General features: G+C 32.1%; 5 protein-coding genes and 3 long non-coding RNA genes across 9 annotated transcripts; 2 read left to right on the forward strand and 6 right to left on the reverse strand.

The window, feature by feature from the left end:
• Nucleotides 1–39,027: 39,027 nt before the first annotated feature.
• LOC143041886 (LON peptidase N-terminal domain and RING finger protein 1-like) lies at nt 39,028–59,348 on the reverse strand. Its single transcript, XM_076214022.1, has 11 exons — nt 58,687–59,348; nt 56,468–56,586; nt 55,037–55,159; nt 52,777–53,023; nt 49,389–49,451; nt 48,736–48,915; nt 46,644–46,840; nt 46,289–46,410; nt 45,784–45,954; nt 45,083–45,273; nt 39,028–44,530 (listed from the first exon to the last, which is right to left on the reverse strand). The coding sequence occupies exons 1-11, from the start codon at nt 59,270–59,272 to the stop codon at nt 44,241–44,243; spliced, it is 2,289 nt and encodes a 762-aa protein (XP_076070137.1). The 5' UTR covers nt 59,273–59,348; the 3' UTR covers nt 39,028–44,240.
• An 8,139-nt stretch (nt 59,349–67,487) lies between these two features.
• On the reverse strand, nt 67,488–71,526 carry LOC143041887 (uncharacterized). Its single transcript, XR_012967825.1, has 2 exons — nt 67,776–71,526; nt 67,488–67,557 (listed from the first exon to the last, which is right to left on the reverse strand). It is a non-coding gene; the product is annotated as an uncharacterized LOC143041887 (long non-coding RNA).
• A 3,324-nt stretch (nt 71,527–74,850) lies between these two features.
• On the reverse strand, nt 74,851–75,326 carry LOC143041889 (uncharacterized). Its single transcript, XR_012967826.1, has 2 exons — nt 75,139–75,326; nt 74,851–74,920 (listed from the first exon to the last, which is right to left on the reverse strand). It is a non-coding gene; the product is annotated as an uncharacterized LOC143041889 (long non-coding RNA).
• A 30,665-nt stretch (nt 75,327–105,991) lies between these two features.
• On the reverse strand, nt 105,992–159,739 carry LOC143041890 (COMM domain-containing protein 5-like). The gene is made up of 7 exons (XM_076214023.1): nt 159,423–159,739; nt 151,137–151,297; nt 119,572–119,600; nt 117,190–117,240; nt 111,249–111,344; nt 109,862–109,937; nt 105,992–106,757 (listed from the first exon to the last, which is right to left on the reverse strand). The coding sequence occupies exons 1-7, from the start codon at nt 159,568–159,570 to the stop codon at nt 106,656–106,658; spliced, it is 663 nt and encodes a 220-aa protein (XP_076070138.1). The 5' UTR covers nt 159,571–159,739; the 3' UTR covers nt 105,992–106,655.
• A 16,986-nt stretch (nt 159,740–176,725) lies between these two features.
• On the reverse strand, nt 176,726–183,531 carry LOC143041893 (uncharacterized). Its single transcript, XR_012967827.1, has 2 exons — nt 183,394–183,531; nt 176,726–178,369 (listed from the first exon to the last, which is right to left on the reverse strand). It is a non-coding gene; the product is annotated as an uncharacterized LOC143041893 (long non-coding RNA).
• On the forward strand, nt 183,465–205,452 carry LOC143041891 (N-acetylglucosamine-6-phosphate deacetylase-like). 2 transcript variants are annotated; one of them, XM_076214024.1, is made up of 10 exons: nt 183,465–183,585; nt 185,811–185,881; nt 187,369–187,580; nt 188,803–188,942; nt 189,421–189,475; nt 189,920–190,129; nt 190,828–190,916; nt 200,535–200,676; nt 201,428–201,557; nt 201,949–205,452. In XM_076214024.1, the coding sequence occupies exons 1-10, from the start codon at nt 183,499–183,501 to the stop codon at nt 202,253–202,255; spliced, it is 1,443 nt and encodes a 480-aa protein (XP_076070139.1). In that variant the 5' UTR covers nt 183,465–183,498; the 3' UTR covers nt 202,256–205,452. The 2 variants fall into 2 exon arrangements, with proteins under 2 accessions (XP_076070139.1, XP_076070140.1); XM_076214025.1 differs by lacking the exon at nt 183,465–183,585 and adding an exon at nt 183,607–183,660.
• A 7,696-nt stretch (nt 205,453–213,148) lies between these two features.
• On the reverse strand, nt 213,149–223,059 carry LOC143041894 (cysteine-rich hydrophobic domain-containing protein 2-like). Its single transcript, XM_076214027.1, has 6 exons — nt 222,901–223,059; nt 220,611–220,665; nt 220,028–220,183; nt 219,115–219,171; nt 214,622–214,681; nt 213,149–213,616 (listed from the first exon to the last, which is right to left on the reverse strand). Exons 1-6 carry the CDS (start codon nt 223,014–223,016, stop codon nt 213,566–213,568), a joined length of 495 nt encoding a protein of 164 aa, XP_076070142.1. The 5' UTR covers nt 223,017–223,059; the 3' UTR covers nt 213,149–213,565.
• A 2,345-nt stretch (nt 223,060–225,404) lies between these two features.
• Nucleotides 225,405–237,654, forward strand: LOC143041895 (polyprenol dehydrogenase-like). The gene is made up of 7 exons (XM_076214028.1): nt 225,405–225,562; nt 228,600–228,707; nt 229,184–229,252; nt 230,566–230,667; nt 231,463–231,670; nt 234,415–234,634; nt 235,415–237,654. Exons 1-7 carry the CDS (start codon nt 225,454–225,456, stop codon nt 235,613–235,615), a joined length of 1,017 nt encoding a protein of 338 aa, XP_076070143.1. The 5' UTR covers nt 225,405–225,453; the 3' UTR covers nt 235,616–237,654.
• The last annotated feature ends 5,196 nt before the right edge of the window (nt 237,655–242,850 follow it).

A 242,850-nucleotide genomic window follows, 5' to 3' on the forward strand; every position in this document is an offset into this window, starting at 1 on the left:
ACTTAGTTTGATTTTAACAAAAAATTAATCCTTGAGGTTCTTTGATATGCTGAATCTAAAAATGTACTTAGATTTTTGATTATTGGTCCAGTTTTCAAGTTGGTCCAAATCTGGGTCCAAAATTAAACTTTGTCTGATTTCATCAAAAATTGAATAATTGGGGTTCTTTGATATGCCAAATCTAACTGTGTATGTAGATTCTTAATTTTTGGTCCCGTTTTCAAATTGGTCTACATTTAAGTCCAAAGGGTCCAAAATTAAACGAAGTTTGATTTTAACAAAAATTAAATTCTTGGGCTTTTTTGATATGCTGAATCTAAACATGTACTTAGATTTTTGTTTATGGGCCCAGTTTTCAAGTTGGTTCAAATCAGGATCTAAAATTATTATATTAAGTATTGTGAAATAGCAAGAAACTTTCAATTGCATAGTATTCAGCAACAGCAAGAAATCTTCAATTGCACAGTATTGTGCAATAGCAAGAAATTTTCAATTGCACAGTATTGCACAATAGCAAGAAATCTTCAATTGCACAGTATTGTGCAATAGCAAATATTTTCAATTGCACAGTATTGTGCAATAGCAAGAAATATCTAATTGCACAATATTGTGCAATAGCAAGAAATTTTCAATTGGAGTTATCTTTCTTTGTCCAGAATAGTAGTTGAATCAACTTAAATCATTGTTTTATACAATATACAATGTATATTCACTTTACTTCCAACTGATAAATTAAAACAATCTTTACCATTCAGTGATAACAAGCACTTTATTTTACATTTTAATATTTTATGATGTATTTGAATGAGTAGTTATTGTTGCAAACTCCATTAGAAATTTGAATTGAGATCAGTTTTGGAAAAAGGGAAAGGGGAATGTGAAAAAAATGGGGGTGGGGGGTTAAATTTTTCTCATTTCAGATTTCATAAATAGAAAGAAAATTTCTTCAAACATTTTTTTGAGAGGATTAATATTCAACAGCATAGTGAATTGCTCAAAGGCAAAAAAAAATATTTTAAGTTCATTAGACCACATTCATTCTGTGTCAGAAACCTATGCTGTGTCAACTATTTAATCACAATCCAAATTTAGAGCTGAATCCAGCTTGAATGTTGTGTCCGTACTTGCCCCAACCGTTCAGGGTTCAACCTCTGCGGTCGTATAAAGCTGCACCCTGTGGAGCATCTGGTTGTTTTTGTTAAGAAAATTTATGGATTTATAGAAAAATAAATGGTCAAAGTGTTCAATACCTCATCAAAGGGGTTCAATTTAAAATTCAAAATATGAATATATATGTGCAGCCTGAGTTTAACATTGATTTGCATATATATTATTAAAAAAATGATTTTACACTGTTTACTCAAAATAGAAGTTATTATTATTTTTAGCTACTCGTTTATCAAATGTTTGATATATGAAGTATAATTCATCATGCGTTGTAGATTGCTCGGATTCTATGTTATAAATACTATGAAGTGCACAAACACCCAATGACATTTATTTATGATTTAATTTATCAAAATAATTTGCATATAACAGAACTTTAGATAATGACAGATAAAGTATGTCATGAGGTCAATACAGAAAAAAAAATTAACAGATGATGACACATATGTTTCAAAAGAGGGACGAAAGATACCAAAGGGACAGTCAAACTCATAAATCTAAAACAAACTGACAATGCCATGGCTAAAAATGAAAAGGACAAGCAAACAACAGCACACAACTGTTGTAACTAACTATCCCATTGCTTTTGCCTGAATGTGATCTACCAAATTATATTTATCACCTGCTTAATTCTTAAATGAACAACACATAGGATGCCACATGTGGAGCAGGATATGCTTACCCTTCAGGTGCACCCGGGATCACCACAATTTTTGGTAGGGGTAGTGTTGCTCAATCAAATTGTTTATGTGTTTAGTGTGCTGCCACAATTTTTTGTAGGGTTTTTATGGGTTTTTTATGCTTTGTGTTTTGTGCTCTGGTGGTTCTTTTCTTTTTTTATGCTTTGTGTTTTGTGCTCTGGTGGTTCTTTTCTTTTTTTTTATCCCAGTTGTTGTCAATTTATTTTCGACTTAAGAGTTTGAATGTCGCTTAAGTATTGTTCACCTCTCTTTTATTTTAATTTAGTTTCACAGAACTGGGAAACGGACATTGCTATATTGCATCCTTTTCATCTCCACTGACAGGTTTTGGATCCTGTTAAAGGTTTTTGACAACCTTTTTACTGGTTGTACAACTGTTCATGCAAAAATATTTACAGAGGGAGATGTAGTAGGATTTATTTCTCAAATGTTGGAGATTATGCATCCCTGTAGGAAAACTTTTCTTCAGACAGAGATTTACATTTGTTTTATATTTTGAGGATTCCATCGCTATTTAGGGAGTTGAAATGTGTCTCAAAATGAACAAGAACAGTATCACTAGTCCTTTTGGATAATTTGATATCGGAGTAGTACTCATGTTGCCCTGAGTTTAGTTTTTATGTAAGTTTGTATTTCGCTGGGTTTCATTTTTGCCATGAATGTTTTTTTTTTCACTCTTTAACTTTTGCATTTTGATCTCCCTTTGGTAACTGCTTTAGCTAATTTGTTTTCATTAAATATTGTAGTTGCAGTTTTACTTCAATTAAGTAAAGCATTTTTTTTTTTTTTTTTTATTATAAGGAGATATTTTTTTCACACATCTGTCTCATGATGACATGTAGAGGCTGAAACAAAATCATTGTTCTTCCCATTTGTGAAAATCTGTTAATTATATGCATAATTTAAATTGCCTTATTCATGCTACATTGTATTATGTTGTCTTTTACAATTTGTTTAAAATGATGCAAAACTCATTTGAACTTTTAGGTGTTCAAGTTTATCTGTGACTGTGATAGATGTTATCTTTGAACAGTTGAAATTTAGTTGAACATATACATTTTTTAAGAGTATTCTTTCGAAAAAATATGTATGCATCAATAAAAAGGGTAAAAACTACGAAAAGGCTACATAAGAAGTTATCTTCCCTAGGCAATGTTTATCGTTGATGAATTTTCCAAGTTTTATGGATTCTGTCTGGCTTTATAGCATATTGTTATACGGATTACTTATATCACTTTTGTAATAATGAAAGTATATTCAATTTTAACAAATATTTTAAATAATGAAATTATGTTTTATAGAGGTAAATAATGCAACTAGGTACATGTAGGTTTCAAAATAATGATAATTTGCATTCCGATGGTAAATATATATTCAAATGCATTTTCCCCTAAAATCCCAATAATTTCAACAATAAATGCTCGCGTAGATTGCAATAAGATAAGATAAGATAAGAATTTTATTAATCTAATGAAGAACCCATAAAGGGCATCATTGTACAACACAATATGATTGGAAAAAGCAAAACAGAAAACAAATACCATACTATAACGTTATGGACAGGATCAGAGCCTAACACAACATGTGTTTTATATAAGTATTATATTAAAATGTTATAACAATAAAATATTATATTATTTCATATATTTTGTTTACATCTGGATCTTATTTCTAAACCTTTAATAATGTAATTTCCTAGGCACATGAGAGTAGGTAAATGCTCATTTGTGAACAGCCAGAAATATTTCTTATCATTAGGTAATTCTTTAAAATTAGTACAAAAAGTGACTTTATCAAATAATAATTTCCTCTGTTCATTATATAATGGACAATTTACTGTAACATGGGTCTCAATCTTCAATAGAATTTGATCCATGTGATAAGCAGTGATGACATAGACGCTGAGTTCTCTCTATATATTTTTTACTATATCTATCTTTCTCAATTCTAAGATCATGAGCACTTATTCTCATTTTACATATAGCTCTTCTTATACTAAAATCTTTAATTGATAGATAAGCCTCCTTTACAAAGTCAGTCTTGAGGTTGAAATAATTTTCTAATTTACTATTACCTTGTGATAAGGTTTCAGACCTTTTGACCAACCAAAATGTTTTAAAACTATTACAAAGTTTACATTTTACAAATTTAATTAATTTATTGAGCTTTGTATCTAAATTTTGTATATCAAGTGATTGAAGTACATATTTCATAGATGAATACCAACAATTAATGTTTTCTGCATCTAAAATTTTATTACAAACATAAGCATCATATAGTAACCCTTTGTCCAATTTGTTAAACCTATGTACATATTTTACCATAGATATAATGACAGAAAAATAAAGAGGAAATCTTGCAACCTCTGATAACACTGCTAAATTTGAGGCTTTCTTATTTACACCAAGAATATACTTCAAATATCTGAAATGTGATTTTTCCAAATAATCATTTATGTATATTAATTCAAATAGATAATCACTGTTTTTCTTGCAAGCAGCAGAGTTAATTTTAAATGAACCCCAAATTTCACTACAATATAATAAAATTGGTTTTATTGTGTGATCATATAAATGAATTGCAGTGTCAATACTTGGATTACAAGCTGACATGGATTTTTGTAATTTAAATTTTGCCTTGAAGGATTTTTTGAATAGCAATATCAAATATAATTATGGAATTCTTTGTGATTGTTTTCAGCCTCAATAAACATTCCAACTTCCTTTTGAATAATGCATGTAGACTAAGTATAATTATTCGGTTTTGAAAGGTCGTGTTTACATTTTATATATTTCAATAACTAGATTCATAATTAGATGCAGCTAAAAACTGTTCATGCTAAGTCATTTATAGACATTGTTGAAAAGTTGGAATGAAGATGGATCTTTACAACTGTATATTTATGGAAAAACAGAGTCGTAAGGAATAAAAAGAACACACAGAATGAAAAGTCAAAAGGATAATTGACCATGCATGGCAAACAACGAAAGACGAGGGAAAGAGAAACAAATAAACAAACCACAATATAAAAAAACTGAAGATTGATCAAAATAGACTGATCAAAATCTTGAAGTGATATTGATGATCCTGAAAAATAAAAAGGATATATGTCTTATGTTTGTGCCATTACAACATTGAACAGCTTGAGAAAAATATTTCACACCAAAGGGTTAAAAACAAGACCCTTAAGTGAAAATTTAAATAGATTAAAATAAAAACAACGAAAAGACAAATAACAAAAAGTTAGACAGAAAACTAAGAACTGCTTTATATTACCCTCCACAAAAAAAGACGAAAAAAAACTTGGACACTAAGCGAGAATAAAGAGTTTTACATGCGTCATCTGTAGTGGTGCCCATGAAAGTACAGTAAGTTTATAAATCTTATTCTGTAATACTACAAACCCGGAAAAAAAGAAAGGAACTCCATGGAAAAAATCTAAATGGAAAGTCAAAAAATGAAACATATAAAAAGAACGGAGTTTATAAATCTTATTCTGTAATACTACAAACCCGAAAAAAAAAGGAACTCCATGGAAAAAATTAAAATGGAAAGTCAAAAAGTAACATTTCAAAAGAACGGAAAACATCTGTCAAATACCTGAACACGTAGAGGCGTTTCCGTATGTAGACAATGATGGATTAGACCTGGTTTTCAGACAGAGTAATATAATGCATCATAACCATTGGTATCCAAAAAATTTTATTACATCACAGGTATCGTGTTTTTACATTCGTTGAGTTATTATATATATACTTGTATATGTACTTTTATCTGATATATTCCGTGTGATATTCATTATACAATATTTATTTGGGCTTATTACGTGTAGATATCATTTACCAGGCCCGTTACACTTAGCGTAATTGCTCATTGAAGATGTGACCTTTTTTACTACTTATTTATTTTATAATACACGTTTTGTTTTATTTGAAAATTGTGAGTGCTGTTATTGGAATATACAAAGCTAATGATGAATAAATTTAATTAAATATGTTATAATTCTTAAATAGCTTAATACAGATTTGATCTTTATAATTATTTTGGAAAAAAGCATGTATCACATCGCTTTGGGGATTCCGTATATCGTCAGATTATCGGAATTCCAATGGGGACTAACTGTGCACCACTTATTGCGGACCTGTTTTTGTATTGTTATGAGTTACAATTTATGACAAAAATAAGCAAAGACCCATCGAAACAACATCTGATAAACAAATTTAATAATACTTTTAGATATTTGGATGATATTTTGGCTCTCAATAATGACGACTTCAGTATGTATAGACTGATCAACATTTTGATCAGTCTATTTTTACATTGAGGTTCTGAAAAAGGAAATCACCAATTCACCAACATTCCAACTGACTCCATTTTCAGAAAACGAAATCTGTAACAAACATAAACTTTTAGCCACCGCTTTACAAGCAGAGCCAAATACAATGAAAGTCCCAACTATGTATTGGCTTCCGAAGCTACACAAAACCCCTTACAAATATAGATTTATTTCGTCTTCAAGCCATTGTTCAACTACTAAATTGTCTATTCTTCTTACCAGCACACTTGGTACAATTAAAAACCTGATAATAAATTGTTCAAATAAGGCCTTCGAAAATAGTGGAATAAATTACTTTTGGAGTGTCAAGAACTCGTTGGAAGTACTTGATAAATTGCATGCTTATATTGGTGATTTTGAATCTGTTCAAAGTTTTGATTTTTCTACCCTGTATACCACATTGCCTCACATTCTCATTAAGAAAAAATTCACACACCTAATTAAATGGGCATTCAAAAAATCAGAATGTGAATATATATGTTCAAACTCTTTTAGGTCATTTTTTAGTAGCAATAAACAAAAAAACTATGTTAATTGGACATGCTTTGATACTATATATGCCCTTGAATTTTTACTAGATAACATTTTTGTTCGCTTTGGGGATTCCGTATATCGTCAGATTATCGGAATTCCAATGGGGACTAACTGTGCACCACTTATTGCGGACCTGTTTTTGTATTGTTATGAGTTACAATTTATGACAAAAATAAGCAAAGACCCATCGAAACAACATCTGATAAACAAATTTAATAATACTTTTAGATATTTGGATGATATTTTGGCTCTCAATAATGACGACTTCAGTATGTATATTAATGAAATTTATCCTGTTGAACTTACTTTAAATAAAGCTAATACTAACAATGACCACTGCCCTTTTCTCGATCTTGATATCTATATCACTAATGGAAAGCTGAATACTAAAATTTATGATAAAAGGGATGATTTTTCATTTCCTATCGTTAATTATCCGTTTTTAGATGGTGACGTTCCCTTGTCACCATCCTACGGTGTTTATATATCTCAACTTGTACGATTCGCTCGTGTATGTAACAATGTTTTAGATTTTAACGAGAGAAATTTATGTATTACTGAAAAATTATTACACCAGGGTTTTCGATATCACAAACTAGTCAAAACATTTACTAAATTTTATCATCGGTATAAAGACATCATTCGTAAATATAGCTCAACATGCAGACTTCTAATACGTTCAGGTATTTCACATCCAATTTTTTATGGTAATATTCTTTATAAAGCACAAAGGTGTCAGTATTCACCTCAGAAACTTACAAAACCTTTGAATAGACTTATTAAGAAGGGATATAATTACGATACTGTTGTCAAGTCATTAAAGATTGCATATTTTGGCGTTAATATTGAGTCACTGATAAGGTCTTTGCATCGGAACTAAACACATTTTTTTTTTTTTTTTTTTTTTTTTTTAAACAGTTGTTGGCATGACACGGGTTATGTTCTTCTCATATATGTTATGATGGTATGATACTAAACCCCTAACGGGAAGGATTGTGCCTGATGTTCATATGATGAAATCATAATCTTTCAGTCAGTTTAATTGAAGTCTGGAGCTGGCATGTCAGTTAACTGCTAGTAGTCTGTTGTTATTTATGTATTTTTGTCATTTTGTTTATTTTCTTTGGTTACATCTTCTGACATCAGACTCGGATTTCTCTTGAACTGAATTTTAATGTGCGTATTGTTATGCGTTTACTTTACTACATTGGTTAGAGGTATAGGGGGAGGGTTGAGATCTCACAAACATGTTTAACCCCGCCGCATTTTTGCGCCTGTCCCAAGTCAGGAGCCTCTGGCCTTTGTTAGTCTTGTATTATTTTAATTTTAGTTTCTTGTGTACAATTTGGAAATTAGTATGGCGTTCATTATCACTGGACTAGTATATATTTGTTTAGGGGCCAGCTGAAGGACGCCTCCGGGTGCGGGAATTTCTCGCTACATTGAAGACCTGTTGGTGACCCTCTGCTGTTGTTTTTTATTTGGTCGGGTTGTTGTCTCTTTGACACATTCCCCATTTCCATTCTCAATTTTATCAGTAAAGAAATAATTTAAGTACAGCTATTTGTAAGATCCAGGCAGAGGGTGATTCATGTATGTCTCAGAACTGCTTTATTCTTTTATATAATAGTAAGCTAAGATTGAAATAAAGTTTGCAAGCTTTTTTTTTTAAATTTTGTTGAACGGTTGCTATGGAAACATGCAGCCATTTTTTTGAGGAATTTATGATGAAATCAGGCATGAAAATTGGAAAATGTCTACTTTTTGGTTGCAGCAATTTCATGATAATGACAATTTCAAGAAAACAAATAATTTCAACATATAATTAGGCATTATTTGAAGTTTATATTTTGATGTTGAAGTTGTGAAATTTCTTTTGGATATTAGGCTTAAATGGTATTTAAAAAGGTGCAAAAATCTGTATTTTGACATTTTCTGAAAATAGCTTAAATATCATACTTTAAATCAAGAAAAATTGACATTGAGCAGACAAGTTCATTATAAACTATGATTGCATCTTAAAGTTCATACATTGAATTATTAAAAACAGGAAAAAAACATCTGGGTCTTTTTGAAATTTTTTGTTACCATGGCAACAAAAATTGGTAAAATTCATAAAAATGACAAAACACAATACTTGTTCATTATCAAATTGTTTGCTATTTTTTTTATATTAATGTAATTTAACAGACAATAAAACTCATGATTTGTTTTAAAATGATAAAAAATATATAAGCTTTAATTTAAGTGGCTCAAAGACCATAGCAACCAAAAAAAAAGCCCTAGCAACCGGTCTGAAATTACTGAATTAATTCAGAATCAGCATCAAATACATGGTTTTCTAGGTATTGGATACATATAAATAATGGAGTTTGAATAATATACTCAACAGTTAGATAGTTAATTTACACTTGATCTGCTTTTGGTTACCATTGGAACAAAAAAGTTCAGATTTGATACAAACCATTATGTACCTTATAATATCTGTTTTGCAGCCCTGTAAATGGACTTCTTTCAACCATAATCAACAAAAATCATATTTCTCTATATTTACAACTCATATCTCTTGATTTCATGAAAGGTCATTTGTTTATTGTATTAACGAAGTATGGCATAGAAATTTTAGATGGAGAGACAGAGTTTATAATGTAGGACTGCTGAATTTGGTGCATGGTTTCCTCAAAAATTTGTATTCCTGGATTTTTCTCAATATCTCAAAATTCAAATTTTAATTTTATTTTGGTCTAGAATCGTAAAAGTAAACGGTGCGTCTAAACACTGCTAAGGACTCATTAGTGCACTAAAGACCTATACAATGTCACTAAGGACTAGAAGGAGTGCTGTTATATATATTATTTTTACATATTATGGTAGAGATAGATATTTAATGCAAAAAATTCAAATTTTATAGAAAAAAAATCATAAATAAATAAGATCTTCAACATTATTTAAACTGTTCATTCCTCCTATTCCCACTTTTTTATAAATCTGGTAAGAAAAGTGAAAATTTCATGTGGGAATAGGAAGAAAACTTATGCAAACAAAGGATTATACTTAATCAACTTTTAATTGGCCAATGTTTTTTTGGATAGGAAATAGGTTATTTTTGTATATGTTTGAATTTTGTGTTTTTAATTCTAATAAAAATGAAAGAAATGGACTAAAATTGAGAATGGAAATTCTGAATAAGTGAAAGAGACAAAAACGTGACCATATAGCATATTAAAAACAATCGAAATAAAGAAATGTAGCAAATTATCTAATATTTCTTTTATAACACAAATTCAAAAGTAAAGTCACGCAAGCATTATAATATGAAACAAACAATACAAGTAAACAACACTAAAGTAAATCATCAGTATTTTGTTTCATAGTCAGTAAAGAGCATGCAGTCTACTTAGTTGTGTAAATTTTTTATTTGTTGTTTTGGCTTTAAATTTTCTGTATGTGTTACATTTTAACGTTGCGTCGTTTGTTTTCTCTTATTTTTGAGTGTGAATTCACATTGCGATAAGACGTGTCACGGTACTTGTCTATCCCAAATTCATGTATTTGGTTTTGATGTTATATTTGTTATTCTCGTGGGATTTTGTCTGTTGCATGGTCCGTTTCTGTGTGTGTTACATTGTAGTGTTTCGTCGTTGTTCTCCTCTTATATTTAATGCGTTTCCCTCAGTTTTAGTTTGTTAACCCGATTTTGTTTTTTGTCCATGGATTTATGAGTTTGAACATCGGTATACTACTGTTGCCTTTATTTACTACAATGCTAACTATGATTTACATATTTTCAATTTTCGGAAAAACACACGAGAAAATTTGATAATTTCACAATACTTCATGATTTCGAAAAAAATGAATGTGCTTTAGTATTTTTTAACAAAAAATCTAAAGGTCGGGGTTAAACTGCAATACTAACTAAGCTCTGAAGCTAAAACCAAGTTATATCGATGTTATACATGTATATGAAATTTCTGAAAATAAAATTGATTCTATTCATAATCATTATTCTATTCATAATCAGGCTCTCTGACCAAACGTTATCTTTTCAAGAATCTACATGTATGATTTTTTTTTTTAAATAAACCTACCCCCCCCCCCCTTTTTTCCTAATCTTCGGTTCTAACCTCAGTGTTTCATTATATATTATGTACAGACAAGACTGTGAGTGAAGCAAAGCATGCAGTCATATTCCAATTTGAATATAAACACCGTCTATATATAATATATGTATTTTTTTACATAAATTTCTATTGATACATTTTAAAATAGATGTTACTATGGGTAATATGTATTTCCATGGTAACTATTGAAGTCAGCAACTATTAACGATGGTAATTTAGAGTAAGCTTATGCTTAAATGTAATCAGTTATGGAACAATTCAGTACATTAAAGCTCTAAAACTGCAATATTCTGCAAATAATAACTCCGTTTCCAAGGAAAAAATTGGTTGCTATGGTGATAAAACTAAAGAAAATCCCAAGCTTTTTTCTATTTAATTTTGTAAAGTAGTATCCAAACTTCATAACTAAAGTGCTAACTATGCTATACACAGTTGCTCTTTTCTGAAAAACACCACAGAAAATTTGATAATTTCGCAAAAATCCCAAATTCAGAAAAGTTGAAAATATGCATTTTTTGGCCAAATTTTTCAAAAAATTTACAAATTTGGTTTACATGCAATCTGAACTAAAATGATGCTAAAACCAAGTTGTATCAATGTTACATATGAAAATTAATGATAAATGCTTGATTCTATTCCTATTCAGGCTCTGAATTTAGCTGATTTTTGGAAGATTTTACTATGCTTCACAACCAAAACATAGAGTGTCCGTTACCATGGCAACCGCTCGTATTTTCCCACTCATATTTATTTTTTGAGCAGTATTCAGTTACTGCTTCTTCTAGGCCATTTATAGATAAAATCTGAAACCTTCATAAATCACATGTATATGGCACCCTGCCTGGTTCTTACAAAGAGCTGTACTTAAATAAAAAGAGATTAGTATCCCTTTTATAGTGTACCGCATTTGGAATGACAAATTTTTAAAATTATTCTGTTAGAACTGGTTTAATTTCAAATATTAACTTTTTATAACAGATTATAATTCCAATTGTGTTTGTTACTTATAGAGATAAAACAACCTTTTAAAAATCCAAACGGTAAGAAAAAAACATGATGATGTGCCCTTATTTCTGGGTTTTGTAATTGTATATTTAGAATGAATTGTATATTTACATAAATTGGATGTTTTGCATAAATTGTATATGTTGCATAAATTGTATACTTTGCATAAATTGTATTAATTTTTGCATAGATTTTAGCAACAATATCATCTGTTTCACTCGGACCATAATTTCATGAAGTTTTACAATGTTGTGTTTTGTAGATTTTTTTTTGTGTCTTTTTGTCATTTTACGTTTTTCCCATGACATTGCCAGTTTGGTGCGAAGTTTTGTTTTATTCACTGTCCCTTTGGTATATTCATGGTATCTTTTTTAAGAGTTATTTGAAAGTTAACCATAACTGAAAGTTGCTTCCAACCTGTAGGAAATAAATAAACTCATTATATATACCAGGATTTAAATTTTATATCAACGCTAGACGCGTGTTTCGTCTACAAAAGACTCATCTGTGACGCTCGAATCCAAAAATGTTAAAAAGGCTAAATAAAGTACTAAGTTGAAGAGCATTGAGGGAAAAAAAATCCAAACCGTTTTGCCAAATACAGCTGCGGTAATCCATCCCTGAGGTAGAAAAGTCTTAGTATTTGAAACATTTTAAGGTTTTGATAACAGTTAATTTATAATTTTGAACATAACAATGATGATTCAAGTCAAATCAGAAGTGCTAACTACTAGGCTGGTGATACCCTCGGGGACATCTCAAAAAGACATTCCATATAGTATAACATGTTTATCGTTAGGCCAAGAAGAATGAGAGGTTACTAGTTATCCAAGAATTGTAACTATAAAGTTCAAAAAAATTTTAATTTGAAAAATAGGAAGCAGTTCCTGTTATTATAAATCTTCTCGTTGTATATCAAAAACAAAAACTATTGCCATCTGACAAAAGTTGACATAAATTGCAGGCATAATGGAAGCTTTAATTTCTGCACTTTATGGGAAAGGTATATTTTTCCATGGTTTATTACTTAAGGCAATGAATATAGATTTTCTATACATGTAGGTTGAAACATGAATTTTCTGAAATTTTCAAACCTAATTCAAAATCTTTCAATGAACCTTACCATTCTACTAGTAGCTTCATATAACTGACATGTAATTCTTAGTACGGTAAACTTTGTCGATAAGATAAACAACTTTGTTATAACGCTATTTTAACCAGAATTGTGTTGTATTTATCAGATCATTGCATGTCATGCAATTTGAAACAATGCCAATCAGTATCAAATATTGCAGTATATTGAATAGGAATTGAAGGTTGTTTTTATCACCATCGATGTCTGATAACTCAAATAATTTACTTTTATATGGTAATGGTAAATATGTTTTATTTCAAAACTTTTTTTATTCTTAAAATTCGAAAAACGTCGAACGTTCGTTAAATATACCAATAGGTAGAAATGTATGTTTTTCCAAGTTGCAGTTTGAATTCATCGCTTAATCTTTCAATTGTAACCAAATATCAGATCATTGAATACATTTACTAGTATAACGTTACACAAACAAAGACATGATATACTTGTATGATATACTTAAGATTCTAATTATTGAACCTATATATTAGTCCCTTTATGTTTTTAATCATTGAATTAAATTTATGTAGAATACTTGTAAGACGAACATTGTCATATTTTAACTCGTTGTTTTAATTCGTTTTTCAATTCAACATCAAGTATCTAAACTTTAAATCACCTAAGTATTTAAAGATATCGGTTAAGATCATCAAGATTAGTTAACTTATGTTATTTACAAAATATATCAAGAATGAAAAGTGCTCTATATTTGACCTGGTCACATTGACCATTTTGGGGTTTGATTCTCACAGAACTGAGCTTAGACTAAATATAATGAGTTTCTATAGTGAATTACTTTCCTCTATTACAATTGATACAGTCATACATCCATCATATGTTATTATATATTATATCCATCAAAGTTAAATGTCTGACATATAATGGATGGATGACTGTATCAATTGTAATAGAGGAAAGTAATTCATTAATAGTTATCCCACGATGACGCTTCCCAAAAAAAATTAAAATAGCCATGCCAGACGTCATAATTATTTGGACTATGCAAAAGTATAACATGCTAGATTTTAAGTTATCTTGCAGTAACTGCTTGCTACTCCGGGGAGTAACTGGAATAAGTCCTGGATTATGGTGAGGTTCGTGATGTACTGTAATGTTTAGTATCCTTCAGACTGTTTTTTTGTTAGGAGTAATCAACTTTTTGGAATTTTAGGTCCTCAATGTTCTTCAACTTTGTACTTGTTTGGCTTTATAACTATTTTGATAGACGAAACGCGCTTCTGACGAATTAAATTATATTCCTGATACCTTTAATAACTACTTACTACAATCAATAACAGCAGTCACAATTTTCAAATATAAAACAAAAAAATGTATAATAAAAAAATTAAATAGTACATAAGGTTACTGTTCCATTGCATATTGTATAATAAATATAACATGAAATATATCAGATAAAAGTACATATACAAGTGTATATATATAATAAATCAACGACTGTAAAAACACGAGACCTGTGACGTTATAAATTTGTTTTGGATGCCAATGATTATGTTGTATTATATCTCTGTCATATCGTGACACAATTTGCATTTTGGTGTAACTTTAGTTGATAAAGAAAAACTGTTAACACCAAAAATTATCAACAAAACAAGATCTACAATTGGTGTACATAGCTGAAAACTATCAGAAAACTACTTACAAGAATTACTGATATGAAATGGTATTTTTTACTATTTGAGGTATCTTTGGTGACCAGTATGGTGAATATAAAAAAGCTGGAAACAGAAAAAATGACAAGTGAGATATGATAAACAAAGCAAAAAAGATAATAGTCATTAATAACATTCTAGTTTACGATGTTGGAAAGTGGCCAGAGTAAGCCCGTTGTAACGTATTATGAATCCAATAAACTCTTATTTATATTTTGTTACTTTGCTTAACCCTTACAATTCGTTTTCACATGCAAAAAAAAGTCATTTACTGCTTTGAAATTTGAAAAAAAGCAAATTTGATATGTAATCATTTACACTTAGAATATACTCACCCCTTCTCGTCCAATGAAAAGTCAGTTTTAGCCCTCTAATTTTCATAGTACATGGTTTTCCATGCACTATGAAATGCTGTACATGAATGACTTTTCATTGTCAATTAATTTTGAAAGTGAACTCTTAATAGATGCACTAACGAAGTGAACAATCCCCAGAGGCATTTTCCATGGGAAAAGTGCCTACTAATTGAAGATGAAAGAGCAAAGATTAAATCAAAACGTTTTGAATTTTGAAAATTTTCATACATTTTCTAACGGTACACATATATAGAATAAACAAAAACAATTTGGGTAACGATGTATATAAAATAATACTTATTTAATTTATAAACCTGACATTTGAGGGATTTTTTTTTCTTTCAAGAAAACAATGCCAACCTGCTGATAAATATAAAGCAAAGATTTTTTTCGGAGAAATACAATACATGTTAATTTATCAATAAAAAGTAAGCCTTTAATGTTGAATGGTCTGAATCCAAATATTATATACAGAGTTTTATATTTACAAAAACAAGTAAAATTTCAAAAAGGGGATTTAAATAACATGAAACAATCTCAAAGCCTGAAGTAGAAGAAAAACAATTTATCCACAATTCGGACTCACAAACTATGTCCGAGCTTTTTTATTCCATAAATTGAAATGATTACCTATGTTTTACATTTAGTTCATTATAAAAAAGTGAACTCTAATTTAGGATTGAATATTACAATGGAAAAGGATAATTTTGTAAGGTCACTCGAATGTGTTAATATGTTCTAAATTGGTCAGACAAAACTTGGTCATGTTTTATGAAGATTTAAGCCCTCGGCTTCGCCTTGGGCTTAAATCTTCATAGAACATGACCAAGTATTGTCTAACCTATAAGTATACCTGCGTAGTTTTTATTAGTATTTTGATTTAGGTGTCATATTGAAATAAACAGGGTTTTTGTCAAATATAAGATATTCTTAGACCTTATATAGGTATATAGGATAACACGTTTAGAATTAATATCTTTTTTTAAAGTACAGTTTTGTCTGACAATTGTCATTGAATTATACCAAAACATCAAAACATCTTCCACTCCGTATTGCTATCAAGTTTGCTCTAAATTAATACTGGACATTTAACCAGACGATTCGGTCCGGTGATCTTGTCTCGCTCATGTGTCAATGTTGATGTTGTAAAATTGATACAATACAGATATTTTCCTAGTAAAAATATCATTCTTTGAGCAATAGCATTTATTCATAGTAGACTCACCATTTCAGGCATATTGTTTTATACCATGTTTGTTTTGTTTGTTTATTGCCTCATATTTGTTTTATCGTTTCTTTGTCAACAATATAAGTGTACCAAGTTGTCACATGCCAAGTTTTACAAAAAATCAATAATCGGCTTTTTTAAAGAGAAAATAAATCCAACTGAAATAAAAAAAAAACCAGGAAACTTTATGAATCAAGCAACACACAAAACAATCTCAAAAGTTAACTACAAGTCTAATCTACTAAAGCATAATGGGTATATTAAGCCTACATAATGACATGAAGTAAGTTAAGCATTAAAATTACCAACCAGTGTAATACCATTCCTTTCATCGAATCTATCATTCCGATTTAGATTTCTCACAAGTGTTGTACGTACATGAGTAATTTAACAAAGTTGGTGCCAAATATGTGGAATAGGGTCTCCTCAACCTTCCGGAGGCAGAGCACCTGAAATCATTCCTGGTATATGGTCGAGTTCATGTTGGTCGATTTCTTGTTTTCAATGTTGTGTTATGTTTACTTATGTTAGATTTTTTGAAATGGCATTGTGTTGTCAGTTCCATTTCGATTAATGAGTCCAATTATCCCTTTTGTATCTTTCGCCTTTCTTATATGATAACATTTTAGGTATTAGGTGTTTTTGTGATAATAAATGTCTAGACACGATAAACATAGAAACCCATCCTAGTTATTAGCTTACAATAATAATAAACATAAATATGGGGTAACATAAAACATACAGACATTTGTATATATGACACGTGGTTTAATATCGTCTCCTATTGAACGATGGACAGTCAGTGCATGAATGCTTCTTACTACCTGATTGGAAGATATTACGAGACATGAATACTCAAAGTTTATTGATTGATTAGGACAATCCCAACCTAGTAAATGTCCTTCAATCCCGTAGAGTATCGGATTTGTCCTCTTTATTTAGCAATTAGATTTTGTCTGGTCATTAATCATGCATATTCATGAAATTGGTACACAGGTAACTTTTATCTATAAATAGACGAATCTAAAGTTTCGTAAACAACAACGGTAAACGATAATATATACTACTTCATAACGTGTGACCTCACGTGTGTGGTTAGTTTGTGACCCGGATTTGATTTCTATCAATCAATTAATGACTTTTAAACAGCGGTATACTTCTGTTACCTTTGTTGAACTTATCACCATCGATGTAGTTGATTATCTATGTACGATGGTTGAAGATCTGTCCTGTTGGATAATTAAATCAATAAAAATAGAGCAAGTATTTTTATGCAGAAAAAATGTTGGAAAAGAAAAAGTGTAGCTAATTTTTAGAAAAGCAAGTATACAAATTTTTCTTTATTTATTTGTTCAATGAACTCAGTTTGATGTATGGTCAATGTCTCTGCCTGTGTATTGTTAGTCCCCGAGAATATCATTAGTCCATTAGAGAACATTTCTTTACTTTTGCTGTAGTAAAATTCTCAATTATTTTGAGTCAAGTTCTTTGTCTCCCGTATACATTTCTTGTCCGCGGGTTTTGCGTTACTTTTTGTTTTTTTGTCAGCTCCTCAACGTTTGTACTTACACATCTTCCGATTTCAAATGTTTGGTAGTGAGTGTTCCTGATGAAGGTAAATCCAGAAAAGCGCTTCGAACGATAGAAATTATCAAACGTGTTGTTTTCAATTTTTTGTATTGGGTTTTGATTTTTGAACAATTTTTGCCTCCATCATTATTTGTTGAAATGCATATCTGGTTCAGTATAATGGGTACAGCCAGGTTCAAAAATTCTAAAACCTTTTAACCTCTGTTTTCAACAATTTTAAATCTCGGTCTTTTTTCTGAAATTAGTTCTATCAAAACTTTTGATTTTTCAACCCTGTATACCCCATTCCCCATGTGAAATTGAAAAATCGCCTAAAAGAAATAATCCACAATGCCTTTCAACATAAAAATGGTAGCATACGTTAAAAATTTATTACTTTGGGATTTCATAAGGCACACTTCGTTAATAGTGACAAACAAAAAGGTAAAACGTGATACACAGAAGAACAAGTTGTCAGTATGCTGGAGTTTCTTATCGACAACATATTTGTTGAGTTTGGAGGTAGACTTTTCAAACAAATTGTCGGCATTCCTATGGGAACAAATTCTGCGCCTCTTCTTGCCGACCTCCTCTTATTTTCATATGAATCGGAGTTCCTCCAGACACTTGTCAAAAACAAGAGGATCAAAGAAGCCAGATTATCTAATTTCACTTTCAGATATGGGTCATTTTCAAAAAATGTCGAATTTTCAGTACACCCATGCTAAATTTTTATTTCTAATGGAAATTTCAGTTGTAATGGTTTAAATGAAAGCTTGTCGGATTTGTGATTCAGAACATTAATAATAAACATACTTTACATCTATTTTGATAAGATTAAACTGCATTTAAGTCCGATTTTGGGGGTATTTGTGTGCGTACATTGTCAGAAAAACACATTTCAAATGATTTTTTTCCGATTTTCTGATCGCCTTAATATCTGCAAAAGGGACTTTTAAGAACGTTAATTATAATTCTAACGAAAAATCGTAGCTTCTCTATCATTGTATGTAACAGATTATCTACAAACTAAATTCAATGAGCGTACAGGAGGTTCACGTCTATCCTGTTACCGCTACTTAAATCAGTCGTTAAATTATTCTCCCTATGCATATTGAATCAGTCAGTGTTGATTTCAAAAATGCAAAGTAATCTTTACATTTAAAACGCCTCGTTTCTTGAACAACAGTGTAGAGAAAAGAAATTTCAAGACATTCAGTGAAAAAAATAGAGCGTACTTTTTTTCATGTCTATGCTGTTACCAACCATTTTGATTAATTACACTAACAGTATGGTTGTAAAAAGTGCAATAACGTGTTAGAAACCAAATTCACAATAGAAAACCATAATCACTTCACCAAAGGGAGTAGTTATTTCACAACAGCAATCAAAAACGAAGAAATTTGTCTATCCTGTTATGTCTATCCTGTTACTATGGTTGCTATGGTTACAGTACCAGGATAGACAATTATAGACAAAAACGTCGTTAAATTTTTTTATCTTAACATGTAGGTGGAAAACGAATGAAATATTTCATTGTTTGAACTCATCTTAAGGTTATAACGTCTTAATCTTCCCAATTAAGCATTTGCAAGTACAATACTGATATCGGTAACAGGATATATATAGATAAAAAGGTAACAGGATAGACTTTTATATAGTGATATATCAGAAACGTACGTTCCTGTTACCAACCAAATAAAGAGAAAAGTAAATTAACTTATGAGGGATTTACTTGATGTTGGGTTTATTTGAAAGGGTGAAAAAAGGCCGAACAATATAAATTGCTATCTCAGACTTGCATTACTGGTGGTAATTTTTACAACCTTTGAAAACCAATTTTTAGAGCCATTTTTCAGTACAACCTAGAAAATTGGCAAATAATCTATTATTTTACAGAATGAATATATATAGAAGTTTATTCTCTTGAAAACCATCTAATTGGTAACGTAAAACAAGCTTAACATTTTATCTAAACCTTTTCTTTATAACCCAAAATTTCTTTTGAAAATGGTAACAGGATAGACAAAATATTGATCAAAAAATGTTTCAAGATATTCTTGTATGACATCATTAAGATTGCATCTTTTAATATGTTGTTCTTAAAGTACTGTTTGTTTTGATTTGCATATGTAGAGGGTTGTTTGAATAAGTAACTTTTAATAAATTTTTCAATTTCAAAATTCGACATTTTTTGAAAATGACCCATATATTGATGAACAATCCGAACTTTTCTGATTTGGTTTAAAGAAACAACAGACACGGCTTCCTCCGCCTCGTTTTTAGACTTATATCTCGAATTTGACTTACAGTCATCTCAGTACCAGAATCTATGACAAACGAGACGATTTTAATTCTGAAATTATAAATTCCCCCACCTTAGTAGCAATATACCAACTTTACCTGCATATGGGATATATATTTCCCAACTTTTTCGATATTCAAGAACATGCAGCTACTACTCAGACTTTGTAAAACGTCATCAGTGACTGATTAGAAAGTTGATGAAACAGGGGTATGTCAAAGAACGTCTCGTCCTTTTTCTAAAAAAGTTCATCGGAAGTTACCAAGGCCATGTTGATAAATATTCCTTATCAACTTCACAAATACTACATGATGGTCTTGATGTATAGATTCTGCCTACTGATGTTGTTTATTATCTTAATAACGTGTTTTATAGTTCTTTCATTTGTCTTTGTTCTATTATTAATATTACTTTTACTGTTGAATGGTTTTATGTGATATCCGTTTGACGTGTCTCGTTACTTATACATCTCGTCAATGTATTTGTATTGTCTTTCATTTTTTGGTAGTGTGTTTTGTATATATGCGACTTTTTGTATTTCTGTGGTTCTTATAACGTGACTCTGTACTTTAAAAGATCCCGTGAGTATGATATTGTTCTATTTTATGTCATTATGATGTATTTCTATTATGAATTACAAATATTACAAACGTTAAAATCATTCAATCGCGTAGTGGAATTAACTATTTGTACATTCTTATAAATTCTATATATAACTTTTGGACTAGTTTAAATCTCAGTCTATTTCTGAAATTTATTCTTACATACTTTTGATTTTTAACCCTGTATGCTAACATTGCCTATGTAAATTTTAAAATTGTATGTATGCACATTGCACGACAAATCTATGTGACGTATAAAATTTTCTGACGTCAGACACACAAATCAATGAACGTGTTTGTAGATAGATGTTTTTGTGTTCTGTTAAATTGTTCCTTTTAAAATTGTTATACGATCATGACTGATGTACCCATATTTTGACTATTCTATTTATTGTGTCTGTTTAGTTAACACATCAATGTAAATATAACGGAATTTGATGAGACTGTCATCAAAGTGAGAGGATTAGCGCTATAAAACAAGGTTTAATCCACCATTTTCTAGTTTGAAAATGCCTGTACCAAGTCAGGAATATGACAGTTCGTGTCCATTCGTTTTTGATGCGTTTTGTTATTTGATTTTGCCATGTGATTATGGACTTTCAGAATTTTTTTTCCACTAAGTTCAGTATTTTTGTGATTTTACTTTTAAAGACTAACATAAATAAATTTATACATTTGTATATCAGTCTGTCATCATTAAATTCCTACAAAACCACAAGCAATTCATTATTCTCTTCAGTTTATGAATGTTTTGACAAAAAATATTTATCGTTTTAACAACTACACATGTTTTGGTTGACAGGACAGCAATATAACATTATTTTTTAACACACCAACAAACGCTGACTGCGTTTTGTTATTTGATTTTTCCATGTGATTATGGACGTTCCGAATTGATTTTCCTCTAAGTTCAGTATTTTTGTGATTTTACTTTTTGTTGAAGTTCCATACATCATACTCTCAAAGACAAAACAGACTTGATAAAATTAGCCTATAGTATCTGAGAAACAGACAAATACAGCCACGAAAAAATTGGCATTGACCAATGGACAATGAAAATGAGATCAAGGTCAAATAAACCCTGTCGGACAGACATGTACACCTTGCTATCATTCTGTTGAACTATTGTTTATAGTATCTAAGAAACTAACAAACTTATGAATATAAATAGTGAACAAAGAAACACAAAAAAAAGTCAAGGTCTGATATACGTTGCAATAATTGCATACACCAAACATAGCTGACTTAGTGCTTATACATGTAGTAACTACAATAATAATAATAATAATAATAAAATTAACGGTACCAATTTTCTTGCACCAGATGCGCATTTACAAACTGTAAAAATCATAATATTTAAAATTGACCAAAGAACCAGGAAAATGAGATGAAGGTCAGACAAATCCTACAAACAGAAATATATACGCCTTACAATTTTTCCACACACGTTCAAATGTAATTGACCTATTGGTTAAAGTATTTGAGATGAGGTACGAACTTGACCATGAAAGTAAAATCATGACCACTGATCCATCATATGAATTAATACTGAAATGTAGACCTTGCAAAGATCCAATCATATAGCATACAAGTCGCAATAAGGGAGAATTTCTCATGACAAATACATAAAACGGATATAAGTTTCGTAATAGGCGCGACAATAATCAACGATGCAATAGTTGAGTTTTTAAAGTTGCACATATTTAATGTTTTGAAGAAAAAAGATGCAATACTTCTAGAACTTGCCATGTTTTGGTTGGCAGGATAAAAAATATAAAATACTTTTTCAGCACATTAAGAGTCACTTAATATGCAGTTCATCACTCATTTCTATTTTCACATTTGGTAAGTTTAAGTTTCGAGTGTCAACTTTGATATAAAAATAAGAAAAGGTTGTATGATTGCCAATGAATCACAATCCACCTGAGACAAAATGACAGAGACGCTTCTCTCACAAGCAAAAACAACTAAATATGAGTTTATATCTTCACCAAACAATTTTAAAATGCCGAATGTTTTGTAGACTTTTATATTATCATTACTTAATTTTTTATCCTTTCGAGTATTTAAGACAAAATTTACAAAACTTTTGAATTTTTGAAATCCGTAGGCTTTTCAGGAAAAGATTACCTTACATCCTGGATAATTCTATGTCTGTTCTATGTTCCTTTGGAATTTCAACCAAAGATGAAGAACTGGATCTTCCATCACTGTATTGGATACATAAACTAGATAAGTTTCCTTAAAAACAACGGTATATATTGCTGGGTCTTCCAAGTGCTCCACGAAACCTCTTTGTAATTATTAACATATATCTTATCAGCAATCAAAGACGGTCTTCACAGTTATTGTGCAACTGCCTATTCTAGAGGTGGCGTGAATCAGATGTGGATACTTAAAAATTCCAAAGATCTTTTAGAGTACATACAATCTAACTGTCTTTTAGTTTCATCTTGTAACAGTATTAAAACATTTGACTTTCCTACTCTTTTCACAAGTATTCCACATTCCAAACTAAAAGACAAATTGAAAGAGTTGGTATTGCTTTGCTATGGAAGCGCATATGGTACACCCCTTGGAAAGTTATTTTGTTGCTTATAAGTCGGAATTATTAGTTAAGTTGTGTGTAATAAGCTGGAATGAAATCATCATAAGGAATCAACTTGTCGGAATGATGAAGAAAAAGTTGCATTACAATGTCGACTTGCTGATATAAATATATTGACATGGTAATAAGAAGTCGACATGTTAAATTCAACTTGTTATTTGATTAAGCCGACAACTTATTTGATGATGAAATAAAACTACGTGACCATTTTGGTAAAAAAAACATGATCAATCACCGATTTTCATATGTCGTTTTTTTAATGTGCTTCGGATGAGTGTCGCTATCCATTGAGTTAAATTTCAAATTTAAGTTCGAGTTGATGTTCTGAGTTATTGGTATGATAAGGGGTAACGGCAGTCAAAGTACTAAAAACAAACCACTATTTCGGACAGAAGGGGGTATCCCCACACTAGCTAGAACAGCTGTTTTTCCATCCCTATTTCTCAAATGAAATCAGTATTATAATAAATTCGCGACGGATTGCATGAAATCTTCCGTCTCGCCTGAGATTGCTGCTGTCAGTGCAAAATTTGTAATATTGACTGTAAAATGTTAATTTTTCTGTAACATACAAAATTTAGAAAATAGTGTTTTTTCTGTAGATGATTTATCTTGATCTTAAAGATTAACTTCAATGCAAGTTTAATAACAATTCATGGAGTTTTGCAAATTTATCACGACAAAACAGTTTTATTAACTGCAATAAAAACCTAACCTTGTATAAAAATAAGAAGATGTGGTATGATAGCCTATTAAACATCTCTCGACCACATATCAAATCATGGAGGAGTAAAAAATTTTATGTCACTATATGGTCTTCAACCATGAGCAAAATTCTTACCGCATAGTAAGCTAAAAACATCCTGAAATGACACGACAACGGAATATAAAGATTTGCTGTGTCTCACTTCCGCGACATTAATGTCGAAGTCTCGACACAAATCAAATGACTCGTACTTTGTTGTCAACAAATGAATAACTTTTAATCATTTCATTAATTAACTGTTTACAAATCTTTTGAACTTTTGAAATACATTTCTACCTCAGGAATAGATTACCTAAGCTGTATTTGGCAAAACTTTTAGGAATTGTGATCCTCAATTCTCGTACTTTATTTGGTCCATTAAACTTCTTTGATTCGAGCGTCACTGATGAGTCTTTTGTAGACAAAACGCGCGTCTGGCGTAAATACAAAATTTTAATCCTGGTATCTTCACACCAAAGTTACAGTGAAACAACAGATAATTCATTTTCAATTGTTGTAACCACAATCCTGTCCTCTTTTCCTCGAAGATGACCTACTGCATTGCACCAAATCACCGGGTTTGTAATTTCACAATGACACGACAGGTGACTCACGTTGAGTAGGGTCAGCTTACTTTTCCCGGAGCATCGAGATCTACACCGGATTAGATGAATTTACAATAGCCAATAATACTGATATATTGAGTTAGACAGCTGCAATTGATTTTGATAGTTTTTGTTGTTTATTTAAACACGGACGATCAAACCAACTCGATGATCCTGATTGTTCGAATTTTCACGATCGAACGTGACAAAATTCTTGATCGGGCCTGTTTACGACTTCTACCCGACTGCTATCCGACTGTATACGAGCTTAAGTAAACCATTCACGACTCCTTGGTGATTCCATCATGACTCCAACTCGACCACTGATTGAATACAAAAGTCATATTCCATAAATCCGACCAATTCACGATCTCTACACGATCTTTAGTCGACTAGCTAGACCTAATCAACTATGCTCGATCTCAGCCTGATCTCTGCCAGAACAAATCTACCTGATCGTAATGGGGTAGTAGGGATAATCGAGCATTGCTCGGGTATATACAATTTCAATATAAAACATCTTTTTTTACATCACTCGCTGCAGCGGCGGAGGCAATAAGTGATACCTTTGTCCTTCCGTTAGTACGTATACGTACGTCCCAACAATTAGTTTCCGTTCCCTTATTTTTTTACTTTTTTTGCATAAACCATTTTGAAACGTAATACAATAAAACGCAGATCAAGTGCGAATTTGGGTGGTGTCACTTTTACCGTTCTTGGTAATGACTCTCCATAACGTTATATGCAAGCTGGGGCATTATTTGTGTCCAATGAACACGTTCCCCATTTATTTGGTTAGATTCAGTAGTTCACAGACAGTCTGAGTAATATACATTTAAAGTATCTATATGGAAATAAAGCAGTTGGTTTGTTCTGCAATGTGGTTAGAGCCCAAGCAGACAGATTAATAGATGTGACGGAGCTTGCAGAGAGCGTAGAAGGCCAGAAATAAGAGGTAGACAGCAAATTAAACATGTTAAAGGGTGCCTAGAAATTTAGGTGATGCAGTGGCTTACAAGGCGACCACTGTGTGGGTAGTATAAATTGTAATCACAAAAAAAAACGAACTCCGAGAAAATATTCAAAACGGAAAGTCCCTAATCAGATGGCAAAGTCAAAGGTATTAGAGACTTGCAGGAGCTGAACAAACAGGATTCCAATGGTTATAAAAACCAATTAAAAGTTATTAAGGACGCTGATTTGTTATGGGAGTTTTACTGCTTTTTTCTTCAAAATGTGTCACTGGATTAATACTGATGTTTGAAAGCAGTATACATAAATTGTACCACCCCCTTTTCCTTGTTTTCTTACAAATTAAGCCTATAGTTTGTGTCATACATGTGCATATGTATGCAACCAGTAATTTCAGTAGATTTGATACAAAAATTAGTTCAATGGTTCAAGATATTTCTTTTTGGTGAATCAATGGCAACAAACTGCTTGTTTTAACTAATAATGTTGGAAAAAAAGGGTAAAGATGTCACATATTTCCCCAAAATTTGGCCAAAATTAGAATTTCAATCAACCGGAGAATACCTTTTTATACCCCACCTACGATAGTAGAGGGGCATTATGCTTTCTGGTCTGTGCCTCCATTCGTCCGTCTGTTCGTCCGTCCGTTCGTTCGTCCGTTCGTTCGTCCGTCCCGCTTCAGGTTAAAGATTTTTGTCAAGGTAGTTTTTGATGAAGCTGAAGTTCAATCAACTTGAAACTTAGTACACTTGTTGCTTATGATATGATCTGTCTAATTTTTAAGCCAAATTAGACTTTTGACCCAAATTACACGGTCAACTGAACATAGAAAAGGAAAGTGGAGTTTCAGGTTAAAGTTTTTGGTCAAGGTAGTTTTAGATGAAATTGAAGACCAAACAACTTGAAACTGTGTACACATGTTCCCTATATGGTATGATCTTCCTTATTTTAAAGCCAAATTAGATTTTTTACCTAATTTCACGGTCCATTGAACATGGAAAATGAAAGGGCGAGTGGGAAATCCGTGTACTTAGGACACATTCTTGTTTTAAACTGTTTACATATATATATATATCACGAATTCAACTAAAAATCATATGTCTTTTGTATCATTAAACCGTGTAAAAAAATGTAAAAAAAGGTGTTGCTAATATTCGTCCGTATGGTGACATATAGTTGTTAATTTCTGTGTCATTTGGTGTCCTATGGAGAGTTGTCTCATTGGCAATTATGCCACATCTTCTTAGTTTTAAACTACAAAAATGTATGGACATACGGAAAATACGGACAGTCAAACAAACATAGCCCATTTAACAGCTTAAATATATTGTCACGATTTTATTTTTAATTGTACACAAATTCCTCTGCAGCAGCATCTCAGGTGAGACGGAAGGTTTCATGCAGTCCTTCACGAATTTATTATAATACTGATTCCATTTGAGAAATAGGGAGGGAAAAACAGCCGTACTAGTGTGGGGATATCCCCTTTTGTCCGAAATAGTGTATTTTAGTACTTTGACTGCCGTTACCCCTTATCATGCCAAATAACTCAGAACATCAACTCGAACTTTAATTTGAAATTTAACTCAATGGATAGCGACACTCATCCGAAGCACATTCAACAAACGACATATGAAAATCGATTTAAAGATAGAACATGTTTTTTTTTTCAAAAATGGTCACGTGGTTTTATCTCATCATCAAATAACTTGTCGGCTTAATCAAATAACAAGTTGAATTAAACATGTCGACTTCTTATTACCATGTCAATATATTTATATCAGCAAGTCGACATTGTAATGCAACTTTTTCTTCAACATTCCGACGAGTTGATTCCTCATGATGATTTCATTCCAGCTAATTACACACAACTTAACTAATAATTCCGACTTATAAGCAACAAAATAACTTTCCAAGGGGTGTACCATATAAAACCGAATGGCCAACGTCGATACGATTATCTTGTCGTAGGGAGGGATAAATCCTACTTTGTAAATGATCACTCTGATTCAAACAAAAAATTCTCTGAAACTGATATTATCAAGATGCTTGATTTCTTGATTGACTACATATTTGTTACGTTCGGAGGACGTGTTTTTCAACAGACCGTCGGCATTCCAATGGGAAGAAACTGTGTACCTCTACTTGCCGACTTGTTTCTTTATTAATATGAGGCTGACTTCATGCAGGAACTTCTTATGAAGAAAGATAAGAAGTTAGCAATATCCTTTAACTCTACTTTCCACTATATAGCTGATGTTCTTTCACTAAATAATTCAAAATTTGGTGACTATGTGGAACACATCTATCCCATCGAACTAGAGATAAAGGATACTACAAAGTCGGCCTCATATCTTGACTTACTCCTAGAAATTGACAATGACGGTCGGTTGAAAACAAAACTTTACGACAAAAGAGATGATTGCAGCTTTCCAATTGTGAACTTTCCATTTCTAAGTAGCAACATTCCAGCAGCACCTGTATACGGGGTATATATCTCCCAATTAATACAATATTCCCGTGCTTGCATTTCCTATCATGATTTTCTTGATATAGGGTTGCTTCTGACAAGGAAGCTATTAAACCAAGAGTTCCAAATGGTGAAGTTGAAATCATCCCTTTGTAAATTTTACGGACGCCATCACGAGTTCGTTGACCGTTATGGAATAACCGTTTCAAAAATGATATCGGATATGTTCCTTACGTCGTAACTACAATCTCCTTCCCTTTCATGAATGTGACCTACCGAATTAGACTATTTACCTGATTTGTTATCACATAAGCAACACGGCGGATGCCACATGTGGAGCAGGATCTGCTTACCCTTCCGGAGCACCTGAGATCACCCCTAGTTTTTGGTGGGGTTCGTGTTGTTTATTCTTTGGTTTTCTATGTTGTTTCATGTGTGCTGTTGTTTGTCTGTTTGTCTTTTTTTCATTTTTGGCCATGGCGTTGTCAGTTTGTTTTGGATTTGTGAGTTTGGCTGTCCCTTTGGTATCTTTAATCCCTATTTTACATTAGCTGTACTTGGCAAAACATTTAGGAATTTCTGTCCTCAATGCTTTTCAACTTCGTAATTTATTTGGCTTTTTTCAACTTTTTTTTATTTGATCGTCACTGCTGAGTCTTTTGTTTACGAAACGCGCGTCTGGCGTAAACATAAAATTTAACCCTGGTATCTATGATGATATTTTCTGCATTGAAATGCAGGGTTAAAGTCCTACAGCTTTCATATTCAAGGATTATTTTTCCATCCTCCTTCTAAGGAAACCAGAGTTGTTAAGGTTTAGATAATCCCCATCTGACACAGAAAAAAACATACCTGATAAAGTTGTAAACTGTGAACCTATGATAAAATACTTTATACCAAATATGTTTTACTTCTATTTTTGGAGCAGAGGGACATAGACTTTGCTGAAGTTCAACGTTATGGACTGTTTTTGCTGGGTTTTTTTTCTATGGAAATCTTAATTTTGACTCTTTAATTCAAATGTGAATCGACATTGCTATCTTGTATTTGCATGCAGTGTAGAGCGTAGTCTTAATTGTTACTTTATAGAGCATCTGATGATACTTTATGACACTTAATAGTCATAATACTCTATATTTGTAAACTGAAAATATCCAGTCATTGACAGGAAAACAGCAGAATAGTGCATGTCATTTGGTAGCGTTCTTTACATGCAACCTCTTTTGCATCTTTTTTTAGAGCTTGTCATATTGGAGACAGTTCCTTAAAGCTTTATATCGTTTATAGACAGTATAGATGATGATAGTTGGACATTATTATGGGTTTTTTTTATCAGTTGCTGTCAGAATAACGAAATATATAACATCTTCTCTTACACACATAAATAGAATGATATAACTGATATATGCTGCTTTTCTAGGTCAGGACAGGAAAGACAACTGTACATTTAACAGCATCCAACATTTAACAGTGTAGACTTTATGATGTGAATTGCATATTATTATTCTGATATGGAATTTTAATCTTACTTAATCAAATTATATAAACCATATTATAACATTCTTTTATAGATACTTTATATACTGTTTAAAATGTAAATGTTTTATAGTCTTTGGAAAATATTTGTTTTCTTAATTATCTGATATAATAGAATAAAATTTAGAATGGAAATGGGGAATGTGTCAAAGAGACAACAACCCGACCATAGAGCAGACAACAGCAGAAGGTCACCAACAGGTCTTCAATGCAACGAGAAATTCTCGCGTCCTTCAGCTGGCCCCTAAACAAATATATACTGGTTCAGTGATAATGAACACCATACTTAACTCCAAATTGTACACAAGAAACTAAAAGTTAAAATAATACAAGACAAACAAAGGCCAGAGGCTCCTGACTTGGGACAGGCACAAAAATGCGGTGAGGTTAAACATGTTTGTGAGATCTCAACCCTCCCCCTATACCTCTAGCCAATGCAGAAAAGTAAACGCATAACAGTACGCACATTAAAATTCAGTTCAAAAAAAGAATGATATAACAGATATATGCTGCTATATAAAGTCCGAGTCTGATGTCAAAAGATGTAACCAAAAACAATATACAAAATGACAATAATACATAAATAACATCAGACTACTAGCAGTTAACTGACATGCCAGCTCCGGACTTCAATTAAACTGATTAAAAAATTATGTCTTCATCATATGAATATCAGGCACAATCCTCCCCGTGAGGGTTTTGTATCATACCATCATAACATATATGAGAAGAACATAAACCGTGTCATGCCAACAACTGGTTTATTAATAATAAATGTGTTTAGTTCCGATGCAAAGACCCTATAAGTGAATCAATATTAACGCCAAAATATAAAATCTTTAATGACCTGACAACAGTATCGTAACTATATCCCTTCTTAATAAGTCTATTTAAAGGTTTTGTTAGCTTCTGAGGTGAATACTGACATTTTTGTGCTTTATAAAGAATATTTCCATAAAATATTGGATGTGAAATACCTGAATGTATAAGAAGTATGCTTATGTACAATATAACTGACTTATCAAATTGCATTTAAAGAAACAAATAAGTTTCTCTTTATGAATTGGATTTGAATATCACTTACTGATTATCAGATCAATTGGCCAAAATGTAAAAAGGGGACTATACAACTAACAAATAATACAGGTCTCAACACGTGAAAGACGTAGATTCTAGTGCAAGCGAAATGGGTTTTCCTGACAGATATCATTCCATCCATTCCCAATATTTCAGTGTAAAGGGTTTGCCTAGGTTAATGGAGAAAACTGTTTTATTCATTTTGATGTGCTTTGAATTGTAAACACCATCAATATTTTAAAAGCTTTCATGTGAAACAGAATCAAGGTAATCTGTGTTACTGGAAAACTTGGAAATACTGGAAATACATTCAAGTTACATCTTTATATACAAATTTGTTTAATAATATAACTACCTAATTTCTTAATGGATGACACTCATAAAATTGTTGTAAAAGTTACTGGTAAAAGGAGGAACTTCAATAACCAACAATTTGTAAGACAAGAAATCAGCCATAAGTTAATCTGTTTACATTTATAACTTATTATAACTTGGATATTATCTAAGCATTTAAAATAAAATTTAGGGTATTAATAGGCACCTTATCTTTTAACATTCATTTGAAAGTTTTGATTTCTTCCATAAATTTTCCAGTGTAACATTTTACAAAGCTACAAAACTTAATACATAAAATTCTATCTACATTAACTGTACAAGCAAATAAATAATACTTAAAATGTACACATATTTGTATCTTACAACATAATTAATGCAAATAACAGATCAGTTATGCAATGCAAATATTGAGGACCAGTCTGTTAATTGTTATTTTTTCACTTAAAAATTAGTTTTAAGATACATGTTTACACATTTTGATCTTCTGTATTTGCAGTAATAAATTCAAATCATTACAGAAATAAATTAGAGAGATTAACATTAGAAAATCTAACATGAAACATTAAAGCTCTAAACAAAGGTATAACGTGTTCCAATTTTTGGCTACTTACTTTTGAAAATCTAACAAGTATAAATTTATCAACCAACAGCCTTTTTCACAATATATTAGTACATCTATTTAAAGTCCACCAGCAGTGGCATCGACCCAGTGGTGTAAATAGTTATCAAAGGTACCAGGATTATAATTTAGTACGCCATACGCGCGTTTCGTCTACATAAGACTCATAATATTTATAAAGCCAAACAAGTACAAAGTTGAAGAGCATTGAGGATCCAAAATTCCAAAAAGTTGTGCCAAATACGTCTAAGGTAATCAATTTCGTTTTCACATGCAAAAAAAAGTCATTTATTGCTTTGAAATTTGAAAAAAGCAAATTTGATATGTAATCATTTACTCGTATACCTGAGTAGTTTTATTAGTATTTTGATTTAGGTGTCATATTGAAATAAACAGGGTTTTTGTCAAATAGAAGATATTCTTATACCTTATATAGAAATATAGAATAACACATTTAGAATTAATATCTTTTTTAAAAGTACAGTTTTGTCTGACAATTGTCATTAAATTATACCAAAACATCATACCTCTTCAACTATGCTTATATTGTTTTTGTGTGAATATCTTCCACTCCGTATTGCTATAAAGTTTGCTCTAAATTAATACTGGACATTTAACCAGATGATTCGGTCCGGTGATCTTGTCTCGCTCATGTGTCAATGTTGATGTTGTAAAATTGATACAATGCTGATATTTTCCTAGGAAAACAAATATCATTCTTTAAGTAATAGCATTTATTCATAGTAGACTCACCATTTCAGGCATATTGTTTTATACCATGTTTGTTTTGTTTGTTTATTGTCACATATTTTTTCTATCTTTTCTTTGTCAACAATATAAGTGTACCAAATTGTCACATGCCAAGTTTTATAAAAAAAATTATATATAACGACAATATAATGCAATCAATAATCGGCTTTTTTTAAGAGAGAAAAAATCCAACTGAAATAAAAAAAAAAAAACAGGAAACTTTATGAATCAAGCAACACACAAAACAATTTCAAAAGTCAACTAAAAGCCTACATAATGACATGAAGTAAGTTAAGCATTACAATTACCAACCAATGTAACATCATTCCTTTCATCGAATCTATCATTCCGATTTAGATTTCTCACAAGTGTTGTACGTACATGAGTAATTTAACAAAGTTGGTGCCAAATATGTGGAATAGGGTCTCCTCAACCTTCCGGAGGCGGAGCACCTGAAATCATTCCTGGTATATGGTCGAGTTCGTATTGGTCAATTTATTGTTTTCAATGTTGTGTTATGTTTACTTATGTTTGATTTTTTGAAATGGCATTGTCAGTTCCATTTCGATTAATGAGTCCAATTATCCCTTTTGTATCTTTCGCCTTTCTTATATGATAACATTTAGGAGATAACTGTATTGTATTTTAAGCTCCGACGGCATCAATTGGGGATTTGATGGTCGCAAATTAAGTTTACTGGCGACGCGTTAGCGGAGACAGTAAACGGGTATGTGCGACCATCAAATCCCAAATTGATGCCGTCGGAGCTTAAAATGCAATACTGTTATCTCCATTCTAATGAAACTGACAGAAAACAACGTTAAAACATGTATTTAAAATCTGTCATATGCCGTCTGCGCTTGCGCGGACGTCCCATAGCATCAATTGTCAATTGATTTTATGTAAGAAAGTGACGTTATCCAATCAAAATGAACGTTACAAACGTTGTTGCATTAGAATTAAGGTTTTAGGTGGTTTTTTTTGCCTCTTATTGCGATAATAAATGTCTAGACACGATAAACATAGAAACCCATCCTAGTTATTAGCTTACAATAATAATAAACATAAATATGGGGTAACATAAAACATAGACATTTGTATATATGACACGTGGTTTAATATCGTCTCCTAGCGATATTAAGAATTGAACGATGGACAGTCAGTGCGTGAATGCTTCTTACTACCTGATTGGAAGATATTATTCATTGTTCATGATAATATTATAATTAATATAATAGATTATGAATTACTATATTTACGAAAACAACATAACATTGTTATTTAAATTTTACTTGAAAAACAGCATTTCATGTGTTATAATTGTTTATTTATTTGCTACACATTAAACCCATTCAAATAAAATTTGACCGCCCGAATAAGGGAATAATTTATGAGATGGTTAATTTCAAAATATTGTTCCCGTTGACTTTTCTCTATTTATGCAACGTTAAATATTTTTTTTATATTTTTATTTGTCAATAACTGTAAGTAGAACATATAGATTCATGTGACATGCACATTTTTTTTTTATGAATTTAGTATAATTTAGTGGATACGATAAATATATTGTGTTTATCTTAATCAACATTGGTAATTTAACTGTTTTCTCTTTTGCTGTTGTTAATGAAAAATGTCCGTTGTTATTCTGCGATTTACATTTGTTTTTCTCTTATAGTTGATGTGTTTTCCTTGGTTATAGTTTGTGACTCGGATTTTATTATTCAATCAATTAATGACTTTTAAACAGCGGTATACTTCTGTTTCTTTGTTAACTATTTATGTTCATGAGTTTGTTAGTTCTTAGATACTATAAACAATAGTTCAACGGAATGATAGCAAGGTGTACATGTCTATCCGGCAGGGTTTATTTGACCTTGATCTCATTTTCATTGTCCATTGGTCAATGCCATTTTTTTCGGGGCTGTATTTGTCTATTTCTCAGATACTATATCTAATTTTATCAAGTCTGTTTTGTCTTTGAGAGTATGATGTATGGAACTTTCAACAAAGTCTGCGTTTGTTAGTGTGTTAAAAAAATAATGTTATATTGCTGTCCTGTCACCCAAAACATATGTAGTTGTTAAAAAGATAAATATTTTTTGTCAAAACATTACTATTAAATCTGAAGAGAATAATGAATTGCTTGTGGTGTGGTAGGAGTTAAACATAAATAGTTAACAAAGAAACACAAAAAAAAAGTCAAGGTCTGATATACTTTGCAAGACAGATATGTATACGTTGCAATAATTGCATACACCAAACATAGCTGACTTATTGCTTATACATGTAGTAACTGCAAAACTGTAAAAATCATAAAAAAAAAATAACAGTGACCAAAGAACGAGGAAAATGAGATGAAGGTCAAATAAATCCTACAAACAGAAATCATGGAAATATATACGCCTTACAATTATTCCACACACGTTCAAATGTAATTGGTCTATTGGTGAAAGTATTTGAGATGAGATACGGACTTGACCATGAAAGTAAAATCATGATCACTGATCCATGATATGAGTTATTTCTGAAATGTAGACCTTGCAAAAATCCCATCATATAGCATACAAGTCGTAATAAGTGAGAATTTCTCATGACAAATACATAAAACAAATAGAAGTTTCGTAATAGGCGCGACAATGATCAACGATGCAATAGTTGAGTTTTTAAAGTTGCACATATTTAATGTTTTGAAGAAAAAAAGGATGCAATACTTCTAGAACTTGTCATGTTTTGGTTAGCAGGATAAAAAATATAACATACTTTCCAGCACATTAAGGTGGTATCGGAGTCTAAAATAAAAATGATAGAATTTGTTCATAGTTTGCCAAAACGTAGTATCTATTGATACATGTTGAAAAATAAAAATGATAGGTCACCGCACATTTTCTCAAGCTACAGGACAGGACAAAATGACACATTTTGCATGGATTATACAGGAAAAAACACCATTTTGTGATTAGAAACTAAACAAAATGATAGAATTGTTAAATACTTCAGGAAAAGATAGCTTTCAGACATTGCTTGGGGAATATCAAAAGAAAAGATAGGGTCACCGTACGTTTTTTTCCCGGCTAAAATACAAAATAGGACCTTCAGAAAATGCACTGTTTTAGAGTTACCTCCCCTTAAAAATGCCAATTTAAAAAAAAAATAAAAAAAAAAAAAATAATTAACATTTGTAAAAATATTAATATTTATAAGTTATATTCTTATAAATTGGTTCTTATAAATGAAAATTCACATTAAATATCTGCATTCCTGCATCACATTTTGCTAACTTGATGGAAAATCTGGACCTTTGGTTCTCTGTTTTTTACAATCCAAGATGGAGGAAGACACCAATACCACCTTAAATGTCACTTAATATGCAGTTCATCACTCATTTTTATTTTCATATTTGGTAAGTTTAAGTTTCGAATGTCAACTTTGATATAAAAATAAGAAAAGGTTGTATGATTGCAAATGAATCACAATCCACCTGAGACAAAATGACAGAGACGCTTCTCTCACAAGCAAAAACAACTAAATATGAGTTTATATCTTCACCAAACAATTTGGTAATGCCGAATGTTTTGTAGACTTATATATTACCATCCCCCCTATTAGTTGTTAAATTGACACTGTGGAAAAAATTGCGCAAAATATATCTTTGTTCAAATAAACAAATACTTAATTTTTTATCCTTTCGAGTATTTAAGACAAAATTTACAACACTTTTGAATTTTTGAAATACGTAGGCTTTTCTACCTCAGGAAAAGATTATCTTAAATCCTGGATAATTCTAGGTCTGTTCTATGTTCCTTTGGAATTTCAACCTTAGATGAAGAACTGGATCTTCCATCACTGTATTGGATACCTAAACTACATCAGTTTCCTTACAAACAATTGTATATTGCTGGGTCTTCCAAGTGCTCCACGAAACCTCTTTGTAATTATTAACATCTATCTTATCAGCAATCAAAGACAGGCTTCAATGTTATTGTGAAACTGCCTATTCAGGAGGTGGCCTGAATCAGCTGTGGATACTTAAAAATTCAAAAGATCTTTTAGAGTACATACAATCTAACTCTCTTTCATATTGTAACAGTATTAAAACATTTGACTTTTCTACTCTTTACACAAGTATTCCACATTCCAAACTAAAAGACAAATTGAAAGAGTTGGTATTGCTTTGCTTCATAAAAAAGGATGGCCAACGTAGATATAAGTATCTTGTCTTAAGGACGGAGTAATCCTACTTTCTAAAGGATCACTCTGATTCAAACAAAAAATTCTCTGAAACTGATATTATCAAGATGCTAGATTGACAACATATTTGTTACGTTCGGAGGACGTGTTTTTCAACAGACTGTCGGCATTCCAATGGGAAGAAACTGTGCCTCTATGCTTGCCGACTTTGTTTCTTTATTATTATGAGGCTCACCTCATGCAGGAGCTTCTTATGAAGAAAAGAATATCAATATCCTTTAACTCTACTTTCCGCTATATAGAGGATGTTCTTTCACTAAATAATTCAAAATTTGGTGACTATGTGGAACGCATCTATCCCATCGAACTAGAGATTAAGGATACTAAAGATACAGTTAAGTCATACTAGTATCTTGACTTACATCTAGAAATTGACAATTAGGGTCGGTTGAAAACAAAACTTTACGACAAAAGAGATGATTTCAGCTTTCCAATTGTGAACTTTCCATTTCTAAGTAGCAACAATCCAGCAGCACCTGTATACGGGGTATATATCTCCCAATTGATACAATATTCCCGTGCTTGCATTTCCTATCATGATTTTCTTGATAGAGGGTTGCTGCTCATAAGGAAGCTATTAAACCAAGGGTTCCAAATGGTGAAGTTGAAATCATCCCTTTGTAAATTTTACGGACGCCATCACGAGTTGGTTGACCGTTATGGAATAACCGTTTCACAAATGATATCGGATATGTTCCGTACGTCGTAACTACAATCCCCTTCCCTTTCATGAATGTGACCTACCGAATTAGACCATTTACCGGATTTGTTATCACATAAGCAACAAGGCGGGTGCAACATGTGGAGCAGGATCTGTTTACCCTTCCGGAGCACCTGAGATCACCCCTAGATTTTTGTGGGGTTCGTGTTGTTTATTCTTTGGTTTTCTATGTTGTTTCATGTGTGCTGTTGTTTGTCTGTTGTCTTTTTCATTTTTGGCCATGGCGTTGTCGGTTTGTTTTGGATTTGTGAGTTTGGTATCTTTCGTCCCTGGTGCAGGAAAATTGGTACCGTTAATGTTATTTTTACCTTAGCTGCAAAACATTTAGGAATTTCTGTCCTCAATGCTTTTCAACTTCGTACTTAATTTGTCTTTTTCAACTTTTTTGGATTTGAGCGTCACTGGTGAGTCTTTTGTAGACGAAACGCGCGTCTGGCGTAAACATAAAATTTAATCCTGGTATCTATGTTGAGTTTTTTCTGCATTGAAATGCAGGGTTAATGTCCTACAACTTTCATATTCAAGGATTATTCTTTCGATCCTCCTTCTAAGGAAACCAGATGAGGCGTACTATGGTGTGTTGGTATTACAGCTGTAGTTGTTAAGGTTTAGATAATCCCCATCTGCCACAGAAAAAAACATACCTGATAAATTTGTAAACTGTGAACCTATGATAAAATACTTTATACCAAATATGTTTTACTTTTATTTTTGGAGCAGAGGGACATAGAGTTTGCTGAAGTCTAACGTTATGAACTGTTTTTGCTGTTTTTTTTTTCTATGGAAATCTTAATTTTGACTCTTTAATTCAAATGTGAATCGAAATTGCTATCTTGTATTTGCATGCAGTGTAGATCGTAGTCTTAGTTGTTACTTTATAGAGCATCTGATGATACTTTATGACACTTAATAGTCATAATACTCTATATTTGCAAACTGATAATATCCAGTCATCGAGAGGAAAACACCAGAATAGTGCATGCCATTTGGTAGCGTTCTTTACATGCAACCTCTTTTGCAATTTTTTAGAGCTTGTCATATTGGAGACATTTCCTTAATGCTTTGTATCGTCTATAGACACTATAGATGATGATAGTTGGAAATCATTTTGGTTTTTTTAATCAGTTGCTGTCTGAATAACGAAATATATAACATCTTCTTTTACTCACATAAATAGATTGATGTAGGTGGCAGTGCCAAGATAGGCAGGCAAATGTGTTCGAATTTATGCTCATAAAATCTGTGAGGAAATAATTTCAATGCTCACTATTCAGAAGAAATACCTTTGATGAAAGAAGTTAACAGTGTAAATGGACAGCAAAATATTCAACAAACCAATGGTCTGAAAGAAGCTTTATACAGAGACAACATATAAAACTATATGCAAAATAGTTATGCCTTCAACTCATAGAGTGGAAATGCAGCAAAAAATCTGCAAAACTGCTATGGACAGGAAATCAGTTGTAAACACTAGTTTTTTTATATATATGTTTTGTTAACATCCAAGTTTCTTGCAGTGGACAGGTACTGGTATTGAAACTATAACTGAAATCTCCCATTCTATCAAAATGCATATATTTTTTCTGGACAAACTAAATACTTATAAATAAAGTCTTTCTATTTTGAATTTTATTTTATTAATCATCCTTGACAATACATAGAAATTTCAAAAACTATGTGAAGTTATGTACATTATGAGGTAGATATTATATTAATACCATTTTTTTATATCTAGAAACATTAAGGCTAACATCATCTTTGTTCTTACAAATTATAATTCAAACCAATAAAACCATAGCCTCCTTTTTCTAATAAATAAACATGACATATCTATGAACAATGTTTAGACAGGGCAAAATAATTACTTTGATAAGGGGGAAACAACAAGAAAAATATCTAAATAAATTTTGAAAAACAAGATTTTTTTTGAAACTTTTAAGGGCCTTAACCCCTATATAAAAATATGTCAACTGTATAAATCTCATTCAACCATAATGAAGCTCTATATCAATGTCTTACTCCATACTGAAGAATTGGTCAATATTTCAAAACATAGTGTACAACATTCGATGATGTCAGCCATAAAGAAATCATTCAAATGCAAATAACTAATAATATATATTTAATAAAACAAAAAATGACGACATGTTTATTTACAATAGAATGTGTCGTAAAAATTCAGATGCTGCTTTTTTAGGTCAGGACAGGAAAGACAACTGTCCATTTTACAGCATCCAACATTTAACAGTGTAGACTTTATGATGTGAATCGCATATTATTATTCTGATATGGAATTTTAATTTTACTTAATCAAATTATATAAACCATATTATAACATCCTTTTATAGATACTTTATATACTGTTTAAAATGTGAATGTTCAATAGTCTTTGTAAAAACATTTGTTTTCTAAATTATCTGATACAATAGAAGTATGCTTATGTACAATATAACTGACCAAAACAACTGTATTTAAAGAAACAAATAAGTTTCTCTTTATGAATTGGATTTGAATATCACTCACTCATTATCAGATCAACTGGCCAAAATGTAATAAGGGGACTATACAACTAACAAATGATACAGGTCACAACACTTTTTTCATGTGAAAGACGTAGATTCTAGTGCAAACGAAATAGGTTTTCCTGACAGATATCATTCCATCCATTCCCAATATTTCAGTTTAAAGGGTTTGCCTAGGTTAATGGAGAAAACTTTTTTATTCATTTTGATGTGTTATGAATTGTCAACACCATCAATATTTGTAAAGCTTTCATGTGAAACAGAATCAAGGTAATCTGTGTTACTTGAAAGCTTAAAATACATTCAAGTTACATCTTAATATAAAAATTTGTTTAATAATATAACTACATAATTTCTTAATGGATGACACTCACACAAATTGTGTAAACGTTACTGGTAAAAGGAGGAAATTCAACAACCAACAATTTGTAAGACAAGAAATCAGCAATAAGTTAAACTGTTTACATTTATAACTTATTATAACTTGGATATTATCTACGCATTTAAAATAAAATTTAGGGTATTAATAGGCACCTTATCTTTTAACATTCACTTGAAAGTTTTGATTTCTTCCAAAATTTTTCCAGTGTAACATTTTACAAAGCTACAAAACTTAATACATAAAATTCTATCTACATTAACTGTACAAGCAAATAAATAATACTTAAAATGTACACATATTTGTAGCTTATCAACAACATAATTAATGCAAATAACAGATCAGTTATGCAATGCAAATATAATGAGGATCAGTCTGTTTAATTGTTATTTTTTCACTTAATAATTATTTTTAAGATACATGTTTACACATTTTGATCTTCTGTATTTGCAGTAACAAATTCAAATCATTATAGAGATAAATTAGAGAGATTAACATTAGAAAATCTAACATGAAACATTAAACCTCTAAACAAAGGTATAACGTGTTCCAATTTTTGGCTATTTACTTTTGAAAATCTAACAAGTATAAATTTATCAACCAACAGCCTTTTTCACAATATATTAGTACATCTATTTTAAAAATGTATTTATATCTTTGTATTGCATTTTTCATTTTTTCAAAATTTCTCATTTTGTGTGTCGCTTCTCTTCCTTCCACGATTTATTAATCACCATGCCTCTGTGTTCTATAGGTAACATGCAAAGTCGCATTTGTCATCCATTCTTATGATTATTCAGATTGAGTTATTTTTGGAGAAAAACGACAAAAAAGGAGTCCAGATATTGATTCCATCATCAGACTGACTTTTAGTCATAGATAAGACTTCCGGTTTAAAACAACCAATTGTATGATAGATAACAAAAATCGAAAAAAATAAATAAGCCAATCAGAGCGTTCACCATATCATGGTGCTTATATAGCAAGAACCACAACTATTATACCTCCTTACCGACCGTGCAAGGGCTGTATAGCCAGTCAAGGTCGTTAAAAACTTCCATTTGTTGTATACCTCCTTATAGAGGACAATTATTTTAAGCGTTATATCTACATGTAAACTACGATTATGCTACTTTAATATATAGATCCTCTCTGTATTCTGTCTAACTGTTTTCTTTGAAATGTTTACTATTTAAGGGGTCATACCAGTTGCATATATATTAAAATAAGTAAAACATGTGGAAACAAGAATGTGTCCATAGTACACTAATGCCAACTCGGCACTATATTTACTAAGTTTCGAGTTGATTGGACTTCAACTTCATCAAAACCTACCTCGACTTAAAACTTTAACCTGAAGCGGGACAGATGGACGGAGGTCACGAACGAAAGAACGAACGCACGAATGTACAGACTAGAACACATAATGCACATAAATGGGGCATAAAAAATTATTGTTGAAAGTGAAAGTAGGGATTTGGCAAAAATGAAAGAAGGATAGAGACTAGAGGGAGGCAAGACCTTTTTCGGGATTTCGGAATTTGTTTTTAAGCTCGGGATCTGGGGATTGATCAATACAGGATCCGGGAATATATTTTTCGATTTTGGTATTTCGGGATATGAATTTCTTTAAATTCTGCATCTCGGGATTTCATGTTTTTAAGATCCGGATTTCAGGATCAGGACCCCTCCGACCATCCCTCAAATTAGCCTTAGTCGCCCTTAGTCATTTATACAAGATTCGTATCCTACCATTGGCATGTTAATAAGGCTCTCGAAAGAAAAAGCAGTGATTGATCCGACTTTCCTAGAAGCATGCATATTTTATTAGACTAATAATGGTCTATATATAAGTAGTTACATTTATTTCATGTTTGAAGCGGTGCAAATTTTTAATTTAATTTGACTTTTACCAAAAGATGCATTGTAGCAAAGGAGAAGAATAATTGTGGTCTGAGGCCAGAAACACGAAAATAGTTGAATTTAACAGAAAGGAAACAAATATCGAACTTTGGAAAAAGGGAGAGGGCTTTTGATACCTTTTCTGAAATTCTCCAGGATACATGATTATCTTTTACAAACATCATACTACAACAGTTCACAAGCTGTATATGCCCGCGAATTCGCAGGTGTGTTCTAGGTTATATTAAAGTAAAGTACACTTAAATTGAGTTCTTGTCATAAACATTTAGATCTTAGCACTAATCAAACCAAACAAATATCTTCATACAAAATGTTTAATACAAAAATGATGAATAACATATTCTTGGGCATTGCTGTTTGTGATGTTTAATTTTTATAAAAACTGCAAGTAAAATCTAATTTCATGTAAGCTACGTCAGTTTCTATATGTTTATGATTTTCTTTTCAGAACAAAATTTTCAATTCAAAAGAAGTACATCTTTATGATTTAATGAGAAATTTTTTATGTAGATATATCTTAATTTTTGTAAAACACAATAAAAAAACATAAATGACTGCAATAAATTATGGACTATCTATCATAAGCACTGCAGTTATTATACATTTGAAGCATAAATCTTATGAGTGAGCCAGTGAGGACATTAATGGCAAGAAGATGTAAATGCTGGATCATTGAATTTTAATACATAACAGTGTAATTATAAAAAAAAATGTTATTAAATGCACATAGACATTATGAGGTACTGTTAACTCTCCTTATAGGGAGATATTTGATATATCAAAGCTTCACTTCTGTCAATAAGAGAGTGTAACTTAAATACCTGAGAAGCATTGTATGTTTTAGTTGCATAGGGAAAATTAATGGGGATGAATTTCATAATTTTTGGTCTCTTTAAATTTAAGCAATTAAATGTTTTCTTTACTTTTTCATTTTTAAGTACCATCTATTTTGGCTTAAATTGAACTTTAAAAATGTCTTGTTTAAAAATGTAAATATACATAAACTGTAAATAATCATAATCATAATTAAAACCTAATTTAGTCATAACAAACAAATATGTATTTTCTGAAGACGCCCTGGGCATAACTATGTTTTTAAATACAAGTATGAAAGTCCATAGCAGTCTATAAATTGGGATATCCTGCCAGCTTATCAGGCTTGACATAATAATTATATAAAAAGAGTTTTAATCTTATATTGTCAAATAATGTAAAAAGATATGATCATTTTTCATGTTACAAAAGATTAGATACCATACTTATAAATATATTATTCGATAAATTTACAAGGTTATATATCGCCATGATCGTGTGGATAATTTTATATCAGCATATCAATTTTTTAACTTGAACAAATATTTATATATTTTACAAGGCATAGAAAAAATTCCTGTTAATTTACATAAGTATAATAAAAATAAATGAAATATTCTCTAATATAGAGAAAAGTAGTTTTCAACACAGAAAAAATACTCTCTCTACATGTTGAACAACTAAAGTTTCTCATAAGCTTTTGATTTAAAAACAATGGTGGACATCAAACATTATGATATACAACAAATGTACAAATTTAAAGGATATGTTCATTTTCCTGGTAGCTACAAAACTATACATGTTGAACATCTTTTTAAAATTATTCTGAATTAAAAGTGGTGTTGCACAAATCTTATTCCTATCAATGATTCAAATTATTAAGAGTGTGAGCAAATAATGGAGCTTTTAACCAGCTACAATTTACAGAAACATTAACAAGAACCTGATCTAATCTTTAAACATTTACTTTCGACAGATGCAACACCAATCTCAATCTCAAGTGTGGATCATTGTATAAGCAAAAATATATGTTGTTAAAAGTAAAAATAAAACCAATATTTACATTTATATACATCCTATTATCTATAAACATTTTCTTATCAAGAATAAATATATTGCATTATAATACAAATTCCAACTATGGACAATGTAACGTATAAACCTGAGTATCTAGTAAACATGTGTCTGAGTCATTGACTTCGTCTACGGGAACTCATGTATTGTATAACTTTCTTTACGCCCTCTAGGCGCTCTTTAAGTTGTACCATAGCTAAAAGTGATAACTGAATTTGTGGATTTAAAGGTAGAACGGACACCAACCACCACAACCATCTCGGACCATTTGGATACTGTGTGAAATCTTCGTCCAGCGCTGGAAACTGTCCACAATGTTTATGAATTTGTTCTCTTTGAAGGCCAGGTAAAGCGTCAAACCAAATCTTGGCAAAATTGTAAACATCATTTTGTACTTCTTTAATTTCTGAAAAAATAAATTAATAAATCAAATTATTTGTCTGACATTGAGAGTACATATTTAATGAGATTAATGTAAAACAAACCAACATAATACGCTATCTCTTCTTAAAAATTCATTCTATTTTTGTAAAAATAATTATCAACAGAAACATATCTGAACTAAGCCTCTCTCCTACTTAATATTTTCATGTCTTCTATTTACATTTCTAATATAAATAGATAGGATTCATTGTACTTTCTATTATAGAGATAAGCTTTGGCAAAATTTTGCTTTCTAAATTAGTCAATGCTAATTACAATTGTGTGGAACTAAACCACTGTCTTACATTCAAATTTTGTGTTATATCGTATGAATGATTTTCAAACAGCTAGCAAATTTTGAATTTGAATTTGCAAGCGATTTTCAAAATTGTAACACACTGATGATATTTTGACTTAAAAATTAAATATACCAGACTTTAAGTAAAAATTTCAAACAAGACTTAGGTTAACATCAGTTTTCCATTGCAAACTTTAGAAAACACTTTAAAAATTATCCAAGCAGTATCAAATTTACCTTGAAACCTCTCTTGTGGAGGCATTTTATCAAAGATGAACTCGACTTTGGCAGTATTGTAGCCATCTCTCTTCCCTCGACTCGTTACTTTAAATCTACGTCCACCAATAGTATCCACTATAGATCTTCCATCTGGGAAAAACTGAACATCACGAATCTCCAGCATAGTACCAAAGTCAGAAAAATTATCACTGTGATAAAATTAAAAAAAATATAAAGATAAATGTGCAAAATTAGTACCTTATAAAAATAGCAAAAGAAAACGTTTTTCTTTCATATTATTGTTTTGATCTATTGTTTAATGTTTGATTCCTGAAACAACATCTGTTTTTAAACAATCATATCTTGTCGATTTGAAACAAAATTAGAGTCGAGTTGTATAATGTGATGAGTTGTAATTTATGTTTGGTGGTACAAATTCTGTATCCAGTTTAGCTTAGCATACAACCACAAATTGTTTGGCTTCTTTTTTCTTTGTTGATTTTTTTAGGATTTTAAGACGTAAACTTATCTGTTTTTATCAGTATTAGTAGTTGATTAGCAAATGGTTTATTCGTTTTTTTCAATTAACTTTTTACATGTGATACAAACAGTTAAACTGAAGCAATTAACTTGATTCAATATACAAAGTCACTATTCATGAAAAAAAAACTATTCATTATGAGACTAACAAAGTGTTGGGATAAAATGGAGTAACTTACTCGTCATCAGTGAGAGTAACTACCATTCCAAACTGTCTCGTTCCAGACTCCATACATTGTCGAATCATCAATCTATATCTTGGTTCAAAGATATGTAGGGGACAAGCGATTCCTGGGAATGCTTGGGTACATACAAAAACTGGAATCTCTGCTGTTCCCTCAACTGACATTCTGTAAATAAAAAGTAGGACATGAAGTTTGATGTAAATTTGCTTTGAAAATAGAGGGTATGAGGGGATAGCATCAATGCGACAACAACCAAGCAATTAAACAAAAAGACAGAGGTCTTCAGTCAAATCTATTTCTAATTCTCTTGAAAATTCCTTCTTCAATTGCATGTACTGTAAATGTACTCATCATATGATGATAAAGATATTGAAGATAACATATTTACTTAACTTATATATATTTTACTTTTTTTCCCTATATCTCCAAAACTGTAACTTTTTTTAAAATATGAACTTCATGCTTCTAATGCATATTTTAAAACAACCAATGCAATTACCTAGTAAACTCCACCAATTCTTCTTCATGGATTTTCTTTCTTTCTTCATAGTCCTCAGTGAAGTATGTCCGTAATATACCCTGAACCGATTCAGTAACTGACTGTCTTCTTTCTGCTAGGTACTACAAAAATGAGTTATATACATAATGAAAACAGTATTCTGACCTTAACCAATTATTCTGTATTTTAATGTGTGTATGTTTGTCACTTGAAATTGTCATGAACTTTTTATCTTAAGGTTTTTCATTATTTGAGATTTTATAGAGGTTAGTCATTCAAAAGATTAAAACAGTAAACTTAAATCTCTTCAATAAATAAGAAAAACTAATGAAAATTATGTAAAATGAAGATTTACCTCAGCTAAGGAGCTTTTACACAATGGACAGGAACTTTGGTGGTCTAAACATCTATCTAAACATCTACGGCAGAATACATGACCACATGGTGTGGTGACTGGATCATACAACAATCGGTAACACAAGCTACAGTCGAAGTCGTCACGGTTCAACAAATCTCCTGGAATCTTTCTTTCACTTTCATCTTTCAAGGAATCTAAATTTTAAAAAACAGCACATTTTCAAAAATACTTCAATTCAGACAAATTTAAAAACAAAATGCCATAAAAAGATGCAAGAAAATTTATATATAAAAATCAGTAAAACTGTTTCTAGAGCTTGTCATTTACATGATAAAATTAGGGTGATAAATTCTTAATATTTTATAGTTCTGTTCTTTTTTATAGTTGTTTCAGAACAATCTGAACTGAGAGCTTAAGTAATTCTTAAATAGAAGTTCAAGGATCAGCTTAAATTATAAGGTACTTTAGATTCTCTAAATCAAATTCTAATAAAAGATATTAGACTATTGATTAAACTACCATGATCACTAATCAAATGTTAAGTACCATATATTTTTCCCTTAAATGAACAATATGCTTTTCTATGTTTTAATCAATATAATTTATATCTCTTTCCTTTTATTTGTACAACATGCTTTTCTATGTTTTAACAAATCTAATTCACAAGTAATTATGAAAGGTACATTATTGGCAATTTGACACACTTATATACCCGCACGTCATGCTTTTCACACATATAGTTTACAAGTGATAATGTTTCAGTTATTTAGTATCAGTTCTAAACTGTTTATCCTACTATACTGTCTATAGGTTCATTAAATAGCATTCTCTATGTCTATTTATAGACAATATTATTTCATTAAACATGTTAAAAGAACCACACATACATTTCATTTTTTACATATTTTCAAATGCTTTATCTCAACATATGCTTAACCATTGTTAACAACATCACTATTTTTTAAACTATATTTCTTAATAACCAATTCAAAGTTGTGTATGTTCTTATTAGTATAATAAGAATGGGGATGGAAAATGAAAATAGCACTTTATACATGTTATAAATTCTGTATATATATATTTTTTTCAATTTCAGATGAAAATAAAACTTTTATAAATAATTTATAAATTGGGAAGATCTTTCCTTAAATTACCATTATCAATTACGTGGGATCTACAGTTATAAATTTTGAATTTTATCATTGTCTGTAGGCTATAATTTTTTCATCACACTAGTTTTAATGCCCTACATGCCCTTTATACAATGGTATATCAGACAGATATGTTTGGTGTAAACATGGTCATGTATCATTCTTTAATTGACAGAAACATTCATCAGGATTGTCTGCTTATGATATTAGAATTATTTTTCATATTTTTTATAATCTATAAAAAGAAACTTATTTTTTTCAATTCATAAAGAAACATGTCATAGTAAATATTGAAGAGGCATATTATTTGGTTGATGAATAGACAACCTATGTATCATAATAATGCCTCCTTCATAACTAGTATGTAAATATGGCATGGCCTTGTCCCTATGTATCATTATAATGCCTCCTTCATAACTAGTATGTAAATATGGCATGGCCTTGTCCCAATGTATCATTATAATGCCTCCTTCATAACTAGTATGTAAATATGGCATGGCCTTGTCCCAATGTATCATTATAATGCCTCCTTCATAACTAGTATGTAAATATGGCATGGCCTTCTCCCAATGTATCATAATAATGCCTCCTTCATAACTAGTATGTAAATATGGCATGGCCTTGTCACCAATATATAGACATAATAGACATATCACTTTCACCTTGAATATATTGGAAACCAAAATAAATCATAAATGCACTACAATAACCACAACCATGTCTACTGCACATTGATTCTCTCTCCATAATCTAAATCATAGTAGTTCCAATTTACTGAATTCATATCATATATTTTTCACTTCAACCAGTTATGTAAAACATTTAGGTTAACTGATTTACCAAGTTCACTACAACCAGCCTTATCAAACATTTAGGTATACAAACTTACCACGTTCACTACAACCAGCCATATAAAACATTTAGGTATACAAACTTACCACGTTTACTGCAACCAGTCATATCAAACATTTTAGCAGGAGGTTCTCTAGATGGACTTAATGGACATGGACCACTTGGATTTCTGGATCTCTTCAAACTGAGACTTAAATCATCCCTGAATCTTGGATTCTTTGATGGCAAGATAGGGGACGTTGATCTAGAATTTGGAGCTGATGCACCTGTAATAAAAATTATAAATGATTGAACGGAAGGTTTATTTTTTTTTTGGTATGTTTTTTTTTTTTTTAAATGACCAATAAAATAATCTTGTTTGATATGTACAACTTTCCATAAAGATTTAATTTACATAGAAATGACTGTTAAATATGTGTCCTCTTAATTAAGAAAGAATTTTGGCCTTTAAGAATTTATTGATTTAACTCAGTAGGGTTGTTTCACAATGCAACGATGGAATGAGACAGCTCATAAACTTAAGTGCTGCTGTGTTAATATCCATCATTGTCTAACATATTAAAGCTACAATATTTTACTTAAGATTGAATAACACCATTATTTTCTCAGCAATTTGTTTAAAAAAAAACCTTGGAGATAAAAAAAAATCCAATAAATAAAACTTTTGCATGTAAGTTATAGCAAAGGTCATCATGCCAGTAAAAATAGGTCAAAAGTCAAGGGTAAATAATAAACCTACATTTTGTTCTTTCATTGCCTTGTTCCATAGCTTCATGTTGGCTGTTTCTATAACAAATCTTCTCTACCTGTCAAAATATATATCATACATTTAGAAAACATTTTTCATTAAAATAAACAAAATTGAAAAAATATACATCCTGCTTATACTTAACATTGTAAAGATGCAAAAAATCATAAATTTATATATCATGTACATATACACATATATCTCCTTTTAAATGAGACTGCTTATGTCTTAAAACTAAATAATTTTTAAGAGGTTTATACTTTTATATCTCAATATTCTATCGTAACAGCACTAACTACTATATTGAAAGGGTTGACAGGGGCTCCCATTTCTCCCATTTCTCACCATACAAATACCATTCCCCCCCTCAAAAAACTTAATTACCACTTCCCTCTGACATTGCCCCCAGACAAAAATCCTTTAAATTTTTTCCTCAATAAATATCTTTTTTTTTACTCCCCCCTCTTCTCCCAGTTTCTGCCCCATAAAGAACTTCCCTGCCCTATGAAGTACACCCCCCCCCCCCCCCATTAGGTCAATTTTATCTTCAATGTTATTAATACATTTGTGGCATTGTTTTGAGGTATATACATGTACATATTTGTACACCTTGGAAGCAGGGGCATAAAAAAGTTTTTGTTTTAAATTTTTTACGCTTGATATTCTGTCCTCATCCAATATACCCTCATTTTCCAGTGGCAGTCCAAATTTCCCTGACCTTCATCCAGGGTGACCTCTATAACAAGACCTACCTATCATTTTGCCTATTGTATTTATTGTAAACTTGTTCTCGTCCTGATCATGCATGAAATATTTGCCACTGGACATTAAGCAACCAACAATCAATCAATCTACTTAAATTCACAAGAAAAAAGATATTTATAAGATGCCTTATATTTCCTAACCTTTATGCAAATTCACAGAACATTAAACTCATTGGCTGTTCTATTTTTAGTACTATTAACAAATAGTTGTATAACTGACCCAGTTTTTGACTTTTATTACATAAACATAGATCATATCACATGTATGTAACATAGATTATGTCACATTTATGTAACACGTTAAAAGTTACAGGGAAAGAATCAGTTGTGTGCCCTCTGCCATGCATATGATGAGAACAATATATTATGCTTCTGATAAATGCAAGTACATTTGCATATATTCTGCATAAAATGTTTTGGATGTGTATGGTACACATGTATACGTACTTAATAACTTTTAGATTTTGTTTTTAAATATGTGAATAATTATCTAAATAAGGGAGGAGACATATACATTGACAATGATGTTTTAAAAATAAAACTTGGTAGGGGAGTTATAAAAGTGATTGATTTCTGATTTTTTTCATCATTTTTCAAAATATATTTCATTCAATTATTTTTTTTAGTTCCTTATTCCCAGTTTTAAATTCAATTTCCTCTAAGTATATATTTTTGGTCTAGGAGTAGGAGAGAGGGGGAGGGATATGTCCCTTAATGGCCATAAGTAATTGACTATTATTAACTTTTCTAGGAATATTTAATGTTTGTCCGATTATTTATTGCATGAAACATGACATCAATAATTTCTATAAGAGGCAACAACATTATTGAAGGTCATACAGTAACCTACAATTGCTTAAGGTTATATATACAGTGACTTATAATTAACAGGCTATTATTTGAACTTGGAATTATTTTTAATTATGGAATTTGCATAATTTCTTGTGCTTGAAATTTTTAATAGATTCCATTTTTATTTGGTGTCATAATGTTTGAGCTGTTCATAACACTTTCCACACAGTGAATTTTGTATAGATAGTGTTGTGCACGGCACAGTACATTCTATTGAAAATGTACTATCTTCTTTGTAATAGAAGATGTTGTGCACAGCACAGAACATTAAAGTATAGAATAAACATGGAATTTATTAAAAAAAATTTCAAACTGGTCAAGAAATTATGTAAATTCCATAATTGATAATAGTTCCAAGTTCAAATAATAGCCTGTTAATTGCTAATATCCACTTATTTGAACAGACGGATAGTTGTCTTGTTGGCAATCATACCACATCTCCTTATTTGATTAAGAACTAGTAATTTGTCACCCATTAATCTAATTCTATTTTTTAAAATCTAAGCAAAATGGTTGAACCAAAAGTAAATTGTATTTTTTAAGTTTTCTCCATAATCATTCATGAACATCAATAAAAATTCATGACCTCTTATCAATGTATCATGTGTTTATGTAAAGTAAAAAAGGTCTGATGTTTCATAACCAGCACAATCTGGATGCATTTCAAAGAAACAAAATTGTTGAAGCAATGATTTTTTTTTTACATTTATTGTATTGGATCTATTTGCAGACTTCAAATAAAAGTTCTTCCTTATGCAATGCAAGCACAGTGTCTAGTAATGTGTTTATGTAACTTGCTTATATAACACTGCCCACTTATACATGTTATATATACCTATATCAAATTTATGTGACTGCAGGTTCATAAATGTGACTTTTCTGATTACTCAAGGCTACTTAGAGGGGATTATTTGATTATGTTATCCAAATATATGATAATTGAATATTAAGAGGATTTTTCATTATCTAATTCATGAAAAACCCAAAAATAATTTTTTCCACATTAATCTTCTAGGAATTATCTGTACAGGTAAAATAATTGGTAAATTAGAATTACCAGAAACCCCTAAATAGGGCCTCATGAAATATGTTATATAGTGAACGATATTATATTTATGGCTATCTGAAGAACAAATTATCTAATATCAATAACACATATATAATATATACTATTGGAAGCTGTGGTCATGTAATTAAATCTTTTATGTAATTCAGTGTTGGTAAATGCTGGACAATTAATCAATAACTGGACATTGACATAACAAAATGTCACTGGACATTCATTCATTATGCATGTTATGTATTTTTAAAAGTTTTTATCAGATATTTTAAAATTGGTTGCAATAAAAATTATTACGATTTCCCACAAAACTTTAGTGTATCTAAATTCTTGTATTTGTTATCTTATCAATATCCAACAAGCCTTTTACATATTACTACAGTTGAACTACTTTTCTTAATGGAATTAAAATGTTTCATACATGTAACAAATTGTTAGTGACAGGGTTGCAATTTCAATGATTCCCGTTGGGCATTAATTTGTTTTCCTCATGTAACATATATACATGCAAAATTAAAGGTATGATTATAAGTCATGTGACTTATCAAATGAAGTCAATATCTATTTTAGTAATAGCTGGTCTAATCTATCAAGATTCTACAGTACATAATTGACACAAAAGCTGAATTCCAAATATAAGATTAAGCATACTACACAAATAATTCATCCAAAATAAATAACATTAAGTACAATTGTATTTGACCTACCCTGCCTTGGTTTGGCTTCTGGTCCATGTTCGATGACCCTTCAAAATTTGTTGCAGCTTCTAAAGTGTCATTTATAATATTTTTTAACTGCATAACATGTTCCATGGTTACACATGGATGAAGCTGAGTGGTTTGGAAGTTTGACATTATAAGTTGCTGCAGGACTGAGGGATGCATCTGTTGGTGTAGAGCAGCTGCCTTTGGATCATCCGGAGGAAGAGGTGTGATTATTTTATGTAATGCCTACAATATAAACATTTGTTTTAATGAAAGAAAATTCTCTGTTTGTAGTCTATCATTATTGAGGGAGAAAAATTAAAAACTATTGCACTGTTTCATTTTGATCAGATTTTATTGGTGGAGTAAGTTTTAATGCCAGGAGAAAACCATCGACCTTTGATTGGAAAACCTCAGGTTTCCAATGATTGCCACTTTCATCACTATTGGGCTATTTCATGGTAATTAGTTTTTATTGGAGGAGGAAGTTAGAATATCAAGAGAAACACATGACCTTCGATTGGAAAACCTCAGGCAACAAGGTTACAAAATGTACTATCAAATTTCTATTTTAAATTCATTATACATATTTACATGACTAAAATTAGATATCAGTTATGTAACTGACAGCCGCCAAAAGGCACTAATAAACCAAGAGACATCTATAGAATGTACATATAGGACAACAAATGTTTTTCACCTACATACATGACCTATATACAAAACTAATTATAAAACAAAGGTCTCTATGTACTAATGAATACAAGAGGTAATTAAGTTCTCAATTATATATCCACTGTATAAGCATATTAAATATATAAACAAAAACAATCAAAAAAGTGTTGTTAGATGAACACCAAATATAAATATAAATCAGGGATTATAACAGACAAATTATAGAAGGTGGTGCTTACAAAAGTACCAAAAATAGTCTATTTCGACAGTTGAAAAATATCTAATATTCTTATCAGTTTTTTTAATCATGGTTATAAGTTTAATATTCATGTGTATCTTAATTCAAAAGACAAATCACAGATCTCATTATCATGATATAAATAGTCACTCCTACTCAGGGGTCGAAATTGGTGCTGGTCCAGTGGTCCGAGACCAGTAGAAATTGCATTGGACCAGTAGATTTTGTAAGCTGGTGGTCTGGCGGACCAGTAGAAATTTGTCGTAACAATCACTGCTTACATCGTAATCTCGGATGTTTACAAAACAAAATTACTTGCGAAATCTAGTCTTCAATAAATAGGGATAGCTGCTTGGTTAAAAATGCAGTCTTTCAATTCCACGGTACTGGGGGTACTAAGTATTACAATTGATCAAGTTAATTAATATCTCAAGTGAGCGTCCATCATAACAACAAAAAATGTGGACATTTTTTAGGAGTTAAACCGCCGGACAAAAAAAATTAAATTAGTGACAACCAGAAATAAGATCGGAAATCAACAAAAAGGAAAAGTAAATATAAAAAATCCTCGGAAAAAGATCGAGAATGGTTAAATTATATAGTCCATCGCAATGTTATGACTTGTGTAACATGTGAAAAATTTGCAGTGACAGACATAGATCAGAAATGTATTTTTGTAACATGATCTTCAAATTTTGAGTTAGATTCTCAATCTGTACTTGCTCATGAACAATCAGAACAGCCCAACAAATCTACGGGAATAAAGGAAACATATGTAAAAGAAAGTATTGTCCAAGTAAACGTCTATCACTTATATAAATAAGTGTTTGTCAAATTAATGCCATTTTTGCAGGACCAGTAGATTTGGAGCCGGAACAATTAGATTTTCAGTCCACTGGTCCGACTGGCCAGTACACTAAAAAGCTTAAATTCTACCACTGCTCCTACTATACTTATTTAGAATTATTTTTTAAACTTTTCTTAAAACAAAAAATAAAAATCTCATTCATCATGTATATTCAAGGTTACATCTTTTAAGCAAATACCAGTCTTATACCAATCTTCTCAGGTTATTCTCTGAATTTTTCTGTGAAGTAATGCATTGATTACTTTTACAAGTTGTGAATTGGATGGAAAGTTATCTCATTGGCATACATACCACATCTTCTTATATCTATAAATGTATTTTAAACCTCAACTCAAAGGTCAACTCTCTTATACATGCAAGGTCAGATTTATCTGGTCCTGAGTGTGACCTACAAACACAGTTTTCTTTGACTGTCCATACAAAATGTATACATGGTATATGAAACATAACTTTGAGAAGAAGCATGATATCATTTTACCTTAGATAGATAATCTTTAGCACTAGCTATGGAGGGATCCAGGGCAAGACATTGTAATAATGCGACAACAGCATCTTCATACTGATCCAGTCCAAACAGGGCACGTCCTTTTCTAAAGTATGCCTAATTTACATTAAAAAAATAATAAAGTATTAGTTAATAAGCATAAATTTCAGTCAGTCTTCTACATGAAGAAAGCAACTAAACAACAACAAAAACACAAAAGAAAACTGGTGGTGTTTTCAAATTCTTGATTTTCAATGTAAATGTTGTTTTATACATGTATTTGGCTGTTGTCTGCTCTATGGTCAGGTTGTTGTCGCTTTGACACATTCCCCATTTCCATTCTCAATTTTATTAAACAATGTATGAATTTTAATTCGCATATGGGATAAAATATAGAAGAGCAAACCAATTACATTTACCATGTTAATTTGTTAATCATCTACTGTGAAACACAGAAAATAGCAATTAACAGTTTTTATTTCCTTTTTGATAACAAAACTATTTATATACATTAATGTACATGAACATGTTGTCATGATTATGACACCTTGTCCAATTTTGAACAGCTATATTAAATATTATCTGGACTTTAGGAAATATGCTTAAGGTATACAAAAAAAATCTAAAATATACTGGTATTTACCTAATCAGCAATAAAAAGCGGCAATAATAACTTGTAAATACTGGCAAAAACTAGTACTTGTCATAGTCAGTTGAATATTTGATAGAACATTATAATTACTATAAAAACATTCCCTACATGAACATGGTCAACTACTAAAAGATAATTTGTTAACAGTAATTTAAATGATTTCATCAAATGAGGACAAAAAAAACAATTGTTATAAATTTTAAAAAAACCAAACTAAAATGTTAAAAAAAAAGTGTATGATCTCGATTACTTTCAAATCTGAATTGACATTTGGTCCTGTAACATTTTGCCCTACATTCTATAACAGTATTAGTCATGGGTAATATGAAAGTGTTTTGAAATGTTCTACTTTTGACATTAAAAAATACTTCTTGAACACAATATAGATGGACTGCAGCCATAAGTGATTTTAGAATAAAACAATGTAAAAATATCAACATGATCAATGTAAAAAAGGAAAACAGCAGCCATAAGAGTATATCAATTAAACTTTCTATTCCCTACATTTAAAATAATTTAATCATGCTGTTGAATAATCAGGAATTAGTTTATTGTTGTTTAAACCTTTATCATGTTTATAAAGTTACTTTTATTCATTAATATTAAGGGCTATAAATTTGGCTTAAATCCACTTAATTAATTTTAATTACTTTCCAAGAATAAGATTTCCTAGTTACAATGAATTTGAAATAATGAAGGTCAAATAGTTGATTTTTTTTTATTTTCATGAATCATTTAGTTATGTTAGTGTTTTTTTTTATAGAAATGCCTACCTTTGGCCAGTCAGGACGTATCTCAATAACTTTCTCTGCATCTTCAAGAGCTGCTTTATAATTTTCTAACAATGCGTAGGCATGTGATCTATTGCTGAGGGATAAATGATCTGTTGGCGCTGAAAAAGTGAAATTTGTTATTAATAAACCTTAGCACTATTTAGATTTCTGGACTGATTGACAAGAAAATCTGTGTCGCTTAAGCTTGATCTTTAGAAGTCATACAAAATTTACTTTTCCATTGTGATGTCAGATATTTTCTATTGTGATGTTCAGTAATTACAGAAAATTGCAATTATAATAAGGTTACTGGTATATACAGTGTTCCAGCTAGGTTTTCAAAAGGGCAGGGTGCCAATCCTGAAAAAGGGCATTTAACGCGCGATATGATAATATGAAAAGGGCATATTTTAATAAAAGATGTTAATCAAACATTTGTGTTTATTCGTTGAATCACAGGTTATACAAGAACAACATCTTTAGCCCATATAGAACTCTATCTTTCTACTTTTAAGGCTGAAAAACTTGTCAAGCAGCTTGTCACACAAGTTTTTTTATCATTGCTTGGCACAGTTGAACTTTATATGCTGTATGTTTTGAAAGGAGATCTGTTTCATACTGTTTCTATGGTCTACCACATTTTACCAGTTTCACCTTTCTACCCCTGCTGTGCTTGATGGCAATACAGCACAAAACAGCTGTGCTCAGTAAATTCACAATTTTAGGATATAAAGCAACAGTGAAAAATAGTATCAAAAATAAAGAATACAGAAAAAGATGACCAAGGCACCCTACCAACACTGCTACTAAGACCCTCTTTAACTTTTCCCATAACTCAAAATAAATACCTAAACATATATATTCTTAAGCAAGAAGTATGGAGACACATTTTAGAATATGTAAATGGGTTACTCAATGCTAGGAAAAAAATCAGATTGAGTTATCTTTCTTTATACGGGTGTGCTCCTTCTTTGGAGGATTATAAACAGTACGTAAATATGATGTAAATATGATCACAATATGGCGGCCGATTTTGTTATTTTCGTATCAAAAATGAAGGCAGTCAATGACAAATACGTCTGAATTTTCTGTTTATTTTACAGAAAACAAGTAAAACAATGTCTTCAACGAGTTTATAATGGTTTTCCAACTTTCTGTCATTACGTTTCTTCCATGAAACTACGGTAAACATCGCAAATTGTGCCCAAGTTGTTGTATGCACATTTCTTCAAATATAATTGCCGACTGACCAATTCTATTTAAACGAATTAATGTTGATGATCATTAATGACCCATCCGATAAACGGATTACCTATAACAACAGATTATGACACCAGTTGTAACCATTGATTAGCTTGGGGTGGTAAACAAAGTCATAATCTTTTCCCCAGGTAAAATTTAGTAATAGCGTATCATATCAATACGCAAATTAATATGCAATCGATCTTCAAAAAAGGCAGGGCGCCCTGGAAACTGTAAAAAGGGCACAGGGCGCCACTCGGAAAAGGGCGGGCGCCGCGCCCTCTGAAAACGGCCTAGCTGGAACACTGATATACCTCTGAAAGTAAAAGTTTTTATCTTTTACTATGATATTATGTACACATTAATCAATGTAGATCCCTGTTTGAATTTACAATAGAAGTAGAAATGAAAGCATTAAAATGATTTGAACACTTTCTATATAAATTAATTATTAATTGTAATTATAATTGACCAAGTAGATAGTGGTTTTTATAGTAATGACCACTCAAAATTTCAATCAACCAGTATTTGCCGGTATTTCCCAGTATTTCCCGGTAAATACCGGTATTTACCACTGCAGTATTTACCACTGGCATGGTCAATACCAGTATTGACCGCTTTTCTGCCAACCTTGGTTATTAATATGATAAAATGTCAAAATGTGACTAGCAACCAAACTACATAGCATCAATAGCTACATGTATACATTTAGATTGTAAACAAGAAATTTGAAGACTATTAGGTAATACATTAGATCATATATACCATTATACAATTCCGATTACAATCTGTATTATAAACACATGCACATACACTGTTTTCTCCATAAGTAGGTCAATGTCAAAAACTGGTATTTAGAGCTAATACAGAGCTAGGGTACATAAAATAAATTTTGTCGGTAACCAGGTGAAAGTTACTTCCGGGATAAATAATGTTATGAAACAAAAATGTGATGTTACACAACTAGGATTACTTACCCAATTCAAGGGCCTCAGAATATAAAACTATTGCTCTTTCAAATTTATGCCTTTCCATGAAAGTGTTTCCTTTTGATTTTAAATCGGCTGCCCTACATTCAGAGGGAAACCATTGTTGAACAACCCGTGATATCAAAAAATTGGTTTTTAAACGTGACACATTCAAATAATAATGTACTACACCACAGTTTTTACATGATTTAGACTGGCCCTTTTCTAGACAACTCCTACAATAAGTATGTCCACATGGTATTGTAACTGGTTCCTTAAGCAGGCCCCTACAGATTAAACATGTGAACAAGCACTGTGATTGTTTGAACATTTGCTCTGGAGTTTTTTCGCCTTTTACACAGTTCACTAAACTAGTCACCAAATGTTTTAATTTTTCCGGCGATATAGATCCTAAACGAGAAGCACTAGAGTATGTTTCAAATGCCTTGTTAAACTGTCCTGTTTTGGCAAAGCTATCAGCTAAACCCAAATATAAATCCACTGACGGTCCATTTTGCGATATTGTACGCTCAAATATTTCCACAGCTAAAAGAAAATTGTTAGTATTAAACGCTTGTCTTGCCAGATCAACCATTTTCTACATAGAGAAAAGCTACACGCTAGATTGACATTTTTCTCCACGTTATCTAATGGTAATATTTTTTTTACATAAGTCCACGTGACTCTGTGCGTGGTTTACGATTGGACAATAACTATATTTTATTGTCAAGGACGTATATTTATATAAACAGAAATAACGGGGTTATACAACTGTCAATATTAAGAAACGTTGTCTATTATTTATATTTTGATGCAAATCAAAGAGGTATTCGTATTTTATGAGAATTTTATACGGGTTTACAGAATATGAGAAGTAATTCCCAATACAGATCAGTACAATGTAATATCGAAATTCTAAAATCAGAGACACATAATGATATATATATATATTAAATAATTATATAAAATTGATTCCGAAATATATTTTGTCATTATATTTCATTTAGAATTAATAATAATCATTGAAACAAATTGTTTGTAATTATACTGCCCTCTAAAATCATTAAGAAAAATAGTAGTGATGAAAAAAATAGAATAAATTTTGAAACGGAACAGTTAATATATAGGCCTACATAAGATTTAAAAAGTTTAAATTGACCTGTGATGGTTTATTTTTTATAAATTGTGTTTCGGAGGGAGAGTTATCTCATTGGCACTCGTACCACATCTTATGTCTCTAAAAATCAATTTTGTGAGAATTTTGCAGAAAAAGCGTTCTATAAGGAAAAATAAAAGTGCTTTAAACTTGATTTGAAGATTATAGAAATTTAGGACCTCAATACATGCCGTAATTTAAGGTTATTGCATGAATATTGGGGAATATTGTCCCGAGTAGAATTTTATATTGCACGAGCTTGCGAGTGCAATATATGTTCTACGAGGGACAATATACCCAAATATTCATGCAATAACCCTTTTATTGTATAGCAATATAATATTTGAGAGTAAAAATTGGTTTAAACTAAGATTTTGTCGTTGATGACGTCATGAATTTTGAAGATTTATTGTACTATTGCAATATTAGAATTTATTGCACGCTAACTTTTGGTTACTTTCTGTGGGAAATATTATATTGCTATACAATAATATATATTAATTATTATATATAAATTGCCTTGATTTATATATAAAATCAAGGCAATTTACACGGTGTCATTAGACATTAATTTTTCGTTACAGTTACACATATATTATATATAAAAATTGAATGTTTGTGGCAATACACATTTAAACAAATAATAAATTACACAACAAAACAGCTATTTACAGATTTAAATATGTACTTTTTAAGCTAGAGGTTTAAATATTGAAACAGTATCGACCTTTTTTGGCCATTTTTCAGAACTATAATTCCTACTACACCACATACGGCGTCTCATTGACTCAGTGAATGACCGAGTTAGGATAAAAAGCTGACAACTCGTCACAATTTTTATACATTTTTCATTGCGTACAGGGCCAATACATTTGAAACTATCAATTAACGGGCAAAAGACAAATCTAGAAATTGAAAGAGAAGATTTGAACAATTCTAATCCATGTCACAATAGTTCAAGTTCAAGTTTAAGTTAATACTCATAACAGTTGCCAAATCAGTCACCCACATTTCAAAGTGTAACAGAATTGGGTCATGACTTATATATATATATATATATATATATATATGAGATAAACAGCCGACCGATCGCGAGTATAGCCAGATCGATGGTATTTAGATAAATATATAATTATAAGTAGATTCATGATAAAATAAGTTTTCTTTTTTGAGAACCCCAAACAAATTGAAAATATTAAATCTAACGTTCTCCTTGTCCTCAAAGAAAACCCCTTACATAAATCCCATTCTCTCTATATATAGTTTTCATTACATAAATCAACCCGCATGATACGTGAAATGCGAAAGCCCTAGGGGAGGCCAGGGTATACTTCAATCTATTTGTGATTAGGGTTGGCATCCGACCGTGAGACATCCAATACACCCGATTTTGATAATTTTTAATATAACGAAATAAATACGTATCATTTATTTTTTAAATAGCTTTAGCTATAAATATTACGCAGACTGGCCACATCACGGAGAGTTGAAATGGCTTTAACAAGCATCTGATGCACAAACGAAGCAGACTTTCATTCTAGCATCTTTGAAACATGACTTGCATATTCATATAGTAATGATATGATAATTGGCAACCTTATCATTTATTGAATACCAACCCCCTTTTTTCCAGCGTGAGCTACTTCTCATAATATAAAATCTATAGCTGTATGATCATTATATGTAGCGGTTTCTATCAGATGCGAACATAACAGTTGCTTTGATGGACACCAAATTATAGTCATCCGTGCCAAAGCTTCACAACATCGGAGACCTGTCACAGTGTAACAGATCGTGTCATGGAAATATGAGATAAACGGCATAAAGCTCGCTGCGTTAACAGCCAAATCGATAGGTTACAATAAAAAAAAAAGCATTTAAAAATAGAATAGAAATTGATTCCCAGTAAATTAAGTTATAATTTTGTGACCCCTATTATAATCATAGAGAATCCTTCATTCTCTTTGTCCTCAAATTTAAACCCTTACATAAAATCACAATTTTCTAATTATAGTTTTCATTATATAAATCAATAAAATTGAATCACGCAAATGTCTGGGTTTTTTTAAATGTAAGCAAATTAGAATTGGAAATTAAAGAGATCTGTTATAATTTATCTTCGGCGTTACTGGATTTGGTCTGATTGAAAAGTGCACTTGTAGTCATTGTACCGGGAGCAGGTAAATTACATCAATGTTCTATAAGTGTACCGTTTAGCATGTACATACTAGTATATATTTGTTTAGGGGCCAGCTGAAGGACGCCTCCGGGTGCGGGAATGTCTCGCTACATTGAAGACCTGTTAGTGACCTTCTGCTGTTGTTTTTTCTATGGTCGGGTTGTTGTCTCTTTGACACATTCCCCATTTCCATTCTCAATTTTACATGTATATTTGGCCGACACAATCAAAAAGCATAAGCAAACATTAACTGCATGCTTATGACAAAATACATAATTAATATATTTTATTTTTTTTTAAGCTGGCTATGTGACATTGTATCTGTTTTTCTGAATTTGTCTAAGCAGATTAGGTTTCATACTGACTTTTAATGAGAGTAAAATAGTCAGATTTTCGTTTACTGTTTTATGGAACATTGTTTGTCTAGTATAAAGCCTTCAATCTAGGAGTCTACCAACAAATAGGTGCCAAACATACAGTCAGACACAATGCCAATGTTGTGGAGTCTGATACCTATATGAGATGTGTGGTATGAGCAGAGCCAAGAAAACAACTCTCCACAAGAGACCAGATGACACAGAAATTAACAACTCATGATAGGCCACCGTACGGAATGCAACTATGAACAAAACCTATACTGAATAGTCTACTATAAAAGACTCCGAAATGTCAAATGTAAAACGACTCAAACTATATATAGGAATCTAACGGCCTAATTTCTTTACAAACTAATGAAATAAAAACAAATAAAAAGCAAAAAAACATCAGCTACTGAATTACACGCTCCTGAATGACCATGGCGATAGGCACATACACAATATGGCGGGTTTAAACTAGTAAATTGGCGTCAAGACCTCCCCTAACCTGGGACAGTCGTGTAACGGCACAAAACAAGAACACACTCGACAAAAGAATAAAAGAAAAGCAAATGTGATAAACAGCAACTAACAACAAACACTGAATTACTGAATTTCGGGTTCCTGACTTGGGACAGTCACATATCTTGCTGCTCGAAGATGTTCTGGTTCTAGAGATCTATGTTTTCGTCGTTTATGCATGGGTCCCAATTAGTGCGACACTATTCTTAGTATCTAATTTGTGTTTTATTAAATGTTTGGGGACCTTATATTCTTTAACTGTTGTTTATGAATTTAATGAACCCTTTAAATTTTCTTCGGAAGTTAAAAACACTCATCGTATACTCGGTGGCGGATCCAGAAATTTTCATAAAAGGAAGGAGACACGGACTGCCTTTAAGGGGACCCACTCTAGTCATTCTTCAGACAGTGATTCCCTACATGTATATAATCAACCAAACTTTTTCCAGAAAAGGGGCCCTACTTAATCCGCATCTGATACTATATATAGCTTCGTGTTGCCTTTATTTTTTCCATCATTAATTTGCCTTTGATTAAGAAAATATGAAAAAACCACATGTTTATCTTAGGTTGTAGCCTGGTACCTTTTTATCGCAAAAAGGAATTCTTTTCTCTTATGGTTGTGGTCTGTTATCTATTTCTTGCGCGAATAGATATTTCTCGTATAACACTGTATTTAGTGTGATACAAAAATCAAAGAGCTGAAAGCTGTGAGGGAAAATGACGCCACTGCCTCTAATATTGGGATGTGTTTTATGCAAGTCTTGATTTTCACATACAGTAATAAGTTTAACATTGCAACATGTCTCGTAAGCATATAATTGATATTCGTATATGTGTGTGTGAAGTGAAGATGACAACTGACTGGTTTTTTTTTAGTACAAATGAATAGGTCAAGAGTCAAGACTACATGTACCTGAATGATATACAGTATCCAATGACTACTGGCTGGTTTTTTTTTTGTACAAATAAATAGGTCAAGACTACCTGATTGACCCACAGTATCCAATGACTACTGGCTGTTTTTTTTTTTTTTGTACCAATAAATAGGTCAAGAATACTGGAATGATCTCAATATCCAATGACTACTAGCTGTTCTTTTGTACTAATAAATAGGTCAATACTATTTAAATGATCTACAATATCCAATGACTACTGGCTGTTCTTTTGTACATACTAAATAAAGAGTACCTGAATGCTCTAAAGTATTCTAAGTAATGTGTAATTTTTTTCTTGCAATTACATTTTTCTAAATCAAGAATACAAACTACTAGTATCCTTTTCAAACCAAATGATTATGAAGAGCCTGATGTAACAAGCTGTTATACCCCACTAGTTCTATAACATATGACTTCGCATTCTTATTAAATTTTTAACGTTTTTATGCTGATATTTTCATAATTTTTTTAATGCGAAGTGTGGCACATTGATTGTATTTTTTTTTATCATAACAGTAAAGAGAAATAGTAAATAATGCTCCCGAGGTCATATGTAATAGGACTAATTACCCACATACTCATTAAATAAGTTACTAGTGCCATACAATGTAGTTATTTCTGTTACTTGATGCAAATTCTATTTCTGTAGATTTACACAATATCATATTGTTATACTAATTTTATTTTACCTTGAAGATTAGACAAATAGGGATACTCCTTTGATTTTTTATGTAATGTCAGTCAGGTCGCTTTATATGAAACTTGAAACCACTTCTCTGCCATATTGATATTTTATAACAACTCTGCCCATGCCCCATATAATTGATATTCATTCTTTAACCATATATAATAGTAAGCTAATTCTTTATTTTACACTAACCCACAAGCTGTCATGTCAAATTTCTGTCTCCATTTAAGGTAATGTCATTGAACCATCATGGTAAACACAATTCCAAGTAATTATGCTGTTATAGTGGGTCACCATATATATTCTACTTGGGTTGTCTCGGAATAGCAGTTCCTTCATAACATAAGTTCCAAAAGGAAAGAAAATTCTGGAATACTATTTCCACAGGAATAAATATTACAGTATATGTTCCTAACGGAATAAATGGTATAGAATATTTGTTCCAACAGGAATAGGTATTATGGCAATGTTTATAATAAAGTTTCCATTGGAACTTCTGTTAGGCGGAACAAATATGCGTTGACAGGGTGGCATTCCAGTTATTGAAATTTGTGTCAGATTGAAATAATGAACTAGACCTTTAGGAATTGATCTCATAATTTAATATGGAGCCATAGTATGCGACCCCTGCCCGGTAGCAAAAATAAACATGTCAAGTGACAAAATTTATCACCAGAGATTACAAGTCAAGAGAGGATGGATAAGTCTCCAAAATGCTTGCCAAACTGGAACTACAACAAGATCTTCATTCAAGAACGAACAAGGCGTTGAAGTCAAAGTTATTTTTATTTATGTAAAATGTAGTTGAGGGGCTGCTTCACGCTATTGAACCAGACGAATTCCTCAAAAAAGCATGTCCGAAGAGAACTATAACTGCCGAGAAATTCAAAGAATACCACGCAACAATTATTGTGGAAAAGCAAGTGAAGAATAACTCTGACTGTGAGTGTATTGACATTCCACCAAGTAAAACACCGCACACTATTCAAACTCATCCTTTGCAGGGGCGGATGCAGGAATTTTCGAAAGGGGGGGGGGGTGCTAACCCAGGGCACCCAGGGCAAAGGGGGGGTGCAAAACATATGTCCCGATACAAATGCATTGATCGGCAAAAATAAAGGGGGGGTGTGCACCCCCGGAACCACCCCCCCCCCCTGGATCCGCCACTGCTTTGTAAGACATTGATCGCGTCGAATCAGCTAAACGACACTGTTGTTCACGCATCAAATTAGAGAGCTTCAAATCTGTTCTCACGCGTTTTTACAGTGTTCTCCAATATTTATTGTTGCTGTTAATTATCATTTTTATCAAAATTATTTTAGTATTTTTATGATTGAATGGTGTGCATGGTTTGTATTCAATCTCTGAGCAATACTAAAGCAAATCCAGCAGAACAGAACTTACAGAATTTGGGATATTACAAAGTTTACAAATCCAATGTATACCTCCATCAGAAATATAAGGATGTACATAAAATTGGCTGCATTGTTTTTTAAGTGAATTGTTCCATCATAAATCATAAACTAAAGGCTCTCAAGAGCTTGTGTCGCTCACCTGTATTTATTGACATAATTAATAGTAGTATTAGATAGAAGATGAGGACAAGTTTGGTTACATGTTAGTAGTTTCAGAAGAGAAGATTTTTGTAAAAGATTACAAAAATTTAAGAAAAATTGGTAAAATTGACTATAAAGGGAAATAACTTCTGAAGGGATCAACTGACCATTTTAAGCAATTGACTTATTTGTAGATCTTACTTTGCTGAACATTATTGCTGTTTACAGTTTATCTCTATCTATAATAATATTCAAGATAATAACCAAAAACGGCAAAATTTTCTTAAAATTACCAATAAAGGGTAGCAACCCAACAACAGGTTGTCCGATTCATCTGAAAATTTCAGGGCAGTTAGATCTTGACTTGATAAACAATCTTAACTCATGTCATATTTGCTCTTAATGCTTTGGTTTCAGAGTAATAAGCCAAAATCTATATTCTACCTCTATGTTCTATTTTTAGCTATGGCGGCCATCTTGGTTTGCTGGCCGGGTCAACGGACACATATTTAAAACTACATACCCTAATGATGATTGTGGACAAGTTTGGTTAAATTTGACTGTGTAGTTTCAAAGGAGATTTTTGTGAAAGATTACAAAAATTTACGAAAATTGTTGAAAATTGACTATAAAGGGCAATAACTCATTAAGGGGTCAATTGACCATTTTGGTCATGTTGACTTATTTGTAGATCTTACTTTACTAAACATAATTGCTGTTCACAGTTTACCTCTATCTATAATAATATTCTAGATAATAACCAAAAATGGCAAAAATTGTCTTAAAATTATTACATTATGGGCAGCAATCCAACAACGGGTCCTCCGATTTATCTGTAAAATCAGACCAGATGGATGTCAGATTTGCTCTAAATGCTTTGTTTTGAGAGATATAAGCCAAAATCTACATTTTACCCCTATGTTCTATTTTTAACCATGGCGGCCATCTTGTTTGGTTGGATGGGTCACCGGATACATTTTTAAAACTAAGTACTCCAATGATGATTGTGGCCAAGTTTACTTTAATTTGGCCCAGTAGTTTCAGAGGAGAAAATTTTTGTAAAAGTTAACGACGACGGACGCTGGACGCAAAGTGATGAGAATTTTAGCCGAGCCTGCGACATTTATGTCTCGAAAGCAAAGAATAGCGATCCTAGATTTCGTTGGAAGTGTCAACATTTAGGTTCAGTATGGTTATAAAATATTTTTTCTATTTTGTTAAACCTTCATGAAATTTTACGAAAGTTGGACAGAAGTTTTTTATTCTCAAAAGAGTATCCAGAGCATAATGATGAATTTATATATTTAATTTTCCCGTATTTTTTATTCCTGTAATATGCTGAGCCTGACTCAGCTAGTATAACCAAGGGACTGTATCGCAATCTCGGCAAATTATAAAGAATAACAACTTGTGGGTGAAGATTGTAGATTATAATTCCACCAGAAATGATACAGGAGTTTTACAGAGCGTGTATTGTTTGGTAAACTGAAAGAAATAAAAATACAATATTTACAATATGTACGAAAGAAATATATGAATGTTCAATGCAGTAATAATATCAAGTCAAAAACGAAAGTAGAATTCTCAGTTCAATTCATAGAAATAAACAATTACAGTTCGTATTTGTTGAATAAACGTGGAATCCAAGTTAACGGAATTAACGGTATATATATTTAACAGTTTATAATTGATTTGAAACGTACTTGACGGTGATTTGTCACAATATCCACAGGAGTAGTTTTGTCGTGGCATCCATTTGCAATAGACAGGTGAGGAAGAGAAAGTAAGCACTAGTGAAAATACGGACAAGTCCAGATTATTTCCGGAAAATATGGATGTCTGAAAATTTAATCCAATAGATTATACAGTTAATATAATTGCGAAAGTGATCCAGAATACTCCCCGTCTGAAATCTACCTGATATCACTATTCCATAACACATATGAATGTCAGTATATGAATCCAAAAATATATACATATAATTACACAGGGTTGTTCTCTATGAGAAGAATCATGTCCACGATAGGGCGTGTGTAGGTTGTGGCTTTTCCATTAACGATTACTCGCACTTCTGCTTTTCGGACATGTTCGTCTGAGCTTTTTAATGAGTTCACTATAATTCCAACGGGCCATTGGGTACGGCAAATGTTTTTGTCCTTTAGAAGAATGACGTCTCCTTCGATGAGATCACGGCGATCTTCGGTCCATTTTCGTCGTTGTTGTAGTAACGGCAGGTATTCCTTCCTCCAACGGGACCAGAAAACACTGGCAAGAGCCTGTACTCGTCTCCATTCGGCAAGACATAGATCTCGTTTATCGAATTCTCCAAGATGATCTGAGGTGAATATGTAGTCGGTTTTCTGTGTCAATAACATAGCCGGAGTTAATATCAACGGATTCTCTGGATCTGTTGATACCGGTACCAGAGGTCTAGAGTTCACTATTGCTGAAACTTCTGCCATTAGTGTGTTGAGCACGTCATGTGTTAGGCTTCTTCCGGCTGCGTTAAGAAGCATAGAATCAAGAATTCTCCTGGTGATACCAATCATTCTTTCCCAGGCTCCACCCATGTGGGACGAATGCGGCGGATTGAAGATCCAAGTTGTACCAGAATTGTACAGAAAGTTCTTGAAGGGTCCATCTTCAACGTTGATTGAGTCAATCTTTAAATCGTCGATTGCGCCGATAAAGTTCGTTCCACGGTCAGATCGGAAAATCTTAACTTGGCCTCTTATAGCGGCGAATCTCCTGACAGCGTTTATGAAGGCTGAAGAACTCATTTCCTCGATTAATTCGATGTGAATAGCTCTTGTCACTAAGCATGTGAATAAAATTGCCCAACGTTTTGAGTTGGCGTATCCACCACGTGTTTTACGTGAAACAATTGTCCAGGGTCCAAAGGTGTCTATTCCAACGTTAGTAAACGGAGGTGAAGGTTCAAGACGGTCCTCTGGCAAATCAGACATGATTTGATACTCGGTTTTTCCTCTGAGTTTGCGGCATGTCACACATTTGTGAATAATAGATGAGATCAAGCGTTTTGCTCCTACGATCCAATATCCTGCGGATCGAATCGCTCCATCTGTGAAATGGCGACCTTGATGTTTTATCTTGTTGTGGTAGTGTCGAACTAATAATGTCGCTATATGATGGCGTCCAGGGACGATCAATGGTTTCTTTTCACGGAGGTTTAAGTCAGATTTGGCGATACGGCCTCCTACTCGTAATAGTCCTCGTTCGTCCAAAAACGGATTAAGGTTGGCTATCGGACTCCGCTTGTGAATTTGTTCCTGACGTTTAATGCAATCTATTTCATCTCCGTAAACCTCATATTGAGCAGATATTAAGATGAAATTTTCGGCATTCGAAAAGCCTTCCAGAGACGTCACTGGTGCTGTCTGTTTTGACCCGTGTAAACGGGAGAAACGTTCCAAAAAGGCTATCGCTCGCACAAGTGATGTCCAATTGGAGAATCTGTTGAATCTATCAGTTCCGATACCTTTATGCTCAAGTGTGGCAAATGTTTTTGCAACATTAACAGTTGCACGTATTTCTCCATCTTCCTCTGGGTCTATTAGCTGATATATGTCCTCAGAATTCTTTTGTTCTGAGAAAAGAAGTTGTCTTGGTCCTAATAACCATTCGCTGCTATGAACTTCGTGAGCAGGTACGGACCTTGTTCCCGAGTCTGCGGGATTACGGTTAGTTGGTACATAATTCCATTGACTTGGAGAGCTAAATTTTCTTATTTTCTCTACTCTATTGGCGACATAGATAAAGAACCTTCTTGTCTCGTTACTGATGTAGCCTAGGACTACTTTACTGTCTGTGTAGAATTTTACGTTGTCTATATGTAAATCTAAATTATCCATGATGGTCTGTGTTATCTCGACTGCTAATACTGCAGCAGATAGTTCAAGGCGTGGAATAGTATGACCACTTGTTGGTGCAACTTTAGCTTTCCCAAGAATGAAACCTATATTTGGTTCACCACTACTGTCGGTCGTGCGTAGATATGCAACAGCTGCTATGGCTTTTTCTGATGCATCAGAGAAGACATGTAACTCCTTTGTGGTGGTTTTGCTGAGATACGGCACGTAGGTACGTGGAATGCGCAATGTTTCTAAAGCAATTAGAGTATCTCTCCAAGATTTCCACTCAGCTGCTGTCTCATCAGAGAGAGGTTGGTCCCAATCAACGGTTTCTGATACTATTTTCCTTAATAAGAGCTTGCCTTGTATAATTACTGGAGCTAAAAATCCAAGAGGATCGTAGAGACTGTTTATCGTTGATAAAATTCCTCTCCGAGTGATCGGTTTGTTTTCTGATGATAATTGAAATAAGAAGTCATCAGTGTTTACGTCCCAGCTGAGACCAAGACTACGTTGTAGGGGTTTGCTGTCGCATTCTAAGTCTAGATCTTTAAGATTTGAAGCCAAATCACTGACATGAAATGCAGACATAACTTCCGCACAATTAGAGGCAAACTTGTGAAGGCGTAAGTTTCCATATTTTGCTAATGCTTGCTGTGTGTCCTTCATGAGCTTAACAGCTTCCTCTTTAGTAGGACATGACGTTAGACCGTCGTCGACATAGAAGTTTCTTGTAACAAAGCTAGTCACGTGACTGCCAAACTCTTGTTCTGATGCTTGCGCTGCTTTTCTGAGTCCAAGCGTAGCAACGGCAGGTGACGGACTATTTCCGAAAACATGAACTCTCATGCGGTATTCGACAAGGTTCTTCTGTAGGTCATTGTCTTTATGCCATAAAAATCTCAGATAATTTCGGTGGTCTTTTCTGACAACAAAGCAGTGAAACATATGTTGAACGTCTGCAGTAACTGCGACCATTTCTTTCCTGAAACGCAGCAATACTCCCAAGAGATCATTGGTCAAGTCTGGACCTGTAAGCAGGACGCTGTTAAGTGAAACTCCGTTACATTTGGCGGAAGAATCAAACACACCTCTTATCTGATCGGGTTTCTTCGGATGATAAACACCAAACAATGGCAAATACCAGTACTCCTCATGTTCGTGCAATGGTGGAGCGAGCTCTGCATGATTATTATCTAAGATTTTACTCATAAATGTAAGAAAATGTTCCCGCTTCACTGGGTTTCTATTCAGACTGGCGTCTAACATGTTAGCACGGTGAAGAGCCTGTGGTCTGTTGCTTGGCAATGGCTGTCTTGGCACTCGGAACGGTAACGGTGCTACCCAACTTCCTTCCGAGTCTCTCACAAATTCGTTGTCCATCTGCTTCATGAACATTTTGTCCTCATATGACTGTCCAGGCTTATCATCGTCCTTTGTTTTTTCAAAGAGTGGCGATTGTAAATCTTTCGTTACAGGGTCTGTGTAATTTTCCCGGATGTCAAACTTGCTTGTGCATGGTTGAAAGGTTGAAGGTTGTCCTGTAGGTAAAATGTTGGTTATTTTAACATTTAATTCAAAGGGTACGACGTGCTGCTTGTTAATGCAAGTTTCTCCTATCACTACCCAACCAAGTTTCAATTGTTGAGCATATGGAGTTCTTGGTGGTCCTATGCGCTGGTCAAGGACGTGGTGTGCCTCTATAAGGTCTCTGCCAATTAGGAGAAGAATTTGGCAATTTTCGTCTAATGGTGGAATGCTTCCTCTGAGTTCTTTTAGATGAGGGTGATGCATTGTGACTTCCGGAGTAGGAATTTCGTCCCTATTATTTGGAATATGATCACATTCAATCAGTACAGGAAGGTCAAACTTGTCATTACAGCTGATTGATTCCATGATGAAACCTCTTCCTCTTTTCCCGGAGGTGACTACTTTGCCGGAGCATGTTGATAAAGTATAGTTCTCCGGTTTATCTTTGACGTCGAAAAGATTAAAGAATTCGGGCGATGCTAGTGACCGGTTGCTTTGGTCATCAATGATGGCGTACATGCGAATAACTTTGTCCTGGTTATCTTTGTGATAAACATTCACAGGCAGTATTTTAGCACAAGATTTCCCGCTATATGTATCTTTGCAGATCTCAGTACAGGTAGAGTTAACTGAGGTTGCCTTAGTTTCAGTCGATTCTATAGGCTCCCCGCCGTAGGCTTGCTTAGGCGAGCTAGACTGAGAACTTGCAGGTTGCTGTGGTCTAGTGATGTGAAGTGCGGTAGTGTGTTGTTTACTTCCACATTCTTTACAACTTATGCGTGCGTTGCATTCCCGGCTTCTGTGTTTGGTGGAATCACAACACTTGTAACAGACATTGTTTTCTTTCAAAAGACCTTTGCGTTCCTCTATTGATTTGGCTCGGAACGCTCGACATTCATTTAAGGAATGCTTTGTATTGTGCAGAATACAAAGACCTTGTTTGCTGGCGTCTCCGGATTGTTGCTCAACCGCTGTTTTATGAGTACCAACTTTAGTCTTGGGGTAAGACGTGAACCTTGGCGCAGCACCTTTTGTATTTGGTGTGACTTTTGACCCAAAGATTAATCCAGGATCGTTTTTAATTCTACTGATTTCACTGATGAATGCAGATAACTCTGTAAAAGGAGGAAAGGCAACGCCGTGATTAGATTTGTATCTAGACGCCCTTGTAATCCACTTTTCCTGAAGTCCATATGGTAGTTTTTCAATGACAGGGTTTATTCCGGTCGGTGAATCAAAATAAGCTAGCAGACATCCCAGCTTGGGATTTTCCTTGTGGTATTCTATTTCTGATAGAATGTCAGACAGTTCATAAAGACGTGCGTTGTCCTTATTCGTCAAGGTTGGGAATTTGTCAAGTTTACTCCTGAGAGAGGCTTCCAACATTTCTGGAGCACCATACCGCTCGTCAAGCCTCTTCCATAATCTTTGTATACCTATTGTAGGATTATTGGCGTTCGACGCTCTTATGCTTATGGCATGTTTAGCAGACTCAGGACCGAGCCACTTGATCAATAAATCAATCTGTTCCGAGTCAGATACTTGTAACTCGTCTGTCACGTTTTTAAAGCTTGCTTTCCATGTATGGAAGGATTCTGCCCGATCGTTAAAGCTTGTTAATCGGGAGAAAAGCAGGTCCTTGCGCAAGAGAAATCTAGTAATCTCCGATGTTGGGTTGATTTGTTGCTGGTGTGCAACAGGGATCTCTTCTATTACGCCTTGTTTTTGGTGTGAAACAGGGATATCTTCTATAACGTCTTGTTTTGTGCGTAAGACAGGGATCGCTTCTTTAACACCCTGTTTTTGGTGTTCAGCAGGGATCTCATCTGAAAGGCCTAGTTTTTGTATGCCGGTTACTAATCCCAGATCTGGGATAGAGGTAACTTCCGGTGACTTAGTATCGGAAGGCAAGACAGCAGATGTCTGTGACAGTAAGTTCAGTGCCACGGATGGCACGAACGCTGGTGCTTCGTGACTCAGCTCGATCTTAACAGGAATTTGTTTTTTCTTTTGAGGTCCTGTTACTTCCTTTACAACAGTTGATACAGGAAGTTTATTGACGAAATCTTGCACACGCTGGAGCGGGTCTTCCTTTTCATCAGGAAGATCGCTAAATGCTTGGCTGCCGTCGTATTCTAGGACACGGGCCTCGGCTTCTGCGGCTGCAGCTTCTCTTTGTGCTTCTAGAATGTTCATAGCAGCTTTAATTTCGGCCTTTTCCCGTGTTGCACGTGCAGCCTCTTGTTCCATTAAAGTTTTCCTGCGTATGGCCTCGCGTTTCATTTCAGCTCTCTGGTGTGCAGCCTCAGCATTTCTACGTATAGCCTCTTGCTCCGCCTCGGCTTTTCTGCGTGTGGCCTCTTGCTCCGCCTCGGCTTTTCTGCGTGTGGCCTCTTGCTCCGCCTCGGCTTTTCTGCTTGTGGCTTCTTGATCTGCTCTGATGGCTTCTTGTTCTGCTCTGATGGCTTCTTGTTCTGCCTCGGCCTTTATTTCATTTTGCTTGAAAAGAGTCTGTTCTTCTATCATTGCCTCCTGCTTTAGGAGCAAGGCCTGTTTTTCAGCAAAGGCTATCTGAGTTCTGGCAGCCTCTGCTTTAGCACGCTTCTTCCGTGCAAGACTTGAAATGTCAGAGACGTGGGAGCTCCCACTGTGTGAGGATTTCTTGCCTCTAGATGTCTTTGTTTTTGTAGATTTAGCCTTTGTAAGAGCGAGGCGATACTCGTGTAGTTTTTCCATAACTAGCTCCACTTTGGACAGACGTAAATCCAAAGAGAGTTTACATGCATCAATTTCTTTTTGACTCTCCAATGTTCGGGTCCTTTTCAGAAAGTCTAGGTATTCATCTGTGAGCCTACGATAATTATTACAGGCTTTAACAAGTTTGTCCTGGACTGTTAGGAGTTGCTGGAGATCGTTAGGAGGCGTTGTTACTTCCAATAACTGGGATTCAATGTCTGCCCAGAGAGCCTCTAGTTCCTGACAGAACTTGTCACGTTTTTCAGTGAAAGCTCCTTGTCCTTTTTCCGTGAGGTCACGTACTCGCCTAGCCTCGGGAGTTTCATCTGACTGTGATGTATTAGACGGATTTTCTAATAGTTCAAGGACATCTCCTTCTTGGGGCTGAATCTCTTCTTGTTGTTCCACATGACTGGGATCCATATTGACTCAACTTTGTTAGGTTGCTGTCGAGTTCACACAAGAGTTTACACTGTGAGTGTAAAGGTATGTACGTAAGTACGTTGCTACGTTGTCGTTCCTTGTCTGGATATGTAAAGACAGGTTGTCGTCAATTTACTATGCTGAGCCTGACTCAGCTAGTATAACCAAGGGACTGTATCGCAATCTCGGCAAATTATAAAGAATAACAACTTGTGGGTGAAGATTGTAGATTATAATTCCACCAGAAATGATACAGGAGTTTTACAGAGCGTGTATTGTTTGGTAAACTGAAAGAAATAAAAATACAATATTTACAATATGTACGAAAGAAATATATGAATGTTCAATGCAGTAATAATATCAAGTCAAAAACGAAAGTAGAATTCTCAGTTCAATTCATAGAAATAAACAATTACAGTTCGTATTTGTTGAATAAACGTGGAATCCAAGTTAACGGAATTAACGGTATATATATTTAACAGTTTATAATTGATTTGAAACGTACTTGACGGTGATTTGTCACAATATCCACAGGAGTAGTTTTGTCGTGGCATCCATTTGCAATAGACAGGTGAGGAAGAGAAAGTAAGCACTAGTGAAAATACGGACAAGTCCAGATTATTTCCGGAAAATATGGATGTCTGAAAATTTAATCCAATAGATTATACAGTTAATATAATTGCGAAAGTGATCCAGAATATGTAACATATGACCTTTGGGGCATTATTTACTATTTCTATTTACTTGTTTCTCATATATTTTGTTACTATCAATGTGCCACCCGTAAAAAAAAGAAAAATGAAAATATCGGTATAAAAACGTTAAAATTGAATAAGAATGGGAAGTCATATATGTTATAGTACAACCATATTTTACTGATAAGAGAAATTTTAAAATACAGTCTGTGGTTAAAGTTTGTTACACCTCAATTACTTTGTCAAACCTTCATCGAATTTTATGACACTTTAGCAGAAGCCTTTTTATGGATAAATGTATGACGCAAATTTTTAAAAGTATACTTTTTTTTCAATTGACATACAGACTTATCTTTTAGCAATTAACAGACAGTCTGTGGTTATTATTTTTTACATGACAAATTTGAAATAATTTTTCAGTTATTGTCATATTCCATCTCAAGATAAAAAAATCTTCAGAAAACGTTGTTGATTATTTAAACTTCTGTAATCATAAATGGACTGATGAATGGATTCAATTTTCGCGGGAAGCGGTAATCCCAGGCGAGAACCACGGTTCCACGAAACCCTTTACGAATTTTCATAATGCAACTAAACATTTGCAATCAATTCATATCCATTAACGACTTTTGTACAAAAAGGGGTATAATTATTCGAGTTACTTCTTTGACCCATGTTTCCTTTTAAACATATTTTAAAGTAACTGGTTTGGATTTTTTCTCTAACACCAATGAGCATAAGTTTCCAAATCTAAACAATGTATAAATTAAACATAAAAGATTAAATAAGATGGTCTCTAAAGTATGTTCAACTTGCTATTGATTAGTTTTTAATGTCAGAAAAAGGCCTCCCCTCGAACACACTACTAGTAGATGTTATAACCTGGATTCGATTGGGACCCTCAAACCCCTCGCCGAGGTTAGGGCGTACACTTAAAAATAGTCTAGCTACGCCACTGATTCTGATAGAATAAAAAAAATCGATTTGTCCTCATACAAACGAATACACGATTTCTAGAACAATAACATCTTTGAGCAGCAAGATATGTATATAATAGACACCACAACATTAGCGTTGTGTCTGATTATATGCGTGACACCTTCAATTGACAAACACCCAAAGTTATAAGGCTTAAAACTAGACTAATATTGTTTCGTAAAATGGTAAACAAAAGTATTGAAATTCATCAGCAAAATACAATTCTTTAAAGTCATCATAAAATGACATATTTAGGTAACCATTACGTATTGATTATAACTAATTTAATCCAAACTCAGTAAAGACAAATTTAAATTGCATTTAATTGAGAAATTCAAAAACATTTTGATGATATTTGTTTGTCAAGAATTTTCTACATATTCTGCCATAATTTTCCCAAAGGAACTTACTTTAAATAAATCAAATGTAAACGATAACAGCTGTCCTTTTATAGATGATTTCATCTGATGAGGTTATCCTTTTTCAACTGATTTTTATGCCCCACCTACGATAGTAGAGGGGCATTATGTTTTCTGGTCTGTGCGTCCGTTCGTCCGTCCGTCCGTCCGTTCGTCCGTCCGTTCGTCCGTCCGTCTGTTCGTTCGTCCGTCTGTCCCGCTTCAGGTTAAAGTTTTTGGTCAAGGTAGTTTTTGATGAAGCTGAAGTCCAATCAACTTGAAACTTAGTACATATGTTCCTTATGATATGATCTTTCTAATTTTAAAGACAAATTAAACTTTTGACCCCAATTTCACGGTAAACTGAACATAGAAAATGAAAGTTCGAGTTTCAGGTTAAAGTTTTTGGTCAAGGTAGTTTTTGATGAAGTTGAAGTCCAATCAACTTGAAACTTAGTACAAATGTTCCCTATGATATGATCTTTCTAATTTTAAAGACAAATTAAACTTTTGACCCCAATTTCACGGTCCACTGAACATAGAAAATGTAAGTGCGAGTTTCAGGTTAAAGTTTTTGGTCAAGGTAGTTTTTGATGAAGTTGAAGTCCAATCAACTTGAAACTTAGTACAAATGTTCCCTATGATATGATCTTTCTAATTTTAATGCCTAATTATACTTTTTACCCATTTTCACGGTCCATTGAACATGGAAAATGATAGTGCGAGTGGGGCATCCGTGTACTTTGGACACATTCTTGTTTATAGTTCTTTAGTTGTACTGTTACTTCTCTGTTCCAGGTTAGGAATGGGTTGAGATCCCGCTAACATGTTTAATCTCTCCAAATATTTGTTTCTTCGTTCACTTTTTTAATCATAAATTAGGACATTAGTTTTCCCGTTTAATTGTTTCACATTTTTCATTTCTGAGCCTTTTATAGCTGACTATGCTGTATGGGGTTTGCTCGGTGTTGAATGCCGTACCGTGACATACATGCAGCTGTTTATTTCTGTGTCATTTGGTCTGTTGCGAAGAGTAGTCTCATTTGCAATCATACGACATCTTCTTTTTCTAAATACATGGACTATAAATATGAAAAACGAGTTGATCACATTTTCCGATCAAACTGACTTCTGAGTAACTAACGGGCAAACCACAGAATAAACATGTTAAAATAAGAATTGAAAATTATATTAATATACGAGTTTCTTGTACTATGTTCCTAATTTTGTCATTTTTTTTAAAGACAGACGGATTTATATAAGTTTTTCTTGTTTCCGAATCCCTGTATTTATATTGTAAAGTTATATTTTGTGCACTTTTTGAAAATAAAATATTGTTTAAACTAAGAGGAAAGTCACTTATAATTTACTCCTTGACATATTGTTTTTTAATTGTTTGTTTCTGCTGAGTTAGACGAAAGAAGTCATTGATGCTCTTTATACAACGAGAAAACCCCATTCCGTTTGGTTAGCTATAAAAGGCCCCATTATGCCAAAACATGAAACAATTTGAAAGAGAAAAAGCACCTGATTTATACCATGACAATGAACGAAATATATAAATGTGACAGACAGTGACCACCGATGACCACACAGTGGTTTACAAGATCAATGAAAATGTATTGGGATTCAACATGTTTGTTGAGCGACCAACCTCACCCATCATGACCACGAACAGTGGAAAAACTATGCATAAGAAGAAATGGTGAAAATCCTCTGTACTTTTCAGTATATATGTGACCTTGACTGGGTATAAAATAATTGACCAGGTAGGTGCTTGTTTTTATAGGATCTTTTTCAGTCCAATGTCCTATTAAAATTTCAAAGCTCTGGTATTAATTTGTCAGTATTTACCGTTTTTTAAATAATATAAAAAAACTAGAACAAACATGTATTGATCTATATTTACGTGAACTTTGCTTCCCTACACTTCAACAAAATATATAATAAATCTGTTATGTCGCAATAATGTCATAATAATGAAAACCTGTTCATATATTAATGTGTTTATATATAAATGACATTAAATTAGTTGAGAAAATTGATTATTCATAAAGGTCACATTGCAATTTTATCGAGTTTTAACGAAGAAGTCAACGGAGGCTGTGTGGTTATGTCATCTCGATTTTCAAACTTATTTCGAAACACGAAATCATATATATATCTGAACTTAAACTTAAAGCATATTTAATTGTAAAAAAATGTATACTGTAAAATGTGGGGTTGGGAGGGAAAATATGTACTATAATAAAAAAAAAAGTTATGACCGTTTTATCTATGTACCCGTTCACTTTCATTGATAATCAATCGGCCATTAATTATATATATACAACTTAAGTGTGAAAGTCACGTGATGACCGATATAGTCGGATATGAAAAATCAGAACAAGAGAAACACTGAACTACAAAAAACAAACGTCAACATACACAGAAGGGGACTGTAGATAACAACTGCCATATTCCTGACTTGGTACAGGACCTTTTAAGGACCTTTTAAGAAAACATGGTGGTCAATGTTATGGATTAAACCTTGTTTTATGGCTAGTCAAACCTTCCGCTTATATGCCAATGTTGGAAATACCGCTTAAAAATGACAACACTATAGTTTGCTGGATGTGTGTGTGTGCTTTTTTAATTGAGTTCAAATGAAAGTATGATATTTAGAGTTTTTTATCATTAGGAACATATTTGAATAAGTGATCGGGCATATATATATTAGCAGGTTTTCTCTCGTATGATTGGCATAATAATACTCTGGGCATGGTTGAATGAGATACTAGAAGGCCGGTCTGAAATCCAATCGAGCCTCTGTCTTAATATAAAGTAACTAATAAACTTGCTTTTTGTTTGTTTGTTTTTTACTCTTTCATTAATGTTTTCAGTATTGGGGGAGAAAAGTTTATAAGAGAATATCTTGTACTTGTTTTTTAAATATATAAAAAGTAGAAAGCTCCGAAAACTACGGAAAAGACTGGCACATGAAAAATTCCGTAGCAAACAAACATCTGTTTCATCCGAAAATTAGGTACAATAACGAAGAGTTATTAAACGAGCATACACGAATAAGACAAATAATAAAATATCGTTGCACTGATAAGGACACACTCATTATTGACAAACGAAAACAAACGATCTTAGGAACAAGTATTTTTTTAGCAGCAATTTATGTATATAACAAAAACTACAACATTAGCATTGTGTCTGCTTATATGTCTGACACATTTTATTGACAAGCAACCAAATATATAAGGCTTAAACCTTAATAATTTGGTTCCATGAAATAGTTAACTAAAGTATTGATATTCAATAGCAAAATACACTTCTCACAAGTCAGTTTTATCTTATGGTTGAGGTCGTCACCTTATCCGAGACGAATAGATATTTCTCGATCACTGAACTGAGTATAATAGTGATAAGTGATAAACGTTTGTTTAAACACTCACATGTTCAACCTGAAACTTTTTGTTGTCAATTTTAATTACAAATGTATAAGCAAACAACGGCTGAAACACGACTGTTATATAGGTTTTTTAATACCATAATCAATCTCAAAATGAAAATGAAGTTTGCGAAAACGAAAACATTAATGATTTCACCAGGACAAAGACAACAGTTACTGTACTATTGGAGAAATAGGTTGAATAGCTGGATAAATGGAGATCACCTGATTTTACCTCCGTTATCATAGTTTCAATGAAAATAAATAAAATGAAATCGCCAAGATCTCGTTTATTAACATAATAAAATTAGACAAACCGAGTTAATATCAATTACTTGTAAACGATATCCAATTCTCGTTCGTTATGAAACATATATCAAAGTTACACAAGTCGTGAGCACGAGAAATCACTAAAATACGTTTTTCAAAGACAGTTTTAATGGAAAATTTATAATCTCGTTAGTCCATATGTCAATCTGAAGCAGTGGTTACATGGATGGATTGGAAATAAAATTTATTGATTAGTATTGAAAGATCATCATGGACTTACGTACTGACTTATAAACTCTAATGGGTTGATCTGTATCCAATAGAATAAATGTAGTGTTCAAATTAGCAAGCAATTAGTTAAACTAGCTTCAAAATGCAATGACATACAACGGTCACACGACGACATAAGTTTCCCCGTAAATTTTGTTGTTGATTGATGTATATACCTTAATTAAATCAGCTCCTGATTCACATAGTGTTGCAAATTTGCTTAGTACACGGGTGTCATTCGGTTTATCGAGAGAAATGATCGTGAAAGAATATCTAACGGCGGTCAAGTATTGAGAGGCGATCGTGAAAGTTCTGGTAACGGATCGTGAAAGACATTTAATGTACATTGTAGTTCAGAATCTTTGAAAAAATCACTTAATTTTCAAAACGCGGAAAAAATCCGAACAAAAAAATATGTCTGTCAAAATGGTTTAACTTCCTCAACATAACTGTGAAAGAAGATAAAGAAAATATGAAGTACTTTTAGAAAAAACACAAAAGGCGCAATGCGCAATGCGCAATGCGTGTCAATGAAATTAATTACAAATAACACGCTTTTTGTACCTATAATGGTCATTTCAGAATATCATGATATATTTGAAATTTGTTCTTTGGTGTATCTGATAGTACAGTAAAATTAAAGTATGTTCTTCCCTTAAAAGCGTTAATTTGTTTATCAAAAACCTTGAATTTGTTGAATTTCCATCAAACTTGATCGTGAAAGATCAGGCAACGTATTATTTTGATCGTGAAAGAAAATGCGTGACCAGACTTAATACTAGTAATCAGAAATCAGTATTTCTTTTACCATTTGATAAACCTGCAACTGGTTGAAGCCTGTAACTATTTTGATAAGGATGAACATTAAAGCTATTATTTTTTTTTCTATTCAACACTTTACCTCGAAAGTTAAAAATAAACAACAACTAAAAACGTGTCTAAATAAGTGTGAAACATTCAGCTCTGTGAATCGGTCTAGTGCAATTCAGACAGACCGACACTATTAAGCCAATAATAAGGATATGCAACGTTTAAACCAAAATGTTATCCAACAAACAAAAAATTACAGCAAAAACGGCATCTGTCATGTGTAAGTTGAGATTGAACGATAACGAACATTTTGTGCAACAGTACTTTCTTAAGTTCTTTATATACAACGCAGATGTGGATTGCTTTAACTATATACTACAGACTGTAGAATACCAGATCGCAAATGCTGTAATGTCTGCTTTACTTATGATAGTATATTTGTTTAACGTCTATAATATCAAGGGTTTTACTAGAAGTGTCAAATGCGCTTATGATGTCATTGGTTCATAAAAAGAGGTCAAGGTCAGATGAACCATGCCATACAGATCTCTACAAATATCCCGTACACCAAATAAATGTGTTCCGATCCTTACAGTGCCTTAGAAACTGACAAATGTAAAAGTTATGCTTGGCCAATTAATTCGGAACATAAGGTCAAAAGTATATAAACCCTGACCGACAGCCAGACATAAACATCTTACTATCATTCAATATATCAAATACAATTGACATCACCATTGTCATATATGAAACATGCAGATAGACATGTATACCATACACGAAATACCTTGGCGCTATAGCATTCAGGTATATATCCAAAAGGACAAACAACATAAAACAAACATTGCCGAATGATACATGATAATGAGTTCGATGTTAGTTGAAACCTTGCAGAAGTCGAAAATGTACACCTTACTCATAACAACAACACTGGATTGTTTTTTCGGCGTTTTGTCACCCATTGTCTTTTATTATTGCCGTATTGTTATTTCTTTTTCTTTTCATTTTCTGAAAATATTAATACTTTGAAATGCTTAAACCTATTGAGGATGTTGACCTATCTAGCTTTTCTCAATACCAATAACAATAACAAATATTAATTATAATTGAAGAATAATTTGAACGTCTTCGAAGCATCAGATCTTTCACGATCCTTTTCACGATCTTCAAAATTGCGGTACGTCATCTTTCACGATCCGAAAAATCAATTTTGTGTAAATAGTTCTTTATTTACCAAGTTTCAGATTATATTTATACAAAAAAACTATGAGAACCATTTGATTAATTCAAATAGAATGCCCTTACTCGGATAAAAGTAGTTTATCTTGTCGAATTTGTGAAAAAATCGTGTTTGTTTACATTTTTCATGGCATTGAAATGTCGAGAAGCAATCTGCCTTTTGTTGTTTTGTAAAAACTATGTACTTTTGAAATTGGATATTCTCACATACTGATCATAATGTTAAACCATTTTGACAGACAGTTTTATTTTGTCGTAAATTTGTCTGTGTAATTAATTAAATTAGAATATTTACTGATCTTTCATATGTCCTCTCGATTAAATGTCTTTCACGATCCGTTACCAGAACTTTCACGATCGTCTCTCAATACTTGACCGCCGTTAGATATTCTTTCACGATCATTTCTCTCGATAAACCGAATGACACCCGTGTAGTAGATAAACACCATACTGTTATGTAATTATAAAAGAAGAGCGAAAGATTCCTAACCAATAAGTCGCAGAGTAACTGACAACACGGTCGTGCACGTCAAAAACGAAATACGATTAAAATCAAATATAATCTTTGAAGATCTGGATGAATTGATTGACTTTTGTTTGTGATAACATTTAGGGCTAATGTAGTAGTTACGATGGAACTTCTACTACATAACAAGTGGAGAGGATGGAGCCGCGACTTATATGGGCAATGCAATATTTGCAACCGGCAGAAATTAACATGATTTCTAGATCACTCTCATAATTGTTTTCAGTATTATTATTTTTTTTTGGGGGGGGGGGATTCATAAGAAAATGTCTCGTACCAATCAACAGACTGTTTTCGAGCTAAGAGATCTACAGAAGAAATACACAACACTTGCAGATAGGTAAAGCTGTACAATCTATCTACGTTGGAAAATTACCATAACCGAAAAATACTCTTGTTGTTTTTAATTTTAAAGTTCATTAGCTTTTACTTTCGACAGTTTGATCTTTTTAAAAGTCCTTCAAGTGTTTACGTATATAGCCTTTACAATCCTAAATATTAGGATATATCATGTAAATACAAATGTACGAACAAGAACCTGTTGATAACGATGTTTCTAATGGAGATTTGGTAATGCAACCATAAAAAAAAAACTATACTTAAACCGCGGTAACAAAACCGCAATAATAGATCCCATGCACATACCTGATACTAGAGCATTATCAAACAACACTGTCAACTGAAAAAGAGTGACGTCATTAACGGTATAGTAAGACATGGTTTTGTGCAATGCCAAATAGAAACTATTACTACTAGTTTAGTCATTCTACCAGAAAAATCATCAAACCTTGAGCAAGTTGCAAATAAGATAAATCAATTTTCAGAAAACTATAAGAGTTGTATATCTGATGAGTTTTATAACCAGTGGGTCAATGCCTCTGCTGGTGTACGTTTCGTCCCCGCGGGTATCACCAGTAAAATAGTTAGTACTTATAAGCTGATATGAAATATCACTATTCAGACATTTTCTGTGAGTGTACTGCTATTTCGAAACATATTGATGACCTTATCAAGATTTGGCATAACCTTTTCGTTATCTTTTGTTTTTCAAATTATCGTCAGCTTTATAATTATTTGGCCTTCCAAATGTTTTGATTCGAGCGCCATTATGTATGAACATACAGTTATGTAAAAACAAAAACTTATCATATATAACATGAATATATATTGTTTGTATCTTTGGTGAATTTATGCACCGCACATTCAATATTTTATATGCACGAACACAAATGCAATATTTTGAACCTTTTATGCACATTGTAACAGTAAAAGAAAACAGAACAAAAAGATCAATTACGCCCTTGAAGTAGTCAAAAATGACCTTGCCAATGAAAGAAATCATGCCCACTTGTACATACACGATTAACTAAAAAAGAAAAACACCAATGATAGCAATATGTTATGTATGCCATAGTTGCGACATATTTCTGCTTTCATGAATACATGATTTTCCCTCTATAGTAAATCGGTCTTACCTTGAGATACTGGTATAATAATGTAGTTGAATAACAAGTTCTAACTCACATTTATTTTGCATTATTCAAGTAATTTTGATTGTAATCTGTATATTTACTTATTGAGTCCCATTCCCAATTGAAATGTGGAGTCACATGGCAGATAATGCAATGCATAGCACGAGACGACCCTGTTTTCACAACTTTTGGCGTTTGTGTAATACCCCCACTGAGGCCCCTCATGGGGGGGGGGGGGTCCTAGTAATCACATAATCACCATTTTTGTGCCAATATAATCACATAATCATTAAATATTTGCTTATCTTTAGTAATCAAATAATCATAAACTAAAAATACAGTCCTAGGTAATCAAATAATCATGAAATATTTGGCTTAATAATCAAATAATCATTAAAAAACGGCCAAGTAATCACATAATCAAAAACCCCATGAGGGCCCTCCCCACTGCATTTGATTTTAATCTTGATTTGTATTTTTTAATGGATCGTGTATGAGATTTGAACATCGATAAATAACTTTTGCCTCTTATTCATGATGAGGCTTGGATGCTGTATTCGTATAATGATTTTTTTTTAGAATTTTAAATAATGTATGATATGTTGAAAAATGTTTCAAATACAGATGTCATATAGAAATATGTTTTTAAATAAAAAATAAAAAGGAGAATTTAAAGAAAGCCTGGGCAATTCATTTTATTTGAAAAATGTGGGCCCCAGTGCATGATTTAAGCAGTTTTTGGTATTAAGAACTTCAGGCTGGATCAACACCATCAAGCCCCTCTTATAATAAAATTGAACAAACAGACTTGGTATCAAGCGACATCCCATTTAAAAATCGTTATCAAAAATAAAAGTGGCATATATATCGTGAGCAGAAATCGACATCATAATGGGTTTTTTTTTCCAAATGAATATCAAAGTAAAATCACACAGTCCCTAAAGTAGATAAAGTGAATTGAAATAAGGGACGCAAAAAATACCAAACGGATATACGAACTCATAAATCGAAAACAAACTGACAATGCCATGTCATAAACCGAAAAAGCGACAAACAACAGTACATGTACAGTTACACAAGTAAGAAGACAAACCACTGAGCAATAAGAACCCTAACAGGGTATCGCAGGTGCTCCGGTAAAGTAAGAGAATCATGCTCCACATGCGAAAAACGTCTTGTTACTCATTAAAAACGTATTAAACAGAAGTCTAGTGAAAAGGAATCACAAAATTGCGGATTGGTTATTGACCCTAAGATATCATCCAAAATAATTAACCATCCGGAAAGAAAAATTTTATCCACTGTGAAAATTTTAAATAAAAATTTGTTTTTAATGACAAAGAATAGTCAAATAAACAACACATCACAAAGAACAATACTGTTAAATGTTAAAACTAAAGCATAAATCCTCATTAAATAAAACTATGGGGTTTCTGAGTTGCTCTGGAAAGGTAGACAGATTGTGCTCCAAATATAGGTTAATGAATGGATTCATGATAAAAATTGCCTTAATAATAGATTTTGAAGGATCATTATGGAATAACTAACTGACTTCTAACTCATAAATGTACAAAAAGGAGGGAAATAACAAGTAGACATTATAGACTAGAGACAAATAAAAAGCAAATACGCCCACAAAGCAATACATAGACTACGAAAAGCTTTAAACATCTGGATGAATTGTATTAATTTCGTGTGTGAGAACAAGTCAGTAGTTTCAATGGAACTACTCTTACATAACTTGCGAAGAAGATGGCATATGCAATGCAACATGGACAGGCACCAGATTCTTAAAGTTAACATGATTTCAAGATCTCGTTCGTTGAAAGTTTTCAGTGTGGGAGAGAAAATGCATAAGCAAACAACTCAAACCCATCAACAGACATTTTCAACGTTAATGAATCGAAAGTAGAGCTGCAACACACTTGAAGTCAGGTAACAACTCAAACCCATCAACAGACATTTTCAACGTTAATGAATCGAAAGTAGAGCTGCAACACACTTGAAGTCAGGTAACAACTCAAACCCATCAACAGACATTTTCAACGTTAATGAATCGAAAGTAGAGCTGCAACACACTTGAAGTCAGGTAACAACTCAAACCCATCAACAGACATTTTCAACGTTAATGAATCGAAAGTAGAGCTGCAACACACTTGAAGTCAGGTAACAACTCAAACCCATCAACAGACATTTTCAACGTTAATGGATCGAAAGCAGAGCTGCAACACACTTGAAGTCAGGTAACAACTCAAACCCATCAACAGACATTTTCAACGTTAATGAATCGAAAGCAGAGCTGCAACACACTTGAAGTCAGGTATACAAAGAGAAGATATATGTTTGATGCTGACCGATAATAACATTAAAAAACTTTGGAGATGTTGTTTTAAGTCGAAGTTCATTAGCTTTTACTTTAAACAGTTAGATTTTCAAAGAGGTCTAGCCCTTCAAATGTTTAAGTTCATATCCTTGACAATCCTAAAAGTTACGATGGTATTTTAGAACAAACCCACGTAGCATAAAGTTTTAGCATATCCAATACAGAGATGGTATTAATCAGACACGATAGAAATTTTGAACTAAATCCACAGGGACACCTAATCAAATAATAAATCTTAAGCACAAAGCAGATACAATTTCAACATCAAACAACTCTGTCTACTTAAAAACAGAAGTGACAAAAAAAAAACGAACATAAAGATCAATTGTGCATCTATGGAGATCAATCTTATCAAAGAAACCAAAGAAGAATCGCAAGAATGTGCAAAAAATCTTTTGTAGAATATAATTTACCACTGTGCCCGATTTAGCCCTCGAAGAGTCGCATATATAAAATAACCTTTGGTTTGTGATAATATGTTATGTAGCGTTAGTAGTCAAGTAAACTGTAACTTCTAAACTAACCCCAAAAGAGGATGTTCCATTAAATTTGCAATGCAAGTCGAGTTGTCAAGATAAACATACTTATTTTATCTATTGTCTTTATCTTTGCGATATCGGCATTAGGGGATATAACAAATATGTTAACTTTTCGTTCCTGGAAACAGTCAATATCAAATCACGGAATCGGCCGAAGCACTGATGGTTGGTTGAAGGTTGACATTTAAGGCAATATATATATATGTCTATAAGGCAGCAACCATTTGATTTCCTGGGGGGCTATGGATTTTTTTTCTGGACAATTTTTTTTTTCGCCTGCGGCGAAAAACAATCAATTTTTTCCGCGACAAGTTGAAAACAATTTTTTTCTTTCAATTTTAGCATTACATATAGTGGCAGCTGAGGGGTAAACAAACATCTTTTTTCTCAGAATCAAAAACAAATTATTTTTCTCTACAAAAGCTGGAAACAAACTTTTTTTTCCAAAAAAATCCAAATTGGAATGGTTCTTTTAGTTTTCAATGATCGTCAAATCCTCTTTGGAATTCATTTGCCTATATGGGCTAATTTCTGTTTTATTTATGCGTTATTGTTGAGTCTTATATAGACGAAACGCGTGTCTGGTATGCTAAATTATAATCCTGGTATCTCTGAGGTGTTTTTGCAACTAAGTGGTCGATGTCACTGTTGCAGGGATGGGGTAATTGAAAATGTAGTGGTAATTAAGTGTAATGCATTACAATTTTCCATGTAATTGAATGTAATGTGTAATTGGGCATTTTTTAAATTACATGTAATGGTAATTTAATTAATTACATTGAAAAAAGCATGTAATGGTGAAAAACTTTTGAATTACATTTCAATTACATGTACTTTTCTGGTGTTAACGATAAGGATTTGTGTTTGATAATATAAATTTTGAAATTATATTTCTTTTTTAAATATTGATTTTCACATACTTTGTTACTATATGAAGTCTGTAATTTATTCTGAAGTTTATATATTATTTATTTGACCTACATAATTTTTTTTGAATAGTCTTTTAATTTAAAAAATGTGATAATCATAGATTATTGTTGTTCAGTTTTTAAGAAAGATTTTTTAACTAAATAGATTGGTAATTAATTAATCACCTTGTCAAAAAAAAAAAAATGTGTCACTGTGAAAAATCTTTCTTAGACAGTTCACTTAGAATTTAAAATCACTGCACACATTCATTTTGTCAAATTAGTATACACAAAAGGATTATAGAAATAAAAAATAACAGCTGTAAAAACAAACAGCAATTAATCAGATTAAAATGACCAGGGGCAATGCCACTATTACATGTATTTTATCTAATTAGCAAAATATTGCAAGTATTTAGACATTATATACATTGTTTGTACTGAAAATTATTTTCAATATTGTGACAAGCACACTTTTGATATTTTTAAAGTAAAAAAAACTATTTTGAATTTATTTATAATTTCTTTAATTATGTTTAATTTAAATAACTTCATTTCTGAGATGTCAAAATACCCCTTGATGTATTGGCAAGTTAATAGGAACAAATTCACTCTCCTATCAATATGATGATCTCCTGATCATGGAACTTCCATGTTCTGATCAAGCAATATCTGCAACATTAGCTCCTGGCGAAAGACTATTTAGAATTGCTGTTAAAGTGTTCAGACAAGAGAGATTCAGACTAAATGACAAAACATTAAAATAACTAATGATTATCAAATGCAACGCTTAAACTATGCTTACATGATGTATTTATTAATTATCGATAACACATGGGTTTGTTGTTATATTGGGAACATGTGTTTATGTTTACAATTATATTTTAATTATTTTAGCATAACAATAAGTCACCTTAACAAAGTTAAGAGTTTAAAGTTCTTTGTATGATAGCACGGACTGGTCATTCGCGGTAAAAGTTAACATTGAAAATACATTTTCATAGCTTGACCATTTGAAGCTCAGTCTTAGTGCAGTGAAGTTGGCTTAATAGTAAGCTATGTCGGATATTGATACGGACCACGCCGCAACTAATGCCCAACCTAGAGGTGAGTCACAGCCCCCTGCACCACATTCTGATATAGCAGATGCTTTTCATTTGTTCCGTGATTACCTAGATTACAAACTTGTAGATTTAAAAGCAGACCTGGCTCCCGAGCAAGACAATTTGTCACGTAAATTTAAAGAAGAAGTCGGTATTAAATTCAAGAAAGAAGGGAACAGTATTCAATATCATTTCAGTGATGAAATTCTGACCGGGCTCCTTAAAATTCAAAAGAAGGGCTCCTCTTTAGATTCTCCCACTAACAGTATTGTGTCTGAGCTTATTACTAAAGTTAAAGCTAGGAATAAGTCGATAAGGATCGCCGACAGCTCTGCAGGGGGCTGGACTACAGTGCGCGAATATGAGTCAAATACCATCACTGATAACTCTGACGATGAAAAGAAGATTAGACAAGCTGAAAGTCGTGCAGTTAAGTCAATTAAAGAGAGAACCAAACCCCGCCCTTCTCCATACAACATTAGCAACAGAGCAAACCAAAATGCAAGACCAGCTGAAACTGTGCCGTATCCTGCTTATTCTCAGTCTTACAGTCGTTATTCTCAACCTCCACAGCCCTTTCGTGCAGGCTACGGTCGACGTGAGCCGGCCCAGTATGACATGTGTCACCAGTGTAAACAGTTTGGACATTGGCGCAAGAACTGCCCACTTAACAGGGTCCAGACATTTCAACACAACGTTCAAGGACAAGGCGCGCAACGATCTTAAACCGGTATTTAATGATAAGTATTTAAATTGTGAATCACATTTTTCTAAATGGGGTAATGAAAACTATGTTAATGACTATTCTGTTTTTCTTGAACAAGTAAAGTTTTTTGAAAATGCAGAACATTATAGTACTTTTCACGGTGTAAAATATAACATATCGTATTTTGGAAAAATATTGGCGCTAGTGATTTTGTCATAAACACTATAAAAGGCGGTTACATTATACCTTTTTTAGAAACGCCTAAACAGATGCACAGTAAGAACAACAAATCTGCATTTATGAATGAGAAATTTGTTGATGAAGCTATTTCTGAATTAGTAGATACTGGGTGTGCTAAGTTGGTCCCTTTTAAGCCCTTCGTCGTGAATCCTTTGAGTGTAGCGCTAAATTCATCTTCAAAGCCTAGGTTAATATTAGATCTTAGTATTTTGAATCAAAGTGTCAGAAAAGACAAGTTCAAGTTTGAAGACTGGAAAGTTGCAATACAATATTTTGCGAATGATTACTCACTTTATAAGTTTGATTTAAAATGGGGTTATCATCATTTTGATATTTGTCCCCAACAGCACACCTTTTTAGGGTTATCGTGGAAACAGCAGTTTTACTGTTTTACAGTCTTACTTTTTGGCTTATCCACAGCTCCTTTTTATTTTTTCAAAATGTCTACGTGAAATGGTGAAATACTGGAGAAGAAATTCTATAAAGATAGTTTTATACCTAGACGATGGTTTTGGCATGGCTCCTACTTTTGAAGAATGTAATAAAGATGCTATTTTTGTTAGAAAAAGCCTTTTGTCAGCCGGTTTTTTGATAAACGAGAAAAAATCTATTTTTACTCCTGTTCAGGAGCTAGAATGGCTCGGAATCATTTGGAATTCAATTGAATTTTGTGTAACTATTCCTGATAGGCGTATTAATGATTTGATACGTTCCTTGTCAGATGCTTTGACTAATTTTAACACATTGTCAGCCAGACGATTATCCCAGGTAGTGGGAAAAATTATATCTATGTCTCCTGTAATTGGCAATATCTCTAGACTTAAAACTAGATATAGTTACATGTGTATTGAAAGCAGGGTATCTTGGGATACGGTATTGAATGTGGAAATACCAATCCAAGTTAAGGACGAATTACTGTTTTGGCTTGATAACATTAAGAGAGTTAATGTAAAAAAGCTAGATTTTTATAGCAAATCTACGGTAATGGTGTATTCAGATGCAAGTAATGTTGCTTGTGGTGCTTATACAGTTGAAGTAAATAGTAAGATTTTCATCAAATGTGGAATCGTTCAGAAATGCAACTGAGCTCTACTTGAAGAGAAATGAAGGCAATTGAGCAGTCCCTGATTTCTTTTAAAAATGTTTTCAAAGGGTGAACATTGAAATGGTTCACAGACAACCAAAATTGTGTAAAAATTGTTAGATCTGGAAGCATGAAATTTGAGTTACAAAATTTGGCAAATTCTATATTTTCTGTTTGTTCTCAACAAGGCATATCGATCCATGTACAATGGATTCCACGTTCTGAAAACACTTTGGCTGATTATGTTAGCAAAATGGTTGATCATGAAGATTGGGGTGTCTCCTCCCATTTTTTCAATTTTATAGATGAAATGTGGGGTCCACATACGATCGATCGCTTTACTAGTCATTTAAATGCAAAGTTACCTCGTTACAATTCCTTGTTTTGGAATGCAACTGCTGAAGCTATTGATGCGTTTACACAAGACTGGTCTCAAGAGAACAATTGGCTTATTCCGCAGTGGCGGATCCAGAACTTTCCCTAAGGGGGGGGCCGCTGACTGACCTAAGGGGGGGGGCCGCTCCAGTCATGCTTCAATGATTCCCTATATAATCAACCAAATTTTTCCCACGAAAGGGGGGGCCCGGGCCCCCCAGGCCCCCCTGGATCCGCCTATGAGTTCCTCCAATTTATTTGGTTCTAAGAGTTAGCAAACATGTCATAGCTTGCAAGGCAAGTGGTACATTGATTGTGTCTAAATGGACGTCTACAGTGTTTTGGCCATACATTTTTAAGAAAGATATGATATATCTGGATTATGTCGTTGATGTTTTAGAATTTCAAAAAACAGAAGGCATTTTTATGCAAGGTTTGAATGAAAAGTCTATTTTCGGTTCGGAACGGTTTAATTCGTCAGTGTTGGCAATTAGAATGAAAGCTTGATGCTATACTGTATAACATAGATTTTTGTTTTAATGATCATTTCGTTGATATTTGTGTATCCATTGTATATTCTGACATGATTGATTGCTGTCATGGTAAGGGAAAAGCATGGTCCTACAGAAGTATAGTTGACATGGCTAAAATATTGTTATGGTCTCAGAAGAGCATGGTCCTATAGCATTATAGTTGACAAGGCTTTCAGATTGATTAAAAATTATTTGTGTATCCATTGTTAATTCTGACATGAACGGTTGCTGTCATGGTCAGGGAAAAGCATGGTCCTACAGAAGTATAGTTGACATGGATTGAAGATTGTTATCTATTTTATGTGTTTTAACTAAGCTGACATAGCCACTTGTTGGCATGATTAAGGAAAGCATGGTCCTATATAAATTATAGTAGACAGGGCTTATTGATTATCATCATACATCAGTATTCTCATTTTAATATGTATTACAATGTATACGTTTTTCAGCTATCTTTCATACTGGTAGATGGGAAGCATTACCAAAGGATTCTTTCAACAGTCACCTTTCACAGTTGTCAACTAAGTTGCCACAGTTTTGCCTTTCTTCTAGATCATTGAATACAACAAAAAACTACAAATATGCTTTTGAAGCTTGGACTAAATGGTGTGTATTTAATGGAATTTGCTATTTACCGGGTTCTGACACTCATGTTTCATTGTATTTAATAGATTTAACCAAATCTGCTAAGTCACATAGCAAGATTAATGAAATGTTTTACGCTATTAGTTGGGCTCACCGGCTCGTCGGGTTACCTGATCCATGTAAATCAGATTTAGTTTTATCTGTCAAAGAAGGTTCTTTAAGATTAATAGGTCACACTGTAAATAAAAAAGAGCCAATTACTCCGGAAATTTTGAAACATATTGTATTGTTATATGGCAATGAAAAGTCCTCTTTAAAAGATTTGAGAATAGCATGTATGTGCTTATTGTGTTTTTCTGTTTTTTTTACGTTTTTCAGAATTGTCAATTTGAAAAGAAACAACATAACTTTTTATGATTCATATGTGAAACTTTTTCTTGAAAAGAGTAAAACATGTATACAGAGAGGGTAATGATGTTCTTATTTCTAAGACTTATAACATCACTTGTCCAGTCAATATGCTTCACAGGTATTTAAGTTTGGCAAATATTTCTTCCAGTAGCACGGAATATATATTCCGAGGTTTAAGCTATTGTAAAAGTAACAATAGTTATGTACTTCGTAAGTCAGGAAAAATATCGTATTCCTCCGCTAGAGACATTTCATTGTCCGCTCTTCATAAGTTAGGTTTAGACAAGACAAAATTTGGTCTTCATAGTTTGAGATCTGACGGAGCTACGGCAGCTGCCGCATCAAAAATTGAAGATAGAATTTTCAAAAAACACGGTAGATGGAAAAGTGATCGTGCTAAAGATGGCTATGTTAAAGAAAATTTAGAAGAAAGGTTGTCAGTTACAAAAAATCTTGGTGTTTGATATATAATCAATGAGTCCATTTTTGGCCCGTCCTTTGTTTTGTTCGAAACTTTGCTGCACTCGTCTAGGCGAGCTGTTTCCCATAGATATGTGTTTGAGTTTTTGTTCATAAATACTTTATTTGCGTTTGAGGGCACGAATAAGACAATAAATGTATTTATTAACTATCGATAGCACATGGGTTTGTTGTTATATTGGGAACATGTGTTTATGTTTACAATTATATTTAAATTATTTTAGCATAACAATAAGTCACCTTAACAAAGTTAAGAGTTTAAAGTTCTTTGTATGATAGCACGGACTGGTCATTCGCGGTAAAAGTTAACATTGAAAATACATTTTCATAGCTTGATCATTCGAAGCTCAGTCGTAGTACAGTGAAGTTTCCCCCACCCCTCCCCCTGTGTACATGTTTTGTATAAGCTTATAATATTGTAAATGCATTATGCTTTTTCTGCAGATGTTAAAAAGAACATTATGAAGTTATGGTTTTGTGATATGAAAGATTCTATTTCATTATCTCTCATTGTAGATATGTTTGTAAGACATGTATGCTGCAGCGGTCTTAGTGTGTTGGCAAAGTGATTTGAGGACAGTTGAATTATTTGATAATAAAACTTTGCTGCACTCATCTAGGCGAGCTGTTTCCCATAGATATGTGTTTCAGTTTTTATTCATAAATACTTTATTTGCGTTTGAGGGCACGAATAAGAAAATAAAATATTTTACACATGGATTATATATATATGTATAATATTGTTAAAAAATTATGAAATGTAATGTGTAATTTAATTAATTACTTTAGTACAGTAATTGTAATTTAATTAATTACATTTCAAAAACTGTGAAATGTGTAATTAGTGTATTGATCATTTTTGCAATGTAATGTGTAATTTAATTAAAAACATTCCAAGGTAATTGACCCCAAGTATGCACTGTTGGTAAATGTTTCGTCCCCGAGAGTGTCACAAATTAAGTATTCAGCACGTCTATGTTGACATCATATGTCATTCATGCGTCAATTTCTTGGGTAAAATGTTTATAAAAGGTAAATATACTTCGAAAATCTTTTTTTTTTTACTTGTTCTTTTCAAAGCTCTTCAACTTTGCACTTGATTAGGCAATTCACCGTGAAGAAATCAAATTAAGAAGAGCACGGAGAACCCAAAATTGCAAATGGATTTAACAAATGTTAAGGTTCCAATAAAGAATGATTTATTATACAAACAATATTCAGATATAATATAAACATGTGGGCTGCGTCAGATAGAAATCGACCTTATGCAAACGAATATCGATACATCTATTAACCTATTCCGGATTAAAATAATCGCTACGGAAAGTGTAACTATTTGAAAAGTGAGTTGTTATACGAACCTTACTAATCAGGGCCGTAGCGTAATGGAGGCAAATGAGGCAAATGCCTCACTTTTGAAACGACGATCAAACTTTAGAAGTGTCATTTTTTTTAATTTCATGTATTTTACATTATCAATATGCGAGTTTCGAGTTTCAAACTATCTACCGGCACACTACATACAGTGTTTCCAATCTGCAGCAGCTATTTTGAATATAATTATTTTACCATAGCGGTGACGGTAAAACAAAATAAGTGTCCCGATTACAAATCAAAATACAAAAATTGAAACAAATCTTATTTATGTCGTTACAAAACTGGTTGAAGACGGGTTCTTTAAGAGAAAAAAAAAGTTGAAACACCCCCCAATAAGTATGCTGGCTTATAACTTTCTTGGTTTATTTTTGAATCTACCAATGTTTACACACTGAAAAACAAACATGCCGCAAATGCAAATCGATAAAATAATTCATTGACCAAAAAATATAAGGATTATTTATAATTGATTTAAACAAAATCATGAAGCGCCTTTTATATGGAAGTCTTTAACGTATAAAGCAATTCATGATTTTTATTTATCTTTAATAAAAGCAAGGATTTGTATTTCTATACAAATCCTTGATAAAAGTATGAACTATATTTTTGGTATTGTTTGAAAATATTTTTTTCGTGTTTCTTTTTTATTATTATTATTATTAGCATTGTTTGGTTGTATGCTAGCGTGTTCCATTGATTCTATTGTGGTAGGCCGTGGGTTCGAACCCCGAACGGTGGGTTAGACCAATGACTTAAAAATTGGTAGAATAATGTGTCCAAATAGGTGGACATGTCTTCCAGCGGAATGTTTACATGTTTACAGATAACTTGTGACATTAGAACGTCAAACATCTGGTTAAGTAACAATGTTGGTCTAGTCTTCTCTGTACATATTCTTATGGTTAATGATTATGTTTAATAAATGTATCTTAATTGATGCTTATAATATGTTCTGGTCTTTTAGAAGCTTATAACTTGCTGTTGGAGATAAATATATATATATATATACATCAGAACGTGTGTTGAAGCTTTTTAATAGTATGGGTTACAGGAGAATCGGAAAGTTTTGGTTTACCAACAGAGATTAACTTTAATATTGAAACTCGTTTTCTTACTTACTAGGCTAGCTAATAAAAAAAACGCATTTCTGTTATATTTTTTTTTTATTATAGATATTAATGCTGAAATAAGCTTCTTCCGTTTCATGCATCCGAACCCCCCTAAAAAAAAGGGCCCAAAAATTTTTCGCCTCGCTCCGCTCGGCGAAATGCCTCACTTTAAAAAGACATGCGCTACGGCCTTGCTAATACACAAATGTTCAGTTTTCATTTCTCGTGTGAATGTTAAAAAAAACCAACCAAATAAGTATTGATGTACATGTATACTTGAATTTGCACAAGGTCGATTTCTATCCGACGCAGCTCATGTGTTGTTAAACAGAAGTATGAAGGTGAAAATATCTAGTAAGTCTGGGCAATTTTTTTTTTTTTGAAAAATGTGGGATATATTTTCATGGCAAAAGTGCCTTTAGGTCTTGAGTACTTTAGGCTAGATCAAAGTACACAAATATATTATACCTGAAAATGTTCTTCATGACAGAACAAAATCAGCTTGGTATAAGAATGGTGCGGATGAAGTCACTAGGAACGAACCAATTCATGCTAAATTTGACTATTTAGGCATTTTTCAGCACAGAAAATTAACTTGTTGATATACTTTTACAGAGTTTTCATCCACATAGATATAGGAAGATGTGGTGTGAGTGCCAATGAGACAACTCTCCATCCAAATAACAATTTAAAAAAATAAACCCTTATAGGTCAATGTACGGCCTTCAACACGGAGCCTTGGCTCACATCGAACAACAAGCTATAAAGAGCCACAAAATTACTAGTGTAAAACCATTCAAACGGGAAAACCAACGGTCTAATCTATATAAAATTAAAAAAAAACGAGAAACGAGAAACACGTATAAATTACATACAAACGACAACTACTGTACATCAGATTCCTGACTTAGGACAAGTGCAAACATTTGTAGTGGGATTAGCCTATAAAAATACATCCAGGTGGCTTAAAAGTTTGTTTTTTGTCGGATGGGTAAGTTTGGCATGGTAGAAGGCTTATATATAGGCCATGTAATATTATTGAATATCACACAAAATGAGACATGGTTAAAATCAATTCGACCAAAGTAGTGGTAACATGCTTCGGCAAGACTGGAAACAAAACAGCTAACAAAGACAATTATGGAGGAAAAATTCACTAAACAAACATGTTTAAGATGCAAGGCTGTCTTAAAACAAGGTGTGCGCTTGCATTAAAACCGAAAATTCCGAAATATTGTATCAAATACGTCTAGGATTAACTTTATTTGGGAATAAAGTAAAAAAAAACTTATGTGTTCTGAATAATTCAAAATTTATAAACGGTAAATTTTAATTCCCCTTTCCCACCTTTTTTTATTTTAAAGATCTAATTCTCCTATATTCTTTATGAAGTAAAAAAATTGTTTGCTGAAGACGGCATGAAGACGCATCTTATGTCACAAAATGGCCTAAAATATCAACTTTATCGTAAAACACTAAAAAGGTCACTATTTGGTCCGTAAATGGTTCTATATCAAAAGCCTTAATGTTAAATAAATCAGTTCTTTTTATTAAAGTACAAAATATTCTCCAAGGTAAGCCTATTTTAGACATTTTGTCAAAATATGATGATTTTGCTAAATTTTCAGATCCAACAGCTTTAGTTAAACCTTGGCCGCCATCTACGATCCGAAATGTTTTGTAACCTAACGATTCCAATTTCATATGGAATTCATCGATACAAAATTGTTTATTATCGTGGATTGCGGCCAAGGTTATGCCAAAAACAATTAAAATTATGGAAACAAATCTACTAAAATTGACGATTCCAATTTCATATGGAATTCATCGATACAAAATTGTTTATTATCGTGGATTGCGGCCAAGGTTATGCCAAAAACAATTAAAATTATGGAAACAAATCTACTAAAATTGACCTTAAACTACAAATTATGTTTATTCAAGCGGTCATAGCTTCATAAATTTAAAAGGAATGTGTCAAAAAAATATATTTTTGTCCCGATTTAAAAAAACATCAAAAATAAAGGGTCAATTTCAACCATTTGTGAACCTTTTCCAAATTTACATTAACCCAATTAATGTTTAGAATGCTGCCAGAGCATCCTTTCAAGAAATTACTATTTGAGGTTTGTTTCCCCTCACTACTAGTATACTATTAAATGTATTTTAGGTGGAAAGTGTTGTCAACACAACTCGTCACCAACTACATAGAACCATCCATTCATCAACTTGAACGCAAAGTACATGTTCTTCATTTTTGGAAAAGCTACCAAACCAAAGTAGGACTAAACATCACGAAGGGTGGCACGACGGCATGAAGAAGATGATCCAAGAACATTTGTACAATGCCAAACATATAGACTAGCAGCATCTACTTTAAGGAGAGTAGACAACAAACACAGTGACCATCTTCTCGTGCTAAGCCTGAAGAATACGACCAACAAAATAACATACAGCTCAACCAACGACTACACGAACACAATGAACGTCTTAATCATGTTGAAATGTGAACCAGTATGCTGGCATTGTCTTTTGTTTGTTACCTATGGACTGTATTTGTAAAACAAATATGTGATTGTTTTTGTTTGTGTTCTGTGTGTAATATTGATGTACGTTATGTACTTTGTGTGCATTATTTCTGTACTGTAGGCTCATTGTGTTGTGTTCTTTATTGTTTTACCGTATGCATTTTGTGTGCTATTACTGTGGCACCATATGTACGTGTCCTTTCTTGTTATACATTATTTATTGTGTGTGCTTTTATTATTGTACCATACTTATGTATTGTGTGCGCTCTATTGTTGTACTTTGTGTACATTGTTTTGTCCTTTTTTGTTGTACATTATCATTATGCATTGGTGTTATTATTTTTGCACCATATGACGATGATATGTATTGTGTACTCTATTGTTGTACTATATTTACATTGTATTGTGTTCTTTATATTGTACACAATGCACTTTTATTTTTGTACCTTTTGTACATTGACTGAGTTATTCCTTTATTGTTGTACCTTGTGATTTAATACTGTACCAAATGTGTTGTGTGTGCTTAATTGTTGTACATTTTGTATTGTGTGAGCTTTATAGTAGTACCTTATGCATTGTGTGTGCTTTAATGCAGGTATTTATTACTCAGCTCCAGTATGTGATTAACATTTATGTTTACTATAGAAAATTAAGTAGTGATTGATATGTATTCAAAATATGTTGTTCGTGGCAAAGCAATCTTATATTATATATTTGATGAAACCTTAAATTACATATTTATATGTGCTAAATCAAATATGAATTGTAGTGTTGACAAAGTTTAACAAATAAACAGGTTAACCGTCGGAAGCTCCATATACATCTGGAATACAAAAAACTGTAACTAAATCTAACTTTTTCATTCTTAAAATATTTGATGGAAATGTGTATTGTAATCATACTGGCAGTCCCGTATTCGAAAATGACAAAAGAGGGACGAAAGATACCAGAGGGATAGTCATACTCATAAATCGAAAATAGACTGACAACACCATGACTAAAAAATAAAAAGACAAACAGACAAATAAAAGTACAAAAGACATAACATAGATCACTAAAGACTAAGCAACACGAACCCAAACAAAAACTGGTGGTGATCTCAGGTGCTCCGGAAGGGTAAGCAGATACTGCTCCACATGTGGCACAAACGAGGAAGTAAATAAAGTTAATTGTTCAGTATATTGATTACTTGATCAACAATGAAAGCATTCCATTTTATATAATTTATTAACACCAAGACGTATGGTCTATCACCTTTCAGTAACATATAAAATAAACATAATTTACATGGGGCATAGGTGTGGAAAATAAATATATTTTGAACAGTTGCAAGTGGATCAAACTGAAAATCATTTCACATTAACATGTATTGTATGACGTAAATGTGAAAATGACAATGCATATTTCAAACAACTGATTTATAAGTTCTGTAACCCAAATTAAGTGTTTACTGACCACAGTAAGAAACTCCTATACAGTATCATATACCAATACATGTGTAAGGTACCGAAGAAATGTCTTTGATATTCACTCCAATACTGGTTGACCAATTAAATATCGAATATAGGTAATAAAATTATCAAAGAGAGATGAAACTATCTTCCAACCAAAGATACTAAATAGAAATGGAAGCAATTTCTACAAAAGATTGTAATATTAAGTCTTATCTCAAATACATACATTTTTCATATGAATCGGAGTTCCTTCAGACACTTGTCAAAAAACAAGAGCATCAAAGAAGCCAGATTATTTAATTTCATTATCAGATATATTGATGATGTTCTTTCCATAAAAAATCCGAATTTTCTGATTGGGTTCCATTAATATATATCCCAGAACTCGAAATTCAAGAAACAACAGACACGGCTTCCTCCGCCTCATTTTTAGACATGTCTCGAACTTGACTTACAGAATCATCTCAGTACCAGAATCTATGACAAACGAGACGATTTCCCCCACCTTAGTAGCAATATACCAACTTCACCTGCAAATGGGATATATATTTCCAAACTTATTCGATATTCAAGATCTTGCAGCTCCTACTCAGAATTTTTAAAACGTCATCAGTGTTTGAGCAGAAAGTTGATGAACCAGGGGTATGTCAAGTAATGTCTCGTCCTTTTTCTAAAAAAAGTTCATCGGAAGGTACCAAGACCTTGTTGATAAATATTCCGTATCAACTTCACAAATAATACATGAAGGTCTTGATGTTTCGATTCTGCGTACTGATGTTGTTTATCATCTTAACAATGTGTTATATTGTTCTTTCGTTTGTCTTTGTTCTGATATCAATATTACTTTTACTGTTTAATGTGATATCCATTTAACGTGGCTCGGTACTTAAAGATCCCGTTGATGTGTTTGTATTATGTTTCATGGTTTGCTGGTCTTTTTTGTATATGCCACTTTTTGTTTTTCTTTGGTTCTTATAACGTGACTCTGTACTTTGAAAGATCCTGTCAGTATTATTGTTCTATAATATGTCATTATGATATATTTCTATCATGAATTAGAAAATACGTTGAACAACAAACGTCAAAATTATTCAATTGCGTAGTGGAATGAACCTTTTGTGAATTCTTATAAATTTTTGTACTATTTTAAATCTGGGTCTATTTCTGAAATAATTTCTTACATACTTTTGATTTTTTAACCCTGTATGCTAAGAGTGTCCATGTGAAATTTTAAAATTGTTTGTATAAATATTGAACGACAAAAATATATGACGTATAAAATTTTCTGAAGTCAGACTCGCGAATCAGTGAATGTGTTTGTAGACAGATGTTTTTTTCTTCTGTTAAATTGTTCCTTTTAAAATTGATACACGATGATGACTGCTTGACCCGTATTTTGACTATAATTTTATTTATTATGTCTGTTTAGTTCACGCATCATTGTAAATATAACGGAATTTGATGAGACTGTCAACAAAGTGAGAGGTTTAGCGCAATACAACCAGGTTTAATCCACCATTTTCTACATTTGAAAATGCCTGTACGAAGTCAGGAATATGACAGTTCTTTTCCATTCGTTTTTGATATGATTTGTCATTTGATTTTGCCATGTGATTATGGACTTTCTGTTTTGATTTTCCTCTTAGTTCAATATTTATTTGATTTTACTTTTTACATGATAATATAATAAGGTTATGGAAAAAAGGAAAATCACAAAAATCGTGAACTCCGAGGATAATTCAAAAAGGAAAGTCCCTAATTAAAAGACAAACTCAAACGCTCAATCACTTCAAACGAATTGATATTCCTGACTTGGTACAGGTATTTTCTTATGTAGAAAATGATGGATTAAACAAGGTTTTATAGCAAGCTAAACCTCTCACTATGACAGTCGCATCAAATTCCGTTATATTGACAACAATATATGAACAAAACAAACAGACATAAAAGGTAAAAATGTCAAAAATACAGCAGTCAACATAGTGCTATAATCCTAATATGGGAAAGTGCTAAAAACTCACAATTTGATACGTAAAACGTCAGAACCTATAGGCTGGTAACTTCCACCTTCTTGCTTTGGATTACTATAGTAAAATTCAGTATAACCTTGTAGTCTTCATGCTTTCAAAAATAATAGTAATATACCGGTTTATAGTTTTAGACATAAGCCTGTATATGGAAAAGGTGTTGCACAAAGATGAGCTGCCTATATCTGTTTGGACGTTTCTATAGTAGGTTGCAGAAAATCACTGGGCCGATGCCACTGCTGAGCAAGCGCCCGTGGAAGTTCCCGCCCCGAGGGTATCAGCAGCCCAGTATTCCTCACATCTGAGAATACATGAACTATCACAGATATGGTCATAATTACAACTCAACGGTTACAGAACTTTTGAATTTTTCGAAATAATAAGGACTTTCTACCATAGGCAAAATGATAGGAATAGATTACCATATAAAATGTCAATCCTGGTATCTTTCTATGATGACTATATTTACTAAATCTTTCGAAATTTTGGTCCATAATGCTCTTCAACTTCGTACTTCAGGCCTTTTTTTTTTTTATTCGAGCGTCACTATTGAAACTTTTGTAGAACAAACTTGCGTCTGGCATTTAAAATTTTGATTCTGGTTTCTATGATAAGTGTTTTTGCTACATAATTTGCATTAAGACAATAAATTTTATATTGAAAAAAAATCAACTAAAAAAACATATATTTCCATTTCCAAATATTGTACTTCAAAGTGAAGGTACAAAGTGTTGATCTTTAAGAATTTCATTACCTATCTAGCTTATCTGCTTATGTATAACACTTTCTTGTGTACTATTATTTGTCCGTTTGTCTTTTTCTTTTTTAGCCATGGCGTTGTCAGTTTATGTTCGATCTATAGGTTTGAATGTTCGCCCCTCTTTCATTTATGTCAGTGCAAATTTATAAAGTGTTTTTAATTTAATCAAAGTGGGAGTGTTCCTTCAATATCCAGAGGTTCATAATATTCAACAAGAGCTGTCAAAATGACAGTAAACCGGATACTTTAACATTTATTTGTGTTCTGGCATTTATCAATATTACAAGGACCAAAACTCCTAATAGGAAATTTTAAAAGGTTTGGTTGAACGGTTCATGAGTAAATGCACGGACACAACATTTTTTAAACTTTCAAGAACCGTAACTCCTGCACGGTAAAAGTCAAAATCGTCATTATTGAACTTGACCTCCATTTTGTTGTCAGTAACAACATATTAAAATTTTAAAAGGTTTGGTTGACTGGTTCACGAGTAAATGCACACGACATTTTTTAAACTTTCAAGAACCGTAACTCCTGAACGGTAAAAGTAAAAATCGTCATTATTGAACTTGACTTCCGTTATGTTGTCAGTAACAACATATTAAAATTTTAAAAGGTTTAGTTGAACGGTTCATGAGTAAATGCACGGACACAACATTTTTTAAACTTTCAAGAACCGTAACTCCTGAACGGTAAAAGTCAAAATCGTCATTATTGAACTTGACCTCCATTTTGTTGTCAGTAACAACATATTAAAATTTTAAAAGGTTTGGTTGAACGCTTCATGAGTAAATGCACGGACAACATTTGGTTGCCGTCCGCCCGCCCGGCCGCCCGCCGTACATCCCCAAATCAATAACCGACATTTTTGACACAAAAATCCGGTTAAAAACTTGTTAGTTCAGATTCTAGCTCTGTAATCCAATTTTTAGTCAATGTCATGTTACCCATGTATGTTCAGTGTCTTTTTGACTTATAATTGTACTGTTCCTTTAGTATCTTTTTACTTTTATTTTATATTGCTTCTAATTTCATTGGAGAAATTACTGCATCCTTAAAAAAAATAATACTTCGGATTTTTAAAATATGGTCAAATATTTTGAAGGCAAATCTGACATGTTTTGCATTGGAAAAAACCCTTATTAGAATAAAAAATTATTTAAAAATAAATTCTACATTATTGTTCCATAAACTGCTCAATACATGAACAATGTTATCTAAGTTCAAAGCTATTCCATTATATTATTATATTCAATTTAATATAAGTTAGAAAAAAACTTCTTATCATTTATCAAAATGTCAACCAACAAGTTTTCACTTGACTGGTTGAAAATATATTTGACAGTTATTCCTTAATAATTGTATTGTAGCTTTTGGGTTTGCCTTTAAGAATAATGAAATTACACAATAAATTTGGCAGATAATATTTTTTTACATGCCTTAAATCTTTAATCGTTTAAATTTACAATATAAAATTACATTCTATTATTTTAAAGTGTACACAAAGACATTCATATAATGAAAGTTCAAATCACAATATAAACAAGATAAGACCAGATGCTCCACAGGGCGCAGCTTTATACGACCGCAGAGGTCTAACCCTGAACAGTTGGGCAAGTATGGACACAACATTCAAGCTTGATACAGCTCTGTATTTGGATTGTGATAAAATTGTTGAAACAAAATAGGTTTCTGACACAGAATGAATGTGGTCTAAGAACTTAAACTTAAAAACTTACAAAAATTTAAACTGGACATTTACCTATTATGGTTAGATTCAGCATATATAAAAGAACCCCATATATTCAATTTTTGTTGAAATCAAACAATTTTAATTTTGGACCCCGATTTGGACGAACTTGAAACTGGGCCTATAAGCAAAAATCTTAATACATGTTAACCCAAACCCAAGCTTCAGCATATCAAAGAACCCTAAGAATTCGATTTTTGTTGAAATCAAACAAAGTTTAATTTTAAGACCCCGATTTGGACCAACTTGAAAACTCGGCCCATAATCAAAAATCTAAGTACATGTTTAGATTCAGCATATCAAAGAACCCCAAGAATTTAATTTTTATTAAAATCAAACTAAGTTTAATTTTGGACCCCTTTAAATTAATGTAGACCAATTTGAAAACGGGACCAAAAATCAAGAATTTACATATACGGTTAGATTTTTGATGAAATCGAACAAAGTTTAATTTTGGACCCTTTGGGCTCCTAATTCCTAAACTATTGGGACCAAAACTCCCAAAAATCAATCCCAACCTTCCTTTTGTGTTCATAAACCTAGTGTTTAAATTTCATAGATTTCTATTTACTATACTAAAGTTATTGTGCGAAAACCAAGAAAAATGCTTATTTGGGCCCCTTTTTGGTCCCTAATTCCTAAACTGTTGGGACCAAAACTCCCAAAATCAATCTCAACCTTCCTTTTGTGGTCATAAACCTTGTATTTAAATTGCAAAGATTTCTATTTACTTAAACTAAAGATATAGTGAGAAAACCAATGTGTCTTCAGATGAAGACGACGCCAACGTCATACCAATATAAATTTTTTCCGGTCGTATAAAAAGGAATGAAAATATTGAAACAGATGTATCTCTAACCCAAGTTCAATTTTGATAGCATAAAGCAAATGTTACAATTAAAAAAGAAACACTGTATGATAATCTCTATATTTTACAAAACGATAGGATAAACATTCAAAATACAGTACATTCAAGTGACAGGGGCAAATAATCTACCAAGAAATAAGATGTGCTGCTTACAACAAAATACCCTAATAGGTGGTACCTCTTAAACTTATCAAATCACACATTATTTTTATGAAAAACTTTATAATTAAAAGAACAACAAATGGAGAAGTGAAAAACTGTAGGGTTGGGTCTTAAAATCTCTATGGAGATGTATCAATACTAATACAACTGCCTTTGAATTATCGTCAACTTCTTATGAGTGGTTCTTCTTACTTAGGCTGTTACATGTCGCCTTAAATTGCTTACTACCATTTCACTTTTAACTATTGTGGATAGTTGTCTCATTGGCAATCATACCACTCTTCTCATTTTTATATTATCACAAACTTTAACAACTTTAACAACCTACAATCGCACTTCTGCTTTTCAATGATTAAACAGATTTTCAAATTTCAAAACATTGTTAAGATCATGCACCAATATAGTAATCATTAATACATTAGTCAATATATATGTTTAACACAGTGGTATCTAAAAAGTATCCAAAACAGGAATGTTTCATTTTATTGCAATTGACGTTCTTGATCCTGAGTATTGTGCAGTACATTATGGCATATTAGTTTGTTAATCTTGAATTTTTAATATGTTTCTTTGTTCAATGTCCTCCATTTCTTTAAGAACAAATGCAACATTATATCGAAGTTCATGAAACTTTGATGTTGGTACCTGAAACAGAAAAAAAAACATATTTTTGAAATATCAGAAAATGTCAAAATAATATTATAAGTGGATCAATAGACACGTAATAAAGAGGACAAGCAGTCTGTTTGTCACGCTTTTCTAAGAAAGGGTAGGTATTTACAACCAAATAAATCAAAATTAACGAGTTTGGTGAAAGCTGACAAGATCATCTGGATGTTAGCTATATTAAGGCTTGCCAAACATAAAGGCAGGGTTCAACAAATTTAATATTAAAATTGGATAAGTGATTTGATATATCAGACTTAATGTTAAAAGATCTTTTTATTATCATATACATTAAGTTTCTTATCCTAAAAAATCAACTGTGTCTAAATCAATATGCTCGAATTATGCATATTGAAACTTAATTAAGAATAAAATGATATATTTAGAACAACAATCATGTGAAGTTTCCAGTAAATTATTTATAGCACACTGAAGTAATGGCACAACATATTGCTTTTATAAAAAAAATCGGATAGTTAAATTCCTGTGCCTATGGAATGATAAATCAATAAATTTAAATATTTTAAGAGAGCTTCTTTTTATCAATTACCAAATAAAATGTTTGGTTTTAAGGAAACCAATCTCAACATGTTGGAGATATGTCCAGTCTACAACGGATGTACAAAACATGAGAAATTGGCCAGTTTTCATTAAATGTTATGGAAAATCAATTATCATGCTACTTGTGACATCGTCAAAAGAACACTAATACCTAACTTTTAGATAAAAAGGCTGTTCCTATCTAGTTATTGATTACGCTATGGTTCATTGTGATAATGGTAAAAAATTACTTATCTAAAATTCAAGCTACAACACCATACTGTGGCTTTATCAAACCAACTGCTATTAACACCTAACACATTGCAAGTACGCAAACATTTTTGATTTGCACTGCATAAACAGGACTTGAGTTCATAAAAATATCGAGCACAATTATCATACTCAGATACAAAAATAAACCAATCAAAACACTTTATTTTGTACTCCGAGTACTAAGTAAAGTTTTATGAGCAAGAGCTCTGGTGATATTCATTAAGAAATCAAACTATAAATCAGAAACATAAATTCATAAAACAACTTTGACTCTCATCTTGGGATATAAAGTTTATTGACCCAAAAATACTCAATACTATATATTTATCTCTGTAAACATAATATTCTGGAATATTTTAGTACACCTAAAATGATATTTAAGAGATGATAAATAAATATATATTTATGTACTTTCACCCATTTGTTATTTAATAAGACAAGTGTGAGATCAAAGATTTAAAATAATTGTGGGAGAGTATGGTATAGAAATAGAGCAATCCCAAGCAATTAATTTGACAATAAGAGCTTTATTATTGCCAGGGGATAAAGAAATATTTATACAAAATTAATCATTTCGTCTGCAATTTGTTAAAGTTCTTCTGCACCTGAACAGGCTCCTTCTAATTGTCACATTGCTTCTTTTTTAGCTTTATGTTGCGTAATTTCAATCCTTGAGTTTGTTTCATTTTTTTCTTGCTAATCCACATGTTTAAGTTATGTAATATGGCATATAACATATATAAAACGTATAATATTGTCCTTGATATATCATGGGTTATACAACCAAAGCTTTTAGTAATTGAGGCATATATTGATGAAAACATATTATATAGTATCTCTCGAGACAGGAAATAATACATGTAACTTTAATATCAGACCTCTAATGTTAATTCATATATGTTATGAAATGATTTCTTCCTTTAATTATCTTAGCAACAATCAATATCAAACGAAACAGGATAGGTATGAAATCTGGATGCAGACTTTTAAATAATGTAATTAGTTACATAAAAATACCAATAACACATGGCCATTATAATAAAAAAAAATGGGTCTGTCACGATTTCTTGGCATTTGATTTTTTTCATGTTTCGTTTTAAATTAATAGATTTTTTTTTTAACTTCAGGCAATATCATTATTTTCTATTTCAAAACATACTAAATAGGAAATCTCCCTCTTATGAAAAGATTTTTTTGTGACATTTACCATACAATCCTTTTTTTTATAAAAAATAATTTAGTGATATTGTAGTTTTACCTATAAGGAAAATTATAAATCTTTAGAAATAAATTCATAATGGGTGGAAACAATTTGAAAGCCTTTTAGAGAACATAAAACAGACCTACTATAATAAACCATTTATTTTAACCTGCATTGGCTAGAGGTATAGGGGGAGGGTTGAGATCTCACATACATGTTTAACCCCGCTGCATTTTTGCGCCTATCCCAAGTCAGGATCTTGTATTATTTAACTTTTAGTTTCTTGTGTACAATTTGGAGTTTAGTATGGTGTTCATTATCACTGAACCAGTATATATTTGTTTAGGGGCCAGCTGAAAGACGCCTCCGGATGCGAGAATTTCTCGTTGCATTGAAGACCTGTTGGTGACCTTCTGCTGTTGTCTGCTCTATGGTCGGGTTGTTGTCTCTTTGGCACATTCCCCATTTCCTTTCCCAATTTTATGTATCACAAATTTAGTATAAAGAACGGTATATTTTGATCCTTTTCCTCATTTTCACTACAACAGCTATAATGAATGATACATTAGTAATTAGACTTCCTACATTTAGGTATAAGTACAATATGGTAATCAAATCTACTAATCTACTTCAGAAATAGATAACCTTTGCTGTATTTGGCAAAACTTTTAGGGATTTTTGGTCTCCAATGCTCTTTTACTTCGTACTTTATTTGGCCTTTTAACCATTTTTTGGTTCGAGTGTCACTGAAGAGTCTTTTGTAGACGTAACACGCCTATGGCGTGAATATAAAATTTTAATCCTGGTATATATGATGAGCTTATTTACTTGATTCAAATATACCAATTAAACTACTTTGATATATTGATAAATTCAACCATAATGAGGTAATTAAGCTTTTAATCGACTCATTCAACCAGTTGTTTGTTATATGATATATAATTGAGGTTTCCAATTCAAAAAAAACAGTCAAAGATTGCTCTTAGCACGAAATGAACTCACACAACTCCAGTTATCTTGGATTTTTGTAAAATAGCAAAATTCCTTTTGATATTTTAAAAGTGCTCACCTCAAATTTATGAATGTTTCCATTACTTAAAGTCATTTCCATAAGTACTGTAGGTTCTAATGCTCTGTTTAATACACTGAAATCGAAAATAGTTAATTAAAATAGTTTTATTCAAAGAATATACTTCTCCTAGGAGTTAGGAGGAGCTATGACTTATATGTAGGTTACATGTTGATGCTTTCAATGTCAGAATTTTTTTAACCATGACCCAAAAGGGACTGAATGATTTTATTCACTTAATAACAGTTTTGATTCTTTTTGCATTCATGGATCAAGTTTCTTTCTCTCTGATCATGCTGATAGCATACATGTATAAGTACTTGACTAACAATTGATATTAAAATAAACTGTAATAAAAAACTTAAGTTATTACAGACAGACAGATAAATGAAATGAGACAACAATAAAATGTCAAACTTGGAAAAAAACAGATAGCAATAGTGTACACTGACAATGATTGATTTAATGTTGAAAGTTTTAAAAATATTAGGTTTTACTACAATTATCAAATACACTTAATATTTTCAATAGTTGATGACAATCAAGACTAGGTCAGATAGATACTGACAGACAGATATGTATATAAGTATCCGAGAAATAGACCTAACTATGAAAACTTGACCTTGACCAATGAACCATGAAATTAAGGTTCAATGACACATGATAGACATGCACACCTTTTAGGTGTTATACCACCAAATCATGGTACGTCACATCCAGTTGTATACGAAAGTAGGTCTAAAAAAATATTCCCTTGAATTTGACAGTTGTAGGTAATTAATCCTACATTTTATTGCAGTAAAAACATTTCTGTGTCAAAAACATATGTCTTGGGGTATTTCAAAACACCATTATTTTTTATTTAGAATTTCTATAGAAAATTTTGTCATCTTGAGGTTACATGGTGACTAAACCTTGTACACAGATAAAATAAGGGGAGACATTTGATTGGTTAACTTCCAATGATGGTTATTTTCTTATATGCAATGAAATGTTATGTGAATTTTTTTTTTCTATAGTACTGGACAGGATAAAACTTTACTCGTGCCAAGTTTTTCTTTATTTGAAACATAGATAAATTCTGCACATTTTTTTGAAAAGTGCAAATTTAACAAAGACTAATAGGGGAAAATCAATGGTGGTGTTACACCTACAATCACACTTAAGCAGTCTCTGAATGATGAAAAGAACAATAGACATAAAACAGACAGAAACTTAACATGGGATCACAATCTTCTAGGTTCTAATATTTAAACCTTTAAACAGACAGTTTATGCTGCTGTGGCCATGTAATCACTATGTTTCCCATTCTGTGACTTTCTTTGCATGGCAGACAAAAATCATGAATGCTTGAAAATCTTTATTATTATATAAGAATTAAACCAACCTTGTAGATATTGCAACATCTGCTCTCCATTTAAAAGAATCAAGTCTAGGCAATCTTGGTCTGCTCTCCAAGGCATAGGTATCTATGTGTGGTCGCCTGTTAAATTTAATATTATTTTGATTTGATTTAATATTACATAAGGTGTATATTGTACTTTTGAGCAAATTAAAAGGTATTTATAGTATATCATGTATACAGATGGAAATATATGCTTAATCATAAGTGTTGACAAATTGAAATGTCTTCATTATTAGGATTATTTTAAAGGATAATGACCATTCAAACTTAGTGCTTTCTTCATTTTGTTTTCAACTAGCACTATGGAATTTGAAATAGCATTGATTCCTTAAAAATGCATCTTCGATAGCCAAGGGTTATGGCTTGCGAAGATGCTAAAAATGCAGCACCATGGTCAAATATAGAGTTTTGTTATACTATTTTGATATTTGCAAATAATGAGTAAACATTCATTGAACTAGGTGGATGAAAACAAATGTCTTCCCTTTTATCAATAACAAGAAGCCACTCCTATAAATAAAGGCAACAGCAGTATAACGCTGTTCTTAAGTCATAAATCGATTGAGAGAAAACAAATCTTGGTGAAAAAAATAAAACCGAGGGAGACACATCAACTATAAGAGGTAAACAACTAAACAACAGAAACACTAAAGTAAAACCAAAAAAAAAAACGACAATGTAACACACACAGAAATGAACAAGTTGTTAATTTGTCATATTTTCGTCTCTTGTGCACGGGGGGGTCTCTTCCTATATAAAGGTATATACATATGTGCCGCTGGAATGGGTCCTTTTTTTGATCCGTCAAATATATCAATGGGGTGCAATTTTACCGAGGAAATATATCAATAGGTAGTAATTGACCGATTGTGATATATCAATGAGTCATAAATTTCATAAAATATATGAATGGGTTATGATTTCGCTGTGAAATATATGTATAGGTAGGGATTTCACAATTATTCAATATATGAATGGGGGGTGTTTTTAAAATCCCAGCTGCACACCTGTAGCCAAAATCCCATGTTGAGACCCCCCCCGTGCTCTTGTGGAGAGTTGTCTTATTGGCAATCATACCACATCTTCTTTTTTATATATAATATAGCAATTGCCATTTTCCTGACTTGGTATAGGACATTTTACGAAAAAATGGCGGAAAAGCAAGTTTGCTGTCACTCTGACAGCCACTTGTATTATCTACATCAATTTTCACATGATTTAGAAAACAAGAATATGTGTCCATAGAACACTATGCCCTGCTTTCTCCATCACATTTCAACTCATCAATTAAACCAATAAATATGCAAATACTAGAATGGGAAAGTCTTATCATGACAAATAAGAATATACATTGGTTGCGAGTCAGAGTGGGGATATAAAACTTTTGTATTAAATTATTTATAGGCATGGCAGACTATACCCTAAACAACCTTCAAAATCTCAGGACAATTGTCAATCTTCCTGAGAAGATCTGTTGGTTTGATTTTTCTTATAATATGGGAAAATTTAAAGTGTTGTGTTTCTATTGCTATTGTGCAAGTTAATCAGCCATGTTTTACTCATCATTATCTGAACTTTCAAGAAATAATTCAGTAAGAAGTAAACATATAGACTATTAGTTAGTTTTCCTTTTTTATCAGTTCATTCACAGTATGTTACATCAAATTCAAAGGTATAAATGACATTAGATGTTTTTACAATATTCCTGTTGTTTTGTTTGACCTTAGTGATATCAACGTTATACAATTTGTTTTGATGATCAGAGATTTATACATGTAATTGAACACTTATATATTGATAAAATAAAGGTAGATCAACACTCTAACAATGATCTTATGATATAAACACTGCAGTCGTGCTGTGAAAATTATTGACATGAATATGAAGTGATAATTTAATTTTAACTATATATATATATAGCCTAACTTTTCAGAGGATTTTTTCATCCAATACTGTGGATACATTCTTATTGGTTGGATATCAATCTTCGTGGATGTCTTGAGTGCAGGTGCATCACAAAATTAAATGTTCATCGAATAACAAACCTTCTATAAGCGTGTATGTAGACTTCGGCAAAACCAAGAATCTAAATATCTACGATCATATTAGTTTTTCTTAATCCACGAAAATTGGTTCCCAAGAAAATAAATGAATCCACAGTATCTTACTTTTGAGAAGAAAAAAAATCATAAATCCAATTTTTGAAAATCATAAACATTCATAATTGGTTTTTTTTATTGATTGTGTACTGCAACTACTCATGTATGGTATAAATATCAGAATATATTACTTTAATATCTATTGTAAACTTATGCTTTTAAACTAGTAGGAAAAACCTATTGGAATGTTGATAGTCTTTTCATAGTTTTATATTTGTTACCAAGGAAGGAAAAGTAACAGAAATATTAAAACCCTTTATCATGAAATATATTAAAAATACTTGCTCCTTTATAAAAACAGTCATAAGAACTGAGGGTAGGAGTCTTAAACCTATTTTTCTATGTATTCATTAATTATAAAATTGTTATTACTTTGCTGTAATGTGTTTGCTTTAAAGAAAATTCTGTCACAAAACAATTATGTTTATATGACAAAAACGATTTTTAAATCTGGAAACCCAACTTAAAATTATTGTCATACACATAAGTACATTCATCAAATATTGGACCATAATAGGTAAATGTCTAATTTCAATTTTTGCAGTTCTTTGACCAAATTCATTTTGTTAACCTATGCTGTGTAAAATATTCAATAATGGAATCCAAATTCAGAGTAGTTTTAAGCTTAAATGTTGTGTCCATACTTGCTCAACGGTTTAGTATTCAACCTCTGTGGGAAAATCCAGTTTGCTATCACTCTGACAGCCCCTTATACAATGTATTATCTACATCAATTTTCACATGATTTAGAAAACAAGAATATGTGTCCATTGAACACGATGCCCTGCTTTCTCAGTCACATTTCATATCATCAATCAAACCAATACAGGAGTAATTGTCCTTGAAGGAGGATGTTACCTGTTTTTTTTTTATGTCAAGGTCTAAATGTTCAAAATCATTAAAATGTAGGCGAAAAAAGTGATTAATAGTGCTTGTAAATGTTCTACACATAAAAATGATTTACACTGTTTTTATTTGTAGCATTTGTCTCTTAATGTTTTTTGTTTATAGGTTTATTTATTGTTATACTGTTAACAATTTCTTTTCAACAAAGTTTTCCTGTTGGTACATACACACTGACAATAAACTACATAACATATATTACTGTTTGTTGTATTATCAGCGCTTGGTAAGAATGTTTTGCAAGAAATTTGACACCTCTTGGTGCTTACACAATAAAATACATTATATATATAATATCTTAATATACATATAAATATAATCTGTGCATGTGAAGTAACTTTTATACTTACATAATTATGTATATATATGTTATATATCTCTGTTTTCGATTGAGACATTGACATTAACAAAGGCTATGTGTTGTGGCAAACTATTTATCAATACCATTTCATAACATATTCTTCGTAAATAACAATTTTATATCAGTATTTTTGTGCAAATCTTCAAACTTATGCTTATATATGTTGTGTACAAATTGTTATGTTCATTATTTTTGTAAAAGTTAACAGCTTTTTGTGAATCTCGATAACATAATTAATCAAAATCAGCCCAGTGTCTTGGTTAAACGAATCGCTGTTTTATTTCCACAACTTCATGATACAGTCTTGTACATAGTACTTTCACAAAGTTTATATAAAAACACTCAAAATATATTTTGTGGACATAGAATTATAAAATAGTTAGATTTTTTTTATCTAAACCAATCAGGTGTCCTTATTGTTGTTTTATGACATAGAGGACAGTGCTTACTTTTAGGTTAAGGAATATGAGTTTGTGAGTAGATTATAAACTGGATATTTATTGAAGATAAACTTGTATAACCTGGTAAAAGTAGGTGTTTCAAAATACTATTAGCTTGTACAAAACAACTGTACAAATTATAATTACTACGAAATTACAACTTGGACACAACATTTATAAATATACATTAATAAATGTGTATGTTATGTATTGATATTTATAGGTGCTAACATTAAAAATTGATATTGTTGTTAATTATTTTCCTTAAATTGTCTTTACTGACTTATTATTATATTTGTAAGAACAAATATGACCTTTGGCTGCCTTTTATATGATAAACAACATTAATTACTTTTTTTATAACAGTTGTTAACCTTCTACATCATTTGGTTTTTGGTGTTAAGTATTTTTATTGTATAACATCAGGATCATTAAAATACTGAACAGTAAAAAAACCTACATCACGAACCATCAAATCCTCAAACAAAGGCAAGTAATATTGAAGTACATAATATATATGTGACTCGCCATAACATTTCCAGACTGTTTGGTGTAAGCATCATGATGAGAAAGTGTTGAACTATTTGTTTTTTAACAAAGTTTCCTGTTGGTACATACACAATAAACTACATAACCTATAATACTGTTAATTTGTTGTACATGTATTATAAACATGATCAACACTTGTATTTTGTTTACAGCTTTGTATTAATGGTAAGAATGTTTTGTAACAAATTTGACACCTTCTGATGCTTTACACAATAAATTACATTATATATATAATATAAGATACAGATATATATATAATCTGTGCATGTGAATTATTTTTTTTACCTACACAATTATGTATATATGTTATATATCTCTATAGTCATGATAGTTGATAGAGACAATGACACTGATAAAGACTATTTGTTGAGGCAAAATATTTGTCAATACTTCTTAGTATATTACCATCTTATATCAGTATTGTTGTGCAAATCTTCAAACTTATGTCTATATATATGTTGTGTACAAATTGTTAATGTTATGTTCATTATTTTTGTACAAGTTATCAGTGTTTTGTGAATCTCGTTTACATAATAAGATAAAATCAGCACAGTGTCTTTGGTTTAAGATTGTCACTGTTTTATTTCCACATCTACATGCTACAGTCTTGTACATAATACTGACACAAAATTTATATAAATTACTCAAAATATATTTTGTGTGCATAAAATGTGGTATTAGTAAAAAAAATGATAATATAATCTAAACCAATCAGAAATCTTATTTGTACTATTATGACAGAGGAAAGTGCTTAATGTTAGGTTGAAGTATATAAAATGTGTGAGTATAACATCAACTAGATAATTATTGAAAATAGACTTGTATCACCATGTGAAAGAAGGTGTGTGTCGAAATATTGATACCTTATACAAAAACCCTGTACAGGTTATAATTTGTAGGAAATTACAACTTGTTCACAAAATATATAAATATATTTTTTGAAATTTGATAGTTATGTGTTGCTTTTTTTAGGCCCTAACTTTATATATTCATAATGTTGTTTATTATTTTCCTTGAATTTGTTTACTCATTGTATCTTTTGTAAAAACAATTTGTAACAAATTTGACCTTTTGATGCCTTTACAATAAATAACATTGATTAATTTTACATAAATATGATAAAAGTTGCTAACCTTCTACATCCTATGGTTTTTGGTGTTAATCATTTCTATTTTCATAATAAAAGAAATCAATAAATACTGAACAGTAAAACAAAACACTGCATTAAACACCAACTCCCCTGGAAAATATAGACCACAAACAAAGGCAACCTACATTGAAGTACATAAATGTTCCTTTTTTAAACAATATACCAAAGTTTCAGGGAATGATGCATACATGATAACTGCTTCCAAGAGTTTTAACTTTTACAACTCATCCCTATTGCATTTTTCCAACAAAAACAGACTAACCAAAAAAATCTGAAATTACACTATGCAACTATGTAGATGTCATGAAAGATACAATCACTAGTTTACTCAACAATTGTATCATATGTATAATGATCTCACCTTGATCCAAAAATAACACTGGATAAGTCTTCATGGTATGCTTCTGGTATTCTAGGCAAGAAAAAAAATTATACCTATGTTAAAAATGTCCATTGTCAATTAATTGTTTATAATAGTTCTGAGTGAAAATAAGTATACAATTATTCAAACACCTATAACATTGGTCATTATTACAATTCATTAATGTCAAACTGGTATATATGTAAATTAATGATCTATCAAATGTACATTGTACTACTTTGAAAGTGACCTCCTGAACTAGACTTATCACATGATGGTTTGACAAATCCGGTGTACTAACATCAGCAATACAACAGGTGCCACAACTTAATCTAGTGGAGCAGGATCTGTATACCCTTTTGACCACCTGAGTTCACCAATGATTTTTGGTGAATTTTGTGTTACTCAGTCTTTAATTTTCTATTTTGTGGTTTATATATGGTTGGGTTTTTTTTCTGTATATATTTGTTTATGCCATGGTGCTATCATTTTTTTACTTATAAGTTATTGCTTTGGTGTCTTTTGCATCTCTCTATAAACATTCCGGTTCAATTTTCATTAATGTCTAAAGAATTATTAAGTTTCAGAACAGTATATAAATATATGGGATGTGACATTAAATCAGACAGCTTCAGCAATCTTGTGTGTCATCTATGATTTATAGGTTGCATGCCTGGCATGCAATATCATATTGACTTTATTTCATAATTGAATATTACATAAGCTTCTGTAAAAGATAAGGAAATGTTCTCAACAATGTGCAACAACAGATTTTTTTTAATTAACTTCAAAAAAGAGGAATTACATGATATGAAAAAAACAAAGTACATTTGTATTGTACAACAGGAAGTATAAACTGCCCTGTATGTTTTGAAAATAACTTAAACCAATATTGAATTTTGAGTCCAATTATCAAATCTTTCCCAGTAGAGAAATTTTCATAAGGGGGCTGGGCCCACTGACTGACCTAAGAGGGACCCGCTCCTGTCATGCTTCAGTGATCCCATATGTTATTGGCCAAATTTTCCCACAAAAGGGTAGGGGAGGGGGCTGAATTCACATATATTTCCTAATGTAACAGCTGGTTAATCTGTATGGAAAGTCTTGATGCTCAGTTGCTAAAATTAATGTTTTTGGTCTGAAAAAAACAGGAATTGAAGACCCGTAGATAAGTACAAGGCTCTCAGTATAATATTTGTGACCTATATTTCAATTTGATTTATTGTACAGAAATGGAGTAATTTGGACTGACAAACATGCAAGGCGATTGTAGTATATCAAATACTCTAGGAATGGGGCTATAAAGTTATAAGAATACCATGTTATTTCATATCGGTTGAGAATAAGATTCTCTTATTGGTTAAAAAGGGGCCACATGACTTTCACTATTCTTCAGTAATAAATTCAATCGGTCATTAACAGAAAAAACGGACCAGAAAACCAGTCGTTAACGAACTTTTACATGATAATGACCGGTGGGGCGTGGTTTCCGTCTGATAATGACCGTTGGGGCGTGTTGTCCGTCTGATAATGACCGCTGGGGCGTGATTTATCTGTTAATGACCGGTGGGGCGTGGTTTCTCTGTTTAGTGAGATGTACCTTTTATAAAATATGTTCCTGTTTTTAATATTATATTTATGTTGTTGAATTGTTTATTATATGTTTTCGTTAATTATAAAATTAAAGATAACTTGATTAAGTGTTTATATACTGAACAATTTCACTAAAATGAATGGCAGTATTACTACGACTGGTCTTCACTCTTTGCCATAGAAATCGTACAACTACTCGAGTTCGCTTTAGACATTTTGAAGTTATGAGAATTTTCCAAAACATGGTTTCTCAATGAAATAAACATAATAGTTCTTGAAAAACTGGTCATTATCGTGATATATGGACTGCCCGTAGGACAGTGGTATTGACTGCGACGGCGATAATGACCTCGCCTTCGGGTCAGTCATTATCACTATCCTAGTCAATACCACTGTCCTGTGGGCAGTCCATATATCACGATAATAACCAGTTTTTCAAGAACTATTATATAAGTAATGTATGCAACTGTCATACCAGTGAGAGGAATAGTTGGCCATAAAACCAGATTTAATCCACCATTTTCTCGTAAGAAAATGACTGTACCAAGTTAGGAATATGACAGTTGTTATCCATTCCTTTAATGTGTTTTAGCTTTGATTTTGCCATTTGCTTGTGGACTTGCCAATAAGAATTTTCCTCAGAGTTTGGTATTTTTGTTGTTTAATTTTTTAATTCTTTAACTTTCAGCATAGGCTCTACTGTGTACCATACCATTTAATATCTAACATTGACTTTTGGTTAAGTTGTGTGCATGGATAATTATACAGCTACATAATAATAAAACTTACTGTAGTTCAACTAAATCATCTTTAAACATCTGAAATGAAAAGTAGAATAAACTATTAACATGGCTTTCAATAAAATTGTAAACTGATATGATGAAATATACAAAACATTAAAACAAGTCAGAACTAGAAAAAAGTAAACTATTTCTTGTAATATTGATTTTTTTAGAGAACAATTTTCAAAATCAAAATACACTGATACCTAAGTAGAGTAATGGTATACTTATAGTATGTTACTAGTATATACAATTATTTTATTTTGATCACTTTTTGCTTTTTTTTATCTTTTTTTTCCATTCATCAAATTTCTGGTTTTGATTCAACCTGTTTTTTAATTCATTGAACATTAATTAAAAAAGACAATTCTATTTTTGATGTACTTGCAGTTTATGCAAAAAGAAAGACTGTCATTCTTCAAGAAACTAGAATTAGATTACAGACAAATTGGTAAAAGGAAATGCAGTAATTCTTACAATTGTTATTAAATAATTAGTTCCTAAAGGAATTTCAATATTAAGTTTTCATACAGGTTTATTTTGTAAATACTAATTAGAATAGAAAACCAAGTTCGATCCTTCAACTGTATTCTTATCCCACCTTGAATGGTAACACAAATATAGTAATAGTGTACATGTTGTATCGTAATTCTGAGATCAATCAGCATACATGTATAGTTGTAGATGTTCCTGATGTTTTAGTGTTCATAGTGTACTGCAAGTAACTTCTCAATGTAAACTCTGTAGAGTTTGACAATAAACCAAGTGCATATACATATGCCTAGAAGCAAGAAACAACCTAAGACAAAACTCTATAAAGATGAACAAAGTGTGTGCACAGCTCAAAAATGATGCCATATAATCTACTATAAGGCATAACAGGTTACTGAGTACTGTAAAGACTCTGCTTAGTATCATCCTATGCATTGACATATACCCCATATGTGCAAGGGAGTGCAGATTCTCATATACCAATTTCTACCTTTACATGTATGGATAGTTTGACGACGGATCTTACCACTAGTATAGTAATAAGAAAAGTGATGTCGACTTACTATTATTCTCTAATTATATCGCTCCCTAATGTAATAATTAGACAGAACTAAAGTAGTTAATAATTTCTATTAATAAAACACATAATATCAAAATATTTACATACAAAATAAATCACTCAAAATTACTCTAGTCAAAAAGATCATACTATATTACATAACTTCTTAATACAAAATAACTAAAAACTTATACTTGATTTGGGTTTGGGGCAGACTCAGCATTTTCTAAATTACTGACATAGTTAAACTCGGTGTAGCAGCTATTGGAAAGCTTTTAGAGCATAAGAGTAGGTGTTTACTCATTGTAGCTTAGGCTACAAGAGCCGGAATAACAATGTCAGTAATGCACATGGAAGTAATGCTCAACTCGGTGTAGCGGTCAACTCGGTGTAGTTAGCTACAAGAGCCGGAAGCAATGTTAGATGCTACTCGGTGTACCCAGAACTACAAGAGCCGGAAGACAAGTGTGCTACAAGAGCCGGAAGAGCATTACTTCAAATTGATGTGGATGAAGATAGCAAAACTGCTAGACAAATTTAATAGCCCATTCAAATATTAATGTACATGGAAACAAATGAACACTACAGAATTTTGGGGAATTAATGAATTATGTATTCCCATTACCAGATTAATTAATTAATACGGCCATAAATCAGATTGAATACATGAAATGTATGCGGTCTGAGTGCCCCAAAATTAAGTAAAAGTTATAACAACAAAAAAATATAAATCAAAACAATACATTGTATATACATGTAATCTTATCATTGTTATCACATGTATCATACTACACTACATAAATCCTAATTATTTCCTAAACCTAAATGACAAAAGGTGTACAAGTGATCCTAAATAGATCTGCAATATAGCATACTGTAAAACTAGTACAATGTATCTTCATATAATAATATATAGTTATATAATGATTGACAAATTTGCCAAATTTATCAATTCTTTGCTAAAGAATTTTGAGCTCTTTTCAGGTCAGACTCTGAAATTTTTATATATCTACAGTAAGCATCTGAAGACCATCTGCCCATAACTTTTATCAAGTGATCTTCAACCTGAACTGAACCGGCAGTTGTGGCTGGCCCTATGCGAAAAGAATGGCCACTGTAATAGGTAGAGTCAATACCTAAACTATCTAAAGCATGTTTGAATAAAGAGAGAAATTTAGCTCTGGTGACAGCGGCCCCACTTAAATCAACTAACAATGGAGTTTCAGGAGACGGATTCCTTTGAAAGCGATTATTCATATACAAACAACATATCCTATATGGGCAAATCTCGGTACCTGTCTCAAAAAGTTTAATAGTCACACCCTGTCTAAAATGATCTGTTTTAGAAATTTTAAGCTTAAGATGTATGCTGTCGTTTAGAATAGTAATATCTGAAATACATAAATTAAAGCTGGATCAAAATTTCCACAACTATCAACTGTGAATTCACCACATCTTTAAAAACCAAAAAATGCAACTGTACACATAGTTTCTAATAATAAATTCTCATAACTACTGTTCTGGCGCAGCCAGAGACAGACTTTCTGTAAAATATCAAAAGTTATAGGGTACCTTGGTTTAGGTTTGGTTTTATAAGTACGCTTTACTCCATTCAGTATAGCTTTGAGTCGTCTTAACTTAGTTAGTCAGGATAATTTATGTTAAGTTCTAAACATTTGAACCTAATACCACACAAATACAGTTTAATATTACTATAACTTATATGTGGTCTACTTGTACAATAAGCAACAAAAAGTAATAATAACTGTTCATTGACTGGTACACAGCCAGGCAATATGAAAGTAACAACACCAGTTAATAATAAAAAAGACGTGTATGATCTAAAACCAGTTTCATAAGTTTTTTTTTGTGCCTGTAGATATTGCTGTCTCCCACAACTGGCTAACTACGGTGTCGAGCTCCATAACACAAGTTGAGGAGGAGGAACTATGCATGGAAACTCCTGTGCTTCTTTCGCAAGGCGACGAAATTTGTTTATCTGCAAACGAGACAAGGCATCAGCTTTAGAATTAAATTTTCCTGGTACATGTTTAGACAAAAACACAAAATTTTGTTGTGCAGCAATTAATGTAAGTCTCCTTACTAAAGGCATTATATAAGCTGATTTGGAACGTCCTTTTTTCAAGATGGCTACCGTAGCCTCATTATCACACATAAAAATTATTCGTTGCTTTTTCCACATGTGTCCCCACAAAACTGCTGATACCACTATAGGGTACAATTCTCTAAAAGCTATAGATACTTCTTTCTCATCAACTACTAAATTTGAAAACATTGATGGCCATGATTCAGCAAACCACAGTCCTTTATAATAGCCACCAAAACCGATAGAACCAGAGGCATCTGTATATAAACACAAATCATCAGAAGTTATATTTTCTTTGTTATAAAACATGCTGACACCATTCCAATTTGAAAGAAAAAAGAGCCATATTCGAATGTCTTCCCTGCATTCACATGTTAGTTTGATATAGTGGTGTAACGCCTTAACTGTTGTTGACACTAAGATCAGATGGGATACAAATGTTCTCCCTGGGATGACGACTCTAGATGCAAAATTTAAATGGCCTAGTAATTGTAACACCTCCCTCTTTGTGCAGGATTTTTTAATCAGAAACTCTTTCAAGAAAGTTGAAATTCGAATAAGTTTATCGTTTGGCAGTCTTGCCTCCATTAAATTTGAATCCAGAATAATTCCAAGATATTCAATAACTGTGTCTGGACCTGAAGTTTTATGTTTAGCCATTAGAATCTTTAGAGTGTCAAAAATGTAGTATAATAAATCCATATTTCTCTGTCCACATTTATGTGGATGTTCAAAAGTTATGAAGTCATCAAGAAGGTGCAAAATGAATTCTATGCCAAAATTATTCTTTGCTATCCAACATACTGCTTGTGACAAGTTATCAAAAATTCTTGGGCTCGATCGACAGCCAAATGCAAGTTTGGTATAGAAATAATAATTTGTACGCCATTTAATACAAAACATGTGGCACTGTAAGGGTAATACTGGAATTCATTTGATCGCATCGGAAATATCGGTTTTACACATGGTTGTGTATCTTCCTAAATTCTGTATAATTTGAATTGCATCGTCAATGCGAACATATGATAAAGAGCAACTATCTTTGTCAATCATGTCATTAACACTTTGATGCACAATATTTTGATGTGGGGAAGATAAGTCTACTACTATAAGTCTTGGCTTTCCTGAATATTTTCCTATTGCAACACCTATTGGGCTTACTCTGTATTGCTGAAAATGCAATTCCTCGAATGGCCCTTCTAAAAACCCTTTATTAACTTCACTTTCAATAAGTTTATCAACAATATCTGGTTGAGTAATAGCTGATCTTAGATTTCGACATTCTTTAGTAGGAACATCTGTATTAGAAATTAAGGTATCAAAACCAAAAGCAAGGCCATGGCATAAATAGTTTACAAATTGTTTATCCGGATGATTATGTAACTGTTGCTTTAACTCATCTACATTAATTGGAGTATCAACTTTTTCTCTTTGGTTAAAATCTAGTCATTTATTAATATTGTCTGTGTTGTTTTGTTTTGGATTTTTCTTTCCTGAACACCTGAATGCTGCATGGTTATTAGAATAGCAAATAGAACAAATATGCGCATATTGACACGGTTGCCTATTACACCTCCTATCTTTAAAGTTATTACAGATTTCAGTTTCATTATGAGAAACTCTTTTCCTACCATAACGGTCCAAATCCTTCACAGCAAAATTTGAACTCTTAGAATAATTAGCTGTGTTGGCCACTTTGTTTGTTACTGTATTTTGAATATGTGGACAAAATGATGATAAATGCATGGTAAATGTGCAATTAGAGCATGAATTAACCTTAGCATTCCCCCGCAACCATACTGAGCATAGTGGTATCTTTGATTGACCAATCAACTTTAATGTTGCAGTCTCTCAATGCTGCTGCTGCCCTGGCTGAAAATTGACAATGGTAGTCATAAAACTTAGCCCCATATACATTGTATATATCAATAATATTGGCCTCGTATCTGTCTAACTCAATTCTCCTATTACTGTGGATTCATTATTATTCGTTGGATACCAATTTTCGTGGATTTCGTGGAAACAGGAGAACCACGAATTCAAATGTTCAACGAATAACAAATTTTCTAAAGGAATGAGTGTAGACTTTGCCAAAACCACGAAATTAAATATCCACGAATATGTAATTTTTCCTCAAACCACGAAAATTGGTACCCACGAAAATAAATGAATCCACAGTAGTGAATTTTGAACACATCACTCTCTTGTATTTTCCAAAGGCAGTTATGAATTCACTAATGGTCAAAGATTTGAGAAGCCTTGTGTCTTCGTGGTTAGACAAGTTGACTGTAATAGAACCTTGTTGTTGAACTATGTTCTTGTCTACTTCATGTTTAGGAATTAACAGGGTCGCTAAGTTAACATCTTTCCCCTCCCAAATACGTTTCTTTATATCATCAGAAACAATGTCAACATGGGGGATGCATTCTGATGGAACCCCGAATTCTGATATAGGAAAACGATACCCACCATTTATTGGAAAAGTCTGGCTACATGTAGATCAAGCTCCTGAACTGGTGCTTGGCCTTGGACCGAGATCGTTGTTTCTCATCGCTGCGTATGCAGTGCTCAGGTTGTTATCATCAACGCCAACGGTTACTGGTTTATCATTGATATTAATTAATTTAATAACTGTCTGCTGTAAACCAAGCATCGTTCCTTGCATGGACTGCATTGAATTCAACATCCCTGTAATAACTTCATTGTTGACATTACTGGCACTGGGCGCCGCCATATTGGATGACGTAGTTCCGGTCATTCCACTTTGAAAATCCATCCGCGGTTCTGTCACGGCGCTGCTTCTAGCCGAATTACTTCTGCTGTCCGAAGTTGAATCTCTTTGGACTTAGGGAGCTTGATTAGAGCTGGCAATTGTGTCTGTGTTCAAATTAGCACTTGCATCAGAAGAATTTGTATTTGGTGCATTGTCTGATGATGCTGATGTCTGTGGGGTGTTGCCTGTCATCTGTTGGTCGGCTGGGGCGATGTTCCTACGCGCGATATTAACCATGTAAATTTTCTTGAGCATGTTTTTTTCCAGAGAAACAGGAACAAAAATGTTGATACTGTCCAATTCACCTTTCAATTTATTAGCAGTCCAGTTGGCTCAGCTGGGTCGGAACTGTCCCACTGATTAGACCTCTGTCTAAAACGAGGTGCACGGCGATCGGCCATGATCACTGATAAATGAAAAGGTCAATGTCCGAGTGTTTATGTTTAAATTCCACTTCGTAAATAATCTGAGAACAGTTACATTCTTGGAAAACGTATTTATACCGAATGATGATAATAATGTCAATAGTATAAATAAGTAATAAAATATAGAATGATGTATAAACATTGATAAGACACAAGACCTGGCAGTAACAATGTTAAACGATCAATGATGTCATAATTAATTAACAGCCAATCAAAAGCCTTGAAAATCAGAACTAAAAATAACTGTCTTATAGCTAAGTCTATAGCAACAATCTAACAACATAAACATGACTTATACTTATAAGTCTTAATTACTAAGCTTTTGAACTAAAAAAAGATTCAATCATCACAAATTTCTGATAGTTTTATTGTGTAACAGCCCTACAGGAATTTAACAATTGTCATATTTAATAAAAAATAGTTTTATTTCAGAACTACTCTTGCATTCTATAATACATCATAGAACACAGTGAAATCAGAGAAAATCAAAAAACACAAAAAAGACCCTCATAAAATCTCATTCTACATCAAGACATATTCTTGATTATCATTTTTGCAATAAAAGTCCAAACTGTCTCGTAAGAGTTTTTCAAGATAATAGTTTTTGACGAAAATTTAATTCAAATCTTATTGAAGGGGAGTAATTCCTATATGAAGTCTGAAAGTTTTGGTTAAAATGGGTAGTAGGTTTAGATTCTGAGCATTTTTTTGCTTGTGCCCAATATTCTTCTTTATGGTTTTATTAGACAATATTTGAATTATTATTCCCAGTTTCATTTTAGCCATGGTTGTCATGTTGTTAGGCAGGTGAGATTATCAGGCATATTTTGTTGAATAGATAATCCAAGAATGTTTGTGACTAAGTTTGATTCAAATGACCCAGAAATTACAGAGAAATAATTTTGAAAATGTTAGCACACCACAATGGACACCAAGAAAATTGATGAGAATCACTCACATTCCCAATTTGTCAAAAATATTTGCATAAAGTTTTTACTTTGATCTCCAATGCAAAAAGCTGAACAAAGGAAAAAAAAAGAACATTTCAACAACAAAATAATGAACATGAATGAATAATTAGTACTTCTAAGTGTAAGTATTAGATGTTTTAAATGTAGGGTGTAATCATAATAGTTTAAAAATAAATTTAAGAAAGTCAAATGTTATACATTTTAGAAATACTTCTGTAGCCAGATCAGATTTTCAGTTTAGTTTAAATGATGAAAATATTGAGTATGTTTCAAATTATCAATACTTAGGTTTATTGTTAACAGAGTTTTTAGACTACCAATTAATGGCAAAAGCTGTAGACAGGTCAGCAAGTAGGGCATTGGGTTTACTTATTGTTAAATGTAAAGCACATGGTGGTTTTCAGCACAGTATCTACACAAAGCTATTTGTTACGATGGTTTGGTCAGTCATAACTTATGGCTCATTTATTTGGGGCACGAGAGATTTCTCGTGCATCACTGCAGTACAGAATCGTGCCATGCGTTTCTACATGGGTGTGGGTAAATATACCCCACACGATGCTGTGTCAGGTGATATGGGCTGGAAACCACCATGTGTTAAACAGTTGACAAATATTTTTAGACACTGGTCCAAATGTACAACTAGAGGCTCTAAAGAGCCTGTGTCGCTCACCTTGGTCTTGTGCATATTAAGTGCCAGTCTTTGTAAGAATCCGGCAATTTAGGTAAAAATCAAAACATAATCAGAAAAAACCCACTGAGCTTATCATGATATTTAATACTAATCATCATCCTGAGTTAAAAATAATTGGTCTTTCGTTTGTGTGAGTCTGGTAATATCAAATAACTTGGTTAGAAAATTGGTAAGAATGATAGCAAATTACAGAGTTATCTCCCCTTATTCGTTAATTTCTAGTGCATTTCAACCAAAGTGTATCTTCTATTACCAGAACGGAAAACAGAAATGAATGTTACTTTTGTGCATAACTACATTTTATGAACTGAAATCAATGTCAAATTGGGTGGGTTTTTTTTGGTCATGTTTTCACCACTGCATGATTCTTAGGCAGACTGGCACTTAAACAATGGACACAGATAAATTCATGACATAATTGTGTTTTGGTGATGGTGGTGTGTTTGTAGATCTTACTTTACTGAACATTCTTGTTGCTACAATTATCTCTATCTATAATGAACTTGGCCCAGTAATTACGGTGGAAAATATTTTCTAAAAATTTACAAAAATTTATGAAAAATGTTAAAAATTAACTATAAAGGGCAATAACTCCTTAAGGGGTCAATTGACTATTTTGGTCATGTAAACTTATTTGTAGATCTTATTTTGCTGAACGTTATTGCTGTATACAGTTTATCTCTATCTATAATAATATTCAAGATAATAACAAAAAACAGCAAAATTTCCTTAAAATTACCAATTCAGGACAGTAACCTAACAACGGGTTGTCCGATCCACGTGAAAATATCAGGGCAGATAGATCTTGACCTGATAAACAATCAAAACATGTCAGATTTTCTCTTAATGCTTCGGTTTTTGAGTTATAAGCCAAAAACTCCATTTTACTCCTATGTTCTATTATTAGCCGTGGCAGCCATTTTGGTTGGATGGCCGGATGACCGGACACATTTTTTAAACTAGATACCCCAAAGATGATTGTGGCCAAGTTTGGAATAATTTTGCCCAGTAGTTTCAGAGGAGAAGATTTTTGTAAAAGATTATTAAAATTTACGAAAAATGGTTAAAAATTGACTATAAAGGGCAATAACTCCTAAAGGGGTCCACTGACCATTTCGGTCGTGCTGACTTATTTGTAAATCTTACTTTGCTGAACATTATTGCTGTTTACAGTTTATCTCTATCTATTATTATATTCAAGATAATAACCAAAAACAGCAAAATTTCCTTAAAATTACCAATTCAGGGGCAGCAACCCAACAACAGGTTGTCCGATTCATCTGAAAATTTCAGGACAGATAGATCTTTACCTTATGAACTTCTTTAACCACATGTCAGATTTGCTCTAAATGCTTTGGTTTTTGAGTTATAAGCCAAAAACTGCATTTTACCCCTATGTTCTATTTTTAGCCATGGCGGCCATCTTGGTTTGTTGACCAGGTCACGCCACACATTTTTAAAACTAGATACCCAAAAGATGATTGTGGCCAAGTTTAGATTAATTTGGGCCAGTAGTTTCAGAGGAGAAGATTTTTGTAAAAGATTACTAAGATTTAGGAAAAATGGTTAAAAATTTACTATAAAGGTCAATAACTCCTAAAGGGGTCAACTGACCATTTTGGTCATGTTGACTTATTTGTAAATCTTACTTTGCTGAACATTATTGCTGTTTACAGTTTATCTTTATCTATAATAATATTCAAGATAATAACCAAAAACAGTATAATTTCCTTAAAATTACCAATTCAGGGACAGCAACCCAACAACCGGTTGTCCGATTCATCTGAAAATTGTAGGCAGATAGATCTTGACCTGATAAACAATTTTACTCCTGTCAGATTTGCTCTAAATGCTTTGGTTTTTGAGTTATAAGCCAAAAGCTGCATTTTACCCCTATGTTCTATTTTTAGCCACGGCGGTCATCTTGGTTGGTTGGCCGGGTCACGCCACACATTTTTTAAACTAGATACCCCAATGATGATTGTGGCCAAATTTGGTTTAATTTGGCCCAGTAGTTTCAGTGGAGAAGATTTTTGTAAAAGTTAACGACGACGGACGACGACGACGACGGACGCCGGACGCCAAGTGATGGGTAAAGCTCACTTGGCCCTTCGGGCCAGGTGAGCTAAAAAATGATCTACAAGAGTTTGAATATTCTGACTTTTTCTAAATGACCATTTGATGAGGTGTGTGAATTTTTCTTAATAAGACTATGAGGCAAAATGGTATATAGGGTAGCAAAATCAAAAGCACCAATTATAAGCATGCAATTTATCAAGTACTTCGAACGAATTTTGACACTCCAAAAGCAATTCATTCCACTATTTTCAAAGGCCTTATTTGAACAAATTTTTATCAGCTGAGGTTTTTGATTGTACCAAGTGTACTAGTAAGTAGAATACATAGTTTAGTAGGGAAACAATGGCTTGAAACGAAAGAAATCTTTGTTTGTAATGAGTTATGTGCAGCTTCGGACCCAAGTACATGGTTGGAACTTTAATGCATTTGGTTCTGCTTTATAAAGAATCACAGAGCTGAGTCTATGTACCATATTATATTAAAGGTTAACTAGTTGTTAGGACCTAGTCCTTAAGGAAGTCCGCTACTTAGTTTCAAAATAAATAGCTTTCCATAAAACTATTATATATTGATAGGGGATTAATTAAGGAAGCAAAAAAGCAAAAAAAATATAGGGGTCAATGTGCTTGTTTTCGAGATATTAGCCATTGGAATTTTGGCGGGAAAATGTTCTCTCTTGATTTTTCTTAGTTTTCTCATTGACCAATTAATTAAGTTCTCAAAAACTTTAAAAAGATAAATAAGATTTGATAAGACTTTTACAAATAGTTTATAATTATACATGTATTAGATTTATAAAAAGAAAATTGGGGGTCAATGGGCAAAATATTTTAAGGCATTCAAATGGATAAAACCAGAGGATTTCGAAAACCTGACTAAAATTCCAAAAACATGACAAGCAAACATCCTTAATTGAGATCCTTGTCAGATATTCCTGGCAATATGTTTTCCTTTTTGTCATATTAAGAATTGTTTTAATTTAATATGTTCCTACGGGAAACAAGGAACATTATTCTCATACAAAAAATTAAGATAATTCTCAATACACATTCATAAAAAAATAGAATTTATTACAAAGGATAATCATAAGATATACTTGAATTGTCCTGGACCTCACTTCTGTGATGGGTAAATGTTATGCATAATGGAATCCTTCTCTGAATACGGGACAAACATATTAGTAGTGGTAAACCCAATGTCCAATGATCTTCAATTTATACCGAATATTGACTGTCAAAAAAAAAATGCTAACATTCCAATTTTCAATAACACTTAACAACAAATACATTATCACAATAACAGATAACAAAAAAACTAATAGCCCAATAACAGCTAACAAAGAATAAGACAATAACAGCTAACAGCAAACATATTTTCAAAATAACAGATAACAAAGAATTAAATTGCCCCATAAGGCCAACTAAAATTAATTAGTAGATTTTCATCCAAATTTAAAAAAAAAAATGGGGCGGGTGGGAGGATTTTGTTTTTTAAATTTTATTTCATATGAAACCTTCTTGTCACGTGTTATTCAATATATGCAAGTGTAATAATAAGCTTATATCATGTAAATACATGCATAAGGTATTTTGTATGATTTTTCAAATGCTTAATATAAAAAAGAAGATGTGGTATGATTGCCAATGAGACAACTGTCCACAAGAAACCAAAAATGACACATACATTAACAACTATAGGTCACTGTACGGCCTTCAACAATGAGCAAAGCCCATACCGCATAGTCAGCTTTAAAAGGCCCCGATATGACAATGTAAAACAATTCAAAAGAGAAAACTAACGGTCTCATTTATGATCCCGATAACAAAAAGACACTCAGAACAGATCTGAGAGTACTCGCAGTTATCTGACAGCTAGTTCAAAGCCACTAACAACTAATAAAAAAAATCATGCATCTAACACTAAACTATCAATCTGTACACTTTAAATACATATCTTTGATTGGCCACCACTGTTCTACATGTAATTGCGGCTTTAGAAACCTATTTTATAGTAAACAGCAGAAACATGGAGAAATGCTCTCTTCAGTTGGACTACCTACACCAACTTTATTTTGCTTTCTAAGCAATCGTTTGTTGTCCTAATAAAATGAAGCAAATGCATTGGTATGCAACACAAGTATTATAAGTACAGAATAAAATGAAAACTCAAACAGTGTTGAAAAATAAGATTGGTCCTTTTAAATATGCAGGATGCGAATATAATTACAATGTAGAACACAAAGTTGTTTAATGACTATTGTGGGTATTGGGACAGATGATGTTTGCTGTTTGTCTACAAAAATAGAAAGGCATGGCTAAATCTAAATCTAAGGGCTTGCAATAAATTGATAAATTAAAAATGCGTATGTTTGTCGACTTTCTGAACTCAATATACGGTCACCAATCTAACAAGTTCATGTTTGTGTCAATTCCTTTATTCCAGTCATGATTTTTTGTACCAATGTGTTCCACGATTCTTACGCTTTTTGGTTTCATTCACAGTCCAAATTTCTTAACACAAAGTTATTGTATAAATATAATAAAATCCAAGGTGTTCTATTAAATCACAACGTGACATTTGTGACATACGGCGATTTGCGTTCATGGACACAGCGTATTACTCGTAATCCGAATATTTCATGCCTTTCTCGTAATCAATCTCTATTCTCGATAAATGATGTTGTCATCATAGATCAGCAGAATATATCGACTTAATAATTTAGTAAGAATACTCTAAGAAATACGAAAACCGAAATTGTGAAACAGGAAGTTTGATTGAAACGAAGTTATAGACGGTTACCGGTAACGGAAATGAACAAAATCCGGAAATCGTAATTTTTTAAAAAATCGAGGCGGGAAGATTTCAGAGGGGCGGGCGGGGATGAAAATCTATCAATTAATTTTAATTGGCCTAACAGCATAACAGTTAAACCCCTTGCCCCCCTCATAAAACAAAAGAAGCAGATAGATTCATGACAAAATTGTGTTTTGGTGATGGTGATGTGTTTGTACATCTTACTTTACTGAACATTCTTGCTGCTTACAATTATCTCTATCTAAAATGAACTTGGCCCAGTAGTTTCAGAGGAAAATGTTAGTAAAAATTTACAAATTTTATGAAAATTGTTAAAAATTGACTATAAAGGACAATAACTCCTTAGGGGGTCAATTGACCATTTCAGTCATGTTGACTTATTTGTAAATCTTACTTTTCTGAACATTATTGCTGTTTTACAGGTTATCTCTATCTATAATAGTATTCAAGATAATAACCAAAAACAGCAAAATTTCCATAAACTTACCAATTCAGGGGCAGCAACGGGTTGTCCGATTCATCTGAAAATTTAAGGGCTAATAGATCTTGACCTGATTAACATTTTTACCCCAGTCAGATTTGCTCTAAATGCTTTGGTTTTTGAGTTATAAGCCAAAAACTGCATTTTACCCCTATGTTCTATTTTTAGCCATGGCGGCCATCTTGGTTGGATGGCCGGGTCATCGGACACATTTTTTAAACTAAATACCCCAAAAATGATTGTGGCCAAGTTTGGATTAATTTAACCCAGTAGTTTCAGAGGAGAAGATTTTTTGTAAAAGATTACTAAGATTTACGAAAAATGTTTAAAAATGGACTATAAAGGGCAATAACTCCTAAAGGGGTCAACTGACCATTTCAGTCATGTTGACTTATTTGTAAATCTTACTTTGCTGAACATTATTGCTGTTTACTGTTTATCTCTATCTATAATAATATTCAAGATAATAACCAAAAGCAGCAAAATTTCCTTAAAATTACTAATTCAGGGGCAGCAACCCAACAACGGGTTATCCGATTCATCTGAAAATTTCAGGGCAGATGGATCTTCAGCTGTTTAACAATTCTACCCCTGTCAGATTTGCTCTAAATGCTTTGGTTTTTGAGTTATAAGCCAAAAACTGCATTTTACCCCTATGTTCTATTTTTAGCCATGGCGGTCATCTTGGATGGTTAGCCGGGTCACCGGACACATTTTTTTAAACTAGATACCACAATGATGACTGTTGCCAAGTTTGGTTTAATTTGGCCCAGTAGTTTCAGAGGAGAAGATTTTTGTAAAAGTTAACGACGACGACGGACGACGACGACGGACGCCGGACGCCAAGTGATGAGAAAAGCTCACTTGGCCTTTTATATATATGTTTAAAAATACCAATATTTGTAATATTGTTGCCAAAACCTGCAATAACATTTTAACAAGAGGAAACAGTATTTTATATCATTAACTACAGTGTATTTGTAGTATTTTATAAAATGAATAAGTATTATATGTATTTTAATAGTCTCTCATAATTCTTTTAAGAATGGCACATCCATATATTTAATTGTTTGAACCATGTTTACTGTATAATTAATTTTATAATTGTATCTTGTTTTAATCATGTTGTATGTGGTGAGACTTTAATAAACTATTGAATCTTGAATCTTGAATCTGTAAACAATTGTCACTTTTCATTCATAAATACTATCATTTCCTTTATTATCATGGATAAATTATTGTCTCATTAGCAACTAATTATTTATGCAAACAATATTCATTGAATTAATCATGGCTTGGTCTTTTTTTTTATACATATGTCAAAATGATAATAAGCATCTCTCTTTAATAACAGTACTTTACTTCCGTAAGCAAAATCCTACGAGAAAGATATATGTCAATGAAATCTAATATTTAAGAAATATTTGATGTAAGCTATACTTTATTGTAGTTTTAACATGGGTTTATCATTATATTCGTGATCATTTTTGCCATAGTGATAGTGAGGGCTAAAATAAAACGAATATAATGCCTTAACCAATATTAAAACTACAATAAAGTATAGCTTGCATCAATTATTTCGATTCAGATAAAACAATTAAGGGAATTTCTTTGTCAGATTTGTATAATTGTAGAGCGTTTTAGAAGGCTCTTCCATGAACTTCCCCTTTTTGTTTATAAAGAAACGAACTACTGGCACTGTGATTTTTCAGAGGGAGAAGTTTTGAACAGCCAGCAAGAACGGTTATTGTATCTAGGTCAAATATGTCAATTTCGAAATGCAACACATTACAGTGATAATGAATGAAATAGTAACAACATTTGCATCATTTAAGAGTTTGAAAGTCTTTTCAGTTAATGAAATATATTAAATGCATGCCAATTTGATAAAATTCATTATTCTGCTGTAGTCAATACAAGCATGCACAAACAAATCCTATTGAATTTAGAGCATGGCCGGGTTTATTCACAAAGCGAAAGAAGCATGTCATATTAGAATGATGGTTCATCTATACCTACAAAATCCATGCAAATAGGTACACATCCAATAATAATTAATCCACAGTAACTGATAGCCAAAATCACAAAAAAGCCAATACAAGTTGAATGTATCTATTACAGTTTTTTAAAGATAAAATCTTAAGGGCAGTAATTCCTATAAGGAGTCTTAACGTTTGGGTCAAAATGAGCAGTTATGTTGAAATTATAAACATTGTTGCCTTTAGTCAAGATTTTCTCTTTCATGGTTTTATTAGACTTAGATTCTAAATATTCTATTCTTAGCAATGATTACCATGTTGGTTAGCAGATGAGATTGTCAGACATATTTTGTTAAAAAGATATTGCTTTTTTTTTCAACTTCAGATACTTTATTTCACTATAATATTTGTTAACAAAGCCCCTTAATGTTACAACAATGGCACTAAGGTTCTGCCCTGTATGGTTAATTACCAATAAAACCAGTGGATTTCATTGGCAAACTTTTTATAAGTCTACATAGTATTGCATGTTAGTTACAATTTACAGAGTAATAGCTGTCTACAACATGTGTGCATTACTTTAATTAACAATGAAAAGAAAACGGAAAATTGACCGTTTTTTGTTTGTATTTTAGTTTCGGATTAATCGAAAGTGAAAGAGCATGGTTTCTGATCGGATCAAGAGGTCAGTATAATGCGAATTATGATTGTTTTTTTGATAGTATCTTAGCATTTAAATACACTAAACATTGAATAATATACTATATCTGATATTCAAACAAAAAATTAAAGACCAATTTTGTTTAGATATTTTTCTTCTTTTTATTTCAATGAAATTTTGGTGCTGGATTCTAGGTCATTCAAATATAAACAAGACAGACAGAGAATCAAATTTCAAAAATTTTTCTTTGAAATTTTCTCAAAAAGGAATTTTCCGGATGATATAAAATTTGTGTATCAATTTCGTTTTTTAAGACTGACATCATATTCACATATTTGGTTCTCTTTTCTGATAAAGCATTTATAAATCACAAAGCAAACAATTGTTATAATATGATTAAGTACATAATATTCCACATCTTCAATTTTGTACCCTATTACAAGATTTTTCAGACAAAAAACTTGTTGACCAATATTAAGATACACAAATATTTGGTGTAGTAATTTCCAATAATTTTTTATCCATGTGCTTTCAAAGAATCAAAGCCTTAAAGGCTGTAAAAGCAATTGCTGCCATGTTAATGTTTGGGGACTTTTATTTTTCATCCACATATATACAAGAATTAAACCTGACATGAGTGTTGTCTAGTTAAAAGTAAGAAGGTTTTAACTTTATATAAATAAAAGACTTTAGCAGAAAGTCATTTTTAATATGTTTTATATTTCACAAGGAGACAACACGTTTACCAGGCTAAAGTTGGGGTCAAATATACATGTGCTGAAACATATAACTCAAAAAGAAATCATCATGGATTATCCCCTGGTAGTGTTTGTAACTTAGTTGGCAATAATTTCCTTTATTGATTTAATTTTAACAATTTTCATTATTAATTTATATTTAACCATTAACACAAATGATTAAGTTAAAACATTTCAACTTTCCAGACGCAAATGTTAAAAAACGGGAAAGAAATAAAATATCTTACAAGACATAAACATGTAAAGAATAAATGTATATTTCAGCTTAATAAAAATATTTTCATAATGTTACTTTGTCATCATTTTTAAAACTAAGTTCCAAACATTATTGCTCAGTTGATATGTGTCCTTCTGATGCGGTACGAGCACAGTGCATGTGGGTACGAGATAACTACAATTCTCATGCAATCCCGAAAAGGGGGATCATCACAGACAAACATGACATTAAATCGTTATCACTGAACTAGTATATATATTGTATAGGGGCCAGCTGAAGGACGCCTCCGGGTGCGGGAATTTTTCGCTGCATTGAAGACCTGTTGGTGACCTTAATTCTGCTGTTGTATGTTTTTCTATGGTCGGGTTGTTGTCTCTTTGACAAATTCCCCATTTCCATTCTCAATTTTATTATACGAACAAGAACAAACAGCTCTACGTTGCTTTGATATTTATCAATTTTCAGGAAACATTGCGAAACATGATCTTCAATATTTCGAAAACATGTGAAATAAAATTGCTAACACGGTGGACCGTCGAGTGTCAACAAACGTAGTAGACTTGTTCACTGAAAAGACGAGGATAATGGTTTCATCTGACATTTGTTATGCAAACCCAGTTTTGATCATGATATTTAAAAAGACGTACTTTTTTTCAATCTATGTATAATTAATAAACTAGAAAATCAGTCCAAATTGTAAATATCTCTTCATCTGGACCGACTTGGCATCTACTACGTTTGGACGGGTCCATTTCATTAGTAAGGTGATCGATAAATATTACGGAGTTTTGACAGAAAAGGAAAACGAACTTATTGTTATGTGTTTTCAACAAGGGTTTCGTTCCGCTAAATTATTTGCGCAAATAAAGTTTGTCTATTTTTAGATTACAGGTAATAATTTGACACTACGCATTAACCTGTGTAGTGATTTTGATTTTACGATAAATGTTTGAATGAACGATAATTTTATGAATGAACAAGAGCACCTGACCTCTTAAAGAAACACAAATTAAACATAAAAAAACGTATTTATTAGGAGATAATTCAGTTAAATTTTCCATACTAAATCAACAACTGAAATGAATCCATATTTTGTTGAAACATCGTACGAACGGCGGAAAACGGAATCGCATTTATAAAAATGTACTTTTTTTCACTCGGACTTCTATGTTATTTGATAGTCAAACGGTTGACCCTTTAAATACAAAAATACATCTACAAGAACATATTCTGAAACTTCTTAAATCCACTAACTTTTTTTTAAAGTTTCAAGCTATGTATTGCATTAGAAAACATACATAGGTGTTAAAGAATGACTGACCAGGAGCCTGTTTAACAAAATACTATGGCTTGATCTGGGCGGAGTCTCTGATCTGGGTCACAAAGATGGCCATACGCGACGGCATAAAAGCAATTGCTTTAAAAAATGATTATAGCTATCAGATTTGAAACATAGTTCAGAGTTTTCACTATTAACTACCTTCCAGCGATACAGATTATGGTTAATAGCTAAAATATTATGCAGTAGTTTCCATCTAAACATTTTTAATCTATTATCTTTTAAAAAAAGAAAGGTAAAAGATAGATTTTTCTTAATGAAATATATAACATTTTCGCCTGATAGTTGGTTTTTGCGGTTTTTCCATGAGCAAAAACCTACTGGGAGCTTTTTATTTGACCTGATTATAATATTATAAATTTCTTTAAACTTAATTTTGTCTAGATTGTAATACAATCCATTACAAAACATTTTAATGTCTTGTGTTATGTTGATTTTAGTATGTTTTGATATATTGCTCTTTAGTTTTTGGATCAAACTTTTGGGTAAAGCTTTACGAAGAGAAAATAATTCAGCGATCCAACTTTATTTCTTTTTAAGTTTATCTAATATTTTATGAGAAATTTCTCCTTTATCATCAATTACATCATTGACAAAAATTATGTTTTCCTTTACCCAATGACTATATTATAAACTTTTGCCACATGTTTTTATATATTGGTTTCCCCATATAACTTGCTTTCTAATATCCCTATAATTATCAGGTACTTTTGTCTCCCTGACCTCCATTTTTATTCCAACATTTCAAAATTTTAAAGTAAAATGTAGGTGTATAGAAGATGTTAGTTCTTCTAAGGTTAGTTTATCATCCACTTTCACAAGGATTTAAAGAATGATCAATGGGGGTATTTTCTATGTATGTCTTTAAAATTTCAGTTTCGGGACATGTACTTTTGTACAGAGATTTATAATACTCTTTACTTACATCTAAAATTTCACTTTGATCAACAGTAACTTAACCGGTTTTGGTCATTAATTTATTAATAGATTTTTTAGCCTGTCTATTCTTTTCTTAAGGGATAAAAAGTACTTAGTATTTTTCCCCTTTCTCTACCCATTTTATTCTTGATCTAACTTGGGCTCCTTTGGCTTTAATAGAGTATATCTCTTCTAAGTCTTTTTCTAAATTTTTTATTTGATTAAAAAGTTCATTATTTTTCCTATCAGGTAATTTGTCTAATCTTTCATTTAAAAGATTTAGTTTGTTTTCCATTTATTAAAATATAATTTTTCCTTTCTTTGGCTTTTGACTTACAGTATTGGATAGTAGACTCTCTTATGTCAGTTTTTAGCAGGTCCCACTGATTTAGGACATTTGTAAGATTAAACTTTTGCTCATACTTTTCAATTAAATTATTTATTAGTTTATTATACTGAGTATCAGTCAAGTTACAATTGTTCATTTTAAAATATCCTTTACCCCGATTGTTTGCATAAATGTCTAATATAATCGAAATAGCCAGGTGGTCTGTGAATGAAATTTGTGTAGGCCTGATATCAGCAGATACAAAAAGATATATAAAAATATATTGCAAGGAAGTGTGTTGCTAAGTTAGGACCAGAAATTACAGAGGAGCAAGTTGTTGAAGTGATGTGATTACCTCACATTGTCATTTGCAAAAATATTTACAGAATAATTTTTATATTTTTTTTATCTCCATTGTAAAAAGGTGAACACTGGAAAAATGAAAACATCCAAATGAATACCAATTAAGTACTTTGTCACTTTTCATTCATAAATACAATCATTTCCTATCTCATCATAGATAAATCATTTTCTCATTAGCAACTACTTATTTATGCAAAAAATCTCTCATCAAATTAGTCATGCCTTGGTCTATTTTGAACATTTTTTAAATACATTTATGTCAAAATGATAATTGGTGTCCAACTGTCGCTCTTAATTATTTATAACAAAATCAAATGCAACCAGATGCTCCGCAGGGCGTAGCTTTATACCCAGGTTGAACCCTGAACGGTTGGGGCAAGTATGGACACAACATTCAAGCTGGATTCAGCTCTAAATTTGGATTGTGATTAAACAGCATAGGTTTCTGACACAGAATGAATGTGTTCTAATGAACTTAAAATTTTTGTTTTCTCTTAGAGCAATTCACTATGCTGTTGAATATTAATCCTCTCAAAAAAATGTTTGAAGAAATTTTCTTTTTTATTTATGAAATTTCAAATGAGAACCAGATGCTCCGCAGGGCGTAGCTTTATACGACCGCAGAGGTTGAACCCTGAACGGTTGGGGCAAGTATGGACACAACATTCAAGCTGGATTCAGCTCTAAATTTGGATTGTGATTAAATAGTTGACACAGCATAGGTTTCTGACACAGAAGGAATGTGTTCTAATGAACTTAAAATTTTTGTTTTCTCTTAGAGCAATTCACTATGCTGTTGAATATTAATCCTCTCAAAACAAGTATGTGTCCTCAGTACACGAATGCCCCACTCGCACTATCATTTTCCATGTTCAGTGGACCGTGAAATTGGGGTAAAAACTCTAATTTGGCATTAAAATTAGAAAGATCATATCATAGGGGACATGTGTACTAAGTTTGAAGTCGATTGGACTTAAACTTCATCAAAAACTACCTTGACCAAAAACTTTAACCTGAAGCGGGACAGACGGACGGACGAACGAACGGACAGACGGACGGACGGACGCACAGACCAGAAAACATAATGCCCCTCTACTATCGTAGGTGGGGCATAAAAATGTTTGAAGAAATTTTCTTTTTTATTTATGAAATTTCAAATGAGAAAAATTGAACCCAAATTTTTTAATCACATCCCCCTTTCCCTTATTCCAAAACTAATCTCAATTAAAATTTCTAATGGAGTTTGCAACAATAACTACTCATTTAAATACATCATAAAATATTAAGATGTAAAAAAAACTGCTTGTTATCACTGAATGTTATTTATTATAATTTATCAGTTGGTAGTAAAAAGTGAATATACATTGTATATTGTATATAACAAAGATTTAAGTTGATTCTGGACAAAGAAAGATAACTCCAATTAAAAAAAAAATCTTGCTATTGCACAATATTTTGCAATTAGATATTTCTTGCTTACTATTCTGGACAAAGAAAGATAACTCTAATTAAAAAAAATTTGCTATTTCACAATATTGTGCAATTAGATATTTCTTGCCATTGCGCAATACTGTGCAATTGAAAAGACTTGCTATTGCACAATACTTAATATAATAATTTTAGATCCTGATTTGGACCAACTTGAAAACTGGGCCCATAATAAAAAAATCTAAGTACATTTTTGGATTCAGCATATCAAAGAACCCCAAGATTTCAATTTTTGTTGAAATCAGACTAAGTTTAATTTTGGACCCTTTGGACTTTAGTGTAGACCAATTTGAAAACAGGACCAAAAATGAAGAATCTACATACACAGTTAGATTTGATATATCAAAGAACCCCATTTATTCAATTTTTGATGAAATCAAACAAAGTTTAATTTTGGACCCCGATTTGGACCAACTTGAAAACTGGGCCAATAATCAAGAATCTAAGTACATTTTTAGATTCAGCATATCAAAAAACCTAACTGATTCATTTTTTGTCAAAATCAAACTAAGTTTAATTTTGGACCCTTTGGACCTTAATGTAGACCAATTTGAAAACGGGACCAAAAGTTAAGAATCTACATACACAGTCATGACAGTTAGATTCGGCATATCAAAGAACCCCAATTATTCAATTTTGATGAAATCAAACAAAGTTTAATTTTGGACCCTTTGGGCCCCTTATTCTGTTGGGACCAAAACTCCCAAAATCAATACCAACCTTCCTTTTATGGTCATAAACCTTGTGTTTAAATTTCATAGATTTCTATTAACTTATACTAACGTTATGGTGCGAAAACCAAGAAAAATGCTTATTTGGGTCCCTTTTTGGCCCCTAATTCCTAAATTGTTGGGACCTAAACTCCCAAAATCAATACCAACCTTCCTTTTGTAGTCATTAACATTGTGTTTAAATTTCATTGATTTCTATTTACTTAAACTAAAGTTATTGTGCGAAAACCAAGAAAATGCTTATTTGGGCCCTTTTTTGGCCCCTAATTCCTAAACTGTTAAAACCAAAACTCCCAAAATCAATCCCAACCGTTCTTTTGTGGTCATAAACCTTGTGTCAAAATTTCATAGATTTCTATTAACCTAAACTAAAGTTATAGTGCGAAAACCAAGAAAATGCTTATTTGGGCCCTTTTTGGCCCCTAATTCCTAAAATGTTGGGACCAAAACTCCCAAAAACAATACCAACCTTCCTTTTGTGGTCATAAACCTTGTGTTAAAATTTCATAGATTTCCATTCACTTTTACTAAAGTTAGAGTGCGAAAACTAAAAGTATTCGGACGACGACGACGACGACGCCAACGTGATAGCAATATACGACGAAAAATTTTTCAAATTTTGCGGTCGTATAAAAATGTATAAAAGTAGTAAGATACATTTGTACTTTAAAATTGCTCACCAATGCAAACAAGATGTTATGTAAGCTACTGCTCCCTTATAAATATTCCGGTTTTTACATGTACAAGAGATATAAGAATAATCATCATATCAAAAGCATCAGAATACCTGTATCTACCAATTTATAAATATAACGAGGTAAGGTATGATTGCAAATGAGATTGTTTATTGTCCAAATGATGTGAAAAGACATTTTTCATGTCACAGCCTTTTATAGCAGACTATACAGTAAGGGTTTTTCTCATTGTTGAACACTGTACGGTTGCCTATAATTGCCTACGCCCACTTAGTTTGAACTTTGGTGGATAGTTGAGGACCATTCAATGACCTATAATTGTTAACGAGTTTTACCTTTGAACTCAGGTAAATAACTGTCTCATTGGCAATCATACCACATCTAATTTTTATATATGCTTAGGGCATCAGCCCACTTCCTCTGGACTCTAGTGAACAGTCTTAATGGTAATAATGATTTTTCATGTATCTCTTATAGTTTTTAGATGTAAACCAAATAGTAAAATTGAGAATGGAAATGGGGAATGTGCCAAAGAGACAATAACCCGACCATAGAGCAGACAACAGCAGAAGGTCACCAACAGGTCTTCAATGCAATGAGAAATTCCCGCACCTGGAGGCGTCCTTCTGCTGACCCCTAAACAAATATATACTAGTTCAGTGATAATGAACGCCATACTAAACTCCAAATTGTACACAAGAAACTAAAAGTTAAAATAATACAAGACTAACAAAGGCCAGAGGCTCCTGACTTGGGACAGGCGCAAAAATGCGGCGGGGTTAAACATGTTTGCGAGATCTCAACCCTCCCCCTATACCTCTAGCCAATGCAGAAATGTAAACGCATAACAATACGCACATTAAAGTTTAGTTCAGTATATGTTGTTCTCTCTTACTTAAATCAATTGTGGCAATAAAATTGAGAATGGAAATGGGGAATGTGCCAAAGAGACAACAACCCGACCATAGAGCAGACAACAGCAGAAGGTCACCAACAGGTCTTCAATGCAACGAGAAATTCTCAGTCTGTTAAATGATTAAATCCCCATATAAAACACATGTATATGAACTACTGCAAAAGACAGGAATATTTAGGTAATTATACAATCATACTAAAAGATAGATCCTGTGAAAACCCTCAGAGGCTGATTTAAGTGTGACAGGAGCAGACCCCCTCTAAGGCAGTCAGTGGGCCCACACTTACGAAAATTTCTGGATCTGCCACTAACCCAAATAGTCCAGTCCTCATATTAACTGATCTATGATCAATACCTGGCAAGTAAGAGAGATCGATTACAGGGAGGGACTGAATCACTCCAGTTAATCTTGTAATGACGCTTTGCTTACAAGGATCTGTCAACACTCTTTCCAAAATTCTTTTTAAAGACCTCTCCAAATCCAGGCATAAAGCAAATAAAAATTATGATTTCATAGACATTATTTTTTAGCTCAACTGGCCCGAAGGGCCAAGTGAGCTTTTCTCATCACTTGGCGTCCGGCGTCCGTCGTCGTCCGTCGTCCTGCGTCCGTCGTCGTTAACTTTTACAAAAATCTTCTCCTCTGAAACTGCAGGGCCAAATTTAATCAAACATGGCCAAAATCATTATTGGGGTATTTAGTTTAAAAATTGTGTCCGGTGACCCAGCCAACCAACCAAGATGGCCGCCATGGCTAAAAATAGAACATAGGGGGTAAAATGCAGTTTTTGGCTTATAACTCAAAAACCAAAGCATTTAGAGCAAATCTGACATGGGTAAAATAGTTAATCAGGTCAAGATCTATCTGCTCTACAATTTTCAGATGAATCGGACAACCCGTTGATAGGTTACTGTCCCTGAATTGGAAATTTTAAGGAAATTTTGCTGTTTTTGGTTATTATCTTGAATATTATCATAGATAGAGATAAATTGTAAACAGCAAAAATGTTCAGTAAAGTAAGATCTACAAATATGTCAGCAAGACCAAAATGGTCTGTTGACCCCTTTAGGAGTTATTGCCCTTTATAGTCAATTTTTTACCATTTTTCGTAAATCTTAGTCATCTTTAACAAAAATCTTCTCCTCTGAAACTACTGAGCCAAATTAAACCAAACTTGGCCACAATCATCATTGGGGTATCTAGTTTAAAAATTGTGTCCGGTGACCCAGCCAACCAACCAAGATGGCCGCCATGGCTAAAAATAGAACATAGGGGTAAAATGCAGTTTTTGGCTTATCACTCAAAAACCAAAGCATTTAGAGCAAATCTGACATGTGGTAAAATTGTTTATCAGGTCAAGATCTATCTGCCCTGAAATTTTGAGATCAATTGGACAACTTGTTGATAGGTTACTGCCCCTGAATTGGAAATTTTAAGGAAATTTTGCTGTTTTTGGTTATTATCTTGAATATTATTATAGATAGAGATAAACTGTAAACAGCAAAAATGTTCAGCAAAGTAAGATCTACAAATAAGTCAACAAGATCAAAAATGGTCTGTTGATCCCTTTAGGAGTTATTGCCCTTTATAGTCAATTTTTAACCATTTTTCGTAAATCTTAGTTATCTTTTAAAAAAATCTTCTTCTCTGAAACTACTGGGCCAAATTAAACCAAACTTGGCCACAATCATCATTGGGGTATCTAGTTTAAAAATTGTGTCCGATGACCCGACCAACCAACCAAGATGGCCGCCATGGCTAAAAATAGAACATAGGGGTGAAATGTAGATTTTGGCTTATAACTCTGAAACCGCAGCCTTTAGAGCAAATCTGACAAGGGTTAAAATTGTTTATCAGGTCAATTTCTATCTGCCCTGAAATTTTCAGACGAATCTGACAACCCGTTGTTGGGTTGCTGCCCCTGAATTGGTAATTTTAAGGAAATTTTGCTGTTTTTGGTTATTACAGTATCTTGAATATTATTATAGATAGAGATAAACTGTAAACATCAATAATGTTCAGCAAAGTAAGATCTACAAATAAGTCAACATGACGGAAATAGTCAATTGACCCCTAAGGAGTTATTGTCCTCTTTAGTCAATTTTAAAACATTTTCATAAAATTTGTAAATTTTAACTAACATTTTCCACTGAAACTACTGGGCCAAGTTCATTATAGAGATAATTGTAAGCAGCAAGAATGTTCAGTAAAGTAAGATGTACAAACATATCACCAAAACACAATTTTGTCATGAATCCATCTGCTTCCTTTGTTTAATATTCACATAGACCAAGGTGAGCGACACAAGCTCTTTAGAGCCTCTAGTTTAAAAATGCATCTGATAGAGTACATTTATTTTCGTGGATTAAGGAAATATTACATGTTTGTGGAAATTTTTCATGGTTTTACCTAAGTCTGCTTACAAGCCTATAAGAAATTTTGTTATTTGTTGAACATTTAATTTTGTGGTTTACCTATACCCATGTAATTTAGAATTGGTATCCAACAAATGATTAATTTTGAAATACCTTTGTTTCCTTTGCAAATACAAACTGTATAGAAAACATGCATTTGGAACAACCTAAATAGTTTACAGTGTTTGTTTATATGCTCACACATCTCTTAAATATCATCTATGCTGATGCATGCACTTAAATTTGTATTATTCTAAACAAAAATGTGTCAGAATTAAACAGTTATTTGTCATTGTTTAATTGACATTAAATGATACATCTTTTTACCTTAAAAATATTGATGAATATCATTAATTTTTTAATGGTTTACATCTAAAATTTTGTAACCAACTCATTTATTAAACATAAAATTCATGTGATGATAAATTTGATTTAAAAAAATTAGGACAAATTAGGTCTTCAGCTGTACATGCAACAGCAGATGGCCTATGTAATGTTGTCCTTAATTTTTGAAATCAAATTCATCATCACATGAGTCAGTGTAAAAATCTGAACTGTAAACCTAGTAAATGTTATGGATATTCATACAAGTACTAGCCACTATTAGAAGTAATAAACTTTTGATTTACTTCAATAGTTTTATTCCTTCTGTAATGAACTTAGTTCTGTTAGTCTTTTAGACCAATTTTATTTCATTCAATATGAAAATAAGAAGATGTTGAATGATTGCCAATGAGACAACCAAATGGCAAAGACATAAGCAATTTTAGGTAACAGCCTTCAACAATGACAAAAACCCATATTCTATAGTCAGCTCTTAAAGACCCTGACATGAAAATTAAGAAACAATTAAAATGAGAAACCCTAAAGGCCTAATTTATAATAAAGCAGGTTCTGAAAATCAAATATCTCAATTTTTTTATTACTTAGAGCAAACATTAAAGATCCGTGGAAACCTGTTATACAGTAGTAATACTTCTTGTTAAATATTAAACTGCGAATATTCTGAGAACTGTGTGCTAGGATTTCAAAATAGCTAAAAAAAATCAATTTTTAGTTTTTTTCATTAAAATTACAGCATTTCTTTAAGTGTACAATAAAGTGATCAATTGTTCATACGGTACTTCCCATAAAACAACAAAAGCACATTCAAAGGGAGATAATCCAACAAGCACCTGAAACAAAAGGCTCATATATTTTTATCACTTAGAACACATCAACTAGTATTGCAGATTCCTTCACCTTAGAATCAGACTTAAATATTTTTCTACAGATACAAAACTCATATCTGAATTCTAGTCTTAGGAATACTGTAAATTAAGAAATTATTGTCAGGTTTTTATTGATGCTAATGATGAGACTGGTTGGGTATAGCAATGATAAAAACCAGCATTCTAAAATTTGATATATATTTATTTGTATGCAGATTGTCCTCTAATCGCAGTAATCAATCTAACAGAATATTTATTCTTCAATAATCATAATAATAAATGCAACCTGATAAAAATCCCACATTTTGATATAGAGAGTAATTCATTTGATAAAAACTAACAGCTAATTTTTATGAGATACATGCAATAATAATTAGGCAGCAGTCCTCTAGCGCCAATTATTGTTTTTCAGGGGTATCGTTTGCACCAAATTTTGTTTTCCAAATGTATCATTTGCACCAATAATCGGAACTCATTTGTGCCAATTTACCTGTACACATATCTATCATAAATATTAAAATGATTAATATTTATTCTTATTTTTGGCCTAAAAAGTATCATATGATCGGAGATATTTCACCATGAAGATGAGCATCTGGAGATAAATGACTTGAAATACAGTACACAGTCCATGTACAGAGATAGAAGAAAACTTATTACTTTGCTGAATATTTGATACAAGATATGTCAAAAGAGAAGAAAATTTAAGCTTTTGCTGATTATGTTTTAGCCACATACGTTGATGACACAGTGCTTTGCTCCCACCATCCGTATGGGCTAAAACTCCATCTACCGCAAGATGTATTAGTAATGGAGCAGAAGCATTCCACAGGGCATTATTATGCACTGTTTTATGCATTTTATCCTTCAATGTTTGTCTTTTTGGACAATAAAGTTAAGTTACAAGCTACATTAAATTAGTAGGTAACCAAGCAGCAGCAGTTAGAAGAAAGTATGTTTCAGTACAGGAAACATTTGCCGTGTAAACTGCTGGTTCCAAGTCAGAATAAAGGTGGAGGGAAGTCATTTTTCTTCTAATTGATGCAATCGTATGTTTTATTTTTCGCGCAAATGATACCATGTTATTTTAAAACAGGTGTCGCAAACGTAGCATTTGAAAAAAAAGTTGTGGCGCAAAAGGACGAAAAGGAGTTTACAGTAATCTAAATCTATCTGTTATATTGTTCCTGTCAGTGTTCTATGTTTGGAACTGGTCACAATTAATTTCTCATCAGTATGTGATGCTTGAAGCAAAATTATTTGAAATTCTACAATCAAAAGCTAACACAGAAGAGCTGGTAAAGTAAATAAACAGCTGCCCCATGAGCACATGATACGCCCGACGTCTTGTGCGGAAGTTTTATGCAATAATCATAAATAGTTACTGAAAAGTTTTAAGCAATTACCATGATTACCATATATTCTTTTTGAGACACGGTGGGACATGTGAAACCCCCAACCTGTTTTTTTTTTTTTTTTTTTTTTTTTTTTAAAAAACCTAAATATCACTAAAATAAAATTTGGAATCAAAACCAAAAAGTATACAGATCTTAAGATTAATATAACAAAGACATGTGTTAAGTTTTAAGCAATAATCATAAATGGTTTTTGAGATATGGCGCGACATGTAAAAACCCCTCTCCCTTTTTTACAAAATACTCAATAACTCAAGAATAAAATTTTGAATCAAAACCAAAAAGTATACAGATCTTAAGATTAATATAACAAAGACATGTGTAAAGTTTTAAGCAATAATCATAAATCGTTTTTGAGATATGGCACGACATGTAAAAAACCCTTCCCCCTTTTTTACAAAATACTTAATAACTCAAAAATGAATCTTTAAATCATCACCAAAAAGTATACAGATATTAAGATTAATATAACTAAGAAGAGTTTAAAGTTTTAAGCCATAATCAAGAATTGTTTTTGAGATACAGTGCGACATGTGAAAAAAAAACACCCCCCTGTTTTAGTTTCAAAGTGCCGTAACTCAAAAAGTATTAATCTTATTTTCACCAAAAAGTATACAGATCATTTGACCATCATAAGAAACAACTATATTAAGTTTCATGAAATTTGGATAAGTCGTTCTCAAGTTACGGTGCGACATGTTTACGCCGGACGGACAGACAGACAGACAGACAGACGGACAGACAGACGGACGGACGGACACTGGACATTTGTTTACCATTATACTTCCCGTCAAAATTTTGACGGGCATATAAAAAATACCAAAGGTAAAACAAAACATGGGTTACTGTTAGAGATAATCATGAGAAAGATTCATTAATCTGAAATAATTTCAAAACTTTTACAACAGTACATTTTTATACCGTATTGCAGGTTATTCATGCAGGTGTGAAATTTTGCAATTAAGGGGCAACAAAGAAATTGAAAAAAAAATTGTTGGTTGTTATTATGGCGGAATTTTTAATCCCAATTTAAAATTTTGTGAACACTGAAAGGGTTGCAGTTAAAAAGTTGTAAAAAAATTGACAAACTGGTCCGAGGCCACAATTATTTCAATGTGCATTTTTTTAGAACATAAATGAAAATAAAAAAAATCCCACCTGCGCTTTCTCAAAGAAACTTTTACAGTGTGTTGTACTACTTTTGGGACAAATTATATCAAAATTATAGAAAACTTCATCGTCTCTAACTCAAAATATGGACAATTTTATGTTTAGGGCGTCTTGAAATCTTTTGACAGCTTCCGAAGTGCTAATTCTAAACCTTTTTCAGCTTGACCAAATCACTACTTTCCTTTAAAATTCTAGACCCAATTTTTTTTACAGTGTAATTTCAACCCCCTACTAGCAGTTTGAGGCATTAAACATGGAGAAATAAACTTGGAAGGGGTATAAAAATTAATGGCAAGTAACCCACTGTCAACACTAGGGACTATATTTGTGAACAACGAAAATCAAGGGACAACAATTGTGGTCTCGGACCAACTAGTGTTGAATGATTGTTTTACCCGCATGGCGTCTTTATTTATTGATTATATATTTTGATACAGTTGATCAATAGAATACTGGTATTTAGATATTTGTCACAAGTGTACAAACATCTTGTAAAAGTTACAGTTGATTAGTAATGAAAATTGACCGGACATTTGATGTACTAATTCGGCTACTGAAAATTCAGAAATTATTGGGTGCATTTATTATTGCGATTTTGTCATTTTAGACTTCAATGCGATTTTAATTTTTAAGATTTAGAGAAAAATCCTGTTTAATTTAATAAAATATTTCAAAATGCGAGTTTCAATTATTGTGTTTAGAACTATGTGGCAATAATTTGTGAATTTACAGTATTTAATTATCAAGAGTGACTTGCAACTCTAACATAGTTTCACACTACACATTAATAAGGGTAAATACCTGACCGAGTACCTTACACTCTTATATCATTGTACTTCACACTACACATTAATAAGGGTAAATACCTGACGAGTACCTTACACTCTTATATCATTGTACACTATTAAACTTAGGAAACACCTGGCAGCCATTTTATAAGACATATGTGAATAATGCCATTTTGGAATTTATGTTTGAGTTACTGGTACTTGCCCTGTCTACTGAAGAAAAAAATGGATTGTTTAAAAAATGCTTTCGCTATAAGAAAGTACTAAATGTATGTATAAATTTTTGCAAAAATTTTATTTTTCCACCCTTTGAAAAATAACCACCTATACTGTTATACAATATTCCTAATAAACCATGCCAGTACAGAAGTACTGTCTATCAATTAACATCTTGTTAAATCTTAACTTTTGTAAAGTTATATATACATGTATATACAGATAAGTGCATGGCCTTTTCCAAATCAAGGTGTGAATTTATTGACAAAAAAAAAAGATGTGATATTATTGCCAATATAACAACTCTCCACTAGAGACCATTAAATGACACAGAAATTAACAACTATAGTTTAGTTCCGTTCATAATAAATATATATGCAAAAACTACCATATTAATATTAAGTACATCTTCTTGTTCCTAATACAGGAGCAGACTCCTAGGTAGGAGTGTAAAACTATCTGGAACGTGTGTGCTATGTACCATACATATTGACTTAATTAAAATAATACAAACAATAAAGAAAAAAGAAAAATAGTCTGTAGAATAACATGATAAAAATTGTACCTACCTCTGGTTTAAGAGATACAAGTGGTAATCTCATTGCTAGCTTTAACAACTGGATCATCCCTGTGTATATAATACTCAGTAATTCTTCATTGAAGTCAGATGTCTCTAATTCTTTAAGTTGGGAAAATTCTACATCCTTCCCTTCCAATGAATTGACTATCACTAAAATAACCAAATTTTGATAAATTACCCTCAATATTAAGATATAAGGATTCCTTTCTTTAAGTTATATTAATCAAATATACACATTTATATTTTTATTGGATTTTTTTAACTTTGTATTTGTATTTTTTTTTATCTTTAAATCAATATTCAAAGCAAAAAACTGAAGTACTATTCTTTAATAATGGCACCTTTTATGACATGTTTTAGTTTAGCTGGAAAAAATGAAAGCATAAAAAAAGTCAAGTTCTACTGATTTTTAAATTATCTATTTCATGTATTTTTTTCACATTTAATAACAATATTTTCCATGTACTTAAAAATAAAGAGCTACATGAGTACATAGCGTATACAAGTATAAAAGTCATATTTTCTTCATTAATTCCTCTTGACTACTTTCATATTTAAGAATTGAATGTTTCTTTTTGTAACTTTATTGGGGTGTAAAAGCGTTGACAAAGTACATTTTGTATGAAGTGTGGAAGCGCTTCATTCTAAAAAATGTGTGCACGGTCAACGCTTTTACAACCCTATGAAGTTACAAAAAGAAGCATTCAATAAAAATGTACTTATAATTACATTTTTTAGCTAGGATCATTAAAACACGAATTTTATCATTTTTTTTATTTAATTCACCTGTGCACTTTATTGTGGGACCTTGTGCTATCATGAATGATAAGTTTTATTGTGTAATGCAATTGCTTAAGGAATAACATGTGATGTGCAATTAGCCAATCATAATAACTTATTATAATGAAACATACATCTAATGTAATTATTATAGAGTGCTTAATTCATTATTGTCTGTCCTTTGCACATATGGCATATTATTTTCCAAACAGGACTCATTTACAAACCTCAAGGGGACATTTTTGCATTGTTACTTCTTCACACAATTGATTTCCTTGTGGAAAAAGTGAGATGCTATCATGTAAGGCAGCAACCATTTAATTTTCTGGGGGGGGGGGGGGGGGGGGCTATGGTTTTTTTTGGAATAAAAAGTTTGTTCCCAGTTTTTGGAGAAAAAAATAATTTGTTTTTGATTCTGAGAAAAAAAATTGTTTGTTTCACCCTCAGCTGCCACTATATGTAATGCTAAAATTGAAAGAAAAAAATTGTTTTCGACTTGTCGTGAAAAAAATTAATTGTTTTTCGCCATAGGCGAAAAAAAAAGTTTGTACAGAAAAAAAACCATAGCCCCCCCCCCCCCCCCCAGAAAATCAAATGGTTGCTGCCTAAAGTTGATCTCATCTAAAAACTATTAGCAAACCAGAGAAACATTGTTTCAGGCATGTTTTTTCCTTAAAAAACATGAAAATTTAAAAAATATATTATTTGTAAATTTTTAGAGAAGATTTTGGGGAAGATAATTCAAACCTATAAAAGAAAATATAAATCTTACGAATCTACTTATAGAAGTTCATTTATGAGGGTCGCAATGCCCTTTACTGTCAGGTGTCAAACAGTCCTTTTCAGATACCATTAAAGTTATATTGGTTACAATTTTACAATGATTCGTCAAAATTTCCTTATCCTGATTCGTCAGAGGTCTCAAATAATTATCTTCACCGTTATTTTTGGAAAAGAATGTGTACATTTTATCATCATGCATACCAGTTCAATAAGCATAATCTAACATGAACAAAAAGGTTTGTGGGCAAATCTATTACTTCAATGAACAACTAAAGTTATATATTCAATGCAACACCAAGGCTATCACATGACCTGATTTTGTCAAACAAAACAAGATGAGATGGAAGGGTTTAATATAGGAAGAACTATAATAACTTATTAAAGCTGTACAGTATACATCCAATCTGAGCAGAAGCTAAACTTTGGACACTTAAACTGATTGAGTAAGCCCTGGAACTATTTGAAGTTGCCTGATGGGTGTTAGTAATTAATAACAGAAATTTATTATAAGTGTTTAAGTTAAATAAGGAAGCTTTAATTTATCATATCGTTATACAAAGTAAGTCAGATTGAAACAAGGGAAGCTCTATTATTTAAGTTTTGATGAAAAATAAAAAGTTTTATATCAAGTAAATTATCAACAGGTATAATGTAAATTGAAATAGGGAATTTGTATGTTCAATTCAACAAAGGTGAAATACCCTGATGAAATAGCAAAAACACATAAAATTAAGAAAACGCAGTCGGTCCATATCAACCAGGGAAGCCTTATTCTGCATACATAAGTGAGAATACACCTAAAATATGCTAGATTAGCATCATGAATTTGGATACCTTTTAAAAACAAGAATGCACATGCTGAAATGTCACACCTTCTTTACTAACCACTGATATTATGTTGATAGATCTAAATATAAAGCTTTTCTACAACTATAACATAAACTTAACATAGTCCAAGAAAATGAGATCAAAGGTCAGATGAAGCAAACAGGAAATACATGTACATTGTACACCTAACAACCATGCCTTACACCAAATATGCTTTAAATATACATGTAGTTGTCTTGAATTATTGGATATCTAAGAGACAAACTTAACCAGGTAAAATTAACATTGATCAATGAACCATGAAAATAAGGTCAAGGTCAGATGAACCCTGCAAGACAGACATGCCTACCTTACAATCATTCCATACACCAAATATAGTTCACTTATTGCTAAAAGTATTTGAAAATTTGACCAAAAAACAAAGACTTAACATTTAGCAATAAATCGTAAAAATCAGGTCAAAGTAAAATAAAACATGCCAGACTGACAAGTACATCATAAAATATTTTCATACACCAAAAATAGTTGATCTATTTCATACAGTATAAGAAAATCAGACCAAAACACAATAAAGGGCTGCGCTTATGCGCATGATACGCCCGTTGTTCGAAAGACGACGGGCGTATAAAAATGGCAAAAAAGACTACAATGACAATGAGGAGCAGCAAGAAGATTATGATAACAGGGAAAGTGAAGATGGTGAAAGTGACTCTACTGAAAGTTATGATCTAAATGAGGAAGTAGGTGATGAAAGTAAGGATTTCATTGACGATGGGCGTATAAAAATGGCAAAAAAGACTACAATGACAATGAGGAGCAGCAAGAAGATAACAGGGAAAGTGAAGATGGTAAAAGTGACTCTACTGAAAGTTATGATCTAAATGAGGAAGTAGGTGATGAAAGTAAGGATTTCATTGATGATGAAGATAAAGATTTCATTGATGATGAGGAGGCCTCTTCTGAGAATGAAAATGAGGATTTTTCTGATGATGAGGACAGTGATTACAGTGAAGAAGACACTGATGATTAAACCTAGTTCAGCTTTTCAATATTTAGCATAAAAAACAAATATCATTAACATTGGCATATAACATAGAAGTCTTAAATGCAATATAAGGAAAGTGATATATGATTATGGGTTTTAGTAATTCTATGGCTGATTTCGAAATTTTATAGTAGTTGGAAAGAAGGTAATTTTCTTGGGGTATATTGCTCATAGTTAGATTCTGTTGAACACAGTAAGGAATCCATACTAAATTATACAAAGATGTATGCAAAAGTTGTTCAAATGGTGCTTAATATGGTGGATAATGATTATTACCTTTTTATTGTTTAGAATATTCACAAGATGATCATATTGATAAATGTTTAGGAGACTTGATTTCCTTATTTTTTTCATAAAATGACACCCTTTAACATTTAAGGAATATTTAGTCACATGTTAGGATTTTCATGTTGTCACTTGTTCACTTATTATGTGCTATTGTAGACTAGTTATGTTTTATAACATTTTTTATTGCGCTCAACCCTTCCACCGAAACCGAACTCTATAAAAAAGCTGCAATGCTAAGGTATCATTTGTGATTTCAATTGCAACCAATTTTAACAAGAGTAAAACATCCTATATGCAAAAACAGTATTTGATTTTTATCCATAGCTTAGATAGTAAAAATGTTATCATAAAATGATATATGCCTCAGGGAACAGTTAGTATCTCAGGGACTGCTAATGTGCTTTCATCCTTGCAACCATTCAATAATAGTACAAACGTATGACATTCATGGAACCGACTTTTTACAAGAAATACTGTGTTTTAAATTGAACTAAAGATTTTACAAATTTTATGTTTTCATCAGATTTTATTAAGTATTATTTGTTACATCAATAGATATAAACAATTCACCAAAGTTTCATGGACATTGGTGAAAGCCTTTTTGAGTTATTGTCCAAAGTGTTAAAAATTCCCCTTTTTTAATGAATAAAGCCCCATTAATCCAAAACTTAAAATCTGAAATTTATAAAAATTGAAAGGGAGCTTACATCAAAAGATATAAACAATTCACCAAAGTTTCATGGACATTGGTGAAAGCCTTTTTGAGTTATTGTCCGAAGTGTTGAAAATGCCCCCTTTTTTATGAATAAAGCCCCATAAATCCAAAACTTAAAATCTGAAATTAAAAAAAAACGAAAGGGAGCTTACGTCAATAGATATAAACAATTCACTTAAGTTTCATGGAAATTGGTGAAAGTGTTTTTGAGTTATTGTCCGAAGTGTGCACGACAGACGGACAGATGGACGGACGGACAACGGTATACCATAATACGTCCCGTCTAAAAGATGGGCGTATAAAAACTTAACTTTATCCACTTAACCATGAAAATGAGGTCAAGGTCCAATGACACCCATCCATTAGATATGTAAACCTTACAGTCATTCAATATATCAAACAAAGTAGACCTATTGCATACAGTATTAGAAAAATAAAGCAAAACACAGAAAACTGAAAATGAGTTCAGGGTCAGATGACACCGATCAGTTGGACATGTACACCTTATAATCACTAGAATACACCCGCGAAATCGCGGGCATTCAGAGCGTAGTTTAAAGTATGTAAAGTGTTGTTGGAAGAATTTTGTAAAATATTGAATGACTGGAGAATTTCAGCAAAAGTATCATAAGTCATATATAGGTTATTTGGGACAGGAAAATGCTTCTTTTTTTTTTTTATCCCTCCTCCTTTATTTCCAAAATTCCCAATTTTTGGTTTTCTATCAATTTCAATATGAATATAGTTTTCATTTAGTATGTTATGAACATTTAAGTAAGGAGCCTGTAATTCAGTGGTTGTCGTTTGTTTATGTGTTACATATTTGTTTTTCGTTCACTTTTTGTACATAAATAAGGTCGCTAGTTTTCTGGTTTGAATTGTTTTACATTGTCAGTTCGGGGCCTTTTGAAGCTGAGTATGCGGTATAGGCTTTGCTCGTTGTTGAAGGTCATAGGGTGACCTATAGTTGTTAATTTCTGTGTCATATTGGTCTCTTGTGGAGAGTTGTCTCAACATGGCAATCATACCACATCTTCTTTTTTTTTTGTAATCAATGAATTTTGTAAAAGATTTAATGACTGGAGAATTTCAGAGAAGGTATCAAAATTTCACATGAATATTTTTAGCGCTTATCTGTATATTATGAACATTCATTACTATATAAATATAGTGTATTTACTTTCAATTCTAAGTTTACTAATCGATCCATGGTGGTCATTGATATAGTATACAGACCCTCTCTATTTAATAAACTCTGTGACCGCCGTGGATAGTAAACTTGAAAATGATAGCAGATAGAATTCTGAAAATACACTTTATTCTTTGTATATGTATGTTCAAAGTATACAGAAAAACGCAAACCGGAAGTCTAATCTGACTTAAAATTTTGTCCAATGACGGGACAATATCCGGATGCCTTTTTTCTCGTTTTTCTCCCAAAATAACTCAATCTGAATAATCATATGAATGGATGACAAATGCGACTATGCACTGTACCTATAGGACACAGAGGCGTGTTGATTAATTTATTGTGGAAAGGAGAGAAGCGACACCAAAAATGAGGTCTTCTCGTTTAATAGTATAGATTCCATACACCAAATATAGTAGACCTATTGCTAATAGTACCTGTGATATGGACTAAACTACCAATATTTAACCTTGTTCACTGATCAATAAAATGAGGTTGAGGTCAAGTGAAAACTGTCTAACAGGTATGAGGACCTTGAGGCACATGCCAAATATAGTTGTAACATAATTTGGATTTTTTCTTTTTATGTTTTAATGAAATAATTTGCTTAAAAAGAGTGTTGAGGGGAAAATCATGGTATATTATATGCAAATTAATGTTGTACCATACTTTGCTAATTAAATATGCAACTCAACTAGAATCCAAAGAAAAGAAGGCAGAGCTTGGCTATGGTACAACATATTCATTTTCATGTTATTCCATGGCTGAAGCTCCACCCTTTTTTTTTAAATTGTATCCGCCTCTGAAATATTTAGGAAACTGAAAAAACGGAAAAAGTCCAGATTTTCATTTGTTTTCATTTTATAACAAAAAAATTTAAAGCAATAAATCATCTGTACCACATCTGAAGAAACCTTTTTCAAACTATATAGGATTGTTACGAGTTTCCTTAACTTTGGAAAAAATACTTAAAGTTTCTTCTTTCAGTTTTGAAAAAATTAAAATGTAATACTGCAATGTAGTACCATTTCCTTTGCAAAAATTCAATTAAATTTCGATTCAAAAAACGGGGGGTAACTATTGAAAAAAGAATAAATATCGGATACAAATATTTGTGAAAAAGCATGATTCTTTTTGCGATTAAATAGGGGGATGTACACTATCTACGCTCCTGTATCCACCACTGTTTAGTGTTTTATCATTAAAATTGTGTTTAAATTTAATAAATAATCTAATAATCGGATTAATAAAACAACAGAAGAAAAGCAGTTTGTATGAAAACTTTAAATGTATAAACATGCATTTTTCAATGACATGAACAACCAGTAAAATATGATCATGATGATTAATTTGTATGATACCTTGAAAACCAACAAAAAAAACCCCAAATATTACCGTCATTAGAATAATTATTTAATCCTTGTCGCTTGAATCCGACATTTTTGTTCCCTTTCTGATGACATAATGACATTACCTGCGCATACGATCATGCACGGGGCGCAAAACTAAAAAATAGGGAAAATCCGACATTTTCTTTACTTTCTGCAAATTCTAGGGCTCTATTAAATGAAATACGCCGCAGAAGATCATACATGTAACCTAGGCGCAAAAGTGACTTGTGCGAGCTTCCATTTCATTGGATAAAACTGTAACGTGATCAATTTCAAATCATTTAGTTTAAGGTCTTCAAGCTGTCAATCATTTTATTTATATTACAAATTTTATATACAATGTGACTTACTCCTTAACACATTTAAGCAATCATCCTTCGGATTCCTTTGTTTAAATATGGTAACTCGTAAGAACCATGGTATATATAGTACTTATCATATTATTCATATTAAGAGAGAAATTAAGAAAACTAAAATTCTTAACTATTTTTTCAAGAAGTCACTGAATCAAGAATATGAGGTCAAGGACAATGGACATATAACAGTCAGGCATCTGTATACAAAGTACATGTATGAAGGATGCAGGTATTCTACCTTCTGAAATATTAAGCTTTTAAGAAGAAATCTAACACCGCACTGCCAGATCACTATCCCATATTGACCTTTCTGCAACAAAAGTTGAAGGATCTACAAAAATCAATATATAGAATTGTAATTGAGAATGTACCAGGTTTCAACAAACTATATATTTCAAGTTACCAGAAAGACCTGAAGAAACTACAAACTAAGGTAGAAGAATGATGTACAATCAGGACAATATATGAATGTAAGAAAATCCTGCCAATAACAGAGCACCCCTCATTAGCTGCAAGGGTACAATGGAGTCCATGTGGATACCCTATCAAGTTTATGGAGATGTGTCACTAACTAATATACAACCCACCACTAGTACAATCCCCAACCCAACACAGAGGGAGTATTAGTGCTTCTGTTATTATTGTGGAGGAACCAGAGTACTCAGAGAGAATCACATTGCAGCTCTTTGGAAACTGGAAACAGAATGACCGCAGAGATTAACCATGGGCACTTTGCTTCAAAGTACCTATTACATTTTAAACTCGAGTCTGGGTAGTGGTTAAAATATTTGGAATGTCAGCTTTTTTTCTAAATTTCTAAATGAGTGTAAATTATGAGGATGAGCATGATGAGTGTAATGAGGACTTTATCCTCTATGCAAATATATCCTTAAAACTCACACTGAAGCATTTTTCTGAAAGTCTGTTTGTCTAGTTTAGCCAGTGGTTTTGATAGTTTCTTAATCTCTGGTGGAACTCTTGTTCCGTAGAATGGTGTACGATCAACTGCTATCCTACCACTGCTGCCGGTTACTTGAATTATCGACATTTTGTCAAAATTTATATTGGAGAAAACTTCAATACGGAATGAGGGAATATGTGAACTTCAAATAACACTTGTGTCAAGACATGACAATAACATATAGTAAAATATATCAGTAAAATTAATCTGATCTCAGAAATTTTGGGTATCTGCCCCCATCCGGAAGCGGAAGTTTCTGTAAATTTAGCATTTGCTATAACCTTTCCGACAATCCCGGGTTACACTAATGGCTCGACCGAATAACAGGACCAAAATGAAAAATGCTTATAACTTTTTTATTTCTCAAAGGATTTATCTCAAATTGGATGGATTTAAGAAAAGAAAAAAATAGCATTTTTATTTAAAATGCTTACATTCATTAACCCACGGCTTATGTCATCTTCATATCCATTTTTCTTACTTTGCAAATACAAAATTTAAGATAAGACATGTGTTTAATATCATCACTATGAATACTGTGATATATGCAATCCATAACTTTATTAAATTATTGTTTTACAGATTTTCAGGAAAAGGTGACGAATTTGAAATATCTTTCTCATCAATATTAAAAAGTTGTAGCTGGTTATTTTTTTTAATTTTTTTTTTTTTTTAATTTTGTATTGCAAATAACGCTTTCTGTTTGTTGAATTATTCTTACTTTCTAAATAATATGAGGCAGGCATTACCTGTAAATGGGGACGAAGTCTGTATGAATTATTATTTTGTAACTTAAATTTTTGTTAAAAAAAAAAGATACGGAAATACCGTAACGTTTCCGATTTTGGTTCTGTTGTTCGGGATTTTAGTTGTGACGTTATTTAAATTATGACGTCATATGCAATGTAAGCAAAGAAACGCTATCATCAGGTAACGTTTTTTCATATCAAGGAATTATTAAAAATGAAATTTGTATTGCGTTTTCCTTCCTATTTAATACTAGACTGATAAATATATATTTTACTCAAAGTTTCATACAAACGAGACCGGAAAAAGGAAGTACATTGTACATTTCTGCGCCGGTCCGGGATTTCAAAACACGACAAAAAAAATTTGAACGATTTTGAGTTCATTAGTATATATCCTGGTTCCCGGTACTACGTTCCAGGTATTAGCTATTAGCCATACTCTCTCACGAGGTCCCGGTACGGGGTTATTATTTAAATTTCAAAATGGACCGGAAGTCGGCATTTGGGAGTCCGCCTCAGAGGCCTCAAGTAAACAAAAGCTTTAAATTTTGGCCTTAGGAGACAGGAAATAACAAAACGACTTTGCACATTTCTGCAAAAAAGTATTTTCTTTGATTTAAGATATTACTGATTTAAATTGGGACACAGACAAAAAATGTGCAAACGATTTATTCCAAGCACATCCAACGACAAGGAGTGAAGGACTTGTATTTTGGTCAGACCAATGTCAACCTAATATGAGGCAGGCATAACCTGTGAATGGGGACGAAGTCTGCATTATGTATTATTTTCTTAATAAACATATTTACACTTTTGGTATTTAGCTGTATTTTGCCTCCGAATGACCTAACATCACCTCCGAATAACCTTTTGACGTCAAGCAACAATCCCTTTTTAGTTGTGACGTCATATGTTTTGAATTATGAAGTCAAAGTTTACGGGAACCTGTGTGATGTTATGTAATGGCAGACAAATTTGCATACAAGTGTAAATACGTCTATTCAATCATGTTGATAAAAGAAACCGAAATACCGTACGTAACGTTCCCGATTTTGGTTCTGTTGTTAGGGAATTAGCTGTGACGTTCTTTAAGTTATGACGTCATATTCGATGTAAACAAAAGACAAGCTTTCATCAGGTAACGTAACGTGTTTTTTTCATATCAAACAATTATTAAAATTGAATTTGTATTGAGATCCAATCTTATGTTTTACTAGACTGATAAATATTAAAAAAAATCAAAGTCTCATGCAAACAAGACAGATTTCTGCGCAAATGCGGGAAAACCGGAACAGGAACTAGATCTGAAAAAAAACGTTAACGATTTTGAGTTCATTAGTACAATGAAAAATTCGGGAAATTTTCCCAGATTTTTTTTTTTTTTTTTTTTCATTGATTTTTCTACCGTAATTGGGGACTTCGTCCCCATATAAATTACAACACCCTGTAAGACTTAATCAGTTAATATCAGTAGATAAGTATCGGACAAGAATGAATAAAGAAAAAAATCAAATTTGTTTGGCTGAATCACCGCAATAGTTTAACAATAAATGTATGACGGCGGGCTATAATGTTTTAAAGCAGTAAATTTTGAAGCAGAATTATATCATACATTTATGACCAGATATGACATATATGTGGGGAAATGTCTATATTGTACTTTAATATACAAATGAAAAACATGAAGACCATCTGGATCTCCTGTAGTTGGTGATCGCAATACTGGTATACCAGTATTTACCAGTATTGTCCACAATACTGGTATAAAAATTTTGTACCAGTATTGTATTCCAGTATTGTGCTTTTTTTAAATAAACAATATAGGTAATTAATCTTTTGTTAAAGGTGTCACATATATGCATAATGAAATTAACATATGACATGACAATTTTATTAGGAATGATTGTGTTTAACTGATGATGCCATAGATGTGATTGTCATCAAATAAAGCTTTAAATCTTCTGATGTTTTTTTCTTAACCTTTCTGTCTCAGCATTTTAACAAACTCTGAACTTTCTTCTATGTTTTCTTTCAGCTCTCTCTTTCATGTAGTATATTTTAGTGAATTTTATATTGACATTAATGCTGTTATAGCTTCTGTACCATCAGCATTGGTATTTCTTCTTCAGATGTGATTTCTGCAACCCCTCCCCCTTCCTATATTGGTATTTAGGTATTCAGTCTCTGTGGACTTTCTCTAACGCTTACTAGATTACAAGCTATTTCAGATAGCATTTGTATAGCTCTCTAACTGTCAGAATGCTGGTCCAGTATTTGTACCAGTAGATATACATGTATCTGCTACTAATTGTATTGTCCATGGTTCTGAATCAACTGCTTCAACCCTTAACATTTATGTAGACAAACTAGTTAATTTGATTATAACAAGGTTCCCCTATAAAGCAACTTTTTATAATTAATGAATTATATTGATATCTTTTGTAGTGAAAGATTAATAAGAAAATAAAGACAAACAAATGCATATGATCTTAGTACACAAAAAATGTATACATGTATTAAAATATCTGTCAAAATATGTGATGGCATACATGTAAATGCTGAATTTACAGTGTTAGAGTCTAATAATTTGCTTGAATTTATTAAATTATTGCTCAGATAATAATAAGCTTTTATTTTATTTTATCTATATTAAATTAAATAAAATATAGAAATATGATAAAATTATTAGCAATTGTTTAAATAATAATGATGATATGAGTTAATTTCAATAAGGCAGCAACCATTTGATTTTCTGGGGGGGGCTATGGTTTTTTTTGGAAAAAAAAGTTTGTTTCCAGTTTTTGGAGAAAAAAATAATTTGTTTTTGATTCTGAGAAAAAAAAATTGTTTGTTTCACCCCCAGCTGCCACTATATGTAATGCTAAAATTGAAAGAAAAAAATTGTTTTCGACTTGTCGCGAAAAAAATAGATTGTTTTTCGCCGCAGGCGAAAAAAAAAGTTTGTACAGAAAAAAAAAACCATAGCCCCCCCCCCCCAGAAAATCAAATGGTTGCTGCCTAATCCTTTGTTTATTTGTGCAAGTATAGTAATGACTTTTAACATGTTGTTAATAGATTTCACAATTATCCTCTATAATCTTTTTGAGTTCCATTTAATCTCCCTTTGATCTTCAATATAGTCTAGTCAACAATACAACTACAATACTGGTATATCAGTAATGTACCAGTATTGCTGTTTTTTTTATAAAAAGTAACAATACTGGTACAAAATTTTTATACCAGTATTGTGGACAATACTGGTATACCAGTATTACGATCACCAACTACAGGAGATCCGACCATCTGTTTATTACAGGGAATTTACACATATGGTCACATTTCAGTCATTTGCACCTGAAAATTTACTATGGGGGTAGACAAACTGGTGCATGACTTAAACTAAAAATGTTTAAATCCATCAGGTTTAATCATGTAAAAAAAAGAGTGACATTTGATATCTCAAGAGATTTGTATCCCCCCCCCCCTCCCCCTTCTGACGGTTTCATGCACATGTAGTAAACTAAATATTTTATGTTTATCTGACCACCAATTATTTTTAATGATGAAAACAAATGCATCTGTTTATTGATGAATGATACCATTTAGATCAATCAGCTTCTGCTACAGAATTACAGAACTTATTAGTTTTAAAAAACAAAACATGAACTGAATAATTTTAATATAAATAATAATAAAAATTAGTTGTTATTTTATTTAAATTAGTTCATATTATGTTGTATTGTATACTTTTTTTTGTAATTAAATTGATTATTCTGCAAAGAAATGGGCAATAAATTAAATGCTGTATCTGGATATACATTGTAGACACAAGAGACTACAGATTTCATATTCTAAAATTTTGAAATATTTCTGGAATCACAGGTTTAAAGATGAATTGCAGTCTTCAGAGGGTTGAAAAGAAGAAAAAGGTTAATTTTTTCCAATTTTACAAAAAATAAGTATAATCGATATCTAAACCTATATGTTTAAAATTTTGGTATATTAAACTTCAAAATCACAATTTGTGACGAAACTATAAATTTGCTATTAGATAAAGTGATTTTTTTTATTACTAATTTCAGTAAGTCCCTGGGCTGGTGTTTGGATCTAGGATTTTTTAAGCTGGATCTAGCAAACCAACATTTATAATAATACAATGAACATGATGAAAGACATGCATGAACCATATATTGTTGTCGTCGTAATCCGGGGTCATATGGTATTTTGAACCCCATGGTAAATTGACCCCGGGGTCAAAATACCGCTATGGTAAATTGAACCCCCCCTGTATGGAAAATTGAACCCCCCTGTTTTTTTTTTTCATTCTGGTTGATTATTAGAACATTATACATTATTCTAAAGCTCATTCATACAAGAAGGGGAGGTACATTTTCCATGCTTGATTAAAAGAAATATCTTTGCTTGGTATAAGTGCTCTGAAGTCTTTACCAACAAAATGTCATTCAAAATACTTATTGACACATTATAACTAGACCATATGAAGCTTGAATGCTTTAATGATTTGTAATTATAACATATGTATATATATATAAGGTTAGTTTTGATTTTCCATGGTAAAAAAGGGGGAGGGGGGTCAAAATACCATGGCAAAGTAAAATTTTCAAATATCTTTTCCAGCAAGTTTAATACATACAAACTACCTATTTGTGTATTCTAACTACATAAAAGAGTGAGAATTGCCAGATTTCTGGTATCAAAGGTCTAGAGAAGGGGATTCAATATACCGCAGGGGGGTCTAAATATTATGGCAAAGTAAAATTTTCAAAATATTTTGAACTTCCTCCTATTGTCATAATACTCTAATAAGTAGTTTGACCCCCCTGTGGTATATTGAACCCCCTACTTAAGACCTCTCATTTCAAAAATTCTACCTATTATAACTCCTTAACATAGTCATAATACTCTAATAAGTAGTTTGTATGTATTAAACATGATGGAAAAGATGTTTTGAAAATTTTACTTTGCCATGGTATTTTGACCCCCCTTGCATAGTATATTGAACTTCCAACTATAGACTTTTCATTTCAAAAATTCTACCTATTATTACTCCTTAACATAGTTATGATACTTCTGGGGTTGTATGAAGCTGCGCCCTGGAGCATTTTATTAAATTTTGTTATACTTAATTTGTTTGGTTGTTTATTCTTTGAGCAAATTTTAATTCATTTAAAAATATAGGACAACATAGTTGGTGTATGTGGGTTCGATTCCCACCCTAAGCATTCATTTATATCAGCTGGTGCAAAGCGGGCAGTTTAGCTTAGTGGCCCCACACTGACTATGTTGTTCCAATGTAAAAAATAAACAAAACTAACACTTGCTATTTTTGTTTTCTTATCATTTTAGACAATGAAAAGCAAAATCATGGTATGACTTTGAAAATTATACCAAAGATAGTGAGATTTGCATTCCCATAGGTTTCATTATACAGCTATAGGAAGCTATGATAACCTATGAAAATACAATGACTTTGAATAGGTATACATGACATGTCCTCCTCTTAAATTTCAAATAGAATCCCAGTAAAATTGAACACATACATTGTACAACTCAAATTATTCAAATAACAATTGCTTCTTTTTTTTCAATGGATTTATCATCTATTATTGCATAGCAATATAATATTTCCCACAGAAAGTAACCAAAAGTTAGCGTGCAATAAATTCCAATATTGCACTAGTGCAATAAATCTTCAAAATTCATGACGTCATCAACGACAAAATCTTAGTTTAAACCAATTTTTACTTTCAAATATTATATTGCTATACAATAAAAGGAATTATTGAATTACCCTATAATATTAAGAGTTTTTGACAAGGTGTGAACTGCAGCCGACACACGTTCGTGTAATTAAACATTTCAATCGACGATTAATTTACATGCTGTATGTGGAAATTATACTACAAATGAAACAGTTGAAGACCTCTTTATATAAATACAATATAAACAGTTTAAATACATCTACCCGTGTTTATAAGGTCAATTCAAGTCTTGTCCGTTCAGGCTGAGACTACTATAACACATAGTTCAGGTCTACATTTTCAAATTCTGTCCGACTTTTTGAGCTATAAACACTTTTTTTTTATGAATATTCTTCATCATTTTAATATGTTACCTATTCTATAACAAAATTCAAATTTCAAAATGATAGCTTGCCAACTACAGCAGGTATAGAATTTGATCGGAAATATCTGGTCAATTCAGGTAAAATATTTTAATTGGCAGTGGCTATTTTGCCGGCTCTAATTAAAATATTTTGATTCAAGCCGGCAAAATGGCCTATTTCTCTAGAAATGGCTGTTTTACCAGCAATATAGTTAATTTGCTATTTTGTAGGTTCTTTGTAAAGAGTGAACTTTAATATTAACTTTTGGAAAGTACTATGAAAGTGTGCACTATACCTCCGATTTTGAAGAACGTTGTAAACAAGTTCAAGGTAACGTTAAGCTCGTCCCGGTCGTTATATTGGTATATGTGTAACATACTGAATATTCAATCGTAACTACTCGGCCATTCTCGCTACGCAGTACAATAGCCTCGTATGCACTACGGAGAAATTCTTCTTAAATTGTTGGCCGGAATTGTAGTGATCCGCGACACAAAGAAGTTCTATCCTCCAGGTGGCGCTATAATTTGGTTACATATCACAGAGTAATCAAGAACTTTAACTCTGCCAAATATTTTGGCGCGAAAGAAGGAGCAAAGTAAATAAGTAATGGTAAAAAATTTGTACCATTCCAGTCGAAAAAATATAAAATTCAATCGGATCGGAAAATTTTCCGGACAGGAGCAAGTTAAATCAGTAGTGGTAAAAAAAATGTACCAGTCCAGTCGAAAAAATATAATTTTGAATCGAATCGGAAAATTTTCCGGACAATGATTCCTCCGCCTAATGCATACGAGGTTATTTCTTCGTGCAACCAGAAAGGCCGAGTTGTTCCGATTGACTGAATATTGCGATCGGGAACCAGTCTAATTAGTATACAATGAAAAATTCGGGAAATTTTCCCGAATTTTTTTTTTTTATTGAATTTTCTACTGTTATTGGGGACTTCGTCCCCATATTAGCTAGATGTTCATATTGTGTTCCCATTTTCCTGTATCTCATATATATGTGATCAGCAAGTGAATCATTCTGATTGAGTTTGAATTTACAGTTAGCCTGTTTAGACAATAGACAATATTTTATTCGCACAAACACATTTACATTAAATGGTTATGGCATACAAAATTAAGACAATAAACTGACAATAGTTAAATTGATTATAATTATATTAGAGTGACAGTGGTATTCACAGCGAAGAAGAAAAAGGCTATAAATATCAACAGTTAACACATTGTTAATGTTCATGAACAATTAAAAAAAGAACACAAACAAAAATTCGGTTGCATATTAAAAAAAAATTATACAGATGCATATTAAAAAAAAAGTTATACAGATGTTCTTAATAAAAGACAATCATTAATATACTTTATGGTGATTTTTATAATGACTGGTAGACTGCTATTTAAAAGTACAGTCAAATGATTTAGTGTTATAGTGGACTGCAATTTAATAAAATATGAAGTTTAGAATAATGTTTTGATCAGGTTTTCATTTTGATCTAAGCCTATGGAACCATAAATAGGATTGTTAGTTGAAAATCTAAAGATTTTGCTATTTTCTAGAATGCTATTTCAAATTTGATAGAACACTACTCAGTGGTATAAATGTTTTCCTGGTCATCTTCTCTTTGTGGGTTTCTACACCAATTTCATGTACTGATTCAGAGTCAGTTTTATGTCATTTGTTGCATTTGTTTTATTAGCTACGGCAAGATAAAATTGAGAATGGTAATGGGGAACATGTCAAAATTTTGCTTTCGAGTAATGATATACCATGTCGTCGTCGTTGTCCGAATGTTTTGTATGGTACAATAAAACAAATCAAATCAAATATGGGAGAGTCCCTAGGGGTCGCACCACCCCTCCTGTTTGAAAAATTGTAAACAGTTGAGATTCCTACCCCTACATCATATGTATTCCTGTATGGAACCAAAAAATCAAATGAAAAATAGGGGAAGTCCACAGGATCATCCCACTCCTCTTCTTTTTGAAAACTTGCAAACGGTCGAGATCCCCACCGAAACCATATCTATTCTTGTATGGGACATCAAAACAAATCAAATGCAATAAAGGATCACCCCTCACCTTTTGAGAAATTGCAAACGGTCGACGGATCACCACCCCTAAACCATATATATATATATTCCTGTTCGTGATCATTTCAAGAAGATTTGAATTACATACAGGGTCAATCTCCTATGCGTCACATTGAATATGATCACTTGACTAGACCAAACCAATTTGTACTGGACTCTGTCCAATGTCAGGCTACAATGGGAATGGCGAATTATAGGAGCTTTGTTTGAGAGACTTCGTAAAAGAATCTTGTTACAATTATTCCCTGTTTATTACAAAATTTAATGGATCCAAAAAATAAGTCTAGGTTGAATTCACTATAATTATTTTTTTAGTTATTTCTGAGACTATAAAAATTTTAGATGATAGGATTGGATAGTGGAAACATTAAGGTACAAACATTTTTTGATAATTCTTCCACAATATAATTCTCAATTTCTGCCACGTTTGCCTTGGTTTATTTTTTAATTTTTTTAATTAACTGCCTATAGCACCCTTGGTGCTTTGATTATAGAGGGGGCAGGGGGCAATACCTTTTTGTGTTAACCTGTTATGGCCCTTTTCAGGGTGTTGTTAACTGTTATCTTAGATCAATTTAAGCTGTTAACTGTTTTCAACCCACTTTGTTAACTGTTATCAGCATTTTTGCATTTTTTGTTAACTGTTTTTGCCAAAATCGAGGTGTTGTTAACATGTTAACGGACCCCCTATTCCCCCCCCTCATTATAGTTCGTTCTTATGTTGTTCTGTTACACCACTGTCCTAGGTTAGTGGAGGGTTGGTATCCCGCTAACATGTTTAACCCCGTTACATTCTGTGTGAATAAGCCTGTCCCCAGTCATGAGCCTGTTCGATTCACTGGTTGTCGTTTGTTGATATTTTATATATTTGTTTTTCGTTCTTTTGTTTGTACATAAATTAGGCCGTTAGTTGACCGACCATATTGTATTTAATAGTATTGGTTATGTTAATGTCCTGTGTATGAAGATTTGCGTTGTTATTTGTTTTATCAAGCATCTCTATTCAATGTTAATTTTTATGCAATTGTCTGATGACGATAAGTTTATATTTTTATTCACAGATGAAAATATGTACTTTTATACTGCCAAAATCTGCAATGACATTTTACTGAAAAGAAAATGTATTTTACATAGCTAATTTTAGTGTAAACTAGAACACACCCGCGAAATCGCGGGCATATACAGCTTGTGAACTGTTGTAGGATGAATTTTTGTAAAAGATATTATTTATGGAGAATTCCATAAAAGGTATCAAAAGCCTTCTCCCCTTTTTCCAAAGTCCGATATTTGTTTCCTTTCTGTTAAATTCAATTATTTTCGTGCGTCTGTCCTCAGACCACAACTATTCTGCTCCTTTGCTACAATGCTTCTTTTGGTAAAAGTCAAATAAAATAAAAAAAAAATTTGCACCGTTTAAAACATGAAATAAATGTAACTGCTTATATATAGACCACTATTGGTCTAATAAAATATGCTTCCAGGACAATCCATCAGTGCTTTTTCTTAGAGAGTTTTATTAATATGCCAATGGTAGGATATGAATCATGTATAAATGACTAAGACCGACTAAGGCTAATTCGAGGGGTTGTCGGAGGGGTCCTGATCCCGAAATCCCGGGCTTAAAACCATGAAATACCGAGATACAGAATTTAAAGAAATTCATATCCCGAAATCCCAAAATCGAAAAATATATTCCCGGATCCCGTAAGGATCAATCCCCAAATCCCGAGCTTAAAACCCTCGATCCCGACGTCCGAAAAAAGGTCCTGCCTCCCTGTAATCTCTACCTTACTTTCATTTTTGCCAAATCACTATTTTCCCTTTCAACAATAAATTTTTATGTCCCATTTATGGGCATTATGTTTTCTAGTCTGTGCATCCGTGCGTTCGTTCGGTCGTCCGTCCGTCTGTCCCGCTTCAGGTTAAAGTTTTTGGTCGAGGTAGTTTTAGATGAAGACTTATTTTAAGATATATGCAAGTGGTATGACCCCTTCAATAGTAAACATTTCAAAGAGAACAGTAGACAGAATCAGGGATTTTCTATACTCACATAAAAAGTCCCTGACAGAATACAGAGATTCTCTATATATTAAAGTAGTATAAGCGTAGTTTACATGTATATAAACGCGAAAAATAATTGTCCTCTCTAAGGATGTATAATGGTTGTGGTTCTTGCGATGTAAACACCATGATTATTATGAAACGCGAAAAATAATTGTACTCTCTAAGGAGGCATACTAGTTGTGATTCTTGCGATCTAAACACCATGATATGGGGAACGCTCTGAATGGCTTATTTATTTTTCATATTTGTTATCAATCATACGATTGGTTGAGTCACATGTTTTACTTATTTTAATATATATGCAACTGATATGACCCCTTAAATAGTAAACATTTCAAAGAAAACAGTAGACAGAATACAGAGGGTCCGTGTAACACTTATCAATTCAAAGTTTTAAAAAGTTTTAAATTTTGGATTTTTGGAATTTTGATCAAAGTTTTAAAATATCAAAATTTCAAATTGTGTAAAAGTTTTGAAATTTTGAAATTTTAACCAAATTATTAAAATATTAAAATTCTAAATATTGTTTTTAAATTTGATAGTTTAGGATTTTGATCAAACTTCTAAAATATGAAACCTTCGTGCAATGTTGATTATTTCACTTTTTGAAAGTTTGATTTTTTGAATTTTTGATTAAAATATCAAAAATAGAAAAGGGACGTAACACTTTGGCTGGTTAACGTAATTTGTTTGTATAACTGTAAGCTGAAGCATTGTATTTAAGATTGACATCTGCAATCAAAATAGTACTATTAAACAAGCATATATTTAAATTTGATTGAAAGTTATCCCAACTACAATTGTCAATAAATGTAACAGGGCAAACAAGCTAACCAAAGTATTACCCTACATGCATTAGGAAATAAGCTGTAAAAGGAAATTATGTTAGATTAGATCAACAAATATTTCAGATTTTATCATATTCATTGAAGCACGATAGGAAGTATGAAATCCTGTGGATTCGTATTGGAAAAGTTAATGCAACCTTTATAAGGAAATCGGTACAGAAACGGCTTTTAAATTAGGGGAGGGGATACCACTTGCGTTGTCATTTTTTACCTATGAGTTTGAATGTCCCTCTGGTATCTTTCTCCCCTCTTTTATCTTCATTTTAACGTACAAGGAATACCATGTGTCGGGTTTTTTTTGTAAGTGTTGAAAAGCATTAACGCATTAAATAACCGCCCCCTTTTTATAAAGTTATTAATAAATAATAAGCTACTTACCAGAGTGACTTGTACTTTTCAAATATTGTGACAATACATTTATTTCTGTTTTCTGGGTTTTCAAATGCTCGGACACATTTTGGAACGACTTTTCTGTGCTTAAGGCCACCCGCGTTAGCTTTTGAAACATCCTCTTTGTACAACAGGTATCTTAATTTAGCATCCTTATCTTGAAACATCCTCTTTGTACAACAGGTATCTTAATTTAGCATCCTTATCTTGAAACGGGCCAGTTATCATTGAGGATTGGAATTAAGTCTGAGCCGTCGGTGTTCATTGCCTCCCCCGTTAATGCAAAATGTAAACCACATAAATAAAGCAATGTGTCTAGAAGTTGTTTGGGATTATCCACACCAAGGATACCCTTATCATATAATGACGTTTCTTCATCTACCGATATCACATCAGCCTGCTTGCGCGTATTTGCACCGAGACCTTCAGTTGCCCTTTCTTTCATGACAGCATCTAACACCTGTCTAGCTCTAAGAAATTCGGGATCCGCGAAGAAGTTAATACTGGACGATTTCTGGTGACGAATATAACCCTGTATTGAGGAAAACAGGTCATAAATACTGTTGGACGGATATGTACCTCCGTCTTTTTTGTTTTACCTCTGCTATGAAATATTGTAACGAAGTGGACAGTTCTGGTTTGTCCATGTGTACCAAATCCTTTTGCAAACAATTCGGAGGAATTCCTAAATTATCTGATATTGGACGTAAACGGGGCTCGGCTTGCCAACTATTGAAAGCATTGTAACCCCATTTATATTTTTGACTGAATTTTTCGGCACCGATTCCTCTATTTTGTTTTGAAGGGATTTAACTGTCTCTGATTGACCGTGTCTAAACTGATGACGGGTAATTTCCAAATCATTATCACTTGGTTTTAAATCAAAATAACTTAGAATGTCACTATCTTTTTCTTCACTTAGGGACTTATCATTATTTACCTGGGAGGGGGGGCTGGTCATTTTGAAATCAAAAGTATAAAATTTTCTTGATCCCCCCATAAAATTTATCTGTTTTTATTTGATCCCCCCCTGTAAAAAAAATTAAAAAAATGTGACCCCCCCTCTATTAAACATGCCAAAATTTTAACATGCAAAACACTTATCATGTTATTTCACAGAAATATTGCAAACATGAAATATTTTCAGTGAATTGAGTCCAAAACCATATTTGAAGGAAACTTGCCTTGACATAGCTAGGACTCTTTCATGAATATAAATGGGTAGAGCAAGCCAGTGCTTTGGGGAGCTATTATTTTTTCTAATTTCCTTTATTGGGCTATTAAAGAAACTTGTTGAGACAGTAACTGCACATTATTTACTAAGAATGATCTATTCAAAAAAAGGGAAGAAAGATACCAAAGGGATAGTCAAACTCATAAATCGAAAATAAACTGACAACGCCATGGCTAAAAATAAAAAAGACAAACAGACACACAATAGTACATGTACACATGACACAACATAGAAAACTAAAGAATAAGCAACACGAACCCCACCAAAAACTAAGGGTGATCTCAGGTGCTATTAAATTGTCCCTCTCTTATATGCTGCCTAAACTTAAGTTTTACGTGAATTTTGATACCTGTATGGATAGTTTATGCTTTCAGCTATCAGAACAATTCAATTACTCATTTGTTGTCATGTTTCATTTATAAATGTGTGATAGTAACCCCAAAATTTTGATTCATTAGCCTTAAAAGTACAAACTTTGCAATGAGAGGTATAAATGGACCCAAAGGGATCCGATAATGAAAGCAAAAAGGTGCATTAGTGGTGTTGTCATCTCAGAGTCATCTTTTGTATCAATATTCAACTGGTTTTATGCAGAATATTTGACCATTTATTGGAGAACTTATTGCTCTACACTATATTCTTTCATGATGCAGCGTGATTTTATTTGTTTGACAAAGTTTTGCACAAATCGCTGTAGATTTCATTTTAATTTTTATACTTAATTTCTCTCAAACTTTTAACTTATTATAACATAAGTTGGCACTAATGCTTGTTAATGTTGTGATCGAAGTGGGTGTAATATAACGACTGGATTAATCGGGTTATGAACATGATGAAGCACCTATGCATTCTAAATGGGACAAAATGACAGCTTACTACATCACCACAAAGTCTTGTGATGTCTTACTTAATTGTATGAATGGTGGTAAAAATATATTTCCATTCAACTGTTGTAATGTTCTTTTTGAAATTTTGTCTGTTGGAAGTATTTTAACTACTCAGTTTCATGTGCAAAAAATATTGATCCCCCCACTTTGAATTTATATAAAATTTGAACCCCCCTTTTCCACATACATAAAAAAAACTTGATCCCCCCTGTATTTTGACCAGCCCCCCTCCCAGATAAATAATGATAAGTCCCTTACTTGAGAATACGAACTTTGCGTAAGAAAAATCCGGTCCCATTCTAACAAATCTATATCATCCATGGTCGTAATGCGGATTTTCTTTTAATATAACTGGACAATGATAACACACTTTTATATCTTAATTAGTGAGTTTTATTTTAGTGAATTATTTTCACCTTATGTAGAACACACCTCGGGGTGTCAGGATTGTCCAAAGAAAGATCTTCTTCGGTCGGTCTTTCATTTGATCAATCCCGACACCCCGAGGTGTGTTCTACGACAAGAAAAACCTTAAAATATGCATTATCTATAACATAACACATATTAACTCAGTGTTGATTATGACTTATTGTTACATGCATCACGCCTCTATTGTGCCCTTTCCAATAAATATTGAATTGAATTATTTATTGTAGTATCAATCTGTTACTACTCATAAAGCTGCATCTAGAATAGTTAGTTTCACACATTGGCGAATCTAGAAATTTTCATAAGTGGGGTCCCAATGGCTGCCTTAGAGGGGGCCCATTTCCGTCACGCTTCAGTGATTCTCTATATAATCAACCATTTTTTTTTCTCAAAAAAAAGAGGGGGGTCTGGGCCCTGTCCCCTAAATCCGCCTCTGTCACAATACATGTAACTTTTAAGCCCGGTTTCAATTGCTGATGAAATTGGTGTTAATTATTTAGAAAGAAGTTTCAAGGAGCATGGAAGATCCAGCAATACAACGTTGTTTGTAAGGACACTTATGTAATTTAGATATTCAAATACAGTGTATGATGGATGATACAGTTTTTCGTCTTTGGTAGAAATTCCAAAGGAACATAGAACAGACATAGGATTATCCGGGATTTCCTCCTTGGTAAGTGTTGTGGGGCTTACGTTGAGTTTCCAAGTGAATTTTGAATACCTAATCAATTTATCAATCTGTTTGTGTAATGTGATTTACACACAAACGATGTTGTTTGGCTTTATCTGCTGGGACAACAACATATTTGTCATAGAGGAAGGAGAGGTGTTTTGCAACATTTGGGTTTTTAAAGATAGATGTAACATGGGTATTGATAGACCCATTCAGGTTTTTTTAAAATTCTAATTTGTATCAATGACCTCACAGCCTTTCAGAATGAGTACATATGTCTTCCTTTTGGCATTTAAAACATTGCCTGGTATAATAATAATGCAGAGTGACTTGCAGACTAGAAGATACTTTATAATGGGTGCCACATGTGGAGCAGGATCTGCTTACCCTTCCAGAGCACCTGAGATCACCCCTAGTTTTTTGGTTTTTTGGTGTTGTTTATTCTTTGGTTTTCTATGTTGTGTCGTGTGTACTGTTGTTTGTTTGTCTTTTTCATTTTTGGCCATGGCGTTGTCAGTTTGTTTTAGATTTATGAGTCTGACTGTCCCTTTGGTATCTTTCGTCCCTCTTTTATAACTTAATGTCTCTTTTTTGTTAGTATTTTGCAGTTGATATTCATTTCTGATTATTTTCTTTTGATCTACTATAATAGTTTTTTTTTCCAATAAACAAGAAATGTTTAAAATTCAAGGACAGTAACTCTTAAAGAGTTGAATTGACAATTGTGTTGAAGGTTAATAGATAGATAGATAATTTTATTAACCAATCATGGTGCCCAAAATTTGAGCTATACAATCAAATGATAATATGTTGTCTTGTAGACTTTAAATAAGACTTATTTGACATATCTTCTTATTACACAAACGATGGATATTTTCTTTTATATTGTTGTCTTTTTACCACAAAAGTCCCACTGGTTATTTTTGCTTGTTTGTAATTATTGTATTAGAAATTTTCTTGGTTTTATTTTTGTAGTAAGAAAGGAATGACAAGATATCTTACTATACAAATAAGATATTGTCTTGATTATTTGTAGAAAAAAACAGAAAACCCAATCAGTCATTCTTCAGATTAATGGACACATTCAATTTTAGTTGACCAATCGATAGTTCCTTTAATGCCAACACCAAATATAGTATCACATTGGCAGGGCCACCCATTTTTTCTTGGGAAATATTTGGTTGTTTATATAGGGAATTACTGAAGCATGACTGGAGTGGGCCCCAAGTTAGGTCAGTTAGAACCACCACCAACCCCCCTTTAAGAGGGGTCAACAGGGGGTTTGTTAACATGTTAAAGACACCTTGATTTGGCCAAAACAGTTAACAACAAATGCAAAAATGCTAATAACAGTTAACAAAGTGGGTTGAAAACAGTGAACAGCAGATAACAGTTAACAACATCTTGAAACAGGCCAAAACAGGTTAACATAAAAAGGTATTGCCCCCCCCCCCCCCTTTTTAAGAAAGATTCTGGATCTGCCACTGCATCATGACAACAGAATTGAATTTTCAACATGCTTGCTCACAAGGAAAAATTCCCTTAAGAAGACATATCACCCTGCTTAATTAAACAATTCTATCTCCAAGCAGACCAGTTTTACTTTTACTTCTAAATGGTGTATGATTGGAAGCAGCAAATGCCAATTATTAAAAGCTTTGGTTTGACCCAGATTCAAAACTCAAAGCATGCATGAGGGTTGTAGGACTGAATAATTTATGTAAATCATTGAAAATATAACAACAGTTTCAGAGATACTCATACCTTTTATCCAATGATTCATGCATCTTAGTGAGTAAGTGATAATTTCATTTTTACATAATCAATAATATTACAAAATGTACATTATCTTCATACTTCTTTTAATTTATACACAAGTTAATCGAGAAAAATATTACAATATACATCTTTTTTTTTGCACACAGAGCTCTATAACATGTATAAATATATCATTATTTAAATTTCATATCCCCATTCTCATATTTGAAATTTATTATTTATTTTTAACTATATGTACCTACAATTACATGTATAAACAAATTTTCAAAATATTAAATCAATTTTGTAAAGTATAATTGTTATTGGAGTTTGAGTGCCAGCCTCAGTCTTGATTTAGCAGTAAATTACCAAGAGTCACTCAATAGTAGAAATAAAAGGATCAACTCGTAGGGTTAATATTGGGAGATCATAGTCTAATAAGTTAAAATATCTATTATGTCAGATCTTCAGTAATAAACAAAAATTCCTCTTGATGGTTAATTCAATGGCACCAAGTTTAAATAAAATGAAATGCTGATTTGTATTATCAGTTCCATGCATTGTTAATTTTGTAATTTGGATATACATTATAGTATGCCATTATATTTATTTTTTTATAAATCAAATGTACATAATGTATATGAGAATTTGAGTCAAATTGTTGTACATGATTTTGACAGCTAGTGCCTCTTTGAAAAATAATTTTGAAATTTGTGTGGTTAAAACGAAGTACCTCCTAAGAAAGTTTGGTTTCAACTCCTCATACTACATGTACAAAAATGTATATGTATTTTAAACAACTCGTTATAAGATATTATACAGAACTGACCACATACATGTATAAGTAAATAGTGTACATGTAACACTTCAATGATTTCAGCTGTAAAATTATAGACTGTTACTACTGGTTAGCAGATAATCTCAAAATGTTACAGACATTGAAAATAACACTATTCAAAAAAATTAATAATGACATCACATTAGTCAATGATATTTATAACCACCTTTCTCATTTCCAGTCCTCAGAATTTGAAGATCTGTCTGAATTATTTTCAGGTTTTTTCCTCAAAGGAAGGATATTATTGTATATCTTATATGTGTAATAATATTTGAATGTCAAAAATGTTAAAATTCCTCCTAAAACAACAAATTCTTTATCAAATTTCAGTCTTAATTTTGGCATAATTAAATGAAGATAATCAGTTTCCAAACTTCTGCGACTCATTTATATTTCGGTCAGCTATCTGTTCACAGTACCAATCCAGGTTTTTATTTCGACAGGTGTGTCCTTTTCAAAATAGCTATGAAGCTGCTATATTTATAAAATCATAAAATGAGACTTTTGCTTAAAAAGCAGATATCGAACAATTGTACAAGTACTTTAATGAGTTAACACTATGAACCAATGAAGAATGTAAATTTATGACTTCACTCCAAACGGTTCCTTCTTCTTACAACAAATATTGTCAGAAGTCAACTTTTGTGCACAAAATGAATGTATGAAATAATACATGTATTAATGTGTTGCTAGTTTTCTGGTCTTTTTAAGTATTTTTCTTAGCTTTATCCTTTGGCTCAAAGTATGTATCAAGTTCTTTGTGATGTCTTCTTATATCCCACATCATTACATTCCTGAAATATATATATAAAAAAAAATAGTAAAAGATGATGAAAGAAAATCTTTAGGCTTAAAAGAGTCTGTAACATTCATCTAGATTCTATATGCTTTCAATTTAAATCTGACCATGCTGACCCAAAATGAATGCATTTTTCAATCCAATTATCATGGGATGTCATTATCCAAAATACATGCAATCTAGAATTTGTATACAAATTCCAGGCCCCGAGCAAGGAATTTCAAAAGAAGGGAGGGGGGTCTATATAAAAAAAGTCATTCATATTCAACTTAACAGTTACAATTCTAACAAAACATGGACTTTATTAGTAATAATTTGTTTTCAAGGGGGAGGGGTTCATTTAAAAATCCTAGGAACCCCCCTTGCTACAGGTGTGATTCCTTGCAGTAATATACGGAACAATAAGCACGGATTAATATTAGTTACTTTTTGATCCAAGTTAAACACCACTTTCTGTCCTCCAAATACATTTTTTTGTAACAATCAGTGAAGGATATGTTTGAAATACATTTTTCTTAAAGAACTTTCTCAAGAGATTTGTCCTCTGCTCCATTGTATGGCATATGTAGACAATGCCTTGTCTACTTGGTGACTATGTATGTTTAATAACAATGTCTGAATTGAGGTATAATCCACCAATTAGTAGTTATTTTTTACCTGTCTATGATGAGTTTATATACATATCTAGCTTTATAAGTAGTCAGAGATTGATACCATCAATAAATAATTAACACTGAGTTAATATTTGTAATAAGCAAATAATTACATTAGATGTATGTTTCATTATCATGATTATAATACTTTATTCTGATTGGCTAACTGCACATCATGTTATTCCTTCAGCAATTGCATTACTCAATAATTACATTAGATGTATGTTTCATTATAATACTTTATTCTGATTGGCTAACTGCACATCACGTGTTATTCCGTAAGCAGTTGCATTGCTCAATACAACTTTTCCTTCACGATAACAACAATAAAGTGCACAGGTGAATTAAATAAAAAAATATATAAAATTCGTGTTTTCATGATCATAGCTAAAAAATGTAATTATAAGTATTGAATGCTTCTTTTTGTAATTTTATAGGGTTGTAAAAGCGTTGACCGTGCGCGCATTTTTAGAATGAAGTGCTTCTGCGCTTCATACAAAATGTACTTCGGTCAACGCTTTTACACCCCAATAAATTTACAAAAAGCATTCAATTCTTAAATAAAACTTATCATTCATGATAACATGTGGTCCAACAATAAAGTACACAGGTGAATCAAATAATTTTTTTTATGAAATTCGTGTTTTCATGATCATAAAGTCTGGCTAAGTATTCAGTATAGTGTTGTTAGTGTGTGACAACATGTATGATTTTAAAAGTAGCTGTTTCAATCTTAATAACATGATTTTCTGAAAGGAGAATGATTCTAGTTTAGGGTTTTAAATGTAAAAAGATAGTTATTTAGTCAGAAAACATAAAATTAGACCTAAATAGCATGTTGGACAGAGGTTATGTTGGACGTAACAGGACATTGAAAAATTGAATATTTTCCTTTTATATGAAGGCCTAGTTAATAAATATATCAATTTTTCTCTGACAGTTCATAAGATCTTCAATTAAAGTATATCATTTTGTTAAATTTTTCAAAAACTAACTTATAAGTTGGAAAAATCTTAAAATATGTCGGACAAACAGGGACATTTTTGGATGAGAATTTGTTCCATTTGCATCATTGAAAGTCAAAAACAAAATCAAAACTATGCTGTTTATACTAATATCTACAGCTGGTGTTCCTCAGCAAGAGGTAAAATGGTTCATTATTAAATAAATGGATAAAACAAAACCATAAAAAAACTGTAGGACAAACATAGGACAGATTATATTCCCTGTCGGACAAACATAGGACAGAATTCATTAATTTACTGATCCTAATGGGAATTTAAAATTGGGCACCTCTTAAGAAGAGACTAGGAAGGGTCTGAGAACTATTTTTTAGTTTATGTGGACTTGCAATTGTTAGTTGTTAACAAGGTTCTTTTTACTTTTAAAAAGCTGTTACGTCCGACATTAGAAGATTTGGTCCTACGGTTCGTCCAACAGAAAATTAATGGACTCTTGTTACGTCCTAATTTTCAAAATTATGTCAAATTTAGACTGTCAACAGTTTAAAACCTCTTTATTTTTCATTTATATGGTAGTATTTAAGGTTAAGTAATTGTCAAAGTAGAAGCGAAATTGATTCTGTGACTTGTGGTAGCCATTTAGAGAATATCTTGGATGTTGGACGTAACATTTTTTTGGACAAATGTTGGATGTAACTTCCATCTCTTGGTTGGACAGAAAGAGTGTTCACCCCTTCAATGTCGTTGACCTCAAGTAAAAAGGAACAGTTGACAGCAATACCGTATGCACATCGCGATTGTCATAAAATTTGTTGTCATAAACATTAAAAAAAACTTAAACTGAGACTCAGTGAGTTGGCAACTTGCAAATGAAAATTGAAATTTTCGCCCGTAACCGTTGGACAGATTTTTCAAGAGTAAACTTTAATGACAATTCCTGAAAAAAATAAAACTTTCTGCTGTAACTTCATGATGAATTATCACATTTTAGTTAATAAGCTCAAGCCTCAAGATATTTTGTGCATTTAATTGCCCTCTATTGTTACATAACTTATATTTCATTTTCACATAGGAAGAAGACAGAAAATGTTAGTCCAACAACATGACCATTTAAAATTGTTTTTAATCCTTATTTTTCGATGATTTTTCATGTTTTAGTGTCCTTAAACTTGCCAACCCTATTGTTTTACCTGAAAATCCTTTTTACCTAGTTGCCATTCATACAAAAAGGTTAATAAAACAATTTTGATTTTGGGTCATTCGACCATGTCACAAAATAAGCATGCAAAAAATAGGGAATTCAACACTTCATTTATAAAATACTTTATTCAACAATAAACTTTTCATATGAGACTGTTTATATTATCTCTTCATCATGCAGTGAATTGATTAGCTACCTGCATTAAAACTCAAAATAATTTAAAATATGAAAAAAATGCATTTTTCTGGGACACCCATTGAAACAGCACTTTACTGAATACTTAGCCAACTAAAAAATGTAATTATAATAAAATTGAGAATGGAAATGGGGAATGTACCAAAGAGACAACAACCCGACCATAGAGCAGACAACAGCAGAAGGTCACCAACAGGTCTTCAATGCAACGAGAAATTCTCGCACCCGGAGGCGTCCTTCAGCTGGCCCCTAAACAAATATATACTGGTTCAGTGATAATGAACACCATACTTAACTCCAAATTGTACACAAGAAACTTAAAGTAAAATAATACAAGACTAACAAAGGCCAGAGGCTCCTTCCGCGCTTCAAACAAAATGTACTTAGGTCAACGCTTTTACACCCCAATGAAGTTACAAAAAGAAGCATTCAATTTCTTAACACAATGGATGCCAGTAGAAGAGCAAAGCTTCTACAAATATTCTTTCTATCCTAACTTAAATTCAGATTTTATGCTATTAAGTCGTTATTCAATATAATGCAGAAACACAATTAAGCTCTTGTGAGCTTTTCAAATCGACTGATTTCTGATTGAAATTCACTACCCTGGAATCCTTTAAAAGTGACATATCCACTCTAACATTTGAAGGACCCACAACAACTTATCAAACCTCCAAAGCCACTGTACATAATGTATATAATGTATTAAAAACTATTTTTCTTAATTATATAATTTTTATTTTGATTATTAGTACATAGATATAGGAAGATGGGGTATGAGTGCCAATGAGACAAATCTTCATCCATGTCACAAGTTAATAAAGTAATCCATTATAGGTCAAGGTTATGGTTTTCAACACAAGAGCCTTTGCTAACACTGAACAGCAAACTCTAAAGGGCCCCAAGACTTACTAGTGTGAAGCCATAAAACAGAAAAACCAACAGTCTAATCTATACAAAGGCGGATTTAGGGGGGGGGGCCTAGGGCCCCCCCTTTTTTGGAAAAAAATTGGTTGCTTATATAGGGAATCAATGAAGTGTGACTCGAGCGGGCCCCCTCTTAGGTCAGTCAGTGGGCCCCACTTATGAAAATTTCTGGATCCGCCACTGCTATATAAGAAAATGAGAAACAAGGAACACAAGTTCCAGGAAGTTTTGCATTCTTACTGTTGTGAGACTTATCCTCATTATCATGGTAATCAGAATACACCATAATGCTATTTGTCTTACATCACTCATTACTGGACATCTCACAGGTTCTTGTAAAATTTTGAAGTCATGATACAAAATATCTGACGCCACAATGGAAAAGTGATTGTTGTATGACGTTGTTGTAGACCTTGAGATTTAAAGGTAGTCTAACTAGTTGAGTTAGGGAAGATCTTCTTTGGCTCAATTGGTTAGAGCGCTGCCTTTAGATCCCGAGATTGAGGGTTCGAATCCAGCTGGTACCATCCATGGATTTTCACAACAACGTCAATAGTTTGGGCAGGGCAAATTCTCTGGTTAGCCAGGAATAGTGATAAGGTGTATAATGTTACAGGAACATAGATATCCTGTTCCCAGGTTTGAAAAACTCCTTTTTTTTTATACCAGACAGTGGAGGAAGAAACAGGACATACAGATCAACAACAACCTAACCAACTTCCGAAGCAAGGTTGTCGGCTCTCCGGACATTCCCGAAGTCCTACGTTTAACACCAATTGCTTCGGTCCTTGCTTGGAAGTTGCAACCTAACCTGAGATCCATGGATCACCCCTAATTATGGTGGGGTTCGTGTTGTTTAGTCTTTATTTTTCTATGTTGTGTCTTCTGCACTATTATTTGTTTGTTTGTATTTTTATTTTAGCAATGGCGTTGTCAGTTTATTTTCGATGTACGAGTTTGACTGTCCCTCTCGTCTCTTTCGTCCACCTTTTTTGACGACCTAGATTTTGACCTGTGTCACCTTGGCAGATAAATTTTTTTTTTACAGTTATTTATGAAAGTCTTTTTATGAGATTCTTACGTTAGAGCAACCGTAGTTATAATGATGAGCGTGAATCTTCCAGCGTGTTTTAAAATAAACTTTGGATCATATTTGTAATGTTTTTTTACTGGATTCATCGGCTTCATGTCTGTTCATTCCGTCACTGTCAGTGTCGACACTTTTGATTGGACCGAAATTCGTGCAGCCAATCATCTTGCAGTTGATATTTTGGTAAGGCAAACATGTCTGCGCCCAAGTCCTGTTATCAAAAACTTTTTTTTCATCAAGATCTTTTTATTATACATTGTAATGCATTCATTGTTTTCTTCTCATTACTTCCTGCAATATGGTGTGTGCCGCTTTGTCGCATTGCGATTCCCTTTGCCGAAGATAATTTCAGAAATTAGACATTTCGGCCACGGAGTCGGAGACAGTTCTGCCTTGGTTGTTTCGGCCATGTACAACATCGGCCTTAAATCCCAAGCTGAGCACAAGCTTTTAAAGCATATTTTCGCGATTAAAACAAGTGCCAACGTATTTTTTATCTAATCGTTTTATAAATATATACACCGATAAATTCCTTTAAAAAGGTGTTTAATCCTTATAATTTCTTTAAAATTGGAGATAAGGAATATATTTTCCCACACTCGTCTCATGACTCTATTCAACGAAAATTGCATATGTGTGTCATTGAATCATGTTGAATAGGCCTGGCGCATGAATATATTTGTTGGTTAACGCAAAAATATGTATTCCGATAAATTTGCTATCTGATCAAAAATAAACTACAAATCTCTTAATATCAATCTAACGAATGTCTAACCTATTCACAGTCACTGGCATTTTTTTACTTTTTAGCTCACCTGGCCCAAAGGGCCAAGTGAGCTTTTCTCATCACTTGGCGTCTGTCGTCGTCTGTCGTGGTCGTTAACTTTTTACATTTTGAACTTCTTCTAGAGAACCACTGAATGGAATGAAACCAAACATGGCATGAATGTTCCTTATCAGGTGCTGGCCAAGTGTTGTTACTTTGTGGCTGATCCATCATCCAAGATGGTCGCCAGCGGGGGACTTAGTTTAACATAGGACCCTATGGAAAATGCATACAAATGACTTCTTTTAGAGAACCACTGAATGGAATGAAACCAAACATGGCATGAATGTTTCTTATAAGGTGCTGGCCAAGTGTTGTTACTTTGTAGCCGATCCCTCATCCAAGATGGCTGCCAGCGGGGGACTTAGTTTAACATAGGACCCTATGGGAAATATATACAAATGTCTTCTTTTAGAGAACCACTGAATGGAATGAAACCAAACATGGCATGAATGTTCCTTATAAGGTGTTGACCAAGTGTTGTTACTTTGTAGTCGATCCATCATCCAAGATGGCTGCCAGCGGGGGACTTAGTTTAACATAGGACCCTATGAGAAATATATCCAAATGTCTTCTTTCAGAGAACCACTGAATGGAATGAAACCAAACATGGCATGAATGTTCCTTATGAGATGCTGACCAAGTGTTGTTACTTTGTAGCCGAATAAGTACTGAATAAGTAAAGAAACGATAAAAGTAGTGGTATTTCAAATGTGCCGGAGCTCCCACCTATGCTACACCTCTCATGTCTCTTCACAAAGTCCAGCATGGGGACTTAGTTCAACATAGGACCCTATGTGAAATGCATACAAATGACTTCTTTTAGAGAACCACTGAATGGAATAAAACAAAACATAGCATGCATGTTCTTTATAAGGTGCTGACCAAGTGTTGTTACTTTGTAGCCGATCCATTATCCAAGATGGCCGCCAGCGGGGGACTTAGTTTAACATAGGACCCTACGGGAATTACATACAAATGTCTTCTTTTAGTGAAACACTAAATGAAATGAAACCAAACATAGCATGGATGTTCTTAATGAGATACTGACCAAGTGTTGTTACTTTGTCGCCATTGCAACATCCAAGATGGCCGCCCGTGGGGGGACTTAGTTTAACATAGGACCCTATGGGAAATGCATACAAAAGTCTTCTTCTAAAGAACCACTGATTTGAATGAAATCAAGCATAGCATGAATGTTCCTTTCCTAATGAGGTGCTGGCCAAGTGTTGTTACTATTAGCCAAATTTTATATTTTTTTATATGATTTCAAAAACCCAAGTAAAATCAAGTGAGCGATACAGGCTCTTGAGAGCCTCTAGTTTATACATAAAAGCCGTTTATTTTTGTTTGGAATAAAGTGACAGACTTAGATTTCCAACCAATTCTGGTACATCAGGAATCATAAGATTTCTAATTTTTATGCCTTAAAATATATTACTTTCATGTTCCATAAGTTTAATATTTACAACAGTTAGTTGATATGAAAACAGGTAGATTGCTTTATTCATTTGATTGTATACTTTTAAGGCATTGATGTTGAAGATAGATTATAATTGTTGACTTTGGATTTTGATTCCAGAAAATGGGAGCAAAAAACAAAAGAAAACATGCACAAGAAGATGTTGTCAAAAAAGATGCAAAACGAACAAAGTAAGTTACTGCCTGACTGCTGGCTACAATTTTTCTCTTTAGATTTTTAAAATACATTTTTCAGTATTAAGAAATACAATATCATTTTGATTACAAGAGAACAAATTTTGTGCTAATTGGTCAATTTCAGAATTTCATCTCTATATATGAAACTACAAAATGTAAACTTATTTAAAAAAACAGTCATCTCTATATGAAACTACAAAATGTAAACTTATTTAAAAAAACAGTTACTTATTTTCAAATTTATGATTATTGTTTAATATGTCGTGTAGGTCAGTTCTTGTTTTCCATTTTTGAGATCCATTAAAAAGGAGAAGGTTCACGAAGGGTTAAAATTGGCCCTGATTTGTTTATGTTTTTTAAATTGGGGCAAAAAATTACAAATGTCACATAGAAATACTTGTGATAATACTACTAAGACAAAAATATTTTTTCTGGCACTTTTCTTTACTATTTATGGAGCAATGACCCCTTCAATGAGTACAATTTGTATTAAAAGGTAAATTTTGGTACTTTTTGTCCATAATTTTTATTGTTTTTGGCATAATTAACCTTGGCCTCCATCTACGATCCAAAAAGTGTTTATATTGATGAAATCTATATCAAAATTGGAATCTTTTGGTTACAACACATTCTGGATCGTAGGTGGCGGCCAATGTGTTTCAAAAGCTTTTAGGTCTGAAAAATGCACAAAATCATCATATTTTGACAAAATGTCCAAAATAACCTTACTTTGGCGAATATCTTGTAGTCTTATGAAAAGAACTGATATATTTAGCATTTATACTTTTGAAATAGACCCATTTACGAACCAAATTGAGACCTTTTTGGTGTTTTATGATAAAGTTGATATTTTAGGCCATTTTGTGCCATTAGTGAACCTTGTCCTTTGCACAGCCAACATTAGAATTAAAAGAAAGAAGAAACTTGTTTGCTTCTTATATTATAGTCTTAGAAAACTATGTACATTAAGGGGGAAATAATTTGACCTAAAATATGCCTTAAATAAATGAACTGAAAGATGTCTAACAATTGCTCAGTTAGGTTATATGATCATGAAAGTCCATTGAAATAAATGTAAACAATACTAATGCCTTATCTTCAATGATGATAATGACCATTGACCTTATCTTCATTATTAAATAACAAGGGTCTGACAGCTACATGGATATACATATATAAATATACGTCAGTAATCAGTATCCTATAATGGCCTTTTAAAAGTGATTTCATAGCAACAATTGTATAAAGTTTTCAAGCAAAAGAATTTCCTCAGTGGACTTGTACACATGCAAATAATGATTTGTAAAATAAGCATACAAGCAAGTAATTTTTTTTTTTTATAATAATTATATTTTTTTATGAAAAAGGTGAGGGAGTCATCAAATTTCTTTTGATATATCAACCTTGCTGATATATTATATAGAAAATAACATTCCTTATCATTTCAATGAAGAAAAAGTTGATACTGATATATATTTCAGAATGCAGGAAAAGACAAAAGGAAAGATTTACAAGTTTTACAATTGTCAGCTTTTGAGAGACCACAAATTAGTAAAAGATAATCTGTATGTACGAGATGGGGTCATTATCAACCCCGAGAAATTATTTTTTGAGGAAAAATTACCACCAGATGAACAAATCGACTGTAAAGGGGCCATTATATGCCCTGGATTTATAGATATACAAATTAATGGTAAGTTCAATGTATAAACTTTTTAGCTCACCTGACCTGAAAGGTCAAGTGAGCTTTTCTCATCACTTGGCGTCCGTCGTCCGTAAACTTTTACAAAAATCTTCTCCTCTGAAACTACTTTGCCAAATTTAACCAAACTTGGCCACAATCATCCTTGGGGTATCTAGTTTAAAAAATGTGTCCGATGACCTGGCCATCAAACCAAGATGGCCGCCATGGCTAAAAATAGAACGCAGGGGTAAAATGTATATTTTGGCTTATATCTATAAAACCAAAGCATTTAGAGCAAATCTGACATGGGATAAAATTGTTTATCAGGTCAAGATCTATCTGCCCTGAAATTTTCAGACGAATCGGACAACCTGTTGTTGGTTTGCTGCCCCTGAATTGGTAATTTTAAGGAAATTTTGCAGTTTTTGGTTATTATCTTGAATACTATTATAGATAGAGATAAACTGTAAACAGCAATAATGTTCAGCAAAGTAAGAGCTACAAATAAGTCAACATGACCAAAATTGTCAGAGAACCCCTTAAGGAGTTATTGTCCTTTATAGTCAATATTGAACAACTTTTTGTCATTTTTGTAACTTGTACAAAAATCTTCTTTTCTAAAACTATGGGCCAAATTTAACCAAACTTGGCCAATATCATTACTAGGGTATCTATTTTAAAAAAAGTGTCTAATGACCCTGCCTACCAATCAAGATTGCCGACATCAGTAAATACAGTAACAGGTGAGCGACACAGGCTCTTGAGAGCCTCTAGTTTAAATTGACATCTTCCTGGTTGTTGCAGTAGCTTACTGCAAAAAGAATTTATATTTTATACAACTTTAATTTAGGGGAACATGATTTTATATTATTTTCTAACCAGCCAAGTCTTAGATTGGAAATAGGGAATATGTCAAACAGACAATAACCTGACCAAAGAGCAGACAATAGCCGAAGGCCACCAATTGATATCCATTGCAGTGAGAAAATCCTTCACCTGGAGGCAGGCCTCATCCTACCCCCAAACAATAATGTGTACTTGTTCAGTGAAAATGGATGTTATACTACATGTAAATGTACTAAACTCCAAAACATATAAATGAACATCAACAAAACAAAAAACCACAAGACTAACAAAGGTCAGAGGTCTATGATATTTAGGAAATAAAGTTATATATTGATGTGAAATGTTTTCAGAGTAGTTCATAGTTGTATGTATTATTTATGTATAGGTGCCTTTGGTGTTGATTTTTCCTGTGACGTTGATACTATTGAGGAGGGATTGAAGATTGTTGCCAAAGGACTATTACCACATGGTGTTACATCATTCTGTCCGACAATAATCTCGTCTAAGGAAGACATATATAGGAAGGTGAAATAAAGTAATCTTGGTTTTATATATATTTTTGGGGAAGTGATAAAATTTAAAATTTGATTTTTCAAAATTTAAAGTGCCTATTTGATAATTTATGTCAACAATTTAGACCAGATTTGGCAAAATACTTTTTTTTAATGATTCCCAGAAAAATTACTAGTACATGTAATAACTTTATAGGAAAAGTAAAGTGGACACTACTGGTACTACTTAACTTTGGTTTGATTATCATTAGTATAGACACCACTTGTCTTAAGATTGTCTTAAGATTGTCATTTAGTATAAGTATTATAATTGTGGGATCTTTATTATACATACAGGTAGGCCATACTTCTATAGTGACTATTACTTGCTCTTTGAAGCCTATAGTCATGTTAGTGAGAACTTGATATTTAAAATTAAAGGGAAATAACTATGTACCAGAAATATAGTCTTTATGTTTTTTTTTGTTTTTTTTTATCTGTTTTATTTCCAGATTGTACCAAAAATAAAAAAAGTGGATGGTAATAAAGAAGGTGCAGGCATATTAGGTATTATATGTACTTTAAATTAAGATATTATTAGAAGTTTTTATTGTTGGGAAAAATTGTGGTTGGATAGGTTTTTGCCGTAATAGAAACTTCACTTTTCAGTATTTACAGAACTCATTACAAAAGAGTAATACATGACATCAGATGACCTGCATCCATTCTAATAAATAAAATGTTAGCAAAGATAAGTGACCATTAAAAATAACTGAATAAAAAGAATGATGGCAAATTGAAAAATGCTGATATAGAGCTTATTATATATTCCTTTTCCAAATCTGGACCCAGGTTAGCACATCAACATTCATAGAAAAACCAACATCTTCTGTAAAACTTGTTAATACAGTCAATTAACATCCATGATATTCACTTTTGCTTGGAAAAGTTTTACAGAAAAAAATTGTTACATGTATGAAATATTGTTATTTCAGAGTTGTATATTTTCAGGTGCTCATATAGAGGGGCCTTTTATTTCTGTTGAGAAGAAAGGGGCTCATCCTGAAGAAAACCTCAAACAGTTTCCAAATGGTTTTTCTGATTTAATAGATTTATATGGCAATCTTGATAATGTTGCTATGATTACTATTGCACCTGAATTAGACAGATCAGATGAAGTTATAAAAGAGCTTGTAAAAAAAGGCATTTCAGTTTCACTTGGTATGAATTTGTAACTAGTAGTTTTCTTGATTTCATTTTTTACAATTAAATGAAGGGAGATTTTCTTTTCGATTTTTGAATTAGAATAGTGTCAGAAATTAATGATTAATAATCTTTCATAATACCCACATATGACTTTCTATATGATAACACATTAACTCATGAATCATGATTGCAACTGTCATTACTTGATATCCTATATAGCCCTGCTTACTTTTTCAAATTTGCCTCAGGTGAATTGTTCTATGTTGCAATTCATTGTCCAAATGTGCTGGTTATGCAAAGTACGACTATAATATTAATCATCTTTGTTAGTTCTTGGGTCTAAAGGTACAAATGATAAGTTAAAGGCATTTAAAAACTATTTGTCTGGTGCAACTTAAATGTTCTCAAAAATCACTGGTCTATGTTTGAAAAATATATGACATTAAAGCTGATTAAATGAAATCTGCAGTTTTTTTCCTCATGCTTTTAAATTCCTCAAAAATATGATATACAATAAAACATAAAAAGGCACACAATTAATCAGTTTAAAGTTTTAACTATTTTAGCATAACTCTTACATAATCGGAAAATATGTTCAATTGTCACAGACCAAAAAGGGATACACAAAATAACAATAACTTTTTTTTTATTATATATGCCGACTCTTTTTTAGGCTGTACATGGAAAATCATGCAAGAAATTTATATTTCCAGGACATACCACAGCTAATCTAGTACAAGGTGAAGATGCCATTCGTGCAGGGGCCTCCTGTATCACCCATTTATTTAATGCTATGGTTTCAGTAAGTAGCATTGTAATTCTAGCATCTCAAAACAAATTTTTAAAAGAGAAGCAAACCCACTTATTGAAATCAAAGGCCAAATGTAAAATGAGCACTATTGAAGTTCATATTTAAGATAGCATGGGGTCTTGCAACATCTTGGATAAAAAAATATATCAGAAAACAGTAGACCTTAATGATTAGATGAGAGAAGCAGATTTATAAGCAGACAGGATTATATAAATTTATTAATGAAGAAAGTAATATAATGTTATCATATTACTAAAATGGATTAAATTGATTAATGCAAATAAAAGTGTTATTTGATTGATTCTAAAAATTTTGAACGTAGCCTTATTTGGGAAATTATTTAGTAAACCTAATTTTATAAAGGAATGTACAAATGTATAAGACTTTTCAATTTTTTTTAGAGCAAAAATCATTGTGACCTCATTTTTATGGCCCCTTCCTCTTAGAAAGGAGCTTTAAGTTTTCCCCTAGTCAGTACGTCCGCCAGTCCAAATCATGGAAAATGTCCCAAAATTAGTTTTTTGTATCAAACTTTAGTTTGCTCTAACCAAATGAAATGAAAGTTTTACACAATGCTAATAACAACTCAACACAAATCAAGTTTGGGTAGCATATTTTTTCTGTTCTTGAGTTAAGTCCCTTTATAGGTTGCATTTCTGTAAATATTGACAATGCAATTTCCCATAGGAACTCCTTTTACGGCTAAAACTGTACCACTTTTACTATGAAGTTTTGAAAAAAATCTTATCCTTGAATTGAAAGTTCATATGCACCACAATTTTTTTCAAAGGTCAAAATATAGGGCTGTGCGGCATATTTTCAACGTTTATATGCCCTGAACTTCTCAGAGTTTAAACTTACACTAATTTTCTTAACTACCCCTACCTCGAATGAAAGGTTACCACAGATTTCAATGTAAACAATATGCACGTGTTTATTTACTGGTAACATTCCCAAGTTCTGTCTCTGCGATATGGAACACAGAGAGCATAACTGGGAACCAGTATGTAAACAAAATGAATTTTCTATGAATATTCAATTACTCCCCAAAAGAGGCGTGTTTTGAGAAACAGCTGTATTTACAAAGTGCAACCTATACAGACATTTATTCAAATGGAAAACTCTCTAAAATCAGTTTTTCTCACATTAATACTCATTTATCAGAATTAAAGTCTTAAAGAAATCACTGTGTATACTCTAAGTTTTTCTTTACTATACATTTTATACCCCCTCCCCTGTTTCAATTTTTAAAGAATTTGAAAGCAAGACTTTAATTACTGCCAGCTTACCCTATTTGCATATTTTCTGATAAAAAAAATGCCTAGAACCTGTTAAAAACTGTTTTGATAACATATTGAAAGCATATCAGAATATCATAAATGTAATGTTTAGCAGTCAATCATTACAACATTCAAGATTATATAAAGTATCCAATCCAGCCTCTATCTCCAGTCCACATCTTACTGTATGCCTATTTGTCAATTAAAGAACACATTTTCTGCCTCAAATGGTCAATTCAGAATTCTTGTCACAACAGTATCATCTTTAACCATATATCTGACACAATTTAGCTATTATATATACTAGAAGTGTTCAAACAAAGCCATATTTGCAATAGTTGTATGTATGCAGATACCAGTCTGAGATATAAATTCACTTAAAATGTTGTAGAGATGACTGCTAACATTTGATTTTTGCATAACTTGCAAGCATAGTTATTGTTTTCTATATCAAGAACTTTAAAATCATAAAATCATAGCATTTACAAGTTAAATTATTTGTTTTATGACCCAGGGGGTAGGCAATTTTCTATGTTCCTTGCCCCTGGGGCCTCAAATTTCCTAAATAATTCTGCTGTTTCTAGCAATTTGGAATATTTAGTACATATTCAGGATAGAACACACTATTGGGCTTAAATTAAAATATTGTTTGTTTGCAGTTTACCGACCGACCCTTGAAAATCCTCCCGACTGTGAAAATTTTATTGCTTTAAATTTGAAGAAATTTTTTTTAATACTTCTATTGACGCGATCTGGAACTTTGGGTCCTTTCCGGAAATGATTTAAAGTCTGGGTCAATTACGCATTTCAAGTTCGGTTTTTCTTAGCTTCCCGTCAAGCGTTCATGTGACCATTTAATGATAAAGCACATGGAAATTGTTTACAGGTATCCATGAAGTCACGGAGGAGTACTTTACGCTGTCGTCTCGTGTCAATTTTAAGACGAATAACAAACAAAAAAGTTTATTAGTAAACTGTTTATACAGATTCAGGCACATGTAATGATGTGTGATGATATCATTGACGATGATGCAGCGGATATAATTCATAACTGACACGATAACCATTCTGTCTCAAACAAATTGGGTACAGAATCTGTGGAGCCTGACTTTATAGAACCAATTTCAGTGGTTAAATAATTCGACAGCAGCTTGAAGTATGGCATATTTTCTACAAATTGTTGTGAAGACGACAAAGATGAAACCACTCCTCCGTGACTTAAATCTTCATGGATATCTCAGTGTAAACGGTATCGGGATCGTTCGCCCTGATTACATGTTCGCCCTAGGTTCGTTCGCACTGAGTTTGTTCGCCCTGGTAATCCGTTCGCCCTGGGTTCGTTCGCCCTATTTTCATTTATGATATGTATATGTTACATTAATAAAAGAAATATATATTTATATATATTAAAATTTATGTATATCTATTAACAGTTAAATACAGTATATTAATTAAATAAAATTCTTGGCTGCATTGTTACACTTTATTTTATAATTACTTTTAATTACTGTTGATTGAATTTTTATTGCTGATTAGGTATGATTTGAAATCTTTGATATCACTGATTGCTATATGAATTGCCTTTGATGGATTAATAATGAAAATAACATTTTTCTCAAATAAAATAGTCAGCTTGGATGGGTAAAAACACTGATGTACAAATTGTTAGGCATGAACTTATAACCTAGTAGCAGCTAGCTGTAGACAACATAATACATCGTAAATATTCGGCAAAATTGTAGACCGACTTCAACATATTTAATTAAATACACACAACACAACACTATACTAAAAAATAAAAATCGTAAATATTCGGCGAAATTGTAGGCTGACTTCACCATATTCAATTTAATACACACAACACAACACTATAATAAAAAATAAAAATCAGGGCGAACAGATATCAGGGCGAACGGTCTCAGGGCGAAACGGAACTAGGGCGAACTGTAATTAGGGCGAACCGAAATCAGGGCGGACGGACCCGGATTCAGTGTAAACACGCCTGTACGGAGGAAGGGCTCATTTGAAATGTTAATGGATATAGATCATGCAAAATCAATAAGAAGCAACCATAACTACACAAAGATGTAGAGAAAATGAATGGTTAGCTTGAAAAATAAATACACTCTCTCTATATTAAATCTATCTTCGATTACAATGAGTATGCTCCTTTAGGATAAGGGGGGCTGCCCCACTCATTGGCAATTATTCTCTTTCTTACAATATTAAATATACCCAAACTGTGTGGCCTGTGTGAATTCAATTAAAACATGTCCTTAGGAGCTATGCTGCCAATTTTTTTTATGCATTAAAAACATTTCAGTACAGACCATTTACTTTTAATGGGGTGCTATGGATTTCACCCCAAACTTTAGATTTCTTTGGTTTTCATTAAAGTCTGGCAAAAATATAACCTTATCACATATAATTAAATACTGTTAGAAACAGTCGAATGCCTTAATACTTTTTTTTCGAGTTGACTTTTTTCAATTGAAGATTCAATTGTTATTTTTTTTTTTTATTAAAAATACACTCTTTAATACATTGTCTTATCTTTAATATCTACATTTTTCTGATGAAAATACTCTACTCATGAAAACATTCTAGTCAACATGGTCAAGAAGCATACATGTCTGAATATATTTCTTTAAAACAGTTCTAGTCATAATGACATTCCTTGTTTATAAGTGTTCCAGTATTTAATAATTATACCATATTTTATGTCATAAATTGGATAATGACACTATGTTAAAGTTTCAGTTTTGGTTAAAAAGTTTTTTATCTGAAAATGCCAGTTCATTTGATGTTGGTTTTCAGCATGTCCAGTGTTTGTTGTTTTAAAATGTTTTTTTTTTCTTCACAAGAAACTTGGTTTAGTGTAACTGCTTGTTTAAACTGTATTTTGGCTGATAAAATAAAATATTTTTCCTACCTACCGACCCTTCAGTCTGAAGGTACAGTCGGAAAACTGCAAACAAACATATTTTTAAGGTTGGCCTTGTAAGTTTTCTTGAGATATTTTTGTTTTTCTAGCTTGTATTTATTATGCCGTGGTGACAAAAAAGCAGATTTAGGTGTTGCGGCTTACTTTTGGGTTATCAAAAGGACACAAATACCCCATAAATAATATTCAGGAAGGATCTATGAGTTTCAATGACTGCCAAGAGTAAATATAAGCACTTCTTAACAATTTAACTTACAAATATGCAAATATTATGATTTAATTTTGTATCCAGGACTTTAAGTAAACTATGCATACTGTAAACTGTGAATTTATGCTGAGTCATCATATTTAAGGCCCAGGATTCTATCAATCTTCATTAAATATTTATAAAACTTCTTATTTGAGTTAATTTCTTTAAAATCTGTGAAATAAAGCAAATTTGGTTAAATTCTGAATGTGCCCCTTTTTCACCCTATATAGGTTGCTTTTCTGTAAATATTGACAATGCAATTTCCCATAGGAACTCCTTTTACGGCTAAAACTGTACCACTTTTACTATGAAGTTTTGAAAAAAATCTTATCCTTGAATTGAAAGTTCATATGCACCACAATTTTTTTCAAAGGTCAAAATATAGGGCTGTGCGGCATATTTTCAACGTTTATATGCCCTGAACTTCTCAGAGTTTAAACTTACACTAATTTTCTTAACTACCCCTACCTCGAATGAAAGGTTACCACAGATTTCAATGTAAACAATATGCACGTGTTTATTTACTGGTAACATTCCCAAGTTCTGTCTCTGCGATATGGAACACAGAGAGCATAACTGGGAACCAGTATGTAAACAAAATGAATTTTCTATGAATATTCAATTACTCCCCAAAAGAGGCGTGTTTTGAGAAACAGCTGTATTTACAAAGTGCAACCTATAAGGTTATATGCAAGTGAGCTCTTCATCTGTGTCCCATGGACACATTCTTCATTTATTTCTTTTAATTTTATAAAAGCATCGGATAGTAATTTTCATATTTATAATTCAAATTCTGTCATTCAGTTTTTTTTCCTTTCATATATGAGCCAGTCCATGCGAAAAGGTACAAAAACGAAAAATTTACGAAATTCTAAAAAGTGTGCATAATTATTGGTAGTAGACTTGTGATTTATAAAACACATTTACTTTCCCTCATATCATCAAGCTGTGAGCTTCACGCACCTGCGAGTATTGAGACCCCCCCCCCCTAGTTTTATCAAGATTTTTAGTGAATTATTTCATATATTTCAATCATTTTCAAAGTACAGTTTAAATGGCTTGATTTGCCAATTGATAACGTTAAACCTGGTAGCAGTGGGGATAAGGCTCTCGCTTACGATGCGGATATCAATGCAATCAAACAGGGCAACGGTTCGAATCCCGTGCAACTAAGGTTGATTTATATAATATTAAATAACTTAACTTAACTTAAATTTCAATTTCTAAAACACAAGATGTCATAGTTTTTGCATTTTCCCTCATGTTTTAATGTTGTCTTTCTTTCTTTAAACCTGTAGAACTGACGGAAATTATTGACTTTTGTCTCTGTAGTGTCATAATTTTTTGTAGTTTCTGGTCGGTATAGCATTAGTCCGGGGAACAAATGATTTTACACTTGCTCAAATACCAAAAATTCAGATATTTCTACGTCTTTTTCGGTTTTAGTTGACAAATTCGGGATAGAATTGACAATCTTATGAATGTTTACATTAATGTAATTTTTTTTCGGATAAAATCGTTTTTCAAAAATACTATAACAAACTTTGATAACGTGTCCTGTAAAGTTTACCAAAAGGACTTTTTGTACCTTTTCGCATGGACTGGCTCATATCATTTTCAAAATCCCAAAAAAACAAAAAAATCGAAATTGCCAAAAAGCAATGAAATATCGAAATACTTATAATACTTCATATCTAACGTTATAATTTAATGCAAATATTGACATATAATTATCCCTAGCAACTAAAATTCTCCCCTTAGCAACCGTACACCAATCAGCAAAAAGTCCATATTCCAAATATTTTAGCAACGATTTGAAGTTTCAAATGGATTCGGCATCTCTCAAAACATCTAGTTTGCAAAAAACACATCTAAAATATGTTGATTTTTTAAAAAGTTAGGGCGAAATCACTCTTTTACTATACATAGGCTTTGCTTGGTACTTTCGCCGATATCACCTATATGAGCCAGTCCATGCGAAAAGGTACAAAAACGAAAAATTTACGAAATTCTAAAAAGTGTGCATAATTATTGGTAGTAGACTTGTGATTTATAAAACACATTTACTTTCCCTCATATCATCAAGCTGTGAGCTTCACGCACCTGCGAGTATTGAGACCCCCCCCCCCCCCTAGTTTTATCAAGATTTTTAGTGAATTATTTCATATATTTCAATCATTTTCAAAGTACAGTTTAAATGGCTTGATTTGCCAATTGATAACGTTAAACCTGGTAGCAGTGGGGATAAGGCTCTCGCTTACGATGCGGATATCAATGCAATCAAACAGGGCAACGGTTCGAATCCCGTGCAACTAAGGTTGATTTATATAATATTAAATAACTTAAATAACTTAACTTAACTTAAATTTCAATTTCTAAAACACAAGATGTCATAGTTTTTGCATTTTCCCTCATGTTTTAATGTTGTCTTTCTTTCTTTAAACCTGTAGAACTGACGGAAATTATTGACTTTTGTCTCTGTAGTGTCATAATTTTTTGTAGTTTCTGGTCGGTATAGCATTAGTCCGGGGAACAAATGATTTTACACTTGCTCAAATACCAAAAATTCAGATATTTCTACGTCTTTTTCGGTTTTAGTTGACAAATTCGGGATAGAATTGACAATCTTATGAATGTTTACATTAATGTAATTTTTTTTCGGATAAAATCGTTTTTCAAAAATACTATAACAAACTTTGATAACGTGTCCTGTAAAGTTTACCAAAAGGACTTTTTGTACCTTTTCGCATGGACTGGCTCATATCATTTTCAAAATCCCAAAAAAACAAAAAAATCGAAATTGCCAAAAAGCAATGAAATATCGAAATACTTATAATACTTCATATCTAACGTTATAATTTAATGCAAATATTGACATATAATTATCCCTAGCAACTAAAATTCTCCCCTTAGCAACCGTACACCAATCAGCAAAAAGTCCATATTCCAAATATTTTAGCAACGATTTGAAGTTTCAAATGGATTCGGCATCTCTCAAAACATCTAGTTTGCAAAAAACACATCTAAAATATGTTGATTTTTTAAAAAGTTAGGGCGAAATCACTCTTTTACTATACATAGGCTTTGCTTGGTACTTTCGCCGATATCACCTATATGAGCCAGTCCATGCGAAAAGGTACAAAAACGAAAAATTTACGAAATTCTAAAAAGTGTGCATAATTATTGGTAGTAGACTTGTGATTTATAAAACACATTTACTTTCCCTCATATCATCAAGCTGTGAGCTTCACGCACCTGCGAGTATTGAGACCCCCCCCCCCCCTAGTTTTATCAAGATTTTTAGTGAATTATTTCATATATTTCAATCATTTTCAAAGTACAGTTTAAATGGCTTGATTTGCCAATTGATAACGTTAAACCTGGTAGCAGTGGGGATAAGGCTCTCGCTTACGATGCGGATATCAATGCAATCAAACAGGGCAACGGTTCGAATCCCGTGCAACTAAGGTTGATTTATATAATATTAAATAACTTAACTTAACTTAAATTTCAATTTCTAAAACACAAGATGTCATAGTTTTTGCATTTTCCCTCATGTTTTAATGTTGTCTTTCTTTCTTTAAACCTGTAGAACTGACGGAAATTATTGACTTTTGTCTCTGTAGTGTCATAATTTTTTGTAGTTTCTGGTCGGTATAGCATTAGTCCGGGGAACAAATGATTTTACACTTGCTCAAATACCAAAAATTCAGATATTTCTACGTCTTTTTCGGTTTTAGTTGACAAATTCGGGATAGAATTGACAATCTTATGAATGTTTACATTAATGTAATTTTTTTTCGGATAAAATCGTTTTTCAAAAATACTATAACAAACTTTGATAACGTGTCCTGTAAAGTTTACCAAAAGGACTTTTTGTACCTTTTCGCATGGACTGGCTCATATCATTTTCAAAATCCCAAAAAAACAAAAAAATCGAAATTGCCAAAAAGCAATGAAATATCGAAATACTTATAATACTTCATATCTAACGTTATAATTTAATGCAAATATTGACATATAATTATCCCTAGCAACTAAAATTCTCCCCTTAGCAACCGTACACCAATCAGCAAAAAGTCCATATTCCAAATATTTTAGCAACGATTTGAAGTTTCAAATGGATTCGGCATCTCTCAAAACATCTAGTTTGCAAAAAACACATCTAAAATATGTTGATTTTTTAAAAAGTTAGGGCGAAATCACTCTTTTACTATACATAGGCTTTGCTTGGTACTTTCGCCGATATCACCTATATGAGCCAGTCCATGCGAAAAGGTACAAAAACGAAAAATTTACGAAATTCTAAAAAGTGTGCATAATTATTGGTAGTAGACTTGTGATTTATAAAACACATTTACTTTCCCTCATATCATCAAGCTGTGAGCTTCACGCACCTGCGAGTATTGAGACCCCCCCCCCCCCTAGTTTTATCAAGATTTTTAGTGAATTATTTCATATATTTCAATCATTTTCAAAGTACAGTTTAAATGGCTTGATTTGCCAATTGATAACGTTAAACCTGGTAGCAGTGGGGATAAGGCTCTCGCTTACGATGCGGATATCAATGCAATCAAACAGGGCAACGGTTCGAATCCCGTGCAACTAAGGTTGATTTATATAATATTAAATAACTTAACTTAACTTAAATTTCAATTTCTAAAACACAAGATGTCATAGTTTTTGCATTTTCCCTCATGTTTTAATGTTGTCTTTCTTTCTTTAAACCTGTAGAACTGACGGAAATTATTGACTTTTGTCTCTGTAGTGTCATAATTTTTTGTAGTTTCTGGTCGGTATAGCATTAGTCCGGGGAACAAATGATTTTACACTTGCTCAAATACCAAAAATTCAGATATTTCTACGTCTTTTTCGGTTTTAGTTGACAAATTCGGGATAGAATTGACAATCTTATGAATGTTTACATTAATGTAATTTTTTTTCGGATAAAATCGTTTTTCAAAAATACTATAACAAACTTTGATAACGTGTCCTGTAAAGTTTACCAAAAGGACTTTTTGTACCTTTTCGCATGGACTGGCTCATATATAACAGAAGATTGCCTTTTTTTACTGTATAATCCATAAAATACATTTTATAGTTGTGTTAATTTAACATCGCTTTTGTTTTTATAGTTTCACCATCGAGACCCCCATTTAATAGGTTTGTTAACCAGTAAGTTCCTGACTGATAGACAAGTGTATTATGGACTGATCAGTGATGGAGTACACACTCATCCAGCTGCAGTCAGAATGGCTTTCAGGAGTAATCCTAGAGGTATGATTAGATATACAAGTTACTGATGCTGTGTGGGTGCAGTAAAATGTGTATCTGTGCCTATAGTGTATGCCTTTATATTTTGTGTAGTAATGGTTTTTTGCTTGTTAGAGAGCTGTCTACATATTTCATTGGTCTCTTGAAGTGAGTTGTTTTATTTGCAGTCATGCAACAACATCTTCTTTTTATTACATAATAGTTGTAATTTTTCAGTTTCTGCAGCTAAGATATGTAGAACTGTGAGCTCTTGCTCACAAATAATATCCCAAATTCAAGTATTCAATTAACAGGACTTTGAAGAGAAACTATTCTGAAAACCATTTACATGGTAAAACACATACACATGAAGCCTATTGGCAAATTTCAGGAAGGTCTGATACATCTTATAGTTAAAAAAATATTTCAATTATAGCTTGTATGTGTTAGTTTAATATATAAGTAGATATAGGAAGATGTGGTGTGAGTGCCAATGAGACATACATGTATTTGGCTAATAGGGAGTTGATGAGTGATGATACTGAGACCATGTCACACATTAAACCTTCTAACATGAAGCAATAAAACAAATTTCAGGAAGCTCTGGATTGAAGTTTCTGAAAAAAATCTGACAAAAAAAAAATCAAGGTAAAACTGTATATTATGCAAGGTTAAAACTTATGAATACTACAGGTTGGGGGTATTATTTTATACTGTCATTATCTCTAGTTTTATAAGTACAATGGAGATTGAATAACCTTTATTTATTATCTAGGATTTATAGTAGTAACAGATGCCATACCAGCCATGGGGCTCCCTATAGGGAAACATCACATGGGTTCACAGCTAGTGGAAATTCAAGACAAGAAAGCTTTCATTGCTGGAACTAACACATTGTGTGGAAGGTATGTCAGAGTTGGGTCTTTTGAAAAGCGATTATATGATTTAATTTTGCCAGTATTTATAATAATATTTCAAAGAATTCTTATGATCACACCTTAGAGACAAAATGCAGTTGTTAAATTTGAAGCTAATATGTCTAATGACAGGTACAAATGTAATTAAACAAATAAAGATATATACAAACAGGGTTAGCTTAGTAAACTGTAAATCTATTTAAATGACACTAACTTGTAATAGGGACAAACTGGGAAATTCTTTCGAATAACATGTAAAAAAGAAACACCTGTTTAATTCAAACAAAGTCTATAAAGTTCTATAATCCTGCAGGGTATTAGACATCTTTTAAAAGTACTGTTCTTATCAGTAATGATATTTATAAACTTTATTTTTCAGTATAGCTACAATACCTAAATGTGTTCAGAATTTAAAGAAAAACACAGACTGCACCACAGAACAGGCGTTAGATGCTGCTACCCTTCATCCAGCCGAAGTTCTAAAAATTACTGATCGCAAAGGGACAATGGACTTTGATACAGATGCTGATTTTCTTATGTTAGACGAAAACTTAAATGTGATGGCCACTTATATTGCTGGAGAACAAGTATGGCATCAAGACTGGCATCCTGCTGCTTCTTTATTAAGCAGACAAATGTCTAAGAGAGTAGAATGTGAAGAAAGTGCTATAAAAAATAATTTTTGATGTAACAGGAAGTAATAATAGTTGAGATATGTATCCTTACTACTGTAGATTGGTGCTAGATTATATAATGGTCAATGGTGTAATTATCATTGGATGGGATAAGGTTAAGAAAATTTAAATGGGTACATTTATTTATGCTAATCATCAAAATTTGAATGAGATGTAAAAACTCATAGAATGAATCAGAATCAGATAAATCATTTATATAATCATGATTAGAATGTTATTACTGTAAGTTCAGAAATTTGTGTGTACGTTTAGTATGTTCAATGTGGAACAAATGACAAAAATGTGATTTAATTATTGCAAATTTAGGAAATTGTACTTATAGAATAACTAATGGAAGAATTCAAATAGAGAAAAATATTCAACCAGTGACCGAACAACACATTAATTCACGAATGCCCGTAGTGCATGACTTAATTATCAGTGTTGTTCGGTCACTAGTTGAATATATTTCGATATTTGAATTCTTTAATTAGTTATTCTTTTTATTACATTGACAAATGGCTTTCTTTAAAAGAAATTAATGTAAAACATGTAAGGAACTACATTCTATATCTTTTTTTTTTCGACGCATTCATAATTTGTTTTGGTCCGCCGTTATCGACGTCTTGACAACGCCTTTTGTTGTATGACGTCAGAGATTGTGAAATTATCGGTTTTTATTTCACTGGGAAATCAATGTAATTCAATGCAACCAATGTAATAAATATATATATAATGCTATCAGTATTTGAAACCTATCCTGCCAGTTTTCACTAATAATGATTAAAACATTACAAAAATTTCTGAATTTACAATTTTCATAAAAAGAATGTTATTACACAATTTATCTTTTCAATGCAACCAATGTAATAAATATATATATAATGCTATCAGTATTTGAAACCTATCCTGCCAGTTTTCACTAATAATGATTAAAACATTACAAAAATTTCTGAATTTACAATTTTCATAAAAAGAATGTTATTACACAATTTATCTTTTGCAGTATTTTATGAATTTTTAGTAATCTCATTTATTCAGGGCTAGCATTGTTTGTTAGGTATTTATTATATTTAAGTTGTTTTAGCCATCAGTAAACAACTTTAAACTGATGCTTATGGGCTTTTCTCAACACATGTATGTTTCTAACAGGATTGTAAAAAGTATAAATGATTTTTGCTTGCCAAAAATTTATTTTCAGTGATTTCTACTGGTAAACCTTCTAATTTGCTTTTCATATATACAGTAGTCATATGAAAAGTTAGTTATAGAATCATGCTGTATTAATTATTGACTGTGACTATTGAAAGTGAGGACATATAATATGACTCAAAGGGGAGGGACTTAGACTTCACCAAGGCTACCAATTCTGTGTTAAAAAAAAAAATATTTGTATAAGATATTTTATACTTCTTTTAGAATCTGAACTGCCAAATTGATATTGTTAAAAGTTTCATAACAAATATGTATATATTTTCTATATATATTTTTTGCCATCCTCATGTGAACAGTTAGTTCACAGAAAATATATGAAGGATACCTCAATTTCGTAGTACCATTGGTTTTAAAAAAAAATCTTTAAAACTGAAATCAAATTAAACCTTTCGAAGTGTTCGAGAAAATATCTTTATTAGTTCTTCAATTTAATTTTGCTTCTTAAAAAGCACTGTAAAGTATTCTTAACAACAAAAAGGAATTAATTAAAGTAATGGTTCAAAAGTCAAACCATAAAAACCCTATTGGTAGAAATAACATTTAAGAAATGCATCGTCAGATTATGCCAGTATGTGATATTGTATTGCTATAAAGACTTGATCTGTGCAGAATCATTTGGAGTCTCACTTTTTTATTTTTGTATTTTTTGCAATATTAACTGAATGTAGTATATTATTTGTTATTATGTTTACTTTCAATGTTTTATTACTAATTATTGAGTTATAAACTAAAGGTACCTGTTATAGATATAAAACACTTGAATATATGATTCCTTGTTATTGTATTGTTTGTATTATAGTTTTATTTAGAGCCAGAATTTATAATAGACAGAATTAATTGAGTAAAAGCAGGATAGAAATTGCTTTCATGCAACTTTTTCTAGTCGTTAAGGTCATTCTTTTGTATTTTAAAAACTTGTTCTAACAGCTTCAAGAGATAATAAACATTGAAATTCCTAACCATCATCTTGTTTTGGTAGTTTGTTTTGTTAACTTCTATCAACTCTGTTTCTTCATTTGCCCTATCTATTAGACAATCCAAGACCTCCAAGTCTACATACTGTATGAGCTGACTGATGGAAGCTCATTGATTTAACATGGCCATGATCCTTTCAATTTTTTTTTGCAGACACTATGCTCAGCATCCATTTCTATGATTTTCTCTTTAAAATCACCACCAATCAAAATATCAGTCACTGGTGTAAATGCAGATGTCAACAAAATAATATTCACGATTTTCACTGGTAGAAAAATTAGGCAAATAAAAATAGTTGCAAATATATAAAATTTCATCTTCATTTTGGACTATATATCAATCAAACTTGAAAATGGCATAATTTAATTACCTTTAAGTGCGCTTGAAAGGGCTCAATGCAAAATTTAGTTTCTGCGAAAAATAAGTTGGTTAAAAGTAAATGCAGAAAACATCACCTATGTTATCTCAGGGAATTTTTAGGCTGCTGACATTAGCAGGTTAGTCATACTTTTTTGTGGGTTCTTGAATTTTTTCTTCATTTGCACTTTGTCTTATTCCCTGGTTCATAAACAGACTAGAATCGGCTGTTGTTTGCTCTATGGTCAGATTGTTGTCGCTTTGATACATTCCCCATTTCCATTCTCAATTTTAGAAAACCATAGCTTAACTTATCAACTCTAGAGATCTGTTGAAATCTGAATTGATCTGAAAAAGGGCATTATTTATATATTTAATGTGGAATCTTGAAGCTGTTCTTCTACAAACAAATATCTATGGTTTTGTAATGATAAAAAGATTACCATGTAAAACACAATATTTATTAAAAAGAATTTTCCAAAAGAAACTATAATTTGTACATTTGATATATTTGTATGCATTTATTTTAAAGTCTTCAGTTTATATTTCATCTTTATTTTACTATCTATATTAAATTATATGACTGTTTTATTTTTACAATTGGAATGTAGATAGGAGAGTGATTTTAATAAATATATACATATACATATATGACAATCAGACCACATCTTTTTATTTATATAAACTTGTTAATGTGGTAATTTATATCACAACACTTGTTTTAATAATAACCCTCAAAGAATATTAGCAATACTAAGTTTGAATGGGTTATATAAACACATCAGTCAAATGAGGCATTAGCAAACAGATCTTCTAAAAGCGACTGCTTAAATGGGATGAATCATAATTTCACTTTGTTCAGTCAATCATACCCTTATCAATTTTTTTGAATATTAATAAAAGAATGTGTTCTGTGTATGTCAATTAGACCAACAAATAAACAAAAGAAATATTTGACATGACAAAGACAGCATACCATCTTCATCTAAAGATGAGCATATAGAAAAAATGTCAAGCCCTTAATCATTTGACGTTTACAGAAGCTGTGAAGAAAACAATCAATCTTCAACGACAGACAGTTGTTTATACAATAAGTCAAACCCTGAATTGTCTCCAGTCTATAAAAGCTATGAAGAAATTTACAGAAACAATCAAAGATTTGTTATATAAATTCTCAAAATAAAGAAAAACATTCAGACATCACCCCAACAGATCATATGAAATACTCGTCAACTTCACCCTTCTGTATGTTTAAATCTTGTTCAAAGTTCCAATCTTTTTCACTGCCTTGGGATGTTGTGGTATAATGCTTGCATTACTTTAAAATCTTCATATGTCCTACAAGGAATTTACTACTTTGAACTAAAGATTGATTGATTGCTTATTAATGTTTAAATGCCACTTTGAAGTGCCACAATTGGGTGTTTTCTTAGCAGCCAATTTTTATTTGTGGAGGAAGCCGGAGTGACCAGTGAAAACCACAGACCTTCAATAGGAAAACTGACAATCCTTGTCAATTATGATTGAAGTCGAGTGCACCCTAGGGTTCGAACTCACCTCTGTGTTGACTGGCTAGTGATTACTGTAGTAGAACTACCTAAACTTGATCTAAAGAATAACTCAACAGGTGAATAGAATACTGAATAATGAGATCAGTTTTATTGTTTAATTTTAATTGCCTGGGGATTAAGAAAAAACACAAGTACATCAATATTTTAAAATTAAATGTTCTTCCTTTTTGAGAAAGAACACATTTTATTTTATCAATAATACATATTTACCACAGTTACAATTTATAAGTAGAATGTACTCAAAATGTCTCAGGTCAAGTATGAGACATAATTATAGGAAGCAAAATCTACAGGATAACTATTACACAGCATACAAATCAAGTATCAACACATTTACTAGTACTTCAGATACACATAAATAACCCATCCCTTATAGTCCATTTTCATATTACCAACTTTCGACTCCAGAATTAATATTTTTTCGACAAGTAACCTTTTCTGTGTTAGGACATCCTGGTACTCTGTCAAGCAAGAGCAAGACAAATAAGTAAATTGAAGATTTTAATCAGTACAATTTTGAGGGAAAGTTAACTGTTTAAATGATTTCTAGACGTGATAAAATCATGGTATCATAGTAAATTTCACCCCAAATTGCAATGAATGTATATTCGATTTTAATTTTTTTTGTTGCTCGTAATTGGCCAGGATGTCTTCCACAAAGTAGGTAACCAGTCAAATAATTGTCCAAAGTCAAAAGTTGGTAATATGAAAATTGTCTATTGGGGTAGTTTATTTTATTCCAGTTGAAATAGGAGTAAGTTAGAATTATGAATAAAAGTTATGATTGTGATTAAAACGAGATACATGTTAATGAGACAGCAACCTCAATGATTACCCAGTGGCGGATCCAGGGGGAGGGTTCTGGGTTGGAACCCCCCCTTTTTTTTGGATGATCAATGCATTTGAATTGGGACATATAGTTGGAACCCCCCTTTGTCCTGGGTTGGGAACCCCCTTTTTAAAATGGCTGGATCCGCCCCTGTTACCAATTGGACAAAGACATCTACAGGTCTTTATATTTTTCAAAAATAACATGTTCATACAATTGATAATCTTTAAATTGTACAAATTCTTGGTGGAAATTGTATGCTATACTGAAATTTCTGTAGGCTGCCATAGACTTAATGAAATTTTGTTCTTAAATGATTAATTGAAATTGTATGAAAAAGTTAAAAGAGATATTAACTTTGTTTAAGTATTTATAATCAATTTTGAAGACGCAATTCATGAAGACTAGAATATTTCTACTTAGACGATAATAACAAACTACTGGCTCCGCCAGATTGAGCAGTCATGGAATATTAAAATGGATAAATTAGGTTGACAAACAAGATGAATAGTCCATTTTCATATCACCCACTTTTTACTCTGGAATTAATATTTTTTCCAACGGTTACCTACTCTGTGGTAGGACATCCTGGTACTGGGTCAAGCAAGAGCATTTGAATAAGTAAATTCAATATTTTAATCGATACAGTTTTAAGGGAAAGGTAACTGTTTAAATGCTTTATATTTATGAATTAATCATCGAAAAATAGTAATTTTCTCCCAAATTGCACTGATCATATATTTAATTTTCCTTTTTTTTGACTGCTCGTAACTGACTGAGTACCAGGATGGCCTACCACAGAGTAGGTAACCTGTCAAATAATTGTAGAACAAAGGATCAAAAGTCGGTAATGTGAATGGTCTATTGGAGCTATGGCTCACTGATGTAACAAAAGCTCAATGTTGTTGACTATTTTACAATCAATATGTGAATCAATAATTTTTTGCAAAAAATGCCAAATATTGAAAAATCCATGTGTGCCAAAATTTCATATTTGTACATTTTTAAGAGTTTCCAGCAAACCGGAAGTAGACCATATAAAGGAACCAATTAATGTGTAATACAGTATAGCATAACAGATGAAGCTAAGTGTCATATATCAAGAAATTATTGCAGTAAAAGTTAAATGTGACAGAAATGTGTTCTGAACAAGCAAACAAATGTAGATTGATGAACGGTTGATGAACGGCTGGTGTGACTGATATAAGTCATTATACCCCCGCCTTTGAAGCAGGGGTATACAAATTACATATCATTAATTAAAACAAATGCATACACATGTTAACCTTGAGCATATTAACTATCTAAACCAGTGATACCTATACTACGAAAGAAATCATGTGTGAAATAAGTGATTTATTTTTTGGATTTAAAAGAAAAAGTTCTCTAGAAATGAGAAGGAACTGACAATGGGCCAGTTTTCCAAAAACTAACCCTTGATGAGAATTTGTTATCATGTTATCTATCCATGAGTAATTGGGAACAAACAACAAAAAGTTGAAATATCTACAGTATCTGTAAGTAAACCTACAACATTTTTAACTACTTTCTGCAATAAGTATTGCAACTTGTCATATCTAAATGCATTGAGAAAAGTGACTGACCTAACATGTAGTTCAGAAAGACCAAAGAAACTGAAAAAGGTCAGTTGCCTTAATCAGTGGTGGATCCAGAAATTTTCATAAGTGAGGGCCCACTGACTGACCTAAGAGGGGGCCCGCTCCAGTCACGCTTCAGTGATTCTCTATATAAGCAACCAAATTTTTTCCCAAAAAGGGGGGGGGGGCAGGCCCCTGGGCCCCCCTCTAAATCCGCCTCTGTTAATGTATTCTAAATGGGTTTTTCTTCTACAATAACTAACTGTGTAAGAATACTAACATCAATATATCTGCAATGGATACCTTTATGGAACAATTAAACAGGGGAAACCAAGAACTTAGTACAAAATAGGAAATTTTAACATGTTTTAATTGTTTTGAAAGAAATAAGTTCTATAAAGCAAGCTTGAATATAGCTTTGTCTGATATAATTTTTCCAAAATTAAGGGAAAATAAAAAGAATAAACATTGAATTCCCAAAACAGCCTAAAAAACCTACCAATCATGACATTGCAAAGCTGATTTTTCATTCAATCAAGTGTATTATTACTCCATACAATGCCAAGTGACTGTCAGTAGTAACATTCAAGGACAATTTCTTGTTTTATGGTACATGTAATGTATTAATACAAATGCTAAGTTTAAACATTGTTAATTGTTAAATATAACATGATTGACAACTCACATTATGTTTATACATATAAAATCAACATTTTGGCAAGAACTGAGATTTTAAAATACATTGTATACATAAATTGCAAATATTGATTTTCAGATCTTTCTGCATGTTATACCGTTCAAATGATCCAAAAATTGTTAGAAAAACCTACAATTAAAGATTGATTTGTGTCTTAAGAAATAAAATGTTATGCCTTATTTATCTGCTTCAGAAGTTAAAGAAGAAGAAATTCCAACCAGTTGCCAATTACCAAGGACAGACAACAAAAAAATTTACTTGCTTCAGCCATTTTATTTGAAAAGAATTTATATCAGTACCTACTGTTTAATTGTTTTTATTGTAAATTGATAGTGAAGAATATATGATCAACCATATTTTTCCCACAAAAGGGCACCTCTGGATCTGCTGATGTTATTCAAAGGGAGGAAAATAATAGTTCGTACGATATTTCGTCTCTAACAACCATGAGATAATTTCAAATAAAATGGTATTTTATTTTTTTTGAAGTACTACAACATTGAATTTTGATTGAGATCTTATATAACTGTTCTCAAAACACATAAAAAATGCTTTCTGAACTATACACATGTGAATACAATGACATTACTACAATAATAGAATGATAAAAAAAAAAAACTTTAATGATCACAATATATCAATTTTGGTCCCAAACATGTGTGAAATATTCTAAGAAAACAAACTGGAAAACATTCTCACTTTAACTTATTATTTTTGACACGATTACAAGGGAGGTAATTTTTTGTCTAAATAATAAAAAATACCAACATATATTAAATGAGATCATTACTAAATAATACAGTTATATATAAATTCTTGTAGTATAATAAGCTGGCCAGCAGCTTGCATCTCTGTACAAATATTAACTATTATGGAATCTGTCTGTCATTTAAACCCCATACAAAACTTTTGCAGTAATATTTTTTAAAATACAATATTTTTTCTCACGGCTTGACCATGTGATCAAGATTACACTTACCTATCATCACTCAAAATATTTTACATAAGAGTTAATTGCCATCATTTAGCTGCTCCAAAAAATACTTTGGTACATATAAAGAATGCTTTATTCATTCAGGGAAGTGGTCTTCTTAAATTGATAATGTTGCTCAAGGTCATTCAGTGGGCTTCAATTTGGAGGTCAACTTGCATATGAAGCTATATTGTTGTCTTAGATTTATTATTATATGTATGCTGAAACAATGCTACCTGTCAAATGATATGAATTGTTGCCAAGTTCTTATAGATGAAATCACAATACAACCCATTATCCAAAATATATTTTCTTAGAGCAGCTTTGTAAAGATGGCAACAAACTAAAAACTATATATACTGGAATGTGTGCATCATAAAACATATCATCATGAATAAAAAATATATATCCTAGACATAAATCTTTACATCTTAATGTATGTACTGTCAGAGTACAATGAAAAATTAAGCTGAAAATATTGATTTATGTATATACTAAGATCACTCTTTTCCCTATTCAAATGTTGTTGAAATGCTTTAAGGTGGTACCTAACACTACAGGGAGATAACTCTGTAAAGTCAGCTAAACGTTTTATTAATGTTGTGTTGTAAAGGGAATATTAAGCTTCTCAATGATCAAAATTGGTGTTTGTCAAACTGCTATGTAACTAGTGTAATTTTTCTGACTAAACGTTTGGTTCCAAATTTTAGAAATTTTTATATTTTTGTAAAAGGGTCAAAGTAAAAACATTGTTCAAGTTTTATGAAAATTAAACGAGCAAAATTTATTTAGTGAAAGTGTTAGGTACCACCTTAAATGCATCCAATTAATTTTTAAGAATCAGATGTCAAGTCCCTATCCCTGTCAACAATATTTTACATTCAGTATGAAAAGATTTTAAATACAGAGCATAAATTTACACACAAATGTTGAAATGCTTACTTCACAAAACTTTTTTATCACCATTTTCTTAAATTTTGCTTTGATCTTTCTGTGTGATAATTTTTTTAACCCAAGCTACTCAAATGATAATGTTTTTTTTAAGTGGTTTCTTCCTCCTATTCCCACTTTTTAAAAATACTATTCCTTCTATTCCCTCTTGCAAATATTAATAGATGTTTTGATAAATAATTTGTTTTTATAACAATCAAGATTAATTAGAATTTCACCTAAGATTTGCCTATATTACCCAAAAACTGAAAGAGAAAAAAACAGCTTCTGAAAAACAATCATAACGACGAAATATACACCCTATTCTAATTTTAACCTGTCATGTACTTGTATTTATTGTGAAAATAAAATAAATATACAGTGCTTAATAATTGTTTTGACCAAATTGGTCATCATTTTGTCAGGTCTATCCTATTTGCATTATAAAATGTGATGAAAAATAAAATATACAGCAACAATTATTTTATAATATATACAAAATTAAAATAAACATGACAGATTTCTTTTTCACTATCACACAAGTTTGAAGTGTTTTGAACATTTTATCCCTTTAGAGTTGCATACCTGCCAACTTTCACGATTTAGGCGTGTACTACACGATTTTGACCCTCTGTCCCGATTACACGATCGTGATCGTGAAAATAGCCAAAAAACACGATTTTAGTAAAATTTACACGAAAAATATTTTTGTTCCCGATTTTGAACTTTTGAAAGTTTTCCCAAGGGAGACAAATCGTGTCTGACAAGTTTCATCCAATCAAAATTTAGTGATCACGCATTCACCAGTTGATTAATGTCGGCATAGTAAACAATCAAAGAATAGAAATTTTGAGTTTTTTTTTTAGTTTGGGTGTTAAATTTATAAAAATTGGAATCATGATGGGCGAGTTATCACTTGCAAAATAGTTCTGTCACCGCCTAAGAAAAAAAAGCGTGTTGCTTCGTGCAAATACTTAGAGAAATGGGAGAATGATGTCAAGTACAGGGGCTCGTTGTCTAAATCAACGTTAGGATTGTCACATCCCTTTTGTAAAGTTTGCAATAGAGACTTTAAAGTTGACCACGGTGGCCTTAATGATGTCTCCAAACATTCTAGTACTGCTTGTGATATTGATCTATATTATATATGAGGCTTTGGATGGGGTTAAATGATTAAAGAATATAATGCCCTTAAAAAATGAAGATAAGGGAATAACCGGCAAAAAAAAATGAAAATTTGAGAAATGCGTGGTCAAATTTTTTGAAGATTAGAGAAAAAAAGAGGTTAATTTTTTGAAGATTAGAGAAAAAAGTGGTGAAAATTAAATGTTTACAGAACAACAACCCCCCCCTATACCAGACCCTCACATATTGTTGGTTTTTTTTGTTATTAAATTATTAAAATTATTACTTTTTTTTTATTTCTTGACAATGTATCAGACAAACATAAAGTCATCTTACTGGTGTTTATCTCAACAAAAAGAAATACAACAATCAAACAATTTAAAAAAAGATTGGTTATAATAGCATCATCAACTATCACCCCCCCCAAAAAAAGAAGTATGTCGGACACTTTTAGGAGCCAAATCATCACATGAAAAAAATGCCGCGAAAAATTCTACCCTCAAAAATGGTGCCGCGCACAAAAACCCCCATGGCCATTTTCAAAAGTTGGCAGGTATGGAGTTGGAAATGATATGATTGAATTAATCAGACTCAATTTTTTTTTTCAAATTACTAGTAGTTGTTTTTTTATAAAATTTAATTACACTTGCAAAGTGTGTATTGTAAAACAATATTGGAAATTACCTTAACTAAAAGAAACCTAAATGTTCAAGAAAATTATTTGCTTATATGTGACAATCGCATTCATATTTAGAATATCAAAATTCAATTGATTTTAGCCCTACTTCTGAAAAACAATTTTCTATTCCTTACATTTTATCAAGAGAGACAATTTCAATTTTTTTGACTTTTTTGTTCTTAGTTTCTGCATTGTACCTAACATCTTCAAACATGGAATAAAGCATCAAGATTCAGTTATCACATAATACACATACACATACACATATACATATATAATAATGATTGACAACATCATGGTTTTAATGGAATTATATGATCAGTCATGCGATTACTGTCATGGGCAACAATGTCACAAGTAATGAGATCCATCCTCAGTCTGGCCGAAATATTGGTATTTTTGGTATAAATTCTATTAACATAACCTGAAAAGAGAAACATTTCATGTATTTTAATGATTTGTAATTCTGAAATTTAATTTTATCTGAAATAATGTAAAATTCTGTAAACACTATTTGATTTTCATTATTGAAAAAATCATATATTTTTGAATACTGGTAATTTTTTTATTATTCTTAATCCTAAATGCTATACCAATATGAATAGATTGGAGTTTTGCATATAAAGTTAGGACTAATGAGTGAATGGAATTTATCATTATTTGGAAATCTGTCTTGCTTAACCAGAGAATCTGAGCCTCTTGAACTATTACTGTGATACAACTATCACTTTTCCATTGTGGCGTCACATATTTTCTATTGTGACATCAATATTTTACGAGCCTTATGATGTCTTATAATGGTAGACAAATATTGAAAAGGTGTATATATTGCCTTAATTAACAAATTCAGAACACATGTCTTTTTTTTTTTACTATTTGTGTTTCATTTTTCAATACCGTACCAAATAATTCTTTATCCTATCTATTTTATATTAACATTTTATTTTACTTCAGCAAAAAAATGATAGTCAATTCATGGTTCTGTGAACTAGAGAACTATTGAATTTGTATTCCTTAAAAATTACATGTACTGAAGATTCATTTATATTTGTTGAAAACAATTTTTTTCTGTGGATTAGTATTAAGGGGAACCATCAATTTAAATGTTCAACTGATTACAAATTTCCTGAAGTGATATATGCAGATTTTGCAGAAACTATAAATTTTAACATCAACGATAATGCAAGTTTTCCTCAATCCACAAATATTGCTACCCACGAAAATATATGATTTCAAAGTATACTACTTAGGGGCCAGCTGAAGGATGCCTCCGGGTGCGGGAATTTCTCGCTACATTGAAGACCTGTCTGTGACCTTCTGCTGTTGTTTTTTCTATGGTCGGGTTGTTGTCTCTTTGACACATTCCCCATTTCCATTCTCAATTTTACAATATAACTCAGATAAAGTGGCCCCGATAAAGTATACTTACATATTCCATCATACTACTAGAATCACATCTCTGTTTACTTAACTTCCAATGTAAGCCTAACTACAATCAGAAATAACAGGTTAAATATATAATCAAGGTCAAAGATTTTTTTTTACATAAAAGACACATCGTACAATAAGAAAATTTTGCAAAGTTTTTATTAAAGCGATATTTGCAAAAATGTTAGGTTTCACAAAATATAAACTCATATTTAGAATTTCTATAGCAATAAATGTATGCAGCATTAGTATAAAATAAGATTGCTTTTATTGCTATTCGACATCATGAAGGTTGCAAAGAGGTTTAAAACTGTTATTAGTAGGTCAAGACAGTCCTTAATATCAAATAATAATCTGTATATCTTAAATTTTTTGAATAAAAGTACATACAGTACAATTTTCGCGAAAGCCATCCCAAACTCCATACACCGAGTTTTTTCCTGGTGTGACACCAGGAAACTCCGACATCACTCCCTAAATTCTCGGAGAAATTTGGGAGTATTCCTCCGACTTCCGCGTAAATCCGTTACCTTTTGTTTATTGTATTAGTGACATCTCTCTCAGTCTGGAGTGACGCGCTGTCACACCAGGTAATTAATTGCCCTAATCCTTCTGATCTATGCCGGCACGCGACAGTCAAGGTATGAGAGATTTCTAATGTATTTCCTGTCTATTGATTATCAGTTTATATCTGATTGCTTGAAACAAATGAAAGATTACAGTGTTCTCCCCAGGATTTTTGGATAGCACCAGGGTAACGCGTGACGAAATGAATTTCACAATATTTTGTGTCACGTTGCGTCGCTTATTTTTTTCTTGTTTGTTTTTGTCATTACCTTTTTGCCTTTGTTTTGTTAACTGTGGTACTGTGTTGTATGGACTTTGGGTCAGAAAATTATTGGTAGAAAAAGTAAATCAATAAACAGTTTGTATACTTTAATATCTTTGAAGAATAAATAAAAGAAAGCACAATTAGTCTTTAAACTAAAGTCACTTCTTATATTTTGTTCAAGCCATTTTGTCCTGATACTTGTAGTGACACTACACATTCCCCATGTTAGATTTCACCATAACAATTAACTTTGAACAAGATTAAATTTTGATACAGAACCTTCAGTAGATTAAAAACTATTTTCCATAGTTTTAGACCTGATTCTTTTAAACAACAACAAATTATTCTTATAGTTAATACTTTGTTCCAGACATGAGGAGTACTTATATAAATATATCTATCTACTAATTCATATTTAGCTGTAGCCCTGCTTTCTATATTATAATTTTGGCAGTAGGCTTGGTTTTTTTTTATCTTTATTAAGGCAGTAGGCTTGTTTTTTTTTTTTTTATCTTTATTCAATTCTTCAACATATATATACAACAGATATATTACATATTACACAAAAATATCACAAAGCAATGTTTTAAGTATAATCACATATATATAATCAGCACAATAATTAGAAATTAAATGTTATGACACCTTCGGTTTCTTGTACCAGAATATTATTTTTTAAAAAGTGTTTCTCAAAAACATTTCTCATACATTTTGCATCACACAAATATTCATACAGGTAAGTTATATAATGTTTTACAGTGTATTTAAATAGTCTAATAAGATCAACATTACTGTTTAAATTTTTAAGTAAATTCCTTCTTCTGAAGATACAATATCTCGCTACAGATAACATGAAATTGACAAAACTTACATTTACGCCTTTGATAGATCCAAATAAACCAAACATAAATACCTCTTCATACACTAAATTATCAATTTTGTCAGAATCAACATTATCAAATAAAACTGACAACTTCTGTTGCATAAACAGATGAAATTCTACTAATTCAGAACATAATAGAAATAAATGAGTGATATTTTCTACTTCCTTTTCACATACATCACATACATTGTAATTTATAAGTTTCATAGTCATAAGTTTAGAATTTGTGAAAATACAATAATAATTTTAATCATTAAAATAAAAATCAAAACGTTGTTGTTAATTCTTTTAATTACTCTGTACATTTAAATCAATTTTTAAAAACAACTATATTTGATTTTGACTTCCGTTTTTTATCAGTAAATAAATATTTAATTTACTAAAAGAGATATAATTGTGTAACAATAAACGGAGACTAACGCTGAATAAATTAGGGTAGTTTAAAGAAAAGTGACACGTCTCAAAGTTTTTTATACAAGTAAAAAAGAAAATATTATTCACTATCTGTTATGCTAATAAGTCTACGCCATTTCCATTTTACGATTACAAAATAAAAGTTTTAAAAAGCAAAAGGTTGTTGTTAATGCTTTCAATTGCATTAAAGTTTTATAAAAAAAAATCTATACTTGATTATGACCGGCTTTTTTTTTTATCGGTAATTTATATAACTTACGCAAAGAGACATACTTGCGTGAAAATAAACGGAAATTAACGGTGAAGGTATAAAATGTGAGAAAGAAAGAAAATTACGTGTCTTAAAACTTATATATGCAAGAAAAAAAGAAAATACTTTTCACCATTCCTTATGCTTAATAAGTCTACGGCATTTTCTCTTCACGATTTGTTAGCATTACTTTAGGATAAATAATACATTTCGGCTACAACAGGAATACTTCTATAGCTGCATCAACTTGTCGTTGCATAATTTTCATTTACGCACAATGAATGTAAACTTTTGTGTTGTATTTAGAACAGTGATCTTTAAATATTTTTAAAGCAATTAATTGCAGTGGGAAGACGATACGCATCTCAGTGATCAACAGTGCGTAGTTGAACTTGAACTTGACTTTGCTCACAATATTGAATGCTAAAAATAGTGACATCAATTTTGTCCACGAGATTTTTATTTGGCGGGAAATAGTATCATGTAACAGTAAACTCAGGTGACCTTTCGGGATAACCGTGGGAAAATTCATACAAGGTTTAAACTTGCTTTGTAATGATTGACATAAATTTGTGTGCGTTAAGATTGAGGCTCTAGAAGGTACTTGTACAATTGATTAACCGGATTCTAAATTGTATTCCTGTTCTGAATTAACCAACATCAGCCTTTTATTTTTACGTTTCTCAGTCAACAGAGGACATAAAACCGGACATTATTTATACGTCCATAGTCAACACTATATATTAATGGTAGATGAAAACATGATGCATGTCGTTCAGTTCCTAATGGGCGTTGGTAGAGATCCTCTGTGAAAATTTGCCGATCGTAAAAATCCGATCCACATTTTTTTTTACATATTTCTTTCTTGTAGAACACGATATAATTTCATTTAAATATTATATTTTATAATTGTTGAAATACTACTTTTTATATTTCGCCGAGGACTTTTAATGAGCAGTAAAATACGGATTGCGCCAATCCAATTTTATTTTAAATAATTAAAAATCAATAACAGATCATAACGGATAAAAAACACATGATTTTTTTTCTCCATATAATTAAATATTTAAAGGTTGTGATTATTGTGTTGTGTCCGGGCGGCGAATGTATCTCAGTATTTATGAATATAGGGCTGCCACATTGCATACACAACTATTTGTCACTTTACATTTTCTTTTTTAAATTCAAATATTTCAAGTCGGTAATCTACAGAGGTAGTGAAACATAGTATTTTACATTTCAAAATAAATTGAAAGTAACAGAGTTCACTTGTTGATCCGATAAATTAACTCTTGGGTTTAATTTAGATTGGACATATTACCGTAAAAACATCATTTTGTTTTAAGCCAGTGGATATTAATTATATAATATTGAATTATTAATGAACCGAATATTGCTCACTGAGTAGGTCATAAAAGGTTCTAATTGTGGTAAAATCGTCTTTGTTGAAAAAACAAAAATTATGACCTGATCAGACTATAATGAAAATACAAAATAAGTGTTTTATTCGTATTTTTATACGTTTGTACGTTGTATGTCATATGACAATGACATGGGCATATACATACAAGAATAATTATCTTATTTTAAATAAAAATGTCACACTTTTATCTGACAATGAAAGGACATTTAAATAACGTATTTTAAAGCACACAGGTGCAATCAAGATCGATTAAATGTACAAAGGTAATAAATCTGGCTAATCCGATGATGTTGTCACGCGTCATTAATTTTCAGTACATCCGATGGGCAATAAACCAATAAACAGCCACGCGGTGTTGGGAGAGAATCTTTGGAGGAAATTGGGAGTATAATCCGTGATTCGCGGTGTCACACCGCTACACTCGGAAATCGGTGATTAGAGTTCGCGATTACATACTCTCTGGGCGTACTGTATTTGGAAAAGCCTAATGTATAATACAGAATTGAAATATCAAATAATTTACATGTACATGTAACTGAAAGTTACAGTAAGCCATTATCCTAAGAAATATTCTGTACATTTGAGTTTTTCAGACTAAATTGGGACTCAAGACCTAAAAAATATAGGTCAAAATGAAGAATACCTAAAATATTGAAAATTTATCTATGTTTATACATGACTTTTTTACTTACTTTGTGATATAGATGATTGTTTTCCCAATCTAATACTTTTTCTATTGCATGACGTGTCTAGAAAAAAAAAAACATAACAAAAGTTTAAGATTTATAATAAAAATAATCTTAAATGAATATTAACAAAATTGTCTCCTACCTATTTTTTTTACAAAACTCAAATCTTTAAAATAGATATGTTTGTCACAATATGTAAAATAGATAACTTAATAAAAGTTGGACGAATCAATTACATATGTACTTGCAAACATATCAAAATGTTCATGGGGGTTATACATGCAAGATGGCTCCTATAGTCCTACAAAACTTCTAAAGGGATCTTCAACTTTTATTTTAAAGGTTTTTTTGCATCCTCTATCTTTTACAATCTCATGGCCATGGTAAAATTGATTGTGTTGCTTTAAAATGTGGACAAATTGATACTTCAAAATTTTGGGAAATTTTGGGAGCCTCAATGTGGGAAATTCACTGCAATTAGTGACAGTTGCATAGGTAGATATGTAATTATTGGACAATACATCAATAGAAAATTATCATTTATTTTAAATGGTTAAAATATAAATATTTAATTTTCATACAGTGTAATGAAAAGATTACAAAATTAAGATGAATAACATAGGAAATCATACAGTCAAATAAGATTATAAGAATAAGCAGTTTTATGAATAAATCATATATATTAGAGACAAATGTCCATATAATTTCTATTTTCCTTGCCTTTTTATAGAAAAAGACAAAAAACTGCTAAGTAATACTGTAGCTTCATTCATTATTAAACTTAGGAAAGGTTAAACAAAAACAAAAAATATTCAAATATACATTATTAGTCGTTGTATGTGGAAAGCAAGCTTTCTTAAGATCCTCCCATCATGACCCTCTAGTATGTTTCACTGATTATATTCACTGAACTTACTCTTTTACTGAGACAGACAACCGGCCATAATGAACAGCCAAGGGTACAACAACAACATATACACCCGCAGAACAACCATTTTACGTTGACTGGTAGGGCTTTCTTTAAAACACCATTTAATCTAACTATAGTAGCTTTGAACTCTTCTGGTGCAACCTGAAAAAATCATTTCAATGAAAAATTAATTATTCTGAGACATTGCAATACCATACAATTTATTAAATGAATTTGAAATGCATACTGAATTCAAATCCTTCAAAATGTTTTATTTGCTTGCTAATGGTGGTACATTGTATTATCATGATTATACTTTCGATATTACATGTATCTACCCATAGGTCTTCTGTCTGAAATCTACACAAGAAATCCTGAGATCATAATATTATCTGTTCAAGTACATCTGTACATGTATCACTAATATTTCCAGCGGTATCATCCAGTTGTTTTATACAGATGAAAGAAAAATTGATTGCAAAAAGCACAGTTAAAGTTTGATTGTTCTATTGGAGTTTTTCTCGAGGATATAGTACTCTGTACAATTTAATGCTACTTTTTATCTTTTTTTCTGTAACTATATGCATACCTTTGCTGAAAGACTAGTTGGAAACTCTGCTTCAAATCTGTTACTTAGACCAAATCTGCATAACAATATACACTTCATATATGACAATGTACAATGATGTATGACAATAGTTATCACAGATACCAGGATTATAATTTAATATGCCAGACGTGCATTTCGTCTACATAAGCATGATAAGACTTATCAGTGATGGTCAGATCAAAATAGTTATATAACCAAAAAAGTACTTAGTTGAAGAACAAATTAGATAAAAAAATCATTTTTTAAGTTGTATTTTTTAAATTGTTTTACCAGATGTTAGAAACCAGGTAACTTCACAACTAATACATACAGTATATATATGTTAAAATTCACATTCTTTTTACCTTTTGTAGACCTAAGGCTTATTTTTTTGGCAACAGGTAATTACATGTTTAAAGATCAGATACTTCAGTAGCTTGAAAGCTTTTATGCTAGGAATGAAAAAAGTAAATCTAAATGGAAAGTTCTAGCCTTCCATTCCATGTCCCTGTTACTACAAAACCATTGCTCATTCATTGTCATTGTTGAAGATTGTACAGAAACATGCAGTAAGTGCTTACATCTGACACATTTGGACTCTGGTGGATCAGATAGTTATCTCATTGGCAATCATAACACATTTCCACATTTTGTATCAAAACTGTATTGAGGGTGAAACCCAAAAATGCCAATTGCAAATACTGGTACAATGTGCAAATGTGTATGTATACTAAAACTGTTCTAATGTAATTAGAACTCCCATTCTAATGATCAGAACAGTCTCACTGACTGGAAGTAAGTATCATTTTACAACATTGTGACAGCACAACAATTATCCCAAGGATTCAAAGCAGCACTAACCATAGATAGGTTGCTATTGACACAAGTTGAGACCGAGAAACTTCCCTGTTGTAGCCATGTTGGAGGTCATTGTTATACATTTGTCATTTCCAATGCCTTTTGATATCTTATATGTCTATGTGGTCAATGGTGGTATTGGTTTTGCTCATTTTTGAAGGCTGTATGGTGACCTATTGTTGTTGACTTCCATATTATTTGGTCTCTGGTGGATCAGAGTTGTCTTATTGGCAATCATTTTACATGTACAGATATATCTCATTACACATGTTAGACTTGTACATGTATGTATTGCATAGCTCATCATGACCTAAACTTGAATCCACTTGTATCATGCTACAGTCAAACAACCGGTATGCCACAATTTTGTAGGGCAAAATTTTGCCCTGGAGATTTGAACAAGATTGGATGATAATTTGTTTCATAGCAACAGACAATATCAGAACATGTAAACAAACAGAACAATTTGTTTCCTGATGCCTAGAAAAGCAATAATATATATAATGCGTAAAATAAGTTTGTATTGTAAATTTAAATGATGTACTGCATTACATTTAAAGGAAACAACATCGAAAAAATATATTTCAATTTGACATAAAATAAAACTCCGCTAAATTTTATGAATGATTTTGGTACATCAATGTGACATCATACAAAATGACAATACATTTTAAACCAGGTAACCTGCGAAAAAAATTGTTCCATAAAAATGCTAAGGAAAAAAGAATAATCCTTTTCAGGATAGATATAGAGAAGGAGCATGTTATTCAGTAGTTGCTGTTTGTTGATGTGTTACATTTTAGTTTTTGTTCATTTTTTTGTACATGAATTAGGCCGTTACTTTTCTCGTTTGAATTGTTTTACATTCGTCATTTTGGGGCATTCTAGACTAATGTGCGGTTTGGGCTTTGATCATTGTCATGATTGTTGAAGATCCTTTGGCAACCTATAGTTTTTAATTTCTGTGTCATTTGGTCTCTTGAGGAGAGTTGTCTCATTGGCAAGCATACCATATCTTCTTTTTTATATCATTATTATATTACATGAAGTACAAGATTACTCTGATGTCCAACAGCCGTTTTGCCTGACAAGATGGGGCCTTGGCTTGTCTGGAAAAACAGCCCTTGGACATCAGAGTAATATTGGACTAATGACAGTAATGACACTATTGTAAGAGTAATGTAATAATTTATATAAACAGACAGGAAAACAAGGCTGTGTACAACATGTCTAAAACTTATGTGAAAATATGACTAAATAAAGCTTCTCATATATATATCATTTTTTCTGTTGTGATTTGTTTATTTGTTTTCCATTGCATCATGTCTTTGTTTACTGTACATGTACCGACATCACTGTTGTGAATATGAAAACAGGATAACAAAAAGATCACTTCATTGAAAATTATATGAATGATCAATATTTTTCATACATTGTCACATTTCCAGCTCCTCTAATTATGATAGGATCAGGTAAATTCACAACAACTTCAGCTGGAATAGGTGGTTCGTCGTCATTTTCTTCGTAAATAGTATCGAAGTCTGCCATTGTTTGACATTTGTATGCGAAGAACGTAAACCCTCATGGATTGATGACGTTTTCCCGTTAACTTATTCTAAGGGAAATAACTCTATTAGAATAAAAGTCAGAAACGCGGGAGATATAATATTTTTCGTTTTCTTCCTTTGAAAATTATTTCCGAAGATTAAAAATTGTAATTGATTCTTGGAGTTATATTTATAATTTTGATTGTGGAAAGAGTAATGGGTACAAATATAAAACCAAAAGAGTCAGCAATTACTTGATAATACAGTCATATTAATGTATAATAGTCCAAGGTAAAACTTATTATAGAGGGGGGCAAGGGGGGTCCCAATAACAGCAAAACAGCAAATTGATTTGGCTCATAACAGATAACAAGGAATTAAAATGGACAAAAACAGATAACAGTAAATGAAATATTAAAATAATTCGGTCTTTGACAAATCAGTATTTCTTATTACGGTTATAATCCTGTGTTATGCATTCCATTTTCTATGACTATGGTTTTAGTATTAATTTATGTATCTAGAATGTGTTTAAATTACTACTCGATATATATGTATATATAATATTTTTTATACGCTCGTTTACGGAACATATTATGGTATACTGTTGTCCGTCTGTTGTCAACATGTCGGACATTAACTCAAAAACTCTTTAACCAATTTGCATTAAACTTTGGGAAATTGTTTATATCTATTGACGTGAGCTCCCTTTTTGTTTTTTTTTTTATAAAGTGGTATATAGGGTAGCAAAATTAAAAGCACCAATTATAAGCATGCAATTTATCAAGTACTTCGAACGAATTTTGACGCTTCAAAAGCAATTTATTCCACTATTTTCAAAGGCCTTATTTGAAAACAATTTTTATCAGCTGAGGTTTTTGATTGTACCAAGTGTACTTGTAAGTAGAATACATAGTTTAGTAGGGGAACAATGGCTTGAAACGAAAGAAATCTTTGTTTGTAATGAGTTATGTGCAGCTTCGGACCCAAGTACATGGTTGGAACTTTCATTGTACAATGCATTTGGTTCTGCTTTGAAAAGAATCACAGAGCTGAGTCTATGTACCATATTATATAAAAGGTTAACTGGTTGTTAGGACCTAGTCAGATATTCCTGGCCATATGTTTTCCTTTTTGTCATATTAAGAATTGTTTTAATTTAATATGTTCGTATGGGAAACAAGGAACATTATTCTCATACAAAAAATTAAGATAATTCTAAATACACATTCATAAAAAAAATGGAATTTATTACAAAGGATAATCATAAGATATACTTGAATTGTCCTGGACCTCACTTCTGTGATGGGTAAATGTTAATGGAATCCTTCTCTGAATACGGGACAAACATATTAGTAGTGGTAGACCCCAATGTCCAATGATCTTCAATTTATACCGAATATTGACTGTCAAAAAAAATACTAACATTCCAATTTTCAATAACAGTTAACAGCAAATACATTATCACAATAACAGATAACAAAAAAAATAAAAGCCCAATAACAGCTAACAAAGAATAAGACAATAACAGCTAACAGCAAATATATTTTCAAAATAACAGATAACAAAGAATTAAATTGCCCCATAACAGCATAACAGTTAAACCCCTTGCCCCCTCCCCCCTCATTATAGTAACTATGATAAATTTGATTTGCAAAGACTTCCCGTAGAATATTGCAATTTTGTTTTTAAAATATATATTTTCTATACAAAACCACTATAAATTATTCTTTAGGGATTTTATAAAATCTCTAATTATCCAGCTGTTTATACAATTAAATGATGCTTGCTTGACGTCTATTTGATATTATCTGATATTAAGTGGATAATTGTCTCATGTGCTATGATATCACATCTCCATTTTATCAATCAATCAATCAATCAATCAATCAATCAATTAATCAGATGCAATAATGTTTTGTAACACATATTTTTTAAAACCACAATGATATAAAAAAAAATATATGCACGTGTGAAATTTTGACAATGACATAGTTTTGCAGGTAGAGTTTTTTAAAAATAAGATAAGATTTATTTTGAATAAAAGATATAATTTTGGGCCTGGGTGGACATAGGATTATGATATCGAAAGAAAATTTTTAAAAATTACAAATTATGTATCAACATCAAATTACAGACAAAAGTGGTGAAAAGTTATGAATATGAAGATAAACAGGGACTTTCTATACTAGTATAGGAATTCCCTGGATCAAACAATCAATCGAAGATTCAATCAATCATTTATAACAAAATCAGATTTCAAAATAAATCAATGAAATCTGTATGATAAGAGGACATCCATAACAACGTTCCTATCGTCGGTAGCTGTGCGCTGTTGTTTAATTTTCTTTTTGGTTCATGGGTTTGATGTTAAAACTCTCGGACTCCCTTGGACGTTTTCTATCAGTTTGTAAAAGTTCGCCAAATTGAAAACAACGATGAAGAAAGTTTTGTGTTTCTTTTATATTGTTTATTCATTTTTGAAGATTTATATTTATGGTGCTTTTGCACTTTTAAGACAAATATTGCAGGCACATAAAAAAGAAGGTAATTTCATTGAATGTTATGTTATTGTTAATCAGATCTATGAGAGCAACTAAATTAAATCAACTCTAGATTATACCAGAGACATGTATTATATGTCTCTGATTATACTGAATATTTATTAGGCACTGGCTACGGTTACATGGAAATGTAACAATAATAATAATATTATTGTTACATTGGGGACTAAAGAACCGATTAATTACGAATGTAACAATTGAGGCTACGGTTACATTGCGTTATTGTTACATGAAAAACAGCAATGTTCGATGGGACTAGTAATATGTACTAAATAATAAAAGTTGAAGACATTATCTTATATTTACAATACATACAAGTATAACATACAATTTTTTCATTTTTTTATATTACGTCCTCCATGGATTCTGAAATCGGACTCGGACATCTCTTAAACTGAGTTTTACTATGCGTAGTGTTGTGCGTTTGTTTTTTCTACATTGGCTAGAGGTATAGGGGAGGGTTGAGATCTCATAAACATGTTTAACTTTGCCGCAATTTTGCGCCTTTCTCAAGTCAGGAGCCTTTGCATGGCCTTTGTTAGTCTGTATGATTTTTTAATGTTAGTTTCTTGTGTATAATTCGGAGTTTAGTATGACGTCCATTATCACTGAACTAGTATACATATTTGTTTAGGGGCCAGCTGAAGGACGCCTCTGACGGGTGCGGGAGTTTCTCGCTACATTAAAGACCCATTGGTGACTTTCGGCTGTTGTCTGCTCTATGTTCGGGTTGTTGTCGCTTTGACACATTCCCCATTTCCATTCTCAATTTTATACATGTATACAGAAGTTCACTGTGTTAGTTCACAGTTAGCAAACTTTGCTTTTGATGTATCAATTTTTGGTAAGTGCGTTTGTATAGTGTATGAAATTTGTGTCTTGATATTGTTTCAGTTTCGTTTCAAACGCATCCCATGCAAGTTTTAAATTTTTCACCCAAACAAAATGGGTAATAGGAATCTCTTCATATTTTGTTCAAAGTATAATGACAGTAATACGAGTAGGTGTGCAGTTAAATACTTAAAAGTGAACAGTTTTCTAAGCCCAAGTTTTCAACAACAATCCATTGAGCTATATTTTTCGCCTTTGGCACTACTAATTTGAAGTAGCATCTTTAAGAACATCAAATCCATTAATATCTAAAACTATTTAAACACCATTTGTTGAATAATAATATTTATTATTTATTATTATAACAAGTATTATTTAGTAGACATGAATGAATTAAGCAACAAAACTATATAGAAGATTTAAGTTTAATAAATCTAGCGTACATTGCTGTTTTTCATGTAACAATAACGCAATGTAACCGTAGCCTCAATAATTATTGTTACATTCGTAATTAATTGGTTCCTTACCCAACTTTGCATTCTGGCAATTAGTCTCCAATGTAACAATAATATTTTTATTATTGTTACATTTCCATGTAACCGTAGCCAGTGCCTATTTATTATGTCTAAAAACATCTATAGAAGTTTGTAATACATGTATTTGAAGAAAGATAAGCAGTTTTAAACTCCATTCTCTTTCTAAGGGTCTTTATGGGGTACCTTCATGAGAAAAAACGGTAAAAATTCTTGAACACAGTAATTTTTGGTGCATGACATTAAAATGCGGTAGGCCTTTTTTTCACCGAACACCACCGAACACCGCCAAACACCACCGAACACCCTAAAAAATGCCAACCACTAAGAAATGCAGTGATATTATACAATAAAATGATACATAAGATCAAATTACACAATATTCCACATAATTTTATCAAATTTTAGATTTTTATGAGCGTCATGCCTGTCATGTTAAAGTTGATCATCAATAAAAAGGAAAATGTTTACAGATTCATCACCATTTTCCGGATATCATTCTGTGTGTTTATATTTATAATTACATGTATATATTCTAGCAGATAATGCAATTCGTCTCCAATGCTACCAAGATTACAAAGATGACATTGAAAAGAAAAAGAAAAATAACCATGATAAGTTCCTCCGATGGGAAATATTCTGTTGTAAACAAGGTCAAAAACATTGCCAAGAAACAATGCCAAAGAAAACAGCCAGTAAACGAGAGAAACCAAAAACGATAACCACTCTGCTTTATATATGTTGTAAATTATGTAAATCATGTATAGTCATTGATGTAATAAATAATTATATGAAAATATTTGTCACTTGTATTTGTTAGTAAGAATATTAACAGAAAAAAGAAATAGATACAAAACAAAAAAAAGGATAATAAGATATACACAAAATAAAAGAAATATATACACTCAGAATGTAGAAGAAGAAGAAATTTTATTTTCAATTATGGGCCCAAAAGGACATAAACATTACAACACCAATAATTTTCATAATACAGTACAAACAATGACATAAAAAAGGATTAATAAGAACTATACAGTAAAATTTTAACCAATTTGACGCTAACGTGAGACAAAAATGACCGTTTAATGCCAGACAGTAATGGCCTTTGCTTCCATCCTTACTTTGTTACTCCCCAAAAAATCTGGGTTGTTTGCCCTCATAACTATTTGCCTCTGGCCATGTTGGTTCACCCTCATTCAAGAAAGACTGTTGTTTGACAATATATGCCTTTGCCCATATATTTTTAGTTTTTTTGTTTGTAAAATGTTGTGTTGTATTATCATGTCATGATGAAATGTTATGCTTCAGGAGGGTTGTATGGTGTACTGCACCTTGCTATGACTTTAAAGTATAAAAGTTTGTAAAAACACTGACATATAACAACCACATAACAACCAATAAACTAACAAACTTTTAAAAGCCAATATAAAATATGTCCCTTGCCTCTGTCATTTCTGTGGGCGTGGCTGCAGAAAGTATAAAACTGTAATTCCATTCACCCCTTAGAGGCAGAACCTGGTATAGTAACTGCATTAAATATAACAAACTTAAGGCAATTCATTCATCCTTATATACATGTATAATCTTTTCGTTCTTTGTGTAAATTAAACATTCTTTCATTTGAGTTGTATTGTAACAGTGATATAAATTTTTCAGAACAGCGCCTGCATACAGGGTATGTTGCCATAGTAACAGGTGGATCAGCAGGGATAGGATTTGAAGTATCTCGTGGTTTAGTCTCTAAAAATGTGCATGTGGTGATAGGTTTGTTTTTATTTATCAATATAATCTAGTTTTGTTTGATAAAGACAACCCAAATTAATCATACTCTGACCAAAATCAACTTCATAGTTAGTCACTGGAAACAGCTATATCATGTCTTATAATGGTACTACATGAACAACACTCATAAAATTGCTGAAAAAAACCTGCACCCTACATTTAGTCTTTATTGGTGTGTGCTAATTACCAGTGATTTGAATCAGCTGTAAAGGTAAGTATAGTTGTAGTTATCATGGTAATAGTACATGTTGATATCCTTACCAAAAAAAACAAACAAACTTTAAAACAAGGAACTATTTGAATCAAGAATAAGAAATGTATGATGAAACTAACCCAATTATTGAGGGTTTGGCATGCCTTTAAGGTGTTGATTACTTATTTACTTCTTTATTTTATAATTTATTTATTTATGTTTTGTAAAAGAATGTAGTAGTTAATTAGAATTTGATTTGTTGTAGGATCAAGATGTATAGAAGAAGGAAAGAAAGCTGTAGCCAAGATAAGAGAAGAATACCCTAATGCTAAGGGTAGGTCTACAAATATCTTACCAGATTAGTATGATAGAATATATAAATGATACTCATTTAATTTAAGCATTTAAGCCAATAACAGGCTATTATTTCAAATGTGAATTATTTTTGATTATGGAATTTGCATAATTTCTTGTGCAACAAAATGTTTTAATAAATTCCATGTCAATTCTGTATTTTAATTAAGAATTGAATGCTTCTTTTTGTAACTTCATTGGGCTGTAAAAGCGTTGACCAAAGTACATTTTGTATGAAGCACGGAAGCGCTTCATACTTAAAATGTGCGCACGGTCAACGCTTTTACAACCCTATGAAGTTACAAAAAGAAGCATTCAATACTTATAATTACATTTTTTAGCAATAATCATGAAAACACGAATTTTATTATTGTTTTATTTAATTCACCTGTGCACTTTATTGTGGGACCACATGTTATCATGAATGAAAAGTGTTATTGAGCAATGCAATTGCTTACGGAATAACATGTGATGTGCAGTTAGCCAATCAGAATAAAGTATCATAATGAAACATACATCTAATGTAATTATTGTTCTGTGCAGCGCACAACACTTTCTATTACAAAGAAGATAGTACATTTTCTAAAGAATGTACTGTGCGGCGCACAACACTATCTATACAAAATACATTGCATGGAAAGTGTTATGCACTGTCAAAATATAAAAATGCAGAATGAATATGGAATTTATTAAAAATTTCAAGCACTAGAAATTATGCAAATTCCATAATTAAAAATAATTACAAGTTGAAATATAAGCCTGTTAAATTTATGAATATGATTACATTATACTTGAATGGAAAACAAATGATTAAAAGTGTATTATGAGATGGTTAAAAATTGCTGAAATCGAGTCTTAGGTAAAAAATGGCAATCACACTATTGATTTTATAGTTGATTCTGTAACTATTTTGAAAATTAAGTACAATAATAAAAATAAGAAGATGCGGTAAAATTGCAAACAAGACAACTTTCCACTAGAGACCAAATGACATACAAGTTATCAGCTATAGGTTACCATACGGCCTTCAACACTGAGCAAAACCACTACCACAAAGTCAGCTATTAAAGGCCCTTACATGACATATGTGGAACAAATTAAAGGAGAAAACTAACAGCCTGAATAATGTAAAATACAAATATGATTCTCACAACAAATGACAACATTTTAGGTCAAAATATGAAGAAAATGTGTCTTTTTTCTCATCTTTATTAAATGGTAGAGGCAATGTGACTTTAATAGTGATTAATTGTGAAAAAAGTAAGTTTCATATCTTCCCATTTTATGTTTCAGTGGATTGGTTGCACATAGATCTCACATCACTGAAGTCTGTCAGAGAGTTTACAGATAGTTTTCTAGCAATGGGGTTGCCATTAAATATCCTCATTAATAATGGTAAGATTTCTGGTGTACACATAGATCTCACATCACTTAAGTCTGTTTTCTAGCAATGGGGTTTCATTTAATATCCTCATTAAAAATGGTAAAATTTCTAGTTAAATGTTAAATTACTGATCAGTAAGACATTGAATTATCCTTCATTATTAAATGTCATTTCTTTAATCATATTATTTTAGAAAATATTCAGATATATGAAGCATCATGATCATTTGCTTGTTTAAAAGATATATGGTACATCCGTACTTGTATTAGAAAAGACAAGTAAACATTAAACAATAGATACAATATAAATATTTTAGATCCATCAAAAAACATTCTTATGACAAATGTACTCTTCATTATAAAGTCTTTCCTTAAAGATTGCATTCATGATAGCCAGCTATATTTTCCAGACCTGATCACTACTTCTGAGATTCTGAGAAAACAAAAACAAACCCAAGTGCATTAAGATAAGCATTAATAACATTTTATCCAAATACATTTCAAGAGATTTGTCAATGATATATATGCTCACATATTCACGAAACAGAATGATGTGTAAAGATATAACCATATTTGTCAAGAAAACTGGATTTCATCAAAATTTGACACTAAGGAACTGTATTGTCATTATATAATGAAGAGTATAAAACATAACCTTAAAAAGAAGATACATGTAGTTAAACTTGTGCATTTAATTCAGTTATTTAATCAGATGTGTCTTTCATTTATTTTACTGCCAGGTCCCTTAAGGATTTTATGTGTCTTACTACCTTAAAATATATTTGACAGATAGTTATTACATTGTAGCTGGAATAATGTTTGCTCCATACCAGGAGACAGATGATGGATTAGAAGAACATTTCCAAGTCAATTACCTCAGTCACTTTTACCTCACATTACTACTGTTAGATGTGTTAAAGAAAACAGGGACAGACAACTCTTATTCCAGAATCATAAATGTATCATCAGTAGTACATAAACTGGGAAACTTAGATATTGACAGACTTTGTTCAAGGTTAGAAAATTATCAACTGATAATGTATAAGAGATATTCCATTAAAATGTATGTTATTGGGTAGAAAGGGAAGATTAAATATTGAATGTGTACCTGTCTATTACCATTATGCAAAATTAACTAAAAAACAGTTATTGGTTGCAGGGAAAGTCCCTTCCCAACCTCCCACATACATTTTAATGGAATATCCCTTACTAGATTTCAGTTTACTGGTAGTTATCCATATAGTTCTTAGGTTCGGTATTTGTGTTTGAACTTAACACATGGGGCAACTACGCATTGACGTCACTACGCTACTTCCAGCGTAGAAAATTGTCACAGAATACATTTTTTCTACTCTTTTGAATAAAAAAACATGTCTAAAGGAAAGTTTTCATTGTTCTCAAGGATTGCTCAAAAATGCCAATTTTCTAATGACTGTTTCAATTCCGACTTCCGAATGTCTAAAAACATTATAGAACTTCACAAAATCCGACTTCCTGCCTCCATTGCTCTTTGTACATTAAATTCAGCGTCATCAATCTTGTGGCAGGCAATACAAGTCAAGCAAATCATATTTTTATGAATTTCAAAATGACTTACCAGGGCTTTCCATTGAAGCCGGTAGCCGGCAGAAATCCGCCGCTTACGGTGGCTTCAAGTGCCGGCTACTTCACTGACAAAAATATAAATTCAAAAAGAAAAAAATATCTTTTTCAAATGTTTACAGGCAGCCAAGAGACGTATTGTCGCAAAGTCGCGGTCACGATAAACAAGGATGAAAAGTCAGTGTTTACCTTGGGCTAAATATAGTTCACATGAATTCAGGTCACTGATTGGTTGTCTATTTAAAGTCAGAATGCATCGTTTCTTTTCAAAGATAACAAGAGAGACGTTCCGGTGGTCATTGAACGATAACAATAGAGACGTTCCGATAGTCATTAACTCGTTGGTTTTTTTTTTTGGCTTTTCTGTTTGAAACGTGAAGACAATCAGATAGAATGACATTCTTATGTTATGGAATATTATTAGTCAAATTAAAGAAAGTCTAGTAGATCATATTGTTCAGAATCTGGAAAACAGTATCTTTTGAAGTTCATTTTTCAAAGCCCACGTGGTGTTCAGAGAATCAAGGTCAAAAAAGAAAGTAGAATATTGTCGACTCGACCTCAAATGAGTAACATTTCCTAATGATTTATGTATCCTACTTATTGAACAGTTTACAAAAAAAAAAGAGAAAATCAGAGGATATATCAATTTTCTGTCAATGCTTGAGAAATGATTATGATTTAAATACGCGTAACTGTCTTAAGAGAGAAAAGGGGGGTCATTTGTTTACAAATGCACGTAGTTTTGCAAAATAAATCGATCAAGATTTCTAACAAACCGGATGATTATTTAAATAAAACTCCTTTAAAAGTAAATGAATTTTAAGCATAAAGTAATGAAAATAAAAAACTAACATAAAAAAAAATGAAATTTCTTTAAGTTTTTTTTTTTCTTTCTTTAATTTCATACATAAATAATGGTCATTTGAAAGATGAAATTAGGTGCCAGGAGATTGCGAGAATGCAGGATTTTGCTCTATTTATGCCAGAGCTTCTGGGGGCCTTGAGCGGCCCCCAGACCCCCTGCCGTAAGGCACCAAGCTTACAGCTTGGTGGGCGTCCGGCTTCGCCGAACGCATGTTACAGCCACCTATAATTTTAATTGAGCCTTCTACTTCAATTTCAATGGAAAGCCCTGACTTACGTCTTTTGCGATTTTCCCACGAAAAAAGCCCAACCAAAATGAAGGGAAAACTATATGAAAAAATGATGTCCATGCCATAATTTTGTGCAGGAATATAGAATAGGTTAATAAAAAACAATTTACATTTAGTTTTCATAGAAAAAAAAATTGATTCATTATAAAAAGATCTATATTCTAACCATTATGACTGTTGGTAATATTCATACAAAATTTCATTGATTTCGAAAGGGATTTAAAAAAATGAGGTGTCCTGTTGAAAAAAAACCCAAATTATTGCAAATTAGTTTAAAGCAATATCCCACAAACAAATAATGTAATTGCCGTAGACTGAAGAATCACCTAATTGACAATAGAGCAATTTGATTGGGTAGAACAAATTTAAATCCTTCAGTAAGGGACAGCATCATACATTGAATTACTGAGAAACATTTATGAGTTACCAAGCTTGACAATGCATGGTAATAAAAAATCAAAGGTAAGTCTACAGAAAAAATAAGAAAAAAATGTCCTCAGATGAAAGACTTATCATCAAAGCTGGTTATGGACTCAAACCTTATCAAGTAAGATATAAATTTCCAATTTTAAAAGATTGTTATATTTACTAGTACATTGTACTACAATTAATGTTATGAAAATTCTTTGGAGATAATTGTGGTTTTAGGAATGCAAATTTAAGGGAGATAAGTATTACAGGTATGGAAATTCATGGATGATGATTACAAATACTGGTTTGAAAATTCTGGGGAGATAGTTGTAATTACTGGTAAGAAAATTCAAGGGAGATAATTATAATTATTGACATCCAAATTTAAAAACATGGGAGCAAGGATTTGTATAGTAATACAAATCCTTGATGGGAGATAATTGGGATTATTTTTTTTATTTTTTTTAACTTTTGTGATTATTGATATGAAAATTCATGGGAGGAAATTGTAAAAACACAGGTGTGCAAATTAATTGGAGATGATTTTAATTACTGATTGAAAATTCATGGGAAATAATTCTGATTACAGGTATGAGAATTCATGGGAATATTCACCTCATGCAGCATATTCAGATTCCAAACTAGCTATTACTGTTTCATCATTCATGCTTGGAAGGAAACTAAATGATGAAAATTATAAAGTTACAGCCAATGTCCTTCATCCAGGTGTGGTTAGGACAAGTTTATATAGACATGTACATAGAAGTATTAAATGGTTCTTAGATGTTGTTGCCATACTTTTATACAAGGTAAGTCTTAATTTTTTTACAAATGCCCTGCTAGTTGGATGTTAACAGTATTAAATATTTCCTTTATCTGTCCTGTGATTAAATTTTCTATCCATATCTCATCAAAGAATTATGAATTAATTTCAACCAAATATAAATTTGACACCATATTTTATTTTTGCAGTTTGGCATCTTCAAATAAGAGTTCCTAGAATGAGATATAAGTTGAAGTCATATTTATGGATTCACCTGATATATTTCATGGTTCTAATTTTCCCATTATTGATGTATTGTTTTTGGTGCAGGGATCAAACTGGTACAATAAATGATGACTGAGAACTACACATTAATTTTGATATATACAAGCTATTTGAGAGGGGTACTTTGTGCATTTCAAATAATTCACGGGGGGGTCTCTTCCTATATAAAGGTATATACATATGTGCCGCTGGAATGGGTCCCTTTTTTGATCTGTCAAATATATCAATGGGTGCAATTTTACCGAGGAAATATATCAATAGGTAGTAATTGACCGATATAGGTACTATTTGAGCTGATAAATATATGAATGGGTTATGATTTGGCTGTGAAATATATGTATAGGTAGGGATTTCACAATTATTCAATATATGAATGGGGGGTGTTTTTAAAATCCCAGCTGCACACCTGTACCCAAAATCCCATGTTGAGACCCCCCCCCCGTGAAATAATTGTGAAACCATTGTAAATAATATCTGAGCAAATGTTTTCAACACTTTAAAGTAGTTAAACTGAAGTTGTTTTCGTCCATTTTTTCTTCAGACTCCAGAAATGGCAGCAGATACAGTTCTATATTTAGCATTATCACCAAATGTAGAGGGAGACACTGGCAGTTACTATGACAACTGTGTTAAAAACAAACCACATGACAGTGCACACGACAGACTATTACAAGAACAATTATGGCATAAATCATGTGAAATTATTGAACATTTGACAGAAAATGAACTTAAACACAAATGATAATCCATTGTCAACAATTATATCTTGAACCATTGATTTTACAGATGATGCATATGTTTTTATACATGTTCTTAAAATTTCAATTTAACTACCCTAACCTGCAGTTAAAAAAGCCTTTAAAAGTACATTATCTTTATAGATCTACTGAAAGAAAAGAATTATTGGAATAAGGAATAATTTTACATTACAGAAAATTGATAAGAAATGTTTGATGAAAACTAACTCAACTAAACACTGATTTAGTACAAGGTAAAATATCAGTGAAAGTGACTTTTACCTTACCCGTGCATAAATGGCATACATACGAAAGTTAGGTTAGTTTTCTTCCTACATTTCTTATCAGTTTTCCAGAATTCAAAATTTTTCCAGATTGAAATAATTCTTTGTATAAAGTAGATTTTACTCTTAGACAATTGTTAGTGTGGATTCATCTAATGTAGGTACTTATTAGTGGATTGATGTGAAACCTATATTCCTGCATTCATGGATACTAAGTTTCATTTATATAACAAACTATTGGTGGTTCTCCATAAACAATAAATTTCTTAAAAACCAGTACCCCATGAATAAAAGTGAATATTATGGTAGAATTGACAGAATTCCTTTTGTCAGAATGATTGACAAATGTTTTCTTTACCTGAATGGATAAAATATCAGTCAATCATCACAGACATAGAAACACAATCAATTGTATGCAGTATCAACCCAAAATATAATTGTACAAAGGATAGGACAACATTTTACTTTCTGTTCTGATGATTATTGCATCAGCCAATGAAATGTTTGCTTTCAAATATTTGAAGGTGGTTTTCATCATGACAAAACCAGAGTGTCCAGAAAGGTCTTAAAAGTAGAAAGTGGAAAGGAGTCATGTCGAGATTCATGAAATCAAAGTCAAAACATCTGTATTTTAATCAGATTTACTTTGAGGTGAATAACTCAAAGGTAAAGGTCAAAGTTACTAAAAACAGATGTGAAATATTATACTTAGAATAGACTGGTACACATGAAATTTGTACCAAAAAGTGGTTTCAGGATGCTAAATCTTACACATGGTATGGCAACTTTACATGGATATGAGGTCTTTAAATGGAGGAGGTTCTCTGTTGATTTTGAGAGCATGTTATCTCAATTCAAGATCAGCACCTTTATTCATTTATAAAATATTTCAAATTTTTTTGAATTTGCGATTATCAATTTCAAATTACTGTACTCAAAAAGAGGACGAAGAGAAAACCTAATAATTCCATATTTGTTTTATCAATTGTGAAATTAACTTAAAAAATATACTGTGGATTCATTATTATTCATGAGATACTAATATTCTAAAAATGAGATACTAATATACTAATAATTTCGATTACAGGTGAACCACAAATTTAAATGTGCAAGGAATAGCTAATTTTCTAAAGGCTTGCAATTTGTATGCAGACTTTTTCAAAACCATGCATTGAAATATCCATGAAAATGTAAGTTTTACTAGATACATTAAAATTGGTACCCAGATAAAGAATGAATCCACAGTAGTATTTACAACTTTCAAAAAGAGGTTGACTGTTTTTTCAAGGGATCATGATTTGAGCTGCGTCGTATAGAAATCGACCTTGTGCAAATAAATATCCAATCATCTGTTAACTAATTTTGGGTTGACAAAAAATTCTATGAAAAGTCTGTAACTGTTTGAAAATTGACGCAATATACAAATACCCACAAATCAGACCAACATCAATCTTTAATGTCACAAAATCAATCAAAGTATTAGCAATGTACATGTATACGTGCACTTGCATTAGGTCGATTTCTATCCGACGCAGCTCATTTAAACCAGATGATTTTAGTCTCTCATGTTGAAACAAGTGGAGATATATACTTTATTACAACCTTTAATGTGTACATTAACCGTAACAATATTTTGTCAGTATGAATGACTATTTCTAATTGGACTCTGTCTCATATTAATACTCAGATTTTATGTGTGTTGATTGGTTTTGTAATTTGTACATGGTTAAATTATGACATAATAAAAACTAATGTCTATATTTTATTTTTTATAATTTAAAAAAAGTAGGATGTAAAAAATAGTTGGATAATTGTCCTTTGCAAGAAAGCAAAAAAATAGGAACAGAATGGCTGCAACACAACCGCAATTTTGTGTAGTTTTATGGGATACCAGTATACTACGTTTGCTATTATAATTTGGTTTCTAAACTCAATAATGTAATATACATGACAATTACAGTTATAAGTAATTACTATAAAATGTTATAAAAAAGGCATGCAGTAACTAAATGAAAAAGTTTATTCTGATTTTGAGGTCGTGTTGAATCACTTTAATAGAAGCAGCAGAAATTCCAGATTTAAAATGGATTTCACACAATAATGTCATTTAAAAGTGTGCAGAAAAAATATAATCTTGCAGAATACACAAAGTTGTCTTGTTTTTTGTGTGTACAGAGTTGTCTTTTTTTTGTGTGTACAGAGTTGTCTTGTTTCTTGTGTACAGAGTTGTCTATTTTTTTGTGAAAACTGAGTTGTCTTGTTTCTTGTGTACAGATTTGTCTATTTTTTTTGTTTACAGAGTTGTCTTTATTTTTGTGTGTACAGAGTTGTCTTGTTTCTTGTGAACGTAGTTGTCTTGTTTCTTGTGTACAGAGTTGTCTTGTTTCTTTTGTACAGAGTTGTCTTGTTTCCTGTGAATAAACTCATCATAGATTCCAGGACTAAATTTTATATATACGACAGACGCACGTTTCGTCTACAAAAGACTCATCAGTGACGCTCGAATCCAAAAAAGTTGAAAAGGCTAATTAAGTACGAAGTTGAAGAGCATTGTGACAGAGTTGTATATTGTTTCCTGTGTACATAGTTGTCTTGCTTCTTTTCTACAGAGTTGTCTTGTTTCTTGTGTACAGAGTTATATTGTTTCCTGTGTACAGAGTTTTCTTGTTTCTTGTGTACAGAGTTGTCTTGTTTCCTGTGTACAGAGTTGTCTTGCTTCTTGTGTACAGAGTTGTCTTGTTTCTTTTGTACATAGTTGTCTTGTTGCATGTGAACAGAGTTGTCTTGTTTCCTGTGTACAGAGTTGTCTTGCTTCCTGTGTACAGAGTTGTCTTGTTTCTTGTGTACAGAGTTGTCTTGTTTCTTGTGTACAGAGTTGTCTTGTTTTTATGTGAACAGAGTTGTCTTGTTTCTTTTGTACTGAGTTGTCTTGTTTCCTGTGTACAGAGTTGTCTTGTTTCTTGTGTACAGAGTTGTCTTGTTTCTGGTGAACAGAGTTGTCTTGTTTCTTTTGTACAGAGTTGTCTTGTTTCTTTTGTACAGAGTTGTCTTGTTTCTTTTGTACAGAGTTGTCTTGTTTCTTGTGTACATAGTTGTCTTGCTTCCTGTGTACAGAGTTGTCTTGTTTCTTTTGTACAGAGTTGTCTTGTTTCTTGTGTACATAGTTGTCTTGTTTCTTGTGTACAGAGTTGTCTTGTTTCTTTTGTACAGAGTTGTCTTGTTTCTTGTGTACATAGTTGTCTTGCTTCCTGTGTACAGAGTTGTCTTGTTTCTTTTGTACAGAGTTGTCTTGTTTCTTTTGTACAGAGTTGTCTTGTTTCCTGTGAATAAACTCATCATAGATTCCAGGACTAAATTTTATAGTGCAGAAAAAATATAATCTTGCAGAATACACAAAGTTGTCTTGTTTTTTGTGTGTACAGAGTTGTCTTTTTTTTGTGTGTACAGAGTTGTCTTGTTTCTTGTGTACAGAGTTGTCTATTTTTTTGTGAAAACTGAGTTGTCTTGTTTCTTGTGTACAGATTTGTCTATTTTTTTTGTTTACAGAGTTGTCTTTATTTTTGTGTGTACAGAGTTGTCTTGTTTCTTGTGAACGTAGTTGTCTTGTTTCTTGTGTACAGAGTTGTCTTGTTTCTTTTGTACAGAGTTGTCTTGTTTCCTGTGAATAAACTCATCATAGATTCCAGGACTAAATTTTATATATACGACAGACGCACGTTTCGTCTACAAAAGACTCATCAGTGACGCTCGAATCCAAAAAAGTTGAAAAGGCTAATTAAGTACGAAGTTGAAGAGCATTGTGACAGAGTTGTATATTGTTTCCTGTGTACATAGTTGTCTTGCTTCTTTTCTACAGAGTTGTCTTGTTTCTTGTGTACAGAGTTATATTGTTTCCTGTGTACAGAGTTGTCTTGCTTCTTGTGTACAGAGTTGTCTTGTTTCTTTTGTACATAGTTGTCTTGTTGCATGTGAACAGAGTTGTCTTGTTTCCTGTGTACAGAGTTGTCTTGCTTCCTGTGTACAGAGTTGTCTTGTTTCTTGTGTACAGAGTTGTCTTGTTTCTTGTGTACAGAGTTGTCTTGTTTTTATGTGAACAGAGTTGTCTTGTTTCTTTTGTACTGAGTTGTCTTGTTTCCTGTGTACAGAGTTGTCTTGTTTCTTGTGTACAGAGTTGTCTTGTTTCTTTTGTACATAGTTGTCTTGTTGCATGTGAACAGAGTTGTCTTGTTTCCTGTGTACAGAGTTGTCTTGCTTCCTGTGTACAGAGTTGTCTTGTTTCTTGTGTACAGAGTTGTCTTGTTTCTTGTGTACAGAGTTGTCTTGTTTTTATGTGAACAGAGTTGTCTTGTTTCTTTTGTACTGAGTTGTCTTGTTTCCTGTGTACAGAGTTGTCTTGTTTCTTGTGTACAGAGTTGTCTTGTTTCTGGTGTACAGAGTTGTCTTGTTTCTTTTGTACAGAGTTGTCTTGTTTCTTTTGTACAGAGTTGTCTTGTTTCTTTTGTACAGAGTTGTCTTGTTTCTTGTGTACATAGTTGTCTTGCTTCCTGTGTACAGAGTTGTCTTGTTTCTTTTGTACTGAGTTGTCTTGTTTCCTGTGTACAGAGTTGTCTTGCTTCTTGTGTACAGAGTTGTCTTGTTTCTTTTGTACATAGTTGTCTTGTTGCATGTGAACAGAGTTGTCTTGTTTCCTGTGTACAGAGTTGTCTTGCTTCCTGTGTACAGAGTTGTCTTGTTTCTTGTGTACAGAGTTGTCTTGTTTCTTGTGTACAGAGTTGTCTTGTTTTTATGTGAACAGAGTTGTCTTGTTTCTTTTGTACTGAGTTGTCTTGTTTCCTGTGTACAGAGTTGTCTTGTTTCTTGTGTACAGAGTTGTCTTGTTTCTGGTGTACAGAGTTGTCTTGTTTCTTTTGTACAGAGTTGTCTTGTTTCTTTTGTACAGAGTTGTCTTGTTTCTTTTGTACAGAGTTGTCTTGTTTCTTGTGTACATAGTTGTCTTGCTTCCTGTGTACAGAGTTGTCTTGTTTCTTTTGTACAGAGTTGTCTTGTTTCTTGTGTACATAGTTGTCTTGTTTCTTGTGTACAGAGTTGTCTTGTTTCTTTTGTACAGAGTTGTCTTGTTTCTTGTGTACATAGTTGTCTTGCTTCCTGTGTACAGAGTTGTCTTGTTTCTTTTGTACAGAGTTGTCTTGTTTCTTTTGTACAGAGTTGTCTTGTTTCCAGTCTATAGAGTTGTCTTGTTTCTTGTGTACAGAGTTGTCTATTTTTTTTGTTTACAGAGTTGTCTTTATTTTTGTGTGTACAGAGTTGTCTTGTTTCTTGTGAACGTAGTTGTCTTGTTTCTTGTGTACAGAGTTGTCTTGTTTCTTTTGTACAGAGTTGTCTTGTTTCCTGTGAATAAACTCATCATAGATTCCAGGACTAAATTTTATATATACGACAGACGCACGTTTCGTCTACAAAAGACTCATCAGTGACGCTCGAATCCAAAAAAGTTGAAAAGGCTAATTAAGTACGAAGTTGAAGAGCATTGTGACAGAGTTGTATATTGTTTCCTGTGTACATAGTTGTCTTGCTTCTTTTCTACAGAGTTGTCTTGTTTCTTGTGTACAGAGTTATATTGTTTCCTGTGTACAGAGTTTTCTTGTTTCTTGTGTACAGAGTTGTCTTGTTTCCTGTGTACAGAGTTGTCTTGCTTCTTGTGTACAGAGTTGTCTTGTTTCTTTTGTACATAGTTGTCTTGTTGCGTGTGAACAGAGTTGTCTTGTTTCCTGTGTACAGAGTTGTCTTGCTTCCTGTGTACAGAGTTGTCTTGTTTCTTGTGTACAGAGTTGTCTTGTTTCTTGTGTACAGAGTTGTCTTGTCTCTTGTGAACAGAGTTGTCTTGTTTCTTTTGTACTGAGTTGTCTTGTTTCCTGTGTACAGAGTTGTCTTGTTTCTTGTGTACAGAGTTGTCTTGCTTCCTGTGTACAGAGTTGTCTTGTTTCTTGTGTACAGAGTTGTCTTGTTTCTTGTGTACATAGTTGTCTTGTTTCTTGTGTACATAGTTGTCTTGCTTCCTGTGTACAGAGTTGTCTTGTTTCTTTTGTACAGAGTTGTCTTGTTTCTTTTGTACAGAGTTGTCTTGTTTCTTGTGTACATAGTTGTCTTGCTTCCTGTGTACAGAGTTGTCTTGTTTCTTTTGTACAGAGTTTTTTCTTGTTTCCAGTGTATAGAGTTGTCTTGTTTCTTGTGTACAGAGTTGTCTTGCTTCTTGTGTACAGAGTTGTCTTATTTCCTGTGTACAGAGTTGTCTTGATTCTTATGTACAGGTCTTGTTTCTTTTGTACAGAGTTGTCTTGTTTCCTGTGTACAGAGCTGTCTTTTTTCTTTTGTACATAGTTGTCTTGTTTCTTGTGTACAGAGTTGTCTTGCTTCTTGTGTACAGAGTTGTCTTATTTCCTGTGTACAGAGTTGTCTTGTTTCTTTTGTACAGAGTTGTCTTGTTTCCAGTGTACAGAGTTGTCTTGTTTCCTGTGTACAGAGTTGTCTTGTTTCTTGTGTACATAGTTGTCTTGTTTCCTGTGCACAGAGTTGTCTTATTTCCTGTGTACAGAGTTGTCTTGTTTCTTGTGTACAGAGTTGTCTTGTTTCTTGTGTACAGAGTTGTCATGTTTCTTGTGAACAGAGTTGTCATGTTTCTTGTGTACAGAGTTGTCTTGTTTCTTGTGTACAGAGTTGTATTGTTTCTTGTGTACAGAGTTGTCATGTTTCCTGTGTTCAGAGTTGTCTTGTTTCTTGTGTACAGAGTTGTCATGTTTCTTGTGTACAGAGTTTTCTTGTTTCTGGTGTACAGATTTGTCTTGTTTCTTTTGTACAGAGTTGTCTTGTTTCCTGTGTACAGAGTTGTCTTGTTTCTTTTGTATAGAGTTGTCTTGTTTCCTGTGTACAGAGTTGTCTTGTTTCCTTGGTACAGATTT

This window comes from Mytilus galloprovincialis, chromosome 8 (genome assembly GCF_965363235.1).
Source record: "Mytilus galloprovincialis chromosome 8, xbMytGall1.hap1.1, whole genome shotgun sequence".
Lineage (NCBI taxonomy): Eukaryota > Metazoa > Mollusca > Bivalvia > Mytilida > Mytilidae > Mytilus > Mytilus galloprovincialis.

What these genes read in the sequence shown, in the direction of transcription:
- LOC143041886 (XM_076214022.1), bottom strand. Translation starts at nt 59,272, where the DNA reads ATGGTTGATCTGGCAAGACAAGCGTTTAATACTAACAATTTTCTTTTA. An exon ending in GAATTGGTGGAGTTTACTAG is followed by an intron (nt 45,955 to 46,288) that starts GTAATTGCATTG and finishes TTTTATTTACAG; the next exon opens with AATGTCAGTTGAGGGAACAG. An exon ending in TCCACAAGAGAGGTTTCAAG is followed by an intron (nt 44,531 to 45,082) that starts GTAAATTTGATA and finishes TTATTTTTTCAG; the next exon opens with AAATTAAAGAAGTACAAAAT.
- LOC143041890 (XM_076214023.1), bottom strand. Translation starts at nt 159,570, where the DNA reads ATGTCGATAATTCAAGTAACCGGCAGCAGTGGTAGGATAGCAGTTGAT. An exon ending in TTTCAGAAAAATGCTTCAGT is followed by an intron (nt 151,298 to 159,422) that starts GTGAGTTTTAAG and finishes TGGTTATTTTAG; the next exon opens with TGATAGTCAATTCATTGGAA. An exon ending in GATGATTTAGTTGAACTACA is followed by an intron (nt 117,241 to 119,571) that starts GTAAGTTTTATT and finishes TTTCTTGCCTAG; the next exon opens with AATACCAGAAGCATACCATG.
- LOC143041891 (XM_076214024.1), top strand. Translation starts at nt 183,499, where the DNA reads ATGTCTGTTCATTCCGTCACTGTCAGTGTCGACACTTTTGATTGGACC. An exon ending in AGAAGGTGCAGGCATATTAG is followed by an intron (nt 189,476 to 189,919) that starts GTATTATATGTA and finishes GTATATTTTCAG; the next exon opens with GTGCTCATATAGAGGGGCCT. An exon ending in AGGCATTTCAGTTTCACTTG is followed by an intron (nt 190,130 to 190,827) that starts GTATGAATTTGT and finishes TTATATTTCCAG; the next exon opens with GACATACCACAGCTAATCTA.
- LOC143041894 (XM_076214027.1), bottom strand. Translation starts at nt 223,016, where the DNA reads ATGGCAGACTTCGATACTATTTACGAAGAAAATGACGACGAACCACCT. An exon ending in GGAGCTGGAAATGTGACAAT is followed by an intron (nt 220,666 to 222,900) that starts GTATGAAAAATA and finishes ATTGTTATGCAG; the next exon opens with ATTTGGTCTAAGTAACAGAT. An exon ending in CAACTAGTCTTTCAGCAAAG is followed by an intron (nt 220,184 to 220,610) that starts GTATGCATATAG and finishes TGATTTTTTCAG; the next exon opens with GTTGCACCAGAAGAGTTCAA.
- LOC143041895 (XM_076214028.1), top strand. Translation starts at nt 225,454, where the DNA reads ATGAAGAAAGTTTTGTGTTTCTTTTATATTGTTTATTCATTTTTGAAG. An exon ending in GCAGGCACATAAAAAAGAAG is followed by an intron (nt 225,563 to 228,599) that starts GTAATTTCATTG and finishes TAAATTTTTCAG; the next exon opens with AACAGCGCCTGCATACAGGG. An exon ending in AGAATACCCTAATGCTAAGG is followed by an intron (nt 229,253 to 230,565) that starts GTAGGTCTACAA and finishes TTTATGTTTCAG; the next exon opens with TGGATTGGTTGCACATAGAT.